Source organism: Dermacentor variabilis, chromosome 1, assembly GCF_050947875.1.
Source record: "Dermacentor variabilis isolate Ectoservices chromosome 1, ASM5094787v1, whole genome shotgun sequence".
Lineage (NCBI taxonomy): Eukaryota > Metazoa > Arthropoda > Arachnida > Ixodida > Ixodidae > Dermacentor > Dermacentor variabilis.
The window spans coordinates 250083362-250316359 of NC_134568.1; the positions used below are offsets into that span (position 1 = coordinate 250083362).

General features: G+C 45.6%; 3 protein-coding genes across 7 annotated transcripts; 2 read left to right on the forward strand and 1 right to left on the reverse strand.

Annotated features, from left to right (window-relative positions):
* Positions 1 to 9928: 9928 nt before the first annotated feature.
* Positions 9929 to 40805, forward strand: Rrp42 (exosome complex component Rrp42). Of its 2 annotated transcripts, none has more exons than XM_075673092.1 (8): positions 9929 to 10217; positions 10339 to 10440; positions 10589 to 10683; positions 13237 to 13402; positions 27282 to 27352; positions 31595 to 31718; positions 36909 to 37064; positions 40626 to 40805. In XM_075673092.1, exons 1-8 carry the CDS (start codon positions 10146 to 10148, stop codon positions 40722 to 40724), a joined length of 885 nt encoding a protein of 294 aa, XP_075529207.1. In that variant the 5' UTR covers positions 9929 to 10145; the 3' UTR covers positions 40725 to 40805. The 2 variants fall into 2 exon arrangements, with proteins under 2 accessions (XP_075529207.1, XP_075529214.1); XM_075673099.1 differs by having other exon boundaries at positions 9930 to 10202.
* Positions 40806 to 50533: 9728 nt separating this feature from the next.
* On the reverse strand, positions 50534 to 174336 carry LOC142560777 (carbonic anhydrase 1-like). 4 transcript variants are annotated; one of them, XM_075673111.1, is made up of 10 exons: positions 108246 to 108328; positions 108022 to 108167; positions 107722 to 107878; positions 78463 to 78660; positions 71263 to 71295; positions 70970 to 71088; positions 68953 to 69048; positions 66919 to 67033; positions 58145 to 58251; positions 50534 to 52156 (listed from the first exon to the last, which is right to left on the reverse strand). In XM_075673111.1, exons 3-10 carry the CDS (start codon positions 107864 to 107866, stop codon positions 52022 to 52024), a joined length of 948 nt encoding a protein of 315 aa, XP_075529226.1. In that variant the 5' UTR covers positions 107867 to 107878; positions 108022 to 108167; positions 108246 to 108328; the 3' UTR covers positions 50534 to 52021. The 4 variants fall into 4 exon arrangements, with proteins under 4 accessions (XP_075529226.1, XP_075529232.1, XP_075529251.1 ...); XM_075673117.1 differs by lacking the exons at positions 108022 to 108167; positions 108246 to 108328 and adding an exon at positions 173925 to 174336; XM_075673136.1 differs by lacking the exons at positions 107722 to 107878; positions 108022 to 108167; positions 108246 to 108328 and adding an exon at positions 173925 to 174330.
* Positions 174337 to 218936: 44600 nt separating this feature from the next.
* On the forward strand, positions 218937 to 229042 carry LOC142573246 (uncharacterized). Its single transcript, XM_075682854.1, has 2 exons — positions 218937 to 219239; positions 228410 to 229042. The coding sequence occupies exons 1-2, from the start codon at positions 219160 to 219162 to the stop codon at positions 228645 to 228647; spliced, it is 318 nt and encodes a 105-aa protein (XP_075538969.1). The 5' UTR covers positions 218937 to 219159; the 3' UTR covers positions 228648 to 229042.
* The last annotated feature ends 3956 nt before the right edge of the window (positions 229043 to 232998 follow it).

Below are 232998 nucleotides of genomic sequence, written 5' to 3' on the forward strand. Positions count from 1 at the left end.
TTTTCTTTGTTAGTAATATGTAGATGAGCAAAATTTTTTGTTACACATTACTAGATATTCCTTCTTATGATTAGTTATTGTGATATCACTGTATAACGCTGTTTTTATTACATATCTAATTGTTTTCTATTTATTATAATGAGTTTCCTACGGTTTGTATTTATTGACGCATTTTTTTCTTCTTTTTTGTTTTGTTTGTTTATTCGCCATCTACTTGCTGCTCTAATACGCATATGCACCCACTAATGACAGCAGGTCCCTCTGGCAGTTTCTCACTCTGGGACCTCCTGATGCTGTACATAATATGTAAGCCCGTTTCTTGTACTACATGCAATAGCAATAATCTTGAATAATGTTACCAATGTAATCTATCTTAGTCGCTTAGTTTTACAACGCCTACATTTATTATTATCCTTCACGAAAGGACGAGCTTTAGAGAAAGATCAGTTTAACCCGATTTAAAAAAAAAAAAGGTGCAAGAATGGGCAATAATCGGGTTTTACGCGAATATGAAGGACCGCATTAGTTTTACAGCTTTTATCTGCTATGTTTCCCAATGTCCCAAGAGAACTCGACGTAAAATCGTGTTCATCTTTAAGGAAAATTGGAGGCGTGTTATGCGTGGCGAAACCTTACTGTTTCCGGATTATAAGAGCTTTGCAAATAATTACTGAATCGACACCTTCTCTCTGTTTTCATACGTTATGCGACACGCCTGCGATGATCTTCAATGAACTAAACGAGTCCCCTTGTTTGTATTTCTCTGGTATAAGGAGAAGGGTATGGGAGACGTAATGTAGGCATCAGGAAGTTTCATACAATAATTAAAACCGTGTGGTAGCCATGGCATGATGCAGGCAAAGTTCAAAGCGTTTCGGTCCATTACAGCGTAGAATTTGTCCCACCGTCCTGCAAGAACTATAAGCCTCCGAGATCAAATTTAGTGGATGGGCCACATGGCTGATGTTCATGCGAAGTCGCAGGCGCGTGGGCGAAGTACAGCCTTGTCTAAAAATTTCTAAAGCAAAAGTAAGAACAGCTGAGCAAGTTCTTGTGGTAATATGATAAAATAGCTCTAACGACAAACACAAAGAGGAGATTCAAGCAGAACTTTTTGTTGGGCTAGTTGGTGCATGTTACTGAAGTACTAAAGCGCCAAACAGACGACACAAGAAGAGACACGGACGAGCGCTTACTAACAACTGATGCTTTATTGACAAAAACACATAATATATACGCAAAAACTGGCAGCGCAACTCACACGTTGTCGAAAATCGCATGGTAACCAGCCAAAGGCGACAAAACGATTGTAAAAGATGACGAAACTCGAATAAAAGATGACGTTCGCGACAATGACACGTGGTGTATAGGGCCAGAGAACTATAAAAGGTAATGTTTACGCGATACACAAAACACCGCTGTTAGGGAGTACCCCATTAGAAACGAAAAGATTAAGATTTTTTACCAAGCCCAGGCGGCGCACCAACGTGCTAAGTTCCAACCAAGGGCTTCTAAAAAGGACATTTCACTTTTATACAGTATTTTTGACGGTTCGCTGACGCATTCCAGGCCCTTCCTTTTAATGTGCAAGGCTTCCTTCAGCTCACGGGCAAAGCTGTCTCGACTTCTGTCCAGAACAATGCTATTTCTTAGGCGAGGCTTGCACCCGCACTCTTTGCAATGGATGGCCATATTGGAACCAGTCCCCTTTTCCCGTGAGCGTTCATGTTCTTTAGCCTTTCATTTAAACATCGCCCTGTTTGTCCAACGTAAACATTTTTGCATGAGAGCGGAATTTGATAAACCACCCCTCCCTTGCAACTGCCAAGTGAATCGGTATGCTGGGTTCCGCAGAGCGCGCGTTCTGTTTTTTGGTTGTTAACGCGAGCGCACAATGAAACAAGTTTTGAAGGGGCTGAGAAAACAACCAGAACTCTGAATTTACTCGCGACCTTTTTCAGGTTGTGAGCTATACGGTGAGAGTGTGGTATGACTACGGGTCTTAATCTCCTGGTTTGTTCCTGCGCGTTTTTTCTTCCTTCACCTGAATCTTCTGGAGCAGGGACTCTACTACTGAAGTTAAAACTGTCTATGGGAATCCCGCCTCCTTTAGCCTTTCAATCTGCAGTTGGAAGCTGCTTCGTATACCACGCTTACATGATTTCCTGGCAGCCTATTCTAATGCCGCTGTGGCTATCACTCTTTTTACGGTCTTAGAGTGGACAGACTCGTAAGACAAGAGCTCTTATTGCGCTCGGGGGTGGTACTTCCAGTGCCCTTTTGCTCCCAGGTTGAGCTCGAGGTCTAAAAACTAACTTATTGTTTTTTTGGTAGTTCACAGGTGTATTCCAAACCGTGGCTATATTTCTGAAAACTTTTAGAATCTCTCTGACAGTTTATTGATAGTCTGATGGATCCTGTCTGTTTAACACAATTAGAAAAACATCTACGTATCTTAATACTTTCAAAGCCTCGTCCGTGTCTCTTCTTGTGTCGTCTGTTTGGCGCTTTAGTACTTCAGTAGCAAAGACGAGAAACGAAAAGCAATTTACAGTGCTTGAAGGCGTCGTATGCGGGCAACGTTTTAATTAAAGTGTGCTGCTTAATTACAAGCAGCTGAAGTTCGTAATGCAACTGCCCGAAAGAAACAGGCTCACTGGAAATTGGGCTGTGATTCTACAAGGTCGCACAAGTCGGCTGCCTTTTTTTTTACTTGTGGAAATACCTGTAGACTTCAGTGATCCCTATGATGTAATCGTATTCAACGTTGTGCGAAATGAACGTGAATGATACGAGCCCCAACATTATAGCTCCTTTTGTCGAGTAGGCCTTTAATATTGTAGAAAAACGATTTTGCGTTTACCGATGCTCTGCACTTGCTCAAATTTTGCAGCACGATCGCATTTTATGGTGCGAATCGTTCAATCTAACGCTTGTAGCTGTCACTTGCCTGGTAATTGCAACAAACCAAAAACAAAACCTAAACAAACAAACAAATAACATGAGAAATTTGCATTCGTCTGTGCCTCCCTGTTGCGTGATCTCGAAGGCCACGCGTTCCAATATTGAGGACGCCGGTCGTCTTAAATTTAACAGCCATAGCTATGTCTTCGCTGCGAGTGGTACACACCCATGTCAATTCGCAGTTTTTTTCCTGACAAACTAGGCAAGTAAAAATGCGAAGTGTCATAATTTTCATGACAAAAATGCGAACTTGCTTTCGTCTACGCCTTTCGTGATCTTCACATCGCACCTCCAGCCGCTATAGTGAAATCTCGAAGTCGCTGCTTTAACTGTCGCACAGCAAACGATGGAAGCAATGTTTCTGCAAAATTCGAGCAACAGAAAGGCTATAAGCACAACATAATTTTCTGTGATGTGTTGGGAAAATCGAATCTGTACGATCATAAAGGAAAAAAAAAACTTGATACATCAGAAATACGTCATTGGGAGGAATCTAGTGAAGGCGCATTCTGAATAAGCGGATGCAAATCTTGAAGGCTATGCTTTTCTTGGTTGCAGGCGGGAGAAGCAATTGCGAGAAAACGTCATAGACGTCAGGTTTTGAACACTACCGCATGCTGCCAGCAAAAGTGGTCTTAGAAATCTGTAATTGTTCTTCGGAGGTCTTAGCTGGCGCCATCGCCAGGGCGTGGATTTGGACACCACCACCGGGCGGACGAAAGTTGCCACCACGCCTTATGGCTGAGCCACACTGGCACCGCGACAGTGCAGCGGAAATTACGCCGAACACCGCACAAGTTTCATGTTTCACTACGTGCCAGACGAACGTGCGAACCCCCAAACGGGAGTTTGTGACTAGCGTCCTCTGCGAGAGACATGTCGAATTCCAATTTCAGCAGCCGACACTTCTTTAGAATGATTCTTGGGGTACTGGGATGTGGCTTGCGAACTGCGCTGTCAGCACCTTGCATGTTTTCTGACTTAGCCTGAAGCGTTTGGAAACTGAAAATAAACAAAGGAAACGAACGTTAGAGCATCAAACGCACAAACCAATGCTGCAGCTTCATAACTCATAATTTTATGACGCTGCTACATCGGTGATGAAATTGTTATCCATCGACGGTTGCTTTCGTCAGGGCTCCTGGTTAGCGGCGATGTTCAACTTCGTAGTCTTTGCTGACCGATGAGCTACTGGATTCAAGCAGCAAAAGTAGTTTTGTAAGAGACACGGCTTCCATTGTCACCGCCTGCTACAAAATGGCGCCTGAACGGTACGGCCCCATACGGCCCGCTCATGGCCCGCTCTTCGTTGTCTGCTGGCGCGCGTTCCTCGACGGTATCGCACCGCGCTCTAACGTTCTTGCTCCACCGTTGTTCTCCGCCGTGTTCGCCCCCATCGGAACGTGGGGATGCATGTGCGGATGCAATAAAAACGGCACGAGTGCCGTCTGCTGAAGGTACCATTAGTGAAAGTGCAACTGCGGCTAAAAGAACAAAATAGCAGTCACAAAAACGAGAATACAATGTTTAGACGCCAAACTGCATAGATGGTGTCGAAACCTCTATAGCTTATTTTCGGTTTCCAAAATCGCTTTGGCCGCATTTAACCAGAAAAAGCATAACCTTTAAGATCCGCAATATAAATTCGTTGTTACGTTGTGGCACGGTGAAAGAATATTATGAGAGGTGTGTGAACGGCGCCCGTTCCAGCATACCGTTCTCGCGTGCGCTTCAGGCAGTTTCCGTAAGATGGCATGTATCGTATGGGGGCCATAAACGAACGAACACAGCGAAGGATGAAAGAGCGAACGCGGAACGGGAGATGGAAGACGCGAACCACGATAGGCGGAGACCAATGGAACGACCCCTTCAGTCATTTTTGTAGGAAACTCTATGCCTTCAGTGACATGCACGCGGGAAACTGGTATTATGCGAACCCGCCCGACCACTCGTTTCGCACTATCGTCTGCTCGCGCCGCTCGCGCTTTCTTGGTTGGTTTGGTCTCGTTCGCGCTTGTTTCTATTGTCACGGTGAGAAATAAATGGGTGAACAAGTTTACAAAACAATTCACACCGCAAGAAACCGTGAAAAAGCAATGTACGTATACCGGCACAAAGCATAGAAGTGCTCGCAACTGCGTGCGACGAACGCAAACGATGATGTGATGTCGATGAGGCTTCACCCTTTAGAACGAGCTGGCGGATAGGTAAATGGATGGATGTTATGAGTGTCTCCTTTGGAACGGGGCGGTGGATCGCGCCACCAAGCTCGTACGTGTACACGTACATATCTATGTTAAACAATAAAAAAATGAAAAAAAGAAACCTATGAACTTTCACAACCAAATTTTTTGATCCCCTATTGCGAACTGTGCTTTTGTACGTCTCCGTTTTTGTCGTTTCCCTACTTTTCTTCCACCAATCCTCCAATCGCCTTTTACTAATCCCTATTGCGGCCCCTGAGATAAAGCGCCGTCACCCAGAAGCGCACGCAACTTGTCGACGCGCCCTCAGCAGGGCGAGGCGTCGCCGTTCGCACACCTCTTCTTACACCGTGCTTTACACTCTATATAAGAACAGTTTACACCCTTTGAAGCGAGAAACTCTATGCTTTGGAGTGCCCCTTCTGCCACACAACGATAATCGTCATCTGCTTTGATGCGTTTCCTTTCTTTCCAGTAACAAACGGCACGCGCGTTATCAGCGTGATAGCATTTCAATGCTATCACGCTGATAACGCGCGTGCCATTCGTTACTGGAAAGTACCGGGCTCGCAGCGTTAAAGAAAGGAAACGCATCAAGGCAGATGACGATTATCGTTGTGTGGCAGAAGGGCCACTCAAAAGGGTGTAAACTGTTCTTACACTCTTAGACAAATTTACACCCTTTGGGGCTTATTTTGTCCCACAACGATAATCGTCATCTGTCTTGCCCGCGTTTCCTTTCTTTAACGCGGCGAGCCCGGTACTTCCCAGTCACGAACGGCACGCGCGTTATCAGTGCGACGCAGTATTCTCGACAGGAAAGTAGCGAGCGCCGAGTTTTCAAGAAAGGAAACGCCAGCAAGGCAGATGACGATTATCGTTGTGGGACAAATACACACTCCAAAGGGTGCAACCGTTTTAAGAGTGTAGAGTGTATGGGGAGTAGCATACACTCTTAAAACGGTTGCACCCTTTGGGGTGTGTATTTGTTCCACAACGATAATCGTCATCTGCCTTGCTGGCGTTTCCTTTCTTGAAAACTCGGCTCTGGCTACTTTCCTGTCGAGAATGCTGCGTCACACTGATAACGTGCATGCCGTTCGTGACTGGGAAGTACCGGGCTCGCAGCGTTAAAGAAAGGAAACGCGGGCAACACAGATGACGATTACACTCTACACTCTTAGAAAAATGTACACCCTTTGGGGCTTATCTTGTCCCACAACGATAATCGTCATCTGTCTTGCCCGCGTTTCCTTTCTTTAACGCTGCGAGCCCGGTACTTCCCAGTCACGAACGGCATGCGCGTTATCAGTGTGACGCAGCATTCTCGACAGGAAAGTAGCGAGCGCCGAGTTTCAAGAAAGGAAACGCAAGCAAGGCAGATGACGATTATTGTTGTGGGACAAATATACACCCCAAAGGGTGCAACCGTTTTAAGAGTGTAAGAACAGTTTACACCCTTTGGCTTGCCCCTTCTGCCACACAAAAATAATCGTCATCTGCTTGATGCGTTTCCTTTCTTTATCGCTGCAAGCCCGGAACTTTCCAGTGACGAACGGCACGCGCGTTATCAGAAGGGGCACTCCAAAGGGTGTAAACTGTTCTATGCTGATAACGCGCGTGCCATTCGTTACTGGAAAGTTCTGGGCTCGCAGCGATAAAGAAAGGAAACGCATTAAGGCAGATGACGATTATTTTTGTGTGGCAGAAAGGGTGTAAACTGTTCTTAGAGTGTAGAGTTTCTCACTATAACACCTAGAGGGTAATCTGGCGCCACCGTCTATGGAAGTTTCTTAGGGGGCACCGTGCCGTCATGGGAATGACGGTATATGTGTCTGCGAGGCTCGTGTTGGCTGATGTTGTAAGAGGCTTCGTCTAAAACGTGGATTTGGCTACACAAATAACGCGTTCTCAAAGTAAAATCTTGATAAAATGTTTCCATTCACGCATATTACATCATTACTTACCTACAATGCACGACCAAGCGAAGAAAAGCAAGAATAGACGACAAACTGTTTCAAAGCGAGAGCGAGCCCTGTCGTCTATCCTCCAACTTTAGCGGCTCGCTGATACTTTTTACGTTTTATATAATCGTACACGTAATAACAAGTTCTCATAGTTAAACAAAACATGTTTTTGCGTAATAATAAAGCTAAAACAGCTTTTCACGTGCTGTTTTAGTAGAAAATGAATCATTGTGACAGACGGAACGGTACTTGCCAAGCGCGTCTTCAAGGTGTCGTGTCTCTCCGAGAACGATGCCAATCCGAAGTCACAATATACCGGCATTTCCATGCATACCACAGCGCAGCAGCGCCAGATTTCCCTCTAGGTAATGTAGTGAGAAACTCTATGGGGAGTAGATTTTAACATCACCTATAGAGATAATGCCTACATTTAAACTTCCAGCGTGGTGTCCAAATCCACGCCCAATATGTAGCGCTCTCTAGATAAACGAATATTGGTCTTGAAGGCTGTGCCTTTGCTGGTTGCATGCGGCGGAACGGCGGATGCATATGATAGCATATGAGCGGAAGCGACAAACGTTGGTTTTTGGATGGATGGATGGATGGATGATTGCGGCCCAACCCTTTGAATCGGGTGGCGGCGGCGCGCGCCACCTAGCCTTTAATGGTTCTAATGGTTAATGGTTGCGTGGGGTTTAGGACGCCCCCTATTGGCATCACTGCGCTTGCGCAGCTTGTCATCAGCGCCGCCGCGCTGTTGCTGCTCGTATTCTGCGCATTACCGGCGGCATTACCAGGCATCACCTCGGGCACCTTGAAACGTTCTTCGACGCTGTGCGTTCCGCTGGGACTTTGTTATCGGTTGCGTAGCCGCAAGGACTGAAGATGAACAGTGCTCTGCGAAAAGCCACCGCCGTTTTTCGAAGCTCTGCAATGCAGACCCGTTCAGCGGCGTACTCAGTCTCGCTGCCGAAAGGCATAAAAATGTCGACAGCCGAAAAGGCTGTTCACATCTCTGTGATCGTAAGCGCCGTTTTCGCTTACCCAGCTTGGGTTCTTCTTCACCTCAGGGAGTACAGAGGAATCACGGATTAACGTAAGTGACCTTTCATGCATATGCTTAACGAGCCCGGCCTCGAAACTGCCAATTTATGCTGGTGCTGGGAAATTAGGCTGGGTTGCTGGCCCTAGTGGATCAGCCGAAGCACGTATCTGTCGGAATTGGTGCAAAAGAAGAAAGAAATGCCGGTCGACCTCCCTGAGGCTGATTTGTGGCGTTCAGTGGTGCTATTCTTTCTTGCGAACCTAGGATGCCATAAGGCTGTGCTAGGTTCGCAACTGTGCTCACATGTGGGAGAGGGCTCAACATGCAACGTTTGAAAGGCTGGAGTCGTGTCCCTTAAATTTTTATTGCTTTTTTGTATTTCAGCAATATCTAACAAAGTAAACCATACATATTGTTGAGATAATGCAATCAAAATCGCTTTTTTAGCCTTAGAAGTTTCGTATTGCTTATCCGGCCGTTCGCCAGGGTTGGAACGTTACTCCGTTGATGCTGAACACGAACGGCGCTAAGAGATATTTTTGCATGCACTGTGTTTGCTATTAAAATATTATGTTGTCTTTATTGTTGCAGTTGGCCAAGACCCGTACCAAGCTTGGCGTCCACTGTCGCGACCTGGACATGAATCACCACACGGAGCGTTAGTTAACAGAAGAAAATAAAATATATTTGAAATTTGAATATACATGCACGCACTACATTTGTGTTCGTTTTCATGCCACTTTAAGTGGCTGTACGGTAAGGGTGACACAACGGCCAACCAGTTCAGTACCTGTTCTAGCAAGTATCACATTATGTCTAACAGGTCGTCAAAGTCTGAGCTCCCAGCTTCAGGAGGTGATTGTGACAAGGACGTCTGGCTTTCTTGCGACTGCTGAGTGTCCGAGAGGCCACTGGACGCTTGCGAACTCTCATGGTCATGGTCTTCAGGCGATGATTGAAACCCAAAGATATCTGTTGTAGTCGAGAGGCTATCGAAATGGGGATTTCCACTGCCTAGACTAGCCGGCAAATTAGCTTCATATTTGTGATGCCGTTCAGCGATCTTGAGCATGTGTTTCATTAGAGCGCTCACGAAAGGTGCCGAGTCGCTCGTGCGCAGTGCCGCTGTGCAACTATTCCAAAAATTCGGGTCTAGGCATCGTACTGCGACATCCTTAATTGAGGTCACTGCAACTTCAATAGATTGTTCTATATGGCGCGCCATATTCGTCTGCTCAGTACTTCAGACTTGCTAGCAGCGGTAGACGTCGACCGCCCGGTAAAGGCAGACTAGGATGGTAATGTTTTTATAGCTCATTTATTGTAATAGGGTCGAATCCTTAATAATTATATACTAAGAACGCCGCAAACAAAATACAGGGCCTCGGGTTTTCCACTGATTAACGCACGTGAACGGCTGTAGCCATAATATTGGCATCAACGGCACCGTAGATGGCGCCATCACAAAACACTATATGAGTTTATATAATGGCCGAGCCGTGGGCCCGAGCCGAACACCTGCAACGAACTTTTATATTTTCTTCAGTAAAATAATCACAATTTAATTACAATTGCAACAAAAACGAATGAAGAAACAACGGAAACAACAGAATTGCGTGCATTTAGTACTTGCTTATGTTGCAAAGTTTGAGTATCTATTACGTACTGAGGATGCGCGAGAAATTTAACTATGCAAATACAATTTGCAACAATAGTTATTAAGTTACATAGTTATTTATTTATTTATGCGGGATCAGTAATCACGGCCGGTGTCATGGCGGCATCCATGTCGCAGTAGCGGTAGCATGTTTTTGTAGGCGCTCGTATTCCCCATGCGCTGGCTTATTGCAAACGAACTTTCAAAACGGAACAAGCAAACAACAACAAAGAAAGAAGAATTTGTGTTAAGTTTTAAAGCGAAGTTACTCATAAGGGAAACTAGCGGACGTACATATTCACGTAACAATGTCTGATATACTCGTCAGTGAAGCGGAGAAAATCTACATTGTACATGGGATACAAGTATGGTGTTCACCAGTTTAGTTTGTTTTCAAGTGCTATAGTTGACGAGCATGAATATGCATGAATAACGCACAGGCGCACAGGCATAACTTATTGTGTTGAATCCATCGTCGCAAATGGTTCCTCTGGCTTTCAGGAAAACCTACGTTGCGATGGTCGCAGCTGCCTGGAGTACCGATTCTTGGAGCTAGAAACAGGCATAGTATCCAACTGCAGTGGTTCTTCGCACGTCAGGCTAGTACGTACTGTACTGAAACAAAATGTTGGTTATCGCGCCGTTGCATTCTTATCCTAGTTTATACGCTGCTTAACTGAACCCTATATGGCACCTTCCAGCCTGGTTGTCTTGAATGAACTAAGCCGCCGTTAACATTGTGACCTTGCAGGCGAACACTGACATCTTGGTTGGAATCAAGGCAGAACTTGATACCCCTGACCCCTGTGCACCTCAGCAAGGCCGCATTGAGTTCTTTGTGGATTGGTAAGTCGTGAGCATGAAGAAGAGCTGGAAAGAGACAAACTGGTGTTGCATTATTTTGGAGGTGTGTTTTAAGATACCGAGCTTCAGAAACTTCAGGACTTCAGAAACGCACACTAAGGTAAAGGAGTACACGAACACGACGACTGTAGAAAAGCAGCTGTTTATTCACACACAGCCATTCGTCAAGGGCTAAAAGAAAGAGCGGGCACGAGCAGCTTAAGAAGAAACTATAAAATGCGTAGTGGATTATGCCAGTAAAGCCCAAATAATTTCAAGAAGGATGCACATGGAAAGTTATTTTTCTCTGGATGCATGCACTCGATTAAATCTTGTGTAGTCGTACATCTTTTGAATATAGTACATTTCTGCATATCTCAAAGCCACAGATGTGCTAGCACATTTGTTTTCACTTAATGGTACTTCAAACGTAAAATTGAACTATTGAATTTACTGAATTCGTCCTTAACTATGTGGTTTTCATGATTCTGAAGATGCTAGAAACGTACTGAAACTAAACTTCTTATTGACAGGAAAAATTGGTGCCTGAAGAGGTTAAATATAAAGCCTTTAAAACCTTTAGAATAATTTGTATGTATTTTCTTTTTGATGATCAATTTTTCTTTCAGCCATCAATTTGTGCAGGACATGCGGGCTTCTTTATGTGCATGGCTAGCATCCCAGTTGTACCCTATTGCAAAATTGTTACTGATACTCTTCCTGAGCATGCTTAGACAGCGCTCAGTTGTCTTTCATGCTTCTTTCTGCACAAAAGAAGTATGGTGTACACTGAGGCACTTCTGGAACCAACAAATCTTCAATTACCTCTTATTTTACATTCCTCATACGGTCTTTTCACTGTTTTGGACTTTTTTAGGAACATTAAAGGGACTGATAGCAATATGTTTACTTTGTGTTGGTTGCACATTTTATTTGATTTTTTAGTCATACAGCGCCTTCAAGGTATGGCAGAGCCACAAGTTTTTTCATTACTGCTATTTTGTCCAGTTTGTATTTTGTAAAGACCCCCTGTTAGGACTAAAATATCATCTGGATGACCTTTGCCACCTGAACCTAACACATGAAAAGTCGGTACTTTCTTCAAGCTTGTGGATACATTTTATAATCCACTTCGCAAGACATTTTTTTTTACTATCCTTTTGTCTAAGAAACAGTCATGTTCAGGGGAGCCCCCCCCCCCCCATTTTTTTTGTCAGAAGTTAGTCGATGCATAAGCATTAAAGCAGAAACTGTAAACCTTTTGCTTTTCAGTATCTGCCTTAGCTGCTTGTCAAGAAACATGCCTAGCTGCCATAGCCAGTGCTGTCAAGTGCTGTCTTTGGCTGAAATACAACCTTTGATTCACCATTTTTCTCTTGCACAACCCCCAGCACTGTTCATAATAGGGACTGGGTTCTTGGAAGCTTGTTTGAGTTTTATTTTCAATCTTGCTTTGGTTTGTCAGAATCTGCTACCTTGCAGATTCACTCATGCTGCTAATAATTGCCAACTAATGCCAATTTTCCAACTGCTTGCTTGCCTTTATATATTGACTTGAGTCTCTTGAATGCACATAGATGCATTTAGTTCATCATTGGCTCATTTCTTGGTCTTCGCTACAGGTCACATTTATTTGATTATGGGCCAACTTGTTTTGTTGTTGTTGATGTTGTTGCATCTTGGAGTTGATTTATGGTAATAAAAAAATTGTTTAACGTCCCGAAACGGCACACTTACTACCGAGATGCAGTTGTGAGATCAGTCTCCAAATTATATTAGACTACCTTCTGTCCTTTCACATGCACCCAAAATACAAGACACAAGGGTTCTCGCTTCACCACCGTCTGAATGTGGCCACCACGACTGGCAATAAGACCCATGACTTCATGCTCAGTAGCCAGAATGGTATAGTCACTAAGCCACTGTGCTGGGTGTTGACTTATAGTCATGACGAGAGCCAACTTATAATCCTCAAAAAAACAGTTGAAGGAACTTCAGGAAGTGCTGCATTTCAGTTATGTTCAATAGCCCAAATGGTGGTGCCTTCTGGAAAGAATGCAAAATGCTGAAGAAACATCTGCCAATTACAAACTGTTAAATTCAGAGAGTGTGACCTGCAACAGTGGGTTTCACTGTGAAGTTTACTGTGTCGGAACTAACATTAAAATATGTATTTTTGAAATTTTCATGTGCTCTCTTAAAAATGTGGGTCAACCTGTATAATAATCCTGATGTGTCCCAAAACTTTGAAGGGTTTACCTACATTCATACAAAACCTTTAGTCAAATAAATATAAATGAACATCAGTTGAAAGTCGGCGACACCTTTTACTGTGCATCCTTTGTTTGCCTTAAATATAATGTCATGCTTCATTGTAAAATGAGTACTTTCAGTATTAAATACCTGTTTTATTCTAACGGAACAGGGATGTTTGATATTTGCCAAGTCTTTTTAGGATTGTATATTTGCTGTATTAATGAATGGCATTGGTGCTGCCATGCAGCACAAATGTAAAAGAGGGATTTATATTTATATGAGTTGCCTGCATGGTTTCAGCACTGCTAATGCTGACCCCGTATTTGAAGGAAGAGGTGGAGAAGAGATCGCTACTGAAATCAGATCAGCCTTGGCTCGAACTTACAGATCTCCAAAATGTCTTGACCTGAAGTCTTTGGCGGTTGTTCCTGGTCAACAAGCGTGGGTCCTCTATGTGGATGTTTTGGTATGTGTGCTGACAAGCAAGCAAATTAAAGCAGAGTTGCAAACTACTAACCACATTGTTTATAGGTTGGTTATGGCCATGATACATGTTATTTGTTTATTTTCAAGTAAGCATTTATTTGTATCTCGGATAGCTAATATGTGAGAAGAATAGGGGGATCTGAGGGGCTCTATAGCTATTGTTCTCTTGTTACACCACTAGTAGTTGCTTCTTTCTGGTACCTGGGTACTTGAACAGATGCATTCAGTGGTCGATAACAGAGTCATGAACACCTTAGCCAAGTGATGTTGTGAACTTCAAGAGGTGTAAAGGTGTAAAGTTCAACAGTCGAGATTGCAGACTGAGCGTCGGCATTAAAGAAATGGCATTACAAACTATGTTGACAGCTTGGACAGTGTGTTTATCATGTTGGGGCCTTCATTACCAGCACAATGTTACGATTTAAATTGTAGTGCTGGAAATTGCAAGCAAACAGCTAAAGGAATGTGGCATTTATATGGTGCTCTTCACATTGCCTGCAGGTCGGAAAGGTCTGACAGATGTGTCAGGGGTGTAAGAGGACACCATTTTTCTGTAAATGGAAAGTTGATGTTGCCGAGGGTTCAAACATGGTGACGTTCGTCTTGTTACTATACAGTAGACCCGTTAATTCGACTCTGGATAATTCGTTTTATTTTTCCGGTTAATTCGATCCCAGCAAAAGGTTCTGGCCGGCGTCCATTCATTTTCATGGGCCCAACCTTTCGTTATTTTTTTCATGGAATTGGCATTCGCCGAATAATTCGAACTTGACCAGTCAGAACGCACGCACCTGACCCCTATGGTGAATCCGATAGCGACCCCTTTAGTGGCAGCGTCTGTCTCGGCGGAGCTCAGCGGACAGAGTATGCATTGAGCACACATCTCTCGTCGAAAACGCGTATTTTCGGCCCGCTCTAGAAATGTTTTAAAGCAGTAAACGTAGTCCATATTTTTATTGTGGTATTTATCTGATTTTAACGCGCGTTTTAAAAAAGAAAGATTGGGCCAAAAATTGCGCGGTGCGCGCAGACACAAGACCAAAATCGCCTTCGCAATGTATGCTTTGCCGCATAACACGAATGTATTGCGGCGAAGGTAACTTTTAAGAAAAACCGCGTGGCGAAACTTTCATTACGAAACCGGCCCCAATTGTGAAATAACTTGCTAAAAATGGTGTGCGCGTTAAGTTTCTATTTTCTTTCGAGCTTTAATGTCATTTCTGCTTAGTTGTTTGCTGCTTTGAACACGTAGAAAGCGCGCGCGCGCGCGTTTGATTCGGGGCCGTGTTAGAATCGGGTAAATACTGCCAAATGAAACCGTGGTTTGTTCTAGCGTTTTCGTGCATCTTGTTTAATTCGACCCACCTGATAATTCGATCTATTTTGTTGGTCCCGTAAGGGTCGAATTAGTGGAAGTCAACAGTACTATGCAGCTGTGTTGAGGATACTACTTGCATAAGTAGTAGTAAGGTGAATGTGGTAAGGTTCGTGTTTTGTTCAGTGGTGTATTGTGACATTTCTTAGATTTATGCTATGTCATATGACTGAGATCTTTTGCCGTTGACGATGATTAATTTGCTTTTACTGCACTACCTCAGCCGTAAACAACCCTCTTTGGAAGTGCATGTGGCATACATTTCAAAAATAAATAGCACTACCCTGTACTGTCAAAGTCAGACGTATCCAACATTTCTAGCAAACCTTGAGCAAAGTTTTGCTACAGGGAGAATATTTACTACCCATGTTTTAGTTTGAATGTTTTTTCCTTAACAACTCTGACGTAAGAAAAAATCTGCAGCTGAGTTGCACTGTAGGCAAGTTGCCATATTGTCAACTTTGCCATATATGGGAGGTATTCAGGACTGCAGGACAGATATTTGAAATAAAACTAAATATATACTCATAATCTGATGCACCTTTTATTTCACCTATTCTTCATAAAAAAACATTTTGTGTGGCAATGATGACTCTATCCACAACCAGGACCTTGTATGTTGGCCCCTGGTGAAGTTGCAATGGAAGTTGTCTGACAGGCTCTCTGGTGCAATGTAGGCAGTGATGTGGATGGAAGCATTAGAAATAAAATTGTTGGGTTTTACGTGCCAAAACCACTATCCGATTATGAGGCACGTCATAGTAGGGGACTCCATGTGAACACCAGCCAAATTTCTTTACTGTGTAACCAGATGGCCTGGAACTCATGATTTTTAGACCGCATTTGATGCACCCCATTTTTCCTTCCAGGGTTGGTTGTGTGAGAGCCCCCACAGAGTGGCTTTTGTTTACGGGGCCTCGTTCAAAATGAACAAAATTCAAAGCAGTATGGCTGAATGCACAGGCAAGTAATAAACCTTATCGAAGAAATGACGTGCAGCATGGGAACATCTTGGCTGCCCATAAAAATGCGTAATGGAAGTGCACCATGGGTATAACTTTCAGGTGGCTACCTCTGTGAGCATGAAATGGACTCACCGACTCACCAAATGCACTCTTTAAGCTGAAGTGCCAGTCAGCCTGGTGACGCAGCTATGCAACTTGGCCTGTGTGTTCAGAAAACTTCTTTCTCTTACAGTAATATATATGTGGCTCCCTCATTAGTTTGCTTCACATAAAGCTGCCTAATATAGTTTAAATATTTGTTGTGAAAAAGGCGGAGTGTGTCACTTCTCTGTGCACTTGAGCTGGTTTATTGTTCAGTTCCCCCAGCACATGATCGAATTACTCGATTTTTTTTTAGGTACAGGGGCAGGTGGTTGGCATGAACTTCCTTGGAGAGGAGGTATTCATGGTGGTGTGGAGTATTGTCCATAACGCCAGGCTTCCATAATGACAAATCTTGATGTAAAGCTAACAACATTTATAAAAAGAAAGAAATGCTGTCAATTTTGTTATTGCACATTGCACGGTAAAGTAGAATTGAATTGCATTGACTTCCTATACTCAAGGTCTCAATTTGAATCCTTATCTAAGCCACTATATTCAACAGGCCTGAAGTGGCACTTGAATTCAGCAGGGAGAAAACAAAGCTGCTAAGAGCTAATAGAAGTACAGTTGTTGCCTCATTATTATAACACTCAGTAATATGAATGACTCGATTTACGGGCAACTTTTGTGGGCACCACGCTTTTTACAGCGAAGCTGTATATAGCTACCCTCCAGGCGGTGGTTGGTGTCCGTCCGTCTACGTGTCACATCGACACGACAAAAATTTCGTTTCCAGTTTCTCACGAATGCTCTGTAGCTCTAAATCGAATGTAGGTATCTTGAAAAAATCATACTGAAATTGGCCGCTAAGACGACTCTATCATTACACCAAGTTTCATTTACTCCCTCCTTATACGGAGAGAGTATGGTTACAGAAAATGGGTGTAACTCTTGTTTTATCCAAACTATACTGAAACAAATTATATGACAATTAGCTGCTAAGCCAACTCGTAACATTACACCGAGTTTTGTCCACTTTTTGTAATTACGTAGTTCACAGTGAAGTTGTAAATATTGTGAAATTCCCGTTTGCCTTACGGCAGTACTAGCACACGTCATTACTTCATAAAAGAATAACAATAAATGACGCCACAGTCGAAATATGTATTCATTTTGTGTGTCCTTCAATAATAGTAATAATAATAGTAATAGTAATAATAATAATGATAATAATAACTATATATAAATAGGTGCATTGAATGAGGTAAAACACACCACAGGTTCGCTGCTCATCCTTCTTCACACAGTGCATGGGCTAATGAATTTTTAAATATGTGCCTAGTTAATATAGAAACTCGCTGTTCGTACAATGAGGACAAGAGGCACAAAGCCCATAGAACCCTGTGTATCTCTGTTTCTAATGTGGACAGCGATGGCATGGATATGAGCTCCTCTAAATGAAGCTGAAACCCCTGCTCACAATGAGGGCAAAATGGTCAAGGCTTGCCAGTGGCAGCAAGATGTGCTGTTAGCACCTCATCGGTCAGCATCTCTCCAAGCTCGGCAGTCACATCACAGCTTCAATACTCGCATGTTTTATGAAGTGTATGTGTTTTCTGAGGCAAAGACTGGGACTTCTATGTGTTCAGTTCTACTGGCATCCTAGCTGTACACAAAATGCTATGGCAACGGAGCAGCTTTTCTTCTTACATGCCATCTTTGTCTACATGCAACATGTCTCTTGTAAGGAAGAAGTGCGCCGTGCAGAGCTCCGCAGCTGGATTGCCAGAGCTACTGAAGTGGGGCTCGGGCTGGACGCTGTTCCTGGTGTGACTAGCTAAGGCTACGCTGTTGCGTCTTCCTGTCGGTTTCCTTTGTGTCGTCCACAGCCGTGTCGGACTTCTTTGCCATAATTGGTGGAGGTTTGCTGGGTCTCCTGTAATCCTGGAATTGCGCAGCCGGACTCTCCCTGCCATCATGACCACCGAAAGCGCCATAAGCTTTACACCACCTGCTCCCCAGTCCTCCGTATGCCCCGGCACACTCCGTCAACGGGACCCTCCCATCTTCAGCGGCAGTGACGACCACGACATTGATGACTGGCTCTCATCATACGAACGCGTCAGTCTGAACAACAAATGGGATGACATCATGGAATTGACCACCGTCCCTTTTTACCTCACCGGAATTGCCCACTTGTGGTTTCGGAACTACGAAAGCGAAGCCCCAAGCTGGACGGTGTTCAAGACAAAGTTCAGCGAGGTCTTCGGCCGCCCTGTTGTTCAAAAGCTTCGTGCCAAACAGCGTCTGCCGTCGCGCTCTCAGCAGCCTGGTGAGACCTTTACCAGCTACAACGAAGATGTCCTCAATCTCTGTAAACGCGTTGATGCATCCATGACTAAGGGCAATAAAATCAAGTGTATAATGAAGGGTATCGACGAAGACACATTTCAGATGCTCATTTCAAAGAGCCCCTCTACTGTTGCCCAAGTTATTGAACTGTGCCAAAGCTATGACGAGCTCTGCCGTCAATGCCTCCTCACCCGCCGTCCTGTTCCCCATGAGGAATCGTTGTCTGGCTTGACCTCTCCTTTTCAAGATTCCACCGTCCTCTCGCAGATCAAGGCTTTCATCCGGGAAGAAGTTGTTCGCCAGCTCTCCCTCATCTCCAATTCACTGCAGTCAGCTTCGTCCCTTAGTTCGACCCTACGACACATTATAGAAGAACAAGTGTCCGAGGTCCTTCCTCTGGAACGGGCGCCTCAACTCACCGCCCATTGACTTACGCTGACTCCGTCACACGACCACTACCACTGACCTTCCGGCCTCCGCCTCTGATGCCTCGCCCTGTTTTTACCTCCACGCCGCCACGACCTCCAGTCCATCGACTAATTAACCCCTGGCGCATAGTGGACAATCGGCCCATCTGCTATTCGTGCGGTATTCCTGGACACGTTGCATGCCTGTGCCGCCGCCGCCCACTTCATCCATGTGATGACCCACGCACAGCCGCGTACGACGAACCGTTGTCTTACGCTCCAGACCGTGACTTACCACTTCCCCGCCCAAGTCTTCGCCCAGTTTCTGACTGCTGTTCACCTCCTCGTCGTCACTCGCTCTCCCTGATGCGTCGACGTCCCTCTACCGCTGACACAGTGGCGCAGTTCCCGAGGCAAGAACTGTGTCATCGCCGCAACGCTCAAGCCCTCTTCTTTCGCCGCCCAACATTATTGATGTCGCTGTTGAAGGTGTCTGCTCTTGCCCTCATTGACACAGGTGCCGCCATATCTGTGACTGCCGAAAAACCATGCCGCTCAATGCGAAAAGTTACACGACGCCTTTCTTCGGTCCTTTACTCCGCACGACCACAGCACAGAACATCCAGCCAGTGGCTGCGTGCACCGCCAGACTTGAAATTCAAGGAGTGCTCTACACAGTCGAGTTCGTTGTTCTTCCCCACTGTTCCCACAATATTATTTTAGGTTGGGATTTTCTCTCCCGTCCCCAAGCTGTCATTGATTGCTCCCGTGCAGAAGTCGCCTTCTCTTCACTCGGCAATGCCATATCTGGTGACGTTTCACTTTCCTGCACCAAGTTGTCCCTCACTGACGACATCCAAATACCTCCGCATGCATCCGTTCTGGCATCTGTATCCTGTTCCATTGCCTCCGACTCTACCGTACTCTTCACACCTTCCACTCCTTTTGTTCATTGCCACCTCTCATTACTTCCAACTGCGCCGCTTGGCCTTCAAGCTGGTGTGACTCACCTTCCTGTATACAAACAACCACTTCCCATTCCTGATTACGTTGCTTCGCGGTGAATCTCTCGGCACTGTGGAGCCTTACGACACCATTACTACATTGGAACTTCCTATTGGATCATCGGAGGTCAACACCCTCTACTGTAGTCCCGCAACTGCCACATCGCCTGAAGACGTTTTCAGCCATGTCATCGACACTGCTTTAAACTCCAAGCAATGCCATGACCTTCTCCGTCTCCTCAAGAAATTTTGCCCTGCTTTTGACAGCCATAACATTTCTCTGGGCCGAATAATGACTGTATGTCACCGGATTGACACTGGTCCTCACTCACTGCTACAGCAGCGACCATACCGCGTATTGTCGACAGAAGACGCGTCATTGATGAGCAAGTAGGTGACATGCTAAAGCGTGGTGTCATTGAACCATGCGACAGCCTATGGGCATCGTCAGTTGGTTTAGTTAAAAAGAAGGATGGCTCGATCCGCTTTTGTGTGGATTACTCCCATCTAAACAAAATAACCCAAAAAGATGTTTTATCCATTGCCGCGGAGTGACGACGCCCTAGACTGCTTACAAGGTGCAGAGTTCTTTTCCTCCCTCGATCTACGCTCTGGTTATTGGCAGGTGCCTATGACTGCAGACGATAAGCCTAAAGCTGCTTTCGTCACACCAGATGGCTTATGCGAATTTCGTGTGATGCCATTCGGACTTTGCAACGCGCCCGCGACTTTTGAGCGGACGATGGACACTATGCTTCTAGGCCTCAAATGGAACACATGCTTGTGTTATTTGGATGATGTAGTAGTGTTTGCACCAGATTTTCCTACTCACCTTCATCGCTTGGAGCAGGTTTTACGCTGTCTCAGTGACATTGGCCTCCAGTAAACCTGAAAAAATGCCACTTTGAGGCACACAATCTGACAATTCTCGGACATGTCGTGTCGAGGGACAGCGTTCTCCCTGATGCCGCTAAGCTCCATGCTTTTAAAGAATACCCGAGGCCAACGTCTCTAAAAGACTTGCGCAGTTTCATTGGCCTCTGCTCCTACTTCCGCCACTTTATTTGAAATTTCGCTTCGATTATGGCACCTCTGACAGACCTTCTTCGGGGAGACCCCACTCTTTCTGCGTGGTCTCCGGCTTGCGATAATGCCTTTGCTACGCTACATCGCCTGCTCACAACACCACCAATCCTGCGCCATTCCGATCCAGCTGCTCCGACGGAAATCTATACGGATGCTAGCGGTGTTGGTCTTGGCACTGTGCTTGCCCAGTGAAAGCCCGGCTGCCAAGAATATGTTGTTGCTTACGCGAGCTGCGCTCTCACAAAAGCTGAAGCGAACTATTCAGTCACGGAAAAAGAATGTCTAGCGATCATCTGGGCCATCACAAAATTTCGTCCATACCTGTACAGCCGGTCCTTCGATGTCGTTACCGATCACCACGCACTTTGCTGGTTGTCGTCTCTCAAGGATCCCTGCGGCCGCCTAGCCCGGTGGGCACTGAGGCTCCAAGAGTACGATATCTGGGTTGTCTACCACTCCTTCGATGTCGTTACCGATCACCACACACTTTGCTGGTTGTCATCTCTCAAGGATCCCTGTGGCCGCCTAGCTCGGTGGGCACTGAGGCTCCAAGAGTACGATATCTGGGTTGTCTACCGCTCAGGCAAGAAGCACGCCGATGCCGATGCTCTTTCGCGCTCGCCTATCCACGCCGACATTGTCAGTGTTTCCGTCCTAGATGACCCACTTCTCCCATTCGCTTCTGTCGACATGGCTTTGGAGCTGCGCAAGGACTCCTGGATTTCATCTTTGGTATATTACATCTCTGATTCACCTGCACACCCACCATCCCGAGCGTTACGCCGACAAGCTTCGCACTTCGCCATCCGCGACGGAATCGTCTATCGCCATAACTAGAGTTCTGACACCCGCAAATGGCTGCTTCTAATACCCCGGCAGCTCCGCACTGATGTATGCACCACTTTTCATGCCGACCCTCAGTGCGCACATGCTGGTCTCTTCAAGACCTACAACAGACTACGTCATAGGTTTTATTGGCGCAGTGTGTACACATTTGTGCAAAAGTACATTTGCTCTTGCAGAGAATCTCAACGCCGCAAGTCTGACCCGTGCCGCCCTTCTGGACCAATGCAACCTCTGCCGTGCCCTTCGTGGCCCTTTGACCGGGTTGGGATAGACCTATACAGACCTCTGCCATACACAGCTGCTGGCAATCGCTAGGTCATTGTAGCCATAGACCACCTCATGAGGTATGCAGAAACGGCCGCTCTACCAGCCGCGACGGCTAGTGACATTGCCTTCTTCCTGCTTCAACGCTTCGTTCTATGTCACGGTGCTCCCCGCGAACTCTTGAGCGACTGAGGCCGTGTCTTTCTCGCCGATGTCATTCGAGAAATTCTCGTTTAATGCCCCGTTATTCATCGCTGTACCACCGCATATCACCCGCAAACAAACGGATTGACAGAGCGCTTTAACCAAACTCTTGACAACATGCTTTCGATGTATGTCGCCTCCAACCACACCAACTGGGACCTCATCCTTCCCTATGTCACATACGCCTACAATACGGCACCCCAGTCAACGACGGGCTTTTCTCCCTTCTTTCTTCTATATGGCCACGAACCATCATTTCCCATTGACACTATTCTTCCTTACTGTCCCGACTTATCAGAGGGTACACCGGTTTCCGAAGCTGCCCGGTATGCAGAAGAATGTCGGCAACTAGCTCGCTCCCTTACAATGCAAGAACAAGTGCTGCAGAAATTTCGTCATGACGACGGGCGCCCCCACCACCAGTTTTCGCCTGACGCTCTCGTTTGGTTATGGGTGCCTCCTACTTCACACCAGGTGTTTCCTCCATGTTTGTATCCCGATACCATAGACCCTACCGGGTTCTACAGCAAACTTCTCCGGTGAACTACGTCATCGAACCTCTGACGCCCCTTAAAAACGTGCGTAGCTGAGGCCATGAAACTGTGCACATAGATCGGTTCAAGCCGTATCACGAGCCCTTCGTCCTCACGATGCCTTAGGCCTCCTGTGTGGCTCCGTCTTCAGCGAGGGGTGAAGTTGTAAGGAAGAAGAAGTGCGCCGTGCAGGGCTCCGCAGCCGGATCGCCAGCACTACTGAAGTGGGGCTTGGGCTAGATGCTGTTCCTGGTGTGACTGGCTAAGCTTACGCCGTTGCGTCGTCCACAGCCGTGTCGGACTTCTTAGCCATACTCTCTCTATACTGCACTGCCCCTCTATGGGATTCAGTTTCTTTGAGTGAAAGCTCCATGCTGTCGCAACCCTCGTGGCGCAAGGGGTGGTTCAAGCTGTACTGCGATTTTTTTCTCACCTAGTGGGGAACAGAATAGCCTACTTCACAGGTTAAACTGTCTCGAATTTCAATTCTACTTTACCGTGCAATGTGCAATAACAAATTTGATGGCATTTATTTCTCTTTATAAATGTTGTTAGCTTTACATAAAGATTCGTCACTATGGATGCCTGGCGTTATGGACACTATTGGTCAGAGACCAAAGTGTCCATAGTAATGAGGCCTGACTGTCTATTAATACAGGTACATACAAATTAGGAAAGCTAACTGAGCTACCAAAAAAAGCACTTTTTTTGGCTGACATCAATGATTGAGTAAGCTGGAAAATAGACGCAGTCCAAGCTCTGTGGTCACAAAATTAATAAAATAATGCATTGTGATACATCTGGAGATGTCTTTGCAGGCACAATGTGGTAAAGGTGGAATTAGGTTGTTTCCCTGCAAAGTGCCGGGCGATGTACAGCCTTTTGCAAAAGTATACGAGTCACTCCGTGCCTTCGCCATATATGTTGTTCAGCTGTGTGATACGGTTTTTGTGGTTCTCCTGACAATCCAGTTAACTGGATGGTGTGTATGAGAGTTCTTTTCATTGCCAAGGCCATTGGAACTTACAGCGTACTAAAGAAACACCCTAGAGAGACACTAAAGGCAAATATTAATATGACATGGACTGTTAAAATACCATTCCAGAAACCTCACGGCACTTGTTTCATGCCAAGAAAGGACCTAGTTCTAGAGAAAATCATGACTGAAGGGGTTGCATTCCTCTAGTGCAAGGCAGATCACCTGCCTTGAGAGAGGTGGTGTGACGCTGCTTACGTCACTACATGCCTCTATTGCCGTCGGTGAATAAAAACAGCCCACGAGAGTTGGCACTAAGGTGTTTTGCGTGGCCAGAGACTGGCCAGAAACATGATGGACACCGCATTTTCTGCTGCTTGCAGTTAGTATGACCTTGACGAGTTTGCAAAACCAGTATAGCACTACGCAATACCGTAACTACCAAAGCGTGACGGCAGGAGCAGTGTGGAGTTCAATGAAAACAAAACCTTTTGACCACTCGCTTCATTGTCAAGGGTAACATCAATTAGTTATTTTTTTCTTATATTTGAATAGAAGTGGGCAAGTAGCATTTTCTTCCCGTTTTTAATGTAATGCTACAATATTTTTATTATGAGTGGTTGAGTACTAGTGAAACAATAATAATGAAGCGTTACAAAGTCATTTGACTAGTTAGACTAGTTATCAAATCATGCCCTGCATTTACCTTAGTTTCTTGCTTACTAAAGCTCTGTTCTCAATAATATTTGACTCCTTAGACATTTTCAAGCATTAATGTGTCACTTTATTGACATAATATTTCGTTTAGTGTCTCACTAAAAAGTCTGTAGTCAACCTGGTAGTCACAGGCAACGCAGCCTGTATATTTTTGACAAAGACTACATAACCAGTACACCTACCATTCGTTTCCTCCTCAAAGGATGTTAGCAATGATTTGACACCCCTGTGTAAGTGCTGGTGGGCCGCTTTTGGATGTTGTGCTCTTAGAGGTTGAGCCAATGCTGAAATCAAGGCTGTAACATTCACCGAGGCCATAACTCCCTACATTACACAAGACCAAATTGTGATGTGTATAATGGTATTGCTTTAAAACAGTTTATTTCCCTTATGCATCTTTTGCCTCCTTTCATTGATGGCTTACCTATTGCAGTATATCAGCAGCTGTGACACTGCGCTGCTGAGCATGAAGTTGCAGTGGTCGCATTCTTATGGTAATAATGCCAAAATGCTCATGTACTATTCATTGTGTGCACATTAAAGAAACCGAGGTGGTTACAATTAATCTGGAGTGCTCCACTATGGCATGCCTCATAATTTTTTTTACCCCAATGGCTTCTTATGATTGTCATTAAAAGTAAAGCCCCTTGGTACCCCTTATTCTTATTCATTGCACAGTGAGGGTTCTGACAGTGGCACACTTTATGCCTTAAATGGCATATGAGAGTTTATTGGCTATTTACCTGCTTTCAAGACCACATATTAAGCTACATCTACAGTTTGATGGTTGTTGCACACCTGCTGCCAGGGCTTTCAGGGGTGCTTGCTAACATTCCTATTGCTAGCTTATATGTATAAATACCTAAGAAAGTGGACAGAGGAACAGCCATAGCGATAGCTCAATTGGAAAATCATTACGTGTGTCATACATAAGTAGTGTGTTCAGCTCCCACTGGCAGCAGAAGTTGTATTTTCTTCCACTTCCAATTTGTTCTAAACTTACCAGTCATCATCAAGGCACAATTTAAAAGAAAAGAGTTAATTATTCTTTATTTGACTTGTCTTTTTACTTCTTATGGTTGTTACTAAATATGAAAACCATCGGTTCTCCTTAGTCTTTTTGCTGAGCCTAATATTGTGCTTACAAATAACCTACAAATTTGTGCGCATATGGTTTCTCGCTCTAGTAACTTTCTGAAATAAATACCTTGTTTCATTCACTGCTCAGCCTAAATAAAACTGAGCAAATGAAGCTGTGAACAAATAGCTATTTGCTGGATCCTTTCAGGCATCATGAGTAGAGGTGGGGAAATGGTAAGCAGCTCAAAAAAAAAAGCAGAGTGTGAGAGAAAACATTTATGAGATAGTGGCTAATTGCACACTAAAAACCAGCTGTAGCTGTCTTGTGCACACGAGAAAACACTTAAATGCTGGGTGGAATTCTGCTCTTGTTGGAAGCAGCAGCTGCTTTCACTGTATGGGCAATGACAGCAGAGTGAAAGCATCAACCTAGTATGGACTTGTCCCGGCTTGCAAGCAGAACACTCCCTTCTACTGCAAGCTGGCTTATGCTACAGTGCTGCAACCAGCTATAATCGCTTTGTACACAACAAAAGATACCACAGAACACTGCTTCATTTCATACAAGACACTGGTCTCAGAGCTTAGATATAATGCTCACCCTATGTTATGCATTAAGGCAAGTGTAGGTCGCAATAAAAAAAAAATGCCTCCAAGGCCAAACTTTAGCCCATTTCAGTTGATAATATAAAAGGTATTGCACAATTTCTGTAGAGCTTGTTAGGTAGTGCCCATCTACATGGAAGACTTTGTGATGTATAGGGTCCAATAAAGATTAGTCTTAAAGTTTTGCACATTCTCTTGCCTTGCCATTCATAGCAACTACAAAAATTACATCCTGCTCACAATAATTCAAACTCTTAACAGCTGCTCAGTTTTGTTTGAATTATCAGAAGTTTTAATATCTGAAGTTAAATGTAATATTATCTAATACAAAACCTTGAGCATACCAACTGGTAAAAATACACTGATCACAGTTTTGTTTCTGCACAGTGTCAAATAGAATGCAGGCTACACATTAAAAGATGAAAAAAGCTTTACGGAGAACATTTTTCATTCAGAAGATTTGAAATTGTTTCTTTGTGAAGACTACATTGTGAACACTCAAGATTTCTAGACAAGATTTCCTCTGCAAGTAATAGATTGTCTGTAGTTCTCTATAGATGTCTTAGAATGCCACCATTGGTGGTTATAAAGCTGCATTTCATCTTGGTGGTCACATTATTTTAGTAGTGCTTCATTTGAGATTGCAGAAAGTTCAAGTGAACTGATAGGTCCATTTACATTTAAGTGTTTAAGCTGTCTTGTCATACTTTTTGAACATTTTGTAATGTTCCCTCATTGTTGCTACCATAGCAACATGCCTTGTATACAGTAAGGACGAATAGGGACAAACCGCATGCCTGTGTAGTGTGCCACTAGGTGCATATATTTTCCGTGACTGGTAACTTCGGAGTTCTGAGATCTATATGTAGTTATGGTTGAGATACCTTCTTGTACTCCTCTTTGCACTTACTGGAGGCCATTTACCAAGCTTGATCACTGGCAGCAGCCACTGCAACAAACATGGCAATCATGCTGGAGCTAACTTTTTATGGAGGCCTTGTGAGCTCGGGTCAAGTTTGAGTATGTGGCACTAGAACTGATCCTGATCGTTTGCTCATACTCAAGTTGCTGAGAGTTTGTTTGCTGATTGGTTAGCTATTACTCTGCCTATGTGCCGTGTTTGCAGCAGTAGTGTCTCCTTGGAATCGAGCTTGGCAGATGGCCTTCAGTATTTGTGTGAGCAGTGATTGGGGTGGAAGAAGGAACCTTCACCTGCACAGTTTTCATTCTTTTGTTATTGTTTCTTTTGCTGTAAGGAGGGTTAGGGCTGTAGTGTTGCATAACAGTTTGATGTTCATTGCATCATTGAAAGTAGTTTCATGAGCTGCATGTTCAATGTGGAGTTTTGATACCCTTGCAGATCTTAGAATGTGGTGGAAGCCTGGTTGATGCTGTTTCAGTTGCAGTCAAGGCAGCTTTGTATGACCTAAAGTAAGTGAACAAGTTATGTCAATTTTTATCTTAGAATAGTTGTCACCAAACAAGTCATATTCGTTTGTTGATAATTTAAGTTAACGTCTGCAATACATTTACACTGAAAGCACTTGACCATAAGCTCAGAAGCAAAGCCAGCTAATCACTTTATTGCAGGATAAATAAAATTCTGATATTTTTTATGAGGTACTAATGTGAAGCAAGACAATAAAGTGCTTGACACATCAGTTATTCCTTTGTGCTTTCTAAATCACACATAGCACAACAGAAATGGCGAGGGTAATGTGCTGAAACACTAAACCTGTGTGTGAGATAATTAACAGATAATGTAAGAATGAATTAGTATAGACAATGAATATGACATGGAAATAACTTACAGTGTGCAATTAAAATGAAAACAGTGTTTTTAGTGCACTGAAGTAATACATCGTCACTTTGTCACATGCAAATCAAAATGAGCAACATGATATGATCCTTGTGCCATAGCACATGGTGTTAATGTTCAACAGTGCTTGTCAAGCTATTTTAATTTGACGTTATCTGACACTTGCATATACTTATTGCCTTTTGTTTTGCAGTAAAACTTCATTTGACCATGAACAGCAGTTATGCGCTAGGAAATGGGGCCACTGATATTCGTTGATTTGTGTGATCCTTCATGTGTTATTCATGATGTTTTTGTTTCGACATATCTTAATGTTATATATATATATATATATTATAGTCATATCATGAGAAGCCAACAAACACTGACACCAAGGACAACATAGGGGAAATTACTTTGTTCTTAATAAATGGAATGAAGAAACGATAAATTAATAGAAAATAAGGTGGATGAAAAAACAACTTGCCGCAGGTGGGAACCGAACCCACAACCTTCGCATTTCGCGTGCGATGCTCTACCAATTGAGCTACCGCGGCGCTGTTTCCCCATCCACTTTCTTGGGTATTTATGTGTACTATTAAACCCTGGGAGTGTTAGCCAGCGCCATCACACACAGACCTCGGCAGCGGACGTGGAACGTCCTTGTTGCCGCAGGCGTCATGAGAACGTGATCTTTTAGGGTGAAGGCAACTGGTCAATAAACCCACATATGCTACCTGAAGGCATCAATGTTGCCGGATTCGAGACCCTCGTTATGTAATAAACGAGAAGAAAGGCGGTTAACCGAGGGGCCCGATTTTTATTAGTCATATCATGAGAAGCCAACAAACACTGACACCAAGGACAACATAGGGGAAATTACTTTGTTCTTAATAAATGGAATGAAGAAACGATGAATTAATGGAAAATAAGGTAGATGAAAAAACAACCCTCCGCAGGTGGGAACCAAACCCACAACCTTCGCATTTCGCGTGTGATGCTCTACCAATTGACCCAAGAAAGTGGATGGGGAAACAGCGCCGCGGTAGCTCAATTGGTAGAGCATCGCACGCGAAATGCGAAGGTTGTGGGTTCGGTTCCCACCTGCGGCAAGTTGTTTTTTCATCCACCTTATTTTCCATTAATTTATTGTTTCTTCATTCCATTTATTAAGAACAAAGTAATTTCCCCTATGTTGTCCTTGGTGTCAGTATTTGTTGGCTTCTCATGATATGACTAATAAAAATCGGGCCCCTCGGTTAACCCCCTTTCTCCTTGTTTATATATATATATATATATATATGATGTGTGTGTGTGTTAGCTCAGTGCACATGCGCCACTGCAGGTAAGTCTTCCATTCAATTACCTTCCTTTAATTCGAAAAAATTTTCGGGCCTCTTAAAGTTCGAGATTTGATGAGATTATATATATATATACCGGCATTATGCAACACGCCATGTTTCCCGCACTCAGAAGCCATTTGCGAGGATTACAAAGGTGGAGTCAGCGCCATTGCTAACAGCACGAATTGTTTCAATGAAAAATATGGCACCAAACAGCGACAAGCTTAGTTGTGAACGTTGAAGTAGCTAGGCCTGGCGTTGCCGCAACGTGGCTACAGCTGCCAACGGATCTGTGTGCGAGAGCGCCGGCTCGTAGCGGCGCGATAATCAAAATGGCGTTGGTGGTGGCATCGATTAAGGCCATTTCAGACCTGCAATCATATGCACAAATTTCCGCCACAGTTTCTTTTTTCATCACGCGCGACATGGAGGAGTCTCTCCTAAGCTCTTTCTCTATGGCGAGGTCAGAGGAAGGCTGGTTGGTGGCGCCGCTGCGTGATTTGGCGCGCTGCTGAGAGCATTGTCAGAGCGTAGTATGTTGGAATTAACCATCGCAAATGCTTGCGTGTTCGAATTACTGGGCGTTTTTACCCATTGAAATACACATAACTTTGACGGGACCACAGCGTCACTTCGTATAAACCAAATGTTCTAATTAACGAGATCTGACTGTATGTATATATATACATGCATACAGGGAGAATTCTGTGTATTAGGGTTCTCCTCAGAAATTCTTGAGACCTGGACATATTGCGACCAGGGGGAGAGGGCGGGGGTGGAACATGTTCAAAGTTTCTGCCCATATGTGGGTGATATATGCGTCTTAAAAATTCTGCTGATGTCCTCACTGGCACCTTTAATGCAGGGTAGGCATATGTGTTTTTGAGGACGTAGTGAATTGAAATGTTGTAGTTTCTGAAGTTCAGCATTTAAAAAAAGTTTTTTTTGTGTGTGGAAAATTGTAATTAATTGTTGTACTGAGCTGAGTAAATATGGATACCCAACTAACAGCTGTTGGAAAGCCATTCCAGTATGAGATCGTTCTTACATAACGACGAATCTCGCAACATTGATGCCTTCAGGTAGCATGTGCGGGTTTATTGACCAGTTGCCTTCACCCTGAAAGATTATGTACTCATGACACCTGCGGCAGAAAGGATGTTCCACATCCACCGCCAAGGTTTGTGAGTGGTGGCGCTGGCTAACACTCCCAATGTTAGTTCTAGTAGCAACACATAAATACCCAAGAAAGTGGGTTGGGAAACCATGCCGCGGTAGCTTAATTGCTTAAAGCATCGCGTGCGTAATGCGAAGGCGTGGGATCGTTCCCCACCAGCGGCAACTTGTTTTTTTATCCACTTTCATTGCCATTAATTTATCATTTCTTTAATTCAATTAGTAAGTACAAGTAATTTCCCCTATGTTTTCTTTGGGGTCTTTGTTTGTTGGCTTCTCATGATATTAGTAAAAATCGGGCCTCTCGATTAACCCCCTTTGTTCTCATCTCTACTACTATTCAATGATACATAATATGATGGGAAAATTTGCTAGTAAGTGCTTGGTGGAAGAAAGAATGACAAGGACCAGACTTTTTTATATACTAAATGCAAATGCACAAAATTTGCACTAGCGAGTGGTTTCTGAAATTTGTGATTTATCTGAAAACTCAAAACCCTACCTACGGAGCTTTCCATTGGGGTGTAAGAACAAATACTCTGTGGATTGCTTCATGTGGGTATGAAGTGCATAGGCTGCCACTGTCCCTTATGCTTTTGAGTCGGTGCTCATGTGGGCTTACATTACAAAAGGTATGATGGTGACACCCAGTCAGCTCTCATTGCACAGTGTATAGGCACTGTTTTGTTTTGATATTACAGGGAAGACATTAAGAGGAGTTCTGCAACGGTTTTCATGCGATGAAGGCCGGTGCACAACGGCAGTGTCAATATCAAATGTAAATACAATGCAACGTGTGTCGGCGCTCTGAATTTTCTTTGAAATGCAATGATGCTTGATTATAAAATACAAGTTAACTTGTGTATATCTCAAGTGAATAGACAACTTACATGCAGAGTTTTTTTAACCAGTAATCCATAATTTTCATTTCACACGTCATGCTATACCGGTTTTACATTGGAGGTCAACTAGGAGTTTGTATGGCTTTGGCGGTGAAAGTTGATGTTGTGGTGCTGCAGTGTGGTGGGGGTCGTCACTAGGAACTGCCAGCCATGATCACGCTCAAATGTAGCAGCTGTATTCAAGCAAACTGTGAGCTAGCAAACAGACCCTAGTACTTCCGTAGGGTGCGAGTACCTATTATGTGCTTCTGTGGGATACGAGTCCCTAGTACTTCTGAAGGGTGTTCCGTATACAGCTTCACTGTCTTTGATTATCAGTTGTCAGATTGACGTATATCTGTGAAGGTTTCTTTTTTTTTTTTAATTTGGAGCAGTATGCTCTCGTAAAACAGCTCCCACTGTGTGCAAATTATAGTAAGGCTTAATATTACTGTTTGTTCTATTTGTTGTGCAGGATCCCAAAGGTGTCAGTAACCATCGATGAAAATGGGGATCCAGAAATTGAGGTTTCCGATGACCCGTATGATGTCAACAGAATAGGCATTGCAAACGTGCCTTGCTTTATTACACTGTCAAAGGTTTGCCTTTGCTTACTGCTTTGTTCCTGAGGCTGTGTGTAATTTTCTGATGCAAGAACCTAAAAACAAATTTTTTGGTCAGTTTACCCTACCAGTCCCCCTTCATCCTTTCAGTGCCACTGACGTACCGGTACACTTGTGCATTTCTGTCCCCCCATGTCACTTCATGTCAGATAGGAATGTGAGGACCATACCAAGAGAGCATTTGCCATTATTTGTGTCATTTTTGCCCTTCTGCCTAACCAGAAATAAACCATTAAGTTCATTTTATAATATTAAACAAAAACGTGACCCTAGAGGTCCAAAAAAAGACCTTAAAAAAAAAACCCGGCACTAAAACAGTTAAAGGGACCCTGAAACACTTTTTATTGAAGTTCAGAAATGCATTTGATGTTAAAATAGATTGTTTCAGAAATATTTCGCAGAACAAAGTACTTCAATGCATTCAGTAGGAGTGGAGTTATTGGCAAACATCACCTTTGATCCCCTTCACAGTGCTCCCAATCCTTCTTTGATGCCCTGCACTGCGAAGGCTAGGTGGAATGAGGCAGCGTTAACAACACTGTGCCTACTAAACATCGCTGTGCCCTGCCTTTCAAATTTTATTTTGGATGTTTATGTAGACACCACTGATTCCAATTTTGTAGTGTACCACATGCTAAACTCGGAGGCTATTCCTTAATTTACATTTGAGTTCACGGTGTCTCCACAGGTATCTCATCCCTTTGCTGTGCTACAATGTATGAGATAGCTACGCACAGCTGTGTTTCCTTGCACCGAGTGGCATGAGCAGCACATTTCCTTTCACACTTATTTCTGCGGCAATCACACAATTTCAGAAGGTCAAATGCAACATCGTCTTTATGTTTGTTTGTGTGAGTACGTCAGCAGCGCACACATCGGCTTCAGGGCACATATATACTCTGGCAGAATGCAGATGTGTGCTGTGCATGGTGCAGTTATGCTACGCTGGCCAAAATTAGGCACTACAGTCAAGCAGCTTTATAATGAAGTGCTTGGGGCCTCCAAAATTATTTGTTATACAGGTCGCTTAGTTGTAAAAGTTACGCATTGGACAGCTCACAATAGAACCGAGGCAGAATTATTCCTTCATTATACAGGTCATTTTGTTGTAGAGGTGCTTGACTGTATACAACGTCTGGCGCAGTCAGCATGACCAGGAGTGCTTGGCACACTTCATTGCAGCTGGCGCGTGAATTGAAGGTGACCTATATCACGCCAGAGCGGCTAGACCACAGTGCATTGTGCACTAGCTCGGCTGGCCAGCAGTGTGCTGGCCTTCAGTTCTGATGCACCGAAGTGAGCGTGGTGCGTTTGTGCCTTCACCAAACACAAAAGTGTTTGCTCGCTGTGCGCTTGTGCACATGCACTGTGGCAATAGACCTCTCCTGGCATATGTCACACTGCGCCAGTGACATCACGGCGTGATGTCACCGGCGCACGTTCAGTGACCCTGGTTTGCAAAACACAGCCACCACAGTGCATTGTGCACTAGCTCGGCTGGCCTTCAGTTCTGGTGCACCGAAGTGAGCGTAGTGCATTTGTGCCTTCACCAAACACAAAAGTGTTCGCTCGCTGTGCGCTTGTGCACATGCGCTGTGGCAATAGACCTCTCCTGGCATATGTCACACTGCGCCAGCGACGTCACGGCGTGATGTCACCGGCGCACGTTCAGTGGCCCTGGTTTGCAAAGCACAGCCACCACAGTGCATTGTGCACTAGCTCGGCTGGCCAGCAGCATGCTGGCCTTCAGTTCTGGTGCACCGAAGAGAGCGTGGTGCGCTTGTGCCTTCACCAAACACAAAAGTGTTCGCTCGCTGTGCGCTTGTGCACATGCGCTGTGGCAATAGACCTCTCCTGGCGTATGTCACACTGCGCCAGCGACGTCACAAGGTGATGTCACCGGCGCATGTGCAGTGACCCTGGTTTGCAAAACACAGCCACCGCCGGCTTTCTGAGTGGTGCAGTCGTACAGCGCTTGGTGTAGGTGGGTGTCATGTGGACATGGAAATTCCTTTCTTTTTCTCTCTCTCTCTTTTTTTCTTTTTTTAACCCGAACCTCCATAATTCTTTGCGTAGAGAAATGTACCACGGTGTGTGTGTGTGTGGTAGGGGGCGGGGGAGGATAGAGCTTCAGGACCCGTAATTCTTGAACAGGTTAGAACGAATGAGACGTGATGATTAGTGAGCGCATGTATATCGGTGCCATCTGCACTGTGTGCAGAAAGAATTAAAATAAAGTACTGAAAAATAATCTGTTGACTGAATAATCAGACTATAAATGAGCTCCTAGTATGTTTGGACCACTGCCGAAGCTGCATGTATACATTTCATCACTGGGAATGCCAAAATGGCAACCCACTGAAATTATTGCATTTTAATGCAAATCTTGATGGGCCTTAAGCAAAGTGAACGATCTTTTTTTATATTTGTTGTTATACTCACCTTTACGGCACGAACTTCATGCTGTGATGATGCACATACGCATGCAAATGTTGGTTCTTTTAAAGTTGAAAGCAGCAAAGGGAGGTGGAGACACAGTAAAGCTACCGTGCAACGGATTATGTACTTATGTACACTTGTGCTTTGCGCATTCACATGATCATGGCTGATAATTAAAATTAAATTATGGTATTTAACATCCCTAAGCTGCACAGTGGCTTATGGGGGACGCTGTAAGGAAAGACTTCTGGTGGTGGCTCCCGAGTTAAGGTGCCACCACTTGGTAGGGTTCCAGTGAGCCACCGTGATGGATATGGCTGAAAGTCGTAGACGAAGTTCATCTTGTATATCGTTTAAAACTACAGTGTAAATGGTGCGCAAATGAGTACTTTCACGACAATGCATTCCAAATTTTTCTTCGAAGACCAGTCATTTAAGTGAAGCATCATTTCGGCATCGTGAAAATGTGCATCATATGTGATAAATTGTTTGCTTTCGAAGAGTAATAAATTTTTGTAGCTGTTTGATCTACTGAAGAGGCACACACTTACGAAATCACTTCATGCTGACTTTAGGCTGACCATGCTGACCATGCAATCTGCAACAACGCTGTGTTGCTGTGCTGGTACAATGGGGACGATCATACTTTCGAAGCACAGTTCGTAAATGTTATAACGTCAAAAAATAGCAATATACTCGAATTACGATTGTGGCAGTTAATGTACAAGCAGCACTTTTATGCAGAGAAAACAGGTCGCAAGAACGTTTTTTTGCCGACCAGCGCCCACTTTGGAGGTGCGGTATATGGGAGGTGCACTTGCACTGAAGTCACGCTGTTTGCAAACAGGGAGAGGTCTATGGCTAGTCATCACGCTGCTGCTGGCCATGTTCAATGTGCCGAACTATACAGGGGGCAAATTTTAGGTGATCCTGGTGCCAGCTTGACGTATCCGACATTTCCGGCCACTGCCTGGTATGTTGGAAACGCTGGACTATACTTATGCCTTAAGCAATGTATGCTACACTCTGGACTCACGTTGAAGGGATTCCTAATATTACGAGCTTCAACCATGATGGCAGCACACCTTGAAGGTGTATAACTCTGGAAGCAAACAACCATTCCAGTCAGATGTTGACGCTTGAGCTGACTTGGCACGCGCCTGGTGTAGTACACGCTCTTTCTGGAGCTATATCAGCCGCAGAAACCAATGAGGGCTTGAAGTTGTCGGCAAGCGGGTTTGTCGCAGCACCCCGTGGCAGCTGTGGTATCTGCGCCTGGTGTGCATGCTGATGTGCTCCAGTCTGGCCATGCTATGTGGTGCAGACCGACTTTTTCCTGCGCCAGCTTGACCAACAAATAGTAGCCGCATCCGAATTGTGCATTTTTCAAGCACTATGACCTAGTTCACTGCGAAGCAATGTTTTCCAAAGGGTCTAGCCAGAAACAGCCCGGAGTGAGCTTGCGTTGGCAAGTGTACGTGTTCTCTGAGCTTAAGTATCACGTGGTTAAGGGCTAGTTGAGTGTCCAAGCTAATAGAAGTTAGTCAGACCTGACGGCTACAACACTGATAAGCATTGTGGCCAAAGTTTCATTCCTACATGGCTGGGCGAGGCCGAGCATGAGCAGACAATTTATCGGTTTCTTCTGAAGATATGTCATTTTTATCGAAATTCAAAACTCAGATTTTCACTTACTTAAACCTGTTTAGTAAACTGTATTAATATTAATATGTACACAGTAACAGCAGGAAGAAGCACACTGATCCAAACATGCTTCTTGATTGATGACAACTATCAGCCAGTGGCAATGCTCTATAGGAATATGCCCGCTGAGGTCTAGGGGCACCCTCCAGCAACCCCAAAAGGGTGAGAAGAAGGCCTTTGTTGAAGAGAGGGTGCTTGAGAAAATGAGAAAAAGGTGACTTCACACTCCACTTGTGAGACCCACATGCCATGCACAAGTGCAAAATATTCACAGCAGCATATGCCATTCGCAGAATGTTTTTTTTTTCACCAAGCCTGATGGGTGGTTCAGGGCCCCTTTATGTTATGGTATCTTTTACTTAGTTATTTTCTTCAGGCTGTTAAGAAGGCTTGCAAAATATGAAGTGCCTGGATTACAATCTAGTACTCTAATGTGACTTATCAGTGTTTGCTCTCTTGAATGATAAACCTAATCTTTCTGACGTAATCATTTGTAGTCTTTGGAAAATTCATTCATGTCATGCAGGTTTTATTGGATCATATTTTTTGCTTGCAGTAGTTGAAGTGGGAATTTTCTCTTTAGATCCAGTCTCAAGTTGTGCCATTTTGCTTGCTTGTCCTCAGGAATTGTTTATTGAGAGCGTCAAGTGCATTGCAAACATTTGATAATGTCCCTTTGTTTGTTAACTGGAGCCTCCTGTAAACTTTGAGCATTGATTGTGGTGATCAATATCTAACCATGTGCAGTGCATCTGTGGATACCTCATACCCTTTGTGCAAGTGCAACATTTTGCACGAAAGCAACATTTTGCTAAACTTGTGACATTTTGTTCTGCTAGTCAAGTTCTTCACATGTTTCACTATATGCAGCACCACACAAACTCTGACTGGGCTCTCATTAACTGCAACTGTTTAGTAACTTATAGTTGCACAAGAATGACCTGAAATTGTGTTGTCAGGATGCTCATATCTTGCTATAGTGGTGTTAAGTTCTTATGATATATTTGTGCTCTAATCTTGTAGGTGGGCCAACAGTTTGTGTTAGATGCAACCCAAGAAGAAGAAGCCTGTGCAGTGGGCTCTTTAGCAATGGCTGTTACAGCAACTGGAAAGATAGCAAGTCTTTTCAAAGGTGGTACTGGGAGCCTTCATCCTGAAAATATTATGGACATCATTGAGGTGTGCCTTGAGCTTGGAGCTTTTCTTTACCATTTGTGAATGCCTTATGTTGGGAAATGGAATTGTACAGTGATGGTATGCCTGTGTGTTACACCTGTAGAATCATTTGGACATATTTTAACTTTTTTTCTGGCTGTTCCTCAGTGCATAGATAAACAATCCAGATCATTCCGTTAGCCTTGCACAAACAAGCTCCATTAGTTTCATGGCTCCTTACAACAAGTTTGGCACTGCTGTTGCATGTTGTGATTTTCTTTTAGTACACATAAGATATTATTCTCATTCCGGTGTTCTGAATAGCTAAACCTCTGTATAACGAAGCCGGTAAAATCAATAATTTACTTCATTATATAGAAATCTTGTCATATTGGAAATTCAACCTTTTTGCAAATAAGTACAGTCGCCAAAGGAGTTTTCTTACATGGAAGGGGCCGCAAAATTTTCCGAATTATCGCGCAATCGAAAGAAGCAAATCTGAATGAGAAGAAGAAGAAACTTTATTAATGAATGGTCTGGCAGTGTTTTGTTCTAGTAGCCTCAGGTGGCGGCTCGAAGTCCTTGGACTCGGGCGGCATCTTCGGCTTGCCGGACGGCCCAGAGCTGGTCTGCCAGCTCTGAACTTTTGAGAGCCGCCTCCCAGCGGCGGCGACGCCAAAGGAGAAGGTCCCCGGCAGCTCCCGCAGCCGAGGCGGCGTCGGGAAGAAGCGAGCTCGAGGCTTCCCGTACTGTGGCAACGGCCGCGATTATGGACGCGCCGCGAACGGAGGCGGTCTCATTACCGTGGTTGCCGGCATATTCCCAGAGCATGTGTCGCAGCATTGCTCTCTGTCCGCAAGCTTTACAGGCATCTGTTGGATATAAACGCGGGTAGCAGTGATGTAGGACGGCGGGGCTAGGGTAGGTGTGTGTCTGGAGCAAGCGTAGGGTTACGGCCTCGTTCCTGTTTAATTTATCGTGTGGTGGCGGGAATGTGTGTCTTTCAAGTCTGTAGTGTTGGGTGAGGTCTCTGAACGTAGTCAGGCGATCGCCCCACGCCCATTGTGATTCTTGTTGCTGCATTTCTGTTGTAGTGTCCCGATCTGGCAGATCCGATGCCCCGCTCTCGGGGACGGAGGCGGTGACCACATAATCTGTGGCGGTCAAAAATAACGTACAGCGCAAAGGACAAGGACAGCGACAGACGACATACACAGCGCTGTGTATGTCGTCTGTCGCTGTCCTTGTCCTTCGCGCTGTACGTTATTTTTGATCATGAGTTACCAACTAGCCCAAGCTGTCCTTGTCCTTCGCGCTGTACGTTATTTTTGATCATGAATTACCAACTAGCCCAAGCAACCACCCTAATCTGTGGCGGCTCGGCGTGTGAGACCTCGAGCCGTGGCATGGGCCGCCTCGTTGCCCGCGAGCGGGACATCGGTGTGTGCCGGGGTCCGGAGGAGGAAGACCGTAGAATTTTGGCGTTGCGAGGGCAATGAGGAGTCGTCGTCGTCACAAATTTGGAGTATGCAGGCCGCTTCCCGCCAGACGTGACAGCGCGCAAAGCCTCGGATTGCCGCCTGCGAGTCGCTGATCACGATCGCAGCGTTCGGCACCGCGGTCAGTACTAGGGCTATCGCGGCTTCTTCGGCCGCCTCCGTGTGTCTTGCGGCCACCGCGGCGCTCGCGAGGCACTTACCCGTGCTGTCCACAACAGCGACCGCATGTGCGCTTCTCCCTCCTCCATATCGCACAGCGTCTGCATATACCGCCTCGTTGCTGTTGCCAAACTTCTTCTGAAGGCCTCTTGCTCGTCTGTTGCGTCTCCCGGCGTGGTGCGTCGGGTGCACGTTTTTGGGAAGCGCTGGGATGATCAGAAAAATCATTTTATTGAATTTGAGAGTCGGTGACGAAAGATAACAGTTTCATGCTGTGTCAACGATACCTTCACATTGGCGGTACAAGTGCAGCCAGCCACACTTTCGTGTCCACCCTGCCCTCGCCGCTGACACTGTCGCCCGCAGTGGGACAACACTATTATGAAAAGCACCGGCAGCAGGGAGTGAATGCTTCGTTTGTCTTTTGCTTCAGCGTGCCTCCGAGACCCGAGATCCACGTAACCTCCAGTACTAAATGCACAGGAAGACAGTGCACATTTTGCCACGCCATCTTGGCACACCTGCTCTTTGCACTTGCAGCAGATTACCTCGGCACGCGGGCAGCGTATGCACTCTGCATGGCTGTCAGCATGACAGCCAAGCACAGCCACAGCCACGTTAAAAGGGTTATGAATGCCAACCTGCTCGCACCCTCTCACGCACGCTTGATCGCATTACCGTGAGCTTAGTTCAGCTCTCCCTCCTTTCTCCTAACTAGCATGTGAAAATGGCTCTTGTCCAACAACCATCCTTCTCGGCTCACTTTTGCATGCTTTTACAGGCACCTATAGCATACAGTGCGCATGAGGCACGATAGGACCTTATCACACTTAGACTTTATGCTGAACATGACGCTGCTCCACTTTGGCGGTTGCTCTTGGTTTGGTCGCCTGGCACAAGCAGCCTCGTGTAATTCAACCATTTGGCCCTCTGCATCCATTGCAATTTCCATTTGTTGTCTCGGTACTCCTTCATGGGGGGTGGCAGTGAAATTTGGGTATAGTGAAATCACCTGTAAACATACTTTGTTATATTGAAGTTCTAAATACATAGTGTACTACGGACAAAATGTTATAAGAAGTTTAAAACATTGTTATATCGAGAATTTTGTTCTATTGAAGTTCATTGTATCGAGGTTTAACTATATTATATGACTGAAGAAGGTGTATGACTAGGAAAAATGAGTTCCTAGAAAATGTTTTATTCTAGTGAATCACTTTGCCTGATACAATGTATGTGGCCTGTGGATACATCGGAAGCACAATTCAGTTGTGCCTGTATGATAGTCATATTGCTATCATGTTGCATCTTGGTCACATATATTGTTAAAAAATGCACTTGTACCTGAAATTTCTAGAAGACAGCAATCAATTTGTTTCAGCATGTGTATTTGATGCAGGGTGACTTGAGGTATTCCGCACTAGCTGTTAAAGATGTTTCTGTAACAGCATTAAAGTAATGCTCAGGTTTATTGTGATGAACGGTTTTAAGTGAGCCTAACTAGGGCATGTAGTTTGTATTTATCCAGTATTTTCTTACTTTTCTCAATGGCATATGTGGCTTAATTTAACTATATAAATGTGGTCAAGATTGGAGTATGTGAAGTCATAGCACATGTTGCTTACTGTGGTGTTTAGGTCACTGACAATGAAGCTTGAAGGAAATGTTTCAAAAACTTTTTAACCAGCCATAAGAATTCATTGGCTGTGGGATCCTGCTGCTGGGAGTTCTATCACAGATTGATTTAATACTGCCTGTACACAGGCAGTATTAAGTCGATCATCACATAGAAATCCACAAAAGACTTTAGAAGGCTATTGCAGGTAACATGTTGCATTTTGAGTCTGTATGTTTGGCTTCATAGTGCAAACATGCAAAGGTTGCAGTGGCTCTTCAGATCTTAATCTTGCATACTGTTTTCTTGCAGGTTGGAAGAGATGTTGGGATTGCTCTCAATACTGCAGTCATTGAAAAGTTGAAGCTTGAAAGCATTACTAAAAGGGAAAAGAAGGGATTTCTCCTATAGCATGCAGCTGCTGTATGCCAAATATAAGCATGCAGTTAATATGTGGTGAAAAAATAAATGTGTCATCACTGTGACTGTCAATTTTTCAGCCTGTGCTAAAGTGGGAGGTTGTCCTTGCAGTAGTGGTGAGATTTAGCTTGTCCATATGCGTACAGTTGACTTCTATTAGTTCGACCCAGGTGGGACCAACAAAATCGATCTAATTACCAGTGAGTTGAATGAACTCTTTCATGAACAGAAGTTTATTTTGCTGGTAAAGCTGATTTTTATTCAAAAAATAAAAAAAGAACATCGCAAAAGAAAATGCTGTCCTATCAACGAAAACATTTTATTTTTACTTTTCAGTCAGACAGAGTGAGGTGATCACCTGAAGTAATCACCATGCACTGAGGGTCTAGCAGTCTATTTTGGTAGGGGCCAGCAAAAGAGGCCCTGTTTCCTAGTAGGCTCAAAGGGTCATTGCATCTCTCGCATATCCGTGTTGTACCCTTGAAGGTTTTCATAGAAGTCACCTTTTTGGCTTGTGCTTGGAGTGAAGTATACATATTGTAGTGTTTACATAGGTTTTTGATTTTATTATCAGGGCCACCTTGGTGATGGAGCCCAGAAGAGAGCACATTCCACTAATGTAGCTGGTGCATGCAATCTGCACCTCTGCTGAGCGTAAGCATTTGTCTGAAAAACCAACAGCTATGTCAAGGATAGCGTGCCACTCGGCGCGAGCATTCGCGATGAGGTCGGTGATGGTACGCACACGCTTCCTCGAAAAACCCTATGAGGACCGCCTGGGCCCAGTTTCTCGACCTTTGTGCCGGTCTTCTTTTTCTTTTTTTGTACAGGTTGTATCGCAAGCTTAAAGGTACACTAAAGGGAAAAATTATTTCTTCTGCATCAGTAAATTATCGTTCTACAACACCAAAAACACCACTCTTACAACGATAAGACGTTTGGTAAGCCAGAAAAAGCGCAAGAACGAAATACGGGTGGCGACGCCTGTTCCCGCACCTTGGGGCTGTGACGTCTTGGAAATAAACTATTTGTTTGAAATTACAGCCTGCAGGGTACTCAAACAATGCTTCATTAGTCTAAACTGATTTATTGTTTCGCTTTAGTGTCCCTTTAAAAGCCGGAATCGCTGTCATTTGATATGTCATACCCTGCGGAATTATCGGAGTGCGATTGTATTTCCAAAAGCGCATAATACTAATCACCAAGCAATAATTACAAAAATCGGCTCTCCAAGACCCTTCAAGCATTGTCACTCCAGGTGAGCACCACTTTCAGTGAGATGGCAAACTGCAATCATAAGAGTCTAGCAATTCATTTCTTGCACAATGTGAACTTTCTGTTCATAAAATGGGATCTTCTAGGGCCTACTAATTATATATAGCGGTACAGGTTGACTACATTGTGTTGTAAAGGAACCAAATATTAAACATGGCAAGTTTCGAAAACCCTTTATTCAGCCAACGCGGCCCAAATGCGAAAACATACTTTGGAATCCCTGACGTCACGCTGACGTACCGGCGCTGGGATTTCGGCGCGAAATTCAAATACTGATACTTGGCCCTTCATTTTCCCATCTAATAATCAAACTATTTTTTTGAAATTACTGCCTGCAGGGTACTCAAACAATGCTTCATTAGTCTAAACTGATTTATTGTTTCGCTTTAGTGTCCCTTTAAAAGCCGGAATCGCTGTCATTTGATATGTCATACCCTGCGGAATTATCGGAGTGCGATTGTATTTCCAAAAGCGCATAATACTAATCACCAAGCAATAATTACAAAAATCAGCTCTCCAAGACCCTTCAAGCATGGTCACTCCAGGTGAGCACCACTTTCAGTGAGATGGCAAACTGCAATCTTAAGAGTCTAGCAATTCATTTCTTGCACAATGTGAACTTTCTGTTCATAAAATGCGTTATCGCACGCCCCCTTTCTATGTGTCCGACGGAGAAAAATAATGTAGAAATGACATTAAAGCTCGTAAACAAAGTAGAAATCCAACGCACCAAATATTTTAGCAAGTAAAATGGGTAAGGGTCTCGTGTTGCACAATGGCAGCCGGTTTTCTAAAGTCAGCTTCGCTGCAATGCATAAATGTTATGCGGTAAATCATACAAGCGCCGCGAAGGCGGCTTTGATTTTGTATACGATTGCATCGCGCAGGCAATTTTCGGCCCATTTGTCTTAAAAATGAAAGGCGCTCATTAAAATTGTGTAAATACCATAATTAAACATTGCGAGTTAAACGTAATAGCGGAAACTCGCAAGGTGGAGAGGAATAATTAACAAAGGGAAAATGAGACATCCACCCAAGTGCTACAAAGGAAACCCAAACGGGTTCCTCTAAAGCAAAGCTTAGCATTTGAAAAATTTGTCCTGGTCCGGGACTCGAACCCGGGACCACTGCCTTTCCGATGCAGCCGGTCTACCATCTGAGCTAACCAGGCAGGCGAAGTCCAATTTATCAACAACCCGGAAGCGAAAGCAAGAGTTTGACGTAATCGGTCTGCGGAAACCTGCAAGGTGGAGGGGAATAATTAATAAAGAGAAAATTAGACATCCAAATGAGGCATCCAGTCTAATTTTCCCTTCATTAATTGTTAGTTAAGGTTATTGCTTGAAAATGTTCCTAGGGCAGGCTGAAAATAGGTCTTTTCGATGGGAGATGACTAGCGTATGTGCTGTTCGCTAAGCTCCGCCAAGACACTGCCAATAAAGGTGTCGCCATTGTAGTCACCGTAGGGGTCGGGCGCTTGCTTGCTGACTGGTCAAGTTCAAGTTATCCGGTGAAGGCCATCTTCAAGGGGTGTACGGTAGCGCGATTAAAAGACGGGACAAAAGAAGACACACAGGGACGGAACATCCTTTCTGTCGCAGGCGTCACGAGAACGTGATACTTTTGGGTGAAGGCAACCAGTAAATAAACCCACACATGCTACCTGAAGGCATCAATGTTGCCGGCTTCTAATAGCTTAATAAAAAGACGGGACAAAAGAAGACACACAGGGACGTGTGTCCCTGTGTGTCTTCTTTTGTCCCGTCTTTTAATCGCGCTACCGCGCGCGTACACCCTTTGAAGATGCATTACCAACAAGCCCACGTTGCAACCCTGGTGAAGGCCAATTTAGGATTGAAATAATGAAAGTTTGGCCTTATAAAAATACATGGGTGCTGGCCGAAACCTTTGGTTGGGATCGAAAAAAAAATCGAATTAACCGAAGTCAGATTAACGGTACCCTATGGGATGCTAGAACATTGTATGAAGACCTATAGATGGCAGCAGGAGCGCTGCATGGTAGCAACATATCTTGTGGTACCTTATCCAACCACAATGCGTTATAAACATTTGTGTGGTATATTGTTGAAGGAAAATAAGAGAAGGACTGCATATGAATGATGTTGATGTCAACACTGAACACCAGCAGCTAAGTAGAGCACGGTAGGACATTACAATAATAACTGTACAGTATTTCCTCTGGTTAAATTATGTGCCACAAGATGATGTCACTAGTGCAGCTAATCCTGGGATGATATTCTCGGGTGATCGCTTTCGGAGATGCTATCCCTTTCGCTAGATTCTGCATGGCTTAGCACCAGAGGCATCGATGTACACAGCTGACGTTTCTGGCACTGCGTGAAGATAATGTGCGTCACAGCATCAGAAATGGTGTAGGCCGTATGCACGGCCGCCACATCTGGTGCAAAGTCACGTGAAATCTTGGGAAAGTAATAGTGATTGCGTGAGAATACTGTCCTTGCCTATGTCTCCAGTAACTTGGTACTATTACATATATGGTCATATGTATACGGACAGGCTGAAATGCTCAAATAGCTAGCCCTGCCGGATCGCTTTTGCTAAAGTTTCGTTCTTTTCACCTCGGATGGAATGTGGCTGTGTTATGAAGTACTCGGCAGGAGGAGCTTGCAGTTTGCCACACAACTAGGGGCATGCAAATATTTAATTCTTTAGAATAATAAATTGGGCATCAACCTATTTGACTTACTAGAAAGAATAGGCAGTATCTGACTTTTCTAAACATTCTAAATTGTTTTGCAAATATTTTGATATATAAATGCTGGATTAAATATTCCATGAACAGTGCAGGGCGCCCACATTTAACAATGAGCAGCAAATAGAAAGTCAGCGGTTGTCAATATTGAACATTGTCAGTGGTTTAATTGCAATCATAAAATAAAGATATAGCCGAGTGGCACTTGCCACTTGTGAAAGCTGCTTGTCCCAGTAATGCATACCTGGCAGAAAATGAAAGAGGTCATGGGGTCGTATAGCAACAGTATCTTGAAATACCTGCAGCCCACAAGGCAAGTGAAAGAATTTATTTGCTGATAAGTGCATTGACAAACAAAACAATTTTTATTTCATGTAATTTTGAAATGCCAGACTATTAATTCAAGTAAATTTTTGAATTTCATGATCTGCTTCATTTAAATGCCACTGCGTCAGGCATGTTGCTCCTGTACCAAGTGTTGACATACCTATATAACTAGCTTTAGTATTAGAATTGTTTGAAAGAAAGAACTGAGAGTGTGAATTTGTTTCTTTTGTGCTAAAGATCTTGACGGCTGTAAGGGTTTCATCATATTCAGGATTGCACAGTGCTTGTTTTATGCAGCCACACTACAGTAATCGAAACCCTTACTGCCACTGTCCCCTCTATAGTTTTAATGGTCTTAAGCAACCCAGCATGGTTACTTAGTGGCTATGGTGTTACAATGATAAGCATGAGGTCGTGGGAACGAATCCCGGCTCCAGCGGCCGCATTTTGATTGCCGAAATGCAGAAACGCGGCCATATGTACCATGCTTTGGGTGCATGTTGAAGAACCCCACGTGGTCAAAATTAATACGAAGCTCCCCGCTACAGCCTGCCTCATAAACATATTGTGGTTTTGGCATGTGAAACCCCAAAATTTAATGCTCTAAATTCATGCTTTAGCAGACTTCAAACTTCTTGCTTCACAAGCAGAGCAGCATACCTGCCAAGTCTACTAAATTTTCTGCAAAGTTTACGAATTCGGGCTCATTTTACAAATCTGCAAATATTGCATCAAGTTTCATGAAAAATAAATTTTGTTCTTGAAAAAATTTTCCTTATTGGTATTCAAACCTTTGTTGGAAGTCTTATGGTGAAGGACACAACATAGGTTTGCTTCAAGCGAGTTTATACAGTCAAGCTCCTGAAGCAAGCGAAATCAGCAACAGCAAAGTCTCCAAAAAAGTTACTGATATAAATATAGTGTGCTTCATCAAACATTACTTTTATGGGTTTAATGGGTTTACTGCTGCTTCTGTATGCATATTAAGCAAAATAATAATTAATAAAGTACATGTACATGTTCCACAAAAGCTGTGTGCTCTGGGCAAAATAAAAAGAATATGCTACCCCTCGTCCTTCGTTGTTATTCCAGGATTTTTACCAATTTTGATGTTCACAGGTTGGCAAGCGTGGAGCATAAGGTAGCCTCATTTAATAGATTCAAACAACATGCTTTTGTGAATGCAAAACTTAAACACCACGAGGCTTCTATGATGTATTATGGCATAGGTCGGTCCCTAATTTCACTCGATATGGTTGCAGACAGCTGCCGCTAATAAAACTTGAGATGTCTGTCAAATCTTCAACGACTGACATCTAGATGGCCTAGAGCCACATTGGTTGTCTGATTTACGTGTCTGATTCGGTTGACATGGTTGCTCAATTTACAAATTCTCTCTGCTGCTGTTGTGTGGCAAACTGTTACATTGACGCACTGCTTACCTTGCATGTGGTGATGAAGCTCCACCTGCAGTTGCTGAAATCAGACATTTACCTGGCAGATGCCTAGTCATAGAATGTCTGACATACTAGTCTCAGTCTGCTGCTCTGAATATGGCCTCTTGTATCCCTGCACCACATAGGAAGCTGCCACTTGTTGTCACATACTCCAGTTAACACCTAGAACACATGCATAGTAAGCGGTGATACCAACACAATCGGCAGCATCGCCATGACATGAGAGTTCTGGACATTAAATCTGTCTCAGAAAGCAAAAGCACAGGGTCCGCTGCTACAAGACAGATATTGATGCAGAACATAATTTTATTTGTCTAGTACTGATAACATGACACATGCACAACTAGAGGTGGCTGCACTGCTCACATTTACTAGATCGAAAAGTACCACTGTACATGTATGCATGAGAAGATGTGGAGGCTTCAGACTGGCACCTTTCTTGGAGAGCCAGTACACTTTCAAAAGCACTTTTGGCTTCCAGTGTTCTGTCACAATCATTTAGTCTGTACTACAATAGTGTGCAAGATGCCATTTTTAATGCGTTCACGTTCTTAGGGTACTTCACACACTTTCTGGGGGCTATGTATCTGTCCATCTATGTATGTGTGTTTGTATCCGTGTATCTATGTATCTATGTATGTACCTAACCGTTTTCCTGCCTACCTGAGTCACTGGGTAGGCAGCGGTAGAATGGGTAACACATCGGGCTGCTGTGCCAAGGTAACAGGGTTTGAAAGTAACCATAGGACCAGCTTGGGTCACTGAGTATATGGCAATATGTACATTCATGCTGCTCTTCAACAAACCTATTTCACAGCGTCGTACATGCATCACTGTAAACATGGGACTGACGCTGACTTGGTGTACTACTTGGTATCTGCCACTCGATGTGTGCCGGTTTCCAATGAACCTGTTTAAAGCGAACTTGGGTCACTGGGTAGATGTATGCCACTCTTCAATGAGTCTTTTAAGCCAATTTGGATAACTAGGTATGTGCCACTGGGAGTGTGCCACTCTACAATGACGAAAAAGATCCCTTAAATTTCTCCGATGCTGAATGGAGTTGAACCCACGTCAAGGGGGCTCTTCAAGGACAGCAACCTGATGTATTTGCAGCCTACGTTGCAAATGCACTGGGTGAATGCCGCTTTTCAATGATTGACTTTCACGTCAATGCTTTAGTGAGCTGAATATCTGCCACTCTTCAATGAACCTCTTGCCAACTTGGGTCACTGAGTATATGCCACTGATTGCGCAGTGAGGGAACAATTCTCAGCATTCGCAGGCACCGGCATGCCACGCTATTCATCTCAAAGGCCACACTCGGACTTCTCGGTAGTGCTGCTAAATGGGACAGTGTCTTCAAAAAGAAGCGTGAGAGAGAAGGCTGGTTGCCACATGATATGTTTCTCAGTGTTTGCAGGCACTGGTGCACCATGCATTTTGGAGGCCACGCACAGGCTTTGCGGCGGGGGTGTTAGACGGTGCCAAATGTTCTTAGGGAAGCATGAACGAGGAGTCCCGCTGCAGTACATGCCTCATACACAACTCGTTTCAACGATAGCAATATGTTATGTCGCTACATTGATTCAATGCTAACGCATTACTGTCTGCAGTCATCGTGAGATGGGTTCTGCCACAATTTTTTTTTACTTTTTGAAAAATTTTTATTACTAAGTATTCCTATTAAGGTGTATAGTTATATCAAATGTTAACAGTACCACTGACATGTCGCTAAATTTAGAGAAAGGACAAGGTCTGCATTGTGTGCCAGTCCAAATTGTATGTTTTCTTTGTTTACTAGTGAGCAATGATAAATGAAAGGCATACCATAGGAGAACTATGACTTTTCACTGAAACATTATGCCATGAAAGCTTTATTTGCAGCCATTGCCATTCCTTAGGCCAAGCTACATTTAAGACAATCTGAACCTTCCGTATGCTGAAATTTTCACGATATCGTAAAACCATTTAAAACACTTGCATAAATAGTTGTGCCAGGTTTATCTTTGTTAATATTGTAAAAGAATATGGTGCTGCCCTTCAGACTACTTGCTGTTCATGTTCCTAATTATGTGAAGCAGGTGCAACTGGTAGTGGCTGTGCAACAGCTCCAGTTGGCTGCTGATCACATGGCTGGTCACATGATGCAGGGTAACCAGAGACTGCCTGCTGGCGATAACTTTCTCAGTGCCTGTGGCAGGTGAAGATGGTGCAGGCTAAAGCCTGTCCAATCACACACCACTGCCACTCTGCGGAAATGTGTATCGAGGGGCTTTAGTGCGGCCAAGAGGTGCAACATGGTAGAGAGTTAAGCGATCAGCGAGACAGAATGACGTCGACTTCACTCATTTGAATACTCCCCAAATGGCTATTCAGTCTTGATACAGTTACACTGGGCCTGGGAAGCCTAGTGTACTAAAGGAGAGCAAGAACATTGGGCCACTACGACGACTCACTGACCCTAATACCAAGTACTTGACATGCTTTACATACTGTGAAGTCGTGGATGCATTGAGGAGGCTATTGATGTTTGACAATTATTTAGTAGGAGTGGGAGAATATTTGAAGTTTTGAATACGAATGGAATATTACACATTAACAATTCGCATTCATACTTGAAAATTAACGATTCGGTATTTTCAAATATTAAAAGCCAATCAAACATTTTGCAAGAACTGACTGTTAAAGTGTGGTTACTGTTTTCCATTCGCTGAACAAGGTATTGCAAATTATCAGAAGCGAAACAATGAGAAGCAATGCAAAAACAGAATGGGCAATAGATGCTTGGTTTTCATTTTTGTGGAGGAAGCCTGCATGACAAACGGCAATTTTTGGATGTAATCTGTCATTCAGCCTTTTTAGCAGTCAAGTTTTATCTTTTAGGCGACAACTAGGGATGGTTTTCTGGCAATGGATCCTATTACATGCACCTGCAGCGCATAAGTCCTTAGGCATCTTTCCTTTTTTTTTTTGCACAGCTTCCAATTTTTTTGGCAACCATTTATTTATCGTTTTCAGAAAGCTAGTCATACAGTAGCCATTCATATTTGGAAACCTTGTTTGCAACCAGGTTCTAAATATGTTTGAGAGGCTATTCATCCAGTTGTTTCATGAAAATTACTAAGCTTGTGTTTTGTACTGGTCCCAATTCTCTCTATAGATAGTAGTCTCTCTTTTCTTTAGCAAGTATACGTGTAGTACCTTATTATTCTCGAATAAATATTCCTACTGTAAATAAATGCATCCTTGCTTGACTGTTCGACATCCGATACGTTATTCATTTTCGAAAAAGTTGATATTTGCCCAGCTCGAGTAATTTGGCATTTGCTGCATTCTTGTTTACACGAAACATTAAAGTGCTGGCTGAATACAAAGTTGAGCACATATAATAAAGCCTGCAATTTCACATAACTACATCTCTTCCTCAGCCTCCAAATTACATATGACTGCTGTATACCATATTTCCAGATAAGGTAAACTCCAGGCCCTGGTTTTGTTCTGCCCCCTATTCTGCAGTGAAACTATAAAACTGTATTTCTATACCATACCTATTCCTTGACTACAGTAAAAGTTGTGCATTAGTGGTTGCTGTGGAGCTAGTTGGTTTAGCGAGATGCACAACTTGCATACAAAGTAAGGCCTGTCTCACTGACGGTTATCCCTTATAAAGGGAACTGACATGCTGTCCCATGTAAGTGAACTTACAAAAATTGGCAAACAAATTTTTCCAGCACTCTATGAGCATCCTTATTTTGTGTGCGTGTAAATTTTTCACGTGCTTTCAAAGAGTGTTATAAGGAAACAAAATCGCACTTCCCTTGCACATCGATTCACTGATTACAGTTGGCCATGCTGTGTAAAACATGCTGTAAAAGTGGAGTACATTTATTTCAAAACCCCCACAATTCCACACACAGTTACCTGAAGATAAAGCAATCGTATAATAAAGTGGTGAAGGGGTGGTGTGGAGGGAGAATGCAAAAATACACACGTACATGAGCAACCTGCATTGCAACAAGATTTTATTAGAAACTCAACAGGCAACTGCATAAAATACTTCTTGCTATTCAATAAAGGCACATGGTTAGAAAAAAAAGTCTGCAGTATGCTGTCATTGTCACCTGTACCAAGATGGCAGTATGCTGCATCAATAAAAGAAGCAGTACAGAGAGCATAAAATAAATGAAAGTGCACACAATTCTACAATAAATTTCTTTTTTCTTCCTGCACACTGCCAGCTACTGCAAGACATGATAGACATTCTGCTCTATGCACTGCTTAGTGGTGTGCTAGACTCTAAAATGGGCAACACTTATACCAGTAGTTCGATGCCATGCGATTTCTTGCTGAACATGTAAATGCAGCCTTGTACTATGGTTCCTGAAAGACATGAACCTACGCTAAAGGCTATAATATTCACTACAATTGTTTATGTACAAGTTCATGTAATTCATGCAAAACTTGATCACTGCTCTTTTTTTTATGACAATTCTCTGCCAATGTTAATTTTTGATAAAAGGATACATATATATCTATACATATATACACATATAAAAATATGCATAGAACCTCTGAAGATGTGACAAACAATATAGTACATAATTGTGCCAAAAGGTTTTGCATACACATGTGCAGCTTGTACTGCATATGTCCAAACAGCACATTTCAGAGGAAAGCAAATGCAATAACAAAAGGAGTTAAATGTGCATGATGTTCTTTTTCTTTTTACCTGCAACTAGTCAACCCCACGGACCAGAAGTACATGCATAACATGTCTACAAGAGCTACTAGGTGGAAGACATGAATGTACAGGCCCAGCTTAGTTATTTTACCATCAGTGAGCTTATTAACTGCAAGTTGGGCACACAGGCAATTAGCCTAACCCCCATCAACACCTTAACATCAACACCTTAAAATGCACTCATTATTGCTGTTGTGCCACCATCAGGCTTTCCTGGACTTTGAAGCTGGACGCTGCAGAACACTTAACAAATACAGAGCACTGCTTCGTAACTGCAATAGTGCGTACATGCTGCAGTCAAACAGCAGTATTCGACTATATTTCCACTTTGACTAGATTTTGGTGGGCATACTACCTAATTACACATTTGAACAGGAGACAGACAACACAACATGATGGTTTCACCAGTGCACAATACCACCACTTACAAGGTGAGACAAGACAGCTCACAGCAAGAACTCTTTTTTTTTCTTGCCACCAACTAGCCACACCAAAATTGACGCTTCTGGCAGTCATAACGAGTGCCTCTGGGGACATGGGGTAGGTGTAATGACCCCAGCATTTTCCAGTTTTCTTCAACTATTAAAAAAGATAAAAAGAAAAAAAGTCAGTGTTACTGCTACATAAAGCGAAGCTAATTCAACAATCTAGATATGATGCACAACTTCTGGAAGCATCAAAGAGTTATCGTAGAGTGAAGCTGGTGAAGAAAAGAAAAGCTGCTCAGTGAAGAACCATGTTGACGGTGAGCTTATTCCGAGGGTTCACGCACAACACGACCATTGAGAGGCTGCGGAGGTCGAAAGTTCTTGAGGATTGGGCCATCGGTAGGCACCTGGGGTCCTCCTCCTTCTTTGTAAGACAACAGCTGGCGGAATGCTTCAAACTAAATGGAAGGGAAGACGAGGGATGGGGAGGGGGGATAGAAGTGAGAAAAGTTCAGAGAATGCTTGGACTAAGCAGGTGAAAGCTGCCTACAAAAGTTTTGTGTTTGGTTAAAACAGGACCTATGTTTAAAATTTTTTTTTTATCAATATGTTCTCATGACAAATTATGAAAAAAAAGACACAATGGGAGTATGATGTAGAATCCATTCAGCACTAACATTACTTCAAGCTACCAAGAGTTTGTGATCACCAGCATTTCCCTCTATTGCATTTTTACATGTGCAAATTAATTGACACACAGCAGATTTTTTTAACAGCGTGATACAAGATGAAGGAAACTAGAAGAAAGGGGGTTAACTGAGGGGCCCGATTTTTATTAGTCATATTATAAGAAGCCAACAAACACTGACACTAAGGACAATATAGGGGAAATTACTTGTGCTTAATAAATGAAAATAAAGAAACAATAAATTAATGGAAATGAAAATGGATGAAAAAACAACTTGCGGCAGGTGGGGTACAATCCCACAACCTTCGCATTTTATGCGCGATGCTCTACCAATTGAGCTACCTTTATATTGTTACTTTTAAACTGTGAGAATTCTTAGTTTATATTTTGCCCGATTCATGCAGCTGCGTGCCACTAAGGTGTTATAGATGTCCATGGCTTTGTCTAGCTATCAAGAGACGGCACTTATTACCGGGGGCTGCTCAGCTATCACGTAAAAATATGATGGCAAAACAAAAATTAAAATGAATTTGGTATTGATGGCTAGAAAGCTTCTACACTTCTTTTTTGTTTAAGCTAGCGCAACTAAACTGCATGAGAATTCAAGCTCCATATTGCTTCAAGCATCTGTTTAAATTGCTGCCACCTTGCGATATTGTTGCATAGGTTGCCCGTTAAGATTTTTTTTCCTGGTAACTGTGTTTGTGTAAACAGAAAGCATAGAGCTCAGTAGTGCTTCAAACTGGTTGACATTATTTAAGTATGCCTCGCCAATGGCCATGACCACCACTGTGTAAAGGTCATGGTCCACCAGTTGACCAGCCACACACAACAAATGCATAATAAAAGGAGATGAAGGAGGCCTTAGCTATGAGGATTGCTAATTCAAACAAATAAGTTTTACAGTTTACTAACTATCCTACATGTGTGGAAGTACCCCTTTAAGCTTGAATATTTATTGTAGAAACATTTTGTGCAGTGAAAGTAGTTTCTTTGGCAATTTATTTTTTACATTAATTGGTACTATGAACCAGGATCATATTAAAAACCACCAATTTATTTTTTCTTTCTTTTTCATGCAGGCTGAACTTTTCATCTTATGGTACTCTTTGTGCCTATCACAGGGCAAAGATTTTGCTTTATAGCACAGCCTGCTTACATGGCTGCTGTTGCCAGATAATTTCCTATCTCTGCACTTTAATGTCAAGTGATTGATGTTTGTGTAATGGCGGTATTGGGGCATTCTTGATCTGTGAACAATTACTTTTAACATTTTTTACCTAAAACATACGTACAGCCTTTTAGGCTCCCTTTTAAAAGCCAGAGACACACCATTGGCGATTCCACGAGAGATGAAACATGCATGTCCGCTTGATATTTTTGTTTTGCTTGTTTTTTTGTTTTTTTTTTTGTCGTAAGAATATTCAAACTGAACAGAACCAAAAATTTTATTCCCGAAAGGCGTTCCCAACAAGCCAGAAAAATATTTGAAGGTGGCAGCGTGAGCGTCCTCCTATGCTTACCACAATATCTTCCGATTTCACAGCCAAATTATATGCAAACTAAAAACAGTGTGTTGAAAAACATTTCTGCTCATTTTAATATGCTTCGCAGTAAATTAGTTCCATGCATTTTTTTATGCTGTCCACAAACGAAAAAATGTAAAGGAAATTCCAAACATAGCCCAAATGAGAAAAAAATTGTAACTGATACGTCGTGGTACATTTTCAATTTCACACAGAAACTTGAAAAAGGTATCAAACATAAGGTTCCCTTTGCAAAATTTATGCAAAATATTATCTTCCTACATGAAACACAAGAAAAAGAAAAGTTAAATAAAGAACTCATTAAAAAAAAAGAAACTCCCGTTACCATTTTAAAAAAAAAGTTTGGCGCAAGTCTGCTTATGTCAGGCAAAATGTGGGTGCAATAATGTGTTTCCTCATTTGCTTTATTCACAAAATATAATGGGCCAAAGTGGCCCACGTTGAGTGTGCTGGCTTCAGTACCTTTGCTGGTTGTCTATCAGTTTGCATTGTAAGCAAATCTAGTTCTAATTTCTTTGCTGCTTCAGAAGTTCACTCTGGCAGCTTGTTTTCAACAAAAACGTATTGTCAGATTTTATTTGTGTCTAGCACGTGCAAAGGTGGGGGGCTGCCACCCGCTAATGTGCTAATGCGTACCGAGTTCGCAGCCTGCAACCTCTGTGGGCATCACACTTACGTCTCCATTATTCGCTTGTCAACAGCATGCGAGACACTGTGAGTGCATGTTGTGGCCGACTTTGCCAAAACCCGCCTGGTGCGCACAGTAAATCACCTGTAAGCGGCGCCAAGGCAGGCTAATCTGTAAGCGACGGAGCACTTTCATAATCAGCAGTGTGCTATTATGGAGGTGCTGCTTCACTGCCTGTTCACCATCCCATATATGCAATGGATAGTGGAACCTTCTTTGGCACCATTGCGTGCAACTCATGCTGTGCCTTTCTAAAAACTGATTTGAGTCATTTCCCAAGCCATTTTATTTAGTTTCCTGTTATCACATGTTTTCCACGTCGCTCACAGGTAACGTCTTCCTGTCTTACCTTGACCTTCACCACTGTGTTTCAGCTGTCCGAAAAAAATGCAGTGCAGCATGACTGAGCCAAAGGTTGCCGAAGTTGTCTAATTTATGATGTTTTGACAGCGCCTTGCTAACACGCTTTCCCACGCCAAGTACAGCAATGGTCATTGGTGGCACGAGACGGACACTGTCCTTCGATAACAAGCATGGCCCACACGTTTTCACAGCAAAAAGCTTTAGACAGGCGCGTTCATAAAACGTGAAACCATGAGACATTCTGGAGGCTCAGTCACGACAGCAGCGCAGAAAAAGGAACAGAAAGAATGCGGTGCTGTTCAGTAGGAACATTTAGACTTGGTCTAGCTGTTCCAATACATGTGGTGCATGCGGCTCGTAGCTTGGTCCGAGTAATCTGTGCCGATTATTTAGGCGTTCACAGTAAGAACATTGCTAAGAAAAGAAAAAAAAACAATTTTCGTTGCATAACCATTTTGAATGTTGCTTCCCTGCTGCTGCCAGAGGTTGAGGATATTCACGACATTGATGAGGTCTGCCAGCACTGCTTTACGCGCCTCAAGGAAATCCTGTCTTCATCTAGTGACACCCGCGATGAAGCAGACAAGGCATTCCTTCAGGAAGAAGAAGTGATTGATGACATGAACAGGTACATCCACTTTTCCTTTGATGTTTCACCATTGAAGCCACCGTCTTCCATTCCCAAACACAGCAGACGATCTTACGGAAAGAGAAAACGGGCTGAGAGTGAAAGTGTCGTGGTGACGAAGATATGCTCAACTATGAGCGCTGCATACGGAAGCGTCAGTACACTTGAGCTGTCTGTGACAGAATGTCGTACGTGCAATTGCTGGTTAAACAGCTTGAAGCAAGTGTACAAGGCTTCAAGGTCCTATCAAGAGCAACTCCTCTTAACAATCGTGCCACCAGAAGTTGAAAATAAATGCAATTTCAAGAGGCAATCCCAGCTGTCGCAATGTACGTGCTCAGAAAGGCTCGAAATTCACATGAGAAGCATGGAATGTGGTCAGAGTCTTATCCATACACGAGCTCAAGCTTAAGCCTAATGGATCTACAAGGTGTGCTTGACTACTTCACCAAGTACGAACTTGGGTGCTCTCGGCAGAGCCCAAACAAGAAGGATGTTGTATCAGTCATCACATACGGCCAGAGAGAGTATGTCTCAAAGCGGTTTATGACATATTCTATATGCGAGACGTTCCAGATGTTCAAAGCGGGTCACCCCAAAAGTGCCATTGCCCTGTCAAAGTTTTACAACCTGCGTCCAAAATGGGTGCTGCTCGCACCGCATCAAGAGCTTTGCATTTATTGTGCTAATGCCAACCTTTGTGGCTCCACACTTGAGAATGTAACCAGCATGGAAATCTCATTGGAAGGCATGAAAGCACTGTGCCTTTGTAGCACCACAACCACAGATTGTATGTTAGGCTAAGCCTCACTTTGTATGTTGAAAGCCTCACTTTCGCCAGTCTGGGAATGTTCAACAAGGATGAAGTCTCATATGCTGCCTGGGAAAGCGGTGACCTGATCAGGTAGACATTGTCTCCAAACCATTTTGTGAAAGTGCTCGGCAAATGGGTGACCAAATGGATTCCTCATGAATACATACGCTGCACTCAGACCGTGGCTATTCAAGAGGCAAAGAAGTGTGAGCAGCGTGCAAGTGTTGTTCTGCATTTTGATTTTGCAAAAAACTGGACGATTCTTCTCTCAAGTGAAACACAATCGTACCATTGGCACAAGAAACAAATCTCCATTTTCACCTGTGTTGCCACAATAAGGAAAGCAACGCACAGCTTTGCTGTCATAGGCGACGACATGCATCACGATGCAGCGCATGCCCGCTACGCCCTAGGTGCTATGCCCTAGGTGTTACCCCCTAGGTGCTACCCCCTAGGTGCATGAAGTGTTAGATGAAAAAGTACCCACATACTGTCATGTAACATACGTCAGTGATGGGGCAGCGAGCCATTTTTAAGATAGGTACCAACTGTATGAGTTATGCCACTCTAAATATATGTCCGCGAGGTGGATATTTTCCACTACCGTGCATGGGAAGAATGCCTGCGACGGTGCGGGTGGACTGCTTATGCACCAAGCTTCCTTGCACAACCTGAGGTCTGGAAGCGCTGCCTTGATTCAGTTGGCACACGAGATGGTCTCCCATCTTAGTGGCAACCTCAAGAATGTGGCCCTGCTTCATATGCCTGCTGCAGCCATTGAGGAGCTATCGTTAGCAGAAGTCTGCAGTGGTCAGCGCACTGTCCGTTGCAAGAACTGCCGCTAGCCAGCTGATGGTGATTAAACCCTTTTAAACACTAACTGCAGGGGACAAACACTAAATTTGTTTGAGCACCCAAACCCAACTAGTGTTCAGTTTGTTCTCTCTCGCGTCCCAGAAAACAATGCAGAAAACATGTTCTCTGTTCTTGCCACAATAAAAAACCCAGGTAAACCTTCCTTCGTTTGCGGCAACCATTGCCTTTTAGTTTTTTAAAAGAGCGAATGTTAACTGGAACGAGTCATCACGGCACTAAAGCTAGCATGCTCAACATGGGCCACTTTGGCTCGCTATATGTTGTGAATAAAGCAAATAAAGCAAACTGATGGTTGAATTACCCACCATCAGTTTCAATACCAAGATATAAAATTCTCTGAAAAGGGACCTTGTGCCTTAATAAAACATGAGTTAATCCAGCCCACCTTTGATTTGACTTTTTGTTCGAGAAAACGAAAAGGTTCCCACACTTATTTGGAGACTTCCTTTCAAGTCAAACTTTGGAAAAGTCTAGCCAATTTTTCATGTCCTGCTGCAGTTGAATTGACAGAACCTGAGTGCAAGATTTTCCAGTAATAACTCTGGTGAGAGTATAAAGCATGCAGGTTCAAATGGCAACAACACATTCTGTGCTGATGCTTTACCATTTTTGGGAAGAATGACAACTTGCAGAAGCTGTGACAGAAAGATTAGTAAATTAATATTTTAAAAGTTAGGCAGTTTCCTTTACATTTTAGAAACATTATGATGCAGGACACTATAGACGGGGCATATTTAAAATTGAATAAATCAGATAAAATACGAAAACTTGTGCCAATGTTTCAATGATGCAAGCCCTTTCTTTGCAGCTTGAAAAAAAGAGCAAGCACAAGATAATCTCACCTGTTCTCGTGACACTTCAATGGGTTCCTTGAAGACAATCCAAGTGACGCTCTCATAACAAGGTGGTGTAGTCAGGGAGCCTTCATACGTCCAATATGAACCATTGGCTGGGAACAGATAAAATTAAATTGAGGTGTCAACAGCAAGGCACAAAGTAAATATAGAACAGACTAGGCCACAAAATAGTATTGTTATGGCCATGATAACTAAGCTGTTGATATAGCTCGTACATTTAAATTACTGCTCAGACCTCAATTAGGGACAAGCAAAGCAAGGCTTACAATATCACAATTCATGTTTTGCACTGTCCTAAGCTGTCGCAAACACACAATTTGGGCTTAATAGCCAACTTCAACAGCTCACCTAATCCTCGAATGGTGGAAATTGAAGCGTCATTTGCAACTTTTAAACAACACAGTGAAAAACTGAACAAGTGCAAAGAGAAAGTTGATGTATGTCAGCAAGTCAAGTACTTGACCGACAAACTTGACGAGCTGGAAAATTGAAGCCGCCGTATTAATATTTTCATCTATAGGCTGACAGAACAAGATAGTGAAACTGCTACTGATCAGAAGCAGGCAATTGTTAATGACAGTCTAAAAGACAAGCTCGGTGTGGATGTTCAATCAATCAAGCATTTTCACTGTAGCAGTAAAAAAAAAAAAAAAAAAAAAAAAAAAAAAAAAAAAAAAACCGTAGGTAACCGAATTCGACCTGTCATTTTGCGCTTTTATAATATCACTGAAAAGATGTCTGTGCTTCAAATCTGTTTTAGGCAGTCATTTATTTGTTTCTGACGATATCTTGGCACCTGCTCACCCGTGAACAGGGTGTACTGATTCGTCAGGCCCAGACTGAAACACTCCCTACACCAGCGCAAATGCACCTCCTCTGCGGCCTCTTACCTGAAGATCCCCCACCCTGCCGATACTGTGGCGAACACTCGAACACATCCCATATCCTCTGGTCCTGTGGACCACCCCCATTTCACCTGCCTGTCCCTATAAATCTTCCCCCTAAACCCCATGCTGGGTGGCTGAGAGAAGCAGCCAGCGCCGACGACCAATGGTACCTTACGGCGTTTATCAGTGCTGCACTGAAGAATGCCGCAAGTGAGGCTCTGAACTGAGGGCCTTTCCACCACTCCACCCAACATGAAAATAAGGTTTTTTCTCTCTCTCTCTTGGCACCTGTTGATACCATACACAGTAAGCTTCGGCAATCATGCAAAACAGAAAGAGAAAATGATGATAAATCTACTCTTGTCTACAACATACTCAAAGTAAATGACAAATTGTATGGTTAGGATGAGATGGAAAATTCAAGAGTATTGCCCAAAGAAACATGTCGTGCAGATGCCAGTAAACCTAATGTTACTTGCGCGTGGCAATGTAAATGTACACCTTCATTGGTTGCTAAAAAAGTCTACTGTTGCACCGTTCGAAAGGAAAAAAGAAAATCATGTAACCTTCAATCACTGCTTAAAAATAACACCAGTAAGTTTTGGAAAGTTATCTCCCCTTGTACTACTACTTCTAGTATATCACTGCAAGACGATTCCGGCATCCCCATCAATTGAGAGGACTGTGCAAATGTCTTTAACAATCACTTTTCCGCCATGCTTGCCCAGGAGGATCATTCTAACATGCCTTCAGCGATAGAGCTAGATTGCCCGTTTATGGAACCAATCACCATAACCCCCAACGGTATTTCCAGATTAATTAGCACTCTTAAATTACCATTCTTAAGGTAGCCACGTCCGCTGGTATAGACGGTACAATCTCAAAGATATTAAATCACACTGTCATTCCTTCTAGTGCTATCCTTTGCCGCATCTTTCAACAATCATTATCGTCAGTCGAGGTACCATACGATTGAAAGCTCCGTAAAGTTATTCCTATTTAAATCTGGTAACAAAAGTTCTGTTAACAACTACCATCCCATATCTCTAACAACTGTCTCTGGAAAACTTCTTGAACACACAATTGTATCTAACACTGCACAACACTTACAAAAAAAAAACGGTTTCTTCTTTCCTAACCAACATGGATTTAAAAAAGGTCTTTCATGTGAAACACAATTACTTGAATTTACTAATTTACTAATGACCTTCACACAAGCATGGATGATAATTCCCAGACTGACTCTGTATTCATAGATTCTTTCAAAGGCATTTGACAGTGTTGCGCACAGACGTCTGTTTGCCAAACCATCTTGCCTTAACCTCGACTCCCTAACCGTCTGATGGCTTCAAAACTTCTCGTCATTCCATAAACAGTTCACAGTCATTGACAACCACTCTTCTGATACATCTAACATTACGTCCGGAGTACCTCAGGGTAGCATGCTGGGTCCACTTTTCTCACTTTCATAAATGACCTTCACTCAGGTATTTCATCAACAATTCGGTTGTATGTGGATGACTGTTGTACATCGAAAAATTCAAGCACCCCCATTATGACTACACTGCTCTTCAACAAGACCTTGAGTGGTGTTCCTCATGGCAATTGATGTCAAATACACATAAATGCAAGTTTATTACATTTAGTCGTAAACATATCAATTCTTCATTTAACTACACGCTTAATAACCATTCTCTTTCCAGCACATCCTCATATAAGTATCTAGGCGTCCATCTTACACCAACTCTTCCATGGTATGTAAACTCATATCAACACAATTACAGAAAAAGCATTGCAAACACTCGGCTATCTGAAGCGTAATCTTTACAATGCTCTTCAAACTACCAGCAAGCTAGCTTATCAAACATTTGTGGGCCCTCAACTAGAACATGCCGCACCCATTTGGTCACCTTACCAAACTTATCTAATCAATGACTTTGAAGCTATTCAGAACCGAGCATACACTCTAGCGTAACAAACATCAAGATAGCACAAATACTTCCGCTTTTAGAAAAATGTCCAACTATTTCACTACCTTGTCTAGTGCACAAGATAATTCACAGTGAGCATTCATTTTTCTTAAGCTCTTCCATTCCGTTCTTCAAGACGTCTGCATAATGAACATAGCTGACAAAACTAGTGCGTTTAATTCATCTGCCCCGCCACAGGCTATTAAATATTGGAATAGTCTTCCTGACACAATAGCTAATATTGTTAATCCTGTGACTTTTAGACAGGAGTTACTGCACATTTTAAATGTTGATTTTGAATTGATTATGCAAATATGCCATGTGAACGTGTTTTAAATAGAATTAACTGTACATTTACAAATTTCTTACTGTAACCTGAATTGTATAAACTGGATACGGCCTTTATCGCTAAGTGCTGTATAACTTCCATTTCCATTATGGAGAATTTATGTACAGCAAGTTTCCTTGCTCCTTTTCATTGTTTGAACCTTATTGTAGCCTGTGAGCACCTTGAATAAATAAACAAATAATAAGTAAATTGTCCTTGATATACTGTGATCGCTGTGGATAATGTATAACATTCACATAAAAAGAAAAATACAATATGTGCAGAAATCAAGGCAATACTGCCAACATTCGTGGACTTGCCAGTGAGCTAAAAGCAACAATTGCATCTGCCCGCTTTACCTTCTTTTCAACTACGCTAACAACTTTCATGACACAAAAACTGCAAAAATTTCGGCACTATCTCTCCCGGCCTGAAAGTTCCATTATCCACTTAGAAAAGGATGGTGAAGTTGCTGACAACACACCCACAATCGCAAATGCCTTCAATGTGTATTTTCAATCTGTTTTCACATCCTCTACTGTACCTAGAGAGCAGGGAAGCGCTTAACGTCTCAACTAACAATGACACAAATAGAGTTCATGGAACCAGGAATTTTGAACCTGCTGCTGCAAATGGATGTTACAAAATCTCCAAGACCCAACAAGATTTCTAACACGATCCAAATGCATTATGCGGAACAAGTAATGCCTTTTATTTATAAAATTTTCACAGCATCTCTTCAAACCTCTACCCTGCCAAAAGACTGTCTGCGTGCAAAAATTATCCCTATCCATAAAGGTGACAGCAAATTATGCGTAAACACCTACAGGCCCATTTCGCTAACCAGTTGTTGCTGTAAGCACATGGAACATATTATCAAGAAAGCTATTATGGCCAACCTCGAAGAAAACAAATAATTGTAATTCAAGCAACACAGTTTCCCCAAAGGTGTTTCCACTGTGACGTAACTTCTAGAAATAACACTTTACTTTGCGACTGTAATTAACTTTAGACTTCAAGCTGATGGCAATATTCACCCACTTTTTGAAGGCATTTGACGGGGCATTAGAAGTTAACAAGCTTAGAGCCATCGGAATAGAAGAAAGTGATATCATGAATGAATGCATGTTTCTAACTGCAGGCAGTATGTTAATGTAGGTGAGGTAGAATCTGAAATGTTTGGAAGTCTTTTTGGCTGTTCCACAGGGTTCTGTGCTAGGTTCCATTTTATTTTTAATATACATAAATGAAGAAATGTCATGCACCTTCATGTTAAGCCAGGTAACACTAAAACATTCGCAGATGACTGCGTCATATACACAGCAGTGCGAACATGGGCAACACAATCAAAATTAAATTCGTCTTTGCTTAATATCTCCACATGGTGCTAGGAATGGGGTGTAGATGCAAACTTAAGCAAGGCTTCTTGCATGTCAATAACACATACAAAAAAAAAGCAATTAGACTTCCCTTATAACATCATGGGATCAATTGATCAAGGGATCTGCACAGGATCATAAGTAATTGTGAGTAATAATAACAAAGACATTAAAATGAGACACACACATTAAAGACATGTGCCAAAAGGTGTTCAGACAGTTGGGCTTTCTTCGTATAAAACTAGCAATAGCACCACCGCATGTTAAATTATCAAGTTACAAATCACTCGTGTGTCCAATCCTCAGATACAGCCACTGTGACGTAACTTCTAGAAGTAACACACAACTTTGCGACTGTAATTAACTTTAGACTTCAAGCTGATGGCAATATTCACAGACTTTTTGAAGGCATTTGACGGGGCATTAGAAGTTAACAAGCTTAGAGCCATCGGAATAGAAGAAAGTGATATCATGAATGAACGCATGTTTCTAACTGCAGGCAGTATGTTAATGTAGGTGAGGTAGAATCTGAAACATTGTGCTTTTGGATCAGTAACATTTTGACGCTGCCAGCCAAGTTGAGTCAAGCCAAGCCGAAGAAGTCCACTACTTCTGCTGAAGAGGAATCAGAATGGCAGTTACGTGTCCTCATCGTTGTGATTACTCTGGAATCCACATCAAGCTTATGTGACCAAACATTTATACCCCTGTCACACAGTAAATTCAATGCCATTTCCAATGAATGACATTTGTTACAGTTAATGTCATTATCAACGCACGCTGTTACACGGCGAGAACTAATGTCATTTGAAGATGACAACAGCAATGATAGTAAAAAAGAAAAGAGGCAAAAACAGCGTCAAAAGCACTTTTGTCCAATAATTATTTTCCAATATGATAAATTCCATTGGAATATGCGATCCTTCCTTTCACATTGTGCTTCTGGATCAGTAACATTTTGACGCTGCCAGCCAAGTTGAGTCAAGCCAAGCCGAAGAAGTCCACTACTTCTGCTGAAGAGGAATCAGAATGGCAGTTGCGTGTCCTCATCGTTGTGATGTGCATGTGGGCTCTTAATACCCGCATCGTTGGGGCTTGCCATAGGAAAACACATGCGTGCATTTACGTCAAGTCAATCGAAGTGGCTGTGGCTGACGCTCCAGTGCAACAAACATGACCGCCACAGCCAAACCCAGAGGGCCGTCGAGATACTGGATTGAGAGTAGCTTTCTCTATTTATACACTGAGATGCACTTAAATATCATTACAGTAATATTTAATAAAATCGACAGAACAATAGTTATTTTTGGTTAAACAACAAAAAAGCATGTCCTGGTTGCAAAGCTGATCGGCAGGCTCCGGGTGTCGAGAATACATATTCGGTTCCAAAACAAATGCGAATGAGTTTGGCGAGCTCAATTGTTTTGAAATGTCATTTTCAACGAATGTCATTACATTTTACCGTGTGACAGCAAACAAATGGCATAATGAGCGAATGTCATTCGTTGTAAATGACATTAGACCTGCCATGTGACAGGGGTACTAGGGGTAATCCAAAACAAGGCCCTTCGCTTTGTTTCTCCAGAAGTGAAAGTGTAACTGCACTGTGCAACAACGCCTCCATACAGAATGTGGAAAGCCGCTGACGTATCGCATCTATGAAATTCTTAGAACGCCTTTATCACGACAACATAGCTGTCAACAAAAGTGACTACATCAAACCACCTTAACAACACTCGACGAGAATCAACCATTGAAAATGTATATGGCAGTTTTTATAGAGCTGCGATACTTTCAAATATTCTTTTTTCCCGTCTACCATACAACTCTGGAACAAGCTACCACATGAGTGCATGGTCGTCTTATCCATGGATGCATTCACAGGTAAACTTGAGTTGTTTTCACAGTGTTGTCTCTCCCAAATTGTTTAAACAGCTATCTGACCTTTCATTCACTGTGCAGATACCAATTTTCACGCTTTCATATAGGTAGAGTTGTGGTTGCTTCCTTCCCTGTGAATATATATGTGTGCGTATAATGAATGTGTGTATATATGTATATAGTTTTTTTTTGCATTAATATGTCACTCATTCTCCTTGAAATGTTGCTGTGTCGACATGGCTAATGATGTTGGTGTTTAATAAATGTTTTATTTCATTTTTGTGCATGTTTTGTTTCTACCTGTGTAACTTACCCATTCCTGTATGAGCCTGAGAAGACTAACAGTATGAAATAAATAAATAAACGTGACATGCTCTATTGCTCATTTATGGTGCGATAGTACTAAGGCTTGTCTTCTAATGTGACACTTTTTCCCTGAGAAATGAGCACAGTGATACTGGATAAACGAAACTCGCTTAAACATAAATGCCAGATAAAACCTTGGTTGGCTGCCCATGGGCTCAATGTTTGCAAATCTTAGTTAAACAGAACCCATGTTTTAGTGAACTTCAGTTAAATGGAACTTTAAGCAGAACCACCACCTACATTATCGACATATGAAACAGGAAAAATATGCCAGACATATCAAATGGTGATGCTATAACAAAAAAAATCCAATCCATCAGGCAGTTTTGCAGGAAAGTTTATGCAAATTAAATATGTCAAAGTTGAAACAGTGTTTCCACCATGAGCACCTCACTATAATGATCCTTGAGCATAAAGAGAGCACTCCAGAGTAAGCAGAATCTTGCAGTCAAACTGCCACTACTGCTTCATTCACACTACCAGGAATGAGACCTGAGATGATGCCATTGTTATAAGCTTTGAAGAGATAGTTGAAAATGTAATCGGTGCAGTTCGGGGTGAAGACACAGTCTATTGATGAAGGCATAGGTATTACTGTTCCATTGCACATTACTGTGCCGGACGTGACAGCAAGAGATTCAGTTGAAAGTCTGCAGCATTATTTTGAATGTGTGAACTGTGCAGAGTAATTGGGAATTTTTTTGCACATGAACATAATGTTGCACTAAAGAAGCTGCCAATACTAGAAGCAGAGCATGGTAAAGTCATTTTTCACCACAGTAATATCCAAACATTCAGATGCTCTTTGAATAAAATGATTGTTGGTTATTATTGTGTCCTTCAGTTAAAGGAAACTTCAGATAAACGGACCACATTTTTCTGTCCCTTAGAGTTCCGTTTAAGCGGAGTGTACTGTATATGGGTTTCCTTTATAGCTTTGCGCTACTTTTGGTTCAGTAATTTTTTCTCAATGTTTCAGTAACTATGATTGTGTGCATAAGAAAATTTACACAGATCCCACACCATGTGGGAATCTATGTTAACGCTTCCCATATTTGGTTGCACAATGCATGAGATTAAATGTTTTAAGATATTCACTTCATGTGTATTCCACTTGTATATCACCTGTCCGGCTGTTTATGTCAACGGTCGTGTTTTTGCAGCACTTAAGACACTTTGTGCACTTTGTGACTGTTGAAATACCAAGACACAGTTCCAGATGCACGTATTAAGCGATGCTTGAAATCTTACATCAAATGTTGATGTAGTTGCATCTGTTGATGAAGTATGGCACATTTAATACTGCAATGTTTTTGGTGGCATTATTTTCTTGCCTTGGTTATGGCAGTGGTGAAAGCATGCTCCCATTGTTGTCTTGCTTAGAACTTTTGTTCTCACTATTTGTTCACTTCTAGTGGTGGTGGTGCAACAATGTTTTTTAGCAGCAGCATGACAATGTTTACGCAGTTCAACTTCTTAAGCTGTTTGGGCTCACTTTAGGTTTTGGACCATCATTAGCAGACTAGTGCAGACTCTCCAACACCCAGTGTATTGTAGTAGCACATGTAAAACCATCTGGAGTACAACATACAATATATGGGCCACCTTCTCTGCCTGTTATTCAATGAGGATTAAGGATGCTTTATACTAGTATTGCTGAAACGTGAATTCCAACCAAAATTATTTCAAACATTATTGAGTATTTACCCAAATACCTTTGATCTGCTATTCAAAAGATCAGAACATTCCTTACAACAGTAGATTCAAGTACAGTACAGACCTTCCAGTAAAAACTAGAATAATTAAATTGATTGGTTGATATATACATAACTTAAAGTCAATTTTGATACCTTCATTTCATTGTTCCTCACTTTATCCTTATTTTGTTCTTTTTAAGGCAAACATCATAATTGCTTATACACTGTTACTAAATGCAACCTTTTCTTACCAGGAATCAATGAGTTGATGTCAATATCTTGGTCCAGCGGGCATTTCATTCCCTTGTAAATTACTTTTGACATACAGTCAGTGATCTTTTTCAACTCTTCGTGTTGCTTTCCTTCCTGCAATGAATTAGTCAATGATGAAAGGAACAGTTACTCATGCCCATGCAGACATAACACATTGAAGGCCTAATGTACTGCAAAACCATGGGTCTGATCCTGAGGTCAGAGTTGCTTACATATTTTAGGAAAATAGAATAAATGGCGTAGCAACAGATTAAAAGACCATTAATTCTGAGCATGTCAAAAGTACACTTAGCTATTTCTAGAGAGAACAACGCCAGCCTAAGCTAAGTGAGCAAACAGAAATAAAGTCAACGGATTTGGTTTGGCAAAATGCAGCGATGCTACAACACTTTATGGTATATTCGAAACAGAACAGCGCGGTTTTCATGGGGACAAGCAGGGAGAAACGACACGGACGAGCGCAGACCACTGTTCTTCGTTCCAAGCAATAAACTTCAGTTGCAAGAAAACGGCGCTCGTCCGTGTCGTTTCTCCCTGCTTGTCCCCGCGAAAACCGCACTGTTCTGTTTCGAATATGTCTTACCAACTCGCCCAAAGGTCTGTTTTAACTTTAATGGTATAGCATGCAAGTACCAGAACAATGCCTGTAGCAGATACTAGCATTACTAGAAACTATACTGCTAGAACTACCAGGACTAACATCACTACAAAATTATTTTAACGAAGCACTGTATACATAGCAAAACTACCTAGTTGCAAAGTAATTTTCCTGAGAAAAAAAGACTGTCACAATGTATTTATGTATGCATGTAATGTACATGCCTATCACAAAAAAGTAAAGGCAAGTCTGCTGTTGTAGGCAATGGACAATTGACCTTTATTTTTCTGTGATAGGGCAGTGGTGGTGTTGAACTTTTAGGAAGGGCACTGAAAAATATTTAAATTTTGGTGGAGGGTGTGCAATGCAGAGAAAATCTTATTTTTTGTATCTGTGTACCTTTTGATATGGGGCTTCGGCAAGTTCCTTCAATATGAACCTGTGTGCATCTCACTCAAAAGCAAAACTGGCCTTTATCAAAGAAGACAGTATGGCTTAGAACATTAAAGGAGGAATGCAGACACTTCAGCATTTTTATCTATTAACTTGACATGCTACATGTAAAATACAATTGTTAATATTACAAACTTAAAAACCCTTTCTTTTCCCTTTTTTTTTTAAATGAGCAGTCAGCACACAATGTGCACTGGTAAATACTACCTCAAGTGTGTTAAACTCTGCCACCTTTATGCATTTAACAGCTTTTGCTTCAAAGGACCTTCCTCAAATTTCTGCAGGTCAGAAATGCTATGCTTTAAGTCTAAAGAGTGACAGTGGACTAGTCCACTGTCAAATGCAGCTGCATTTCCAGCTATCCAAATTCTTAAAGTAGCACAAAACACTATTAAGAAATACAGTAATAATACTTGTTTTTATTTTCCAAGTACTACGGCACACAGTAGGCGTTAGGATATAGCAAACAATGATTTAGCACAAATGGTATGAATATTTCCCGAGAAAAAGGTGAACCGAGGGGCTCAATTTATGGTTTGCTACAACCATATGAAGCCGACAAAAAAGAAGCCGGAGAAAGCATAGGAAAAGTTAACTGTGGTTTTAACTGAAATATAGAAATATTAGGCAAAGGAAAATGAAGTTGAACAAAAAGATAATATTGTTATGGTTGATCAGGCACTAGAGATGGCCTGCTTGAAAGAATGAAGGCACTAAGCAATTTCATGAACATAGCTTGATGCACGCCCTTCAGGCCAGTGTTCCCCAGGGGGTTTAAGGTCCATAACATAATTATCTACTTTTTAAGAAAGATATAGAAAGTGCAGGTGGCTTCCAGTAGCAATATGTTATGGTTTGAGTCCAGCTTCGCACAACAGAGGACGTTTTAATGTAATTTTGTGAAAGAAGTATGACGAATCAATTTTTTTTCTACAATGTAAACACCCGTCAAAATGCTTACCTTGAAGAAAACAGCCAGCACAGTCAACCCCTTGTCAGAACAAGCAGCTTCTGATGCCCTGCTATACATGTCAACATTGTAGTGCACCAGATGCAGCTGCGTGAAACAAACAAAGGGCTGTGCAATTAGAAAAATCTGCCTGTAAGTGCTTATATTATACTATTCGACAAAATTCAACTGAGTGAAGTATTTCTTTCATACTGCTAAAATACTTTGAACAATGTAACGGTGATATTCCTCTTGATATCTTCAATCGGCAGATCATGCTGCCACATTTAAAGCACAGCCCACCCACCCACTTACCCCCCCCCCACACACAAGGAGAACAAGCTGACAGGTGGAGACTCAATTCAAAGAAATATGCAGAAATGGGAGAACTTTTCTGAAGGATTGGGTGTTTATTTGAGCAACAAGAAAAAGCGAACATAAGAGAACAAGTAAAGACTCATATCGAGGAGAATACGCTGAAAATCTTCGTACATATTATCAGCGCAAAAAATGACGAGCTGATGAAATGTGCCTCACTCTAGGGGAGAAAGAAGAATGGAGAAGGGAGTGAGTGAATTTTACAAGGGTTGAACCAGCAGGCTTAAGTTGGTAGGCACTACAAATTCCTTGCTATACTCCTGGAACAAAGCAATTAAAACTTGGAGAATTGCACTAAGCGAAATTTTATGACTGCATTACTTTGTTCTGCCTGAAAGTAGAATGCATACAGATAACAAAATAAACAAACTAGTTATTATAACATATAAATTTATAGAAGCCAGAAATACGATTGTTATCACTGTAAATAAATTGTACAATATCAGCCGAGATATACAGGTGTCCTAGCTAACTTTAGCCAGAGTTTAAAAATATGCGAATGCCAAGTAGCTGGACAGAACCAAGATAATGTTTGCCGTTGCTTGGAGATACTCAAATTACTTTTTTCATTCTACCTAATTCCATAATTAGCCTTAATAAATTAATGAACTTCTCAAATATTATAATTAGACGAAAAGTGCCAATGAGAAAATTGTAGAGCGCGACATGAAAAACTCCCGATACAGCTTTCTGTTGCTCAATGTGTGCTACATAAAGTGTTTTTCTGAGCATGAAAGAAGCCTGTGAATACACGCAAAGCGCCACGAGTGGCCAGTCGGGTGGCAATTTTGCGTGAATTTTGTGTACGTGATTTTCTAAGCTTTCCATACACATGCGCATGCACACACATGCGCATGCACACACGTGCACACACATGCACGCACACCCTTCTAAGCTCTCGCATGTATTTCGCCTCCTGTATCCATTACCTATAGGTACTAACAATACCCAGAAAAACCATTAGACTCAAAAACCTTATACTTTCTTTCAGTCATCTTAACATTCTTTGACATTATTAGACCCAGAAGAAGCCAATTATCGCTAGTTCAGTTGCCTCATCTAGGAGCTTTTATGTGCCGCTAGGCTGTACATTCAAATCTGTAGCAGAAGTTTTTAGAATGTATGTAAATATGCGTCATGCAGCACATATGCCATACTTAATCAATTCTAACACACTTTCCTTTTCCCAATAAATTCACTAAAATATGACATGCAGGTCCGAATAGAGTAGAAAACTGAAACTGCCATAAGAGGTGTTCAAATCCCACCCTCCAATATCAATAGACAGCTGCGCTCTGCCATACTGCGGGTGCCAGAAATTCTTGCAAGCTCTGGAAGGTTGTAATCATAGGACGCCACCTATAGCTGGTGTCTGATTGCACCTCCAGTGACCTCAGAGTTTAAAATGTTCTTTTTCCAAGTGAAAACAAATCGCTATTTTTCTCTCTTACCATGTATATTTGGTGAGGCAACAACCAAGGGAATTGCATTTTGCTAAGTATGAAAACCGAGGTGTAGATTACAATTGAGGGCATGGCATTTTTCTTTCCTGGCCATGAGAAATCAGGTGCACATTGCAATTGAGGGAATGTTTGAATCAAGTAAGTGCAGTCTGTCAATTTGCCACGAATGTTAACAGACAGACACCTACCTCGCCTGCGTAGTGTTCTCCATCAATGGTGTGCTCACTGCCAGTCTCACTGCAGGTGCCCCAGTGACTGTGGAACTGCACCATCTGATAGTTGTGATGAAGAGGTCCTCCACGAAGGTCTGAAATTTAAAGCTATAATGTAAACTATATTTCACACGCTTGTACATAAAATATACTCGCAAAGAAAGGCACAACAATAGATACCAAAAAGTCACTTACAGTGAATGGAACACTGCTTGAGACAGAAACTACACAATGAAAGCAATAAAAAGCAATAACTTCTGTGTACTTACTCAGTCTAAGTGGACTAATTGGTCTCTGATTTCCTGAAGTAGAAAAATGTTTGGTGCATAACAATGAGATGTAGTTACCTGTGTGTGAATGAAGAACTACAAAGAATATGAAGTGTGTGGTACTATAAGGAAAACACCCACCAGTCAAGTTGCTATTTCACCCAAATGAGCACACCTTATTTTGTACATGTAGGTCATAGCCTACAATAGAAAAGCATGAAGTACTTGCATGTATGCATAAGTTCAGACAAAAGCCACATACCATGGCAATTGTCAATGAATCTAGATGCCCTGGAGCCACCTGGGCACGCAGTCGGAAATTCGTATGTTGTGGTCCTCTCACAAGACCGACAAACTCCTCAACAAGTTCTGTCAAAAAAACTTTTGATACACTGGAAGCTCTAAAGCATTCCAAAAAAAGTGTTTTACAATAAGGATTTCTCAAACAGGCCGAGTAATAATGGAGATAGCAGCAAACAAAATGTTGCGAGAGAATAGTGCAAGGATGAAAGCTCTTTCCTGCAGCAGAGACTGGTCAAGGAAATGGGAGCGACACATCCTTCTCGATTTCCTCCCATATGGAAGTCAAGAGCTCATATCACATATAGTGCATCACAAGCCCCATCTTTTATTTCTCTCATTTTCTTGCTGTGTGGTGCATTTCTGATGGCAGTATTGCATATTCTGTGTCTCATGGGAATACCCATGTTGTTTATGCTATTGCTGACTATTTGTGTACTGCACCATGTTGTTATCTCTGATATTGCAGAAGGATTGTGATGTGATAGGTTGTCTCTGCAGGTGAGAAGACAGTTAGCACCTAGAAAAATGGTGCGTATGCAAACTTTCATTTGAATTTTTAGCTGTTTTTGCAACATACATAGCCGCAATACTTTGCATACGTGGCCGTCATGTGCACTATGTGATTCATGTGCCAGGTTTGTTTGTTTGCACTGCCCAGACCTTGTGATGCGCCCTTTAACTGTCCTTTTGCCACTCTCGTGAACTGTAAACATCTTTTCCTGACAGTATGGCCTATCGTACATTCCCATGTATCCTTCATGCATTTTATCGTAGCCGAAGGTGAGGATTTGCATTAACACATTTGCATTAAGTAGTTGCAGTAAACAGTAGAACAATAAATAATGTAGTTTCAGTAATCAGAAACTGCTATACACTAAGTATACACAGTATAGAATAGTCGGGAATTGTCAACGTTAGAATGCAAAGTGAATCTCTACAATTTATGTGTTAGTTTTACTTGCTTTATTCCAAAAACACTGTTGTTGATGCCGTTGAATAATTTCAATGGTACTTTACCTGTGTCTGGGTTGGTTTCAGTTGTGTTTTCACTGTTCCTGCCACAGTGCTCTGAATGTATTTGTGCATATCAAGAACAAGTGTCTTTGGTTGGGGGCCCCAATCTTTGTCAAGCCTTCTCGTGGGCTTTTCGCTGGTTCCTCACCATCCTCTTGATGTAGCATAAATTTATTTAGTTCAAATTATACCTATTATCTAAGCAGACTACCTGTATGGCATGTGTTAATGGCAAGAATGGTTGGTTTTATGACTAAATTATCGGCTTGCTTTCACTTTTTCCTATACTGTTTCTGTGTATGCTCCCAAAGAGAACAGAGTTGCACATATGCTTTCCACGCACAGCTCAAAGCACTGCCATTCACAAATAACCATCACATGAAACACAAAAAGTTGACTCAGCATCCACAAAATCTATGACGCACTGGATTCAGTGCTACTGGCAACACCAGCACTTCCAGTTTGCTGCTTGTCGCATTTACTCATGCTGTGCACTTTTGCCTGTTTGCAACATTATTCTAGCTGTAGAATCATCGCCACCGCTCTCCTGTGCCAATCCAGAACTACATATGCACCGTGTTGCTACTCATCACAGAAACATAAATATTTCTCTGAGGCCTTGCCCTGCCTGTGCTGAAATTCAGGACAGAGATGGCCATTAGGAGCATGCTTTATCTAACATTCCGCTTAACGATGGTACTTGGTGCTCCACTGAAAATAGCCCAAAATACACCGTAATATACAACATAAACAACAGGGAGACACAACCAAATGAGACCCCAGGATTCTCATAGAACAAAGGGCAATAGCCCAAAATACACCGTAATATACAACATAAACAACAGGGAGACACAGCCAAATGAGACCCCAGGATTCTCATAGAACAAAGGGCAAAGGCACCATGTATTGGCAGGAAATCCCATGTGCCAAATTGCTTCTGTGGCTTAAGCTGTCTTCAAAATAGAAATGCATAAATTATGATAAATACTACTGTAAATGTAACAGACTTGATCTGTGCAATCAAATAAGCATTATGTGTCCTATTAAAGTAGTAAGAATAGAGAACAAAGTGCTGCAGATTCTTGTAGCAGCCCTTAGCCTGGCTCCTGCAGGCCCAAGAAGCAACTTTGTCATGTGGCAGGGAATATTAAGATGGCAGACTTCTGTGCAACTCTGCTCCTAATAGAGGCATATACAGGAACACTATTTAGTGCCTAATAATTTGCATGCATAGTCTGTATAATTATTTTGCTACGTACCAGTGATCAGAAGGCATAATCTTTCAAGATATAATAAAGGTGAATTTGCAACATAGGTACTAGTGATATAGTGCCACATTTTGACATCAGTATGGAAGAGCATAACCACAAAGCTTTCCTTTGTCTTCTTCCCAGTACGGTCCATATAACACTGGGCAAGTTGGCAAGTCCAATTACCATACTCATACAACCCCAAGCTGATTTTATGCCACATTAATGCTCAATGTAGTAGCCAGAGCCCATGACATAACTGGTTATCATTATAAGTGGCACCATTGCAAATGCAGTGCTGAAAATGACATGTGTCATTTCCAGCACAGGTCACTGACATGTGTGATGCATGAATACACATTGTGAAAGTAGAAGCATTGCTGTGCGATTCTGTTGCTTTCACGTATAGACACAATGTTTGCCAAGCAAAGGCCACACAGTCTTTTTCACAACAGAACACAGAAAAAGAACCATCATCATCAAAAGTGGTGTTCCAGATCACGCAAGCATACCTGACAATCTGTGTCATCACCCTACTACATAGGAACGCGCGAGGGGCAATGGCATATCTTTAACAGCACAAGCCTCTGTGCTTGTTGCTAATGCTAGAAGTGTGTTTCACAAGCGCAAGCCACTTGACTCGCTCATCGATAGCTGTGATGCTTGTATTATTGCATTAATGGAAATGTGGCTACAACATCATGTGCAAGATTGTGAAATCTTTGATTTGTCTATATTTTGTATCTTCTATTGCGACTGCAGTGCTCGCCAAGGCGGAGGTGTACTACTCTCTATTTCAAAGTCCCTGCAGTGTCATCACGTCCACATCCACTGTAACCTGGAAATTGTGTGAGCTTGCATTAATATTGGTCACTGTAAAATTACGATCGTTGTTTGCTACCACACTCCCTTTTATCCATCCACTTTCACTGCTGAGCTTCACGATGTGCTTAACACACTTACTTTGCAGCATCTTTCAAACCCCATCATATTAGTAGGGGATTTCAACTTTCCCAACATATGCTGGACTACTGATCCTCCGGGCTGTTATCCATTTTCTTCATGACGTAATGACTTTCTTTATCTCTGCTTTTTATTTTCCCTAACACAATTAGTATTGGAACCAACTAGGATCTCAGTCAGCGCTGCTAAACTTCTTGACTTAATTTTATGCTCTCATTCTGACATAGTTACCAATGCCTCATGCTTACCAGGCTTAAAGGGCCCCTCACCAGGCCCCATTGCAAATTTTGGTTATATGCTGGAAGTTGTTACATGTTCTCTAGGGAGAATTCTGCCGCAAATTAAGAAAAAATCTGTTCACGAATAGCCGAGATAGAAATATTTCAGTGTCGCGAACCCATGATTTCAGGAGGTGAGCTTAACCACAAACATAGATGCTCTCTCCACTTGCCCTGTCTAGCCTCCGGAAGCGAAATTACTTCCCTGCGTTCTCCCATACCAGACCTCGAGGATCGCGTGATGCATATGTCACGAGCGCAGCACTTCCGCTGACAGCGTCGCGTGCGAGCTGTTGCGATTGTCTCGTTTCGCGCAGCACACGATTTTGAGCGCTGTGCACAAGGGCACCTGACTATCAGTATAAGTCTGTGCTACACGAATACTGAGGCAGACACAAGCGGATCACAAAGCATGATGCTGCGCTGGAACACGGTAGAAAATGACATAGTTTCACTGTCTGCGCACACGAGTGCATGAAGTTCGACTTCAGATATTCAACTTGTGTGTTTTATTATTTCTCTAAGCTTGAATTCGACATATTACACAAATAACAGATGTTGGTTTGAATAATTCTCGAAGTCATGTGTCACTATGAGTGACCTCACAGCGTGAACATGTGTACGTAGGTGCACTAGCACGTGTATGTCATTCTCCAGCTTGGAGCGCGGCGGCTCCGAGACGGGAAAACAGCATTCGGTTTGAAATTTCAGATCTTTCCGCGGCGTGTAGCGATGTAATACTTTGCAGACACAATTGTTATTGCGCATTGTATGCTCTGCGCTTGTCAGCGCAGAGCATTGCATTTAAGCGATCACCTGGGTCTTTCGTTCAACATAATGTCCCGTATTAAAACCAGTTGTTGAAAAAAAGTAATTTATCACTATGATAGGGCAAATTTTGACGCTATTAATATTGAGCTAGCTAACTTTCTTGATCCTTTCCTAAGCCAATTTGATGATTGCACGGTTGATGAGAACTGGATCGCCTTCAAAATTAATATACATGAGCTCATCGATAAGTTTATTCCGTCAAGTGTAATATCACGCAATGTTAAAAAGCCCTGGTTCAACTCCAAGTTAAAAAGGCTTTCCGACCGGAAAAACAAAACAAAAGACGACCGTATCGAATAGCGAATAAAAGTGCACTGGCATCAAAATGGGATGCTTATATGGAAGCAAACAATACCTACACAGAGGCTATAAAACCTGCCAAAAAGGCATTCCAAGTACACACTTTGCCCACAATGCTTGCGAATGACCCAAAAAGTTTTGAAAGATAATTCGGTCACACTGATTGATTCCAGTGGTTCACCGGTACCCGATGATGTATGTCCCCATGTCCTTAATTCTGTATTCTGTAACAACTTTGTTGTATGTACTGACCCTGTGCTTCCAACTCTTGAGGGTTGCAATTACCTAGCTATGGACGTTATTATCATTGAACCTCTTGGGGTTGAAAATGTAACTAAAGGTCTGAAGTTGTCATCATGTCCTGGTGCTGATTTGATTAGCGCGAAATTTCTGAAAAGTACATGTACTGTTGTTTATTCATCTGTTCTACTTTCAATAAGTTTTTAGCAATCTTTAGGCACCCATCACCTCCCTGCAGATTGGAACGTCGGGAAGGTGGTCCCACTTCACAAGTCCGGCAGGAAAAATTCGCCCCTCAACTACCGTTCCATTTCCCTCACCAGCATTCCTTGCAAGGTTCTTGAGCATATTTTTTATTCACATTTAACAATGCACTTAGACAATAATTAATTTTTCACAAAAGCACAACATGGTTTCCGAAAAAACTTGTCTTGCGAAACTCAACTTTCTTTTACTCACAGCCGTCATCTTATTCTCGACAAAGGTTCATTCGCAGACTGTGTTTTCTTTGATTTCGCTAAGGCCTTCGACAAAGTGTGTCATAAATTGCTCCTATTTAAACTTAGTAAACTTAGTCTTGATCCTAACCTGTTTGCATGGCTTGAACATTTTCTCCTTAATCGGTCACAGTACATTGTGTCAAATAACCATATGTCCCCATTTAATACCGTAGACTCTAGTGTGCCTCAGCGATCAGTTATAGGCCCTCTTCTTTTCCTAATTTACATTAACCATTTACCCAATGATGCTTTTTCTAACATTTACCTTTTCGCAAATGACTGTGTTATCCTCCAGGAAATCTTAGACAAATCTGATAACAAATTCCTACAAGATGATATTAACGCCATCTCTAACTGGTGTGATGTACGGTTAATGCAAATTAACGTAACTAAATGTAAATGTACGTGCGTAACTCACAGCAATATTCCTCTGCCAAACGATTACCTTAATGAGACTCCCCTAGAAGCCGTAACCTCCTACAAATACCTAGGTGTCCACATAACCTCGTCACTTTCCTGGTCAGTACACATCGATAAGGTAATTAACAATACTAACCGCATGCTAGGCTATATTCGCTGAAATTTTTCTTCTGCTCCTACTTCATTAAAGTTAATCTTCTACAATATGCTTATTAGGAGTAAAATGGAGTACGCCTCAGCCATCTAGGACCCGCACCTCGAAACCCTTATTCATTCACTTGAACTAATCCAAAACAATGCCGCGCGTTTGATTTATAGCAATTATAGACACACATCAAAAGTAACTTCCATAAAAAACTCCACTCTCAGCCTGACGTAAGTGCATTTGCCTTGATTTATTTCACAAGCTATATTTCCACAATTCCTACCTGTGCGATAATCTTATATCATCTCCTGCCTACATTTCCTCTCGCATTGATCATAGCCATAAGGTTGGCATAATTCAATGCCACACCAGAGCCTGTCACGAATCATTTATTCCTAGGACCTCTCAGGAATGGAACCACCTTCCCGGCACAGTTGTTGCAATCAAGGACAACTCAAAGTTTCGTTCGGCCATATCAAGCATCATCGCTCTCGGATACAAATAACTAATCAATTTTGCTCTATTCCTTAGCCACTTTTTGATGCCTTGTTATTCACTAATGTGTATGTTTTTTACCCGCTCCCCTCTGAAATACTTCGGTCTTGATGGTACAATAAAATTAATAAAATAAATAAATAAATAAATAAATAAATAAATGTGCTTCCCATTATGGCAAAACTGTGATGCTGCTGTTGATATAAGCAGTCATACAATGGTTTTTCTCACCTTGCTTCAACCACACTATCACGCTGAAAGAAAAACTGTACAGCTGGAGTTTTCATTTTTCCTAGCACAAGCCCAATGCCCACTACACTGACTCGCAAGCAAAGCCTGTAGGCCAGCATGCACTGGCAAAAACTTGCCTAGCATACTCAAGATTTCTGTTAAGCTGTATTTTCTAATGCTTATTGCAACAATGTTCAAACCACTCCATAGTATACTCAAAGGTAACCAACTAGGTCCTGGTGAAGAAACATCCACACGCCATCCGGAGCCAGTGTTGAGCAGGCTAGTGCATCGGAGGCCATTGTAGGTCCATCGCAATGGGTTCTCTGTCAAGAATGGATCCTGCTGCACCTCACTACACAAGATATCAATGGGTGACTGCTTTTCACCGGCTGCCTTGGGGAACCTCTTGGCCCAATTTGAAGGACCTGCAGATAAGAGATTGAGAGTCATCAGCGGAGAAGAAATGCCTGCTAATATGCACCAAGACTGCATAAACTGAATCCTAGTGGGACGAAGTTACTGGGCACTGCAAATTCCATTCACTATATTCAATGAACAAAATTTAGTAATATTTCTAATAGAAGCAAATAAAACTACTTTCAAATAAGCTAATTACAAGCCTGCAAATTTACTTTGCTGGCCAAGTACATGGATGGAAGGCTGCCTAGAGAATCAGAGGAGTGGCACTCTGATAGCAACTGCTGAATAATTTTATCCCAGTAAACAAGCAAGCAAGCAAGCAAAAAACATATTTGCTATCAGTAGGTACACAGAAGCATCTGACTGTGCTCTTACAAGATACTTTTTTTTTTTCGCTGGAGCAATTAGGTATACACCACGATGCAACAAAGATAGCAAGCTGCAGGGCAATAACAAGCACATGATGGAGTAATTGATGGCTCAGCATTTATTTTGGCTATTCGAGATTCCTTTAGATGCACTGAAATATCAGTATAACTAACACTATTGCATTTCAGCCCAAATTGGAATGCAGCCACCAAGAACAGAAACGGAACCTACAACATCAAGTTCAGCAGCAAATTGCAGCCACAAAAGCAAGAAGGTCTGAGACAGGCAGTATATTTTTATGCATTCTGCCTATTTAGCTAATTTGCAATGATCTTTCAGTTAACCTTCAATAGGTTCAGTTGATGGCCCATGTTTCAATGCTGAAATTTTAGACCTCCTTTCAGTAATAATAAACTTTAAAGGGTCCCTTCACAAGGTTTGGGCATTGCAGCAAACAGGCAACCAAGCAGTATGTAGATCATGTTGTGATGATCATGTCTGTAAAGTATTACACCAACGGAGGCTGTGAAAAGAGCTGAAAATTCAACCAGAAGCCCACACGCCCTTGTTGGATATGCCATGGTCCCCATCAGCAGAGAGGTCGTATGTGTACTGCTTTTGTGTCAAAATGCGTACCAGCTGTTGCCTCAGCATCACGTGCAGTGCCTACTGCACACAAATAGCCAGCAACAGCACAGCATAGCTCCAGGATAGTCACAAAATTTAAAGCGCAAAACTGCCCACGGAAATGCGCCGTGCAGCAAGAAAAGAAGCTATACAAACAAAAAATGGAGGTAGGTGTCGTGACTAAACATCATAGAGGCCCTCCCCACTCAAACTGAAGAAGGCTGGGGGAGGGAATGTCACTTACAGGTGCTGTTCACGACAATGGGAGAGAGCTCCTGTAGCAAAGACGGCAGCTCACTCACTTGCACCATGGACTCGCAACATTTGACTTGCTCCTACCTCAATTGTTACTGAACCCTTTCCAAAGATTTTTTTGTGGTAGAACACACCCTGGAGAGCATCTACAAGTATATATCCAAAATGTCCAACAGGGCCTGGTGAAGGCCCTTTAAGGAAAGTTCCACAAGCAGGCTCTCCAACACAGTTCAGGTTTCAGTTCAGTTAAGATTTCTTTCAAGGACTTTTACTTGAAGCAGTGTGTCATCACCTTTATTGGCCAGCATTAATGATTTGTCTTGGTTTCAAGTGAGAGGCCAGCCATCTTCACTGTATCAGACTATACCCAGTGAGCAACACAACTTTTTTGCACAAAACTTCATCAGACCAGCTCTCTCCATCTCCATGCTTTAAAACATTGTTCCTGACAGACAGCAATATTATTTCCAGTCGAAAGGCATTTCACATTCCTACATTATGATTTTATGCAAAGCCACAAAGTCAAAGCAAATTATTTTAAATACCCACAGCTTAGCAGCCAGGAAAACTACTGTGCTGTAGAATTATGAAGCAGCACTAAGAGCAGGACACTGTCAGGGTAAATGAAATGACAACAAAATTGAACAGTAAGGAATGATAAGTGGATAGTTTTTTTTTTAAAGTAACCGTTTGAAATTCTGTTAAGCACAAAAAATGCAGTAGAGATATGGATGTTTCTGATTTTCAACCTTGTTTTTTTTTATGTTCCTATGGCAGGCTTTACTTGCGCTTTAATCATTGTGGTTCCACACGAAGTAATCAAGTATGTATGTACTGCATATGCAACACACTTTATTAGCCATTTATTAGCCACCTCATCCACCAAAAAAATATTCACATAACATTTCACACAATGCACAGCAAGAAAAGCTACCATAATTGGCACTTTTCTATGCAGGCATTAATTCTTAATGTGCATACATATTTAGACAGTGAGGAGAAGTCTATTGCCCACAGCAAAGCAGAAATCCAGGTATGCCTGTTCATGACTTCAAGAAGAACTGGATGTTCATGTCATCACACCCGAATTAACATGAGAATGTGGTGACTGCCATGATCTCCAGACGAATCTGTATGCAGTAGCCAAGGGATACGAGAAAATCACATTGCACGTTGCAAGTTCTCGATACTAGTGAAACAGCTGTGGGTGAAAAACTCGATCCGGGGGTACAAGTACTTCCAAGGCAACTAATCACAGTTTCCTATTTTCATTTAAAGTCTACTAATGTACTAACGAGAGAGTTTTCTTTAACATTCCTATATTCATATTTTATGTTCTTTGCATACTTCGGGGTGTAAGTATGGCAATAATGGCAGTGCCCGAGCTAGTGTTCCTAGTGCACTTTATTTCCTTACTATTCTTATTCCACCCCTCTTTTTTTACTTCCTTCGTTACTGGCTCATTTCACTTGTTCAGAAAAGAAAGAAAATAATGATTACAATATACAGCAGCCGCAGGAACTGCACTCTACCACGAAAATGTTTAGAATGACGAACATTGAAAATGTTCGGTTTCAGCCATCAGAGCGCGCAAAACCGAAACTGGGAGGACAGGCGCGGCTTTGGGCTCGCTGCAGCCTCCCAGTTTCGGTTTCGCACGCTCTGATAGCAGAGATTTGTCATGCCACAGTTCTGCGGGTAACCAGATTTTTCCAGATCTGAAACTTGATATGGCTTGTACGGAGAGTTTGCTTCGATTTTCCAATTATGATGGGCCAACTGAAATTAAACGTTCAAAAGCAATTATTATTCTAAATATGTAAGTATAGATTATAATGCATTAACAATTGAGTATTTCGATTTCTCGTAGATGTAATGGCCACCATATTGAGTAATTTTGTTCAAGGGTGAGAAATATGCTATCTCCCAGAGGCAATTTTTAAAAATTGGTGCAGCTAAAGAAAAACACTATGTTCTTCACACGTGCCTTGCAAGAGTAACATAGATTACATGGCGGCAGGCTGCAGATAGTTTGATCAGCACTTAGCACGCGAAAACCACGGAGACACAAGGAGTCACGAGTAAATAATAAATGCATGATGTGTGCCCATGTCAGGATTAAATACAGTTGAACCTCGATATAACGAAGTAGGTAAAATCGCAAATTTTCTTCGTTATATCGAAATTTTGTTGTGCTGAAGTTTGACTTTTTATGCAAATAAGTACTGTCGCTGATCGATTTGTCTTGCACGGAAAGGTGGCGCAGAATTTTTCGAATTATCGGGCAATCTAAAAAAGCAAGTTTGAATAAGAAAACAATTCACTTTAATAAATTTGGGAGTCGGCGACGAATGATACGGTTTCATGCCACGTCGACGATATCTTCACATAGGCAGTACGAATTAAGCGAAGCCAGCCACGCTTTCGCGTGCACCCCGCCCCCGCGGCTGATAGCGCCATCCGCAGTGGGACGACGCTATCATGAAAAACGCGGGCAGCGGGGAGCGAATACTTCGTCTGCCTCTCGCTTCAACGGGTCACCGAAAATCGAAATTCAATACTAAACGCGCAGTAAGACAGCTTACACGATGCCACGCCGTCTCGGCACGCCCACTCTTTGCACACGCGGCAGATTACCTCTAAAGCAGGGTATGCGGCTGCGTATACGCTCAGCCGCGCTTACAGCCACGCGCATCCACGGTCGAGACGCGCGCCAACTTATCCTCCCTCCTTGATCACGTTACCGCGAGCTCGCTCTCCTCCCCCTCTTTCCCTTTGCTCACGCGGGGAGGCGACACTCATGCTTGAAGCCACCATCTTTGGTTTTCACCCTCGCACATAAAGCACAAAGTGTGTGGGGCGCGCGCATAGGATCTCATCGCCAGTGGCGTAGCTAGGTCGTCTGGCACCCGGGGCCCATAGGTCTTCTGTAACACCCCCCCCCCCCCTGGGTGTAGCCGGCGGAAAGAGGGGTGTATTCAGACGTATATGAACACCCCCCCCCCCAATGGCCCCTTGCACCCGGGGCCCACGGCCCCCCGGCCCCCCCTGTTGCTACGCCACTGCTCATCGCACTTCGACTTTACATGGAACATGATGCGGCTTCACTTGGGCGGTCGCTCTTGTGAGAGGTGCGTTTGCAAGCAGCCGCTTGTAATTGAATCATTTGACCATCTGCATCCGCTGACGTTACTATTTACTGTCTCGGCATTCCTTTGCTGCGAAAGCGAAATTTCCCTATATTGAAATTGCATACACAGTTCGCTATATTGAGGTTCTAATTGCATGGTGTTCTACGGGCAAGAAGTTATGAAAAGTTAACTTCGTTATATCGAGAATTTTGTTATATTGAATTTCGTAATATCGAAGTTTAACTGTACCTGCCAAAACGAAATGTCTACCCAAACGCCCTTTCTTTTGATTTCGGACAGATGGGAGCCATCCAAAAATTTATGCCGGGCTATCCAAAGCGCTACGTGTGGTTGGCACAATGTAGGCCGACGTGAGGCCATGTGAATTCCCGTGCTCCTCCCAAGTTACATTGCCAACCTTGGCCCAGCGAACCCTTGGTCGGTCATCATACGCCTGGCTAAGGTTGTACCAGACGAGTCTTACCCATTGGGGTACATGGAGGCGAGCTACCCTCTCCAACGCAGAGGCTCTTTCCTGTTGCTGGCCCTCTCCCCTTGTGGGCGCTGGTCGACCTGCCATGCGCCCACCAAGAGCCATTCTAATCTTTTCCATATCGAAAGACGTCAAATGACGTTTGTGTCACACCCCGCCTCCCTTTTCTTTTGTCTCCCTTTTATTGCTACGCAGAGCATTTCCAGAGTCAGTTTAGCGCGCTCTGCGTTTCACGGGACTCGCCGAGCTATTCGCGCTGCTGTAGGCTCTTCGCGGGTGATGCGAGGGCACGCGGGCTTCTGTTAGATGCCCTCGCGACCTACACCAGTGGAATACATCGCAGACGTGATCGTCACCGATGATGAGCTTGTCTGTTTGCAATACTAAAACTGCTGAAAGCGCGGAACGCCGTTCAAGAATGGCCGACAAGCATCGGACGGCGGTGCGACAGAACAACTGAGTGACGATTGCGTCTCGACAACAGCCCTGTAATTTAAGAAGTCCATAAGTCCACATAATTGTTGGTTATGAGAGTTCTAAAAGGAGGGTATCGGACGGGGCCGCTCGCGCGCAGTTTACACCGTGGCAACCACTATAGCGCTTCCATTGCAGGTCAGTCAGTGAATCATTAAGCCAGCGAAACTAAAATGCAGTTACATCTTTCAGCGTGGCACTGTATACCGCTGCTGGATGACCCAGCAGACTGCAGACTGGAGCTATCGGCCGTTGCGATGGCGAAGAGTCCAATGCCCATAAAATTTTGCCAGACAAGATTTTAAAGATTTTTGTCATTCAAGAAACCTGCGAGAAATCCTTGCCAGCGCTGAGGTTTCTTCACAGATGAGCGAAGAACAAAACAAAATACAACACGCTTACGAGAATTTGTGCTCGAGACGAAACATCAATTAAAAGACGATTCAACGGATATAAATATAACTTACAAGACAAAGGAAGAGAAAGAAGACACACAATCCTGACAGGTTTAGCGCTTACTAGGCACGGTCGTACTTGCGTCGACCCAGAGGAAAAGAATTCGCCGAGTGAGTACGGTTGTGTAAGCGCTGGAGCGGCACGCTGCTGAGCCAAAAAAAAAAAAAGAAAAAAAAAAGAAAAAAGAAGGACTATTGTATGTGTAGATGCTCGACGAAAGAGAATGTGTTCACGTGATGCCACATAGGTATGCAATGAAACAAGCTACGTAGTCTCGAGCTGCTCGAGGTCAGCACATTTTTAACAGCTCTGCTGCCATACCACCCCCTTCAGTTTTCACGGAGCACTGCACCGTCAGCACGGCTCCACCAGACGAAAGCGTGGGCCTTTGCTAGAAGACCTTTGCTAAAGATGTAAACCCTCGCATTTGCCTGACGACGATAAAACCCTGGAAGGAGGAGGCTACCGAAGAACAATCAGTTCGATCGAAGGCAGGTATAAGGAACGGCACAATAACAGCGGTAGCGTGCCAACAAGCACTTTTACTGTCGTTTAGAATCCGTGCCTACAATTTCATCGCAATTATCAGGACCACTCAGAAGCAACAAGTCGATTTGTCCGCGGAAAAACAGTCGTAAAGACATTGTTCAAATGTGCGCAGTAATGCCGCGTTTGCGCGCTTGAAATTACAGCCGAAAAAGAAAAAAAACTGCGCGGAGTTTTGTGTTGTTGGAAGCCCACCACAGCCACTCATTATTTAAATGTCACGCTCCGTTCGTGCACTATCCGCTCGCAAAAAAGCAAGGGAGAAGGGCAGAACGCGCTTCTGCAGTCGCACAAAAAAACGATACGATCGAGCACGCTCGCCTGTTTCAGGCAAGCACAAAAATTGCTTCATGAAAAAAGAGTTACTATGAATAAACGGAACACTATCGACGTTGTGTGATGAACGCTGCACAAGCAACATTTCAGGGCTGCACGGCGTGCGCAAGTCTTTACGCCTGCCGACTAATAACGACAAACGATTCATTACGCTTAAAAGTTGAAAGGCGGCCTTGGTTGATCGAATAATGCATCTAGTTTTCCAGCGTTAAAAGAGTTGGCGGAAGAAGTAAGACAGGAAACATCCATCACTCATACTTTCAGGCCAAATAAATAAACAGCTAAATAGTAGCTCAGCGCAAAGGAGACCGATACGTTCCTGCAGAATTGCGAATACAAAAACCAACACTACAGAATTTAAGAGCGCCAAAAGAAATTTCATTGTAGGCAATTTTCGAAAAAGGCCATCCCAGCTTACGCCGACTGCGCAACTGAGAGAAAGGGAAGACAAATGCGTGTGCGTGTTCTCCCTTTTTCTCCGTCTTCCCTCCCCGTTATTACTTGTCAACGTGAAAAAAAAAAAAAAAAAAACACGAGAGAAAGCCCTACTGGCCTCACTGTACCATGTCTGTCAAAGAAAACCGGAGACAGATAGGCGAAAGTGAATATCCGGTCTTCTGCAAGAGCGCTCCCTTTATTTTATTACATATTATTACTTTTTTTCTTCATTTTGTCTCTTCTGCACTCATACCGGGATCAGCGCGCACATAGGTATAGCAGGGTAACGGCCCCACTGACGCGGCTTTGAAATCGGACGTAAACGCCGCATATCAATTCTCCTCGTTATGTTTTATGTCTTTTTACAAATTCGCCTGGCCAATTCAAAGCACTTCTGGAGCGCTGAAAAGCAGGATATCGAACCAAAACTGAATTGAAAACCGAAAAAAAAAAAAAAAAACTACTGCTTGAACCGAAACTGAACCGGAATGTTAGGATTTTTTTTTTAACTCCGCAGTGAAACTGAAGAGACCAAATGATGGTTTTCGGTTCAGGCTGGCCATATTTTCTGAAGCTTTTGATCCATGCAATGCCTGCACTTGTGGCTCAACTATGCTACCGTATTACAAATCTTCTTCCCCTGATTTCAGAAGCAGCAGCTCCATTAATACGGTTTTTAATGCATAGCGTCTGGGGAGGGGGACATACATGTTATTAATACACTCGTAAGCGTTTGGAATTGATGACCGCGAAATAGTTTTCCGTTAGACGGAGACCTTATTGACCGCTGAAAAAGGTCGCAGTTTCACCCGAAAGACGAAGCATCGATTGCGATAGCGAAAAAGTTACCCGCCGTGGTTGCTCAGTGGCTATGGTGTTGGGCTGCTGAGCACGAGGTCGCGGGATCGAATCCCGGCCACGGCGGCCGCATTTCGATGGGGGCGAAATGCGAAAACACCCGTGTGCTTAGATTTAGGTGCACGTTAAAGAACCCCAGGTGGTCTAAATTTCCGGAGTCCTCCACTACGGCGTGCCTCATAATCAGAAAGTGGTTTTGGCACGTAAAACCCCAAATATTATTATTATAGCGAAAAAGTTATACGAAGTAAGGATAGTAGTTTTATCGGCCATATAAACTTTGGAACATTCGCTAGCTAAGTGAATTGACAAGCGTACGGTGTCACAAGCAAAACACAGCACACTCGATGAGCACGGACACTCGTTGTCAAAACGCTGGTGTGAGCAAGCAAGGCAGCAGCAGCGAGTGACCTTCGTGCGGTCTATCGCTTCAACGCAAGAGCGGCGAGAACATAGCGCGCAGAGAGGCATGAGCTGTCTGCAGATCCCTTGCAAATACGGCGCGCACGACCGCGCGCGACCGTGCAAATTAAGCATTTGTTGGCGGATTTTTATTTTACTTTATTACTGTTTGGTTATGCAAACAAATCTGAACCGGTTGCAACCGTTATTTTTTCGCTCCGGAGTTGAACCGCAATTTAGCCGTTTTCGCTGAACGGAAACGTGAACCTGAACCAGAACCGGAACCGGAACGAAAAAACTTACGGTTCGACACTCTGCTGCCAAAGGCCCTGAAAGACAAGATTTACTATGAACACAAGCAGGCTCTAAAAGCCGATTAACACCATCTAAGTGGCCGTCGTAATAATAAAAATAAAGTACGGTGTCTGAATGTCCCAAAGCCAAACTATAGGGGTATGCGAGACGCCGTATCGAGTACACCGGCTAATTCTGATGGGGTTCTTCACCGAAAGCCCGGCACATGAGCACTTCTGCATTCCGCTCACATGGGAATGCGGCCGCTGAAGCCATTCTCCCACTTGAATAGTGTGTTATTAGGTGACCATTGTAGCGCTGCAGCGGCACTGTGAAAGTACTAGTCTAAGCCAGATACCATTATAGAAAATTCAGCAATAAGAACATACTTTTGCTTACGACATTAACGCCAATAAATCAGTGTCATTTTTAAACAAGTAAGCATGTCAGCAAGCACGTTTGTCTACAGCTGTGCTTCGAAGCAAGACATTTTCGCGCTGTAGCTCGGCTTATCAGCGGTAGACACAGTTACAGGGGTCACGTGGTATCCACCTAGGTACTTTGAACCTTGCGCAGCATGACAGTTTACAATGCGACGCTGCTCTCGAGCGTTCTCAACAGAAGCGCGGACGATGTTAAAAACTTTACTGATCTTAGTAATTGATAGTCACACTGAACTCTATAATTAATCAACTAGTTAAAAAAAGACACCTCGCAAGCTCTATAACACTCGTTGGCGATTTTATTCGTTGTTATTACTGTTTAGTGTTGTGCACGCTATTGCTGCACATACACAGAATTCGCTGAAATTTGTAGCCACGTGGCTGGTTCTGCAGCAACTGTTTCATAAATAGCTAGGAGCGCCTCGTATACAGGCTGGGATAATGTAACGGTTCTACTTTTTTTTTTTTTTTCGCACTCCGCCAACGTTATCACCATGATCGTTGGGTCGTGAGCGGCGGTTGAAGGAATCGCTGCATTGTGGCACATACCGCCCCATGGTACTTCCCAGTAAACCGCTGGCACTCAAGTTTCACACAGAGGTAGCCTTATTCTGCTGTGGATTCAGTTTAACACCACGTTTCCGAGCATTACTTACCTGTTTCGTCCACAATTGCCTAACGTGCGTATCTCAGGCGACGTGACTGAAAACATATCGATGCCGCTGCAACGGAACGATGGAGCCTTCTGTCGCGGCAATGGTATACATCGAAGTATTATTTTTCTGCAAACCGGAGCTGAACCAAAGAGTTACAGTTTTTGTTTCGCTTGGAAACGAAACAAAAACGACAAAAAATATCATTTAAAGTTCAGGTTGGTCAACTTCCCAGGAGCTTTTCATCTATGCAATGCTTGCGCTGTTCAACGCTCCTATATACATCTTTTATATTGCCGTCATATTTTAAGATGCAGCGTCGTTAGTGCTATTTTCAACGTGTCGTGTCGTAAGGCAGGTATGTAAATAATACACGTACGTGAGCGTTTGAAATTGGTAACCGTCAAATAGTCATCTAGTGGTGGGAGGCCAATATAGAATCCCTGAAATGAAGAAGCGCTTTCCAGCTGGGCGATAGGTGCGATAGAAATGACGTTATCCTTTTGACGTATGCTTCTACGATTCGTTTTTTTTTAAGCTATACTTACAGCTTGAAGAAGAGCACCCATGCCATTTTTTCTGTCTTTCCATGCAGCTGAGGACTGCCGTCGAGTTTTTGTACAAAATAAGTTTAGCTGTTTTCCAGTAATAATTGGTAGTTATGTAAACGAACGTAAACTGGTTAAAACCGGTTTGAAACGTTATCATTGAACCGGAACGAAAGTGTTGAAATTTGGCCTTGTTGGCACGTCACATTGGCGGTTTCTTTAGGGTAGCGCAACCAGTAGAAGGACGCAAATAAACAAGACACACACAACAGCGTCAACGTCAGAGAAGGAACAGGAGGCGTGCGCCTCCTGTTCCTTCTCTGCGTCCTTGTACTAGGCGCGCTACACTCAAGTAACTGGACCGAAAACGTGAACGAAAAAGTTTCGGTTTGACACTCGGTTACAATGAACACAATGTTTTCGCGGGAGTCGTGGCAAATCGCGCTACCGTTCTCTTGCAGCGGAATCAATATTTCTTTTTACAACATGGAGCCGCCGCAAACGATATCCACTTTGAATTTATTGTGGACGAAACAGGGGGGTAAGTAGTGCTCGCCAAACGTGGTATTAAACTGAACACACTGCAAAATTCTACCTCTGTGCCGAATTCGAGCGCGAATGAGCCAGCGGTTTAGTTGGAAGAGTCATGTACACATGGCGTTCGTATACTGATGCAACACTTAGCATATGTTCCCAGGACTCTTGACAGCAGTCCGTTTGAATTTTCTCGACGTTAACGCCAATGCATGGAACCTGCTTCTCTGTTTGCAAGCAGACGACACAGTTTAATGGGCGCCGCCTGGTGCCGACGTCTTGTTCAGGGAAGTACTCAAAGGGCACCGCGAAGCAGAACTTGCTCAAAGCGAACAGCGAACTTTAAGCAGCAACAACACACCGACAGTGTAGCGTACAGGGTGCTATGTTTCCATTGGCACACAATATTTCCCTCATTTTTTTACGCTATTTCATTTCCGCGTAGCCCCGCCAATGCGCGCACAAAGGAACGCGCGCACGCGCTGAGGCTTCACTCGAGGCGCCAAGCGCTTCTCGTGAGAGAAGCAAGCGAACCTAGCGACACGGCCGAGTCGACCCGCTCCTCCAGTGGCGAACCGCGGGCCCCATGGTCGCCGTAGGCGGTGTAGTTCTCCGGGAACGCCGCTGAGCCAACGAGAAGGACGGCCTGGTCGGTCGAGCAGGCCGTGCCCATCGTGAGTGGACGCGGCACGGACTGCGTGGTCTGCTGCAGGGCGCCCGGGGAACGAAGGCCGCTGATGTCTGGTTCAAAGGCACGGTCTTTGCGGACCTCGAGCCAAACTTTTAAAAAACAAACCGCTATAGACTTCTAACGGGAAGACGCACTCGCTTGGTGCACAACACTATAGCACGCGAGCGCAAAATCTGCATGCAAAGTTCATTATGCACACAGATAAAGAAGAAGAAAGAATAAAAACGACGAATGCCACGGATTTTTACAACATGTTAAGTTTGAAAGTTATCCGGAACCACCGCGTTTGTTTTTTTTCGCTTCTTAATTTTTTTCTAGGCATGTCAACAAACTACTGAATTGCGACAAGCACGCGCAGAACTGCTAAACACACTGGAAAAGATCGACGCGCGCAGTGCTGTTCTAATTCTATTATGTCGTAATTAAGCTCGCGAGGGTAAGTCGTATCTATACAATGTACATTAACAAGGGCTTATCGCAAGCAAACTTTGCAGCTGTATGAGGAATTCTCTAGGTCTAGGACAGATCGAGAATTAGTCAAGCTCAGGTCCTGGGTTTCATTCCTGCAAAAAGGGGGAATTTAAATTTTTCTTCAACTATAAAACTTGCTCCTGGGGAAACGATTATTTTCATGGCAGTCTGGCTGCTGCATTAAGTTGTGATGGCTCTCTTCTAGGCCGCGATAATTATGTAGAAGGCGAATTTTCACCCTTAGGAAACTCCCTGCGCCTGCAAGGCTTCTCTGAAATTGATTTGTTAATTGCCATAGAATTTGCAACGGCAAGGCAGCTGCGAAGCTTCTCTCCTGCCTTCAGCGCCAACTGCGGCGCTAAATTCGTCATTTTTCTCTTCGTTCTGTCCCCGCTAAATTTCTGTTTGTCTTTCCATTCTTCTAATTATTCGAACTTGCGGTGCCTATCAGCCTGCGGATTTGTTGCCACATCGAGACATTTCAGCTGACGTTACAGTCCGAAGGATCATACAGGGTGTTTCACGTAACTTGAGCCAAACTTTAAAAATATGCAAATGCCACGTGGCTAGACCTAACCAAGGTAATGTTTGCCCTCGCTTGGAGATACCCAGATTATTTTTTGCATTCTGCCTAGCTACACAATTTGTCTTCGTTAACAAACATCACAATTATCATAATTAGATGAAAAGTGCGAATGAGAAAATTGTAGAGCAACATGAAAACTCCCGATACAGCTTTCTGTAGCTCAATATATTTTACATAAATGCTTTGCGAGCGCGACAGAAGCTCCCGTATACACGCATAGTGCCTCGAGCGGCCACTCGCGCGGCAATTTTGCGTGCATTTGCGGGCTTCTTTCACGCTCGGAAAAACACTTTTACGTAGCACGTACTGAGCAACAGAGAGCTGTATAGGTAGTTTTTCATGTCGATCTACAATTTTGTCATTGACAGTTTTCATCTAGTTATAATACTCGAGAGGTTCATTAAATAATTAAGGCTAATTATTTAATTAGGTGGAATGAAAAGGTAACTTGAGTATCTCCAAGCGACGGCAAACAACGTTACCTTGTTTCTGTCCAGCTACGTGGCATTCGCATATTTTAAACGTTCGGCTCAAGTTAAGCGAAACACCCTGCACATGCGTGCACCTAACGAATCCTTTGGCGACGTTGCGTGGGAATGATTTGGCAAGCAAATAAGTCCCAAGCAAAAGTTCACGTTTAGGACTACATTCACGATCAATTCGCTGAGCAAACAAAAATGCTCCAATCAAGTTGACTGCTTGGCATGCGATGAACTCTGATCAGTGTCGCGTACTCATGGTTTCTCGAGAACTACTGGCACAATCGGAACGCCGCAGATGAGTGCAGCTTGTTAGCGAAATAAGTACTGGCACCGCTCTAAACTCGCTCGAACCATCAACGCGCACTTCAACAAACGCTAGAGCATTCATGAAGGATGAAAGCAGCAAACCACTCACCGAGAAGGCGCCCGATTGAAACAGTGAAAGCAAAGAGAGTGAGAGAGATAGCGAAAAAAAGAAAGACTTTAGAAAGGCCAAAAAGAAAAAAAAAACGAGAAAATAGAAAGCTGGGAGAAATGGACGCAGTTATATTAAGGGCGCAGCAAAGAAGACGGCGGAATCGCAGAGCACTCGCGCGGCGACGATCCTCTCAGCGGGGGGACCGACGGCCTTTGCAATTCGCGGTGCTCCTTTGGCATTGCGCGCGCAAGCTTGACGAGACGGAATTTATGAGCCGCCCTCCTCGCCGACCCTTTCCCACCCTCGCAGCCCCATGTCCGAATCCCGGCGCATGTTCGGAGCCGCGGTACGCGATAAGGCGGGTCGAAGCCACCGCTTCGAGCGCAAACATCGCGAGAACAGAATGTGCGGGTAACGATTTTCGCGGAGGAAACCTTTTACAAAATGTTTATCGTGCGCGCGTCTGTAAGTGCCGCGGCCAATACAGTTGAACATACACACAGAAAAGAAAATGCAGGGCAACAGATGCGGAACTGCAGGCGCGTGATGCAGAAGTCGAAGCACGACACGATGAAAAAGCGCGGTGGACTCAAGGCGGAATAATCGTTTCCCAAGACAAACAGTAGCCGCGCCCGGCGCAGATGAGCTGCGCGTGCTGAGCGTTTTCCCTTGTTGTTGTTGTTGCCTATCACGTGTGTGGCTCCTGCCCACGATGGGGGATTGGCCAAGAAATGGGTGGATTATTGCAAATTAATATGGAGCACAAATTTCCGAATATCTATGGAATTAGCATTGAATAGTGTAGAATTATCTGTTAAAATCAGGAAAGTCATATCGAATAAGTAATAACTAATTTAATTTATTAATTATGGGGTTTTACGTACCAAAACCAATGTCTAATTATGAGGCACGCCGTAGTGGAGGGCTCCGGAAATTTCGACCACCTGGGGTTCTTTAACGTGCACTTAAATCTAAGTACAGGGGTGTTTTCGCATTTCGCCCCCCATCGAAATGCGCCCGCCGTGGCTGGGATTCGATTCCGCGACCTGGTGTTTAGCAGCCCAGCACCATAGCCACTAAGCACACGGAGGGTCGGTCGTTTGTGGTGCGAACTACCATACTCTACACGGCGCGCAGGGCTATCAACACTTTATGAAGTGCACTGTTACGGAGTCTATGTCTGCTTGAAAAGTGAAGTTTTTGAATCGAAGCAAATACCGACATTTCTTCACTCGTTCCTTAAGGGAAAAAAAGAGGAGAACGATTAAGATCAAATGAAGGTAATATGGTGAAACCGTTTATATCCTTCAAATAGCTGTGATGCCATCCAAAAACGAAATGTGTGGTCAACTGACCTGCCTGTCAACGCGGAACTGTGAAGCATGACTTTCCTCCGCGTTCACGAAAACGACAGTAGTCATTAAAGTGAGCTAAACCATGCCAGGTGGACGCATAGTTTCGTTCGTTATTATATCAATGCGACATTGAGAATGTCTGTCGATATAGCTCAGGAAATTGGCTAAGTATAATGCCCCATTATCTCACGCCAATTTATTATTCAGTGAAGCAAAGCCAAATGCACCGAGCAAACAAAATCCTTCAAACAAATCAGTGCAAGTCCCCAGGCAGACTAAACACGAGGCATCCGAAAAAATTGTGCCGCTCCATATGCTCACTAACGGCGGTGCTTCGACCCAGAAGCAATACCGTCGACACACTTATACTGAAGGGCCGGCACTCGCATAGGTGCTTCTCCCCGAAACATTCGAATATGGCAAATCGAACACGAATCGAATAACGAATTCCTATGCGTATCGAAATACGGGGCTGGGGAGAATCTTTGAAATGAGAGAAGAAAGCACTCGTTTCTTTTTCTGTCTTTCTCTGCATGTGCGAGCGCGTATCATCGGTCCTGTTTGCAGAGAATCAACCAGCTGAGCTCCGAGGCGTGGTTGCGACACATTGTGGAAAAGTTAGCTTCGATGCACAGCTCAGAATTCACGCAGTGTGGCGGAGCGGCTCAACCTTACAGCGAGGATTCGCAGCATCGCTCGTGTGCACAGTTGATGGCAGGCGTGCCGACGAGAAGGCTGCAAAAACGTTGTAAAATGGTCCAAGACGCAAGCATTTGCAGCAATGCAGCTGTATCTCTGTCGGTGGATATTGTTGTTCATTGTAGATTTGTACACAAAATAGCTAATCAGAACTAACGATTGAATTACACGTACACATCTGGAAGAAACTCGCTTAAAACCATATATGCGGGAAAACACAGGTTTGATACGCTTTGTAGTTCCCACTTAGCCGAAACCATTAAAAAACAAATCTTATCACATATTTGAGATGCACAGGCTAGCAATAGAAGGAAGACGATGCCGTAATACCACGCGAGAATTTCTCCAGACAATGCAAGAGCTGTGTGCAGCACGCAACGACTTCCGTTCGCGTTTTGACAACTTTCGCTAAGCAACTCTATATCATAAACAAGCTAAAGATATATATGATCGTCGAAGGCTCATTTGCCAAGTCCATTTCGTCAAATCACTCTAGCGCGGTAATGTGTCAACAGACCTGCTGCTAAATAATTGCGATTCAAACAATTGATTCGCGTCTCTACTCCGTTATAATGCAATCTGCCCCATTGTTGCTCGTCGATATAGGCGACACGGGGACTACAGAACCGTTCACTCCTAGGCTAAACACTTCTTGACATTCAATATGATTTGCCTTCAACACTACTTCTGTAGCGAGAGAGAGAGAGAGAAAAAAAAAAGAATAAAGTGGTCGCATGATGCTTTGGACAGACATCTATGAATGCAAAAAAAAAAAAAATAATAATCCGCAGGACTTTATTTCAAATTTAAGCTGCTATCAGTGTTAGGGTGGTAACGTGCTGTTTCACCCAAGAATAGACGGCTCCGTACGTACATTCAGATTCCCACCGGAAACGCCCCTATTAGCACTGGCGCTTTACGAAAAACGCGCTCAGCGCCGGCATTACCATATCGCGCACCCACGTCACGCTTCTCCTGAGGCGAGCGAACTGACGTTATTCGAAATGAGTCTCGGGCATAACGCATGCCGACGGATAGATCCCTTAATATATCCGTCGGCGCGGGCTGCGCCGACATATCTCTTAACTTAAGGGATATGTCATAACTTACGTAATAATCTGGCCTTTAAAAAAATTGAACACCCTTTTCTTTTTTCAAATCCTAGAAAATTTACTCGAATTACATCATGACAAATGAATTACGACCGGCCAGGCGGACATCATTTGAAAGAAAAACAATAGTAATCAATTGACCAATTAACCAACTACATTAACTAACTTCTTCAATTACAAACTTTACAGCACATGGTTATATTAGATTGTTGAAGGCCAGGAATCGTTATAAAAGTACTCTTACGGATTTCTACATTTCAAAATGGCCCATGTAGACAGAATAAACTGGCGTCAAATTATTCCTCAAATTTACCTGCTTACGCACGCGGCACCTCGAAGCTCGGCTCATCGTTCAACCCCTCCGTGACGCCAAAAAAGAAAAAAAAAAAAAAAAAGCCGCCGTCAAATGAAGCGGTCGCACTTCCCCCTTTCCACGAGCTGATTCCGATTACCGCTTTGCGTAACTCCCGATTGGTAGCATAGTCACTTGAGCAGAAGAGGCGAGACAAACCGCATTATTGCGCGGTTTGGCGAAGCTTTATTTTACGGCGCCCCACTACGTCACAGTATGGGGTGAGGGGTTGCACCACGCGCCGCGCTTCACGTTGCCGCGTGCGTAATCAGGTAAACTGAACGAATAATTTTACGCCAGTTATTTCAGTAAACAGGGCCACATTGAAATAACGAAACACGGAATTAGACTTTTAGCACGATTCCCTTCAGCTTTCCGATATAAACATGTGCCGTTAAGTTTGTAATTAAGAAGTTAACTTATGTAATCAGTTAGTGAATGCATTGCTTTGGTTTTTCTTCCAAATGATGTCCGCCACGACGCGACTGAAGTAAATTTTGTAAGCTATTCTTAAAATAAGTGTTCGATAAAAAGAATAACGACATCCGCACAGTATTCTTTATAACATATACAATATTATACAACGCACCACCGAATTAATGCGCCTGTGGCACTGTATTTTATCGCTTTTCACTCGCCAACTTACTCTGCAGCAACGTGCTGCCATGTTATACATCAGTTGCAATGGAGAGAATGGAAAACTTCTCTCCGTTTGCGCGTTTTTTGTTTTTCCTGTTGGCAAATAATTACAGCGCAGGTAAAAACACTTTGTTGCAAGTGGCTCCAGGTCATCAGTGACGCAAATTCGAACAACCCGCACGACTGCAGTGCCGCTGGCAGATAACAAAATGCACCAACAATGGCAGGCTTTACTAGAAGACGTAGTCAGGAGCATAAATCTCACATACAATGGCTACTCTGATGCACGACGACGCTATCTCATCCTATTAAGTATTTGAACTGTAACCTAAGGCCATTAGACATTTCTCTGATGTGCTTATCTAGTTTTTTTCTCTAACATGTCGCAGTGGGCGCAGTACGTCTAGAACCGCAGCGTCCTGCGCTCTACGCGGTTGTACGAGACTGGAGGCCACGCATCGTTACGCAACTTTCCAAATAACAATACGAGTCAGTATTGGCACTTGGTAGAGCAGTAAACGAGGGATCCAAAAGAACCTGTGACTGTTCCACAAATATATATTTCTCTATGATTATTCCAGATTTAATTCAAAAAACGCTACTACAGTCGGATACAACTTAAGTCTGCAGTGAAACCCCGCCCACGCCCTCATAACCGCCAGCCACTGTTCCTCCGCGAGGCTGCAAATAATTCGTACTTCAAACTTTTCCTGCTACCCAAGTAAGGCGCTAACCACAAAAATAAAATTATTAGCGCATAATTTTATACGTTTTCGCTCACCTATTATAGTGGAATAGCGAAAGCCCAATTCCTTATGAAATGAAATAAAATACTTGCATCGCAGCAAGTATTTATTGTCAAGTTTTACTTCAGTTGGCAGTGAAGTTTCAAGAGTAAAACGGGTTTAGCAGTGAAATGAACTGTACCGCAGACTTTTGAAGAGTGAAATGCTCAGACTCCATACACTTTGTCCATGTCTGCTGCACACCTTATTGCTTCCCCCGATGAAAAGACTCTTCAGGAACAGCAGACGCTCCAAAGGTATCAAGTACGACGCCATTTTGAAAAGGCCGCATGAAAACAATTTTGTTTGGTTCTGTGAGTGGCTGGCGGATTAACACAACGCCGCGCGGTCCGTGTGCCTTAGTTGCCAACTGCTGTGTTTTTTTTAAAGTTGTGTTCTACTATAGTAATCTTTATTTTACACTTTCGCTTGTTTACTTGTTCTTGGCATTTTTATTCCTGCTCTTCTTTCCTGCGCGAGTCCATTTGACGTGGTTCCTTGTTTGCCAATTAAAGGAGAGGTGTATCTCACAGGCATACCTGTGAGGTACACCTCTTTTGCGGGTTCATGCGCGTTTTTGTGGCGAATGGTAAGCGTTATTCACATTTGTGCTAGTAAAGGTATCCCCCTCCCTTTCATTTGCATAGAAAATTTACCTTGGTGGGTTGCCCCCCCCCCCCCTCCGTAAAAAAAAAAAAAAATCCTGTTATGAGGCACGCTGTAGTGGGGTTCTTTAACGCCTGACGTTCTTTAACGTGCTGTTAAATCTAAGTACACGGGTGTTTTCGCCTATCGACCCCAACGAAATGCGGCCGCCCACTCGCTAAAACAGATCCGTTAGTCTTTGCTACTCGGTTGGTATTCGATTCGACACATTATTCAAAATTGTCGATGACTCCTTTCTGTTCAAATATAAGGGACAAGTTAACAGAGTATCGAAGGTGAGAGACAGATAAGTGAGAAATGTTCAGAACGATTCTGTTGCAGGTTTCACGGGCGAATGCACGGAACAGATGACTTCCATGCCTCGCTTTAGACGAATCAATTTATTATTTCAGCTACAATATTCCTCGCAGGCGCCTTGTGTCGAAAAACTATACGTATTGGCTGGACATGGGTGAGGCAACTCGTACTAAGGTCCTGAAATTGTCGGGAGACAGCGAAACGCGAAACTCCAATTCACTTGTCCCTAAAATGCATTAACTACAGCGGGTTAGTTTTATCAGAATTGTTCTATTTTGACATACGGTCATTGTTTCCTGATAAGCTTCTTCTACGTGGCTCTATCAGTCAGCCACCCCTTCTTTAGCTTCTTGGCGACACATTTTCCTCGATTCTGTCTTGCCACCTTCTCCGGGCCGACTTCGTTTCCTCTTGCCACCGAAGTGTCACTGCACAATTCTTATCAACTGAGCTCCAGTCTCTTGTGATTACGTGCTCGAACCACCTCAGTATTTCCTCTTGAACCTTTCCCGCAATGTACGCGACTACAATCTTCTTTTTTTTGATGTAGTTCTTTTGCACCCCATTTTGAACTTTGGTTGTAGTATGCTATATGCAGGCGGCTCCAAAGCACTTATTTTGACAGCAAAGGTGAACTTGTAGCAATAGCCGATAGGCACCCATGTTTCTTTCTTTGATGAAAGTGTTTACGCAAGCACTTCACAGCCCATTTTATTGCGATAACAACTATAAGGATACTCCAAGTATAAAGTCGGAGAATGAGAACCGTCACCGCACACCCAAGTGGAGGGGAGACGACGATCGCGGCTCAACCTCGCGCGCCCGAGGCACCCAAAACTGCGAGGCACCGGGGAAAGGGAGAGAGTGGGGGGGGGGTTCTACTCCACTTGCAACTTTGCATGTGACGGCTGTGTGCGTTCGCACGGCCGTGTTTTGAGAGCGATCTGCTCTGGGGGTAAAGCGCCTTAATCTTTCAACAGTAGCGCCATTCTTAGATCTTTCCGCCACCCCGCTCTCCCCAGCACTACCTCCTCGCCGCCTCCTGTCGCCCCAGCCTCCTCCGCTCCCCCATTGGCCGATCCGTGTGACGTAGAAGCACGCGTTGTGCATTTGTATACTTTTTTTCTTTCCAGCGCGCTCCGAACGCCATTGTCGACCCAGTGCGACGAAAGTACGCGCAAACCGATTGATCGAGTGCGTTATCTGACCAAATCAAGTGTTTTATGGACGAGAACTTCATTGTGACGCCATGCTGCTGCGCCTTCGGTTGCCACAACCGACAAGACGAGTGCAAAAGGCTTTTCTTGTTGACCATCTGGCGATCGCAACGCACAAAGTAGAAAATCGTGGTTGCATAGCGTCGGGCGGGCTGACTACAAGGTGGTTGCAAAAAAAAAAAAAAAGAAAAAAAAGAAAAAAAAAAAACGAACGGCTTTGTGAAGTACTACGATTCTTCATTACCTATTTTTTTTAACCTAGTTTACGCCTACCGCTTTAAAAATGTGCTTGCGTATGTGTCCATGCTGTTCGCGATTTTTTGCGCATTTAATCTGACTTTTTTTTTTAAGGTGCTCGCTTTGTTTCATAGGAGTTTTGTTTTGCCACGGAAGTGGCTCGCATCTGCAGCAGGCGTGTGACATAGAAGCGACTTTATTCAGGCAATTTCTTTTTTCGGCTCCACCAGAAGTTCGTACATTGTCGACGCTTTTGCAAGGCTCACTAAGGCTTACGAATGCAGTCGTTGAGCTGCAATGTACGCCCGCATGTATTAATTTAGTTTGTAGTTTTTAACGTTTTTAACGTCCCGAAGCGACTAAGGCTACGAGGGAGGTCGTAGTGGATGGCTCCGGATAATTTAATTTAGGTCACCTAGGAATGTTTAACCTGCACTTTGATCGTACAGTACACGGGCCTCTTGCATTTCGCCACTATCCCGGCTGCTGCTGGACGCGTCCTCGGAATAGGAGGGATGAGCGGCGATTGTAGATATACTCGTACATTTTGTGTACGGGATATCATAGCAGAGAAAGGCCGCAAAGGACTACAGGCTCACTGATAAGGATTCACATTTTTACTGCTTAACATTAGTCTTCCAATTAAGTAAATGCTTCCAATTAAGTAAATGTGTATCGCATGCGCGTGAATATGCACTGTACGTCGCCTTGCGTCTCTTGCGACAAATGATTTCGCGGTTATTGATATGAAGTGCGGACGGAGTTGCCGTCTTTGAGCACCTTTATGAAAACCATGTGAGGATTGTTGGGGCGAACAACCCTCTTGTTCTCTCTGGCTCTAATGGTTCCAAAATAGCGTTCGAGTTATAGGGACACTGCTTCCCTGCGACAACTTACAACGCAAAAGAATACAGACGCGCGCACTATTCAGATACAAAACTATAGCACGTCAACAGAAGCGTTACTGGTGCTAATGGGTACCTGCTAAATTATTTTCGGTACCTCTTTCCAGTTTTACCATCAGGCTCGTTCTTGCTATCAGATCCCAACTGTACCAAATAAAATAAATGAAAAACGATTTCACGTGCTGCGAAAATTGCCGGTACGTTGTTCACATTATCAATACCGTCCACATGTGAAAACGTTGCTCATGGCCGCCAGAACCCGAGCACCAGCTACACACATCTGTAAAAGGCGCAGAGCAGAAGCGGCCCAGTTGCTAGGCATTGCAGACACAAAAGATTTGGAATCTTGCACGCGACGGCCGAAGTATCCTGCAGGTACGTAAATGAACCTACGAAACCACGTTCACGCACTTTCACGCAGTAAAAACTTGAAACATTGTAATTCGTGCGTTTGAGCACACCGCGTGCATGCGTCGCGCTTCAGCAACACCAACTCTCAACGTGGGGACGATTTACACTTTAAATAATGGTTCTTTTCTCTATTCTACTGCGCAATTACAACAAGGCATTATTGAGGCCAGTTACTGACTGATGAAGCAAAATCTCGCCTCAATAATTCCTCCGCAGGGCTCAACGAAGTTTTCCGCAGATTTTCTCCGGTAGCGTGTTAGTCGTCGTCCGCTACGGCAGGGTAGGCATAGGCGGCGCCACTGTCGAAGCCGCGCCGAGCGGCGGAATGGAATAGAGGAGTGGGGAAGTGGTTGGCGCTACTTTGAGGGGTTTTAGACATTGAGGGGTTTTAGTTGGCCGAGTCTAGGTGCGTCGGCTGTTCGTAGCTTTGTGCGTGCTATGTGTACTCGGCGCTCACTTTGCTCGCTGCTGCTGCCGCGTTTCCTCACGCCAGCGTTTTGACAGGTGTCCGCAGTTATCGAGCGTGATGTGTTCATGTTTGCTGTGCGCGCTGACACCATGATTGTTAATTTAGTTAGCAGGCGGATGTTTACGAATTGATACGGCCGATAAAAGTACTATCCTTATTTCGTATGGCTGTCTGGTAATTTGCTATCGCAATCGATGCTTCGCCTTTCGGGCGAAACTGTCACTTTTATTATTTGTCATTTACGACACCCCATTACAATGTGTGGAAACTGATCGGTCATCAATGTTCCCTCTGAAAAGTGTTTCAGATTTATAATTCATCACACGATGACGCTTGCCGCCCACAGACAGAAATCCGTGTTTTCACTACCAAGAAAAAAAGAAAAAGAAAGCAGAGCAGCAATAAAATGCAAAACATAGATAAATGCAGTGCTGCACATGACCATTAATTTTGCTTTGCCTTCTCAATGTTCGCTTTAACAAAATGATATGTACAAATCCACACACACATACACACAAAAAGGATCTAAGAGTAGAAGTTTCAGAAGTAAAATCGCGCACAGCGTTCCAGTGCTTGCAACGCCAGTCTATATTCCTCAGCGAAGCACGTACTCGAAAACTGGCGCATCTCATGACGCTTCGCCGCACATGCGTCAAATCGCATAACATGCTCCAACCAAGGTACTCCGCCACTTAAACGGAACTGCTGTGGATCATGTCACTAAATGAGATTGGTTATAGGACACCTGGCTCGAAACCGAACAGTCATGAGTACGAACCCAAAACAGGACAAATATTTTTTTTTCGTTCTGAATATCCGTCCGTTTAACGAACCCATCAGTTTCTTCTACTTTTGCTTGTCACTACACACACATACACACACATTTTCAAGTTATGCCACTTGCGTCTATTGAATGTTATTTATTCATTGAAATCGCTTCCATCTCATGCAGCCTTGCCGGTTATACCACCGCTCAGAAAAAAACTTTTTTTTTTTTAAGTTGGCTCGCATTGTTTATATACAAGCTATCAGCATCAGGCCTCGCCGATGCCGAGGCTCCAGGTGGCAGGAGTATCTTTTATATAAAAACAGGCACAAAACAAAAAAGTACAATTTTCTTTATGGTTACAGGCTAGGAAAAAACCGCCCTGTGTTGTCTCCCTCCGTCCTGTGTCTGTAGCGGTTTTATTCACAATGTCTCACCAACTGACCTACAACTTTACACTGAAAAAAGGAACACGAATGTTGGTTGTTCCACCCCATCTTTCATACTACATAATCAATGTTAAAATGCGCGCGAGGGCTGTGAACACATACGACTTGCGTACTGCGCTATAGCCCCGTAAACTCTGCCGCGGATGTTCAAGAAACCTTGGCCTGGATTATGAAAAGGTTATATATGTTCATATTAACGCGCTTCGTCAGTGGTGAGTGGCGTTTTGCCTACGTTATCACTATGATCGGCCGGTATTGAGAAATGGATGACAAGGCAGTAATAGAACCAAGCAATCTCAGAATCAGAGGTGTTGCTTTCGGTTTTGGCAGCTGCCACTAAGCGGCTTAATTGTGTGCATTTCGCAAGCCACGCCATCGGCGCAGCGTGGTCTACCATTCGCATACCGCACACGAAAAAACAGTTCAGTTCATGTGAATTCCTTAACAAAGGCTGCAAAAGTCATGTAAGTACCCCTCCAGCATGTTAAATTGATTTTCTGCCGCGTGAATACCTACCAGCTACACACAGCAAAAGCAAAAAAATTCCCGTAATAGTGAAGAGGCTCAGCCTGAAGAACCATTGCTGGTTAAACAAAGGAACTCTTATAAACAGCATGATCGTTCACGTGTCGCTTGTACACCAACGTAGGGCTCCGAAAAGTCATATCACACACTGCAGTTACAGCGACCTGCTCGGTAATCTCATCGGTCAGACTACGGTAAAGGAATATGCAGTTCTGCAGCAACTTCTGTGCATGCTTCTCGAAAGAACACCGGTCGAGAACCGTCAAAAGGGCAAAGTCATTGCTCCTTCTAGCTATCTCCACTGGATATCTCTGGTCGCCCTGAAATATCGGACAGAGCGCTCCAGTGTTATCGCTACAGACACACCTTAGTAGCGTCCAAAACACTCGACAGGCCGAGGCACGTGGCCAAAAACATTTTGTCCGCTTCCCTACATTTTTTTTTTTTTTTTGTCAGATCACGAAGAGTGAGTGAACTGGAAGGTCGCTATGAGCCGCGGCTCGACATGGCTCTTGGAGATGAACTCGAAACTTGCGCAGTGGGGAGCTGCGACAGCGAGGAGCACGGAGCAGCAGCGCGCTGGCTGCACTCGAAAAAGTTTCACCCTTTGGGTGTAACTTTAGACTGCAGTCTAAGAAAAGTTTACACCCTTTGAGACGTGTATTTGCCGCACAACGATAATAGTCATCTGTCTTGCCCGCATTTCCTTTCTTGAAAACACTGCGCTCATTACTTTCCTGTCGGGAATGCTACGTCATGCTGATAACGCGCATGTCGTTCGTTACTGGGAAGTACCGGACTCGCCGCGTTAAAGAAAGGAAATGCGGACAAGACAGATGACGATTATTGTTGTGTGGCAAATATACACCCCAAAGGGCGCACCTGTTTTTAGAGTGTGCTCGCTGTTGGGTGACGAAAGCAGAACGTCGCCTTTTTACGCTCGCTACAGGCTCCCAGTTTCGGTTTCGCGCGCTCTTATAGCCGAAATTTGTCGCGCCAGATTTCCACGGGTAATCGCGTTTTTCCAGATGAAAAAGTTGATACACTCTAAAAACAGTTGCACCCTTTGGGGTGTATATTTGCCACACAACAATAATTGTCATCTATCTTGCCCGCATTTCCTTTCTTTAGCACACACTACTTCCAAGTCACGAACGGCATGCGCGTTATCAGCATGATAGAGTACTCTCGACAGGAAAGTAACGAGCACAGCGTTTTCAAGAAAGGAAATGCGGGCAAGACAGATGACGATTATCGTTGTGTGGCAAATATACACTCCAAAGTGTGTAAACTTTTCTTAGAGTGTATGGCTTGTACGGAGAGCTCACTTCACAATTACCACGAGCCAGCTTTAAAACTTAAACGTTCATTAATTGATGTTTGTTAATTAGCGAAGTACCACTTGTCACGCCGTGGTCGCCACCATCGAAAGCATGCTCCGAAGTAACTGACCTTTTATTTCAGAACGGCGCTATATTTAAACATCGTTTCGTTCCGTAGAAACACCCCGTAAACTGACGCAAGCAGCGATCGCTCCGAATGTACTATCACACTCCCCTTCTTCAAGACGATGAGAAAAATGAGAACAAGGTAAAAGCGGGAGCCAACGTTTCGACAAGTGGGCTTGTCTTTTTCAAGGCAAGTCCATTTGTCGAAACGTTGGCTTTCCCTTTTACCTTGTTCTCGTCTTGCTCATCGTCTCGAAAATCGATCTCCCGCTTTTCCCGTGTTTTCCCTCCCCTTCTTCAATGAACACAATACTCTACGTGAATCTCGTGACATGCTGTTCTCTTGCGTCATTACTATCAATTTTATGGCGCATCATGCATCAGATAAGTGAAAGCAGTTCATTTCAGTTACAAGCTGCTATGAACCGTGCGACAAGTTGCAAACGGATTTAAATGCAGGACCTTAACAGAGAGAGTGTAAGATTGAGGTTGAAGATTAATATGCAGAAGACAAAGATAATGATGAATAGCCGGGTAAGGGAACAAGAGTTCAGGATCGCCAGTCAGCCTCTATAGTCGTGAAGGAGTACGTTTTCCTAGGTCAATTACTCACAGGGAACCCCGATCATGAGAAGGAAATTCACAAAAGAATTGTTAGAGATTGTCAGCTCCTTACTGGAAGCTTACCATTATCACTGAAAAGGAAGGTGTACAATCAGTGAATTTTACCGGTGCTGACATATGGGGCAGAAATTCGGAGGCTGACAAAGAAGCTTAATAACAAGTTAGGGACCGCGCAAAGAGCGATGGAACGAAGAATGCTAGGCATAACGTTATGAGACAGAAGAGAGCGGTTTGGATCAGAGAGCAAACGGGTATAGCCGATATTCTAATTGACATTAAGAGAAAAAAGTGGAGCTGGGCAGGTCATGTAATGCGTAGGTTAGATAACCGGTGGACCATTAGGGTTAAAGAATGGGTGCCAAGAGAAGGGATGCACAGTCGAGGACGGCAGAAGTCTGGGTGAGGCGATGAAATTCGGGAATTCGCGGGCGGTAGTTGGAATCTATTGGCACAGGACAGGGGCAATTGGAGATCACAGGCAGAGGCCTTCGTCCTGCAGTGGACATAAAATAGGCTGATCATGATGATCAAATAATGTGAATAAGGCTCCATTTTCACGAAACGGACCCAATGCAAACTTTATACTTCGCTTTGTTCAGAAATGAGAAAATATTCGATATTCGGACATCGTTTTTCTATAATATTTGTATTCGATGCGAAAATTACGCTATTTGAACATCGGTAAAAAGAAAGGTAGAAAAAGGGTTTATATATACATATATAAACCCTTCTTCTTCAACCTTTTTTTTTTTCTTTTCTTTTTTTCGCGGAAGGTCATGATCCGCTGATGTTTGCTCCCGGGTGAAAATTTCTAAGGGCGACCATTCATATATAACACATGACGCAACAAATAAACTCAATATGGCTCCTCCTCTTGACTGCTCGCACTGAATAATTTACATTCAGATTTTGTTGTTGTTGTTTTCTGCCTCCACCTACGGCTTCGTCGTAGTCACCTTCCCGAAATTCCAGTGGGCAGACCCACATCGCATGAATGACTTACACAGACCGCGATGCATTGCTTTATTGCGCTCAGCGGTATAGACATATGCCTCATCTGGTCTCTTAATTATTACGACCGAAACCTTAACGGCATGTACAACAGACGATATTTGCCGCAAGGTATTTAATACTCTAGCTTCTTCGCGAAATTTGAAAAGCTTACAGGTAACATCTGCGGGCAACCAGACGTTGATTCACGCTACAATCGTTCCGGGACATTACGTCAGTGTTCGGCATGTGAGAAACTAACGGGCCGCGAATGTACAAGCAGAAACTGTCAATCGACAACTCACGCTTATCAAGTTCAGCTTTCTTTATGAGAATACGACCCATTGAGCTTTTGACGCAAGCTTACCTCGCGCTGCTAAACGCGGAAGAGCTCGCGCCGAGTCTACGTAACGCCATAAGATAAGACACCCCAGCAAACGTGTCTGCAAAAGCTGGCTTAGCTCACACGTGCACGCTCAGCGCCCCCTATTTGCTGAAGGGAAAGTCTGTACGCTTTGCATACACGTAGAACAGTAGCTGTAGGTAGATGTTTTATACCAAGTGTGCCAGTGAAGATGAAGTGATTATCAAACAGGGCAGAACAGTGAGAAGGATATTTTTTTTCCCCGACAACACTTCGTTCGCAGCGATCTTTGATCGTCGCAACTAATGGTTAACTTCGCTACCTTTATTTAACAACTTTAAGGGAAATGTACTCGCAGAGCTGAAGCCAGCCAGGACGCAAAGCATACGAATCTGCTAGAAATTAAGTGGCTAGTACGAGTTTGGTGACGTACTGTACGTCCTCCAAATATGCGAAAAAACACTGCTGTCCCAGTTATTTTCAACAGATGTTTTTTTTTTTCATCGTAGTAAGCAATTACAACATATCGTTTCATGCTAGCGAGTGAAGTTTAGTAACTTAATCCACTCACTCACGATTATCACATAGATCCCCCCCTCCCCCCAAGACGACTCCCGCCACGAATTAAAAAAAGAAGAAAGAAAGCTTTCCTTCATCCTTGCTGTCTTGTTTCATAACCACTTCAGCTTTTTACTGTAACACCTAATGGTCGTTACATACACAAGTCGTCATTACGAAAGCGTGCAAACCAGCCGCCAAAAGAAACTCAACAGTTGCGTCAAATGAACGAGCAACTTCACACAAGTTAAAAGCCATATGGAACGTTAACAACGCGCGAAAATCGCGCGACGCAGTGGAATTCATAATCGCAGGTGAAAAGCTTGGCAGATATCAGAGGCACACATTCACGCGGCAGCGCAACTTACAAGCAACAGCAAGAACTCCAACACCCGCGCGACACCGCTTGGCTAGATGCCAAAAGCAGTGCGTTGCACACAGGGATTAAATGGCACTGTCTAGGGAAGGCGACCACGTGTTAAGACCGCTTCAACAACACGCGCATCGAGAGCCGCAGTAACGCGGCGACGGCCGCAACAAAGCTCTTATCGAGAGCAATGAATACGTGCCGCGCGCACGTGAGGCAACCATTTTCCAGAATAAGATAGAAAAAGGCTAAACATGAGGTCGCGCATTCGACGAGAACTGCGCACGCAGGCGCACCCTCTGTGTCTTTCTTTCGAGCACACTCACCGCAGATCACAACTTTCTTGTGACGAAGGTGCCGGATCACGTCACCCTTGGCGGGAGCCGAGTACGAGACGAAGCGCTTGACGGCGACGGCGTGAATAGTCAGAGCGCGGTTTGAACACAACGTCCACAGACACGACGCTGGCATCGTGACCTCTTCCTGCGAACGGCAAAACGGTCTCTGCTCACCCACGAAAGCCTCACCGCAGCGCAGCCGCGCTTTTCGGCAAGTCACGTAATTCCTGCGTGAGGAAAGCACGCCTCGCAAACTCGCAAGCTGCGTTTACTGGCTGTCGCCATTACCGGCTGCTGTCGATGGCGCGCGGCGTCACGGGCGGCTCGGGCGGCGGTTGCCGCTGCGCGGAGCACCACCGCTCGTCGGCGACGCTCGATCCAGCGGCGGCCGCCCTCAGTCTCGTCCACGCGCTGCCACCAGCGCTCAGCGCACGCTTGACGATAAAAGGAAAGATAGCGCGACGTATTTTTCTTTGGCTGCAAGTGTTTGGCGATGCAATGACGCAACTCACCGCGCGCAAGAAAAACGTGTTCCCCACCGAACGCACGAACGTCACGGCCTTGAGCACACGGAAGCGCCAAGGCGCAACATCTGCCATCGGGTACAAACCATGGGGTCGAGAGTTCCGGGATGGCGTCGCGCGCGCAGTTCGAATTTAATCCAGAGAGAAATGACCGCGCATGCCACAAAGTCTGCGCTTGCCAGCTGGAACTTTTATTGTTTTTGCCTTGGATACCAAATTCGGTAATGGTCTCTACTCTGTAACGGCTTCGTTTCCGGTGTTTTATTTGTTTTCAACTTCTCAATGAATGACGAGTCGGTTCCACTCCCTTTTCTATATCAGCTGGTTTGTTTTCATGCCGAGCACTCAGGATCGTAACAATTAATTATCGCTGCAAATTAAAATATGGGGTTTTACCTACCAAAACCACGATCTGATCATGAGGCACGCCGTAGTGGGAGAGTACGGAAATTTGGACCACTTGGGGTTCTTTAACGCGCACCAAAATCAAAGAATGCGGGTATTTTCCCATTTCGCGCACATTGAAATGCGGCCGCTATGGCCAGGATTCGATCACGCGACCTCGTGCTTAGCAGCCCAACATTATAGCCACTAACCAACCACGGCGGCTAGTAGTCGCTACAGAGAAGTACGCTTACGTTCCATGTTCCTTGCGACTACTATCTTCAAACAGTATTGAAAGCGCTGGAGTGCCGGTGTTTTGACATACCACCGCCGTCAGGTTCTGGAATCGATTGAATATACATTGTGGTTCAGCTAACTTGTGCGAAGACAGAAAAAAAAAAGTAAAAAGAAAAATATCGGAGCACGCTACATGAAATGCAGCGACGTAGTGCTTCCTTAATCAACTCAGACTATTTCTACGATGAGATTGAATGACTAATTAAGGAACATGAACTCACCTCTAAGACATAATTTAAGCGCAAACTATTAATAGGCTAAGCTGCAGACCGTATAGAGAAACATCAAAGCAATTCGTTTTCACGAGGACAGTTGCTCTGATATAAATATTTCGAGATCGAAGGAAAAAAGCGAAATATCTGAAAAAAAAAGTGCCGTATAACAAGGCACTTGCGCGCAGTAACATTACTACCCTCAAAAATTGTCCGAACGAATCACAGTTGGCGTGTGCAAGCGTATGAATGGGCCATAAGCGATGGTTATATATTGAAGACGATACGTTCTTGGCCATTCATTATATTGTTGGGATAGCAATTATATGGACGCTCCAGGCGCATTTCTCCCATCGTCGTTGCCGTCGGCGTCACCGTGATGTTCGGTATTAGTCGAAGGGCGATAACATCGTCGCCACGCGCCATATGCAGTATGTGCCAGTGGAAATGTGGGAGGGTTAGCCGACGACGGCGGCTCAATTCTGCGGTGGCTTCTGCGTATGGTGCGGCCTCGCGGGCCCTATCTTCAAAGCGATCTGCTATGAGGACAGTGCGCCGAGTGCGGATAGCTTCGTGTGCCCTGTATTTTCGTTGGTTAGTTCTTGTTGAAGCGAGAGGCAGGACGAAGGTCAACTCGCTCGCTGCTGCTGTCGCGCCTCGTCACTCCAACGTTTTGACTGCGAGTTTCCGTGGTCATCGAGTGAGATGTGTTCATGTTTGCTTGTGAGCGCGTGACACACTGATTGTTCATTTAGTTGGCGAATGTTTACGAGTTTATACGCCCGATATAACTACTATCCTTACTTCGTATAGCTGGCTACTAATTTGCTATCGCAATCTCGATGCTTCGCCTTTCAGGCGAAACTGCGACTTTCGTGCGACGCATTCTTTGCGAACTTCCGGGGCTTTGCATCTATCTATCTATCTATCTATCTATCTATCTATCTATCTATCTATCTATCTATCTATCTATCTATCTATCTATCTATCTATCTATCTATCTATCTATCTATCTATCTATCTATCTATCTATCTATCTATCTATCTACGTCGAGATGCCGTCGTGGTCATTTCTTCAACTAGGTATATATATTAGAATAGGCATGGGAGGCATGGCATGCATGCATACATAACATGAATGACATGTCGTGACATCAATGACATGACATATTAGTCATTGCATGTATGTCATGATACGAATGGTATGAATGACCTGATGCAGTCGAGGTTGTTCTTTAACTCGATATATATCAGGATATGAATGACATGCATGCATGACCTGACATGAATGACATCACACGCTTGTCATGGCATGTATGTCATCACATAAATGGCATGAATCACAGATGCCGTCATGGTAGTTTCTTTAACTCGATATATGACGTGGCATGCGTACATGAACGGGCATGCATGCCATGACGTAAATGACAAGAGATGAATGAGCATGTCATGCCATGACTTTCTTGTCATGCACGCATGTCCTGTCACAAATATCCTGATACATATTCAGTTAAAGAAACGACCACGACGTCATCGCCAGATGTCGCTTATTCATGACCATCAAGTCGTGACATACATGCCATGCCATTTCATTAATGCCATGGATATCCGGATGCATAACTTGTTAAAAATTAACCTGATATGAATGACAATCGTGCCATGACAAGGATGACATGACTTGCATGTCATGACATGAATGTCACAAATGAGGTGACATGACATGAATGAATAAAGTGACATGCATTTCTTACACTGCATATATTCCGGATATGCGTGTCATGACACACATGCGTTACATGAATGACATGTCATGTCGAGCACGTCGTAACATGATTGGCATCATTGCCAGAAATGCATATTATAGCATGTCTGTATGTCAAGCCATGACATGATTCCTATGAATGTCATGCCATGCATGACAAAAAATGACAAATTAATGACACGCATGCATGCATGCACGGCATGCCACTGGTACCGTCACACAACTTACGCCGAACCAGAGGGGAAAGTTGTCTACCAACTTAGGCCGAAACCCGCCGCGGTTGCTCAATGGCTATGGTGTTGGGCTGCTGAGGACGAGGTCGCGGGATCGAATCCCGGCCACGGCGGCCGCATTTCGACGGGGGCGAAATGCGCAAACACCCGTGTACTTAGATTTACGTGCACGTTAAAGAACCCCAGAGGGTCGCAATTTCCGTTGCCCCGCACTACGGCGTGCCTCATAATCAGAAAGTGGTTTTGGCACGTAAAGTCCCATAATTTAATTTTTTCACTTAGGCCGATGGCTACGTGCTCGTCTTCATGATGCCGTGATGGTTTTTGCATTGTCACTCGAGCTTCGTATTCCAGCTCTCGCCTCTGATTCTCGCGTGCTACCTGCGATCCAGCCAGGTGGCAAGCCGTAAGATGATACCGGCACCTTTTTCCTGGTGCACGTGGTTTCCGAGTACCACAGCGCTGCACCTAATTCCACTATGGCAGCGTCATCACGGCTCGGCTCGGCCAGTACGAGTAGTACACCACGCCACTCGGCCGAAAGGCTATAAAAGAATGCGGGCTTCAGGTTGTGCTAGTTTCGATGTCCAGTGACCCGTTTGTATACTGCAAGCGATACCACGTGATGCCATAAGCGAGCATTTAGTTTCTGCGTTTCTCACACATCTCGAACCTCCATGCCTCAAGTTCACATGAATTTGATCCTTCGTAGAAATCATGCAAGCGTCGTTACTGTCGTCGCCTTGCTGTTGGCATCACACACACACATTCACGCGTTAATTCTAGGTCATTGTAGTTGCGTCACACACACACAAATGCGGGATTTACACAGACACATTGGTCAACCTGGTAACGCTTTCCGGAACCCTCAACAATACTGCATAGCCGGATGCCTGCAAAATGCTTCGAATAACGCCGATTTCCACCGTGCGTGGAATCTGCGCATTTTTTTTTTTATTGTATGATGCTTATTTTGTCTTAATAACTGGCTTAATAGAGTGATGCGGATACGAGTGGCGCAAAAACGCCACCTAAATTTCCATTGGCTGCGACACCACGTCACGAGCGCGCCTCGACGGAGCAGAGCGGGAGAAAGGGAGCACCTACCCCGTTACCGCGCCAGGTGATGCGAAAACGCCCGCGTACTCAGATTTAGGTGTACGTTAAGAAACAACAGGTGGTCCATATTATTACGGAGTCCCCCACTACAGCGTGCCTCATGAACATATCGCGGTTTTGACACGTAAAACGCCGTAATTCAATCTTAAATGTTTACCCCCCTCAGCAGTTGTAGCGGGTGGTTCTGCAACAGCTTCGCTGAACATCCACTTCCGCAGGGCCGGGATTGTGAGGGAAATTTTTTTTTTTTCGGAAGACGAGGACGAAAATAGATATTTTTTTTGTTCGGTCTTGTTTGTACCGTGCTTTACAATGCACTCACTCGATTTGCGGTAATTGTGTCCTCCCAAATAGCCATCAGATTCTTTTTTATGCGGTGCCCTTTGAATATTACTGCTTTACAGGGCGAAAAGGCAATGCCGAAGCACAAAGCTTATATGTATCATGCCGGTTTACCGACCGCAGTGATCGCTGCGGTCGGTAAACCGGCATGATACGAACACGAGCCGATTATAACCCCTTCTCGAACCAAAAGCAACCCTTTCAAGTATTCTTTTTCTTCCGCCAACTGTCAATAATTGGAATGGTCTAATGAACATTCAAATCCTACAACCGGCAACAACAGTATATGTGTCGCATTTAGCGTAATGAATGATCTTTTCCTTTTTGTACGTAACACTGAAGTGTGTTTCGTTTGTGCTGTTTATTTTTCTTTAACTTGCTGTAATTTGCACTTACTTCGTAATGTGTAAAATTCTCAATGGTAATTGCGGTATTAAAAAAAAACACTATTTGGCATACGTAGAATAGAAGTATGCATGCGCCTACAGTGGTCTAATGGGCATAGAGTACCAGGCTGTCGTGCTGGGGGACTCTGGTTCGAATTGCGCCATCGGATACGTTAAGCTTAAATTAAGAGGCTCGAAACGAGGCGCGACAGGAACCAACCTATACCGCAGAATGCTTGGCATGAGGGAAAGAATGCTTTGCACTAAAATATGAAATAGGAGGCGTCCCTGCTATAGCGAAAATTTACGTCCTGGCGCACGTCGTAAACACTCAAAAAATTACCAATCGCTTAATTTGTTTTATTAACTACTTTCATTCAAATTTCTTATCTTAGAGAGATTATGTAGCCATTCAATAGCACCTTAGTACAGCGGACCTTCCGTCTTTAGTGGTGGACAGTGTGGTTCGGAGAATCGAATTCTCGAGCTATTCAAAGTGTTATACTGACGGAGCTTCGTGCACACTGCCAATTTTTCAGCCACATTCAAATGAAATTAGGGTGAACCTCGAAGCTACTTTACAAGGCTCGACTGTCGGCAAGCAGAAACGGCGTCTGCCTTCGAACTATGCAGGTTATGCTTTATACTACACCGAATGTTTGCCAACGATAAGCAGGTGAACAAACAAATACAATAGACAAGACCTTGAAAATGTAAAACCGAAGGTGGCATGGGCTTCAACCAGACGAATACAAACGACAGTTTTATGTATTGAACAGAAGAAAGACCTCAGTGTTCCCTGATTGCTTTTGCAATCGAACGCGCTTAGGGGGCGGACGGGAGGGGGGGGGATGCATTCAGCAGCGTCAACTGCGTTCGCAATAGTGATTTTTTCTTTTGAAAGACGTCAGTCACAAAGGGAACGGAGCGAGAAGTCGCGCTATACTCTGCTGGGCTCTTTGTCGTGAAAATGACACGTGACACCAGCGTTCCGCCTCCGAATTGTTTGCCCACCCAACATTTAAATAATATATCGAATGCGAGCGAGTGCTTCCATGAAAAGCGCCCAAGATTAAATTGCCGGATCGCGTTGCCTGTCGGCACCGCCCGATTCCGGCCCCTGGCAGCACTTTCTTTCACGATATCAATGCCAGTTGAAGCACATAAATGCATACATGTATATACACTATACACGTGTGCGCTGAAAACCGGGTGTCGAATTCACAAAGGCTTTCGTTGGTATGAACTATTGCCATTAGTCGGCCGCCGACGCAAGAAATGTGTTCTCTATCCCGATTGGCTAGCGCCCTCTTCTTACAAACATCTCTTGTGCACAAACTTCTCTGCGGATTGTGCTCTCTCTCTCTCTCTCTCTCTCTCTCTCTCTCTCTCTCTCTCTCTCTCCTATTTAACGTGGGCTCGCCTGTTCGCGCTGCGCACCCCTGAAGCCGCCGCGATGGCACGGAGAGTATACGGGCGTGAAGTCCTACAGTCCTTATTTGTCGCCGGTGCCGATGTACATGAAAAAAAAAAAAAAACAGGCATGTCAAAGGCAAAGAGGCTAAGGCTGCTGCGTGCGTGCAAGAGCAGCAGCAGGCACGTGTTACGGCATGCATCGATCGGCCCAGAGCGCCCATGTACGGCAACCGGGAGAAACGGCGCCTTCACGCGTACGCAGAAACAAAAGAACGCGCTGTGCCCAACGGCGGCCGTGCCAAGAAGCGGAACTTGAATTCGATCTCGTCGGCGAGCAGCTAAAGCGCGCGGTCCCTGCTGACTCAAGTGAACCGCGGGCGCTTCGGAGCTGGGGACCGGAGGACGCCGTCAGGATCGATCAGAGTGTGCGCCGCCGCCCCGAGCGAAAGCCTCCTCCCGGCTGCCGCCTTCCTCCCATCACTGACGGCGCTGCACTCTTCCTCGGACACTTTTTGGGCGCCGCAGGCTCCGTCAAAGCAAGGGCGGCCCTCTTAGTATGAGGGCGCTTTCGCTTCAGCTTCGCGGTTTACATATGGTAGTGTTGGGAAAAGCGCTAGCAAACTTTTGGGGCGCTTTCAATTCGAACTCGGGAGCATATATATATATATATATATATATATATATATATATATATATATATATATATATATATATATATATATGTAATGTGTGTGTTTTAAACTGCTGTGTCTGCGTCTTAGCTGCTTCTAAAGCTGGCGCAGAACTCAATGGTGCTTTCATGCAACCTATTTATGCTCCTGGACGCTCGCAGCGACCAATACACACGCGACCATGCATGGCTACATTGATTAGGGAGAGAGCTTCAGTAATAGGGGACCCAACGTTAGAGGACGCTATCGGCTAGGCATACGACAGAACTCGAAAAGAGTATATAAAAAAAGAGAACTCAAAAGGCGTAGAAAGGAGTTTGGGTTTTTGGGTGCGCAAAGTCACTTGGGGATGCTATTTCTGAAATTCTGAATTGTTAATGCCGTTCACAATCATTCGGCTTTTCCGGCACGCGCGTGTGCGTCCCCGCGCGCAGAACGAACCGTTCGTTGCTAAATGCAAAGTTCTTTTTTTTTTTTTCAATGGCACGCTGCAGCAGGGAAATGTCCAAAGACAGGTTCCGCAAAAGCGTGGCTCGATTTTGTAGGTTAGCCCGATACAAGGGCAGAAACTGTCTTTGAAGGTCGAATAGCCGACATCTATAGAGCTTAATGTTCGTAAGATGCGTTCCAGAGCACAACAGCGAGACTCAAGTGGTGATTAAACGACTCGAGCTCAGTAGGACCGGAGGAACGGCCGCCACGCGCCAGCGATTATAACCGTCGACCAAGAGGCCTGCCCACTTAACCGTGACCTAGAAACGCGTCTCGCGATTTGCAGAGGGGAGAGGTCAAGAGATTGGGAAAGAAAGAAAGAAAGAAAGAAAGAAAGAAAGAAAGAAAGAAAGAAAGAAAGAAAGAAAGAAAGAAAAACTTCACGAAATAAGAACAACTGTTGCCAGTCGAAAGCAGTATAGCGTCAGCAAAATATTCTCACCGGCAAATAAAAGAGGCCGCGCTCGAAATGGTGTTGCGTTGTGACTGCGTTTAAGCAACTATACCCCGCTGAAAATAAAATACACGCAGAGTATTAAAAGCGATACCTTGAAAGCGTGTATGATGACTGTACCTTTACGGAAAACGCATGATGCATGCGAGCGGTCGTTTACGCGGTCATGGATTCCGCAATGCAATCATCTTGCAGAAGAGACCTTTCCTGCATGTATACGGACGCGAACAACTTGCGCATAAGTGAAGCGGCAAAACTGGGTGTAATAAAGGAGAGTGCATTTGGAGGGCAGACGTCATTTGCGCCGGAGAAAACCGCTCGAAATGAATTGGAGAGCGTGAGAACCGCGACACATAAGCGTCATGACATCTTCGCTCAACGCTCACACGGAATACAGGCCCTAAACATCTCACGGTCGTTAACGAAAGACGGAACTGGCAACCTTGCCAAGCGAGACGCTGAAAACAGTGGAATGATGTGGAAGTGTGTAAAGTATAAAATGTTTTACCGATGGGCAGCCTCAAATACATAAGTCTCGGACAAGCAGCACCCGTGACACCGTGTGGTGCAGGAAGTTTAGTGAGGTGCTGCGGACAGCGCCCCTCATGGCAGCAATCTCGTCCGCGGCATGTGAAGCAGACGAATCTCCGGAAAAGTGCTGAGCGCATGGCGCGATCAGCTTTTTCAGTGCGCGGTTATGGACTGATTCTATTTCGCAAGCATCTTTTTTTTTGCGCTTTATAAAGATTAAAAAAATATATAGTGCTGTCCACGAAAATGACTGCACGCTTACGAGCAGCGTGAAAAAGTAAATGAATTTGTGTGCCTCAATTAAGCGGAATCCGTGTATGTAATCCAGATTTGCATGCTTTCTCTCAATGCCCCTTCAGACAGCAACTTGTGATCGTCTCAACGCTTTTAGCACATGGTGGCTTACTGTGTTGCGTTCACATTGCGAATGTTGGCTCTGATCTCATATCATCGATATGCATATTTGAAGATTCGGAAGCCCGTCTTTAGACATATTACAAGGGTATGTTTACAGCTACTTGAGGCACGATGCCTTAGCATATCTCTTGTGTCGTGAGATGGTCACTGACAGATATGCAAACAGGGGATCAAGTTATCACCAATTTCTATCATGGTCTTTCTGGTTCGAACCAATAGATCCTCGGACAATAATTGATCGCTAGTCAACGTACACTCTTGGATCCGGAGGGGAGCCGCTAGGGGGCGCGAAGTAGTACCAACTTGCTCTCTTCGCACTCTGCATTTTCATGATTTTTCAGTGGATTTTCGCTTGAAAACGCCTGGAAAACTTTACCACCAGCTTCACGGAGTTCCTAGGAACACCTCGACGTCACCCAGGTGGGCCTACGAGTTCTAGGAAGGACAGGGGGATTCCAGACAGCTCGCCACCACGTGAACGCTAACGCAACGCCGACGCGGTGAGCCGACGGCAGCTTCACCGACGCCGGAGGTTCCCGCGCCGGAAGTGTGGAGTGTCGAATGTCGGAGGGGTGAAAGTCGAGCGCCATGGCTCTCGACGCGGCAACCGAGCGAGAATCCCACCGCCTACAGCAGGATGGAATAGCGGACGACCAAATGGAGCAAGCTCAAGACTACTATGAATCGGTGAGTCAAGACGCTAACTCTTACTCCCGTGAAGAAGAGAACGCTAACTGGCAGGCAGTGAAATCCACCAAACAACGTAAACAAGAGGCATTGGAGCGGAGACGCGGCGACGCGGGGCCCCAAAACCAATTTCAGACGAGCACGTCAACCTATAAGAAATTGCCTAAACTACCGCCATTGCCGAGGGACGATTGCAAAATCGTCATTCGCCCGAACCAGGGCCTCCCTTTGAGGAACATTCTCACTCCCACGCTTGCACAAGCAATCATAGAGGAATGTGAAGCAAGCTTCAAAGATGACCAATTCATCCTTAGAATTAATCCTGGATCAAACATAGCGATCCTATCGACCAAACACGAGGAAATTGCGGACAAAGCACGCCTCATACGCAAGCTCGTACTGAACGGCAGGGCCCACGCCGTCCGCGCCTACGCTGCAAACGGAGACGACACACTAAGAGGGATCATTCACGGTGTACCGATGAACACCTCGACGGACACTCTCATGGCCCATCTCCGAGTGAGAACGCAAGGGGTAGAGATCATCACAGCCCGAATGATCAGCACAACCAAAAGTGCAGCCACCACCTTTTTCGGTCCCACGCTACCTCGAACAGTCTATTATGTGGAGGGGAGCTCTGTTGCTACCCATTCAGACCCACAATTCAAGTTTGCAAGGTCTGCCGAGAGAAAGGACACAGCACGGACGTCTGCCCAAATCCGAACCGCCCTATTTGCTGGCTGTGTGGACTGACAGATCCAACAGATGGACACCCATGCACTGATAGTTGCGCCTCGTGTGGGCAGGCCCATCCCACAGGGGCCCAACTTGCAAAAAGAGACTTAAGCCAATGAAACCTCGACAGCCACAACAGGAGGCCAACCGCGCCCACAAGACCCCCCATGACAACAACAACCACCCACAGAGGACGAAGAACATACGCTGGTTCTGCTCTGAAGAGGAAGAAGAAGCCTACAAGTCGGGCGACGACAAGCGCCACTCCCGGTCGCGCTCGCGGTCCCCGGGCCAACGACCCCGAACGCCACCAAGGTACAAGGCACAAACACCAACTCAGCAGAAGAACCACCACAACAATTCGCCAGCAGCAGGTGGCAAAAGCATCGACGGGAACCATGGACACACCCAAAAGACACCAGCCAAGGTAAGCTGGGCGGGGGTTGCGGCTCCCAAACCTGCATATACTACACCCATCACACAAAACGTAGAATATCAAAGGGTAATCACAGAAAACAAACAACTTAAACAACGCCTAGACAGATATGAGAGCAAAATGGCCTACCTCGAAAAACAGCTGGCCCAGCTTATGGGAACCACAAGACCCATAGTACAGACTACACAACAGCAAATAAGTAGCCCAAACGAAAAACCACCAGACAACGGGCACACACAACCACAACCTACACCACCTGGAGATACTGTAGTTCACACAGGGACACAACAACCAGAAGCAAACCTCACGGTACAACAACTACAACAAATTCAACAACAAATACAGCAGCAAACTCACGTACAAATGCAGCAGTTCTTGGTAGAATTTCAGGAACTAAAGCGATACGTTCAGGAAACCCTTAACAAAGAATCGAAGCGTAAACGTAAGCACACCAAACAGCGTTCCCAGGAGTCCGATGACAAAAGCATGCTAACCTCGGACGCTGAAAGCACAACCACCACCTCTTATCATGGCAAATAGGCGGCCTCGAACAAAAGAGAATCTCACAATATGGTCCCTGGAACTGTCGCTCCTTGCACAACAAACACGCTTCACTCACACTATACATACAGGCGGCGCTGATACCTCCAGACATAATCTGCTTGCAGGAGGTTGGAGCTAGGCCCAAGGCGATTACGGGCTACAGATTACACATAGAGCCAAACCACTCGAAGGTAGCGACACTCGTCCGGAAGGAATTGGCAGCAACACTTACAACGGTAACAGACGAACAAACTCCACACCACATAGTCACGATCTGGCCAGCCAAAAAGGGACGACCAAAGCAGGTAATATGCAACCTATATAGTCCCCCGCAAGACCGGAAAGCAGAGTTTGGCCACATCTTCCAACATCTGAACACCATGCTTCAACCACGCGACCGCTTAATCATCACAGGGGATTTCAACGCATGGCACACGACATGGGGATATGCTAAAGACAGACCCAGAGGTACGAGACCCATTGAGGCGATACAGCGATATGACTACATACTCCTCACGACACCGGGCAGGCCAACCCGTTTGGGAAATAGCGTAAACAGGGATACCACACCCGATCTTACAATCACCAACAATGCCACAGCCATGCACTGGAATGTGTTAGACGACACCCTGGGAAGCGATCACAATATAGTGGAAATAACCTACGAAACAGCTCAACTACGACGCCCGCTCGGAAAAGCCAAACTCACTAACTGGACTAAGTATCGAGACGAACAGCAAGTAGAAAATGGGCCCAAACCAGAAACAATAACTGAATGGACTCACTACCTCAAGGGAATCTATGAGGAAAACACTAAATTATATCAAACTACGGCAGACACCCCCGCCATTGACAACCACTTGACACACCTTTGGGAAGCTTGTCGGGGCCTCACCAAGCGGTGGCGCCGACAGAAGCTAAACATAAAACTCAGAATCCGAATAGCGGAAATCACAGAGGAAGTAAACACATACGCCCAAAAACTCTACCACAACAATTGGCGTACATTCTGTGATTCCTTAAGAGGTACATTAAGCACGAAAAAGACATGGAACATCCTACGGTGTTTTTTGGACCCCTCTACCACAAGAACTGAAGCAAACGCTACCCTCCAACGATTAGCAGGGGAATTTCAAAGGGAACAGGATCAGTTAATACAAGAACTGAAACAGCGGTACACAGGAGAACGCAAGCGAGGCACAAATCCGATACCAAGTCAAGAATACAAAGGAGCACCCAACCACGAGCTGGACGCACCCCTCACCTTTGCGGAGGTGTATGCAGTGGCACAAAGCTTCAAAAGGAACACAGCACCCGGATTGGACGGCATTACAAACGTCGTGATACGGAACCTTAGCACTGACACATTACAAGCCATCACGGACCACTTCAATCAGGAAATATGGACGCCGGGTGGAAACTACCCACAGAATGGACACTGTCACAGATTGTACTCATACCCAAACAAGGAAAGCCTAGAAGCCTTGATCAGCTGCGACCAATCTCACTGACATCCTGCATGGGCAAAATCTTTGAAAAAGTTATACTCGCCCGTCTCGAACAATACACAGAGGAAGGGGGGCTCCTACCAACATCTATGTACGGATTCAGGCGAGGGATGTCTGCCCAGGACATATTCTTATTGCTCAAAGAGGAAGTGCTCAACCCACCTCCAGGTAGCCTCAACAACTTACTCCTTGCGCTCGACATCGCAAAAGCCTTCGACAACATCGCACATTCTTCCATACTAGACGGTCTCACAGCCATTGGATGCGGGGAGCGCATATTCCACTATGTGTCTGCATTCCTTGGCAATCGCAAGGCACAGATTGGCATGGCCGGCACAAACTCACCACCATACGACCTCCCACTGAAGGGCACGCCCCAGGGTTCCATCCTGTCCCCGTTCCTTTTTAACATCGGCCTCCGAAAACTAGTCCTACAGCTGGAGGATATACCGAACCTAGGCTGTGCCTTTTACGCGGATGACATTACACTATGGGCAACCAAGGGCTCCTATGGAGAACGGCAAGATGTACTGCAAACCGCTATAGACAAGATTCAAAGCTACCTTCAGGCAGCAGGTATGACCTGCGCCCCCAACAAATCAGAATACCTGCAAATAAGACCACTGCGCACCCAGTCCAACCGTGCGCCCCCCTTTCACCTGACGATTGCCGGACAGGGCATCAACAGGAGCCCGGTAGCGCGAATCCTGGGCATGCACGTTCAAGAAAATAACAGCGTAAAGACGGCAGTAGACAAACTCAAACACACTGTCAAGAGTATTACAACCCTCATAGCTAGAATAACAAGAAGTAAAGATGGAATGACAGAAGTCGAGAAACTACGCCTCGTACAGACCTTCGTCCTCAGCCGAATCACCTTCGCCTTGCCCTTTCAAGCTACACGCAAGACCGAAATAGAACACATCGACAAGCTCATTAGAATCGCATACAAAGCTGCACTGCAGCTTCCCAACGGCACGAGCACAGACAGACTCATGTCGATCGGCATAAATAACACATATGAAGAACTGGCCGCCGCCACGCTAATCGCACAAAGAGAACGACTCAACACCACACACCAGGGCAGAAAACTGCTGCGAAGACTGGGATACCCACTCACCCTCCAATACTGCGAAGACGAAACGGTGATCGTACCGATACACCTACGGGAACGTATCATCGTGGAACTGGTCCCCAAGAACATGCATCCGCTCTACAACCAAAAGCGGCGGCAAGCGCGAGCACGGAAACTCCTCCAGAGAACGAGCGATCCTGATACCTACTACACCGACGCTAGCCTTTACTCTACACCACTAAAAGGCCCCAGAAAACAGGCATTCGCAACGGCAGTAACCAACCAAAGCAAGGTGGTGTCCTGCGCGTCTATACGAACCAGATCGGAGGCAGCAGCCATAGCCCTCGCAATAGGAGAAGCAGAGCGAAGGGGTCGCCCCGCATACATACTGACAGATTCACAAGCCGCCTGTCGGTTATACCTCAGAGGCACACTTCCCAGGTGCGTCACTGATATCCTGGGCCCCAGATTGACTGAGGACCATGCCGTCACCTGGTGCCCGGGGCACATGGGCATGGGGGGGCAACGAGGAGGCGAACTGCGTAGCTTGAGGACTTGCTGGCCGAGCTGCAGAACCCTCCTCGGGACCCCCTTCAGATTACCATGAGGAAACCATCACTGGCAGGCAGATTTTGGAGTACCAGCGCCTGACCAGACGGAAGTGCGCTCCTCCCCATCCCAACTTAAGCAGCCAGCAAGCCAGGGACTGGCGCCGCCTTCAAACACATACCCGCACATATCGAGACTGCACGCAATCTTTCCAGAGGTATACACTATACAGGGATATGTCCCTGGTGTAACGACCACACAGCCACACTGGCGCACATTACTTACCAGTGTACGGAGCGCCCAGCCCAGGCAGTATCTAGGCTGGTGAGCTCATCACAAACACTCACGACGTGGTCTTGGGAGGCACGGCTTTCCGGGCTGGCACTGGGAAGCCAACAGGCGACCCTGGACCAGGTCCGGCGAGCCGCTACGGCCAGTGGGGCTCTACAAGAAGGCTCCACCCGAGATTAACCCCACGGAGTTCCTTCGTACAATAAAGTTTATTCTCTCTCTCTCTCTCTCTCTTGGATCCGTTGTCCGAAGAGGTGAAGGTGCCCATATAGCGTCTTTACGTAACAAGTTTCTCCGTCCACTGAGCTTTCGCAATCGATAAGGCAAAGCCTCTTACTGTGGAGCTGTACTTTAACGTGATCTTTCCCGGTCAGGTGTTTTTGAAGTATATATCAGTTATCATCTTGATTTCGGTGGTACCTAGAAATAATAGGGAGTTGTAGATTTTGCGCACCCAAACGGTGTTGGGTATACACAAGGATACCTTTACGCACCCAAAGCGCCACGCCCTGCTTGCGTTCTTTTGTACCCACTTTGAGTAGTTCTTTTGTCCATCATTTTGCATTCTTTTGTAAACCCGCTGGTTTGCGTGCCGAATCTTTGGGTGCGCAAAATCTAAAACGCCCAAATATGTGACGTAATAGTTCTGCGGAGACCCGCAAGGTGGTTAGAAGTAATTAATTAAGAAAAAATGAGACATCCACCCAATCGTAGCAATTGCTGCAAAGGAAACCTTTGTAGCAATTGCTACGATTGGGTGGATGTCTCATTTTCCCCTAATGAACTCCTTAATATTTGTTGTGTGTTCGTCCTGACGGGCCGTTGCAGTGTCGTGCGAGGTCTCACTATGACTGTATATATACGTAGCGCGAACTCACAGGCACGACGACAAATCGCGGATACGATTAAGCTTTTATTTTGGTTCAGGCATTGAGACGTCAGCGTCGCACCATCTAAAAACAACCGATGTGCACGCGGCGAGCGTGTCATGGAGGGTCACGTTCGTTTGCGCTCTCACAATTTCATTCCGACTACACTCAGTTTCTCTTTCGCACGCCTTGAACTCGTAAACACGCACTCGTTCGTGTTTGCGGCAGTCGTTCTAATGCGTAATGTTCCAAATGTCACTGGAAATTGAAAATTTTAAAACCACAGCAAAACATGCTATAATTCCATAACACGTCCAGCATTTTTCCTTTGGAGTGTATACAGTCTGTTTCACGAGCCACATACAATGTTCCCGGTACAGGTGGATCTGTTTGATAAAACGCTGGTGACGTATGCAGTACGACGAGCTCACGGTGCCTTTGGCCGCACCGGATTTTCATCTTCCACTTGAATTCACTCGTGCTGAAGCAAACTAAATGCGCCGATCCTTCTCCTGTGTGCGTTACCCTTACACAAGCAGCGTTCGCAACAAGCGAGAGCGGTATTTGTAAGCAGCTCTTTAATAGGCAGCCGCTTCATTCTAACAAAATTTTATTCGCACAATTTTGGTTGGTCTAAACGCATTCGATTTAGTAAAATGCTAAATGACATATTGCGTTTGTACCGTAATCTGTATTCAGTGCTTGATCGTGAAGATGTCTGAGGCCAAGTCTTGGTGGCAGAGGACAACGACATAGTCAGCCGTCACTTTAGGTAAATGTCACCGCGCTCTCGAAATACGATCGAGTCGAGACATGTCCCCAAAATCGTCTACTAAAAATCTTCACAAAAATCTTCTACTAAAGGCATCTCAAACATCATGGCATTGAATTTCATATGCACCATTTACTTCTCGAGACGAGACTGAGGCACTTGCTCAAAATCTTCCCAAGGGATCAGCTTTCAGTTGGCTGATTCGTCCGTCCGTCTGCTGTCACCTGTATGCCGAAAACTCCTCCGGCGCAACCCAATGCGCATGCGCGAAAGAAAAAAAAGGACAGAAGCGCGCGATTGGCTGTGCCAGTAGTGACGCCGTTTATCCCCGTCACAGCCGAGCGCGCGTGCAGCAATTTCGCTCCGGCTCCGAAAATGGGGTAGGCAACGCGACATACGCGCTCCTGAGGAGCAGGCAGCTTTCGAACAGCAACGCCGCGAGCAGAACCGGGAACGAGCTCGTCTACGTCGTGCCGCTGCTGCAGCCCGGGCATAAAAACAGGCTCGTGCAGCCGAGCACAAAAGCAGCGACTGCGTACCGAGGATCCGGCAGCCTACGAAGCCGTCGTTTAATGAACCGTCGGGATTAACCCAGTGATAAACACCGGGACCACACGTTTCAGCTTCACCGGTTAACCATCTGTACGGAGTGTTTGGGCGGTGATTTTTTTCTCTATTTCTTTTATAAAAGCGTGTTGTTCTTATGCCCCACTTAAGCACAATGAAATGTTTCTGGCTAGCATGATCGCTTGTTCTGTAGTGAGATAGTTCTAGTTTGCTGTATAGCCCCGTTTCTGAGCTTCGAAGCATGCCGTAGCTAAGAAGTAATAATATTAACGTATGAGGTGGGACGCCCAAGAACTACAACTTGGCCATGAGACAGGACGCAGTGGAGGATTCTGGATTAATTTCGCGCTGTTTAATGTAGACCGAAATGTGGATACACAGGTGTGCTCGCGCGGTCGCCTCTGCCTGAATGAAAGAAGCACGAGGATCTGTAATATCGACATAGACCTTTAGCAACCCTGCGACAGTGGCGAGTCCTGGCCGTTGCATACGGTGCGCTAATTGTCACTGGCAACGCGCGCTTACGCAACGTTGCTTATGCAAGCTTTCTGCAAGAGCATCATCGAGTGTGGGCAAGACGCCAGTGCCCGTTGGACAGAAAAAAAAATTGATAAAATGAAAAATAAAATAAAATAATGTTGTCGTTTTTCGTGCCACTTCCAGAGCCCGTGCCACTCGGAACCATAAGCCTCATCGGCAGCCATGACGCAAAATGCCGCAACGGAAAGAATGTGAGGACGAAATTAAAAACATAAAAGGCGCGAGCCGCGAATAAAGGCAGTAACGTCTGGCAAAACAACAAAAAATGCTAAGATGCTTTGGCAAAGAAAAACGTTGGAGGAAACTTCCCTCGTCGATGCCGACTCCTGAGGCAACCAGGAGAATCCCGCTTTCGCATCGCGTCTTTTTTTGTTTCATCTTTTTTGTTCTTCCTCTCTCGTTTTCAGAGAAACCGACACACTCCAATGCGTTTATGCGCGCGCTCCTATAAAGTCCTTCGCGATACTCTTTCCGTTTTAATCAAGAGTGAAGCCAGGAGGGCGTCTGCAAGGTCATCCCAATACCTAGCAAGCGCGTCGTCCGGGCTCTTGCGCATGCGTTCGAGCGCGTTCAGCGTGTCGATTGTTTTTCCTCGAATTTATTTTGTATTTTTCGTCCACCCGGGAAACGGGCACGCATCGACAAGTTTGCTCTTCCTGATTCGGTATTCTTTTCACATGCTGCTTAGCCAAGCTCCAGATTATGGGCTCAAGTCAAGGAGATGGATAAAGTTACCGCATATTCGCCGTTACAAACGAAGAAAGGGCGTCTTGCCCGGCGCGTCAACACAGCTATCGGCGAAGGAATCGCTGTGGCGAGGGCACTTTGTCTTCCGGGCTGCGCACGATACCGGTGCTCATAAGTCGTGTTAGAGAAGGTTACTCAAGCTAAATAAATAAATAAATAAATGGATTGTGAGGGAAGCAACTATATAGAATACACCGACAATGGAAACAACGCGGCTCGCAGTTGCATTGCTCGACTGAAAATGAATTAACACAATAACACGAACAAAAAAAAAAAAAGATTTTACTTGTAAAATTGCAGACCACTTCGCAAAGAGGACTGCAAAAGCGGATACTTGGAACCAGAACTATATATATACAGCACATACCGTGTGTCCCAACACACCAGGCTCTTTAAAGAGAAACTAAAAATTATTTAACGAACAGTGCGCGATTGGACTGTAAGAACTACGGCGCCCGGTCCTCGGAGGTCAGGCTACCGGACACCGTAGGTCTTATAATGGTATCTTGGACCGAATTATTTCATTGTTCTTTTTTTTTGTGTTCTCTTAACAGCTTGGCTAACGCTAGCTGGGACACCCTCTACACACAAGTTGAGAGCAATCGGTGTTTTTCTTATTTCGCGCAATCATCACGCGTAAGCAAGGAATTAATATCACTGCAGTGACAGCCCATGTTGTTTAAATGCTAATGTAGTCATATTGTGAGATTACACACCTGAAATACTAAATACGGGAACAGACGAAAAGCGACGTAATGTTGAATCTGTCGCACTATTGTTCCGCATGGTCATAGATTGTCGCCACGCGTATGTAATAATAATAATAATAATAATAATAATAATAATAATAATAATAATAATAATAATAATAATAATAATAATAATAATAATAATTTCATGTGCCCAGGGACATCCGAAGGTCTGAATACTAGTGCCCGGAGAGATCGAGATATATTGATATAGAGCAAGAGAGAGAGAGAGAGAAAGTAAAAAAAAACTACGAACAAAATACGTCGGCAAGAAATAATAATGGCTGGATTGCATTTGTACGTTCATTGGAAAAGATCCAAACACGAAAAAATAGCGCGAAATGCATGACGCCATGCGATCCCATCAGCGCCCCGGACTGCTCGAGAAACTCGAGAAAGATAAAGTTCTGGTGCTGTAGTCATTCTGCCATCATGGTGATCATTGATAGTGCATGAATTTTTGTAAGATTTGGCATATATTTGTTGACAGATCACACCGCAATTATTTTTTATTGTCATTTGGCGTTCAATTGTGACGTTTGCTGACGTCACAACATTTATTTAGACCATCTATGTGGTTTAACATTACAAACGATTCATATTATCGCATAATTTCTGGTACGTAAGTAAATCATGTAGTTTCGAGTACGCGGGTCGCTAAATTCAGATAACGCTAGGCAAACAACATTCGCTACAAGTAATAGTTTTCGTAAATATTAAACGATTACTTCTGCTAGAAATCTGCTGAAAAGCCATCAGAAATAGAAATTATAGGATAAACCTGAACTAACCAAGTATTGGCGAACAATGAATATGTGATATTGTGAATATATGTGTGAATATATATTCATATATGTGAATATATGAATATGTGATATGGTGAGGTCCAGGATGTTTAATGCACAAGGTCTTTGGAAGCCAAAAGAACGACGTTTAGAGAACTCCGAGTACAGCTCATCCTAATACAGAATACATAGCGCCGTAAGGAAAAAAGGACAAGTCGAGACAGGGCAGACGTGACTTGTACTTACGGCGCTATGTTTTCTGCATTACGATGAATAACCAACATGCCCAAACATATTCCCTTCTACAGCCCATTATTAGGCACCCATACCGTCCTGCACATATCAGCTGTGCAGCCACGGACTTCGCACACTGACGTACTAGCGGGCATATTTTCCTGTATCCTTAGCCAAAAAACTGCCCTATAAAGATGAAGCGTTTCCATTAATGGAAATATCAGCTGATGAGGTCAAAATGCGCACTGGACGTGGACACCGCTTTGGTTCACGTTTATATACGCAGCTGATGCATGTGCGCTGTAATTTCTGTACGGTAAGACCTTGGTTTAGGTAACTGTAACTCAAGGTCTTGGTAAGTGTAAGACCTTGAGTTGCACGTAGTATACTTACTGCGCATATTGTACGTTCATTTCTTTCATCCATTCTTTCTTTCTTTCGCAGCACTACTGACACGCTGGCAAAACAGCCAGCGTAAACGGACAAACTGGCTAATATTTCTGCCCGTTTCAATAGCATCGCGAAGCATAGCGACGCGGCGAGGGTGGGTGGAGCCTAGCGCGGGAGAAGGAGCGGTGGCACGCGAGCGAGGAACGCGGCCCGGATGCGTGCCCTCTCCTGTGGCGCGCGAGGCAGTGGGGGGGGGGGTGAGGCGAGGGAGGAGGGGCGTTCTTCTCTGGCGGCTGCTAGGGTGCCTCGATGTCCTCGCCCGCCGCTCCGTAAAGAGTGGAGACAACCGCGGCGTCTACTGCCGCGTTGATTACGCGAATCGCGGACGCCGCAGTAGACGCCTTTGGAGGACGCCGTAAGGACGCGTTGCCGGTGCTCGTGTGTCTTGTGTGCAGCTTGGCACTACTATACTGGCCTTCTCCCAGCTACACTGGTCTCTGGTGTTTGCGACAACAGAGCCACTCATACATTTTTTTTCTTTCTTTTTTTGTTGGAGCACCACAACTGTAGTTCGTTGGACACGCGTCAGGTGCAGCTCTGTATGAAAGCACGCGAGCAATTACAAAACAAATGAACAGCAAATACGAGCAAGTTCAAAATGCGTAACGGAGCCTGTGTGTAGTGGGCATGAAAAAAGATTTTTATTGCTATTATTATTATTTTTTATTGAAGGAGAGGAAGTGCGGGAGTGGCATGGCAACATACAAGTTTTCGAATGGCTTCTCAGAATTTCTTTCCGCTAAGTACGCGGGATCCCTGCTGCGTTTGCACTCTGCTGCCAGTTCATTTCTCGCCTCCGAGTTCAACTAATTCGTTATTATTGCCGTACCATAAGCTGTGGTCTTGCTCGTATATAAGCGTAGCAGATTTTATTTTTGCGCATACGAAAGCACGCGTATATCCAAGTGAGCAAATATTCTACTTTCTATTCGCATGCGATTTAGATATCAAGTTATGCTTTTTTACGCTAATACGGCGGTGAAGGTGGCAAGACGGCGGCTTGTTTGCTCACTTACGCAGGCTTACTCGCCTCGGCTTAGCCATAAGAAATATATGCTAAATACGATTCCAGGAAACTTATTCGTTATCCTTTGCAATCCGGCTGTTTCGAAATGAGCTGCTTTTTTTATCATTTTGTTTTAGTGTAAGCGCCCAGCGGTACGGTAAAATAGGCTTGCGTCTTTATGGCGAGGAGAAAAAAGAAAAAGGTTGCAAAACCAATAGCCTGTGACGCGAGTGCGCTCAGGATAGCGCTGCTACGTGCGCCCCCCAGTTTTCCCAGCGCAGCCCGAAGTGCCGAGAGAACTCGGCAAGCGGAATGCTAGAATATAAAGTTTGGATAAGACGAAAACGAAGTAATAGAGCGAATGTTCGCTGAACAGGAGCAAATATATATAGGACAAACGACGACGCATATATAAAGAAGCTTTGCTTCACCGCAGCAGCCGCTGTTTAGAGAAAAAAAGAAAGAGAGAGAAAAGCCAACTCTTTTTTTTTTCCTTTTTTAACACGCTCATCGCGGAAACAGGAACGGCGTGAAATGCTCTCATCGTTGTGGGCGCGCGTTGGACCTCGGGGGAGCAGATTAATGTTTGCGCTTCGCTTGAATCGAACTATCGTGCCACGCAGTCGCCGCGGTGCTACCACGCCGGCGACAGCCCTTGGTGCCGAAGATTTGTTTGCACAGCGTAGCAAACGTTTTGGTGTGGGCAATGCTCCGATGACGCAGGTTGTTAGTCCTTGCTCTCATGTGGCACGCTCTGCTGCAAGCAGCAAGCAGGCAGACGAAGCGCGCGCTCCATTGCGTGTAAATCCGAAGCTTTCGTGGCGCGGAAAAAAAGAAGACAGGCAACCGTTGCAAAAGATACTAAACAATCGAAACAACACTGATCACAGAGAACGGCGAATTTCCGTCCCTCCACTAGGGCGCTTTCTCTCTCTTACTGCTTACCGCGTATATACGGGACATACTTTACCAGCTCGCTCTTAAGTGCACGGTCGCGTGTAGTGTGCTTTGCGGTAGGATAAGCTTTTTTAAGTATAGAGTCGAGCTGCTAGAGCGCTCGAGGCTTCCAAAGTGTATATGTAAGGGCGGCGAAGCTCGGTGTTGAGCCGACGAAGCACGTTTCATGAAGAGCGCAACTTGCTGCGCAGGCCTCGCACTGGGGGAGGTTTCAGCTTCGCGCCACGCATCGATCCACCTTAATGCGACCGGCCCATTACTGTCCTCTTCTATTATTGCCAGCGCGGAATAGAGCGAGCCGAGGGCGTCCCGGCAAAGAAATTGCTCAAGCTCAGTGAAGATGGGAGCTCCCCTGGGGTGCTCGCGCGGTGCCCTCTTCATTTGATTCAAGTCGGTACCTCTGGCGTAAAGGCGTCCAGAACCGCGAACACCTCCTCGACACTATATTGTTCGGCGGCTAAAGAAAATATCTATAACCACAAGAAACGAAACATAAGGAGACAGCATTTGTTTGTACAGCGCGTTATTGCCGAAAGGAGACAGTCGACTTCCTGCACACTTGAGAGTGTCTATATATATATATATATATATATATATATATATATATATATATATATATATATATATATATATATATATATATATATATATATATATATATATATATATATATATATATATATATATTGCGCTGGCTGTTTTTCGTCCGTGCTTCTTCAGTAAACCATACAGGCTCTATACTCTACTTGCTATTACAGGGGTTTTAAGTTATCGCGCATGAATAAAAAGTGCAAATAGATGTTCTTAGGCGCAACAGTAAAAATATCACATGTTACGGTGTTAAACAAGTTCGTAGCTGGAAGATGCATAACTCGAAAGTGAAACTTATACAAGTAGACAGAGGCTCACTTTCGTGTCAAACAATCTGCTCGGTACACGTCTCAAGCTCACAGAGACGCCGCAGTGCCGCCCCGCCACCGCTGTCAAAAGCGGGGAGCCGAGACATCACAGATTCAAGTTTGGCGACGTACGTGTATTTAGACTCCAGCCGCGAACAAAAGGGACTGCTACCCGCATGTCGAAGCTATAGTTTGAACAGCCAGCCGCGACATCAAACGCGACAAGCCGGAGTTCCTTTTCAGACAGCCACAACTGCACTTCAATGTCAACTGGAGACAGACGTTCTAAACAATGGGAACGTCTCTGTGTGTGTCGTGCTGTCTAATGTGGCACGCGTGTGTGTCCTTGACAAGAGAGTCTAGGAACGACGTGGCGCTGAACCGTCGAAAACGAAATGCGCTGCATTCTAGGCACGAAGGAAGCTTCCTCCTTCAAAGTGAACAAACAGCTACTGCCTTTCCGCAGTTTTCGTTAGTGCTGCGGGGCTTCTGCATGGCATAGCGGCGTGAGAACAGGTGCACATTTCTTGTAGCTGGGTGCACTCGCTCAAAGAAGACTTTAGTACACTTCCAGTAGACGCTCTAAATCTGCCAGAAATGTGGGCGTTTAGAGCGTATATACTTTGTTTAGATATGCCGGTTTCTTGCAACGTCAACGTGTCTTCCCGTCTGCAATATGTCGTCGCTGCAACCGACATAAAGAGCTCCGCAGCTGGAATACTACGCACATTGTGAAGCCGTGGCGAAGTGGAAACTACGAGAGCCGTAATAATTACAAATAACAAAGACCAGGAAGACGCCGCGAAAGGCGCTGGGAAACCACGATGTACGAGTAGGAGAAGCTCCACACACGGAGCATAAAGGAAAGGTGCGCTGAAGAAACGAAATGAAAAATTTTTATCAAAGAACCGTCTCTCCGGTACACCGGAAACTGCGTCGTACTGGTGCTTGGCGCCTGAGCGATATCCAATATACCAGACTGGACTATGCGTGGCACACTAAAGCGGTAACAAACGGAACGTTGGCACATATTTCTGCTTCTACTGGTACGTGTGCGTCCAGAGATATAAAATAAAACCAAAAATAAAATAAGATCGCCACAGTGCTACACAAAATTAGCAGTCAGCTCAGGTGAGCAGCCGGTAATTATTTGTTTTCAATTTGGTTTAGTCTAACTTAAATGTGAACAGGCGCAAGAAGATATTCGTTTTATTTGGACAGCGTCTTGAGAGAATAACATGCAAGAGAGAGAGAGAGAGAGAGAGAGAGAGAGAATGAGCTGTGGGGCACGCATACCAAATAGCGCGGCCCGCTGCATGCAAAAGCAATAATCCATAGTTTTCACGGACTGTAGGTTTTGGGAAATTATCACGACACTGGAAATGAGTCAAACGATGGTTATTGCAGCTTCGCGTTAGTTCACGCTACCACAGGATCGCAAGCGGCAAGCGTGAGTGCAGGCTTCGTCACCAGCAGCGTTGGAGCGCGCCCACGTGGCTTTCGCGGCATACGCGAGATTCAAGGCAAGCTTCGCGCATGTCTCCCACAGCACTTACCGTAAGCGGACCAGCAGTGAGAAAGCAGCTGCGTCAAACACATGGGTAAGATTGAGCCAACGCCGGTTCACTCAACGGTAACGTGAGCCATGGTGCGCCCTGGTGAAACGACCCCGTGGCTCGGCTCCATCGACGCTTCACGCGTACACTTCAGGTCGCGACGCCAGCAGCCATTTTCGGGCGAGAATTTTGCGGCCGAGCAAGGCCAGCGATCAGGTGGCTGCCACTGCTATGGGCACGTCTTCTTCTTCCGCCAGCCTCGGTTGTACGCCCTCTGTGTGCGCCCGGGAAAACAACGAGGCTCGTTTGTCGGAATGATCGACCAAAATGATCGACCACAGCCATCGACCACTGCGAAGTTGGCCGGCTCAGAGAAAAGTGGTGATAGCGAAATATGGCCCTCAACTGACTGTAAAACGCCATTAGCTGCACGCTTCAGTATAAGGCGCAGGGTATACTTAATATGGCGAGGTTCTATGTTTGTTCGACGGTCTTTGCTCTAATACATGCACGCAGCGTTCGGGGTGAGGGGCAGTTTAGGACGCAGACGCAACACCAATTTTACCATCTGGCAGTCGCATTTCTTAAAAGTTCACTGCAACCTATAGGTTGCAGTGAAGAATCATCAATCACTATAGTGGCGCAGGTCGAGGGCAAACGGAGCCGATAATGTGTCGATAACGGTATCGCAGATTGAATTGTTCTCACTAAAGGCAACTTTTTTTTCCCCTTTCGAATAAATACCTTTGTACGTACAATTGGTTCAAGTGCATGGCTTTACACGTGCCCTCGTCACTACAAATGTGTATGGGCCAGTGCATAGCAAGTTCATCCGCTGTGACGATGCTTTAGCATTCGCGAAAATTTCATGATTCAAGGAGGTGACTGCAGGGTATGGGGCGCACTATAATGTAGTATAGTGAGATGAAGATGCGACGAGGATGTCTCACAGTACGTGAAAGGAGGATGTGACACGCCGGTGTATGAGTTGGCATCGCGCGCTATAGGCGATGTTGCGTTTCGCCTGCGACACGTGGTTTTGCCGGCGCGACGGCGGCGGGGCGGCGGACATTTTGGCCCGATCGTCGTCACCGCAACACTCATCGCCAGGTGTTTCCAGGCGCGTCTGCGGCGATGCGACCGCCTAGGGATTTCGTTCCAGTCATTGTGCCCGAAACAGGCGATGCCAAAGCAGGGATCTCATTCCAGTTATTGGGCCCGAAACAGGCGATGCCAAAGCAGGGATCTCGTTCCAGTCATTGTGCCCGAAACAGGCGATGCCAAAGCAGGGACCATCTTCTCGTTACAGTCATTGTGTCCGACCGGCAGCGCCACGACAGTGTGCTGCGCAGCGCCACGACAGTGTGCTGCGCAGCGCCACGACCAGGTGCTACGAGATCGTGCGCAGCGCCACGACATGGTGCTACGGCATCGCTACGACAGTGTGCGTCACCATTAGCCCATTGTACATTCACGTGCTCGTCTTTTGAGGGGTTCCTTCTTGCCCTCAACTGCGACAGTATAAAAACAGCTGCCCCCGGACGCCAGAGGAGGGCTCCGATTTCTTCCGTTGAGTGAAGTGCTCTCCCGTCTCTCTACTTCGGTCAAACCTGACCGCCAACTCTTTGCGATGTTAAAATAAACAAGTTGTTTCGTTGTTACCTGTCGACTCATGCTTTGCCGGGACCTTCGGATGCTTGCAGTTGTACCCCAGGCCGCCAGGCCAACGCTACCCTTGGGGCTTGCGACCCAGGTACAACCACGGGCGTCAGCGCCGAGTTCCCAACAGATCGTACCAGCAGTCGGATCCAAATATCTGGTGGCAGCGGTGGGATCGCCTACGACTCCAAACATCTGGTTGGCAGCGGTGAGATCGCCTCCGACGTCAAACATCTGGTTGCCAGCGGTGAGATCGCCTACGACTTCAAACAACTGTCTGCCAGCGGCGAGATCACGACAACGGAGGCCAGCAGCAAAGAGATGCAGTTGACAGTATGCTGAGCAGCTCAACGACGATCCGGGAGCAGTGCAACGAGCCCTGTGTGACGACTGGTTGCCTGCAGCGGAACGACTGCGCGGAATTCCTGCCTGCGAGGTTTGGTGAGTGCGGGACTTTCTTCTTCTGAGCTTTGCCAGGCTTTTGTTAGTGTCAGAAACAGAGCTGGTAATTGTGGTTGTCGTTGCTGCCGGGTTAGTTTGCGGCAAGACAATAGTAAGCAGTAGAGAAAGCAGCATTCAGAGCAGCCATGGATTTGAAGTCGTTGCGCAAACCGAAATTGTTGGAGCTTGCAAGAGAGTTGGGTCTGGATGTCTCAGACAAACTCAGAAAACCAGAACTGATAAAGGCTATTCTTGAGTTAGAGGCTGAGGATGACGAGCTGTCGGAATGCCTTGAGACTATTGAAGAGAGGGAGACTGCAAAAAGAGAAGAGCGCGAACGTAAAGAACAGAAAGAGCGAGAGCAACAAGAGAAAAAAGAAGAGCGTGACCGTCAACACGCTTTGGAAATGAAGCGTCTCGAGATAGAGATGGAACGCGCTCGTAATGGAAGTCAGGCACACGGTGCAGGAGAACGCGTATTGTTCAAAATGACTGACCTGATGCGGCCGTTTAAGCTTGGAGAGGACATTGGTTTGTTCCTGGTTAACTTTGAGCGAACGTGCGAGAAGCAGGGGTTCTCTCGGGAAACGTGGCCACAGCGCTTGCTCACTTTGTTACCCGGCGAGGCGGCCGACGTAGTCGCTCGCTTGGATAGAGAGGAAGCAGAGGATTTCGACAAAGTAAAATCGAGTCTGCTAAAAAAGTACCGGCTGTCTGCGGAGGCGTTCCGTCGGAAGTTTCGGGAAAATGAGAAAGGCAAAAGTGAGTCATATACAGAGTTTGCGTATAGGCTTATGTCAAACATGCAGGAGTGGCTCAAAGAAGAGAAAGCGTTTGGTGACCACGATAAAGTTCTGCAGTGTTTCGGGCTAGAACAGTTTTATAGTCGGTTACCGGAGAACGTGCGATACTGGGTCTTGGATAGGCCAGACGTGAGTACGGTGGCTAGAGCCGCTGAGCTAGCCGAGGAGTTTGTGACGCGTCGAGCTCGCGGAGCTAAGGACGGTCAAAAGGGTGAATTTGGCTCCAAGTCTGAGAGGCCAAGGTTCACGCCCATGAGATTTAAGGGGGACACGCGTAGTGAGGATGCGAGTGAAAGCAATCCGACCAAACGTAAAGAGACGGCAGCCGAAGCCGAACGCAGAAAGCGGTTCGAGATGAGGCGAGCGGGCGTTTGTTATACGTGCCAGAAGCCGGGTCACTTTTCGGCGCAGTGTCCGGAAACAACACCAAAAGTTGTGTTTTTTTCAATAGGCAGCACTGACGAGAACATGAAGCTTCTCGAGCCTTACATGCGAGACCTCCTCGTGAACGGGAAAGAGTGCCGAGTGCTTCGCGATTCCGCAGCTACAATGGATGTAGTTCACCCGTCTTATGTAGAACCCCATATGTTCACGGGCGAGTGCGCGTGGATCAAGCAAGCCGTGGAAGCTCATAGCGTGTGTCTGCCAGTAGCAAAGGTGCTTATTGAAGGACCTTTCGGAGCGCTTGAGACAGAGGCGGCAGTGTCATCTATGCTGCCACCCCAGTACCCGTACCTATTTTCAAACAGGTCCGATCACCTCCTGCGCGAAAAGGGGCTTTTGTTTGGTGAAGCTAGTGTTCAGGCCTTAACCAGATCGAAGGTTCGGGAGCTCGCTGCAAAGGCGGTAGTTGCGGGGCCGACGTTATCAAACAACGAAAAAGGGTCAGAGGCGCAGCAAGCTGATATTCAGAGCACGCCCGAACTGAATAGACTTGAGTCTGTAACGTTAAAGGCGCCAGATACTGGAGAGGAAACGCCCGACGCGGGAAAGTTAGAAGAGCTATCTACTGATTTGCTCATCGCGCCTACGTCAGACGGACTTGATAGGTTGCTAAAAGTCAGCCGGTCGGCTTTGATAGCCGAGCAAAAAAAGGATGGCAGCCTGGAAAACGTGCGCTGCAATGTCAAAGAAGGTATCGCCAGGAAAACTGCGCGTTTTGTGGAAAGAGGTGGAGTCCTGTACCGGAAGTATCTAGACCGCCGAGGAGTGGAGTTCGATCAGCTGGTCGTGCCTCAATGCTATCGTCAGGATCTGTTGCGCTTGTCACATGGGGGTTCGTGGTCCGGACACCTAGGAGTTAAGAAAACTAAGGACCGTCTCTTGCAAGAGTACTATTGGCCAGGGTGTTTTCGGGACGCAGACCATTTCGTGAGGACATGTGACACTTGTCAGCGGGTGGGCAAACCAGGGGACAAATCAAGGGCGCCGTTGAAATTGGTACCTATCATAACGGAGCCTTTTAGACGGCTCGTTATTGATACAGTGGGACCTCTGCCGGTAACAGCCACGGGGTACAGACACATTTTGACTGTGATCTGCCCAGCGACAAAGTTCCCTGAAGCAGTGCCGCTTAAAGAACTCAGCTCAGTTGAGATAGTTAATGCACTACTGTCCATATTTGCGCGAGTTGGTTTTCCTGCAGAAATCCAATCAGATCAGGGCACAGTGTTTACTAGCGCTTTGACGACAACTTTTCTCGAAAGGTGTGGGGTAAAGCTGTTACACAGCTCAGTGTACCACCCACAGTCGAATTCCGTTGAGAAGCTCCACTCCGTCATGAAGCGCGTGTTGAGAGCGTTGTGTTTTGAACATCGAACTGACTGGGAGCTGTGTCTGCCTGGGGTGATGTTTGCTTTAAGGACCGCGCCGCATGCGGCTACGGGGTTTTCGCCAGCTGAACTGGTGTACGGTCGCTCGCTTCGATCTCCGCTTCGCATGCTTCGAGAATCATGGGAAGGTAGGGGCGACGACCCAGTCGTGGTGGAGTACGTGCTTAAGCTCCTCGAACGCTTAAGAAGGGCACAGGAGTTGTCAGGTGAAGCAATGACAAAGGCCCAGCAGAGGGCCAAGGTTTATTATGATCGGACAGCCAGGGCCCGTCGTTTTGAGGTTGGCGATGAGGTCATGATATTGCGCACATCGCTAAACAACAAACTAGACGTGCAGTGGGAGGGCCCAGCGCGAATTGTTCAGAAACTGTCGGACGTTAACTACGTGGTAAGTCTGCCAGGAAAGCGGAAAGCACAGCAAGTTTACCACTGTAATCTGCTCAAACCTTATAGACAAAGGGAAGCAGTGGTGTGCATGATGGTAAACGTTCCTGAAGAGCTTCCGGTCGAGCTTCCGGGACTAGGCTCAGTGACGAACAGGGAAGGCACCGGTCAAGTCATTAGTGACCTTATCAGTAAAGCACCGCTGTCGCCTGAGCAGAAAACCGAACTACACCAGCTATTACAAGAGTTTCAAGGTCTGTTCTCTGAGAGGCCTGGTAGGACTTCTGTACTTACTCATGATATAGAACTTACCTCCACAGAGCCAGTACGATCCAAGGCGTATCGGGTGTCACCCCGCCAGAGCGATATTATGGAGGCTGAGGTAAAGAAAATGCTACAGCTCGGTGTTATTGAGGCAGGTGAGAGTGATTATACCTCCCCTTTGATTTTAGTTGAGGTACCGGGCAAGGAACCTCGTCCTTGCGTCGACTACCGCAGGCTTAATTCCATCACTAAGGATCAAATTTATCCGATCCCTAACATCGAGGAGCGCCTTGAGAAAGTTAGTAGCGCTCAGTTTATTTCCACCCTAGATCTTGTCAGGGGTTATTGGCAGGTTCCACTTACAGAAGAGGCTAGTAGGTATGCGGCGTTCATTTCACCAATGGGAACATTCCGTCCTAAAGTGTTGAGTTTTGGTTTGAAGAACGCGCCATACTGTTTTTCAAGTCTCATGGATAAAGTGTTGCGGGGACAGCAAGAATTCGCTTTACCGTATCTAGACGACGTAGCGATATTCTCCGCATCCTGGTCTGAGCATATGACACACTTGCGGGCAGTGCTAACCCGCCTGCGCGAAGCAGGCTTGACAGTAAAGGCTCCTAAGTGCCAGTTAGCACAGGCCGAGGTTGTCTACCTCGGTCACGTGATTGGTCAGGGTCGTCGCCGCCCCTCTGAAATAAAAGTGGCCGCTGTGCGAGACTTTCCGCAACCGCGCACAAAGACCGATATTCGGTCGTTCTTAGGTGTCGCCGGCTACTATCAGAGGTACATCCCTAGGTACTCTGATATCGCGGCTCCCCTGACGGATGCTCTAAGAAAGACAGAGCCTCAAACAGTCGTCTGGGACGAGACAAAGGAAAGAGCTTTTAGCGCCCTAAAGAGTGCCCTAACAAGCCAGCCTGTGCTACGATCGCCAGACTATACAAAAGGGTTCATTGTTCAGTGCGATGCTAGTGAGCGAGGCATGGGCGTTGTACTGTGCCAACGGGAAAATGGAGAAGTAGAACACCCCGTCCTGTATGCTAGTCGTAAGCTGACCAGTCGTGAGCAGGCGTATAGCGCCACCGAGAAAGAGTGTGCATGTCTCGTGTGGGCCGTTCAGAAATTGTCATGCTATCTAGCCGGCTCGAGGTTTATCATTGAGACAGATCACTGCCCTCTCCAATGGCTGCAGACCATCTCTCCCAAAAATGGCCGCCTCCTGCGCTGGAGCCTCGCTTTACAACACTATTCCTTTGAGGTGCGTTACAAAAAGGGGAGTCTCAACGGTAACGCCGATGGCTTAAGTCGAAGCCCCTAACGTAGGAATCAGCCTCAAAATTGTTTGTTACTGATGTTTTTCTTCCTGAGGCAGGATTTTTTTTAACATATTGCTTTTGTTTAGTGTTTCAAAGTGATGATATGCTTTCTAGTGCAATTTTTCAATTTGTGGACGCGTTCTGAGTGATGCTAGTCTACTGTAAGGAACTAGGCAGTGGTATAAAAAGGGGAAAGAGCCTGGCAGGGCTTAGTGAGGGTTGTGCCGTGCTTGCTGACTGAGCGGTTGAGTTTTCAGCGTAGTTCTAACGCTTGCCGGGAACGAGAACAAAAATGTGAACTCTCCCGAAGTCACTTTGCAGTGTCCCGTGCGAACCTGAACGAGAGAACGAGGCCTTCTCTGTGCGCTGCGCTCAAGAAACGTCATGGGACGCCCGACTTCGGTTATGAGCATCATCGAGCGACATCCCTCCGGACAGCGGATGCAGTCCCCTGTCCATCGGGATCTCCTTTCCCCGGCGGGGCGGTCTGTTGCGTTTCGCCTGCGACACGTGGTTTTGCCGGCGCGACGGCGGCGGGGCGGCGGACATTTTGGCCCGATCGTCGTCACCGCAACACTCATCGCCAGGTGTTTCCAGGCGCGTCTGCGGCGATGCGACCGCCTAGGGATTTCGTTCCAGTCATTGTGCCCGAAACAGGCGATGCCAAAGCAGGGATCTCATTCCAGTTATTGGGCCCGAAACAGGCGATGCCAAAGCAGGGATCTCGTTCCAGTCATTGTGCCCGAAACAGGCGATGCCAAAGCAGGGACCATCTTCTCGTTACAGTCATTGTGTCCGACCGGCAGCGCCACGACAGTGTGCTGCGCAGCGCCACGACAGTGTGCTGCGCAGCGCCACGACCAGGTGCTACGAGATCGTGCGCAGCGCCACGACATGGTGCTACGGCATCGCTACGACAGTGTGCGTCACCATTAGCCCATTGTACATTCACGTGCTCGTCTTTTGAGGGGTTCCTTCTTGCCCTCAACTGCGAGAGTATAAAAACAGCTGCCCCCGGACGCCAGAGGAGGGCTCCGATTTCTTCCGTTGAGTGAAGTGCTCTCCCGTCTCTCTACTTCGGTCAAACCTGACCGCCAACTCTTTGCGATGTTAAAATAAACAAGTTGTTTCGTTGTTACCTGTCGACTCATGCTTTGCCGGGACCTTCGGATGCTTGCAGTTGTACCCCAGGCCGCCAGGCCAACGCTACCCTTGGGGCTTGCGACCCAGGTACAACCACGGGCGTCAGCGCCGAGTTCCCAACAGATCGTACCAGCAGTCGGATCCAAATAGCGAGGAGGGGCGATGTCTGCGACCCACTATAAACGCAACTGCCAACGATATATGTTCACGCACGCATTTTTCACCTGCACCGCGTTCTGGAATTCGCTCTGACGGCGAAGCAGCAAGTGCTAAACCTAACTACACCGGCCTTACTTAATTAAGCGCGCAGTTGGCGGCGACGCTAACAATGTTCAGACTCCAGAATACAAAACAGTTTAGTTCTTCTTGCCCAAGCATTCTACGCAAATAAACGAATTATTCGTGCGCCACTGTGAGCACGAACTTGACTTCTGGAAGTGCGCCAATAAGCGTGTGGTGTGAAGGCCCGACCGGGCTGCTGTATAACTTACGGGCCCAGCTATCATACGCGTGATGCCTCCAGCTGTTGCGCACTAGCAGTTCAAGAACAGCGAGACCAGACGCGCCCTGCAAGATTTGATAGATCTGACCAGTTGTGTCTGCCTGCAGAGGCGATCGAGAGCGAAGCAATTAGCTGCACCGTCTCGCAAGGAATACACCATACACGCAAGACCAAATCACGCCATCGCATGCGGAAGTTATGCTAACCGTGGTCGCAGAGGGGGAGCGCCCGGAAAACACAGCGGGAACTCCTCGCAACAATATACTGGCAATTTGCCAAGGTTCTAGTGGGAGAATGAAATAGGAAGTGTCTACGACATAGCAAACCCGCGAATCCGGCGAATAGTACACCGCCTCGGCTTAGTAACAGAGTTCTGTGCACGGTGCGCGCTGTTCGAGAAACGAGTTGTTCCTTCATTTTGTTTCACTCGTTTTCGGTCGTGACCGACAGCTGTGCGACGCTGCCAGAACGACGCAAAAGGCCTCAAGCCGAAGATGACAACGCATCGACTCCTGCATCAATTGGTATTCACGGTCACTGTTGTACGTCGGGAAAATCGGTACCTTTTTTTGACGAAAACGATAATTTTGGTGAAGTAGCGCATACTTGAAAATAAATAAAAATAAAAAGCCGTTCAGGCAAATATGAATGATGAGCACATACACAGGCACCTGTGTATGTCCTCATCATTCGTGTGTGTGTGAACGTTTTTTCTTCCAAGTGCGCTGCACCGCCAAAATCATGGATCACGAACTATCTCGTCAGTACCAAGGAAACGATAAATAAATAAAAATAATAAAGAAGAAAATAAGGACATGGTGCTTTCGCTATGGACATATAGTAAATGTCATTACAAACTTCTGCCTATATTCGCCTTTTGACAGAATGCATGCACGCAATATATATATATATATATATATAGAGAGAGAGAGAGAGAGAGACCAACAAAACGAAAGAAATAAGCTTATATATAGAGAAGAATCTGACCAAACGATAGTCAGTCTGATCGCATGGCACGTCAGAGGCATGCGCCAACGCGAATTCTCATCACTGCGGGGACGGTGAGTGGCAGCTTATGTAGCGAAGTCTTGCGTATCCACCTCTTCCGTAAATAGATGTCGCGATGAGACACATCTCGACCGGAGAGCTACCAGCGCCGTGAACGAACCGTTGACAACTCTCGCCACAACGAAAGAGTTTGATAAGCTTCAGAAGTGTTCTTATGGTCTACATATTACCTCTCTTCATTCGAAAACGGAACGAAAAAGTAATGGAAACACCGGGGCGAGGGGTGGCGGCGACGACTCGTCGCCTACGCTTTGTGGATCAGGAGGCGTTTCTTTCTTCTTCGCACTCCGAGGAATCGAAGCGCACAGACCCAGTCACCCCAGTATACGGTGTATATTTTTTCTCATTTTCGCGGCGAGAAATATATATGGAATCCTGACTTCCGACAAAAAATACACTACGAAAAGAAAAAGACGGAAGAAAGAGGTAAAACAACATTCAGCAACAACGAAAAAGTACCGCATTGGTGGTTGACCAATAAGCTCATTTATCGGGCCTCCTGTTGTGCATGTAGGACATACGAACTCCAGGGCCGAATCCACAAAGCTTTTCGTTCGTAAGAGCCCTCTACCCGCTAATAATATGTTCAACATCACGAGTGGCTGGCATCTGTTCTTACGAACAGTTCCAGCGTAAGAACATATTTTAGTATACGGGCCCGGATGTTTCTGTTAGTACTTACGCAAAACGACGACTGAAAGCAATGCATAATGTATACAGGCTAGAAATTATACGCGACATTTAGCGTTTCCCGCATAGGAGCCGCACGCCACGCGCCATGTGTCGGTGAATCGTAGCCATGTCAAATGAATACAGCAAGCTGCGCCGATCCGAGAGGCGGCGTCTTTCGTGGCGTCCGGAGCATTCCGACGAGTGCGCGTGCTACGCCGGGCGGCACGAACGAGAGCTTGTTCGCGGACCGATGGGCGTGGTGAACAAAGCGCGCAAAGCGGCCACGGCGCTCGGATGCGTGGCCAGCCCTTCCATCGCACGAGCTGACGCGCTTTTCTTCTCGCGTGCTCAGACGTGCACGGCGAATTGCCTGGGATTTAAAATCAATGTACGCGGCCGCAGTCGTCCGCACGCGAGAGCGCCTCGGAACACGCAGCTGCTTCTGCGGCGTCAACTGTGAACAGCCGATGGCCTTCGCGGCGGCACGGTGAAGGCATTCAACGCGCTGAAATGCCGCCGATCGTTACGCTGATGTCGTTGAGCGCGGCTGCACACGGGTTGTATCGCACCCACGCCCTCCCGAAACTGTCGAAGACCTGCCGTACAACCCAATCTCCTCCTGACACACATGCAATTTTAGGGCCTGTAAGAAACGTCGTCTGCCGGAGACCGCATTACCGATGTCCGTCGAGAGGAATACACCACCGCACGCGACGCTCGAACTGCTCGACCGTTGATCCCTTCGCAAGCGATCATGTCGGCAGTTGCGGCGCGCTGCAACGTTCAGTGGGAAAATGTTGAATGAAAGTCACTACCAAGGACCCTACTCGTGTTTCCGTTAACAAGGAACACGCGTATATTATAGTGTTTGCGTGTTTGAAAAAAATGATGAGTGAGCGAAATATGACAAAGCTTCGGAAAAAGTATTCCTAAAGTAGGAAGGCCCATCCACTGAGCAGTAATTATTTCCTATTATCCAATAACATTATTGTTTCGATGTTTGGGACACAGTGACGTCAAGAGAAGACCTCTCCACCCCTTTTCCCGTTTTCTTTTTTCCTCGTTCGAGGCGCCCTCAATATCCCTAGCGGTTACTAGCAACGGCAACACTTTTGGAGAAATGATCACAGACTGACGTCAACCGCTGAGCCATCACCACAGCGCACATTCGCTTACTTCAGCGCCTCAGCAGCGTGAAGGACGAAGCTGAAAAGTGGACTTAAGAAGCCAACGGACGCTCGGCACCGGAAATTATACTACCTGTCGATTTCAAGGCCGCATCAAATCGATAAGGCTGCGCAAGGGAAAAGCAGATCCTAGGGAAATACACGCAGTACGTCAGAGAATAAAGACTTTGTTACTCAGTTCGAAGCAAACATTTTTTAATCGCAATCTAAGTGATTTTCTTAAGACTTCCCCAGAAAAATTTTGGCGTTATTTAGACCGCAGAAAGGAAGAAATAAAGCAAATGACGGTAGGAAATGTTCTAGTAGAAGAAAAAGGTGTTATCGCTGATGGATTAAATAAATATTTCCAATCAGTATTCACGCGCAGTGATCGACCATTTCCAGTAGATGATGGGGCATCTTTCAGCGAAAGTTCCATGGACGCTATCAACTTTACTCAGAGGGGCGTATTCCAGCAGTTGCTACAGTTAGATGACAAGAAGGCTTCTGGGCCAGACGGAATACCTTGTGGCTTTTTGAAAAGGTATGCTGAGTGGATATCATTTTATTTGGTAATTATTTTTCAGAAATCACTAAGCACCCATTCCGTGCCACAGGACTGGCGTTGTGCTGTAGTTATCCCCATATTTAAAAGTGGCAATCGTACTCTAATGAATAACTACCGTCCTGTATACCTTACGTCAGTTTGCTGCAAGGTTATGGAACACGTCATAGCAAAGCATATAATTATCTTCCTAGAATCAAATGGCCTCCTTTGCGCATGCCAGCATGGGTTCCGACGGGGACTTTCGACAGTGACACAGCTCATTGAGACATTACACGATTTTTCCAAAGCTATGGACAACCGTGAACAAATGGATGTTATATGCGTTGATTTTGCCAAAGCCTTTGATAAGGTTCCCCACCGTAAATTACTTTTTAAAGTGTACAAAGCAGGTATAAATGGCGACGTTCTAAAATGGATTGAAGATTATTTAACTAACCGCAAGCAGGCAGTTCGCGTTGATAGTTCCGAGTCTGGTTTTGTAGATGTATACTCGGGAGTACCACAGGGGTCCGTGTTAGGACCAACACTTTTTCTGCTTTACATCAATGACGTAGCAACCGCTTTAGATAGTTCTGCTAAGATAAAACTCTTTGCAGATGACTGCTTGATTTTTGCGCCGGTATCTTGTTTAGAGGATCAGATTAAGCTCAACCGAAACCTTCAGGCGTTTGGGAGTTGGTGTGACAAGTGGGAAATGCGAATTAATTTTGATAAGACCACATACACGCATATCACTGCAAAAAAGAATATTGTTGCTTTTCAGTACGATATTCAAGGCTCCAATCTAGTTAATGTTCCTTGTTTCAAATATCTTGGTGTCTCTATTTCGCATGATTTAAAATGGCACAATCAAGTAGAAAGAGTGTGCTCTGCGGCACAGAAGAAATTGGGTTTTTTAAGAGCAAAACTGGGGAGGGCAACAAAAGATGTTAAACTGCTGGCTTACAAGTCTCTTATTCGACCATGCCTAGAATATGCGTTAGTAGCATGGGCGCCCCATCAAACGGTATTGTGGGCCAAAATAGAGAAGGTGCAACGCCGGGCGGCGCGCTTTATTTGTTCGAAATATAGAAGGACAGACTCAGTTGCGGCGATGTTAAAGTCTTGCGGTCTTGAATTATTGGAAGATAGGTACAAGAAGCAGAGAGTAAAAACGTTATTTCAAATAATTCACGGCGAACTAAAAATTAATAAAGATTTGTATTTAAAACCTCCAGGCAGACTGAGCTCCCGCTTAAATCATAGTGCAGCTATTCAACCGTACTTGTCCCGAACCAATGCCTTTCGTTGTTCGTTCTTCCCACAGTCAATAGAGCTGTGGAACAAGCTGCCTGCAGAAATTGTTCGCAGTTCTGATACTGCATTGTTTACAAATGCAATCAAGGTTCTTTACTAAAACTGTACCACGTGGATATTGTAAAGTGTTTTTCTTTCCTTTTTTCTCTTTTTCCTTTTTTTCTGTTTGTGTGCGTGCGGCAGCTGGTTGAACATTTGAATACATGTCTTATAGTCTGTATATCGTATCTTGTATTGTATCCGTAGGACACTGTAGTGCATGTGCATATTTCTTTTGTATCTGGCTGTCTTGTACGAACGTATATGTAACATCCCTCCCTGTTATGACCCTCAACTGAGGGTTGACAGTATTTCTAAATAAATAAAATAAATAAGCGTATATGTTTCAAGCACACAACTTGTCAGCTCTTCAGCTGTCAAATACGAACGCCGTGAAGTATCCACATCAAGGAGGTCAATTTGAATCGCAGGTGAAGGGCATAGAAAATCGCAACAAAAACTAACACTTTTTTTTTTTTAAACAGGAGGCACTCTGTTTCTTTTTTTTTTTTCGCGAACCGATATTTTACAAGTTTGGTCTTTTCGACGCTATATATATCAACCTCGTTCAATGCAGCCTACCGCCGCTTCTTGGAACATCAGACGTCGTTCTTCGCACTGCACGTTGTGCGTTTCAATATTGGACGACCCGAGATGAAATGTGACGTTCCGCCAAGCAGGAACGCGCGACGCATCAAGGCAACAGAGTCACCCGTTTGTTCGCCGCATGCCGAGAAGAAGCCAGCGTGCGCTTTGCGGGCAGACAATCGAGTCTTCTAAGGGACAGAAATAAGGAGCGCCTCAGTGTTTAATAAAAAGACAGACAAGAAGAAAGGGCCGGCCCCTTTACGACCGCATGCTGTGTCCCCCGAGGAGCGCCGTTTACTGCAGAAACCCGAGTTCTGTCGCACCGCTGGCGTTGCCCGGCGTTTTATTCCGGCCTTTTGGACGCCGGCCAAGCGGCAGGCGCTGCTTTAGTGCCGTGACTCTGTTTACATTTTTCCCGCTTCGGCGTCCTTAGGCGGCTTTATTGCTGTGAATCAAAATGTCACCTTTTCTCTGGTGTGCGTGAAAGTAAGAAGGCCGTTCGCGAACAATCACGCGTGCCGTTATGTCAGGCCGGCCGCGCGCTAGCGTATGCAGCGTGTTTCTGGCAGGCGTAAAGACAGCACGTCTGAAGATGTAACCACACAGAATGTGCTTCTCTGCAGACGCTGACGACCATTTTCTTGTGCCCTCTGCGTTTAAAGCACCCCGAAAAATAGCATCGGTGAATTTATTAGTAGCCCTCTTCCCTCCCGACTACCCCCTCCCCCGTTTTTTCCTCTTCGTTTGTTTCGTCGTCATTCTATGCATTTAGCGTCATTTATTTATTTAGATTATTCTTTCTTCCTCTTTATTTATTATTTCTTGTTGCCTTTTCGCAAAGGGTGACTTGTCCTATTCAGAGGCTCCTTTCTGCGAATATACAGACTATATTCAGTCCTACATTCAATGTCATGACCAGCACCAGGGCCGGTACAATGTAGCAATGCCTTCCGCTTGATTCTGTGCCACTCTTATCATCCACCATCCACGGTTGCCTTACCCCATTGATAACGCGGACGGAACGTCATTCTGACCGCTGAGAAGCATCGAAAAGCGCAAAAAGGAATGACATTAGAAAAGGCTCCGTTACAATATCGTGGCCCAGTATACAAGGTCTGTCCCAAAAGTTAATGCAGTGAGTCTACAAAAGAGTGGGAGAGGGTGTAGCGGCGCTGCTCTCTCTCCATCTCTCCACTCGAAAGGAACCGGTTTACCTCTAGTGCGAGCTGGACGTCTCTGCGACAAGGCAAAATTTTATGCGTGCACTTCATGCGTAACCTATTTTTAGCCTTTGTCGAAATGGAGATTGACGAACAGACTGAATAAAGGAGAAATACCAAAATTCTTGTGAAATTCAGCAAGAATGGCGCAGAAGTTCATCAAACGTTGAAAAAGGCCAATGGAAAGGATGCCCTAAAGGAAACGATCGTGTTCAAGTGGGTCCAGCGTTTTTGGGAAGGCCGTGAAGGTTCCAAGGACGATGCAAGATCGGGACGCCCCTCCGTCTTGTGCGAAGGTGAAAAGATCGATCGTGTGCATCCTCTTGCACTCAGTGACCGACGAATTATTGTTAGAATGATAACGGAAGCACTTGGTTTCGAGAAGTCGTCTATTCACCAGATTTTGACTGAAAATTTAGAAATAGTAAAGCATTGCGCAAAATGTCGCCTAAAGTACTGACTCCTGAGCAAAAGTTGTGACGAAAAGAATGTTGCATTGATTGGAAAACTCGAGATGACAGCGATGAATTCGCGTGGAAGATCGTCACCGGTGGCGAAACTTGGATTTACGAATACGACATCGAGCTGAAGTTGCAGAGCAAGTAGTGGGAAAATAAAGATGACACAAGGCCAGAAAAGCGTGAAAGAAAGAAAAACTAACAAAACATAAGAAAGAAAAAGAAAGAAAGAAAGAAAGGGAGATTTAAAAAAATCAAAGTAATGTTGAGTGTGTTTCTTTATTGCCTTGGAATGGTGCACCACAAATTTGTACCTGAACGTTGAAATGTCAATGCAATTTTCGACGTGGATGTCCTGAAGCGTCTGAGAGATCGTGTGCGTCACGTGTGATCAAATTTGTTTGAAGAGGGGCGCCAGATTCTAGAGCACCACGATAGTGCCACTTCGCACTCTGCATTGATCGTGCGTGAATTTTTGGCACGCATTTCCATCACTATGCTGAAACACCCCTTCTACTCGCGGGATTTAGCCCCCTGGGACTTTCCTTTTGTTCCCAAAATGCAAGCTGGTTCTCCGGAGAGGAGACATTTCGGGAATGTGATGACAATTTCAAAGGAAACGACACAGCTGCCATTCACTGAAAAGGGCGCCCAAGCGTGCTTCCAGCAATGGCAGAACAGGTGAGGCCAGTCTATTGTGTCTAATATGGAATATTTCGATAGTGAGTACACTGACATATTTGAAAAATCGAGAAATGAATTTTATAAAACGTACTGGTACGAACTTTTGGGACAGATGTAGTACACACACGCCACAGCTAAGATGCATTGATCAGTATCTGTGAGTTGTACGAATAATAGCTCTTCACGAGGTACGTATGGCCGCAAATTGAGCACTTCCGCAATGTACATGTGGCTTATACGCACAGCCGCGAATGTGGGCGCCTCTGTACGCATGCCAGTCGAAAGAGCTTGGTGAATAAAAACGATTATTCTGTTTCGAGTCTCCTGTCTTTAGCGATCCGAGGAAGTCGTAGCAGAGGCACGCGGTATATGGCTTTCCCTGCGGCCTTGTCACAGTAAGATTACGCATTCCTAATAAGTTACGCGCATATATATAAAGGGCGTCCCAACTACCATGCACCAAGATTGAAATATATGCAAATGCCACGTAGGTGGACAGAACTAAGGTAAGGTTGTTTGCCGTCGCATGGAGATACTAAGATAATTTTTGACATTCAGCCTAAATACATAATTATTATTAATTAATTACTCAGCTTCTCAAATATTATAATTAGATGAAAAGTGTCAACGAGAAAATTGTAAAGCAACATGAAAAACTCCCTAAACAGCTTTATGTTGCTCAATACGTGCTACGTAAAAGTGTTTTTTCCAAACGTGAAAGAAGCCCGCGAATACAAGCAAAATTGCCGCGCGACTGGCCGCTCGAGTTACTTTTGTGCTTCAATGCATAAAACGACGACGTTTTGTTAAGAACGCAACTGGACCACCAATGGATTTCTCCGCAAAGTTCAGGAATTAATATCTCGAAACTGGTGTCATCCTGCGAATTCGTTCTAAGTGGATCCGCTTTGCGAACTCCACGGTTAAAATTTGTGAATTGCAATATGGGCCATAAGGTTTAAATCTAAATGGGTGAACTTTTTTAATTAGTCGATTATTCATTTGAAGATTTTGCCCAAGTAATGTCCGCCCCCTCGTGTAGACCAGCTCATGATCTGGAATTGTGCTATCGGCCACAGACAATTACCTTTAAACATTTTTGACAGTGTTCGCTGAAACCCCGGTATGTGTATTCTGCATTAGGCAACGCCTTTAAAAAACGCCTATTCCTAGGAATGACTATTTACTTTGACATCGCTCGAGTCGTAATAATAATAATAATAATAATAATAATAATAATAATAATAATAATAATAATAATAATAATAATAATAATAATAATAATAATAGTAATAATAATAATAATAATAATAATAACGCACAGAGGGAAATAGGGAAGGAGCAGGCTGGCAACTGCCACCGAGAGGGGCACGAAGCCTGCCTACTCTATAGGAGGGAGAGGGGATAGAAAAGGAAGTTGAAGATAAGGAGAAGGGAAGTAAAGAAGAAAGCAACACAAGATGACAGGCCGCAAAGACGAAAGTTTCGCATTGGTAGGGGAAGCAGAACCAAGCCGTGTTTCCGCAAGTATTAAAGCGATAGCGTTAAGGGCCCCGTGTCGCAGAAAATCCGGCTTCGGCGTGGGACGTCACTTCGACAAAAAGAATTTCGATCTAAATTGCGAACCACACATGCCCAACCACTCTACTACCGTCAAAGTCGCTCATACTTGGTCTTTAATTCTTTAAAAATGTCATTCCCTCGGGATTTTGAGAGCGGTAGCCCACAAACAATTTTAATGAAAAAAAATAAAAAACACTGACGGCGCATATCTTTTATGTTAGCTCTTCTCAGACTGAAATATTAAAAGTGCGAAACCATAACAGGAGATCGATCCGCAAGCCGCGTTTCTACCAGAAAGAAGGCTTGCCTTCGGGCATAGCGTTCGCCGCCAGCGTTTCCCGGTAAACGTTACGGTTACATATGCTGCAGTTGACGGAAAGCATGAAAAACAGCCAGGGGTCTTTGTATGCTATCGCGTTCCACTCTTAAAGGCGAAGATTAAGCGTCCTCCAATTTTTATGTGCTGCTGCATGAATTGTGCCCTGTCATTGCTATTGATTTTGCGCCAATATCGGAGGGCATAACCTGCTTAATTAAATTAAGTTAAAGTAAATTAAATTATGGGGTTTTATGTGCCAAAACCACGATCTCATTTAGAGACACGCCGTAGTGGGGGACTCCGGAACAATATGGACCACCTGGGATTCTTTAACGTGCACCTAAACCTAAGTACACGGATATTTTTGCATATCGAACTTGCTTAGTGTCCAGCGCCTTGATCAGTGATACGAAAGAACGTCACGGCTGTGTTCGCCACCTGTAGTTGGGCTTAGAACTCTGTAGTCTATTGATTCCTCACGATGGTGCCACTACAGTTGTCAACAACTAAAGCTTTGCCACAGCACTTCGTCGATTTCCTTATTCTTGGCCACTTTGTCGCTGGTAAATTTGGCTTCATTTCGTGCAACATCCGCCGCCTTCGTGTAACATTTCGGTCACACCATCTGCTTAAGTTAGGCTTGCCTGGGGAAACCCCACTTCGCGCTGGCCGCAAACTGCAAGCGAAAGCGAGCGCAGACCCGAAAGCGCCGCGTGGCAGCTCTTCGGTGCCACGCCGGACGTCGGCGAGCGGGAGCGCCAGCCGGCACGGGCTTTGTATTCAGAAGTGCTCGCCTCTCATATTCCGGAAAGAATTAGGAGAGCCCTCTCTTCGCCAGCCGTCCCTGGCCGCTGTCTAGAAACCAAGTCGCAATTTCCGGGAACGAGATGCGTATCTGCCGGGAAGAGGGAGAAACCTTGCCGATGCCCGATGCGCAGCCGAGCTCGTCTGTCGCTCGTCCATCGCTGCGTTCTCCTCCGCGGCGCACTCAGAATTACAGGCAGGCCGCTCGCAAGCATTATGCGCGCATCGCATCACAGTGGCGAAGCTCGTGCGCCTATGAAAGACATGATTTATGGCGGGGACGATAAGACAACTTGGCAAAGAAGTGAAGAGCGTTTCGCGGCGACGGCCGGCGACCCGGAAAGCATATATGCGTGCGAACCGCAGTGACTTCTGTAAATGCGTCACTCTATAGCAGTTCCGCTCCTGCTGCCAAGCACGTAAGTGCGTTCGGTCAAGCTGCTTCAATGCAGGTTGTTGACGCTTCCTAGCCCAATTATTAATAAGCGCAGAACGGGAATCGAGCTGACAAAGCTGAACGGCCGCATGCACTGTTGCATGCACTGTTGTATAGCCTGTGAATATCAAAGCCAACCTTCATATTGAATCCGCTTAATCATCTTCAAACTGCCGCTGTATAGGGTATTACATAAACAGCGAGATTACAAAAATTGAGGAACATTTCAAGGGTGACAAAGCGCGTCATTTCATCGACGGCACCAATTTCTCGTATTTCACCGCTTGGTGTAGAGTAACTGAACAAGAATTTTCTAAAAACAGTCCCTCCAGCAGCAAATAAGGCAGGCCTGACGAACCATCTGCGTTACTGTAGAAGTATTTCTTTTTTCTTAACGATTCCCGCCGTTTCGACAGTGTTATGTGCTACGCCCTACTTTAGGCAAGTAGCTAGAACGCATACATTATAAAGATATATACGAGGATTAAACCAATGTAGTCAGTGCAGGAGCCTCGCTTTGCTGATTCATGCACCATACGGGCCCCCACTAAAATAAATTGTATTTAGTATAGCTTACACAATCAAAGTAAATATACTACTGTGCGTCGAATGACTGTCAACAAGAAGAGAAACAAAAAACCACTACAGCGCCATGGTGCTGGTCGTTATAAACGGCGGACCAAAGCCTCCGCGTGCTCCGCGGCTAACAGTTCGTACCAGAAATAATAGCGCTGCGGCGACGCTTCGGAGTAGCCTTCTTTCGGATGTGCGTCATTGAAGCAATATTTACGACCTCCACGTGAAGGATTTAGGCCTGTCAGCCGGAACCAAGGTTACTGTAAGACCCGCGGACATAGCAGTGCATTTAGCCGCCATGACTGTGTCGCCCAGAACACTAAATAACACGACGGGCAGTCCCTATAGCATCGTTACAAGCTACCGTCGAATCAAGGGGCTGGTTTGGGCCACTGGTACATAGCTTTCAGGCGATTAGTTTATCCCGTAATGTAGTACTATGAGCAACGCCAGAGACGAGGCGAAAAAATAAAAACAACACAAAAGACAAGAACACAAACAAAATCAAAACAACAACAAAACCGCTTCCACGCACATCATGACAGGCGAAATAGAGATCAATGGCTTTTCGATCGATTTACAGTGGACGTGACGAGCGGGAAGAGTTTTTACCAAGATTGATGGAGGTGCCGCGTCGTCGCGTCTTTCGCGGCAGCCATGACGCCGGACAGAGAGGACGGCGGACGGGAAATGGGCCGCGGGTGCACTCGTGGCCATGGCTCGAGCCGCGCATGCGCGCGGGCGAAACGAGAACGGCAGTTTCTCCTCCGGGAGCGAAGAGAAGCGGCATAACACCGTCCCATTACTGGAACTGCAGTGCCCCGTGGCGGGTCCTTTTACCGAAATGCCCTTCACTTTAAGAGGAAGCTTTAGCTCGGGTGCTCCTACCTAAATACATGTAAAAGGAGAATTCGCTTTTCTCGGCAACCACTGCACCAAATTTGAGGAGGTTTGTTGCATTTAAAAGGAAAACCTAAACTCTAGTTACTGTTGGCTTCGAATTTTTCAGCTAGGTCGTCAATTTTTTATTAAATATTTGCAAAAAATTGAACATTCTCCAAAAACGAAACTATCAAGTTTACAACTCTGTAACTCAACAAGGAAAAATGATAATACATTTCTGTGAATTGTATCTAATAGTATATCTAAAGAGCACAAAATTGATATGTTACACATGAATATAAAAACATTTAGTAATGTGGAAATACACCTTTTGAAGAAACCTTGTAAACAACGTAACAGATTCACGTAAAATGTAAAATTACTTATCGAATTTGTCCGTTTTTAATGATTTAATGGATGCCGTTTACAGAAACGCGATATCTGTTCTTGATGCAGAGCTATGAATTTGTAAACTTCGTGTTTCTATCTTTTTCAAACTGTCGTATATTTGAAAATATTTTTTAACAAAGTTCAAGCGCTAAATCGAAATTCCGCTTCCAACAGTCACTATAATTTATCTTTCTCTCTCAAATGCAACAAATTTCATTAAGATCGGTCCAGGGGTTATCTCAGCAAAACGTTTTTGCGTTTTACACGTATTTGAATAGGCCGCGTCGGAGTTGGGCCCGAGCTAAAGCTTCCTCTGAAGTCGCATTTTTGTTCAAATACATCTACGTACATTGCTTGCCACGCAAACAGAACGTCGAGCAAAAGTGAGAGCACATCAGTTTTCTGACAGAATGGGGACGCCATTTCAGTTCCTTTTGAGCTTAATCATACACATCGAAAAAGCGCCATTACATCGAATGGGTAAGTTTACATGCATTGTACCGACGCCTGCAACGGTAGCTCACCATATCGCTATCTACAACACTTCGTTTAATTTTTGACAGACACAGGTTGTACATAAGCAGTAGTTATGAGACCATTCAGCCTCGCCGAAATTGGAAAGGAGGAGCTTGGTTGCAGACGAATTTAGCCTCGCGAGAGTTGCCAAATCCACGCCATCGCTGTCGTTTTGCGCAACTTTAGTAAAGATAACATATGCGGCGTGTCCCAGCTAATGTTAACCACGCTTTTAAAACAAAACATAACATTTAAAAAACGTGGTGAAAGACACAATTTTAAGACCTACAGTGCTCGGTCGTCAGAGTTCTCAGAACTCTGACGACTGAGCACCGTAGGTGTTATGATAGAATCTTGCACCATGATTCTTAATTTTTTTTAACAGCTTGACAAACGTTATCTGGGACACATGGTATGGACAGGTTGTTGAGGACATTATTGTTTAGAACTGCTAAGCAAGGCAGGCGGACAAGAAAACAGGAACAGGGAAACCGAGCAAGACGCAAGCTGACAGCTTCCGAATAATCTAGGTGAGGATGCACCGTCATGCATGGTCGTACACGCATACGTTCTCTTTTGGTAAGCTGCCAACTGTACCTCATCAATAAATGTAAACGAACCAACAGTGCGTTACCAGAGCAAACAAATTAAGAGTGGTGGTTAGACCATCACTTTTTTCGCGTGATGGTTCTGAAACACCGCCACAGGTTGTCGTCACCAGACCTATCTCCTAATATACTTTTTTGAGAAACACTGGAGAGCCAAAAGTCTATAAACAGGCTGAGATCGGAGCGCACCATCGGGCGGGTTTGTGCTTTAAACTTGCGCTTCAACGTATATTCGTAAATGTGTTGGGCCATTTCGACGTGATTTCTGCGACTACAATACTCCACCTCCGAGATGGGACATCTCTGTGTCAGCACTAAATACCGCATAGCTATGGCCTGCAGTGAGTCGTCTCAACGAGAAGAGAGTTTCGATTTTCCTTCTTGACAGATGTTTTCCTCCATTCCACACGATAGCCGAGCAGCAGCAGTAGCAACAACAACAAAAGGTAGAGAGAGAGGGGGGGACCAAAACGCAGGGAGGTTAACAAGAAAGGAAAGTCCGGTTTGCTACCCTACACTGGCGATCGGGGGAAGAGGAGGTAGAAAGAGAGAAACGTAGATAGAGAGAGAGAGAGAGAGGAGGGAGGGAGGGAGCACAGACACACGATCACAGATAGAGGTGTACTCTGTGCTATATACGGAGAAGGTAATCTAAAAAGGAAAGTTCGAAAAAGAGCAGTAGGCAGCAAACACAGGCACCGCACATGATGAGAGCATCCAGCCGGTGCATGGCATGCCATTCGAAGAGCCACGAAATACGGCAAACAGAAGGGGTTCGCACTTTGTTTATTTCTTTTTTCTTCTTTTACGCCAAGTAGAGCACGCCCGAGGCCGCTTCTAAGCGCGCCTCATAGATCAGGATTGCGAACGCGGCCGCGTCGGACTTGACCCACTAATCTCACGCGAGCGCAGCCAGCGCGAAATACCCGGCCGCGCCCGACGACCGAATAATGAAGCGTGGCAGGGAAAACCGTTCAGAGCCGTGACTGGCGGTGTGTTTACACTCTGCCTCGACGAAAGCTCTACTGTGGAAAGCGGCAGGCTGAACAACTTCGTTATTGGACTTAGGAAACATATTACCGAGGCGAAGAACGAAAATAATGATGAAGCCTGCATGCAGCGTTGCTGCCCTGTGCATATTCCGTGTCTTCCGGTTCACTTTTGGCGCGAGTAAGGTGTTTCAAAGGTTGCTGATGTAAAACTTGCGCATATTTTTAACCAGCAAACGCGAACGTGTTCCAGCACCGTATATCACTCTGCCCCTGGAGTCCTGACAGTTCTTCTTTATTATGTAATGTTGCCAGTGTCTTTTCAAGACATAATGAACGGCTTACAGACGTTACCTTGAAACGACGCCTGCGCATGGACCAAAAACAGGTATTTTTCTCAAGCACCCGTCCTATAAGCCGGACAAATCGCTTACCTTACCACACGCAGCGACAGGTGCACCTCCTAACGAATCGTTTCGTTTTTTTATGCCCTTGATGTTTAGGGAACTAATGAGATGTATGCTGTCTTTTTCGCGCAATCTGGTATCCTTTTGCGGTGTGTATACTTGAGCCTCTCCAAGTTAAGCCCGCAAAAGCCCCCATAAATCGACAGCGAAAACTAGGTGTTAACTTTGGATTTGTATTTCGTACCAGGAGTATTTAAGCAACAGTGAAAGGTATGACGTTCTTAATATAAAACTCGGAAATTCTCGTTCATTCTCTCCCCCCCCCCCCGAATTTTGTTCTTCCTTTTATTTTTATTGCAGAGCTTCAGCTTGATTAATGAACACGAACAAATAAGAATAACGGGACATATTTTTCCCGGTTTATTTCACTCTAAACAATACTGAAACACGTCCTCCCCCCTCTCTTTATGGAACTAAATTAAAACCATACTAATAACACCATCGCATCGGACCGAATAACCTGAAAATTAGCGCCGTCGCCCTTGCCTGTATGATTTGGCATTCCCAAAGCTAGTCTTTTCTACCATCAAATTAACTCAGGACCCTCAGTCCGCTTGCAACGTGCTCAGCGATGCTGGTCATGTACGCAGTAAATGCCCCAGCACAGTGGACGAGTGTTCCGTGCAAGAGTCTTATTTGTCGTAGAGCATATCTTCGCCAGAGCCTGATCACCCAGATACGCCTCCTTCCTCCCGTTTATGTATAGCTGCTGACCGTAGCTGTGTGCATATTCCTTGTCCGACAGCCAATGATCAAAAGAAGTTGCCTCGAACCAGGCGCTTGCGGTAGACGTTGCCAAGCACCGTGCAGCATATTGCGTCGTCGCTCTTAGACAAGTGTTCTGGTGGTCGTATTTAATGGAAGATTTCTCGAGCGCATGTTGTGTTAATGCCCTGGCTGGCGGGAGCAGCTCAACATTCATTTGAAACCTGTCATTGTCAATCTCCAAGATTATGATACGGCCACCGTGGTCCGAGACAAGCTGCTTTCTATTTCACCCCAAGGGAGTGCGCACACGAAGAACAATACATGACCCCGCATGAATCCTTTGAGGAAAGTAACGATACAAGGTCCCTCGTCCCGAAGCCCCTCCTCCCTATAGTTGCGCTAAGCATCCAAACAACACTCTCTGGTTCATAACTCAGTGTCAGGGTTTTGGTTGTCGCAGTAGACCATAGATGGCCTGTTCCTGACGGACAGTCACTATAGGAACACGCGGCTGCACGGCCCCCAACTCTGCCAGCGCGATTTCAAGCGAGGCCCGCGAGCCCTCGCAGGGTTGCCTCGCATCGCACGTGAGCGTGCAAAGACAAACAAAGCTGTGGAGCAAACTCTACGGAGAGCAGAGCGCGGTGGCTGCAGGAACGAGCAGCTGCGCAGCGTGTCACGCCGCTCTCGGCCATACAGAAACCGAGGGCGACGCACCTACACGAGCAAGAAGCAGCTGCGGACGCACCACATGCGCCAAGTCTAGCAGTGCCCCGTCGCTTCCCATGCAAACGGTGATCACTCTTAGCACCTGCACGTCTGTGTCGCAGCTAGGCGCGGGAAGGCGCCTTCAAAACATGCAGTTTAAAAAACCGACTGCAACCGCGAGCGCGCTGTTGGGAAGAGTGCAATGTGCTTTCCACATCATTTCTAGAATGGATCGAGCCCGATAAGACTTTCAAGCAGACCGAGGCATTCGCCGTTATGGCCAACTGTTGTATAGTTCACAAGCCACACTGCCGGCGCCGAAACAAGCGAATGCATTCGCAACGAAAACAGATTCCACGAACCCCTGCGGCTTATCGAACGTCAACCACTTCCGATTCTCCTATGTCCCTTCGTAACGCTTCCTTTTTCCTTGCTCCATATTTTTTTATTCAGCGCCGTCGATCGGCATGTAATGGAATACAAGAAAAAAAGCACAAAAATAAAAAAAAAGTTCTAGAAGAGCGCCAGAGGGAAAGAAAGAAAAGAAAGAAAGCAGACGCCACTTGTAAGTATACCGCCGGAACAGAATTGAAATTTCGGCCGTACCTTTTGAGGTCGAAACATTAGAAGCAGTTGTTTTCTCTTCTGCAATTTTTTTGTTTTGTTTTCAATTTTCGGAGATATACAGGGGCGCTCGTTTTAACTTCTCTCAAATTTTAAGTCCGCATGTAAACGCGAATAACAGAAATCTTGCAACGATGCAATGATAAACCAGATCAAGCCTTCTATCAACTAATTCTGCAGTAAAAAAAAAAAAAAAAACTTGCTTGTTCTTGGATCCATCTTAATAGAGTTCTTGAGGCTATGGTGTTGGGCTGCTGAGCACGAGCATGGGGGCGAAATGCGAAAACACCCGTGGTACTTAGATTTAGGTGCACATTAAAGAACCCCAGGTGGTCCAAATTTCCGGAGCCCTCCACTACGGTGTGCCTCATAATCAGAAAGTGGTTTTGGCACGTAAAACCCCATAATTTAATAGAGTTCTTGAAATACAGCTTCGTTGAACCGCCTTTTGCAGCATGAAGAGGCCGCAGAATTCCCGAAGCTTTTCGTTCGTAAGTACCCTTTTTCGAGCTAATTCACCTTCTTGCTGCCTCTCACTTCAACGCGAACTAAGCGGCACGAAGCTATCAGCACGCGGCGCACTCTGTCCCCATCGCAGATCGCTTTCAAGATAAAACACGCGCGGCCGCGCGCAATACGCAACCGACGCCGGAGTACGGTTGATCGTGGTTGACGATGTTTCGACGCGAATGGATAAGGCGCTAAAGAGCCATAGCGGCTTATAATGATCGGAACCTGGCGCCGCCACCTGCAGCAGTTTGCTTGCGTCATTAATTGACCTTGCGCCGCAGTCCGCAGCAGTTCATGTCGTTTATACCGGTCGGATCAAATTTCATAACATTGATAATGACAACAATACCTTGATTTGGGCCAGTTGGTCCATCTTGACAGCTTTCATAAAAAGTGCTAAAGACGAAGAAGAATACGAAGGAACATATACGACAGGAAGCGCCAGTCCTGTCGTATGCGTTCCTTCGTCGTCATCTTTAGCGCTTTTCTTATTAAAACTGTCATGATAACGACACCAGGCTGCGTGGAGATGAGCAAGTGGCACAAAACTTATGCATACTTAGACAACTACCGGAGGAGTAACTGCGTGGTTTTTTTTCTACTTCGCTTTTTTTTTTCCTTTCCTGCACAAAGCTGCTCTCACGGACGACACGAAACTGTGGCTAAATCTTCGTTCTTGCAATTGAACGCGCCATGGGCTCCGCTTCATAGCTCTTTCGAATCTGCGTCGCTTTCGAGAGTGTGCTGAGCATAAATCGAAACTCCGAGGCTTAAGCCTCTTTAATGACCGGGCCGCTGCATATTTCACGCGGCCAATGCGTGCTGCGGTTCCAGGGAGCGGTGCGAACGCCGCGTGATCGCTCACCGTCACGAGGAAACGTTGGCGCGCGGCATCACTCATCAAGTTGGGGAAGGACAGTTTAAGGGGGGGGGGGGCAAGGAAGGGAAACCACTTGTCACGCACGCGTGCATAGAGCGCTCCCCCCTCCCCCCCCCCCCGCCTTTTCTCTCTCCCGCATTCCCTCATTACATTTTCTGTACGTTCCCTTTCACATCTCGTTGATTCTTTTTCTGTCCAGCGTTCTACGATGGCGATGCGGTACTCCGCAGCAGAAGCGGCGGCGATTTGAGCCCACTTTCATGTTCGCCCCAATCCCGCTGTTATGGCGCGGCCAGGGCCCAAGCGTGCACCGCTGCAACGAGGCGCGCCATGAGAGCTATGTGCGCAAGCCCACTGCTGTAGAGAGCGCACCCTCCCTCTCCACCTCATCGCGCTCTGATAAACTCCTAGCGGCGCAGCTTGGGATGCGTGGAATTTGCGCGGCTCGTAGACCTCGTCAAAGGGCTTTCAAGGAGCCGCATCGCTTTAGCGCGCCGCATCGCTTTAGCGCGCACGCCGCGCCAGTTGGTGCGCAGGGATGCGGTGTACGAGTGAGAGGGGCGCCGTTACGTACAACAGATGCATGACTCAGCGTGCCTCGTACCATTTGCAGTACCAAAGAGAGAGAGAAGAAAATACAAATACAGGAGACGACAAGAGGAGCTGTTTCTTGCGATTTGAGAGTTACTTTTTTTTTTCTCACCGTGTTCGTTTTCTCTCTCTCTCTCTTTTTTTTCTGAGGGTCATAGGTTGCCAGAGCGAGCCCGCAGAAGTATTTTGGGTCAAACTTTTTTTTGGTTTTTTAACAGCAACATTCGGCTCTTAGCCGACCATAGGCACACTGCAATTCACGTCTAAACATCGAATACGTTTGCCAGTGTGTCCCCTGATCTTCCGTTACACGAGTCATTTAGAAAAGTTAACCACGCGCCTCTCACCCTCCATTCGCGAGATTCCGGTGTAAGAGCTTGCAGAGGAATTTTAGCGTAACAGCTTTTTATGAATATTGGCCCAGCGCCAGTATTCACAAAATCCTCTTACGCTGGACTTGTTCGTGCGAGCGAATTCTAGCGAATACTGATGCTGGAATATGAGCTATATTAGCGAAGGAAGCCGGCCAGTGGCAAAAAGCGCTTACGAATGAGAACCTTTGTGAATTCGGCCGCTGGTGCAAACGCTTTTTAGAAGAAAATGTATATAAAGGATTCCAAATATAAATAAATAAATAAATAAATAAATAAATAAATACAAAGCTCTGTCGTGTGGCATTTCGAACAATGCAAGCTTTTACAATTTTGCTTCTCATAGGTTTATATTTATTCCTTTGTAGAGAGAGAGAGAAAGAAGAGAGAGAGAAATATAAACAGCTTTTCAACGAAATGCAGAGAATTCTGCCGGCTTGTATATAGGCACCTACATGTTACTGGTGCATAGGCAAGCGGATCGTAGAGGAATTACACCAGCTATAGATGCAAAGCTTGGGTGTCGCAGATCATAAATAAAAGGGGTAGCGTTTAGCAATGTTTATTAAATGAGGGAGATGTGGCCAAGGTAACAACGACAAGGTATATTTACAGCAGCAATAACTGAAAGAGGAATCTCGCATATTCGTGCAAGTTGTTGCTAGACACGTGTCCTAGGAATATTTTTGCGTTGACGCTGTCCAAGAAAAATCAGAGAAATAGTGGCCTACGGCGCTTTCGATAGTGTATGCAGGCTTCGTGACCGGTATTTTTGCGGCCCATTGATCAGGGCTCACCCGCTCAGAGACGCCCCTACACTGCGCGTCGTGGCAGCAGTCGCATGGGGCACACGAAAGCCGATAAATAGGCGGGCGTACCCTTAGTAGGTCGCTCTTTCTCTGGCCACCGGATGTGTATTCACTGCTCAGCAGACAGGGCCACGAAAGACGACGCCGTCCGAAACCCGTCTTATTCCGCCATCTGAAGCGATCAAGCGAGCTCGCCTGCTTGCGCCGTCTCTCGTGTGTGGCACTTGAGCGGTGCTAGAAGACCTATCAAGGCCCGTGCAGAAGAGCTACACGCACGAAGGGTGATTTCTGTGTGTTCAGTATACAAAGGCGTGGGTGCAGTAAGGATATTTTCTTCTCACTTTGCAGGGGCCGTATTCACAAAAAAGCTCTTACGCTGAAATTGTTCGTAAGAGAAAATTTCAGCCAATCCTGATGCTGAACATAACGTAAGCGAACGCGCCGCACAATGGCAAGGACGAGCGAAAAGTTTTATGAATTCGGCGCTTGGTTAGCAAGACAGTCGCAAGAACTGATTTAGGTTATTTGAGAGAAACTTCGTGTCCCTGCACCTTTCTTGCAACCTTTATAAATGTGTATAGTCACTAGGCTTTTGTATTCACAAAACTTTTCTAGCGTCAGAACGCCTCCTCATTGGCCAGCGTTATGACTCCCGCCAGTCGTGATAGGGAGCAGCCCTTGATAACAAGACAATATCGGCACGGTGATGGCCGATCGCTGAAAGGATATATATATATATATATATATATATATATTGTGATGTAGTTATATTATTAGCGAAGGTGTCCGGGCCAATGGCAAACAGCGCTTACGAACGACAGGGTTCGTGAATTCGGCCATATAATTTTTGTGAATGCGGACCATAAACATGATTTCGGAGGCTTTGCGGAGAGTCTATTTAGACACGCAGCAACGCGATCACGCCGGTATCACAGCGCCGACCACCAGGTGTTCCGTCTCAAGCGAACTTGGCCAGACATATCGCTGCCCGCTGTCTTCGGAGCGCGTCAAGACAGTAAAGGATGACCCGTCCCTAAGCCCGACAGCTATCGCACATGCACAGAGCGCCGCCCGGCGAGGCGCGCTTGGCACCTGCGCTGCTCGCAATCTGCACTGCAGGAAGGGAAGCCCTGTTTAGAAAGCCCGGCGGGAACAGCCTTTGGCACTCAGACAACATGCAGGGAGCACCCTCTCCCCGAGCAAGGCATCTACTCTTTTCTTAGCGCTTGGGGTTATTCCCGGGCGTTTTAGCGCATCAGGGTGCGACATTCGACGTCCCCCTGTACTCGAACGAGGGTACGGGAAACGCTCACGTAACACCAACACAACAAGTAATCGATGAAACAAACAAAAAAAAAGAACAAGGACCCACGTCTGCGACAAAATAAGGAACGCTTTGTCTTGCGAGCGTATATATGCTGTGCACCCGCGAGACTAAGCGGTCCTTTTTATCATATTTCGGTGAAATCTGACTTGTCGTTTCTGGACCGCGCATTATTCGGTCATGCAACGCTTTAAGCTGCTGTCATCCCCTAATTGGTTAAAACCGCAGCGTTTTGAAGAGGGCAGAGGAAGACAAGTTCTTCCCAAATTGCTGAGCAAACGATAGCGGCCCTGGACTAGCAGCTGTCATGCAGCACACAATAAGACGTAGGCACGAGAATCAGTCCTTTGTTCCGTTCCTGAGTTTCTCGGTTTGCTCGCTTGATAGACCCTCGGGACTTCGTCGACTTTCAGTGAAGCCTTCGAATTGGTCAAGCTTTCTTCCTAAGAAAATAAGATTAACCTTTGCCTAGCATGCTGATCAAATGAAGCCCTTCCATTTCTGCGCCTTGCATTCCTGCCCTTCTATTTCTCCTCTGTATTTCTCAATTTCGAAGTGCCTTTTCTCACATTCTTTCCTTTTTTACTCTGCTTTACACGCTTCCAAACATACCTACTTTGTAGTGTTCCGCCCTAAAAGACCTTAGCGCAAGTGTGAGAAGTTCATTTTTGGCGAGCCCTATTACTGTTGCCGTGACACGGACCTTGTGGTCAGGCTTGTTCCCACGTTTCCGCAACGAGCGAAAATTGCATTCGCATCCCGCTGGCGTTTTTTGATACACGTAGCGCCTATACCGACACGAGGAAGATCCCGTGGCGCGCTTCTATAGTCAGCGTTGGTTCTATTTAACCACAAATCAACTCGTATAGTACAAGCGCCACCCAATCCTTCCCCCCAAAAGGAACTTTTGTGAGAACCACTGACAGCCAAAGTAGGAAAGCAGTCCTTTACCGACCGTGACAAGTGCGTGAGTAGAGGTGATTTAGATGAACAGACTCTATTACTTCGTCCTTCTGTGTTTAACTCACCGGAGTGGCTTCAGAGTGCGTTCTTTAGTACGAGGTCGCGGGATCGAATCTCGGCCACGGCGGCCCGCTTCCGTGCGCTCAGCTTTAGGTGCACAATAACAACCAAATGGGTAAAAATCTTGAGCCTCCACTGATATCGTCCCTCACAGCCGAGCGTGCAGCTTTGCATGAGACGTGAAACGAAACATATTATTAAGATTGTTATCAATTTCTCACTGCTATCTACTTCTTTAGGTCTGCGTTCTGCACAGCACGTGTTGCTCTATAGTTTGCAAACACGCACGCCACAGTTTTGCGCCGTTCTTATTCGACTCGCATGCGACGTGCTAGAGTACCGCTCCGTCCGCAGCCGTGCCGCCAAGGAGAGAGCAGAAAAAAAGTAACGAGAATAGTGGACTGTATGCGTCACCGTGCGCTGCGGAGCAAGTGGTCGAAGCAATCCAATAGGAGGTGCTCAGCACGCGAGCAAACCGACACGAGGCCAGTGCAAGGCTAGCGTGCCGCTCGCAGAGGAGTTTAATAGCCAAGAAGACGGGAGTCACAGTTATTATATAGCGCACCCGCCTCGGAAGGGCCGATAAAGCGAGGCCAACGAGGTTATCGCTGCAGAGGGGCGCCACGCTCAGCCGCGCCCGAAGGATGTCAGCCGGACAGATCGCATGCAGCCGCATGCACGGTGGGGCATGTGCTGAACTATTCAAGCGCTCGCAGGGCGGCGGTCCCGTCCATAAAATCCTGTATGTCTAGAAACGCTATAAACTCCTGGTCGAGGTAATCTGCGTCAGATGAGGTTCACGTCACTCGCTTTGCTGTCAGCGGCTCCTGCAGAGACTGAGATGTGCATGCGCCTGGGGGAAGCACAGTGGCCAGACTCGTGACGCCTCGTGACTGTACTAGGGCAGCCAAGTCGTTATTTCCGCGCTTCAATGTCGACCAGCAGTGCTCCTCTGAGGACGCCGTTAGAACAAGTGTGATCTCTCTGTCAACACCACGTGAAATGCTGGCGACAGCGAGACAAAGAATTTGCGTTTCGCGCATTCTTTTCTGCGCCTGCATAGACCGGCCACGCATAGACTTAAAGTGGTTGTTGTATCAATGTGCGGACAACGCCGCACGTCTACGTTCCCGTTTACGTATATTCCTGTTTACGTATATTCCCCGCCGATTAGTTTCACCCATCCTAAATTTTTACGGCCCAGAGTGAAGAATCGCTGCTTTCCGCTGAAGACCACGTTGCGCTGCGCTCGGATGGCAGCTTCCCGCGAGCCCTATTCCGCAGAGAAGAGCCTCCCTCCGAGAAGGACGATTTATACGGCGTAACGGCCGTTTCCAACAGTGGTATATATATATATATATATATATATATATATATATATATATATATATATATATATATATATATATATATATATATATCCCTCATGAAGGGCGCCGATTTACCGTCGCAGCTCCCCTCTTGTTTGCGATGTTTTCTTCCGGTTCTTCCCGAAAAACGTCGGTTGTTGCAGTCGATTAACCTTCCAAAGCCTATACGCATCTGTTTGCCGCACAGTACTCTTCCCGTTTTTTAAGCGCAGAAAAGCCGTTAATAACGCTATACCGTCACTGTGCCATTATACTTATTTTTTACTACTTTCTATTTTTATTTGTCGTTCCTTTTAAACAAAATTCACTCACCAGGAGAAAATAATACTAAAACAATGAGACAGAAAAAAAATGACTTTTGCTTTCGGAAAACTAGCGTTTCGTCCATTAATTTGATCAATTTATATACTGAACGGGTCCAATGAAAAGGAGGCTGCAAAAGCCTGATTTTATTTCCTTTTGCCTTTGGCCGCTAGGCGTGGAAAATTGAGTTAAAAGCAAACGGCGGGCGCTGATTCGCTCCGTTGGCCTGCTTCGCTTTTCAGCCGGGTCCCATCTCTTCACGTGTCGAAGGCCATGGCTGCAGAAACCGGAGACAGTCGGGACGTGCTCCCGACTAAGTTGGCAGCGCTTGGCGCGAGGATCCGGCCGACGACGTGAGCGGAATCGGCCGGCACGAGCCCGCATCGCAGCCGAGACGTGTTGCACGCAGGCATCGCGCGGGAAAGCCGAGAACCTCGCGGAATCAAGACGGTCGAGGGGGAAAGAAAAAAAGCGCACGGCGCCGCACCGTCAGCGAAAGCGCACGCAAGCAGGGCCCCCCGTGGCACCTCGCGGCGCTCTGCGCACCTGGATTGCCGCAGCGGCTGTCACGCATGATGAACGCTCGCCGGCGTACGGCACGTAATTCGCGGGAAGCGTTGCCAGGCTCGCCCCCTTCTTTCCGCACCAATGCTGTACCGGTGTCCGGAAGAGTGCAACACCTTGCCCGCATTTACACGTTTCGACCGCAAACACTCGATTTGCTAACATCGCGCACATGCGCCGCGACATACAGGCATACACGGTCGCATCGCGGTGTGGACGCGAATAAATTATAAGCGTACATTTTTCTTTTTCGAGCATGATTACCACTGATGAATGAATGAGTGAATGTCAGAAAGGGGCGGGGGGGATTCTAATAAGGTCATAGAGTAGCAACAGCAAATAAAACTAAAACGCAGTCGACAAAATGGGAAGAAGAATTGGTTAAGAAAAAAAAATAATACACACAAAATAGGAAGTGTTTCCGTGGACTGCGGTATTTATTTAGTTATTATTTGTTTGTTTATTTACTTATATATGTTTTTCTTTTTTGTGGCTCTATAGCGCATCACGGAGGTGACCTTTTCTCTCTCCAACGTGACCGTTCAAGACAGAACGTCGACGTATATTACCTCCGCGGCTTTTCGCAAACGTGCATTTTAATAAAGCCGCAACTGGCTACCGGGAAATCTTTTATCCTCTTCCTGAACGGAACCTAGCTTCAGAGGAGAAAGGCTATAAGTGCCGAGTGGGACGTAAACAGGATAGGTTTTTCCCCAGCCATGCACTTCCCGAGTAAAGCGGCAGCGCGGCATATAGCTATACACGACAGCGGCGACGCAGACTGCTCGAGGCCAGGAAACTGGTTGTTTCGCCGCTGCTTTGTTATTATAGGAGTCTCTCTTGTACCGGTCATAATCGTGCGCTCGGAGGGATAGCAAACAACCAGGAGGCGGATGGAAGGGAGAGCGGCGTGCCATCAGACGTGCACGTGGCAGCAACCAGACTGGCCGCCGATCAGGTGTCCGCACGGGCGTCTTTGTACCAACGCAGTGTTCTATTAATGCGCCGCAGGTATGTAGGTCGAATCGTTTGCAGTTAACGTTGTGAAACTATTCGACCAGCAGGAGAGCACAAAATCTGTTGACGTCCACGAAGATACCATGTGGTCCATGAATCACATTTGAGGGCTTTATTGACGTGCACTGCATCCAGTTTTAACCTTGTTTTTTTGAAGTACAAAAATTTTTAAAAAAAGAAAGGCGCCTATGGCAGGTAGCACAATTATAACCCTTGAACTAAATTACTCGATGAGGCAGACGCTACTCCCACGAGTTGCCAAATGCGGAATTGGCTAATTAAGAAAATTTCAATAGATATGTTTTTTTACTCATTAATTGACATCACCTATTGCAATCTACGAATTATAGCTGGTGAGTTTTCAATCTACACTGACTTGGAACGATTTCTGAGGATGCCACCGCTTGCGAGGTATGCGCCGTCATGCTTGCGGTAAAAATGCGCTGTTGTAGCACTTATATATAAAAAAATCGCTGTTTCATGCATTGAAGCACAAACGTAACTGGAGCGCCAATGTATTTTATCGAATAATGTGACAATTAATATCTCGAAACTGGTATATAGTGCTGAGAGTATAAGTCCGAAGTGCATACGCCTTGCGAACTCACCAGCTACAATTCGTAAATTGCAATTATGTTAATTATTCAATTAAGGAATTCAACTTTTTCTAGGAGTAATGCCCGCCTCATCGAGTAATTTAGCGCACGTGTTAGAATTGTGCTATCCGCCACGGGCATTATTTTTTAAAATTGGTGCAGAAAAAAAAAAGAAAGAAAGGGGGCACTTGGTGTCCCCTTTCTTAACGTTTTTCTTTCTTTCTGTTCAGGCTTGCTACGATAGCCACCGACGATGATCTTGTAAGACGCTATAAAGACGCGTATTCGCACGACGGAGATCGCGGCAAAATGTTCCGAGTGACAGCCGCCTGCGGATAGAGAGCAACACTTGACATTTACCAAAGGATTAACGACGGCATGGTGATACGCGAAGCACATAACATGAGAGTAAAGAAACTGACGTGGGCATGTTTATTTCTTATTTATTATTACTTTATCGTTGCTATGCCAATTGTAGTCACCACGCGCTTACAAAGGCAGGATAAACTTTGCGACCCGCTTCGGTAGTACAGATTCTCGAGGCTTCAATTCGGGACCCGAAGACCTAAAGTGAACGCTACAGTCGACGTGAAATCGGCTTCTGTTTTGGTGATCCTGACGAAGTGCGGTCGACATGCGAAAGGTAATTTTTCAATCGTCCGACGAGGGTCGATACATCGATGCCTGTGTTAGCGCAGATATGCCTGGCTCGGGTGGAGACGTGCTCGAACAAGTGTGAATTTTTTGAAAGCCTGAACTGCCTTTCTGCTACATTGCTACTAGCGCTGCAAGCTTACTCTACTTTAGGCAACGTCTGAATCTTCAAATTACACAATATACAGAGGTCTTACATACTTTTTCACTCATTCTTGTGGTTAAAGGGGTATCTGGAGTAGTAATGAGAATAATTATTCACAGAAACGTCATAATTCGTAGTGTTTTAAGCACTTACTACGCTGACGGTATGAACTATACACTGTAAGGGCGGACGTCTACTCTCATTCGATTAAAATAAGTATAGCTCGGAACTCGGCTGCTGCGTTCCCTCTCCGATGGAATTGAAAAACTGCGGATGGAGTCTTGAGCGAAAGGAAAACACCCTTAAGGGCACTCTACTCGATCCGCAGCGCACCACTACGTCTTCTGTCGTAATTTGTACATTCGCAGCGGGAAACGACCGCGCACTATATTTCATTCCGCAACACGTGCAGCCGTATGTTCTCTCGCCAGCACGGTTCCATGCTTTGATTGTTGATTGCGTTGATTCAGGAATGCTTGCGCACAATCCTGGATCCTCCTCTCCTCCTCCCCGTTTTTCTTTTTTGTCAATCCCGCACTCGCACGTTCCCCCCATTCGAGCCGAACCAAACCAAGGACGCGGCGACCTGTTCGCTTTTGGTTTTCGTGTCTCCATCGACAGCGGTGCGCCCGCGGCGACTGTCCGCGCCGCATGACGCGCTTCAAGAGCCGCAGGCCGGGCACGCACTGCGGTAAAACTGGGGGAGGAAGAAAAAAAAATTGGAGTTGCCAATATGCGGAGCCTTTGCCCTCCAGGACCAATTGCGGCTGAGTGACACCTGCAAATATAGGAGAGCTTTAATGGCTCCGAATCCGCGTATCTGACCTGGTCTAGCGCTGGGAGAAGGGTGGGTTCGGAGAAGAGGAAGGGAGTGGAGCAGCCGGAACAGGCTGCTGGCACCACCGTCACCGAGGTCGATGCAAATACCAGCGACGCCGGGTGACGAACTCTCGGCGAAGTGGTGCTCTCAGGACAGCGGCGGCCGCACCGCGTCGGCTCGGTGTGGCTGGCGTGGCCGCGCAGCGGCTCGTATGTAAAGCGCCCACATGTGTTTGATTGCTTCTTTTTGTGTCTTCCGCCCGAACGCGCGCGCACACTCCCAAAAAAGAAAAAAAAAAAGCTATTCGGAGAGAGAAGAAACCTCCCCTTCCACCGAGAGAAAAATGGAGGACACCTGCGTCGGTAAACACGCGCCCCCTGCTTTATCAGTGAATGCAACTGTCGAGATAAGTAATACGGCTAGAAATATTGTCTTCCACGAACTGATCCCAGTACGGCGATTGAACGAAGCGTTCAAGGAGATCTCGTTCCGGTTTCTGCTGCTGCCGCATAATGGTATTATTGAGCATGTAGAGATGCGTTGACTGCCGTGAGCGTAGCGGAGGGTCCTCGATGACCGCTACGGAAAAAAGGAACGGCATCTCGCGTGCGACAGTAGGTCGCTTGAATCAGTTTCGCAGCCACTTGATTCCCAGCTAGATGCTATAAAAACTGAGGAGGTTGTTGTGATGCTTGCTGCCCAGCGAGAGCGTGAGCGACACACTGTATATTGTGAAGCTGTTAATATCGGCACACGCATGCAGGCAGCTCCCACGAAAAAAGAACGAATAGAGTTGCTTTTCGAATTATCTGCAGTTAAAAGAAAGGATATGCCGTCGGTAGAATATCCGCGTCTCACGAGAGTCGACGGAAGTTCCCGTTGCCGCTACCGGAGCACTGGCCTTCGAAAGCGGCTGCCGAAGGCGTGCATCCGGAACAGCAGCTCGACGCCAATCGAAAGCTGCACCGAAAGCAACTGCATTGCTTTTCCGCGACTGGGTAGGGAATTCTGCATCAATAACTGGGGAAACGCACCAAGAAAATGTTTGCGCTCGTCAGCTTCTCCGAAAGGAAGATGTAAATACCAGGGCCCTTTTCCCCCAAGGACCTCTTATGCCAGAATTGTTCGTAAGAGCCAGTTCTAGCCAATTCCAATGCTGGATATATTATTAGCGGACATTATTAGCCAATAGCCAAGAGTGTTTACGAACAAAAAGCTTTGTGAATTCGATCCCAGGGCCTGTATTCACACACACACACACACACACACACACACACACACACACACACACACACACACACACACACACACACACACACACACACACACACACACACACACACACACACACACACACACACACACACACACACACACACACACATATAAATAAATTCTTCCGCTAGAATTGTTTGTAGGAGGAAATGCTGCCAATCATGATATTCGGCACATTGTTAGCGACGGCTGCCAGCTTGTAGCAAATGTTACTTACGAACAAAAAGCTCGGCGAATTCTGCCTCAGGAGACAAATTCACTGCGCCATTCGTTTGTATGTGTTCTTTGCCACTGGTTGGCCACTTTCGCTAATAATATGTCCAACACCACGATTGGCAGCATTTGCTCTTACACACAATTCTAGTGTAGGATTGTATGAAAATTTGTGACAGTGCAGGTTCCACTGCGACTGACTGTGAATGACTGGCTATTATTTTTCTTTTCTCTCCTTATCTGTTCTTCCCTTTCCCCCTCCCCAAGTGTAGGGTAGCCAACGTGGCAGCTCCTTGGTTAACTTCCCTGCCTTTCCCTCTTCGTTTCTCTCTCTCTCTCTCTCAAGCGTAAAATATTTTTGTGAATACAGGCCTAGGGGCCGTTAGGTTAGGATTCTTTTCGTTCGATTCTAGTCACTTCTTATCACCATAGAAGCGAGTGGAAGATACTGACGATCATAAAGGCACCGTGTACTATACCAGCCAATGATGAAAGGCAAAAAGAATGTAAAATTAAAGGAATCGCTACATAATTCGGCCTCATGGCACGCATTCATAAAGAAATGTTCTTATGCTACATTTTCTTGTAAGGGCAGGCGCCAGCTCCTCGTGATCTCGGTTTAAGCGAAGGTGGCTATGGCAAATGGGAAGGAACACTTATACGAACGAAAAGTTTTGTGAATGCGTCCGAATTGAGAAAGCTAACCGTTTCTGAAAGATGTTGGTCATTTTCCAGTCGCCTTCATAATAATAATTTCGCTGTCGCTATTGGCTAGTATTTTTTTTTCCCGCACGGATCTATATCGAAAGAACATTCTTCGTGAATACGGGGCCTGGGACCGAATTCGCAAAGCTTTTCGTACGTAAATGTTCTTTGCCATTCGCTGGCTGCCTTCGCTAATACTGTTATGTCCAGCGTCAGGAGTGACTGGAATTTTCTCTAACGAATAAAGAGCTTTTTGTGAGTCCGGACTCAGTACGAACCAATCATAGTCGTTTTGACCATTCTCAAATTAATCGCCAATTCTTTTAATTCTCAAGTAAGCAGAGATATAACAAAAACAAGAGAGGACGGATGTGGTTTCTCGTCGACGCCCTTACGGGCTGTTTATTTTAGGCTACCTTTAACGTATATTGAAAAGAGACAAAACAGCTAATAACTGCCCTTCCAGACTTCGCGCAAAATGAGCCGAAGTGAGGACTACCCTTTTTGTTCAATATGACATATATTGGCTGCACTGCCTGGCCATAATGTTAGCGGAGGAAATAGCATTAGCAATGAAGGAAAAATGATTGGCCCACTGTGCACCCTCCGTTTCTTTTTCTTCTTCCACAACTAAGTATATTGCACCTGATAGAACTACTATCGAACACCTGAATACAGATTTTTTTTTTTTTACATGTGCCGCATACACAATGGTACATTTAAACGCGAGCGCCTTGCGGGTACTGTCGGTGAGGCACTTCAGGCTTGGCCATTCATAGAGAAATTATCGGCCTGAGAGGCCACGATCATCATTTTTAGAGTTCCCCGGAGTTCTCAGTCACGATATCAAGAAGTTCTTCGGCAGCATTTGCGTGCCTTCTGTCGTAAATGGCCCGATTCTGATTGATCACCTTCGGGGACCGATAAGGGCAGCCTGAGGGCGTCCAGGCTTGCCTCTGCTGCAATTGTATATCCTAGAAGCGGCCGTGTTATCTGACCTGCCACCGAATGACCTTGTTTGCACACGGCACTAACACACGACGACGAGCGCGGAGAACTACGGTCCCCAAGGAGAAGAGCGTGCAGTGCAAAGACTCGAGAAAGGCGCGGTGCTATTCCATAATGTATAGGGCGGCTCGCTTACTCTAGATGAAAAAAAAAAAAACCCAAAAGAAAACAAAAACAAAACGTACTCATCCAGGAGTAACTACTAAACGAAAAAGAGAAGAATGGAAGGAATAAGAAATAGCGCTCAACCCGTTCTGAAGCTGTGCGGCAGCAGAATCGCAAAATGTTGGAGCTAGGGGTGAAATGGTGCAAGAGAACAGCGGAGCTGTTCGGTGCCACATGCGATAACAGGTGAAGAGTAATGCAATGCAAAAAGTATAACCATGGCGAGAAGCACACGCCGACAGATTACAGCGAGGAGTTAGCTGCACTAAAATTAGAAAAGTAGTTTACAGAGACGAGGAGTATCGTGGAATGTTCCATTTGTTAAGTCGCCTGCGAAGCAAGTTAGATGCAACTCAGCACTCGCTCCTAGGTAAGCTCCACGTAATACGCAGGCGGCGTCAGAGCACACCAGAACACGCGTCGCTCATGAGACATGCTGAAAGTCACAACACACATTTTCTCGTTGTCTTTTGAAATTAAGAGACACATTATAATAAAACGTGTGAAGCAGCTTAACTTTGTCCGATTGTCTCCATCGAGAGACGATCTATAAATTGTCAAAATTTCCTTCAAACGCGAAAATCGGTTATGACAGTCCACGCGCAGCGAAATACTCTTATCACGTTATAGGGACTTCAGCGCGACTGCCACTGAGGGAAATCGCGCGATTTATAGATGCTCTATTAATAACCCCAGCGGAGCGTAAATATGCGCGACGACGGCGATGACAGCAAAAGCAATGATGAAAGGAGGAGAGAGCGGCAAGGGGGTGTGTACATACAAGCACGTGAGCGTGGCCCGGCCGTTCGAAAGCCGCTGCCGAGTCAGTAGCGGGCCTATCGAACGCGCCGGGCCATCGACATCCGGAGCGCAACCGCACGGGCCAGAGGCGCGAGTTAGCAAAGTTGGCCCGTGCGCGGCGCCAGAAAGTTGCACGCGCGCGAGTTCGCGGAGACCCACCGTCGGCGTCCGAGTATCCCCAGGCGGGCTGTTCCTGCTGCGACATGGGAGCTTGCTAAGGCACGGGGTGGTTGCAGGGGGGCCGCGTGTAACTGATCCGGGGGCGCGGGGCCACTTGCGTCGTTGGCAGCTGCGGCGGCGGTGCTCCTCTCGTGCAGTGCGGCGCCGATCGTTGTTGTCAAAGCTGCTGCTGCGACCTGCTGCGCGCGCGATGAAGTGCCGACGCTGTGGAAGCAGCAACTCGCCGGCTGAGCCAACAACTTTGAGCTTTCATACTTTTCCAGCCTCCTGGGCACCTCCTCCTCTCTCTCACTCTCTGCTGTTCCGATTCGCTTCCCTATTACATCTATTCGGATGTGCGTACTACGCGCGCGCGAGGAGGAGAGCGGACTCTCGGCCGCTGATGCGCGCCGCTGCCGCCTCGCAGTGATGCGGAGGAGGCGCACGGCGCGTGCGCGGCCGCTCTCGCCTCCCCGCCGGGCATGCGCGCTGCGCGGCCGTCCTCCGCCAAGGGCAGCGAGCATCCCGCCGCTGCTGCTGCGGTCCGCGGAGCCATGCGGCACGCAGCAGCACCTTCCGCGCGGAAGCTTCTTCGCGCCCCCGGTCAGCGAACCGAGGCCCGATTCATATCGGCGCTGCGAGTGGAAACCCAGCCCTACAGCGACCAGACCAAACAAGGGACCCCGCGAGAAGCGCTAACGCAGCGCTTGCTATTTGATCTAGCGAGTATTTGTAACGTCTGCATAACAATCGACGGAGAAAAAAAAATTAACAAACATCGAGGGAAGATGAGCGGTGGAAGCGACACGCACTGACGTCGAAGGCTGCGCTTTCAGCTCAGCGCTGGTCGTTAGTAGCCGCGTATTGAGTAGATAGGGAGCTCTGTTGACGCGTGCGAATCATGTAGGGAATATTTTGCATTTTGTTTCATGGATATGGACGCCGCCGGTGTGACATTATACTTGCTATAGGGAGTATCCAGCCGTATTTGCGACGCCGATGTAAGCCAGTTTTTATCAGCTCGCCGAATTAACGACCAGAATCAGTTACTCGTGCTAGTAACAACACAAAATGTTTACAAAGATAACAAAGCGCCTCACCTCGTTTCTAACATGACACCTCCGCTTCCAACGCTCAAAAATCAGTTCAAATGCGCCGCCTGCACGCCATTTTTTTCAATGTAGTTCCTTCTTTTTTTTTTTTGAGAATTTTCAATCTGAAATGCAAAGCCAATTTTAGAGCCCAGACTATCGTACAAACTCACCTAGGCCGCTATTTTGTAGCGATGCCTTATGCCTTATTCTATGCTATTCTTATCATCCACCACACACGGCCACCTGATCCCGTTGATAATGTGGGCAGACCGTCGCTCTGACCACTGACCAAGCGCGAAAAGCCTGAAAAAGCATAGAATCGGAAAAAGCATTGTTACAAAATAGCGGCCCTGGCCAGTCATTTGTATAAAAAGAATAAGCCACCGACGAAGAGCAGCAACATTTCGCGAGGCAGTGGTTGTGGTGCCCATTACGGTGCACGAGACAACAGTAAACTTCCATCACACTAAAAAAAAAAAAAAAAAAAAAAGAAGAAGAAAAAGGAATAGGCAACGCCAGTGGCAGGAAATTAAAAAAGAGAAAAGTAGGAAAAAAGTTATAAGCCAGAATACCGCGATTCTTCAAAGAGCTTTTCCCGCACGTCGTTGCGAGTGCTTTCACAGCGCGTAAAAATGCGCTCGCTATCGCCCTCGCTGCTTCTAACATTTTTCTGTTCACGTGTTCACGGTGAGTAGAGTGCATTTATACTTTCCAAGAGAAAGTAGCAAGCGCTCTCTCTAGGAATCCGGTTGAATAAAGCCACGTAACTTTCGCTCCCTGAATACAAAAGATGCGATGATTGGCGTGGTTCGCTGTACGTTGTACGAAAATTAAGAGAATTGACGGATATACTTTGAAGTTCTCCACTAGTGCCGAAACTTTATTTTTATTTAGTAAGAAAAAGTGTAATTTTGTGTGTGCCACTTTAGGATGACTTTTTTTTTTATGACGTGATTCCTAATGAGAGGTCGACGCCCTTAGGTGGAACCGGCAACTCGTCGTCGCATGACAAACGAAATCACGAAATGTTCCGAAAAACACTTAGGTACAGTAAGAGAGCATGAATACATATCATGAACACTGTAACGCACAAGGGCGTTAATTATGACTGGTTGGTTGAGCATCGACATACTAAACAGTGCAGGCAGCAGGACTACGCGAACACACACACACACACACAAACACACACACGCACACGCACGCATGCACACACACACACGCACACACACACACACACATGCGCGCGCACACACACGCGCAAACACACACACGCACACACGCACACACACACGCACATGCACGCACACACACACGCACGCACGCACACGCACGCACACGCACACACACACACACGCACAGACACACACACACGCACGCACACGCACACACACACACACACACACACACGCACACACGCGCACGCACACACACACACGCGCACAGACACACACACGCGCGCGCGCTAGAGCTTGAAGTTATCAGACACCAAATGAAGCAAGAGCTACGGCCGGCAAGCAGCTATCACTAACTGCATCGCGCAGGCAAACTGAAGGAACTTCTAAACAGCAACCAAAAAAGCAATGACAAGAAAAGAAAAAGAAAAACAAACAAACGCACGAAGGCGTAAAGATAACAAGCAGCCCATGTAAACAGCTAATAAGCAAAAAGACAACAAAAACAAAAGTAAATGGGGACATTGGTGAAAAGGTGCGCGTTGGATGACAATATGTGCATGTCGAGATATTAGAATCTCGCTGTCATGTAGTAGAACAGACAACGTAATAACACAAGCGGAACCTCCTTTTTTGAAAGACATACGATTCCCTAATCTCACGTGCTCGCGGTTCGCGGTATTTGCGAATTGCGCAGGCTGTATTAGAAAAAAAAAAAAAAGACAGCCTCATGTGTTACAATGAAAGGTCAAGGTGCTGTCTCTTGTTCTTAGAGCGTTATAATGTTCGAGCAAGCTGTCGTTTAAGACACCTTCCACTTTTACCCTTTCCAGTTTAGGGAAAAACTTGTGCATGGCAAGTTGATTAAGTATGGCACGCCAGTCTAAGGACTCATTACCGAGTTTCTTCTGCATGGAGCTACGTCGCATGGTGGAGGTTTGCCTTTCTATCGAGAATGCCTTGGAATGTGAAATTTAGCGCATAAAGTCTCTAATTTCACCTTAAATACACTGGAACAGAAGTGCTCTAGAACAGCCAAACAACATGTTGTTATCTTAGAATATAATCGTTTTTAGTTTATAACATAAACATATACCAGAATCTGGAAATGAAAAAAAAAGGTGATTAGCAAAATTTTTGTTAGTTATGTATTTTCTGACGCTACTCGTTCGCGAGAATTGTTCCCACCAAAGCGCATAAATCCCCCCCTGCATTAAGCATTTGTGCGGCTAGCATAAACAGCGTTTTTATTAAAATTGCTCATACTTTATCTTTTTGAGCTTGCTGAACTCATTTCAAAACCGCTGGCCATGACAAAACGCACAAAAACGCAAATGGCGAGAGCGAGAGCATTGGCGAAATTAAGACAGGCGGGAAACTGCCAAATGTAATCCCATGAAACATGAAAGAAAGCGACCACTAAATTTCCCCGGTGGCGGCCGAGTAGCTCAGTAGAGAGAGAGAGAATAACTTTATTGAATTGGGGAAATGGGGATAGGGGATTAGCAGCTTGATGGGTGGTGCCCCAAGTCCAGGGCTCCACTGGCTTCTGCTGCTAGCGGAACGTGACCGAGAAGAGCCTTCTGCACCTTCGGGTCTGAGCTGGCGAGTTGTGCCTCCCATTGCTCCAGTGTGTTGGTCAGATTATACCTAACTAAGTAGGCATTTAAATTTGGCGGTCTATTTGGCATCCCCATGAGATGTGGTACAAAGACGGTGGTGAGTCGCTACACCACGGACAGGCACGCCCGTACATCGTTGGGAAAATTTTGCTCAATCTCAATGAATTTGGGTAGACCCCCGTTTGAATCCTGCGGAGATCTATTGCGTCTTCTCCTTGCAAAGATGTGTGGCATGAGAGAGACGAACAAACAGCAAACACTGTTTCATTCTTAAATCAACGCGTCACCTACGCTGTCATCGGACGCCTCTAATATTGCCTGGTTGCTGTATATATATATATAATAGCAATTGCCTTGCTGCAGAAAACGGGTGAAGGTTTGTACTTATGTAGCTTGTCTATGGTTACTAAAGTCCAGCAGGGGTTGGTGGTGTAGGCCTAGAGGCTTAGAGCTGATTAAATAGAGCACGCAATATTTATTTATTTATTTATTTATTTATTTCATACATACTGCTAATCTCAACAAGGATTTTACCTGGAAAGGAGCATACATAACGAACATATTAAAAGAACCACGAGTATGAATAAAAAAAGAATAAGTTGTTGAATCTGTTATTCGAACTTTACCCGAAGCCCGAAGCTTACGGTAAGGACATTAGCAAAATGTATGGAGCCGTATAATACAGGACTTAATGAACTTGTTGAACAAAAGTGCACGCGACAATTACAGGGCTACAGTTCATCTTTGCGAAACATGTAAGTCGCTTTCGAGTAATAACACGAAGTTATCTAAAGTATTCAAACTAGTTTTACATGTAGCCAGACTATTCCGTTTTTCAATGTTAAGCAGGTTATGGAAAAGGTGAAAGATAATAATATTTGGGGTTTTACGTGCCAAAACCACTTTCTGATTATGAGGCACGCCGTAGTGGAGGACTCCGGAAATTTTGACCACCTGGGGTTCTTTAACGTGCACCTAAATCTAAGCACACGGGTGTTTTCGCCCCTGTTTGGATCTGACTGCTGGTACGATCTGTTGGGAACTCGGCGCTGACGCCCGTGGTTGTACCTGGGTCGCAAGCCCCAAGGGTAGCGTTGGCCTGGCGGCCTGGGGTACAACTGCAAGCATCCGAAGGTCCCGGCAAAGCATGAGTCGACAGGTAACAACGAAACAACTTGTTTATTTTAACATCGCAAAGAGTTGGCGGTCAGGTTTGACCGAAGTAGAGAGACGGGAGAGCACTTCACTCAACGGAAGAAATCGGAGCCCTCCTCTGGCGTCCGGGGGCAGCTGTTTTTATACTCTCGCAGTTGAGGGCAAGAAGGAACCCCTCAAAAGACGAGCACGTGAATGTACAATGGGCTAATGGTGACGCACACTGTCGTAGCGATGCCGTAGCACCATGTCGTGGCGCTGCGCACGATCTCGTAGCACCTGGTCGTGGCGCTGCGCAGCACACTGTCGTGGCGCTGCGCAGCATACTGTCGTGGCGCTGCGCAGCACACTGTCGTGGCGCTGCCGGTCGGACACAATGACTGTAACGAGAAGATGGTCCCTGCTTTGGCATCGCCTGTTTCGGGCACAATGACTGGAACGAGATCCCTGCTTTGGCATCGCCTGTTTCGGGCCCAATAACTGGAAGGAGATCCCTGCTTTGGCCTCGCCTGTTTCGGGCACAATGACTGGAACGAAATCCCTAGGCGGTCGCATCGCCGCAGACGCGCCTGGAAACACCTGGCGATGAGTGTTGCGGTGACGACGATCGGGCCAAAATGTCCGCCGCCCCGCCGCCGTCGCGCCGGCAAAACCACGTGTCGCAGGCGAAACGCAACAGACCGCCCCGCCGGGGAAAGGAGATCCCGATGGACAGGGGACTGCATCCGCTGTCCGGAGGGATGTCGCTCGATGATGCTCATAACCGAAGTCGGGCGTCCCTTGACGTTTCTTGAGCGCAGCGCACAGAGAAGGCCTCGTTCTCTCGTTCAGGTTCGCACGGGACACTGCAAAGTGACTTCGGGAGAGTTCACATTTTTGTTCTCGTTCCCGGCAAGCGTTAGAACTACGCTGAAAACTCAACCGCTCAGTCAGCAAGCACGGCACAACCCTCACTAAGCCCTGCCAGGCTCTTTCCCCTTTTTATACCACTGCCTAGTTCCTTACAGTAGTCTAGCATCACTCAGAACGCGTCCACAAATTGAAAAATTGCACTAGAAAGCATATCATCACTTTGAAACACTAAACAAAAGCAATATGTTAAAAAAAATCCTGCCTCAGGAAGAAAAACATCAGTAACAAACAATTTTGAGGCTGATTCCTACGTTAGGGGCTTCGACTTAAGCCATCGGCGTTACCGTTGAGACTCCCCTTTTTGTAACGCACCTCAAAGGAATATTGTTGTAAAGCGAGGCTCCAGCGCAGGAGGCGGCCATTTTTGGGAGAGATGGACTGCAGCCATTGGAGAGGGCAGTGATCCGTCTCAATGATAAACCTCGAGCCGGCTAGATAGCATGACAATTTCTGAACGGCCCACACGAGACATGCACACTCTTTCTCGGTGGCGCTATACGCCTGCTCACGACTGGTCAGCTTACGACTAGCATACAGGACGGGGTGTTCTACTTCTCCATTTTCCCGTTGGCACAGTACAACGCCCATGCCTCGCTCACTAGCATCGCACTGAACAATGAACCCTTTTGTATAGTCTGGCGATCGTAGCACAGGCTGGCTTGTTAGGGCACTCTTTAGGGCGCTAAAAGCTCTTTCCTTTGTCTCGTCCCAGACGACTGTTTGAGGCTCTGTCTTTCTTAGAGCATCCGTCAGGGGAGCCGCGATATCAGAGTACCTAGGGATGTACCTCTGATAGTAGCCGGCGACACCTAAGAACGACCGAATATCGGTCTTTGTGCGCGGTTGCGGAAAGTCTCGCACAGCGGCCACTTTTATTTCAGAGGGGCGGCGACGACCCTGACCAATCACGTGACCGAGGTAGACAACCTCGGCCTGTGCTAACTGGCACTTAGGAGCCTTTACTGTCAAGCCTGCTTCGCGCAGGCGGGTTAGCACTGCCCGCAAGTGTGTCATATGCTCAGACCAGGATGCGGAGAATATCGCTACGTCGTCTAGATACGGTAAAGCGAATTCTTGCTGTCCCCGCAACACTTTATCCATGAGACTTGAAAAACAGTATGGCGCGTTCTTCAAACCAAAACTCAACACTTTAGGACGGAATGTTCCCATTGGTGAAATGAACGCCGCATACCTACTAGCCTCTTCTGTAAGTGGAACCTGCCAATAACCCCTGACAAGATCTAGGGTGGAAATAAACTGAGCGCTACTAACTTTCTCAAGGCGCTCCTCGATGTTAGGGATCGAATAAATTTGATCCTTAGTGATGGAATTAAGCCTGCGGTAGTCGACGCAAGGACGAGGTTCCTTGCCCGGTACCTCAACTAAAATCAAAGGGGAGGTATAATCACTCTCACCTGCCTCAATAACACCGAGCTGTAGCATTTTCTTTACCTCAGCCTCCATAATATCGCTCTGGCGGGGTGACACCCGATACGCCTTGGATCGTACTGGCTCTGTGGAGGTAAGTTCTATATCATGAGTAAGTACAGAAGTCCTACCAGGCCTCTCAGAGAACAGACCTTGAAACTCTTGTAATAGCTGGTGTAGTTCGGTTTTCTGCTCAGGCGACAGCGGTGCTTTACTGATAAGGTCACTAATGACTTGACCGGTGTCTTCCCTGTTCGTCACTGAGCCTAGTCCCGGAAGCTCGACCGGAAGCTCTTCAGGAACGTTTACCATCATGCACACCACTGCTTCCCTTTGTCTATAAGGTTTGAGCAGATTACAGTGGTAAACTTGCTGTGCTTTCCGCTTTCCTGGCAGACTTACCACGTAGTTAACGTCCGACAGTTTCTGAACAATTCGCGCTGGGCCCTCCCACTGCACGTCTAGTTTGTTGTTTAGCGATGTGCGCAATATCATGACCTCATCGCCAACCTCAAAACGACGGGCCCTGGCTGTCCGATCATAATAAACCTTGGCCCTCTGCTGGGCCTTTGTCATTGCTTCACCTGACAACTCCTGTGCCCTTCTTAAGCGTTCGAGGAGCTTAAGCACGTACTCCACCACGACTGGGTCGTCGCCCCTACCTTCCCATGATTCTCGAAGCATGCGAAGCGGAGATCGAAGCGAGCGACCGTACACCAGTTCAGCTGGCGAAAACCCCGTAGCCGCATGCGGCGCGGTCCTTAAAGCAAACATCACCCCAGGCAGACACAGCTCCCAGTCAGTTTGATGTTCAAAACACAAGGCTCTCAACACGCGCTTCATGACGGAGTGGAGCTTCTCAACGGAATTCGACTGTGGGTGGTACACTGAGCTGTGTAGCAGCTTTACCCCACACCTTTCGAGAAAAGTTGTCGTCAAAGCGCTAGTAAACACTGTGCCCTGATCTGATTGAATTTCTGCAGGAAAACCAACTCGCGCAAATATGGACAGTAGTGCATTAACTATCTCAACTGAGCTGAGTTCTTTAAGCGGCACTGCTTCAGGGAACTTTGTCGCTGGGCAGATCACAGTCAAAATGTGTCTGTACCCCGTGGCTGTTACCGGCAGAGGTCCCACAGTATCAATAACGAGCCGTCTAAAAGGCTCCGTAATGATAGGTACCAATTTCAACGGCGCCCTCGATTTGTCCCCTGGTTTGCCCACCCGCTGACAAGTGTCACATGTCCTCACGAAATGGTCTGCGTCCCGAAAACACCCTGGCCAATAGTACTCTTGCAAGAGACGGTCCTTAGTTTTCTTAACTCCTAGGTGTCCGGACCACGAACCCCCATGTGACAAGCGCAACAGATCCTGACGATAGCATTGAGGCACGACCAGCTGATCGAACTCCACTCCTCGGCGGTCTAGATACTTCCGGTACAGGACTCCACCTCTTTCCACAAAACGCGCAGTTTTCCTGGCGATACCTTCTTTGACATTGCAGCGCACGTTTTCCAGGCTGCCATCCTTTTTTTGCTCGGCTATCAAAGCCGTCCGGCTGACTTTTAGCAACCTATCAAGTCCGTCTGATGTAGGCGCGATGAGCAAATCAGTAGATAGCTCTTCTAACTTTCCCGCGTCGGGATTTTCCTCTCCAGTATCTGGCGCCTTCAACGCTACAGACTCAATTTTATTCTGTTCGGGCGTGCTCTGAATATCAGCTTGCTGCGCCTCTGACCCTTTTTCGTTGTTTGATAACGTCGGCCCCGCAACTACCGCCTTTGCAGCGAGCTCCCGAACCTTCGATCTGGTTAAGGCCTGAACACTAGCTTCACCAAACAAAAGCCCCTTCTCGCGCAGGAGGTGATCGGACCTGTTTGAAAATAGGTACGGGTACTGGGGTGGCAGCATAGATGACACTGCCGCCTCTGTCTCAAGCGCTCCGAAAGGTCCTTCAATAAGCACCTTTGCTACTGGCAGACACACGCTATGAGCTTCCACGGCTTGCTTGATCCACGCGCACTCGCCCGTGAACATATGGGGTTCTACGTAAGATGGGTGAACTACATCCATCGTAGCTGCGGAATCGCGAAGCACTCGGCACTCTTTCCCGTTTACGAGGAGGTCTCGCATGTAAGGCTCAAGAAGCTTCATGTTCTCGTCAGTGCTGCCTATTGAAAAAAACACAACTTTTGGTGTTGTTTCCGGACACTGCGCCGAAAAGTGACCCGGCTTCTGGCACGTATAACAAACGCCCGCTCGCCTCATCTCGAACCGCTTTCTGCGTTTGGCTGCCGCCGTCTCTTTACGTTTGGTCGGACTGCTTTCACTCGCATCCTCACTACGCGTGTCCCCCTTTAATCTCATGGGCGTGAATTTCGGCCTCTCAAACTTCGAGCCAAATTCACCCTTTTGACCGTCCTTAGCTCCGCGAGCCCGACGCGTCACAAACTCCTCGGCTAGCTCAGCGGCTTTAGCCACCGTACAAACGTCTGGCCTATCCAAGACCCAGTATCGCACGTTCTCAGGTAACCGACTATAAAACTGTTCTAGCCCGAAACACTGCAGAACTTTATCGTGGTCACCAAACGCTTTCTCTTCTTTGAGCCACTCCTGCATGTTCGACATAAGCCTATACGCAAACTCTGTATATGACTCACTTTTGCCTTTCTCATTTTCCCGAAACTTCCGACGGAACGCTTCCGCAGACAGCCGGTACTTTTTTAGCAGACTCGATTTTACTTTGTCGAAATCCTCTGCTTCCTCTCTATCCAAGCGAGCGACTACGTCGGCCGCCTCGCCGGGTAACAAAGTGAGCAAGCGCTGTGGCCACGTTTCCCGAGAGAACCCCTGCTTCTCGCACGTTCGCTCAAAGTTAACCAGGAACAAACCAATGTCCTCTCCAAGCTTAAACGGCCGCATCAGGTCAGTCATTTTGAACAATACGCGTTCTCCTGCACCGTGTGCCTGACTTCCATTACGAGCGCGTTCCATCTCTACCTCGAGACGCTTCATTTCCAAAGCGTGTTGACGCTCTTCTTTCTCTTTCTGTTCTTTAAGTTCGCGCTCCTGTTTTTTTGACCTCTCGTCAATAGTCTCAAGGCATTCCGACAGCTCGTCATCCTCAGCCTCTAACTCAAGAATAGCCGTTATCAGTTCCGGTTTTCTGAGTTTGTCCGAGACATCCAGACCCAACTCTCTTGCAAGCTCCAACAATTTCGGTTTGCGCAACGACTTCAAATCCATGGCTGCTCTGAATGCTGCTTTCTCTACTGCTTACTATTGTCTTGCCGCAAACTAACCCGGCAGCAACGACAACCACAATTACCAGCTCTGTTTCTGACACTAACAAAAGCCTGGCAAAGCTCAGAAGAAGAAAGTCCCGCACTCACCAAACCTCGCAGGCAGGAATTCCGCGCAGTCGTTCCGCTGCAGGCAACCAGTCGTCACACAGGGCTCGTTGCACTGCTCCCGGATCGTCGTTGAGCTGCTCAGCATACAGTCAACTGCATCTCTTTGCTGCTGGCCTCCGTTGTCGCGATCTCGCCGCTGGCAGACCGTTGTTTGAAGTCGTAGGCGATCTCACCGCTGGCAACCAGATGTTTGGATCGCGACACTGGAGCGATCGGATGGGAACTCGGCGCTGACGCCCGTGGTTGTACCTGGGTCGCAAGCCCCAAGGGTAGCGTTGGCCTGGCGGCCTGGGGTACAACTGCAAGCATCCGAAGGTCCCGGCAAAGCATGAGTCGACAGGTAACAACGAAACAACTTGTTTATTTTAACATCGCAAAGAGTTGGCGGTCAGGTTTGACCGAAGTAGAGAGACGGGAGAGCACTTCACTCAACGGAAGAAATCGGAGCCCTCCTCTGGCGTCCGGGGGCAGCTGTTTTTATACTCTCGCAGTTGAGGGCAAGAAGGAACCCCTCAAAAGACGAGCACGTGAATGTACAATGGGCTAATGGTGACGCACACTGTCGTAGCGATGCCGTAGCACCATGTCGTGGCGCTGCGCACGATCTCGTAGCACCTGGTCGTGGCGCTGCGCAGCACACTGTCGTGGCGCTGCGCAGCATACTGTCGTGGCGCTGCGCAGCACACTGTCGTGGCGCTGCCGGTCGGACACAATGACTGTAACGAGAAGATGGTCCCTGCTTTGGCATCGCCTGTTTCGGGCACAATGACTGGAACGAGATCCCTGCTTTGGCATCGCCTGTTTCGGGCCCAATAACTGGAAGGAGATCCCTGCTTTGGCCTCGCCTGTTTCGGGCACAATGACTGGAACGAAATCCCTAGGCGGTCGCATCGCCGCAGACGCGCCTGGAAACACCTGGCGATGAGTGTTGCGGTGACGACGATCGGGCCAAAATGTCCGCCGCCCCGCCGCCGTCGCGCCGGCAAAACCACGTGTCGCAGGCGAAACGCAACACCCCCATCGAAATGTGGCCGCCGTGGCCGGGATTCGATGCCGCGACCTCGTGCTCAGAAGCCCAACACCATAGCCACTGAGCAACCACGGCGGGTAAGATGAAAGATAGTTTTCTGGCTTGCGAATTTAGCGCAGTTGCGTAAGGTGAGAATTCATTAGGGGGGGGGGGGGGGGCATCCGGAATAATTTTGACCGCCTGGGGCAATGCAAGGTACACGAGTGTTTTTGCATTTCGCCCCCGTCGAAATGCGACCGCCTCGGCCGGGATTCGATCCCGCGCCCTCGGGCTTAGCAGCGCAACGCCACATCCACTACGTCACAACGGCGGGTATTCCAGCTTTGCTAATTAACTCTGAGAGGGAATAAGTTAAACGGTATTTGTTAAATATAAACCGAACAGCTCTTTTTTTGAACATCTTCTAGTTTAATATTTAGTTTATTTGTAGACGGGAACCAAACGATGTTAGCGTATTCAAGTATAGGTCTGACGAAGGTGCTTTAGGCTAAGAGTTTTGTTTTATGTGGCCCTGAACGGAGATGTCTTTTAAAAGGCTACTAGAATTATATTGTTGATTAATCTCTTTCTTGCGTTAATTAAAGGTCCTAGGGCTCTGAAAACTAGAAAAAAATGGTGACAAACCTCAGAGCGCCATAAATAATTTATTATAATAGTCATTTTATATAATAATTTTTATTATAATAGTTTCGGTTTCATTTACCAGGAGGATACTATGTCGTGACGTCAAGACACACTATGTGGTCCCGTGGGAGCAGGCCGACATTTCGACGTTTTGACACTCCCTCCCGCTCGCTCGGTCGTCCGCTATGCTGCTACATCGTCCCTCACAATTAGTTGCAGCATATACGAGGCTACCGATCGAGCCAGAGCGAGTGTTCAAACGTCCCAATGTCTTGTTCGAGGATATTGTGTCGTGACGTCACGACACGGTATCCTCCCGGAAACGAAACCGAAACTGCCTGCAGAAATGCTGTTGTATTAAATTATTAACGGTGGCCTAAGACATGTCATTATTTTTTCTACGGTTTAGAGGTCCAGGATTTTCATTTAACGCGAGCAATGATTAGACTAAAAATATGTCAGTACCCCTTTAAGAAAGAACAGTCTCTTTAAATGTGCGGATGACGTTACATGATTTACCTGTGCCTCCCGTCTGAGGTCACCTGCAATGACTAATCCAAGATACTTTTTCTACTCTTTAAAAGGAGTTACTTGGGTGTCACCGAGAGGGTAGGAAAACTTAGATATATCTTGTTTCCATCGTTATTCTTAGTAAAGCTGACTTTGCTACATTTAGTGTCAACTGCAACTGACAGCGATTTTTGAGCGTTATCGGAGGTGATGTGATCATTGAAGCAGTTAATTTCTTTCTGTATGATTTCTTTTCTGTAGGCGTACATATAAGATCCTTCTCCCGTTTTATGGCTCAGGACAAACTTTCGAGTGTCGTGGATGTAGCCACACTTTCGTCATTTAGTGGCATTTTGATGAGTGCAATCCGGCACAACACCTTAACAGGTGCGGTATACAGGCCTTCGAGAGCAGCTGGGTCGAGGCAGAAAGGACAACAGTCATGCCAATAGCTGGCCGACGACCCGGAAGTGCCAGCATTGGCTTCGTCAACTTGCACACACGTTTAAGCAGATATCCATTGCAGGTTTTTAATGCTGTCCGGAGGTTCGAAAGGCTTGGGTAGGGCAAAAGTATCCGCATAGGTTCCTGAACGTAACAATGATCCAGTATGCCAGGCATCGTCAATAAGGGTGTATGGCTTGGTGAACAAGTCGTCAGTGCAGTTCTTAAACAGTTCATGCGGAATGTCATCGAGGCCTGGTGCAGTCCCCGGTTTTTCGGAATCGACAGCTGCCATAAGTTCGGCCATAGTGGACCCGGCAGTGATTACATCTGCTCGCATCGGAAGCATGCCCGCGTTTGGCGACAAAGTAGATGGTCCATTTAGTACATCGGTCGGCGGCCGGCCTGGAAGGTGTGCCAAACAGATTCCGTTGACGAAGGCGGTGCCTATACGCGTGCTTGACAACACTGTAGTATGAATAAACAAGCGCTCTTTGATGCGTCAGAAGCGAGCAGTCAGCGTTCGAAAACAAACGCATATATGATGGCTATACATATAACAAGCACCTTTTCATGCGATCGACTCGCAATGCTTCTGAAGTCAAATTCATTTAATGCTGTTTACTGCCCCTGTGAATAAGATTCTAAGCTAGGGTTACGTCTTCATGAGTCGCCCTGAAGGTTTCAATGCTGCACCTGTGATGCTCGCAAGGGTATTATTCTTCTTTTGTTTTGCCTTTTATTTCCGATCAATAGAGAAAGAAAAGATGCGTGGCAACGCATCGGCTAACTAATGTGCAACTACGTAATGGTATTTGTTGTCGACCTCCTGCAGAACATTATTATTCTTTTATTTCTCTGTGAGTAGCAATGCCCAAGAACGTTTCCTAGAAATCATGTTCTTTATGTCTTCTCCTCACATACCCGTAGTTTGATGACACACCGTTCACACGCGTACGTGCTTCATGCTTGGATGGGCTTTGCCGCTGGCTTACCTTTCTTTATTTCAATTTTATTTTTCTCTTTAACCGGCTCAGTCTGCAGTGTGCCTCGTACGGTATCGATGTGCCCGACACAGCGAATGAGTCGTTGCATGAGCACTCTACGCTCGTACCTGAAGCACGTGACAGCACAAGCCTCTTAACGGGGGCGCGCCGCATCCACAGTCTCGCGAACGCGCCCCAGCACATAAACAACTCCTTCCGCCGCCGCATAGATGCTTTTTCTTTCAGCTATAGAGCTGAATGTGTCTCTCTTGTTTCTCACAGGGGCGCCTTCGGAGCCAGCTGTGTACGTTGCTTGCTGAGTGGTTGATATCAGACTCTCTGCCGAGTGCAATTCGCGTGTCTCTCGTAGACACTATGTGAAATGGGAGTCCGCTATGTTTTTTTCCACGAAAATATTATATAAGAATATGACAAAATACTTCCACTTAAGATAAAATCACTGAGAAAAGAAAGGGCGACAGAGCAAGAGAGAATGGAAAGAGCATTAATTCCAAGTTTCGTTCATGTGAAGCGCACTCTTTTCCAAACTAGTCAGTAAACTTGCACTTGCGTTTCGACATTATTCCCCGCGCTGCCAACACCGCATTGCGTGGCAAGCAAGACGGCATGAATACGGCGTGGTCAGTGCGCTTTGGCTTGGCTACGACTCGTTAGCCAACGCATTGAGAAATCCATTATAGCTGGATCGAGAAAACGTACGACTCGTAAGCAGTCGTGCATTCTTTGAGGGGTGCAATGTTAAAACTGTTCAAAAAGCGAACTGTCCGTATGCACTCACGTAGTTGAACGAAATCACACTTTCGTTAGGAAAAGCGAGATTCCGACCACTCACGCGAGGGCAGTGGAACGGTTCGCTTCCCGAACAGTCATAAAATCACAGGTGTTTCTGCCTCGCTACCTGAAATATTTTGCTTTTCCGACTGCTTCTCGAGTCGTTTTTAAGGTAGCACCACCACATCCAAGAACGTGAACAGCCGATTCAGCTGCGCAGGGTAGCCATTTCGGTACAACTCGAGGTCCGGAGAGGCCAACGCGGTACAAAACACCTTCCCATACTTAATCCGTGGGACAGCAGGACCACTGTGGTAAAAGCGGTACGTGTCCCGCCCAAATCGGGACTGTCTCATCGCCTTAGCCATGACTCCCTTTAGCGCTCGCGCTTCGTCGAGAGGATAGATGGAGCAGTAGTCTTAGACGTCCTGCAGAAAAGTTTGGTGAAAGACTTAATTGACTTTGAATTCGCATTGTGCTCGGCATTTCATTGCGCTCCACAAAGATGATTTGTCTTTCGATATGTTTTTAGAGCGAAAGCTGTATATGACTAACCATCCGTAGTTTTCTCGGCGCCCGGCAACAGAAACGGACTTAGCGATTTCAAACAAACCCATACGTCTGCAGTACGTCGGCGCAGATGTCAAAATGTGGAACAGATTAGAACGCTCGCCATGAACAATAGCGCGACGTCAAGGTTATTGTAGCATATAAGCAGGACAGATATCGGCGATAAAAACAGCGGCGTTATCGATGGGGCGGACACATATAGCTCGTACTCCCGAAGAACAACATGCGTACGAGGAGCGCCGGAGGGAACAGCAACGAGGATTTAAAGGCGCCGGCGCGAAACGACCACCGACGAAGAACGTTCCCGCGATGATGAATGAAAACGACAATCGCGAGCCCGGGCACCTCCGAACGAGCAACGACGCCAGTCTCGCAACGCGAAAAATGAGCATTCCACTCTGTGCAGATGGAATGGCAGTGCAAGCACTTTGCTTTTCGTTTGAGAGCTTTGACTATCGTCAGCTTTCGCTGCCATTCCATCTTCACAATATTAGGGGGTTTTACGTGCCAAAACCACTTTCTGATTAGGAGGCACGCCGTAGTGGAGGACTCCGGAAATTTCGACCACCTGGGGTTCTTTAACGTGCACTTAAATGTAAGTACACGGGTGTTTTCGCATTTCGCCCCCATCGAAATGCGGCCGCCGTGGCCGGGATTCGATTCCGCGACCTCGTGCTCAGCTCCATCTTTAGAGAGTGGAATGGTTGTCATTTTCTTTTCTTTGTGGAAGACATGCATGTTAAAGCACAAGGCTTAACAGATTGCTCCCGAGATATTTTAGTCAAATGATAGTTCAATTGAAGGACATCTATGGCCAAATGCATTTTCAACAGGCTTGATACTCAATCTTGATCGTTCCCAAATCATTGCCTCCATTTTAGGTGCAAGTATGCTTGCTGTCTTTTCTCTTGCCGGTTACGCACTGCGTGTTTTCCAGGCAATTTTAAAGCGATTGAAGTCTGATGTAATGGTTGGTTCCCATGTAGTACTCGCACACAATACACGCTCACTACAATAGATACCTATTGTAAGAAAGTATAAGTAAGTATAAAGAAAATGATGTCGTGGCACAGTTGGCTGGATCGTTACTTTGCAGTGGAAGAGTGTTGGTTCGATGGCGGCTGCGGCGCGTTTTACAGCGAAGCTGTATGTGCCTAGCCGATTGATCCGTCCGTCTGTCGCCTTTATGCCGAAAACTCCTCCGGCGCAACCCCATGCGCACGCGCGAAAAGAAAAAAAGAAAGAAAGAGAGGCGCGCGATTGGCTGCGCCAGTAGTGACGTCGTTGCTCTCTGTCGCAGCCGAGCGCGCGCACAGCAGTTTCTCTCCGGCTCTGAAATGGGTAGGCCACTCGTCACACGTGCTCCTTAGGAGCAGGCAGCTTTCGATCAGCAACGCCGCGAGCAGGACCGGGAATGAGCTCGTCTACGCCGTGCCAACGCTGCAGCCCGGGCACAAGAACAGGCTTGTGCAGCCGAGCGCCAGCAGCTGCTTACCGAGGATTCCGCAGCCTACCAAGCCGTCGTTTAATGAACCGTCGGGATTAAACCAGTGATAAACACCGGAGCCACACGTTTCATTTTCGCTGGTTAACCATATATATGTACGAAAAAAGAGTACGGAGAAACTTCGAACTTTTACACATTGTTTATTGTCGTCATGAGAACGCGATGGTAATACTTTCGCGCTTCAGACATCTGACGAGGACCGCGGCATTAACATATGTTGGCTTTAACGAAAGCACACCAGAAAGGGGCGCATGTGAAGAGCGACAATCTAATTTTGACACCATGCTTCAATTCCAAGCGACAGCGGTGAAGCCTTCACACGCTCTTTGCCTCTCTTTGGAATTATAAACCATTCCGATATATCGTGTCCTTCCCCTCTCTGTACATTTTTGTATCGCACGGAACTGCGGAAACTTCCGAACGCTGTCGCCATCTGGAGCCGCTGTACCTGGAGCCCCATCCAGTGAATGCGCGTGCTCTAAGGTGTTCATTCAAGCACCTACCTGCTCGTCCTACGTATAGCAGCGGCAGCGTGACAAGTGAATATGATGTATTACTGTACCCTTGCATCGCATATAGGCTATAGTTGGCGTTCTGCCAACCAGCAAGGCGCCGAGCGCAGCCTTCCACTTAGATTCGTCAGAAAAACGGGGCGCAAACTGAAAGCAGAGAAGGAGACGCAGCGCTTCGTCTTGCTTCGTACTTCGTCGATCATTACTGACCAACTATAGGCGAAGGCACAACCTAAGCTCACCTAAGATGCATGACCTAAGAAGCTGTCACATTATACAAACTTCTATCCAACGCATGACGCCACATAACGCCTGTTGCTGGACTAGTTGGTCCGTAATGCGTAGGAATAATTAATATAATGCACAAAACAGACAAGGATGAGCCTGTACAAACACGGACTAGCGCAAAGTTTCAAGTAGAAAGTGTGTGCTAGTCCTTGTCTCTACCCTCTCGTCCTCGTCTGTTTTGAGCAACCAAGATATTTAGAGAAGAACCACTCCAAAATTAATCAAAGCTGTGAACTAAATCCGGCAAGAAGAAATGTAAAAAAAATTTAAGAAAGCCGATTAGGGCATTTGTATTATTTAACTTATGTTAAATCTTGTATTACTTGTCCACTTGCTCTGTTGACCGTTCTTTTTTAATGGGGCAGAGAATAGAAAGGCGAGTCGTGGCAGTCACGTTACTTTAACTTGTTCCTGTCTTCCCTTGCTATACTTTTAAATGAAATTTGTCATTTTAGTCCCCATTTCCTAATCCCTAACCGAGCTCTTTATTCCCATTCCTACTTAGCTATAGACAAAGCGAACCACACTAGGCGACCAGGACGGCCAAAGTTCCGTGCACCGTTGCTTTCTGTATACCACGAGTCCCACGTAACTTAAGCCAAATTTAAAGATATGGAAATACCACGGGGCTGAACAGAACCAAGGTAACGTTGTTTTCCATCGCTTGGAGATACTCAAATAATTTTTTTTTATTCCGCATAATTACATAAATAATCTTAATTAGTTAATAAACTTCTGAAATACTATTATTAGATGAGAAATGACACCGAGAAAATTGTAGAGAAACATAAAAAAACTCCCGATACATGTTTCTTTTACTCGACACGTGCTACATGAAAGTGTTTTTCCGAGCGTGAAATAAGGCCGCGAACACATGAAAAATTGCCGCGCGACTGGCCGCTCGAGTCACTTTGCGTGCGTTCGCGGGCTTCTTTCAATGCCAGGAACGCGCTCGGTTCGATGTCCTACACGAGAGGATGCGCGCACGCGTCCATCGCGCTGATAAGCTGTGATATATATATATATATATATATATATATATATATATATATATATATATATATATATATATATATATATATATATATATATATAGATCAAAGCTATAAATTGCAGTTTCTGCCTCGTGACATATACTGCTGGCACCAAGAATCTTTTTCCTAGTCGACCGCCTGTTGACCAACCTGTGCAGCACAAAAATTATGTATCCGCTCGTCGGAGGAAAGGCAGTGAAGGTGCTCGAAAGTTTCATTGCCATATTGGACGCGAGGTCCACCACTGGAAGCTGCGCCGCTGCAGTTGTTGTTGCATCGAAAGTGGAATTATGTGACATCGTTTCGCGGCGGTGAGCGAGTGCGCGAGACGAGTTTGCTGCGCGATTTATAAAGTATATTTCGTTTTGATTCATCCTAAACATTACCTCTTGTCGTTGAATTGTACTGGCGGTTTTTTTAGAGCACGCGCGCGCGCACACACACACACACACACACACACACACACACACACACACACACACACACACACACACAATTATTTGGGCCTTATAGATGCTTTTTTTTTTTATTCCGCTCATCGCGGGATGCATCTAGCCAAGGCCAGGATTCGTTCTTATCTTGGTCGGATCGTTCGTTTAGAATGCAGCGACACAACTTCGTCTATATAAAAGTAAACTGGTCAGATAATATTCGACAGCCTGAATGGGTTAAATAAATGTGCTTAATAAATGGAATGAAGAAACGATAAATTCATGGAAATTAAAGTGGATGAAAAAACAACTTGCCGCAGATGGGAACCGAACCCACAATCTTCGCATTTCGCGTGCGATGCTCTACCAATTGAGCTACCGCGGCGCTCTTTCCCCATCCACTTTCTTGGGTATTTATGTGTACTAGTAGAACTCGTGGGTTTACTGACCAGTTGCCTTCACCCAAAAAGATCACGTCCTCGTGACGCCTGCGGCAACAAGGCGTCCGCCGCCAAGGTCTGTGAGTGGTGGCGCTGGCTAACACTCCCAGGGTTCTACTAGTACACATAAATACCCAAGAAAGTGGATGGGGAAACAGCGCCGCGGTATCTCAATTGGTAAAGCATCGCACGCGAAATGCGAAGATTGTGGGTTCGGTTTGTTTTGTCATCCGCTTTAATTTCCATTAATTTATCGTTTCTTCATTCCATTCATTATTAACCAGTAATTTCCCCTATCTTGTCCTTGGTGCCAGTGTTTGTTGGCTTCTCATGATATGACTATATCTATATATATATATATATATATATATATATATATATATATATATATATATATATATATATATATATATCGCGTGTTCTGTTCTTTCCTCAGCAGCGTAAATAAGGACGGCCTTCATACAAAAATCAGTAATGCTCCACTACAAAACAAGAACATGACTACCTCCCACTTTAATACTTCGTAGTCTCGTGCTCCCCCCCCCCCCCCCCCCGCTTCTTTCGTTCTCTCCAGTGGTCTGCTTCGCTAAAAACAGAAAATTACACTTAGGCTAATCGTCCGTGCTATCTTTCACTGGGGCATGCAATCGACATACGACTACGCGGCACAACACGCTTCTTATACGCAGGTTAATACAGAAGCACGCTGATCCCGAAGGACTTGCATTGTAGCGGTGATAAAGCTTAGCAATCCGCTACAAACATTTATCCATCAACAATATTGGTGGTAACTTAAGTGAGGAAGATAATTACAGCTTAAAGTTAATGCCGCATAAAAATAATGGAGCCACACTTCATAGTAGGTAGACGGCCAGATAACGGTCTAACTTAATCAAACGATGCGATACAGGAATGTACGCACTTTTTGTCTGCGAGAAAGTAAAAAAAAGAAGCAAGATATGCCAATAAATACCAAACCTTTCACATGTTCAAATCAACTATAAAGTTCGCCGATTTACGAGTATGTTGTTTTGCCACGCTCATGACTGGCTGCATTAGTCTCCGTATATCTCGCTTCAAATATTTGACTGCTTCACACTTGCGAATGGAACTTGTTATTTCGTACATGTATATGCGGACGCTTGAACATTTGAACTGGGATTTAAGGACAGTTGAGCTTCTGTAAAAGCTACTATGCTTTCTATTTCTGCGATAGTACGTAGAGCAAAATCTCGCTTGAATCGACAGGGAGACGCACCAGATATTCTCATACAGCGTATAATACCTTAAAATCAAAACACAGAACAAGCGCCGTTGCGCAAAACTACTGAAACGAACCGAAATTCCGCGTAAGGGTGACGAAAAACGAAGCACGCGACGACGCTAAAGCAGCGGTCCGGCACGTGATCCAACTTTACACGTCATTGAGGCGTTCGCGGCAGGCGGCGCCACGGTAGGTCACCGCGACCAATATCAAGTGCTGCCCGCGGAGGCCGGCACTATCAGCATTTCAGGTAACACTCCACTACTGTGTGGTATGAAGTCACCTAGGGTGAACGACTGATTTCGATAGAAAAGCCGGGTGAACTTGCCACTTTGCTTAACGACGGACTACTTCGTGTACGTTGCACCGCCCACTCCTACACATTTACCAAAAGTCCCACTCGTACGTACGCTTCATTGATGTATTTGCTTGCGCGCGACGACTGCGGCGACACGAAAGCGCAAGATCACGAGTTTCGGTCAAAGCGCATCTGACTGCAGTTCGACCTGTCAGACACGCTTCCTCCGGACGAGACGCTTTTCCCTGCGAGCGCGTCGAATGCGCTGCAAGCGTGCGCCGGTTTTGTAAAGCGTTTTCGAGAGCGGCTTTGTCCCCGCGGAATTTCGCTCTTTCCCAGCGGACAGCTGTCAAGTGCACGGAACGCGAACTGCGCGTCCGCTCGCGTCGCGCGAGCAGCCACGGCACACTGGGTGGGGCCGGACGCGCACCGCGGGCGGCCGCGTGCGCCTCCGCCCCAATGAGCCGCAGCCACGCGCGGTGCTGACGCGGCGCTTGGCGCGCTGTCAGGCAGCCGCTGGCGCGCGTCGCCGGCCGCCTCATCCACGGCTCGCTGGCCGCGTTCTCCGCGCATCCTCTTCGGCGGTCTCTTCCGACGGCGTCGCACTGTAGTCTGGCAGCGCGATCGAACGTCACGGGGAGCGAGAGAAAGGGACGGGTGCGGGAAATGTACATTTGGAGGAGAAACGACGGCCTGCGGGTTCCTCTCGGAAGGGTGCTTAAACGGCTGCGCGCAGGCCACGGCGGTGTCGCGGAGTTCGCGGACCACGGCTCTCGTTTGGTCCCTCTGCTCCGCTGACTGGTCGGTCCCTCGACGATGGGAAGTGCTGCTGTTCGGAAAGTTTGGGCACTTCTCGAAAAGACACGAGTAGCGTACGCAGCGACCCACGTACGGGGGTCGTATTCAGAAACCCATTCCTTCGTCAGATGTTCCGTAATTGTCCCGTGGCCCGCCTTTCGTTTGCATTCAAACCCGCCCAACATCTTTTGCCAATGTTGGACTAGATTATTTTACGATACGCTGTACTATATACGAAATGACGTCAGGTAAACTCACTTAGGCGCAGCGTGAACAAGAGATCATCGTTGACACGATGACAAATCGGGCGCATACGAAACCGCAAGCGACGCAGGAGAAAGTGTCTGGCACTTTTCTCATCACACTTCTGTTGTTCTACCTTTCCTATAGGCTTTAAGCCTGCTATATATTTGGTGGCTTCGGATTTCTTCAATTTTATTTAGGTTGTTTCTATTACCGAGAGTACCAAAAACATGTCGTAATTATGGGAAACGCCGAGTAGCACGACGCACTGCTGAGTTGTTATGATCGAGGTAATTTTTTCTCACTTTTATTTTTATCTGTGGCAAATACTATTTCGCGCGCTCAGGCTTGAGTCTCTGCCAAAGTTTGTGAACACATTTTTGCTGAGAAAGTAATTTGTATGAGTGCAAACAAAGAGACACCATGAGCTCGCGTTAGGTCATTGCATCGTGAAGTGATGACCGTAAAGTGACGACATCGTAAAGTGATTCTAGAAGTGAAAACTTCTAGAATTGATGTTCACTATATTACAATGCCCGAAAAAGAAAGATGAATAATTGGTCGCGCTGAGTTTAGACGTATGAAATCAACTTTCCTAGGCGCATAGCGACCGCGAGGAGAGAGAGAGCCTGCCTGTCCATAGGGAGGGGGTCAACCGCTGCATCGCCCTTAAGTGAATTACCTCGAGGTCTTGTTGCTTCCGGTGACAGCTGGACCAGGCCTGTCACCGAGTGGCAACCAGAGCTGTTGCAGAAGAGACCCGTCAACCTCTTGCTCCCAAGAAGGCCCCGATCATGATAGCATACGGGGATTCCTCGTGTCTATCAGAGTGCTTCAGCTCTGAAGCGCATGTTGTGAACCGGGATGCAACGGGGGCGCTGGTGGCAATGGGGATGCGGTACGAGTCTGCAGGAGGTGCGTGGTTCGATCCCCACCTCCAGACACCCACCGGTTTATAAGACGGGTACAAGCAACCCGTCGGCTAGAGAGGGAGAGAGAGAGAGAGAGAGAGAGAGAGAGAGAGAGAGAGAGAGATAGGTCGGCCTGAATCAATGTTCTGATCTGCTACTCGGCGGTGGGGGAAGGGGAAAGGGTGTACAAAGAAAGAATAGACAAGACGTTGATTTCGCACAGACCGCTATGCTTGCTATGAAGAACCAAGACAACGCTATAAGAATGCAGCCTTAGACCGCGAGCCTCGATAATACTCGCCTGTAAAAGAAAGACTGCTAAAACTCTGTGTGTACGATGAAGCTCCGCCAAAGAAACGCCGTTCATTCCACAATGTGTCTCTATAGTACTTAAAGCGGACAGCTGGACTAGTTGGAATATCGACATGTAATTCATTTCCACCGCTTTAATGAAATGGGAAAAATTAAAAGAAGCGGAAGACGAAAGGACCGGTAGGGCGCTGGTTCCAGTGCCCAACCTGTCCTTCCGTCTTTCCTGTTCCCTTAATTTTCCCTATTTCTTTAAAGCGCTGGAAATGCATGAAAAGTCTCTATAGGGATGCGGTCGTCATATCAAAGCTGGTCTCTTTGGAGACATCCAATGCGACCTTCTCCGCAAGACGCCGCACAACGCCCCTCGTGAGATGCAATAGAGTCCTCTTTCCCTGCAATCACGTCATCCCCGGGGGCCACCGGGCTGCTCGACAAACTTCCCCAGTGAAGCCGCGCCAATGTATCTACTTGATATCATCCTTAGGGCAGTACCCTTCATCATTCCCGTGCCTGGAGGATGGGTGGTCGCGCGAATTTTGCCGGGGAAACCTTCGTTAAGCAGTTCATCGATTTTCCCCCGAGGCGCCGTCTCACCGACCTCCGCGTCCTTCGGCCCTGCGATACCGACTCGGTGGCACAGCGCACGTGATCAGGTAGAAGCAAATGGAGTCAGGCCTTACGATGTCGCGCTGAGAGCATACGACACGGGGCACAATTAGCGGGCCTACTTAGCATCTTATTTGCGTTGTAAAGTGCCCGTGCCTTCACCTAACACGGCCGCAGAAGCAAACCCAAGCTAAAAAGCGGTTCTATGATCAGAGTGACAGCTGCGCGAGTACAAGAATAAACAATAAAATGAAAAGGAAGAGTTTGGGTCATAAACAATCGTTCAATATAGTTATCTTCCTTACATTGTTAACATGTGCTTATTTTAATAGTTTTAAAGTTTTAATAGAAGCGGACTGATAATTTGGCTAAAATGGAGTTGTACTGGCTTTTGCATTTTCATGCACCGTTAAGGCGAACTGTATAAGGCCGTCGTAATAACATGAAATAAAATATTTATAAATCAAATCGTAAGAAGCTTCTCATTATCTGACCATATATTTATATGTATATATTAGTGACACAGTAATAATTAATAAATAGTCCAGATATTTGTCGGATTTATAGCCATCGCCGTAGGATGATTGGCAGTGCAACGCACGCGTAATGCGAATGTTGAGGGTTCGTATCACACTGGCGACAAGTTATCTTTTCGTCCACTTTCATTTTTCATTTTCCTTCAAAGTTTATATATATATATATATATATATATATATATATATAGAACTCTAGCGACCGTATAGCGAAGAAAATACACAGCTTCAGTGTAGTCCACTCGTAAATGGGCTCGTTGATAGAAACTTTACGTAGATGAAGCGGACATAAAACACTGTTTTGCCGAAGCCAATGCAGACAAAAGAGTTGAAAGGCAAACGTCTATTCATCACCTATTAAAACTTCGCCTATATATTTTTTAGAAGTTAGCGCGTTAAAGGCTCCGACAAGTCATACAGCATATGCTAGAATGGAATCTCCATTGGAATACAATATCATTTTGCTCAGAATCCTAGCGGCTACAGTGGGTAACAAAGATCATAGCATACTGAAGGAATAGGAACACCATATGACCACGACATAAAAAAAAGAAGGCTAAGACGAATTCGTCCCTTCGATAGGTGTATCCCTCGCCTCCTGCAGGCAGTGTTAGTGCATCCTACTTCATCGAAATGGCAGAGAGAAAAACCAGAACGAGGAGAAGGTAGGAATAAAGCCAACAGGAAGAAAGAGCGGAAGGAAAAGTTTAAGTGGAGAGCCGCAAGCCTAAGAAGAACGATACAATCCGAAAACCAGGACAAAAGTGGACGAACGCCGCGAGGGAGGTTGTTCAGGAGCGACAAAAGGGCGTGGAAACAGAAGGAAAAGTTGGGCAATGCAGCAGGACAGAAAAGAGGTTGAGGGCAATGAAAACGAAACAGCAAGAAAAGAAAAGTCAAGATAGCGGATAAGACTGAGGAGAAAAGAGAGCAGCATGCCATCTGAACCGAAGAGGAACAAAGGAAGAGAAGTGTGAGAAGGAAGAAGACAGAGGAGGAGAGTGGGAGATGTTGGGGCCACTGCTTCGCTTATTTTTACGCTCTCAGGCCTCCCGAAGTGTCTTTACTAATTATGGCGTTTGTTTTTGTCATTTAGCTTAGCCATACAAAAGGTGACCCATATACGCTGTTCTTTCTAACATCATGGCTAGAACAATACACGCAGCTTAATTAGCATGTAAACCCTGTAAATCAGAGGAATTCAGCTCATATGCTCATCTGGGTAGACGATATCTATTCAAGTCACAAAAGGTGTCTCCGAGTGAACCTTCGTGAATTCTTTCATGTATGAAACGCTGAAGGGCAAACAAACACATAAACAAAGGGGGACGCTCGTGCAAACATTGAATTAAACTTTTGCTTTACGCCATTAAATTTTTGCTTTCACGGAGCTGGTCTGGTGGTGCACGACTCCTTCAAAGTCACAAATATAATGAAATTGAATCAACAGACCACCTCTTTTTATGCTGTCACCGGTATACAAACCAAAGAAGAATAAACACTATACTCGAAGCTTCACTTAGCACTTAGCCAGATTGGACTAGGATCACGCGTCTCTGTCTTACTATGTTTCTAGGACTTGGCACCGCTTTTGCCACATGTATGTTTGTGCTGTAGTTGATTTGAAATCAAATGAAAATCTGAAATAAAAAGCATATATAAAACAAAATGAAGACATTGCTATCTTGATTTCTTTTTCTGCATTATTTTTCATCATCACGGTTCATTGTTTCATTTCCCTTCAATTTCCTTATTGTCTTAACTCCTTCATATAGCGGTGCTAGGGCGCCCATAACGTAACGACATTCCGAACTTTTCTATTACAGTTCTGCAATAAGCCCTCCACTATTGGTGAAAAAATGTTTTAGTCACCACCCACTGCGCCTGTCTGTCACGCGACGTCACGGAAACCGCGAAAACGCCCCATCTGATATGACATGTGCGCACTTATAATGCGTGATTAGACGGAACGAAAGAAAAAATGATAATTTCTGATGTGATGCCTTTTTGCCCATTAGCTAAAAAGGCGTCGTTTGACCAATTGCTATTGGTCAAACGTTCTAGGGCTACGCGCACTTTACCTGTCTGTCATGCGACGTCGCGAAAAAACGAAAACTCACCACGTCAAAGTGACGCGTACGCGTTAAAGACGCATTAATATGCCGAACGGAACTGAAAGTTGTTCTGAATATCCGGAGACTACCCCGTTCCGAAAGAAATAGAAGATGGCTGCCCGCCGATCGCTGCGGCACTGGCTGCCCGGAGCGGCCGGGGAACATGGATTTATTTCCGTATAAGATTTCGCGTGGCAGTATGACGCTGTCGAGGCCTCTCGCCACCTATACAACATCGCTCTTGCAACTCTTGTTCGCTGAGGATCCGTTTTACTGGCATTTTGAACCTTCCGTTGCATGCTGCCACGATTTTTGACCAGCCACAGCAAGCAAAGTAAGGGGAAGCGGACCAATCGCAGACGCGGGCACTACCCTTCTCGTCCGGCTATCTATTTTCACTGCGCTGGCTCGGCCCCATCGAGATTCTCTCCACTTGAGCGTGCTCCTCGCCTCTTCTCAGCCAATGAGAAAAGGAAAACTGCTCAATGTAGGCAAAGCTATTCGCTTTGAAAGCAAAAGAAAGTGACATCCTATAAACGAGAAGCGGGTCACAACGCTTGCGTCAGTGGTTATGTAAGTTCGACATCAGGAAGTTGGAATAAAAACAGAGAAGAATAGTCTTACGTTATAGAGGCCCTTTATTTATGCCGCTTTAATAGCAGTAATCTTGTGTAATGTTTCTATAATTTAGTCTGAATTAGCCTGACTTCTCAAATGTGCGTTATTCTTGCCTTTTTGACATCTTCATTTTGCTTCATCGTTGCTTCATGTTGGTTCGTCATGTTTAATTATTATTAAGTATTAAGCTAACATAAAATAAACTAGAAATAATAAAGGAAACACTAATTTCCATTAAATAACTGCTATTGAGATGTTGAATACTACAACAAACGCGTGACAGTCATCTGGAAAGCGATCAGCGGTGAACTTTGCCAAAAGTTTCTGGAAGCGATGAAAGCTGTGCATGAGAAGGCATAACATGTATGTCTGGCAAAAAAGAAAAAAAATGAAATCAAGAAATGCCAACACAGATGCCGAGTCCAACAGCAGCCTGATTGAAGAAAATTAAAGGTGGTACTGGAAAGAGACAGCGTTCATCCTCAGTTTTGTAGGTGTACCTTTTCACTTATCCGCAAACAGCGCTTATTTTTGTTTTTGTTCTCGACGACTGTATCTCCAGGTTGAAAGCTTACTGTTTGCGTACTTTCTCGGTCAACATTTTCTCGGCAATCTTTGCAGTATTTCTGTAGCTACAGGGCAACATGTTTCGACCTTGTTTGAATTCTCTGTCGGTAGCAAATCGTTGGCACAACAAATGCAATAGACAACGAGGTTGAGCTGGCGCGGTCATGAGGCATATGAAAGCATCGCATATACAGGGCTTAATGATAGCTTTTAAGGTACGTCGACAAGCACTGCAAAGCAGCGACCTAATGAGCACAGTATAAGCAATCTGCATAACTGCTATATTACACATTAGCTACACACGCCACGGAGCGTTACGTTGAATACTTATGGCTTCTTTACATGACCGAATGAAACAGACAATTGTAACTTCCTCTATTATTTCAAATTAATGTGATATGGTTATAAAGCCACTTTTGCATCTTTCTGCTTCTGAGGCGTCGATCTGCCAAGCGAAGAGTATGGACAACAATGGTTTGGTCTGAGCTGGTTGGTTAACGATTCCTGTAGCTCATAGCCTTATTTAACAAACAGCACATGAAGGAGGCAACACGACACATGGCTGCAGCGTTGTCTCCTTTATGTTATGTGCTCTCTGTAAATTTTGACTACGTTACAATAATTTCCTAGAGTATCGATCCCAAGGGATCCGCGTGCTGAATTTTTTCCTCTTTCATGGAGTCAGAGAAAGAAGCGGGAACTTGCTTTGGTATTCGACACCCAAGTTCTCACTTTTGACAACTTTCGCGGAAGTTACCTTCTCGTCGGGCGAACACGCGCCGACTTCGGAGCTTTATGTTGCTACAGCTGTCGCGTCCATCCCCGTTTCAGTAAACGTTGCAGTTGCGCCTGCCAGTAAAAACGCCCCCGAAGGGCAGACTGGGCAACTGATAGGTTATTTAGGTAGGTCTCTTTTTTTTTTTTACTAAGACAGTAATGAAAAGCTCGAAACTGCCTTTGTTGTGCCAGTCCGCTATTCCCGTTACACCAACGCCGACGACGACGTCGGCAGGCTAACGTCTAGGCTTCACTCTCTCCACAGGACGAAGAAAAACGAAACTATACCATCCCCATTGGGATGAGAACTCGTGCTCCTGCGTCAATGACACTCGGGAGCTGGACGCGCTGAGAACTGCGGTATCGCGGCAGCGCTGTCGCTTGGTAATTTGTGCGGGGTTTCGTGCCCCACACAGAATGTGTTATCGGTGGCCGTTGGGCATGCGTTTCGGAGGCCACAACAGGCAATACTGTAGCGGACGAGGATGACATTGCGCGCATCGCAAAGAAATGTAGTTCTTGACAGGATGAAAGTGTCAGCCATGAGAGCCTGAATGCTGTCGAAATAAATGAGTTCCAAGCCGTAGGATTCGCTGAAGCCCGCGGCTAGTTCCTTTCTTTATAGACTTCTAACGAATTAAGCTGACGCCTCGTATCTGCGGTTGTCATATCGAGACAGGCAACAAGGGCTCAGCGCAAAAGGAAATAAACAGAGTTAAGCTGCGCGCCCTCCACGGCTTTTGCTCGATCGCGGTCACGGACGCTAATTCCAGGCAAAAGACGACGAGGCAAACGAATGTGCGAGCGTGCAGGCGGCGCGAAGAGGAAACTCTGGATAACGAGGATATGCAAGGGCGCGGACACGCATGAGATGACAGAGACAAAGAGTCGAGGCTGGGGCGCACGCTCGCTCGCTGAAGTCATGACACGCGCGCGTGCTCGTAGCTATACCGCCGGCGGCGCCGTTGTCTTTCTTCGCGGTTGCAGTGCTCGCACTGCTCGCCTTGTGATTCACTTAGAGCAGGTTGAGCATGCTGGGCTCAAGGATTTGTATAGACACGAGCAGTATACCGACTTGCACTAAGACTCCGGAAACGCAGACAACCTTCCCGCATAGCTTCACATTATTCATCTAGCTAATTGCTTGTCCGGCGTCTCCAAGAGTAACTGAGGTTCTGTTCGTCATCAAGAACGGCGCAAAAACATACACGAGCATGCATGCTGCCGCGATGGTGCGTATCATGCTTACTGCTACTACTACAGACTGCTGCTGCTCCTGCTACTACTACTACTACTATTACTACTACTACTACTACTACTACTACTACTACTACTACTACTACAACTACTACTACTACTACCACTACTACTAATAATAATGAAATAGAAATACTTCACACACACACACACACACACACACACACACACACACACACACACACACACACACACACACACACACACACACGCACGCACGCACGCACGCACACACACACACACACACACACACACACACACACACACACACACACACACACACACACGCACGCACGCACGCACGCACGCACGCACGCACAAAGCACCTAATTCGCACTTTAAAAGACGCTTTACTTATCAAACTACGTAATGCCCGTGACAAATTTTATAATCAGATTATGATTACTCATGCTCTACACCGGTCGTCGCGTATTTCTCATTCTAAAGTAGTTCAATCATACTTTGCGCCAACCCAGCACTTACCTGGCGCTGGTTTGGCGGCGATTACGGATGCGATGGCAACTAGACGCGTATCTGGGACTCGGTGGGATGTAGCTGTGGTGCTGCAGCAATGAGTAGTTAAAAAAAAGAGACATACGCGACGATCGTACAAGCGTGGGTACCGTTCTACGACTGAATAAGTTCTGCGCTGCTTACTTTCACAAGAGTTCAAATTGTTTATCTGTAGATACGTTGCGCGACTACCGGCGTTCACCCACGAATAAAATAGTTTTGGCTAACAGTAACAAGCTACCGTATAGCGTGAGTCACACTTCTCTCGATTGGTCCGAGCGGCCGGCTACGGACTGCCCGAGCGTCGTGAGCATGCATCTACTAACGGTAGCTGCTATAGGTTATAGATGTGTTTGTTCTATAGCGCACGGACCACGGCGTCAGGCCATGTTCCCTTTTTTTTTCGTGATAGATGGCGACCAAATCGGTCGATTGGCCACTCTAGACAAGCGTGATTTGCACTGTTTTCTTTTTCCGATTTCTTTTTTTCGGTCTTCTTCAGCCATTCCGTACGACGTACTTATCGTTTTGCGGAAATGGTGTCCTCGCAAATAGCTGTCGTATTCCTTCTATGTGGTTCCCCATTGAATATTACTGCTTTACCAAAGGGCTAAGGCCGAAGCACGAAGCTTATGTATCATGTTAGTTTACCAACCGTAGTGATCGCTTGCGTTGAGCCACGTCATTGGCCTCATAGAGGAGACTGACGTAGATATGCATAGCATAGCAGACTTGAAGTGCGTGAGACCGATGCCCATGGCTGACGTAAATACTAGAACGGCTGGCGCTTAGACCTTCGGTGTTGCATTGGGTTAAGTGGCCGTACACGAGCACTTTTATGTTTCAATTCCCACGCCAAGCGATCAGATAGCAATATTTTCTATTTCACACTGGCAATCCACAGACGCCGTTGCTCTTTGTCCAGTGCAGACCGATGCAGCCAAAATAGTTCACATTCCACACGCCGCGGCTGGTGATGCACGTCGCATGTTTGCGCAGTCAAGAAAAATTTCCTCATACTGTAGTTTCTGCTGCATCCAAAGGCTACACAGTGGTTCCCCGACGACTTTGTATGAGCTGACCTCACGTAAATTTTTCAGAGAACAAGGTTAAACATCTCCATATCATTCCATAACATGCGATGGCAACACATTCAAGTAGGACCGCGCCGGCTCGCACAAGCCAGAGAGGAGGAAAGATTCGCAGCGCGCTGGTTGCGAGACCTTTCCTCCTCGCCCGGTGAAAAGGTTTATAAGCTTCATGCGATAAAAGAAATGCTAGAAAATTAAGAAAAAAACATTCACGAACACATCGTATTTAAGTTTTACATATTGAATAATCATTGAAGGAGCCAAAAATTGAGGAGCCATTCACCTCTGTGAAGGTGGATGATCAGCGAAGCTGTAGCACGTTACACAGAATTAGACAAGGGTACATGTATTTATTTTCATCATTTGGTAATGGTAGTGACGATAGCTTTGTGGTTGCTGTGATATAGACTGATTGGTTCCGTTATAACCTTAGACAGAATCTTGGCCAAGGTTAAATCTATACACAACCCTTGTGAGCAGTTGAATGACTTGGATTGGTGTCCACATAAAGCCAACAGAGAATGAAGTCAAGGAAAGCATCGGGGAAATTAACTGTGGTTTTAAATTGGAATGTAGAAAATAAAGAACAAAAGGGAAATGAAAGTGGACAGAAAGATGACTTGTCGCCGGTGGGAACCGAACCCACAACCTCCTCATTACACGTGCGTTGCACTACCAATTGTGTTACGGCGACGGCTATCAATTCGTCAGCTTCATAACAAACTCTTCTAGCACAAACTGGGCGAACCATTTCTTATCTGGTTTTGAAATGTCCACATAAAAGTATCCATCGATGATCCCAGGGGTCATCATGGTTAACCCATGCAAAGTGCGTGGTCATGACCTTGTCGATATCACATTTGGGTGTGCGGGAAGATATATATATATATATATATATATATATATATATATATATATATATATATAGTCGTTGCCATATACCCAAAGGACAAAATGTAGGTACAACTATAGACCCGTGACACCCAAGAGGACAATGCCACCAATTATGGGGTTGACTGTGCAGTACAAACGAAAGACGAAATTGCGATATACACTCTGTATATATATATATATATATATATATATATATATATATATATATATATATATATATATACTGCTCAGGCAACCCCACAATCGGCGGCATTGTCCTCTTGGGAGTCACGAGTCTATAGTTGTACCTACATTTTGTCCTTTGGGTATACGGCAACGACTCCTGCTCGTGAGTCTGAATGCTGTTCACAAACGATTCTAGTACACCCAACGAATACGAACAATGCATATTGTGTTATTTATTTCTGTTATTATTATTCATTTATTATTATTATTAGAGGCGGAGTACTTTAAGCCTGCTTCACCTCTGCCGCGAGTCAGTACGGTATTGCACTTATCTCCGTGATCGGCCCCAGCTCACCTTTTTTTTTAATTGTTGACACACAGACACGAAAAATATATGGAACTCTTTCCATATACAGCTTCGCTGTAGAAGTGGTTAGATGAATACCTTAAAAAAGTGGTTATAAAGTTTTATTGTTCTTACCTTACGTTATATTTATTTACCCAATACAGCAGGCAGCAATGCTGCCCAAGCAGGAGAGGGTTTACAAAATATGGTTTGCCAACAGTTTTTTTCAAAAAAAACATAAGATGTGCATTCAATAACACTTTCCGGTAAATGGTTCCGTTCTTCACTCATAAGTGGAAAAAAAATGATTTCTGAAAAAATGTTTGTGCGCGCAAAGTATGATTGAACTACTTTAGTATGAAAAATACGCGACGACCTGTGTGGATCATGAGTAATCATAATCTGATTATAAAATTTGTTACGGGCATTACGTAGTTTGATAAGCAAAGCGTCTTTTAAAGTGCGGAATTAGGCATTCGGTGCTGGGTTATTCTTGCGTTTTTATCGTTATGTTTGAGATTAATGATTTCACGGTTGATCAATGGGTTATGGCTTTTAGTTTACTTTATATGCCTCGTTACGAATCTATCAATACAATGCTTAAAAACAGAGCTAAACTTGTCCCAGAGAAGCGTGACGTCGTCATCGCATTTAAATTCATCAGGGAAAGGTGTAAGCGATCCAAGACGGATTCGTCATGAGCCGACAAAAAATCTAGAAACGTCTGCGTAATGGGTGTAACTTCGACGCATTTTTGTATTTCCAAGTTCACATATACGAGCTTTGATCTGCTATGCCTTAATTTATGGTGACAGTAGGATTTTCCTGCGAGCCTTTGATAAGACAAGATCAAGATACGATTGGGTCACGTCTGTGATCCGTGTGGGATGTATTAGTTGTAGGTCATGCAAGAACATGGAATCAAGAAGGACTTGTGCACTGTCAGCATCGTGAGAGCCTGGGATTGATAGCTGCTCAAAATCAATGCTGGGTGGTTTGAAGTCACCGGTCAACAAAATTTATGATTAGGTCAGAGCATGCGCTCTAGGTAGACGCCTAGATATTCCATTAATGATATTGGGCTTTTGGGAGGCCTGTACAGGACGCCGATTAAACTACTTTCAATAAAATTTCTCTTGAAATGCAACTAAATACCATGCATGATTTTAACGAGGATAAAATATATTTCTCTTAGCTAGTGTTTTCTTTTGCCCCCAATTTTGAGGGAAATGAGCTTTTGACGAAATATCCTTGCTTTGGCATGGCGGCCAAAAGCGAGTGAACATTTCGTCATGATTGAGGAAAGCATTTTAGAAGGGCGTTTTCACTGCACTGGAATAAACCATTCCATTGCTAATATCCTGTCTTTTTTTTCGCCATTTATTTTCCATTCCATGCCATTAAGTTTCTGTCATTTCCACGTCAGATACTGTGTCGACCCCCGCGAACATGGCCTTTCATAAGTTAAATTAAATTAATTAAATTAAATTATGGGGTTTTACGTGCCAAAACCACTTTCTGATTATGAGGCACGCCGTAGTGGAGGACTCCGGAAATTTCGACCACTTGGGGTTCTTTAACGTGCACCTAAATCTAAGTACACGGGTGTTTTCGCATTTAGCCCCCATCGAAATGCGTCCGCCGTGGCCGGGATTCGATCCCGCGACCTCGTGCTCACCAGCCCAACACCATAGCCACTGAGCAACCACGGCGGGTTTTCATAAGGTACGAAGTTAAACCTGAAACAGTAAGCTAAAAAAGTCACAGTTTCGCCCGAAAGGCGAAGGATCGATTGCGATAGCAAATTAGCAGACAGCTATACGAAGTAAGGAAAGTAGTTTTATCGGCCGTCTAAACTTGTAAATATTCGCTTACTAACCAAATTAACAAGCATGGTGTCACGCGCGCACAACCAAACATCAACACATCTCACTCGATGACCGCGCACACTCGCTGTCAAAATAAGGAAGCGAGGCAGCAGCAGCGAGCGATTGACCTTCGTGCTGCCTCTTGCTTCAACGCGAACTAAGCGGCGAGAACACAGCACATACGAAGCTATCAACTATCGGCGCACTCTGCTCCCATCGCAGATCGCTTTCAAGACAGGGCCCGCGCGACCACGCCATACGCAGCCGCCACCGGTGTAGAACGCCAGGAAGAAAAGTGAAGGCAAGGAACCGTCGTGTGATGTTAAACGTCTATTTATGTGTTCATAAGAAAGAAAAAGACACTGTTACCTGAAGGAACTGGAAAAATGGACTCTCTATCCACATTTATGAAGGTGCTGATGCGCGCATGTGCCCGTGAAATCTAATCAAACCAGTGTTTTTTCAGAATCGTAACAGACCGGCTGGTAAAAAGAACTGACTTTAAAAGGTGTGTCACTATGTTGGGCCTAAGGGGGCTATGACACATTGTCATAAGGATGTCTGCGCAGTCATTGAGAAAATTATATTTCATTCAACACGATTTCCTTGCTAAATTCTAAAAATTTCATTTCACTTTTGTTTTCATGTTATTAAAAACCTCATTATTGTTTTTTATACTCGATTAGTTATCTTTCTGATTCATCCGATTTCTGGCTAATCACCCTTAGTGGGCGTGAGCCATACATAGAGGCAAACAAACCAACCAATCAGAGCAGAGCTGGTTGTGACTTATTTACTCATCCCTTTACTATAGTAGTCTTACATTGGAACCCCGATATAAGCTGTATGACACGAAAAGCGCTCTTCTCTTTCTACAACATCACATCTGTTCATTGCCACGGCAATTGCGGAGTTAATTAGTCTTCATGTGACTTCACAGAACCGCACGCACCCGCTACGTTGACACTGCAGCTGGGACGTTTTGCTGCTGAGCAGGAGGTCGCGGGCTCGATTCCCGGCCAAGTCGGCAATAACAGTCATCTCCATTTTGTCATTGTCGTCTTTTATATTTGCTTCATAAAGCTCGCATTGTGAGGTGCGTTCCAAGCTCGTGCATTACGGGCGCGAAGAAGAAAAGCAAGAAGTCACAGCGGAGCTAAATAATCCCCACAGGACGTATCAGTTATAGTTTGAGTTTGCCTTCTGTTGGCTGCGTTACTTCGCTTGTGATGATGTCCCTCTATATTTAAGTGAACGAAGATGGTTATGAAGACGAAGCATCTATGAAAAAATGGCTAGGTGAGCCTCTGCATCTGCATCTGTTACAGTTGGGGCCTTTCCACGCTCCGGATGGCCGATGTGCAGGCAGAGTCATAATGTTACAGGATGCGGGTTCCGAGAAAATAGTCGGCTGTCAGCTATGCAGTTTCAGCCAGCAGCCATTAAAACAAACCAAACACTATATAGGTCGTGTGCACTATAGGGCACGTAGGGACATTTGAAATACAGGCTGCGTGTACAGTTTCAGGAAATAATCAGTTTTTTTCCTAAGATTCCGCATGTCGTAACCTTCTGACTCTGCTCGTACGTATGAATGTCTCAGAGTAAGCGCAGCAGCCCACGTAAACCTACTGAACTGTATAACGTGCTCACAGTTTCGCTGAGTTTCACGGCAAAAATGCACGTGGTCGGCTGGAGATAGGCGTGTGGCAAAAGGTATCGCTAAAATGTAACTGCACTGTACCACCGAGTGTAGCAAGTGGTATAACTTATTGGCAAAGGACAACATGTTATAGAGTTATGGTTTTGCAGAAGAAACTTCCGCTTGCGCATGGCTGGTACCTAGGTATTTCACTCTCCCCCCCTCTCTCTCTCTCTCTCTCTCTCTCTCTCACACACACACACACACACACACACACACACACACACACACACACACACACACACACACACACACACACACACACACACGCACGCACGCACGCGCACGCGTACACACATACACACACGCTGGAAACTTTACCCTAACTTTATGTTGCTACCACTCGAGGTTGCGCCATGCTCTTCCACAGTCAATCCGTGCCAAACCCCGGTATTCGTCATTGCTGACATTTTCTCCGTTCCTTTCTAGGGTGTTTTCACACAGCTGATGATGTTCTTCCATGCATGCTTATCTGTTTTTTCGGACTACGGCACACAGACGTTTTCCCCCTTCCATTCTTCAGTAATTAAAGCACGTTTATGCTGTATGAGAACGAATACTTTAACGGCTAAGAATTCGGAGGAAAATTTACAACACTTCGAGCTCCATTTATACTTCTACTTAGACTTTCGCAGACAGCAAGAGACCTGCTTCTCAAAACATTTCTTTTTTTTTTTAAATGTCCAATATTGCGTAACAGAATGACCAGAAACTGTAACTGGATGTGCTGCTTCTTGTTTACTAGAATTCATCCGCCGCCATGGCTCTGTGCCTATAAGGCATTCTGCTGCTGAGTACGAGGGAGTCGCTTCCATTCCCGCCCGCGGCGAATGGTGGCGGAATGGAAAAACACTCTTGTGCTCATAGCTATGCGTCAGAGAAACCCGGTTGATCAAAATTTAACCGGACACCTTCACTGCGGCGTCTCTCGTAAACCCAGCGCTGGTTTGGGATCTTAAACCGCACCAGTCGAACAATTAGTCGTTAATTAGCATTCACGCCCTTATGAGTGCTGAAATGCACTTTTTTATCTTCACATTTCGTGCGCCACAAATCTGTAGTCTAGTCAACTTTATTAGGCTTTGCCAGAGAGGCAGTGTTTAGCCAAATCCTCTCGTACGCCGAAGGGTCTACGCCTGGGAACATAATGAACGAGTCGATAATACTCTTAAAATAATATTGTGCCCCTCTGTACACGTTCCTTGCAGGTACCGGTGCGCTTTGATTTGGTTGGGACTGACAGTTGGGGAGGTGTGGAGCAACGCAAGCACCCTTCCGGACGGTAATTTCTTTTAATGTGGTACACCATTATGTATCAATAATAGCGATTCTAGTGCCAGCGCATGGTTGACCATTTTTCTTATTCGCTGTTATTCCTTTCGACAAAAAGGCGGTTTTACGTGGTTCGGCAGGCACCATTATAAATTTACCGCGCGAAATTCTTAATTAAATATAAGTAACAAGTTTCTCAGCCGCCTTCCCCTTGTTATATGCAAATTTACTAGGACTAGAATACTCCGTACGAACGGGATAGTTAGATAATATTTAGAGTTGTTCGTCTAAACAAAGCTGCATTAGATTCAAAGGAATATTCTCTCTGGTGCGGTTTCTCGCCTTAGTTTGTGGCATGAACACCACAGCCGGAATGATACAACAAATTCTTTAAAGTTCCCATCGCAACCGGTTCATTTCGCTTTTCATCATTACAAAAGCACAATATACACTTGCATGTTTACGCGCCATTTTAATGAGGTGCGCCAGCGCTTACATGTAGCACATAAAGCATCGTGCAATAGTTGCTTCGCCTCATGCCATATTGTCCCAAGCAATATGAATTGGAGTTTCATGCATAAAACTTTCCTCATACTGTCAAAATTTCGGTTCAAATGAGCCGAAATTTTAACGTAGTATCTTTACAGAATTTCGGATAATTGTAAGAATTGCGGAGGTAATGAGAGAAATCGCTCTAACGAAGATGGTACGACGTATCTTAGACTGTTAATTCATTTGCTTGGCTTTGCATGAAAGAAACAGCGAAGTCCAATGTCTACTACTAGTCACCAAAGCTGTGTTACAGTAAAAAGCTGTATTGATGTCGCCATCTTCACGCAGTTGGCAAACGAAATATGTAACACAGGTAGTGGCGACAGGGCGCTTTGTTAGCAGATGCCGGCACCCGACTGCTCGTCTGGACCAACTCATTTTTCTGAGTCGAGAATGGGAAAACGACCGCGATAACTCATTCTTGCCGTATGAACCAGGCCAGCGCGGTCGCCAGCTGTTTTATTTTTCTAACCAGACAATTCAGTGAGCTCTTGATGCAAGATGGATGAAGGACCACTGTCACATGCAGTAAGTGTTTTCTTTTTAAATGCGAATATCATTCTTGGAACTGTAAGACCAGTTTTATTTCCAGCTATCTAGCTATCTGACCATACCACGATAAGCGTGAGCCGACCCCGAAGGTAATGAACTCCAAAAATATGGGTCGTTTGCCTGGGTATATGCAACTGGGCATGTGCCGCTCTTCAATGAACCTCTTTGATACCAACTTGGGTCACTGTGTATGTACCACTGGTTGTGTGCGTATTCCACGGCGGCGCCGCCAGAAGGCGCAGCGTGTCCAGGTGGAAGTGCGAGGGAGGAGCCCCGGCAGCAGTACACGCCTCATGCAGGATGTGTTTCGGCTTATTCACACACTTGGATAGTCATCGCAGATGAGTTCTGCCAAAATTTTTTTTTATTTGCCAGAACTACATGGAGGTAGACGCACGTGATTTGGCCCACGCAAGCGGAGCAGCGAGCGGAGGACAGCATTGTGAAGCCAGAAATATATACAGGGAACCATGCAGGGATTTTTTTATTGCCTCCAAAATCACAAACTCCAAAATCAAAATCGCATGCAGTGTATACGCCAAACACACGGAAATAGCGGAGGAAGTAGCGACCGCGCTGGCCCTCACAGAACAGGAATGCGAAGTCGTACTAAGCGATTCGCAAACGGCAGTAAACAATTACGCCAAAGGTAGAATTTCCAAGGAAGCCCTGTTTATTCTGGGCAAAGCGGGCAAATCCAAAACCGCGAGCTCGAGGATGATATGATTCCCCGCGCACGTCACCACGGAAAGCGACGCGCTCCCGAACCTAAACAAGACGGCGCACCGGACGGCGCGAGACATGACCCGCCGCGCCGAACAGTGCAACGCCTCTCGCACGATAGCGAACACTCCTCGCCCAGAACGGGACAGGCTCACCAGATACAAAGACATAACCAGTGCATATCTAAACGCCAGAGGGATATACCCACCGCCGAGTCCCAAATTGAACAGGAGGCAGGCCATCGCCGGGAGACAGCTCCAGACGAACACCTTTCCCTAATCCATTCCGTCTGAAACGTATCTTCCCAGATAAGCATCCGGAAGACACGTGAAAATTATGGCAGGAAGGACCAGCAACACTCAAACACAGGTTGTGGGAGTGCAATGCAGTTATAGGAAGGATGGCAGTTTCTCCGGAGACCCTGTCGTCGAGGTGGGCCGCCGCTCTGCGCAGCTCAGACCTCGGAATCCAGACGTGGGCATTCCAGCAAGCCCGTGAGGCGGCGTTGAGGCAGGGCCTTGACGTTCCCCCGTGGGAGACCTGAGCCCGGGTCGCGTTAAACCTTGCCGGACGTACAATAAAGTGGTATCCATCCATACATCCATCCATCCGGCATATAGAATGTGGCCTAATAATCGGAACCTTTCACTTTATAGCATAAGACATTACTGACAAGGTCGCATTGCCTGTTTTCGCCGAGCGTATTTATTATTTATCTATTTACTGTTGTGAATAATGTTTCGGTCAATTGAGAACGTAGCAGGTGGGCATACAGGAATATATAAAGGCACTGAAGATCCAAGAAAGGGGTAAGATACAGTCAAATTAAGTCCAGTAAACAAAAACGCAAAAAAAAATGCTAAGTGGTTGTTAACGGACAAATGCTTCAACCAACACATATTGCATAATTAAACCCAGTACACTTTGTCAGCCACTTCGTTGCCCCTCTCTTGTATTGTATGCAATGCTCGAGCCGATGCGTATTCAAGTGTAGACCCAAGAGAGTTGCACTCTAATAGTTTCACGTGTGGCAGGGCTTTTTCGTAAGTGTCCTTACGCGAACGCTGCCGTATGGCCCAGGCGTGTCCGGCAGGAGTGCCTTATCCGCCGGAGGCAACGGCACCCGACCGGAACTCGGCGTGCAGACAACGCGGGGCAGTCGCTCAGGCCTGCTGGTGCTGCGCCGTTTGTTCCAGGACAGCATGGAGGCGTACAAGCGCCGCTTCTCCACCACTTCGACGAGTGACGAAGCCCCCAGCGCCAGCGCGCCGACCTCGCGACCGCGCGTGCCGCTTGGATTCACGCGAGGCAAGTGCGGCGCCCCCATTTTCCTGCGCTCATTAAGGTTGAACCAAGTACTCTCCAAACTGCGGGTTGCGACCCCAGGAGACGGCGAGGGACGAAAACTTCAAGGGATTCAGCAGTGGGTCGCGAAGTGGCCCACGGCTCAATTTATCGCGAGCTATACGGATTGCGGATCGGGGATCGCGAGCCTTGTATCTGCCCCTATGCTCGGACTTGGCTATAGTATGCGCTGCAGTTCGATACAAGACCTGCGCCCAAACTTCGCCCTAGTTTTCTCGAATTGTGCTCGATGGCGAAGCTCTCTTTAATCTTCAGGAATACGTATACCGGGTGCTTCAGCGAACGTTTAAAAAATAAATAAAAAAATGCGTGTGGCAGATAGCACAATTCTAGTCTATGAGCTGGTCCACTCGATGGGACGGACATTACTTACGCAAAAAATTGAAATGCGTAATCCACTAATTACCAAAAAATAAAACAAATTATTAATTACTTTATGACACACATTGAAATTTACAAACTCTAGCCGGGGAATTCTCAAGGCGAATCCATTTGGAACGAATTCTCCGGATGACTCCAGTTTCGAGTGCAAGTAATGTAAATTTTTGTGGAAGTAATGCCATCGTCTTCAAGTAGACGAGCTTATGGACTAGAATTGTGCTATTTGCCACAGGCAGCTTTTAAATATTCCTGAAAGTGTTCGCTGAAACACCTGGATATTGCTGATATATAGACTGTCAAGAAAAATTTGAGCTTTATTTCGCTGCATCGTACAGTTCGTTAGAAGTATCGAGGAGAGAGATTAGAGGTGAGTTAAGAGGAAGCTTTAGCTCGGGCCCAACTCCGACGCGGCCTATTCAAATGCATGTAAAACGCAAAAACGTTTTTCTGAGATAACCCCTGGACCGAGTTGGATGAAATTTGTTGCATTTGAGAGAGAAAGCTAAATTCTAGTGACTGTTGGAAGCGGAATTTCCATTTACGGCCTAAATTTCGTTACAAGAATTTTCAAAAATTCGGAAGTTTGAAAAAAAATAGAGGCACGAAGTTTACAAATTAATAGCTCTGCACCAAAAACAGATATCGCGGTTTCGTAAACGGCATCCCTTAGATCATTGAAAGCGAAAAAATTTGATATGTGATTTTATGTCTTACATGAGTACGTTACGCCGTGAACAAAGGTTCTGCAAAAGCTGTGTTTACATGCTACTCAATTTTTTTACATTCATGTGTAACATATCAATTTTGTTCGCTTTAGGTGTACTATTAGATGCAATTCACAGAATCGTGGTATCGTTTTCAATTGCTAAGTTACAGGGTTGTAAACTTGATAGTTTTGCTTTCTGAAAATTTTGGATTTTTACTAATTTTTAGTAAAAAATTTACGACCTAACTGAAAAATTCGAAACCAACAGTCACTCTATCTTAAGTTTTCCTCTTAAATGCAACAAACCTCGTCAAATTTGGTTCAGTGGTTGAGGAGAAAAACGAATTCCCCTTTTACATGTATTTACACTGGAGCACCCGAGCTAAAGCTTCCTCTTAAATTATATCCTTGATGCATGTCAGGCAGCAGAATTGTAGAGATTGCAGAGTAATAGAGTTTGGGAAGCACTGTCCTTATTAATTACATGGATGTTTTTTTTCACGCGTCAGCCTGACGTGATTACTGTCAGCCTCGTCGTACAGCTGATGAGTAGGCTCCTCTATTAGCAGATTTTTCAATGCTGTCTTCATAAACAAAAATTGTATACCGCTGAAAAAGCTGACTCACACTCTGAGCACTGTCGAACAACCTATGACGGCACCTGGCTACGTGACGTCGGCTTCACTCGTAAAATAAAGCACTGCTTGTGTTTCAAGCTTAAGTACATTTAATACCTGCGCATGTTCAAAGGCTGCGACAAGCTCTCTATTGATCCATGTGTGCTTTCAGCAAAGCAATAAAAAAGAAAGAAAATGTAATCACATGACTAAGTACTTCATTCTTTCTCGCTCGTTGCTTATCGTTTGTAACATACGCTAATGACATGGTCAGAAGTGTAGAGGCATAGCTTTCTCAATATTTTCTATTGCCTTGCTGGATCATTAACATGTCTAACGCGGGAAAGTGTGAGAAATAAACTCAGTTCGACAACTAATAGCACCTTATTGATAGGCTGTTATAAACCTTTTTCACTGCAGCGTTCTTCATCGCTAGAAGCGTACATGAAATAAAATACGTTACGCTTTAATTTTGCGCGTGAATCTTTCAGGGGTGGCTTTGAAATAGAGCGACTGGGCTCGGGCAATCTTACTGTTATCTTTCCTTTGATACTGAATAGAACTGGTTAACGAGCGTTAACACAAAGCTCGTTTGGGGTATATACAGCAGAACTTGCGGAGCTAAGTACGTGAACGGATGGTAGAGATATAAATGTTACGCAGGCCTAGGTTCGCGCCCGTATTTTTGTGCAAGGCGTTACAAATCTCCCTCCACAATGACGTATTCACTCAGTGAAGGTATTTATGGTAATGAGCGGATGATGGAGATAAAGGGCAGTTAAAAAAACCATATCTCGCACTCCCATGTGTGCCAGTGCGTTATGTCAGATGCAAGTGGGGCCATGGATAGCAAATGACATTTTTTTTTGCTTGTTGGATGAAATAGGCGCTCATCGATGCAGATTCTTTTCTTACAGGCACACTAACGCCTCCTACGGGTCTCGGATCTTCTTGGTAACGGTGACATTTTGGTGTGACCAGGGTCCGTATTCACAAAAGTGTTATTACACTACCACTGTTCGTAAGAGCGTCATTCGGCCCCAGAGGCCGTATTCGCAAAGCTTTCTTTCGCAAGTGCTATTTGCCATTGGCTAGCAGCCTTCGCTGATTTATCCGTGATCAGACTTGACTGGAATTTGCCTCTTAGGAACAATTCTAGTGTTATAGCTTTTCGTCAATACGGGCCTACACAGTTTTGCTACAAGCACTTCAAACGGGGAAAAAGAAAGAAGACTCAATTAACCTTGTGTACACGGCACACATAACTTCAGTTTACCCTGGCATAAAACTCAAGGCCGCACTTTGATGCAAACAGGGACGCCATTGACCCCAGCATGGGGCACGACTGATGCGTGATATTGTGTGTGCCAGAGAAGTGCAGCCTACTGCGACCGCAAGCCAACTCAACTTCAGGCCCTGTCGTTGAGCTGCACTTGCGGCGAATGGTTCGTTCTAGTGTTGCAGAAAGCTTAGAAGACTTTTAAGTATCCCCACTCTCAAAGCAGGTTATAGTGCCCGCTGCTGGAATGCCGCCATTCGATACAAGGCCAACTCCTGGCGCTGCCACATCGGGCTACACTGTCTGGCACATGCGATTTCGCCATGCCTGCGACCCTCTCGATAATTTGTGCCGATCTATAGTAAAAAGCTAAGAAGCGTGGCATGAACCACCCATGCTGCTCACAGAATCACGAGTTGAGCTGGAAGAAGTGTAACAGAACGAAATCAGAGCAGCGACGTCGCGGCGCTTGCACCGCTCTATATAACGTAGTACGAGCCATTCGCGTTTGCACATAAAGGGGAAAGAAAATATATGCGGAAGCCATAAGAGAAAACTATATTGAACCCGTTCACGTTCAGCCACGCTCGTTTTCTCGGCAGAGCAGGCGAAAACAGCCGCCGGCGCCGCGCGCGAGTGTAGCCACCCGGCAGGCAGCAGCTGAAGGGAAGCAGAGCACGACAGGCGCCGAAGCGGAAGTTGCAATCACTTCGGGGCGCTGCGTTCACATTCGGCCGATTCGCGAGCAACTTTGCAGCGACTCCGCGATGCACGCGCATCTCCCCTACACGCGTAATGACCAACGCTGACGACGGTCACCATTCGATTGGCCGTAGCGACTTTAATTAAGTAGACGCTCGATTGCAGCCGCTTGGGCTAATCCGGCGGCGCACCGGGCTGCGGCGAGTGCATGCGACAGGCGTCTCATTACAGATCCGTTCTGCAACATGAGCGCCTTCCTGAAGCAGGCTCGAGTGTGTTGGAAGGAGGCCGCCGTCTACTCGGACAAGCCCGAAGGAATTTGCGCGTAAGTGCCTTTGCCGCATGGCTGCTCGGAAAGCGACAGTTGGGCGAGTAGGGATAAAAGGAAAGGAGGCTCTGTGTGTGGGAGGCTGACTACGAGGGAGAGTCGGGCGGATGGAAATGACTCTCATACAAAATAAGAACGGAACAAGTGCCGTGCTCAATAAAAGACGCCCGCTTGCAGTTAACAAGCTTAGCTCCGTTCTCGAAGGAAGCACGATGAGGGCCAGACAAACGCTGTGCGAACACGGAGCCTCCATGGAGAAGAAAATCGAGTGATTTGATTAGCCCCCGTTTCTCGGAGCATTTGGCGTGAATTACTTGTTCGCGTAGAGGGGAGAACGCCACTTACGTACTTAATATTGCAGTTCTCAGAACACGAGATCGCAAGAAAGAAAAGACAGGTGGTATTTCGTAAGATCAGATCCAGCGGACTGGAAGTTCGATTATATACGCAGTTTCCAAGCGTTAAAACCATAAAAAAAAAATGCGCGATAATATAATGTATTATGCTTAGTTTCTATTCTTCTTTACGAATTTGTTTCCTGGCACTATGCGGAATAAGAATCGATGCCCTCTCTATATCTTTTTAATTGCGCATCTGGCATAAAACTACACGTGCTTTCTAATAGGCGGCTTCTTTACACGATGGGCAGCTCTGCAGAGAAGACACCACAATGACCCTATATCTGCTACAGAGTATTCAATCATTTTTCTTTCTTATTCTTATGTTCACGTCTTGTATAAATATACGAAATGTAGCGACCTAAAGGAGAACATGGGTGACATTAATTACTTGCACATTTGTGCAATTGGGCAAGTAACTTTTTACATATGTTAAATAATGTCAGCCGCTAGGTTGCTAAACTCTTCTTAGTTGCATTAATTTTATAAATTTGGGACAGCGAAATGTTTACCGTAATTGATGTACAAACTGGCGGCCTCTAGATAAAGAGCAAGTTACGAAGTTGCCTGCGTAATTGACAGATTTGTGCGCAATAACTTCTGGATTACCGAGCTTCGAGGGCTATTGCACTCGAACAGTTGGAAAGGCTGCCGTCGAAATTATCTAGCCAGACGACGAAATTCCGAAGGAAGGGGTTCTCGTGGGAGCTACCAAAACAATTACTTCGCCGGCATAGGTTCGTTGAAAATGGAAGTTTTGTCATGCTGCCACCATCGTGGCTGCTGGCAGAGTCCGAATCAGATGCATGCTGGAAGTTAACGTCTGCAGTGCTGGTAGTAGTGGCCTATTTGATTGTGGTTATCTCGAAGCCGGCAAGTATAAATGTGACATTTCTAGCGGAAGTGCGATTACTAAAAAGAAGAGAAAAATATAATAAAAAAGCAAAACATGGAAAGAAGGAAATAAAGAATGAATGAGAGAAAAGCAGCAATGGCGACATACGTAAATTAAGGAAAGCGCGTGCAGAAAAAAGAAAGGAAATTCGGATCACGGTTAGGCAACATTGCGCTGGTATTGTACAGTATAGACCTCTGTTAAATCGAACAGCGATTTTTCGGGAACTGTTACAGATCAGTTTTCACACGAGGACCTCGACAATTGCTACTGATAAAGCACTATTTAATGCGTCACACAAACCATTTCTTGCTATGCGGTTGATAATTCCTTCAAGTTATGCTAGTTGTATTACTAATTCCAAATTACCTTAACCAGTGGACAGTACTGAATACGTGCACTTTGCTAACGTCGGGATCATTATTAGTCGGATATAAGTTAGAGTATGCATCCCCCATTTGAAACCCACCAGAAGTATGTATTACAAACATTCTCGAATCCTTTCAAAATTGTGCCACAAGATTCATTCATGCTTCGTATTCATATGACATCAGCGTTTCATCCCTGAAAGCCCAGTGCAACTTATCACTATCATATTTTCGTCGGCGCGTTGCAACACTGCCTCTCTTTCATAAGTTATTTCACTGCCCACCAAATTGCGCGCCTTACATCCTTCCTGCAGCTCACATATCTCATCGCACTAGTCATGCACGGCAAGTTGCTCGCCCATATGTGCCTATAATAAAACATTTCCTGCTTCATTTTTTTTCCCTGAGCAGCCAAAGACTGGAACGGCCTTTCCCAGAGCATTGCTACTGTTACCTGCCCATCAAGAGTCATGCAAAGCGCAACAAATAACCTTGCACTATAGATAATCGTGACAGATATGCCTTCTGTACAAACCCACCGCTTATGTAATACCCCCTCGGGGTTTTTTTTAAGGAAATAAAAATAAAATAAAACGAAAAGAAATGCAGCCACAACGACAGGTAGAAAGCAAGTTGCGTCCTTAGGCTTAGAAACGGAACGGCTTTGTCACCGTATCAAAGTGGCCAATTAATTGCAAGACAAACATTCATAGCGCAACGAAAAGCGTGAGCCTAACTGTAAGCACTCACGACCACCGCGTAGTTATTGGCGATCGCAAATGCGAACGATATCCGAGCGTAATAACGGGACTTCGGCCAGGAAAAAGTGCACTCGGGACAGTAACAACATCCTCGCGAGTCGTTGTTTCCTTCTGACGCATGATTCGTGTCAATGACGGCCACAAGCCGAGTGTGAAATCACGGCGCTAGAGAGGCCTTACTACACTGACCAGCGCAGTACAAGCGAGGTTGACGGTATAAATGTACCAGAAAATTGCATTCGGCACCCAGCCAGCCGTGCTGTACTGAACGTGCCGCTTGAACAAGGCCTTGCTATATGCGGTATTTTAAACGTGCTTTGCGTAGTGGTGGATGCAAATTAGGCAAGGGATTCGAGGCTAGCCTAAATATGCACTTGAAGAAAGAGTCTTATACTAACAATATTGGCGAATAAGCCACAGTAGAGCTCCATTTTTTTAGCGTGCTGCGATTATCCAGAGGGCTTCTTAATTATGTCTTTGGCCGATAAATGAAATAGGAAGTTTTAGAGAAATAAATTTATAGGGGACACTATTGGCGCTGCGTACCAAAAAAAAAAAAAACCGCAAAAGGCGTAAAACGGAGCTAGGGCTTTTGTTCAGACACATAGCCGCCTGGAGACGCTACTTCTAAAGTACCCTAATGTTCGAGTATTCTATTCGCAGCGAAATCAAGAAAAATAATTTCCAAGCCGCTGCAGATATTTCTCATCACTTCCTAGCCTCTCGACGCCTCTCCAGGAATAACTAAGCAAGAGTGAGCTTCGGGAAACAGATTTCCTGCTTTGTGAAAAAATTCGCAGCTATAAAAATAGCTTTTTTCTGCATCATATATGCTCTGTATACGAGAACCCAAGATTACATAAGCAACCGGCTCATGCGCGAATGAGCAGTGTTTTGCACGCAAACCAAGGAATGCGTATTAGGCTGCTTCCGGCGCCCCGTTCTCAATGAGCAAAAGAGGTGCGCTTCACAGTTTGTGTGCTTGGTTTACCAGACGTCGCTGTTTGAAGCAAGAAATATTTCTCAGTGTACGCTTTCGGGTGGCAGGCCATTGCTGTTCCTGCCTCTCGCAGTACCGAGCCTTGTGCGGCACTCGATTGTCGATGATTAATCCATCAAGCCAAGGCACGGCGTAGCCTTGGCCTACCAGCTAGTGCTTACAGCGTGAAGGAAAAAAAAAAACTTGGAGGGAGCGTCACGGAATAATTTTGGAGCTAGAAAAATGCTATCCAACACATGATAATGTCACAACGGATGTGACAGAAAAACGCGGATGCCACATTCACAAGCAGGAACGAAGATAGTGTACATGTTACAATAAATGACCGCAGCTGCATAACCATACCAGGAGAAAATGAGCCCAGAGTGATGGCCGAGGTACCCCCGCACAAGTGCGTGTCAATTAAAAGCTACCGGGAACCAATTAAGCGCACTGGGCCGAGACCGCCGAGCACAGGGTCATGTGTCGGGCCGACTTTTTTGGAGACAAAAAGCGAAAGGGATGAACTTCACGGGGAGTTGGCTTACGAAGGCTGCCTTCGTGACATAATGCTCCTTCTTACTTTATTTCATTCTTGCATAACTTACAGCCTCCCTCACGTGGCTTCAGCAGCGGCTAATGACGTCTGCATCGCCTCTCGGGCCCCAGCGCCTCTCGGTGCGGCCTAGCGCGAGTAATCGCAGCCTTGACATTTGACAGCGCATGCTTAGAAGCGAGCTGTGTCAGACACGCGTCAGCCGATAGATTGTGCCGACATACTCCAGAATGCAAAGATCTTGTGCTTTAAAAAACTTCGAAGGTGGCCGTACAATCGCTCAATAACTGGTAGACGATGTCCCGCAACCACCCTTAGTGGGCAGTGTTTATTAATCCTGCCTGCTAACCATACCCTGCGCTTCATGTAGGAATAAAAAAAAGAGTTCCTGGGTTCTCGTACTACGCCCGAGCGACTGTAATGTGGCAGCACTGCGCCTCCGCAGCATTGGGTTATTATCCGCCGAAACCACCGTGAACTACCTCTCTATACTTGGATACTCGTGAACTCCCTACCTCTGCTTGCTTCTTCTACATCTCTGCTTACCTTTATATAAAAATAAAATTATGGAATTTTACGTGCCAGAACCACGGTCTGATTATGAGGCACGCCGTAGTGGGCGACTCCGGAATAATTTGGGCCACCTGGGGTTCTTTAACGCACACAGCCGCCGTGGTTGCTTAGTGGCTATGGTATTGGGCTGCTAAGCACGAGGTCGCGGGATCGAATCCCGGCCACGGTGGCTGCATTTCGATGGGGGCGAAAACACCCGTGTACTTAGACTTAAGCGCACGTTAAAGAACCCCAGGTGGTCGAAATTTCCGGAGTCCCCCACTACGGCGTGCATCATAATCAGAAAGTGGATTTGGCACGTAGAGCCCCCTAATTTAAATTTTTTAAGGTGCACCTAAATCCAAGTACCACGGGTGTTTTCGCATTTCGCCTCCATCGAAATGCGGCCGCCGTGGCCGAGATTTGTTCCCGCAACCTCGTGCTTAGCAGCCCAACACCATAGCCACTAAACAACCACGGTGGGTAACTTGCTTATATCTTTAGCTTTCGAAGTTTTTCTTTGTTTTTGCCCCTGACACACTCCACCTCCTTCCCTCTACTCTGTCTCCTGCTGTTTATATACGTTTCATGTCACACTGGTACTTTGCATGGCGGTTCTGTAACATATGTCTGTAGTCCACCAGTAAGACAAGACGACGACTGCAATCAACACGCCAAACGCCTGATTAAAAACCGGCTTATTACACTACATCCTGGTTACCCGAGCAAGGGCGCCAAATGTCCCGCGCAAAACGCGGCAAACGAACTGCGCTGTTGTGGCAAATATTAACGCGAAAGCGTTAAGGGCGCCGTGTCACAGCAAATCTGGTGTCGGACGTGGTTTCGGCAAAAACATTTTCGAACCACCCATACCCAGGCCCTCAGCGTGGCGCAAGGAAGATACTGAACTAATTGACTTTCTCAAACTAAAATACGTAGAAAAATCGTAAAGTATGACTTACACACAACCTACAGACATGATGGCGTCGGATTGTAATTTGATTCTACGAGAAAACATAATTCTGTTACGCGAAAACGCAAAGAAACCCTATTTCCAGCGTTTCTACCATTCATTGACCGGCCACGGCGTCCGCCATTTGCGCGCGCTGGCGCGTCAGTATCTCGGGGGCCACGGAACAGCGCACCCGTTTCCTTGCATTACCTCCAGATGGCGCTCGCCTCCACCGCATCGCGGCCCGCGCCAGAGGCCGTATTTCTACCAGAAGCCCGCCTTCGTGCATAGCGTTCGCGGCCAGCGTTTCCTGGTAAACATTACGGTTACATACGCTCTAGTTGCCGGGAAGCGTGAGAAGCGGTCAGCGATATTTGAATGCTATCGCGTTCCACTCTTAAAGGCGAAGCTTAAGCGTCCTCCATCTTTTTTGCCTCTCTATAATGGGGCAGAATGCGCGTGCATAAGGTGAAAGAGTCCGTATCGATAACTTTAGTCTGTCTGGCAAGCTGCTATCTCAACAAGCCGGTGGCGCTCGTCAGAATGTGTTTGCCAACATTTCCTGGTTGTTCCTGTGGGACAACGATGCCAACGACATCTTGCTTGCGCGATTGGGGAGAGTACAGACCAACTTGTTGCCCAGTTTCAGTACCTCTTTACTATACAAACAGTGTGTTTCGGCGTAAACTTTAGCGATTAAAAGTAAGTGCACAAAACACAAAGAGAAGTTATCTTTTCGGTAACGCAATATTCACGTCGACACACGTAAACCGCATCACAATCATCGTAAGCTGCTAAAATTCGATGATAATTGTTCTAATTATTTACTGTAGTGAACATGTTGCAGATTCAGAAGTGAAGCCAAATAGTGCTCAAGGCACATCGACTCGATATATATATATATATATATATATATATATATATAATTAAGGACAGTGGTTATCTCACAACTTACTGTCTACTGGGGCTAGTAATTCCAGGAAGGAATCCCTGTATCTTGGCTGCATTCTGTTTAGGAATTACTCGAAATCTTCAAACTTCGCTGAAGCACCTGGTACATATTTGGGATTATCCGCAAGCATCCTCAGAGGCCTATTCGTTAAGGATTAATTTATTGTTCATTGTGTAGTTGAGACCATGGGAGATTCGTTGACAGTTTTATGACTCATGTTTGGAAAAAAACTTGACTGCGGACCTCTAAAGATTTGTGTTGCTTCCTTCATTTCTTATTGCTTTAATTGATTTTCTTTATTCGTAGTCTTCATTTGTCCGCAAGTAAGTAATTGCTGGCTTTTGTCCTGGGCCCCGTCAAACTGTTTTCTTGCAGCTTTTAGCCCAGGAGGCCAGCCAGGATATCTTGTGGTAAATAAAGAGAATTGAATTGAATTTAATTGAACATATAAAAGTCATCAAAGTGTATAACACTGGAATATTTTTGGCCACATGGAATTTGTCGGGTTTCTCGCTTGATTTCGAACTGAACTTAAAAAAATTGGAATAGAACATATAACGTAATTCGAACCGCTCAGATGAATTACCTGTAGAAGTGTACTTTATTAGTACGCCAAGTCGTTATCTCCACATTGTTAAAGAGATTCACTAACTAAAGTTCGAATTATTTACTTCAGGGCACATGTTGCAATCGCGAAATTGAAAGCGAGCAATAGTAAAGCCACGCCTGCATAGCAGAAATCTTGACTTTAAAGAAATATGTGCACAAAATCTGCTAAGAAATGCATTGGAGTTCTAGTTGAGATCCTCCCAGACTGCTACAGGGACGCTTTTCTAAAAGTTGCGTGGAGCGGCATTTGTGCTTCTTAGCATATGCATATTCCAGATGGATGTAAAACGAGGCAACTTGATCTCTGCTCAGCAGACGTGACTTCGCCAATGCTGGGCCTCAATTTCGCAACAGTAACACGTGCCTAAACGAATAATTAAATCTTTTACCTATGCAATCTTTTTAACGAGCTACATGGACATTGCGATTTCTAATGGAGGTAATCTCTGCTTTTTGGAGAAATCCACCTGAAAAGGCAGGTGGATATATATATATATTTCATTACAACATGCAGGCAAATTTTAGTACTGTGAGAATGCAGCGGCCGCGGCTGCAATGCGAAGCCGGGACTTCGTGCACAGGCATAGCCTAAACACTCGCCCACAATATCCTTCCCTCGTGGCGCGACGACACCATTCGTTTTCACATCTAAGCCGCTATAGTCTCGCGCTCTGTTTTTTGTCTCATTTGTCACTGACTGTCACAACTAGTATTCCCACGTAGTGTCTCAGGGGCGCCAATTTTAAACAGTCGCGACACTCGCCCATGACGATGGCTATGACAGAGCTCCCGAGCGCACTTTTCTTTCTTTAGAACTCTAGTTTATCAAAATCGCTCACAATAACGATTAGAATGCATTTGAGGAGGACAAACAGCCGCGTATGCTCGTTATTTATAGCACTCCTGCTGCTCTAGACCGCACCCTGGTTCGTAGGTAATATATGAGATGCATTAAAAAGTATCTTACGAACTGCATTATGCATTATAAGTTGGCAATGGGCCTTATCCGTATATTGATGTCGCGCGCGAATATTGATGGTTTCTTGAACAACACGCCGAGAGATAGTGATCAGACACTGCTGCGGTTAGACGGCAATTTCAAAGACATATCGCCATAGAAACATCGTTCATGGAGTGTGTGTTTCATGAAACGTCATTGAGGCAGCTCAGGGACACTCAAAGCTTTCGAGAAGGAACCGTGGAAACGTCCCTCCGAATCAAGAACCATCCACTTGAAAATGAATATGCCATAGAAAACGAATTTTGCGTCGGGATCAGCACACGCTGTAGGGCGAGATCGCATGTCGAACCGGCTGGTGATATTTCAAGCGCTGTAGGTGTTCTCGGGGTAAACACTGAACGAAGAGACCGAAATGTTTTTAGCAGTCGTACTAAGCCGATCTGCCACTGGCAACGGCTGCCATGATAACAGTTCTTTTCTTTTTTTTTGCACGTGGGCATGAACGAAACGTATCATGGTCGCTTTTTCTGTTACTGCCGATAAGGGAAGCGTTTATACTCTGCGTAGTTGTACTCCCCCGAGCAAAAATATACGGATCATTTATTCCGCGATAAAACCAATGCGACCTTTCCAGTGCACTCGTCAGTATCAGTATGCTCGTCTGAATTGCGAAGAAACTGAGTTTTTCTCGGCCAGCCTGGTCTGTATACTTTTGCTCACGGCTGTACATAAATTATAATGTGCAAGAACTTTCCATATTTTGGTGTTGCATATGTTCAATTTCGGCACCACGAATACATGCGCAAAAGTACTTAACTAACATGTGGCCGTATACTCTATTTTTGACCGTATGGTCTGTACACTTTTGCTCACGGGTGTGCATAAATTATAATCTACAAAAACTTTCCGTATTTTGGTGTTGCATATTTTCTATTTCGGTACTACGAATACATGCGCAAAAGTGCTTAACTAACATGTGACCGCCATTAAAGCCTAGCAGAAAGCGAGTTTCCTTACTACATTTTAGTCAAACCAATTGTTCGTTATTCGTACGCACATGTGTGAAAGGAAAAAGAAAGATATATTTTGTTCGGCATACGCGGTACCCAATGGCGCAACATGGTGCTTGCTTTCACGTATGCCACTGCCCGACGTGCGACTCAACGCTCTCGTTCGTTGCGCAGGCACAAAGTGGACGCGATGTTCCGTCGCTGCCTGGTGCGCGTCACCAAGCTGAGCAGCTGCGAAGACGACGAGCGTGCTAAGCAGCGGATCCGCGGAGAAGTGGACTCGCAGCGCGCCCACTGCGTGGGGGCCTCCGCGCATCGCGCGGCGGCTGTGTGCCTCGTGGCGCCGAGGGCCGCCCATTTGCTGTTCGCCGGAGCGACGCTGCTCGCGCTCTGCGGACTCTCAGCGAATTGATCGAGCAGACAGCTCGGTCTCCGCCGTGAAATTATCGTACATAACACTCGCCATGGGTCTAGTCACTGATAACGGACAAGCAAGCGCCGGCATAAAGATAATCGCACAGTGGCACGCTGTATTTCGAATGCATCGCGCTCTCGTGTCAAATAGCATCACTATTCCAACGCATGTTATTATAATGAACAAAAGACGCGAGCCCTCGCATGCGGCGGCAAGCTAGTCATTTAAGCGAGCTGAGCGCTATGGAGCCCGTTCGTATCGCCAGTTCCCGCAGTTTTGCCAAAGGCGGCTGCCACCTAGAAGACCATAGACTAGGAATCTCTTGATGTACATTGATCTTCAAAGCAAGTGCCTCTTACTGAACATTATTTGTATGGCAATAGTCAATAAAGTGCTAAAGCGCTTGTCATAATCTTATAAAGGTTTCTGTCTTATTTATTTAATAATGCATTAGAATTAAGAGTGCCAAGGTGGAAACAAGCGTATGTGTGTGAAGTGTGGGAAAACGGTCACGTGGTAGAGGTAACAAGTGGATGGGAGAGCTTAGAAGAGCGTGTGCGTGAGTATGTATGTATGTATGTATGTATGTATGTATGTATGTATGTATGTATGTATGTATGTATGTATGTATGTATGTATGTATGTATGTATGCATGTATGTACGTATACATGTATGTATGTATGTATGTATGTATGTATGTATGTATGTATGTATGTATGTATGTATGTACGTACGTACGTACGTGCCGTGCATGCACTTACCTGCCATGTACATACATACATACATACATACATACATACATACATACATACATACATACATACATACATACATACATACATACATACATACATACATACATACATACATACATACATACATGTATACGTACGTACTGATGGTGGTGCGCCGGACCATCGTCACATGCACTTCACTCGTCGAAGAGGCAGGACGTGCGTGGAGTGAGATTCTGAACACTTTGCAATGTAATGAACGCGGATTAAATTATGGATCCGGGACCTCAAATAGGTGCGCCGTAATGCTAACCCATGTCTGTTGCATTTACTGCTATGTCGCCATTGAATTTAATTAGTTAATTAATTTATTTACTTTTCGACGGAAAGCTTTGAGAAACTCTTCGGGAGATTGTGCAGTGGATGAAGACAGAGGACATAACTTCGGACTATATATTGTGATTAGAAGTAAACACAGCCAAATGTGACCGAAACGATAACCTCTATCCTGTAACATCCGGCAAAGTCTTCATCACATTACGTGCCATACGACAGGTGTTAAGCTGCAATGGTCATCTGCTCAGCTGCTAAGTTTCCTGTCCTTTCGCAGCAATTTCACGCAATGGAAGCTTGTGGCTCACTGATTTCGTACATGCGCAGTTTATCTTCACTTTACCTTAATCGTCTTCCCACTTCTCAATCTCGTCCTCCGCCTCTGTAAACGAAGAAACCGCGTCAATAGCTTTCAAATATACTTCTGTTGGACTTGACGATGTAAAACAAAGCGTGTGCTACAAAGTTCATATGCATCGGTCACGTGGGATAATAGTGCTAAGCCCGTAGGTCACGGTGTTAACCGTGCGTTAAGCTTGACAGTAAGAATATTCTCGCAATTCTAAAGTGGCAAAATACATCATATTACCCACTCATTGCACGAAAATTTTCTGGGAACTCCTTCAGGACATTTAAGGATGGAAAGTGAATAACGAAGGTATACAAAATTTTTGAAGCTTAACGTCCCCCCAGTGCACGCTCTACCACGAAACGTAAAATTCCACTCATTAAATTACCTCAAACAGGCTGCTTTCATAAAATGAATCGACCCCGCAGCTCGGAAGCAGCGAATGGAAGTATACGCTTTCCATATGGGAACAATAGCGCAAAGATTTTGAAAGCAGTACATTATACGGAGCGATCGAAAGCAATCGGGTTAGTGAACAAGGCAGCCGACTAAAATACTTTGCTGCTGTTGCTTAAGATTATCGGCACATCACTATATATAATTTTAAACGTACGCATTTTCATGTGTATGATCTCTAGGGCTCGCATCGCGACGTTGTGGACTGGCGATAATTTGTAATAAAAAAATGAGGACTTTAACGGGGCACGTATTGTGTAAACGTTCTTTCGAAGCGAGGCCTTGCCCTGACGCTTGTTTCCTCATTTCACTCTTCTACTGTAATTCTGTATTAAGCGAATTATTCGCTGCAGTCGTGCCATTAGTGCTACAGACAAATTTTTTTCACGATATAAATAATCGGGATGATTGTGTAATGACGAACAGAAAATGTCACAAGCATCAAGTATTCGTTGCTCAACAAAAGCAACCGCCAGTTTTCCCGTAAGTTGAAGAAATGTGACATCTCTAACCATTCCCCTTCGTTAAGTGCGAGATGTATGTGCACAAGAGAGATAAGGAGGATTATTCTCTCGTAGAAGGGACCGACAGTTGACGAATGTGCACAATACACTTAGGACACCTTGTGATCCCCTTTAGTGCGAGACTGCAGGTAACGCCGCCTTTAGAGATCTGCTGCATGCTTCTCATATGTTGCATGAAATTCGGCCCCGCGTAATAAGTGTCGCTTAGAAGAACGAATATTGTAAATGAATTCGAAGATAAAAACTCAAGTGGAAGTTCCTCGGGTCGGGACGAAGATCTGAAATTACGCGGCATAGTTATGGCAGGCCACCTTTCTTGTGCACTCGCAATGACGTAGTAGTATAGCGAATGTGACGCGGAGTGATGATGCCCATAACAACTCCAGCGGAAAAAAGGAAAATGCGTGTTTGCCTTGAGTTCCACATTTCCTCATGTTTTATTTAAAAAAAAAAGTTTAGTTTTCATGGCCCGCGGCTACCTGACATAAGGAGGTCGCCCTCCTAGGGCGCAGATTGCGCTTGCTCAAAATAAAAGTGTATTATCTCTCTCTTCACAACACGTGGCAATAGCTTGCCGAAGCCCACAAGAACAGCCAACTGGAACGACTCAAGCTCACGCCCACTGGAAGATCGGTACTCCGACACCTGAACTACAGCGAGACGTATGTAGCAGACACGGACAGCAAAGGACGAATCCTACCAGACGTTGGAGAGTCCCTCTGCATCGCACCCGTCCCGCGCAACAAGCAACCCCCACACCACAATAGTAGAAGACATGCTAGAGCGGACGCCATCAAACGAAGATTCAAGCAAGACCCGGATGCGCGCTACACCGACGCGGCCAAGTATCGACACGCGTACGCTATCAGCGTCGTTGACTCCCGAGACAGTGAGTTAGCTGCGGCCACCGTCAAGGCAAGCAACCTGGAAACGGCGGAAGAAGCGGCAATCGCTTTCGCCGCCACCACATACACAGCGGTCATATTCACCGACTCTCAGGTTGCCTGTAGGAACTCCTCGAGGGGCCGCATCTCGGCCGATGCACTCAGGATCCTAAAGCGACGAAGCATTCCGCTCCTGTTCACCTGTGTAACGTGAGTACCCGGACACGAGGGACTAAAGGGGAGAGAAGCGGCCTAGTGTTCCTGTATATGCTCCCGCCGGGAGCAGAGTTGCGCATAGGTCCGGTTTATGATTCAGCTCTGCAGTGGAGCCACTCCTCGCGCGCGCAGGAGGCAAATGCCGCGCGGTGTTCCATTTGCTTTTTTGTTTGCTGGTCGCGAGCTACATGCGGCAGCTGTACGCAAGCGTTGAGAAAGATGACACTTTTTAATGCAGGCTAAGCTCGAACGATTGGCGTAGCCGGAGAGGCGCCAACCCCCCGAAATTTTTAGTTTGTGTGTACATATATATACGCACATATACAAACACACGCACGAATGTACATATAAAGAATAGGACCCCCCTCGTTCCCTCGAAATAAAATCCTGACTACGCCCGTGGCTGGAACACCTCAAAAGTTCGCGTGCAAGCGCGCATTACCTTGCAACAAAAAGCGGTGCAATATTCTTCAGCATGCATATGAAGTTTTCCCGCGAAGGCGGAAGGCAAGAAATGTTTCAAAGGGTGTTTAAAGAAAACTTCACACACGTGTGGTAGACAATTATGTGAAGACATTTTGACTGCCGAAACGAGACGAATAATGAATGTCGCCAACAGAAGTGCCTGCAATTATGTCAGTGACCGTTGACCGTCATTCATCACTAAACGTCGTTTACAGCAGCTGCACGTTTTCGTCATATGCGGTGCAGACACGTAAATTTAAACGAATTTCAAATGTTCACATGCGCACATCTCATGCAAAGCTTACTTTTACGATTCATACCGCAAACTTAACAGCTGCTTCGTGGCAGCAAATCTGCAAGTGGAAAAAGATGCAAGATGCACGAGC

Coding starts and splice junctions, on each gene's coding strand:
- LOC142573246 (XM_075682854.1), top strand. CDS start 219,160: ATGAGCGCCTTCCTGAAGCAGGCTCGAGTGTGTTGGAAGGAGGCCGCC. Junction 219,240..228,409: donor AAGCCCGAAGGAATTTGCGC/GTAAGTGCCTTT, acceptor TTCGTTGCGCAG/GCACAAAGTGGACGCGATGT.
- Rrp42 (XM_075673092.1), top strand. CDS start 10,146: ATGTCTGATATACTCGTCAGTGAAGCGGAGAAAATCTACATTGTACAT. Junction 10,684..13,236: donor ATTGAGTTCTTTGTGGATTG/GTAAGTCGTGAG, acceptor GCATGGTTTCAG/CACTGCTAATGCTGACCCCG. Junction 37,065..40,625: donor ATATTATGGACATCATTGAG/GTGTGCCTTGAG, acceptor GTTTTCTTGCAG/GTTGGAAGAGATGTTGGGAT.
- LOC142560777 (XM_075673117.1), bottom strand. CDS start 107,866: ATGCCAGCGTCGTGTCTGTGGACGTTGTGTTCAAACCGCGCTCTGACT. Junction 78,661..107,721: donor CAAGAAAGTTGTGATCTGCG/GTGAGTGTGCTC, acceptor TCTTATCTGCAG/GTCCTTCAAATTGGGCCAAG. Junction 71,296..78,462: donor TGTTTCTTCACCAGGACCTA/GTTGGTTACCTT, acceptor TTTCTACTTCAG/GAAATCAGAGACCAATTAGT.